Genomic DNA, 288,358 nt, shown 5'->3' with positions numbered 1-288,358 from the left:
TAAAAAACCCCTAATAGGTTATTTTATTACTTAAAATGAGATATAAATAAATCCTATGGGACACCAGGCAATTTTAGCTTAATATACCCAGCCTCCTGTCAAATCTATAAGCAATTAAAAAATTACACAAAATAGAGGACTATTGAGGAGTCTCAGAGAACAATGTCAGTTAGGGTACATCCTGGGAAGTTTTTGTCAGCTTGATACAAGCAGGAATCAGCGGGATAAAGAAACTTACTGAGAAAATACCTCCGTCAGATTGGCCATATGCAAGCCTGTAGGGCACTGTCTTAAGGCTGATAAGGGAAGGCCCAGCTTGCTGAGTAAGACACGAGGAGCAGGCACCCTTCTGTGTACTTCAGTTTCTGCTTCCAGATCCCTGCCCTGACTTCCTCACTGATGTGCAAACCAAAGCACTTACCATGTACAGGTGGAGAAGTCTTCGAAGAATTATGCTCTATTCCCATCTCCAGTTCTGATTCTGTTTATCTGGCATAGGCTAGGCATTTCATTGACTGTTTATAAAGGAGAAAAATAGCGATTTTTCCATCTGAATCTTGTCATTAGTCAGAATTAAGGGTCATCATTAGGCACTGGCGAGATGACTCGGCAGTTAAAAGCACTGGCTGCTCTTGCAGAGTACCACAGTTGGATTCCCAGCACCCACATAGCAGCCTGCACTGTAACTCCAGTCATAGGGGAGCTGATGCCCTCTTCTGGTCGTTTTGGGCAGTGCATATGTGTGACACATAGACAACATGCAGCCAGAACACCCATATAACTAAAAAAAAAAAAAAAGGAAAAAATTGTTTTGTCTAAAGTTATAAGGAATCACATTATTGTTTGTTTACATAATATCATGGTTATAGAAAGTACTATGCAATCAACAGTCCTATCTAGCTATGGCACCTATGAACTCTGACAAGATGGCATAATATCCCTACGAGTGAAATAGTGGCACACATATCTTAGCAGTGACCAACGGCTGTCTAATTAGACTTAGAGCTCAGTCAACAAGAGGAAAATCATGCCTGGTGCTGGAAACCTAACCAACACGCCAGGGCTAGTGAAGTTGTGGATCTTGGAGGAGAACTTATAATGGCCACTTTAGTAAGTCAGCACGATTCTTAGCTACATCCTAAATATTTATTCTTACACCCACAGATAAGTATAGCTTTCATCCCTCATCACAGAAATGTCTCTTTGCAGCAGTCAGAGGTCATTGAAAAAAAATTACAACTGATAAATGCAGGGGAAAAGTGACCACGTGGTGCCTAGCTCCAACTGATACGTCTAAGCAAAGCTCCTGCACTCGATCGGGGGTCATGGCAGAAGAGGGGGGAAGATTGTAAAAGCAGAGGAACAAAGAATTTGCCGTGAGTCATTTCAACATAGCTGCCTGAACAAGGGTGACAGTAATAGGCATGAGAAACTGGGGAGGCAAACCTCATACATCTTCAACCCTAGTTCTGTAAGGAATGTAAGGAATGCCGAGGGCAGGAGAAATAGTCTTCTTCCTGCAAAAGCACATCAAGTACTCCCCAATACCACTGATCAGCCCTGAACTCACACACACACCTCTATATTTATATCTATTTCTTTCTACATCTATACCCATATAGATATGAATATGAATAGACAGAGACAGACAGAGAGAGAGAGAGATAGAGACAGACAGACAGACAGAGATAGATAGATAAAGAGAGAGAGAGACAGACAGAGATAGATAGAGAGAGAGAGACAGACAGACAGAGACAGAGAGAAAGAAAGACCAAATTACGGAGGGGCATAGGGGATGAATGGAGTCCTAAGTGAATGTATGCTGTTGACAAGGGCACAACCATGTCAAGACCCTAACACCTCAGACCCATGGGAATGACAAAGACTTCCCCAGAGGTCAGGCTCAGGGAAATGGCAAAGCCTTCCTCTGTGTGAGAAAGTGACAGTGTATGTGGAGTTAGCAACTGGAGCTCCCTCTCCAGGGCTCCTGTAACCGTAGGACTGTTCCTTACAGAGAGCAGCTAACATCTCCTTCATTGCTGTATACAACAACTCCCCTGAGTTTCCAGGTTGTATAGTAGGTTCCCTTCATCAGAGTGAGCACAGCCCGCCCAATCCCTGCTTCCGTGTGTGTGTGTGTGTGTGTGTGTGTGTGTGTGTGTGTCTGTCTGTCTGTCTGTCTGTCTGTTGTTCCTTTGATCCTGTGCTGCCCCAGGACCAAGTTGTGTAGAACCCAGCAGGGTGGAATATATAAGAAGGGGTTGAGGGAGGAAGGAGGAGGATAAATGATACAATTATGTTTTAATTTTTAAAAGTAAATGAATAAATTTGAAAAAGAGAACTGTTACTATAGAGTAAGTGCTGACAATCTCTCTGTAAAGACCAGGTAGTGACTATTTTCATTTTATGCTTTTTGACGCCACCTGCTTCTGTTGTGGGTGGTACAGAATACAGGCTAAAGAGAAAGGCTCCTGGAAAACAATGATTGTGGATGGCTATGTCCCAAAAAACTCCATTTGCAAAACACATATTGACTCAAGACTGGGTTTCCAGAGCCCAGATATAGAAGATACAAAAATATTAAATTCTCTTTTATTTTATCTTAATACCGATGAAATATGAGACAAAACTAAAGTTATTATTGTTTTCTCTCTTTTTTTTTAAGATGTATTTTTTAGGGACTGGAGAGATGGCTCAGTGGTTAAGAGCGCTGACTGCTCTTCCAGAGGTCCTGAGTTCAATTCCCAGCAACCACATGGTGGCTCACAACCCTCTGTAATGGAATATGATGCCCTCTTCTGGCGTGTCAAAGGACAGTGACGATGTACTCACATACATAGAAATAAGTAAATAAATCTTTTTAAAATTTAAATAAGTTCCTTTGCTTGTTATTTGAGCAGCATCTCACTGTGTAGCCCAGGCTGGCCCCGGATTTTCAATCCTGCCACGGGCTTGTGGGATGGTAGACTTGTTCATCATTCCAGCCACACGCTATGGTAAAATAGAAGGAACAGACTAAAAAACCCTAACGTACAAATCCCAGCTGTAGCCTGGCTGTGTATCTGAGGGAGGTCACCTAACCTTTAACCCTTATTTTTATCCTGAGTGCGACAAAGATCACAGGGTACCTAGGAACATGTGAGCTCTTCTCAAGTGGAAAATGCAGTTGCTCCTGCAGTTGCTTGTTGCCCTGCAGCTCATAGATTTAAGTGTAATAGACATTAAATATTTAAAAGTAAAGCAAATTAATTTTTTTAATTTAAATGCAATAAAAGCACAAAGCCTAGGAGGCACGAGTTACACATAATGCGTTTTTGTTCTCAACAACATGCTGACTTCAGGCTGGTGCGATGTACTTTTTAAAATGGTGGCATAAATAGGAATGTTCCAGAAAAGGACTTTCCAGGGAAAGACGAGTCTTCATCGTGGTTGGTTGTTTTGCAGCATAACGTGCTGCTGCAGGAAGGAAGCAGGAGACATGGTGGGTGTGTAGGTAAAGCCAAGGCTTGGGCAAAGCCATCCTCCATAGCCCACAGAAAGCCATCATGGCGGTACCAGAACCTGTGATCTGCAAGTTGAACCAATCTTCAGGCAGGTGTGTGTGTGTGTGTGTGTGTGTGTGTGTGTGTGTGTGTGTGTGTGTGTGTGTGCTTTCCATGATAACGAGTGTAGCTCAAAGGGACATCAGGTGGCAGAGATGGTGTCTCAGAGCAGAGAAGGCATCGCGGTAGGCTGGGACGGGGGTGATGGCTCCCTCGTGGAGGGTAACATGAGGAGAGAGAGTGGGGGTGTATGTGTCAAGTGGCCACAGTGGAGGCCAGGCTAGCCAAGAGCAGTGGGTCAGCAGAGCTATGCAAGTCACTTCCTCCTGGGGACCTTCTACCTCATTGCCTCCAAACCTAGATGCAGCACTGGCCCTGCGAGCTCGCTGTGGAGTTTCTCACTCTGTGACGTTGCTCCTCGTCCTCCCGAGCCTCCCATTCAGCTGCTCGGGCTCCCTGAAGGCAGCCTCTTCCCTCCCGCCTGCGTTCTCAGCAATGGGCAGAGCAGATTTTCACTAGATGTGTTCAGCCGAGTTGGGGTTAGCTGGCTAGGGTCCGAAGCTTTGAGAGCTCACGGGGAGCAATGCGGTTCGCTCTCTCTCTCCCCCTTCTAAAGGACTAAACAGCTCCGTGTCCGCAGAGTCTGAAACAGCCGACGCGGCAGTGAGCGCTTTCTTGTCTGCTGTGGGAAGCTGCTCCTCTCCGTCCACTCTGCCGGTATGTGGATGTTGTAGGTGAAACACTTGGCAAAGTGACATCTCAGACGCTTCATTCCACCTTTAACCCTCTGCTCGGCAGCCAAGGTGGCCAGCTCCGTCGGGTCCTGGTGTCAGAGTCCTGTGGCCAGTGGTGTCTGTCCTTGTGTTGTTTTCTAACCTGAGACAGACCACTCTCAGACTTAGCTGCCCCTGAGCACATGACATTATATTCTCCATGTTCCCTCTTTGGGACAGGGTCTCTCTATGTAGTCCAAACTGACCTTGAACTTGGGATCCTCCTGTTTCCGTCTTCCTCACTGTTGGAATTTCAGACACACGCCACTACACCTAGCCTCATTTTTATTTCCAGGCAATAAAAGTTGAGTTTTGAGGGTGGTGTGTATTAAAGAAACACAAAGTCGCAAATATGCTATTTATGGTGACAAAATATTTACTTCTTCTAGTTCCCGAGGCACAGCCCACTCCTGAGTCTGATCTGCCTGGAGCCGCTGAGCTCTCTACAATGGCCCCAGAAGAGGGACAGGAGCCTGCTCTGTAGCTCTGGTGCCACTCAGCAGCTCTGGCTTGCATTTTCTTTCCTCGGTACTGGAGATGGAACCCAGGGTCTTGTTTTAGCAGGTGTTTTAGTGAGCTCTATATGTCCAAGTCATAGCCCCACCCTTTTTGTATGCTCTGAGACAGGCTCTTACTAAGTTACCTAGACTAGCTTACTCCAGGCCTTGAACTCCAGGCATCTCAGTAGTGAAAATCACAGGCCTGAGCTACCAGAACCAACTCAGGTCTGGCTGTCGTTGGCTTATAGGTGCTTTTCTTGCCTTCCTTTCCAGCTTTGCAATATCAGACCAGGGCTCTGTGAAGAAGGTGGCACTTTTGGTCCAATCAAATGGCAAGCTTTGTAAGAGCAGAAATTGTGAATGCGGACAGAAGCTTCTGGAGCACACCTAGATGGCCCATCCACCCCAGAAGCTTTTGGTAAATCTTACAGCCTATGCTCTGGATACTTCCCCAGTGGGAGGTTTTGCTTTTGCTCATCCAGCGAGTCCAGGCTATATAAATTTAGGAACCTTCATAACCTTTAACTACATGACATCAGCAGCCTGTCCAGGCATAGAAAACATTGTGTTTCTAAATAAAGGTGATTCTGATTCTTGGCAGGGAAAACACTGAGCGAGTCTGCATCTCCTGACATATCCAGAAAGCTCTACTTCAGCCCCTTGTCCCCTTCAGAGTTGCGTCTTCAAAGCCCCAAACACGTTCTGCTGACACTGTGCTCACTGGATCTTGCCTTGCAAAACCCCAATGCTGGCTGAACAGACCCTGCCTGTTCAGAATCTGCTCTTTGGGCAACACCCACACTAACTGGTAGCCAGTTCAGTGCACATGCAGTCCCAGGCTTTCCCACTCTTCCAGAATGACCTTTTCAGGGTATGAAACCTTTCCACATTTCTAAATGACATCGACATCCACATATGCTGGGCCTCACAGGTGTCCTGGGATGTTGGTCTGGGGGCCGCAGGTTGACTACATCTCTGTCGCTTTGTGTCGTCGGCTCTTTGGCACGTGCATGGACGTTTTGCCTTTTAAGATAGTGTGCTTTCCAAATTCGATTTCCTTGTCCCTCCCCATTCTTTCTAAAATATCCCATCCTTTGTTGTTTAATAAAGTATTATTTGATTATTTTTAGGTCTGTAGTATGCTTGTGTGTGGTGGTGGGATATATGTACATGTGTGTGTACAGATGCACTTGGATGGTGCATGTTTTCTTGGAGCTGAAGGTATGGGTGGGTGGTTGTGAGCTGCCTAACATGGATGCCAGGGTCAGAATTAGGGGACTCCTAATTGCTGAACCACATCTCCATGCACCCCTCCCCACTTTTAAAAAAAGTTAATTAATTAATTAGAGTGCTCTGTCTGCATGTACACCTGCATACCAGAAGAGGGCATCAGATCCCATTATAGATGGCTGTGAGCCACCATGTGGTTGCTGGAATTGAACTCAGGACCTCTGGGAGAACAGTCAGTGCTCTTAACCACTGAGCCATCTCTCTAGCACCCCCTCACCGCTTTTCAAATGCTATAACATGACCTGCACGCAGGATCATGCATGCTAAGCTGGTGTTCATTCCTAGTTCATCGTTCCCTATTGTCTATTTGCTTCCTCTTAACATAGTGACGGTAATTATTATGAAACAATTTCTTGTTAATACAAGCATCTGGTAATCTGTGAATCTGACTTTATTGACATTTACCCTGACATTATAGGCAAAAATTTCAAAATGTTCACAAATATTTCATATGTTAGATACCATAGATGAGATATGAAGACTTTATATAATTATGTATATATAATACATACACACTACACACATATATAGAAAGAACTGACTCCCAGAAGTTATTCTCTACCCCCCACATGCAAGTGGTGGGCCATGCATGGACACACACACACACACACACACACACACACACACACACACACCAAACAAACAAGGTTTGCTTTAAAAGAATGCCTGGACTACAGAATGAGTTCAAGACCAGCTTGTGCATCTCACTGTGCTCGCTTTCAACATAGGAAGTGAAAGAAGAGTCAGGGATGCTGGTGAGCAGTACGATTGCCCGGCTGTATACACCCTGGGTTTAATCCTCACTACTGAAAAGCAAACTCAGGAATGGGGGCACACACCTTGGATCTCAGTGCTGCAGGGCAGGGGCAGGGACAGTGGCACCGGCAGCGACAGGGACAGTTGCAGGGGCAGGGGCTCTCTATGAGGTTCAAGGCCAGTTTTGGTCCACCATAGTGAGTTCCAGACCAGCTAGAGCTACAGAGTGAGACCCTGTCTCCCACTTCCCATGCCCACTAGTCACCCCCCCAAAAAAAAAGACAAGGAAGAAAAAGAAAAGGAAAAAAAAATCTGAGTAACGGACTTTTCCCTCCATTTGGGTGGAACGCTTGCTGTTAGGATGCCTAGGGTCAGTTTGAGCTCACAGCTTGGTCTCTCTGGGGTCTCAGGCAGAGCTTAGGGTGCTGTTTCCTCTAGCTAGCCCAGAACACACAGTCTCCACACAGCGCTGCATGCCGGCCCAGGTCCTTCATCCGTCCCAGCATCTGTTCTCACAAAGTTCTCCTAGAATAAACCCTGTACTTGGATTGCTTAGAATTTGACCCAAGCAGAGGTCATTTCTAGATGTTTGGGACCTCTCTGTGGCTGCTTCCTCTCTGGGGCACTATCCACAAATTCCTGTTACTGAACCTGTTTTTGCTGTCCGGCAAGATGTCTGTTGTCGGTATCGGCTCTTCCAGCCTGTGCTATGGATAGGAAGGTCTCCAGGCTAACGGTCAGTGTGAGGGTGGAGTTCCAGAACCTTCTTTCCTGTGGAAGTTGTCCTCTGCCATCTGCACAGCAACCTTTAGCATTGTGTGGGGCGGAGTTACATTCTGTCACATGGGTCCAGAAACTCCCCTTCCACCATTTCTCTTGGTCAGATGTGGATTCCTAATGCTTTTAAATTATGAAGTTTAAATTGAAATTAAACATTCATCGGAAGAGGGATGTGGAATCCCACCCATTTGGTAATCTAACATTTCTAGATCAACAGCCCATGGGCTTAAAAGGAAATTGTAACGGAAACGTTGAGATACTTAGAACAACAAAAGACTCGAGCTTATGAGAAGTTTCTGACACATAATGAGGGGAAAGGTCCAGTTTTAACAAGGGAAGCTTGAAAATTAATGAGCTGATTGAAGAGTAGATTAACAAATAAAAATACAAATTCAAAGAGAGAAGCAATGCTGCTGAAAATGGCTTTGTTTGAAAACTCTATAAAACTGTGTTATCAACCTTGCTTGGGTGCACAACTATAATACTAGCTACCTGAGAGGCTATGGCAAGAGAATCACAAGTTCAAGGGCAGCTTCAGCTGCAGAACGAGTTCAAAGCCAGCCTGGACCACTTAGTAAGACCTTACATCTCCCAGTGGTTGAGTTTTGCCTTAGAATGTTCTGGAAATTTCCTGGGTTCCACCACAGTAACACACACACACACACACACACACACACACACACACACACACACACACGGACACACTACTAATGCTATAGTCAAAGACATTGTTAGAGCCAAAGTTTTACTTTCTTTTGAAAAATTTTATTTATATGTATGTGTGTGTGCCTGCCTGTGTCCACCACACGTGTACTGCTGAGGTAGAAATGCATCAGATCCCCTGGAGGTGTTACAGGTGCTTGTGAGCCACAAGATGTGGGTGCTGGGACCAAACCCAGGTTCTCTGGAAGAGTAGCAAGTGCTTCTCACCACTAAGCAGTTTCTCCAAAAATGTATTCTTAAAAAATTAATAAAACAAATAATAATCTCTTGATCAGAGTGTGGTGGCGCACGCTGTACTCTCAGCATTTAGAAGGCCGAGATAGAAGAATCCTCCTTTGCATCCATCCTGAGCCCCAGAGCAAGACCTTGCTTCAAAACGAAATAGAAAAACTGATAAATCACAGGAAAAGGGGGCAACAGTACAGATTATTATCAGTGAAAAGACCATTCCTAAAAATCCAGGGAGATTAAGACAGAGGCTAATAATGTGGTGATTTTGGAAAATTGGATGGCATGGATGTATTTCTAGAATTTTCTTCCTCGATTTCTAAAATGGCATCTTCTTTTGACAGTGCTGGTAATGGAACCCAGGGCATGAGAACTTCAGGAAAATACTCTGCCACTGAGCCACATTCCAAACCCCTGAAGAGTGCTCGTTTGTTTAAGGCAGGCACAATGTCCGCTGACACCATCTCTGTTCAGTGCACACTTGAGGCTTCAGCTTGTAGAATAAGACATGAAAAATAAAGACGGATGTTATTGGCAGGGAAAGGTTTGTGGGCAATGTTTCTTCTTTTTGCATTATTTGTTTTGTGTGTATGGGGTGTGTCTTCGTTAGAATTTCTATTGCTGTGATGAAACACCAGGACCAGAAAGCAAGCTGGGGAGAAAAATGTTTATTTGGCTCACACTCCTAGATCATAGTCCATCACTGAAGAAAGTCAGGACAGGAACTCAAACAGGGTAGGAACCTGTAGGCTGCAGCTGATACATCGGCCATGGGGGAATGATGCTTTTTTCTAAAACCCAGAATCACCAACCCAAGGATGGCACCGCCCACAATGGGTTGGGCCCTCCATCAATCACTAAGTAAGAAAATGCCTTATTGGCTGGGGCGGTAGTGGCACATGTCTTTAGTCCCAGAACTTGGGAGGCAGAGGCAGGTGGATCTCTGAGTTTGAGGCCAGCCTGGTCTACAGAGCAAGTTCCAGGTGAGTCAGGGCTACACAGAGAGAGCCTGTCTCAAAACAAAACAAACAAAGAACAAGGACAAACAAACAAATGCCTTACAAGCTTGCTCTTATGGGTACAGCATCTTAATTGAGGTTCCCTGCTCTCAGATGATGTTCGCTTGTGTCAAGTAGGCATAGCATAAGGCAGTTCTTCCTTTTCCCACTCGAGTTCTGGGATTAAGCTCAGGTCGTCAGTCTTGAGCATGAAGTGCATTTACCCACTAGGACATCCTGCCAGCTGATACTTCTTTATGTAGAAAGGAGAAAAAAAAGTAATCCATAAGTTATTAGAATTACCTGTGACGAGGAGATAGCTCACTGGATAAAGTGGTTGCTATGCAACCACAAAGAGTAGAGTTCCGATCCTTAGCACCCATATAAAAGCCTGGTGTGGGGCTGGAGAGATGGCTCAGTGGTTAAGAGCACTGACTGAATTCAAATCCCAGCTCCCTACCATCTACAGGGGGGATCTGATGCCCTCTTCAGGCAGGTGGATGTATATGCAATGGATCACTCATACATTACATAAAAAACAAACAGAAAAAGGCGCCCAACTTTGGACTTAACATTTTCTCACTTAAGGTTTCTTTTCTCGACATAGGTTAAAAGATCGCAGGCACTTGTCTCCTTTGTTCCAGTGTCAGTGTTCTTGGGATGTCAACATCTCTAGGCTTCTGTTTTTTTTTTTTCACCAGGTCTCGCGAGTGTCTTAAATGAGCTCTAAAGGGAAATTTTTGCACACGTGGGACATGCAGGTTGGACACTTGCGCATGTGCAGTGACCCCAAGGCGCCGAGGGCAAACCCTGAGTCGAGTCCAGCCGGTGTAATGCTCTCCCGAGCAGTGTCCCTGGGTGGCATCCTCAGAATGTCTGTCCGGTTTGAAGAGCGCAGTGGGGTGGTTCCTTGCTGGACACCGTGGGAACAGTGGTACCCTAGAGGAGGTGTTCATTGACGTCCAGGTGCCCCCCCCCCCACCGGCACTCACGCGCAGGACATCCAGTGCGGCCTGCAGAGTTTGCCGCAAGATCCTCAAGGGAAAATTGTTTGATTCTACAATCGCTGATGAAGGAACGTGGACGTTGGAGGATAGAAAAATGGTCCGCATCGTCCTGGCAAAAACCAAGAGAGATACTGCAAACTGTTGGACTTTTCTTCTGGAATTTGAATACGCCGCTGACCCCTGGGTGCAAGACCAACTGCAGAGAAAACTTACATTGGAAAGATTCCAGAAAGAAAATCCTGGCGTTGACTTTAGTGGAGTAGAAATCTCAGGGAACTATACAAAGGGTGGACCAGATTTCTCAAACCTTGAGAAACGACGGCTATTTCTTAGTTTCTCTCTGCCTTGTGGATCGGCAGGAGCTGGTAACTTAATGCAGCTGACGATCTGAAGAACGAAGCAGCTGACGTCTACGGTTGAAAGACTGCAAAGTGTATTTCAGTGTGCTTGTAAAGATTACATTCAGATACGGTTTGCAGAGGAGATATAGCAAATTTCCTGTGGATAGATGGTAACTTTTATTGCTCTGCATTAAGTTTTATATGCTACATTTTCCTAGTTTCATATTTAATTGTATTTTTATTACAAAAATAAAATGGAGTACAAATCACATGAAATGAAAAGGTGCCTTCATGGAAAAATATCTGTGTGTGTGTGTGATACAAAAATAATGTTCAGTAAATTTCTGAGTAAGAATTGTGTACCCCTCTGTCTAAATATGTTTGCCTGTACTCAGAAAGTACAGGGGCCCTGAGTTCAAATCCCAGAAACCACATGGTGACTCACAGCCATCTGTAATGGGATCTGATGCCCTCTTCTGGTGTGTCTGAAAACAGCAACAGTGTACTCATACATAAATAAATAAGTCTTTAAAAAAAAGTAATTTGAATAACTTGAGTTAGTGAAAACTTCTAACTGGTTTGGTGCCACCTAAGTGACTATATCAAGAAATTGGAAACTGATCAAACCTTAATAATAGAAGAGTTAAATTGCCTCTTACTGTCAGAAAACAATTTAGGCTCCTGAGTATAAGTCACAGGCTTCATTTAATTTTAATGATTCATGCAAAGTGATCTAGAAAAAAATTCTTTTATCCTCTTTGTGGTTTTTAATTCTTGAAAAAAAATTGAATGTGTAAAAAGCTTACAAGTAAAATATTAACAGATTGAAAATCTTACACAGTTTTCTAATAAATTGACGTTACCTCAAAAAAATTTTCTTTTCTCAAATGACTCTAGTTCATCAAGTTGATAAAACTATGTGTGTTGTTGTACGTGCATTGCAATGTGTATGTAGTTAAATCTAGATTCTGCCAGATTTCTCTAGAGAGAAACTGTGACATTTGTCTTTTTCTCCTCATTACCCTTTCTGTCCCGGTCCTGCCTTCTTTTAGGCTTTCCCCCACAGCGTCCTTCAACTGCCATATCATATTACACGTGCACACGCATGTGTATGCATGCACACACACATGTATATGACAGGCACACACATATATGTCACAATGTATATATGATATATATTTTATATACACACACATACACATGCATATTATAACAGGATCTCACTACTCCTGGCTGGCCTGGAACTCACTCCACAGACCAGGCTGGCCTCACATTCACAGAGCTCCACCTGTCTCTGCCTCTTGAGTGTGGGATTAAAGGCATAGGACGCCATGCCTGGCCCTGTCCTTTGAAAGGTTTCCTTATTTGATTTTGTCTGTCTGGGTGTTTTGCCTGCATGTATGTGTGTGCACCACACGCATTCCTAGTGCCTGTGGAAGTCAGAAAAGGTCACTGGAGTTACAGAGGGTTAGAAGCCACAATGCGGGTGCTGGAACCAAACCCAGGTTCTCGGCAAGCAGTCTCTGTGCTCTGAACCACTGAACCATCTCTCTAGACCTTTGTGAATTGAAGTTTTCCGGCCAGCCTCCCCGCTTCTCTCAGACTGTATAACTCCCATTATTGTACCTTTTACGTTCAGGTTCTTCCTGTCTTCCCTCCATCCTGTGGTTGAGTTTATCTGCTGAGATTTGGATTCTTACATGCCCCCCCCCCCATTTTAAAATGTCTGTCTAAAGACATGTCCAATCTTTGTAAGACTTCCCTGCTGTTTTCTATGCCTCTAACGAGAGCTCCTCTTTCGTATCCACTCTAAGGATGTTTGCAATCTGTGCTGACACATTCCTTCATGTCTGCCGTAAAATGTTTGTCAGATAGTGTGACCTCTGTGGCGTCTTGCTGTTATTTTTGTTTGTTTGTTCTGTTTTTGCATATGGTTGTTTGTGTATCACCTGCACCACTAGCAGCTGCAGAGGCTGAGGGGCGAGTCGGAGCCCCCGGAACTGGAGCTAAGAATAGCTGCGGAAGGCCGTGTGGGTGCCGGGAACTGAACCTGAGTCCTCTGCAAGAACAGCCAGTGCTCTTAAATGCTCCCTGGGCCAGACTGGCTCTGGGGTTCCTGCCTTCACTGCCATTGCCACGCCCCCTCCCCAAAAGTGCTGACTCTGACCTACACCAGTAGGAAGAGCGCAAGGGAGAGTCTTATTCCTGCTGGACAAGCCTGGATGCCTAAACTTCTCAAGTGATGTCCACTGATGCCCAGGCTAAGCAGGGGAGTGTGTGGCTTCTTTACTTCCTGGAGGATGAAACGTCTGTCTGCTTAGACCTCTGTGACACCACCGGGGGAGGGTATCAAGTCAACTTACTTGGAAGTCTGAGCTATCTTCGCTGCTTTGGTTGGTGCGTGCGTGCGTGCGTGCGCGTGTGCATGCGCAGAGAGAAGTCACTTCAATCAGAATAGAAGAGTTATCCTTTGGAGGTTTTCTCTCTTGCCATGCAATGTTGGTGCTTTGCCTGGAGGAAATAGTCTTGGGTGGGGGAGGGTTTGCCTGTGTCTGCTGGAAATCTGGGGTTGCAGCCTGTGAATCTGGAATACACACAGACATCAGCATGTACATTGGGTGCCAAGGTCTCTAGCCAGTCTGTCATCTTCTCGTCACCTCTGAGTCATCTTAAATATGTCTCATATGCAAGCAATCTGGTTTTACTTCACTTAGCTCGTAGAACAGGAAGGATTGTGCCTATCCCATTTCAGGGTGGAGGTCCTTAAAACAGAGTGTACGTTTTTAAATGGTTGTGAAAAATCAAAAAAAAAAATTTTTTTTTCTGGTATATTGTCAAGGCAAACATGGTGGTGCATGCCTGTGATTCAGTACCTAGAGGGCTGAGGCCGGAAGACCATGAATTCTAAGATGCCATGGGGAAGCATGGGAAAGCTTCAGGAGGAAGATGCATACTTGAGGATATGGAGTCAGGTGGTCTTAAATAAATCCCTCTTCAGATGGAACATCTAAAAGAAATGCACATCTCCACTTGTTCATGGAAATGTAGGGGTGACTGTGCTCTCATAAGATGGATCCACGAGCCAGCACCAGGGAAGTAAGTTCTGGTGCCTCGCTGGACAGCTGCTGGTCCAGGACACAGTGGGATATTGGAGGCTCCAAGGTTGATGCTGGCAGGAAGAGAAATGGAGCACTGAGCAAGACAAATGTGTAAACGTTATGGAAAGCCAGGTGTGAGGGTGCACACCTGCAACCCAGTGGAAAGCCAGGTGTGAGGGTGCAGACCTTCAACCCAGTGGCAAGCCAGGTGTGAGGATGTACACCTGTGACCCAGTGGAAAGCCAGGTGTGAGGGTGCACACCTGCAACCCAGTGGAAAGCCAGGTGTGAGGGTGCACACCTGCAACCCAGTGGAAAGCCAGGTGTGAGGGTGCACACCTGTGACCCAGTGGAGTGGGAGGGTCAGAGGTTAGTGCCATCCCTAGCTACACACTGAGCCAGCCTGGGCCATGAGTCTCAACAAACAAGCAAACAAACAAATAAACAGGGATGTAAGAAATTTCAGTCAAAGGGAAGTGTGTGGGGAGCAGGGGTTATAAAAGAGCAAAAAGCAACACATAACTTGACTCTGTGGTAATGATTTTTTTTATAGTCACTTGAGAACACTGAATGAAGGATTTGAGGAGGGAGAAATTTAACCAATTTGCGTTTTTGACCAAGTGAACTTTGCTGGGTCCAGAGAGATGGTTCAGCGTGATGGCTAAGACTGCTTTGCTGCTCTTTCACATGGTTGGAGTTTGTTTCCCAGTACCAGGTCGGTCAGCTCACAACCTCCTGGAACTCTGGGAGTGTTATACCCCCTTCTGGCCTCTGTGAGCATCTATAGATACGTGCACACACCCACACACACAGACAGACAGACAGACAGAAACATACCCAAATAAAATAACTAAAAATAAATCTAAAAAAGGATAATGTTTTTAGAAATATTTTAAAAATACTTGTACTGAGGTATTAAATAGGCTTTCAAAATGTAGTTTGCTTAAACCGAGCACATTTAAACTATACAGTTAGATAATTTTTGGCAAATGTATGCAGTCACATAGCCACATCAGAAGTTCTGGATTTTCTCCTTCCGTTCCTAGTCAGCCAATCAGCCCCTTTGTGGTAGGCAAGCACTGGGCTACCACTGAAGATGAGTGAGTTCAGTCTCCCTGGAGTTCCCTCCAAATGCATAAGCTGTGCAGGCTTCAGGCTCAGTAGCAGCACTGGGTTCCATCAGCAGGTTTTGTTGTTGTTGGGGTTTGTTTGTTTGTTTGATCGTTTGTTTTTGAGAGAGGTCTCTCCATTACAGCCCTGGTTGGCCTAGAGTTCACAGCGATAGATCTGCCTCTGCCTCCCAAGTGCTGGGATTAAAGGCATGAGCTCCTATCCCATGCCTAACTAGCATTTTAGCATTTCTTCCTTCCTTTTTAATTGCTTGGTGGTATTCTGTCGTTCGAATGTGTTACCACTTAAAAATCCACTTCTCTAGCTTTAAGTTTGAAGGAACCCTCTGAAACCAGGCCGAAAGCAGGAAGATGCCTCAGTAGACCAGGAATGATAGTGTTTTCTCCTCTTAGTCATGGTGCTGTTCCTAACGTGCCCAGGATACCCACTGGAGGGCCTCCATACCTGCTGTTGTCATGGCTCCCAGCTACGTCTTCTCACTTTCTTCAGTCATTATCATTTAATTCAGTTATTATTTCCTCAGGACTGCCCAAGACAGCACCCACCTGAAGTAGTCGCCACCCCTCCCTGCCTGTGTTTCTTCACTGTCTTTTAGGTTCTTACTGGTGTCTTAGTCATTGCTCTATTGCTGCAAAGAGATGCCATGACCAAGGTAACTCTATAAAAGAAAATATTTATTTGGGACTGGCTTGCAGTTTCAGAGATTCAGACCATTACTATCATGGTGGGATGCGGAGAGAATATCTTGTGTATTGTATGTATGCACCGTCTGTCAATGTAAAAGCCTTAGGTAGGAAATAGGAGGAGACAGAGAGAATTCTGGGATAGAGGCAGGTGTGAGGAGATTTGCCTGGGGAAGATGTAACAAGACAGAGACATTATACCTAAGCATAGATTAAAGATGATTTATTTATATTATTATGTATGTGAGTGCATTATTGCTATCTTCAGTCACACCAGAGGAGGGCGTCAGATCCCATTACAGATGGTTGTGAGCCACCATGTGGTTGCTGGGAATTGAACGCAGGACCTTTGGAAGAGCAGTCAGTCAGTGCTCTTAACCACTGAGCCATCTGTCCAGCCCCCTAAGCTCAGGTTAAAATAAATGAAATATTTTAAGTAATATCCAGTCAGAAAAGAGTCTAGCTATATGCCAAGGTATTTGTAAATATATTTTGAGTCTGAGTCTTATTTCTGGGAGCATGGTGCTGAGGAGAACCAGGCCTGACATTCACAGTGGGAAGCATGGCAGCGTTCAGGCAGACACTACATTTTAATCCAGAGGCAGCCAGACAGAGACTATTCCACAGGCAGACGGGAGCAGGGTCTCTTCAGCACTGGGTGGAGCTTGAACAAAGGGGCCTCAAATGTCTGCTGCCCTCTGAGTGGGAGCCTCTGGAAAGCAGATATTTTACACAAAGTGTTGGCTTCCTAGAATAAAGTCTGTTGGATGATCGGAGCACATGAGGAAAAATGTTGAAGGTTCAGGGTGTAGATGTTAAATTCCTGACACTTCCCTGGGGTGCTGTTCCCACCTAGAGAGCTGCTGGGGGCAGCAGGAGCAGCCGGGACAGCCGCAGGCTCTAGGTTGAGCACCTGTCACACTGTTCTGAACCATAGTGAGGCCGTGTCCCTGCTGAGCGATGTGTGGGGACTTCTTTCTGAAGGTTCACAGGGTTCTGAGTGGGTACTTGCTATACCTCTGTCTTCTCTCCCAATTGTTCAGGTCTTCTGGGTGATTGTGAGGCAGGCCTAGTTCTAAGCACACTTGACTAGCTGGTAGGAACATCCCAGGACAAGAAAAGGAATACCTGCCAGCTTCTGACTGAGTCTCTGTGCTTGTAGTGACCAGAGAACATAATTAAAACTGGCAGCTACTGAGAGGTTTGTTAGCTCTCTGACCTTCCACATGGCTGGCTACTCCTGTGTCTCAGCCTGCTCTGGGTTCAGTTAGTTATGAAATTGCCCCTGGAAATGTTACAAACTGTCGAAACAAACATCTATCTTTATTTCTTAGATCACTGGGGACTAATTACTAGACCCAAGATAGTTTAGAATGTTTTCTGGAAGAAAAAAAAAAAAGAAAAAGAAAGAAAGAAAATGTTTCTGTATTAATACTCAGCCCGAGGAGCTGGTAAGGCAGCTCAGACACTGCCCATCTGCGTTTGAGCCCGAGAACCTACATGAAGGAAGGAGAGAACCGAGTCCTGCAAGTTGTCCGGTGACCTATACATGCACATTGTAACTGCACACACGATAATTAAAAGAAAACATTTTTTTTTTTAAAAAACCACAATTCGTCTGGACACTGGTTCCTAGGGTCAGTGTTTAGAACTGCCCCAGCCTGTCCACGTTTGGCTGGAAGAGGTGACCGGTGGCACCTGGCCCTGCTCTGGCCCGGGGCAGCAGGCATGGCAGAATGTGGCGCAACATAGTAGTTTGGTCACAGCAGCTTCTTCCTGCTGCTCATAACTTCACTGTGGAGCACATCTGACGCCCACGGTAAGGTGCTCACACCCCACGGCACCCCAAATCACCCAGCAGTTAGGTGATTCGGGACCAGGATTAGAACCAAGAGAACTCCCCATGCACAGACACGTTATGTCTATTTTTAAAGTAACTGCCAAGTGCCGTGGTCCAAGAAAGGAAGCTCTAACTCTCACGTCAGCAGGTGCCATTCGAGGTACAGAAGAAAAGTGCTGTTCGCTGGGTGCCATAGCGCATGCCTGTGGTCCCATTCCTCAGGGGGCAGAGGCAGGAGGACCACCTTGAATTCAAGGCTAGTCTGAGATGCCTTGGGAGATCTTGTCTAAAAATAAGTGAAGAGGGAGAGGGAGCAGAAAACTAAGGCTTAGAGAGTTAAGCATAGGAGATGACCCTGTTGGTAAAGATGCCTGCCATCAGGCCTGACAACCCCAGTTTGATCTCTGGTACCCACATAGTGGAAGGAGAGAACCGGTTCCCCACACTATCTGCCCTGTGACTTCATATATATGCTGTGGCATGTGCCTCCTCCATGCCTCACCAGACAGAAGTAAATAAAGGTAATCTCTAAGAAAGAGCTCCAGCGCTGGAGAGATGGCTCAGCGGTTAAGATCCCTGACTGTTCTTCCAGAGGTCCTGAGTTCAATTCCCAGCAACCACATGGTGGCTCACAACCATCTGTAATGGGATCTGACGCCATCTTCTGGTGTGTCTGAAGATAGCTACAGTGGACTCACATACATAAAATAAGTAAATCTTTATTATAATTATTATTAAAAAAAGAGTTCTGACTGTGTCTGGTCTCACTACTCATCCAGTGCTTACTTACTGAGTGTGTACCAGGATTTTCTAGGACACACGTGAGTAGAATTCCAGAACAGTGGTTCTCAACCTTCCTAATGCTGTGGCCCTTCAATACAATTCCTCCTGTTGTGGTGACCCCCAACCGTAAAAGTATTCTGTTGCTAGTTCACAACTGCAATTTTGCTACTGTTAAGAATCGTAACGTAAAGATCCCATACGCAGGACAGCTGATGTGTGACTTCCAACCACAAGAGCTCCTGTTTTAGAGAGTGACTAGGGCAGAGGTCCAGCTTTGTGAGCCTGAGTTGAGCCCCAGCCTTTGGGAGGCGCTGTTGATCCCCAAATCTTAGAATTGAGGTGGGCCTTGGAAAACAGGTAGTAAGGAAGTGTGCAGGGGATGGTGTCTGAAGAAAGGAGAGAGAGGTATGGTGGCCATGCCCTTAGGTCCAGCAGATGTAGGTGAGTTTGAGGTTAAGGCTGGCCTGGTCTGTATAGTGATTTCTGGGTCTGTCAGAGCTATATAGAGAAACGTCTCAAAAATAAAATAAAAATGAAAAAGTCCAGTGGATGAGAATCGGGTTATAAATTCAAATCAGAGACTTGGCTGCAGGATGGCAAAGGTCCCTGATGTCCCTGTGCAGAAGAAACACATGGAGGGGATGAGAGGACACTTTAGGCAGGAGCACAGAAGGTCTGTAATAGAATGCATTGGGGTCAAAGCAGGTCTTTCCAGACACAGAGAGCAGCCATGTTTGTTTCCTGGTGGGAAAGGAGAGACAGCTGTGAGAACGGGGGAGGGCAGCCTGAAGAGTGAGGCGAAGTGACATCGAACCGAATGCTATAGCCCAGGCTGGCTTTGAATTGACTGATTTTCCTGCCTCCTTGTGAACAGCTTTTGGGGTCGCTTGGCAAGAATTCGATGTTGGGCCAGGACAAGGAAGTAGGGCTACCTCAGGAAGGAATTTGACAGTGGGCTAGGACAAGGAAGTAAGCCTAGGCAGGAATCTGATTTTAGGCTAGAAAAAAGTAGGCTTCAGGCAATAATATGAGTTTGGGCTAGGACAGGGAAGTAGGCTCAGATATCGATAAGCCCAGAGAAACAATAACTTTGTTTCTGGCCCTGCTTGTTCCTTGACTGTGTTCACTGTCTTGCTTGTTCCCTTAACCTAGAACTGACCTTATTATTACTTGCACGTAATGAAAATGGTATAAAAGCAGACTAGGAAAAAGTAAATCTGTCTCAGCCTCGGAACTGGCCGGGGTCATGCTACAGTGTTGTCTAACTGTCTTCCTTCTTTTTAATCCTCACTCCTGCGCTGGAGAACCTGTTGACTGACTAAGCTGACTTGGTCACCTCAGCTTCCCACAGTGGGGTTACAGGCATGTGCTACTGTTTGTATCTTCTATTGATCACGATGACATCCGGACACAGCGCCATCTGGAGATATGGGGCCACTGTGAATGTGCCTGTGTGTGTGTGTGTGCGCGCGCGCGCTCCCATGTGCGCGCAAGTGTGCAGATGTTTGGGTTTAACTGGCCCTGCGGTTTCCCTGGTGAGAACAGTGGGGCGGAAGAAGCCAGCTTAAGCTGGTGTGAGTGTTCAGGGCTGCAGGCAGTGGCTAGTGTCCTAGATCCCTGCTCCCAGAATTATCCCCACCTCACTTCCTCTCATCTCTTTCTGAGTAGTGCAGGCGAGAAGCCTCCAGGTCAGACAGTCCTGGCTAAACCCCGCTTTGTCTGTGGAGGGCTTGTGAGGACTTACACTTGTAGTAACCTCCTGCCACCCCCCATCCCTCCACACACACTTTGAGCTCTTCTCAGATTCTGAGAGGAAGAAGAGGATGCTGTGGTCTTGAACCAGCAGCACAGACATCGCCGCACCCAGAGTCACCTCTTCTCTCTCTCCCACAGCTTGTAGATTACCCAGCTCACTGATGAGCTCCTGAGCATGCTCACACACCCCCCCTTCTCTCAGCCACTTGGGCTACTGACCGCCTCCTGGGCAACCTCCCTTTTAGCTTTGTCTTCCAGTAAGACTATAGAAATGTCCCTTTCCCCTCTTCCTGCTGTTGGGACACTTTTCAAATCCACATGAGGAAGCAGGGTTGGACGTGCAGGAAGTAGAAGGCTGTGTCCTCTCAGCCCACCCAAGGCTGCCTTAGAGGGCTGGCTGAAGCCCGGGGAGGGTTGCACCCCTATAGCACAGTTCTCTTCTGTCTAGAGCGCACAAAGGTCACCTCTAAGGAGCCCGATGCTCCCTGCTCCACTCAGATAAGGAACCGGGGCAGTCTTTGAAGTTCCCACGGAATGAGAGAGCACAGGTAGAAGGGCTGCCAAGTCAAAGGGTGCCGGTGACCTTTCTTCTATCTGGAAGGTGGGACAGGGATTGTGTTGGGCAGAATGACGTTCTTAGCAACTCCTGCAACCGACCTATTTCCCATCTGTGTACTGTAAGAGCCTGTGACAGCCTCTTTTCTAGATTCCAGATCACTGGCACATCTACTAAAACCAAACCAAACCAAACAAAAACAAAAAACCAAAACATTGATATCATTTCTGACCTCAGGGAAGCCAGAATAATGTATGGCAGACATCTTAGGACCAGTGGTTTGGTTTTGTCTTTGAAAAAGCAGGTTTGCCTTGCTAACTACGCATGAACTTAGGCAAGCCATAGGAACTTGAGTAGCAGAAGGCTGGAGAACACAGGGGCCAGGAGTTGAGGGAGGACCTGATGGACTTTAAGCATAAGCATCCTGTATTGCCCACAGCTCACAGCCAAATCATTCTGAAAGGCTTAGCCATTTGTAGCAGGCTTAAAATTTACCCAGGGAGAACTTCCTTAAAGAGGTGTGATGTACCTGCTTGCTGTGTTCTTCCCCTGTAGGGTTTCTCCCTGGCCCGGGGCCTCCTTTCTTCTGCCATGCATTGTGTTTCTTGGGTTTTTGTCTTGGCCCAAATCCTGGAGAGTTGGCATAACCCCACTGCCTGGGGCGGCTGACCCCAGAGTCACCTACCTCCTTTGCCCCATAACTTACCTCCTGAACTCTCCTGGCTCCTGGCTTCTTCTTGAGGCTACTTCTAAGGGACCGGAACTGGCTAGCTTCCGGGGTCTCTTTGGTGTTCAAAGAAGCAAGGAAGGAAAGGGATGACTCTCTTACCCACTTCCACCACACCCACATTGCCCTCATGTTTTGGGGCACACCTGTAGTCCCCAGGTTGAGCGCTGCCAGGCAGAAGCCCCAGGCTGTAGGGCTGAGCCACCCAGGAATGGCGGTGGATCCTTGGCCTCAGCCAGGGCACTGAATAGGACTGGTGTGTTCTGGCAGACTCTTGGGGGTTGGTTCTAATGCTTTGAATTAACTCAGTTCCCCCAAATCAAGAATCTGCATGTCCAAATGCTGAAGGTCCTTGTTCCCAGTTGGTTTTTGATCTATCAATAAAGAACCAATGGTCAATGGCTGGGCAGGTAGACTAAGATGGGACCTTTAGATTTATGAGGGCTAGGAATGGGGAGAGAAGAAACAGAGATCACCATGACCAGAAAGAAGAAAGATCAGACTTAAAGGCCTGCCAACACGTGAGAATCAGGGAAAGTGGCCACTTCTCCAATTGGGTCTGGGGTAGCAGAGATGAAAAATAGATTTTAAAAGATGTTAACTCAGGAGTACTGGGGCAGAAGGGGGGGGGGAGTGTGTGTGTGTGTGTGTGTGTGTGTGTGTGTGTTTCATTTGTGAATCCAGATAGCTCTTGGGTGGATGTGCATATGTGACCGATTGGTAGCACAAAGTGGTTAGCTAAACACTGCATCTGCAGGTAGGGTGAATGCAATGGGCCAGACTTACATGACACATCTATCTCTGCAGGTGCCCTGTTTCAGGAGCCCTACTAATCTTCCCCAAGAGTACCCAAAGCTGAAGAAGGCAAGACTCAAACCGGAGATCACACAATGGTGGTTCGGGATCTCCACCACTGACTGGGCATCATTATTATGTTCACTCCAGGAAGAAGGCATCAGAGCTCAAGAGGGCCACCAACCCATTTGCACCCCAGTGATGTGCATGGCTGAGGGGCAATATTGGGAACCATCCTTTTACTGAGGGCTGCTGTGACTAGAACCAAGTGTCATAACCTGTCTTTCTGCTTCCTTCCGGTTGGAAGTGCTGGGTGCTAGATAAAGCAGACGGCTGGGCTGTGGTCATATTCACTGGTCGACTGACCACCATCCCTGTGCAGTCTAGACAAGGATGACTGAACTCTGGACCATCCCACCTTGGCCATTCATGTTGAAGGTCATTTGTCTTCCATCCTCTCCTGAGGAGAGGACAGGAAGTGCCTACATCTCAGGATCTAGCCTGGCCTGCTCCCTTCAGCCTCTGGCTGTGCCCTTTTCACCTCAGCAGCAGCCCTGCCAGTAGTGCTTGCCTGAACAATGGCTCTTCACACCTGCTCCCAGAACCTCTATGTGCCGGAAGAATAAATATCTCTGCTGCTAGTTCTTACTAGGGTAAGGGAGAAAGGTAAGGTAAGAAAAAAAAAAATTCCAGTTTTGTTTACAATTTCCTTGGGAGCAGATGAATAGAGGATGGAACACTGGAATTGGGGGAGCATGGGGGGTCTGTCATGCTGTTTCTTTAGATCCAGATGGTAAGACATCAATTTCCACATTCTGGAAACACAGAGGCCCTGCCCTGCGCCTTCTCAATACTGAGAAGGTAATGAGGGTAAACCATTGCTTTGGAGAAGTAGGGAAAGACCCAGCCCATTCCCCAGCTGAAAAACAAAACAAAACAAAACAAAGCTCTGGGCTCAGGTTACCTGGGAGGCTTGTGCCTGGTGGTCAGGAAGCGCCACCCAGAGGGCATCGTGGGTCACTGCATGAAAAGGCCCTATTGCCGTGCCTGGGGAGAAATAGCAAGGTCTCTTGACCTTCTGCTTCTGGATTTTGGAAGGTGGCCCAGAGGGAGCCTCCTGATCCAAAGAACAGCTGCCAGGAAAACCAGAATGCCCAGCCCAGTGTGTCTTCAGCAGATCGGAGAAAGCCACCCCAGGGGATTGCTTTCCTCTCACTATGGTGAAAGCGAAAGGGCCTTCCTGGTATTTCAAAGAGTGGAAGTATCATCCTGGTGGAGGCCCTAAGCAGAACCTTCTCACTCTTACTAATAGCCCAGGGTTTGGAGGTGGGAAAGCAGAACTGAGTTCTGGAGAAAGGTGAATTTTTGTCTTGTTCCCCATTGTCTTTCAACGTCTAAGTGCCCTCTTACCATAGTAAAAAACAAAAACAAACAAACAAACAAACAAACAGAAACCCATTTCAGCCCCAGTGGAATTTCTCACTAGAGAACTGTAATATTTTGACCAGCAGTAACAGGGTTGCCTCTTTTCACGCACACTCTCATCTTGTCCCCAGCCCTGCTTCCTGCCGCTGTGGCTTTCATCACCTTCATCCCAGAGCTGGAAGTTATCAGCAGCGAGCAGAGACTTGTTGGGGGAGTTGGTCTGCCTCGGAGCCCGCTCCCCATGGTCTCCACCTCCTGCTTCCCTCCTCTGAAACCACCTGTCCCAAGGTTTGGGTTTTGTTTTACAGAAAAGTTGAGTTCACACCAGGTGTCCATTAAATCCCCAGGGGAAACCGTTGGTGCTTCTGAGAGCTGACTGTCCTGAGTCTTCCCAGCCTCTTTCAGGATTCTAGGGGTCTCCCTGGAACCTAGGAGCTAAACATAGTCCAGGAGTTGGGGGACTGTCCGAGGTGTCCCTGAAGTCTGAGGACTGGGCACTTCCGGCTCATTCTGACTGCCTGCGCTTCCCTGAGAGGCACTCATTCCGAGGCTCCAGCTGGGGGTTGCTTTCTATCTCGCCTTTACTCATCTTTCCAAAGGGCAAAAATCTTATTTGTCAGGTGTCTTTAGTTTCCTAAACTGGCATAAACATTTGAACCAAAAATAGTAGGCTTCCATTAGATTAGAAGCCTGAGGCAGCCAAGAAAATTTTCCTCATTTTTGTATGCTAGGGCAGACTTGGGAGGTTGGAAGGGCCCTTGCCTAGTTTTCGTTTGTTTGTTTTTTAGTATTATGTAGAATCAGGTAGAACGGTGAGCTGTCACTCTGGCCAATAAAGGTCATGTCTCACATTTGGGATGACTAATATTTTTTTCCTGGCTACTGCTTGCTGCCCTATCCTGCCCTCTAAACTGGCATGAAGACTGAGAAGCAGGCCATGTACCTTCCACACCTACTCAGCTCCTAGGCTGTGGGCTCCAAGCCAGGCAACATTACCTGGGTCATAGATACAAATAAATCCCTTGCTTTCCCTACTGCAAAGAAATGTGCCCCCTTTAATGCCTGTGACTTTGAGAAGCCTAAACTTAAAAGTTTTGTCAGAAAAGGTATGCAGGGTTGTCAAGAGCTGGCATGACAGTTCCCAGAACCTGGCATTTTCCTTCGTATCAAGCAGACATAAACCCATTATTTCTTTAAATAAGTTTATTAGAGCCAAACTATTTAAATAACTTTATTTGATTCATCCTTTGGTAGATGAGAAAAATACATTACAAAATACATTATACAGAGGACAGCTCACAGTACACATTACTAAAAACACAATCTACATGCCAGCCCTGGCTGGTGTTAAGTTCAGAAGGAAGCCTTCCAGGCTATGAGATAGATTTCAGTTCTATGGAATGACTTATTCCCCTTGTATCCTGTGTCTCAACCTCACCGTGTATTAGCACCCCTAATCTGGCAGAATTAGAGCAGCATCAAGTAGGACTGGTGAACTCTCCATCCATCTAAAGCAGCAAGACATTCAAATCCCTAAAAGAAACGGAAAGTGGGGGAAGATGGCCAAACAAAAATGCCCATCTCAAAAGCATTAGAAAACATCCAGGCAACTGCCCCAGGGCTGGGTTTTCTAAGCTCTAGGTCTTTGCCTCTGTCACTTCAGTCTTCTTCCAGTCTGCAAGTGGTCCCACAGCACGCTCCAACAGGGAGATGCAGTCTCACAACAGCAGGTCCAACACCGGTGGCTCTGGCGCTGCAGACTTCTCCCTTGTCGTGCAGTTCCTGGGGCTGAGCCAAGGGCTCACTACATAACACAACCACATTGAGCTACTGTTTCCAGTAGACCCACAACTTGGGAATGGCTAGAAAGAATCCAAAGTTCAAGTCTTTTTCTTAGATAATCTAATAAAGCAGATGAGAGAAGAGAGGACAGGAAGGCAGGGAACCAGTGAGTTACGGACGCTCAGCATGTTGCTTGGGATTAGAGAAAACCTCATGCATCCAGGAGCCAGGGTGCTACCCCACTCAACTTAAAAGGAGTTTACGAAGCGGCTACGCAAGTCTCATCTTTTTCTTGGAAATTTCAAAAATGGAGATTAGTACGAAGAGGTACTAATCATCAGAATGTTTCTGGGCCTCCGCACTGAGTTCAGCGGGCCAGACTGTTCCAAGGAGTACAGGTGCAGGTTGCTCCAGAGGCTTCCAGAGCAGTCTAGGGTCACATCAGGCAAGTGCTTCAGCTTGGCATTTCTCTTGTGCTAGCAGCAAATCGCAGCCTCTCTGCAGCTTCTCCTTGCTATCAAAGCTTGGTGGGCCTGGCACCCCTCCCCCCACCCATCAGTCAGGGGATGTGGGAATAAAAATAAAGATGAGTCAAGACCAGCATCTTCAAATTAACAAACTGTAATTGTTTTCCCAAAGATACATTTTTTTCATACACATCCATCATACACTGTAACCAAAAAAAGCAGTGTACATGAAATAAGAGAAAATAAATTAAAAACCCATAGCATAGGTAAGGAGGCTCTAGTCTGGAGCACAGCTGAGTTTCCAGCAATATAAGGAGGCTTGAGAGTTTCTTTATAAGAATGCCTGCTAGCAAGGGTTCCAGCGAGGTGGTTGGTCTGTAGTCAGTCTTGAGTACGTGAGACAGTTCAGTGTGTTGTGGGTTGTTGTTTTTCCTTAGCGTTTAGAATAGCCATCATTGTCCTGCAATAGGCAGAGCTATCACGTCCAGGAAAAATGAGGGGGGAACCAGAGGCAGCGTGAGATCCAAATACAGCATTCAAAGGTAATTGGTCCAGTGGTGCCTGGGGAGGAGGAAGGGGATGATACTCCAGGGTTAGCCATCTTCCTTCGGGGGTGTGTACCAGCCTGCACAAAAACAAAACACCACAAACCAGCATAGTGAGGGGCAGGCCCAGGCCAACTTTACCTACCCCAACCCCTGAGGACATCTCCATGTTCCAGGAAAGCAGACCCTAGGAAGGATATCATGTAGGGGAGCTGAGGCTGCTTACCCTGAGGTTATAAGGGAGGGAGAATGGAGAGCCCACCCAGGACAGGAACTGGATAAGCTTCGCACAGTGACAGTAGGGGACAGTGCCCAGGCTACCTTTAACCCCACTGATGGTTACTTCTTGGGAAGAAGGGTAACAATACTCTAGACTTCTGGAGAACAGGGCAGACGATGGACCAGTGGACAGTAGACTCAGAAACCAAAATGGTTTCTGTACTTGACTAGAGTAGGGCCTGGGCCTGGGGGCCCAGCCTCACCGTTTTTTTCGTGGATCTGCACCAAGGACTTGTAGGACTGCTGTGCTCTTGTCAGACTATACTGAGACTGGGAGAGAAAACCACCACATCAGGTCATGGCCAGCTGCAACCTATTGTCCTCCACCTACAGGCTGTCACCCAGGGGCCCACGAGTTCCATCTTTGTCTGGGAAGGCCTTGAGGATACACCACACAGTTTTCCCTTCCAGACCTGTGCCACCCCAACATCTGAGGATGCCCCTGGGCCAATGCCCTCCCTCCATTGTAGGGGCCTTATCCTCTCTGACCCTAAAAGGCAGCTTTAGTTAGCAGGTGGCCTCAACTGTACTTGGCTCCCCACAGTCCCAGGGCCCTTACTTTGTTGGCTCCAAACTGCACCCGTGCCTTCCCCTTCACCAGCGTGGCGCTGATCTGCATGATCACGGACTCTATGGAGTAGGCGCTGCTCCAGCCCTGGGCACGGCAGGGACAAAGCAGGAAGTCAGGGTACAGCTTCCTGAGACACCTTCAGCACCTTTCCAGGCAAGAGGCTGCCTTTACAGAAGGGTCCCTTTACTCCCAGTACAGTCACCACCTGTCCGCCTAGGTTGCTGGGTACAGGCTATGCCTAGTGCAATGAAAGGGCCATATTATGGCTATGGTTTGTTCTCCCACCCCATTAACCAATGGGGTTAAAGCTCAGCCAGCCCCACCCAGGCCAATGGCCAAAAGTGAAACAGGCTCACCTGCTTGGTGAGAAGTTCCATGCAGATGGCACCTCCACCCAGAACATACCTGCAGAAGAAGGGATAGTCAGCTGTGCCTGGCCAAAGGGCCAGTCCCTTCTACACCTGCTGCACCAGAATGCCCATTCCCTTCGCCCAGCCACTCACCCTCCAGAGAGGACTGGAGACACAACCCTGACGAACGGTGGGTCAAAGGGGAAATTATCCTGAGAGAAAGGCAGGTAACAGTTAGGGACGGGGGGCCGGCATCCTGACAAGACTCAAGGAAGACAGGAAGGCTCAGTGAGAAACAGAGCACTGAGAACAGGCCATCTTACTTTAAAGGAGAAATTAAGTAGGATGAAGTCTGCTCCTTCCTTCTCCTTTAGGATCTGAAGATCATTGTGCAAAGCGCTGTCCTGGTCAACTCTACAAATAGCAATGAATCTGGGCTCAGCCTGCTGACCAAGCAGCCTCCTAAAGGTCCCACTGCCCACACCTGCTCCTGGGACCCCACAACCAACACACTGAAAGAGACAAGACTGCCCCTAGGGCTCCACCAGTCACTCCACTCATGTGGCTCCCTCAACCCCTCATCCCAGAGCTGCCACTCACTTGAGGAGTTTGACATTCCAGTCATAGAGACTGTCATTCACGAGTTCGACTGCATAGTTTCCTGGAAGGAGAGGAGGCATTGGCCTCAGTAAGATGGGTCTGGACCAAGGGGCAGATCCTCCCTCCCTTAAGAAAAAGGCTCAAACTGGGTGGTTGTGCAGCCTTTAATCCCAGCACTCAGGAGGCAGAAGCAAGTGCATTTCTGAGTTTGAGGCTAGCCTGGTCTACAGTATGAGTTCCAGGATAGCCAGGGTTACATAGAGAAAGCCTGTCTTGGCAAACCAAAAAAACCTCAAACCCAAAAACCAGTAACAACAAAAAAACCCCCTCGAAGGGTCCAAGTTTGTTTTTGGATATGCATCAACCCATGTCTTGAGGAGGTTCCTTGTTGGAAAAGTTTATAAGTATTTGTGTGATCTGGAAATTCTCAGGGGTCCTTAGCAGTACCATACTGTATCCTTTTAAAAATAATTACATTAATTTGCTTATTAAATGTGTATGTGCCACCCATGAAGTAGAGGCTGTCATGCAGGACTGGAGACTCAACTCAGGCCCTGAAACTTGGTGGTAAGTGCGTCTATCCACTGTGCCATCCTCAGGACCATACTGTCCTTTGTGAGGAACTCCTGTGCAGCCTCTGCAAACTCACCGCCTTTGAAACTCTGTGATCGGTATATATCCCTGAGCTCCTTCATCAGCCGGTCAGTGGCCTGCACCGAGCCAGATACTGCACCCTGGGAAGGAGGGAAAACACCATTGTTCCTTGGTCTGGTAGGTAGACCTTGAGGCAGTCTGGACCAGGGCTAGGACCTCCACACTGATGGGTAGCGGCCTGCCACTCCTCATCCCACCAACCCTTTGCCTTGCCTCTCTACAAGGCACGTACATTTAAGTAATCTTGCCTCTGGTTCTTTTTAATTTTCTCTAGGATGGCCAGGTTTTCTTTTCCGATGCCATCATCTTCAGACTTCTTGCCCTCCGCTGGCTCTTCCTCTTTCATTTCATAGTGATCTAGGTCTTCTGTGTCCTAAGACAGGAGTGCAGAGGAAAAACACCACAAAGGTAGTAGATAGACCATTTTTTCCTCAGTAACACTTGTCCCAGAGCCCTAAGCCCCCACCGTGGTCCTAGCAGTAATTTTCAAGTTCTAGAAAACAGCGCAGCCCTATTCCCTCTGTAGTCTTGTTTTTAGGCCAAAAGCAAGCTTGTTTTTAGTATTTGGAAACAAACTCTCAAATAGCTCAGACTAGTCTTAAATTCATTGTATAGCAAGTATAACGCCAATCTTCCTGCTTCCACCTGCCAAATGTTAAGGATACAGGTGTGTACCTGGCTTTTATTCTGAGACAGGGTCTTGCTGTGTAGCCTTTGCTGAGACTATACTGCTTCAGCTTCCTGAGTACTGGATTAAAGGCCTGTGTCAACACATCTGGCCTTCCAAGGTCATTTTCTTTCCTTTCTAAATTCTTAAACCACAGCAGCAAAGCTACAAAGAGGAAGAAAGGGACTGTCTGCTTGTCCCTAGAAAAACCCTGCTCCAACTGTCCCTAAAATTCCTTTGACATCAGGAAACTTCCCAATTTCTAGATGACTTTGGCTTGCAGTGGTGAAGTAAAAGTAAAAGCTTGTTTTACTAGGCTGGACTCTCATCCAAGAGTCCTTAGGAGCCTAGGCCTAAAGGAGAAAACTAGGAGACAGCTAGGTGCTCAGTGGGTAAAGGTGCTTACGGAGAAGCCTGATAACATGTGTTCAATCCCTGACTCCTCCATTGTCCTGAGTTACAACACACACACACACACATTTAAAGAATGAGAAAAAAGCAAACTAGACCATAAATCTCTTTTCTCCCTACAAGAGCAGGACCAGAATTAGGCCCCTAAAAGTACTCATTGCCAAGATGGAAATGAGGCGGTCCAAAGCAGCAGATAGTACAACACAACAATAATTAGCTCCTTACTCCCCTGCTCTGAGGAAACAAGCAGCTCGCTACACAGAGGCCACACCAAGGCAACCTCAGGCCAACAGTCAGGTGCTATGGGCGTGGCACAGAGGCTGAACACCTCCAGGAAGGATTAGGATTCATGGATCATCAGCCCAGTGCGGGGCTGAAGATCAGTACAAAGTTAATAGTCTGGGTCCAATGATAGGAAACAACATGGTCAGAGATACCTTATAACAGACATCCTCCAAGTTCTGTCCTAGGGGCAACATACAACAGCTTGCTTTATTCTATCGTTATCTTCACTCATCATAGAAAAGTTGAGGTCTAGTGAATTCGTTTTCATTAATAAATTTGACTAATTCTCCAGTTAAAGGAGACTTCACAAAAATACAGTAAGTTCTACCTAGCTATGAAGCTTAACTGTGATTTACATTCCATCTACAGCTTGGGTGGCACATGTCTGCAGTCCTAGCACTTAGAAGCAGCAGCAATAGATCAATTCAAGCCATCCTCGAAGGCACACGTGAGTGTGAAGCAGCCTGGCTTACACAAAAATAAATAGGAACTAGGGAAATGGCTCAGCAGTTAAGGAGCTGCTCCTCTAGAAAGCTGGTTCCCAGCACCCACACAGTGACTTACAACCACTGTAATTTCAGTCTCAGGGGATCTGTGCCCTTTTCTGGCCTCCAGAGGCACTGCACATATGTAGTGCACAAACATACACACTGTGAAAACATCCATACATATCAAAATGATAAAAATAGAATCTATATTTTTAAAGATTCTGTAGGTGCACTATACACTATTTATTAACTGAAACAACCATGTGAAAGACATCGTGATCCTATTTTGTAAATGAGAAAACTAGCTTAGTGAGAATAAGTAAAACTCCCCAAACAGGACAGTCAGGATACAAGCTAGGATCTGTCAAGATTCCTAAAGCCATCTGAGATTTAAGTTTGTCCAGTATTTACTTGTTTTAACAGACTGGCAATTAAATGCTTTCAGAGAATGGATAGAGACAGTGATCAGTCTGTCTTTATCCTACTGAGATGTTTCTTTCCCCAGTTTGAAGCTAAAGCTGCTAATATCAAATGACCCGTACTGAGGAGAAACACTTCCTGCCAGTGCCATCTTGGATAGCAAGCCTACCTCAGGCATCTCTTCATCTTCATCTTCTGAAGACACTTCTTCCTGCGTGCACTGCAGTGGAGAAGGAGGCAAAGATGAAGATCAGACCCAGTGGGTTGCTAGGATGCAGCATCTGACCTACCCCTCTGGCCTTGAAGGTCTGGAAGCTGGGCACTGCCCATAAAGATGCCAGTTTCTCCACCAGCCAGATCTGAGTGGAAGCAAGAGCCCAAGGGATGGATGACTTTGATACCAGCCAATTATTCTCTTCCCACCATATGCCAAAGGGAAAAAAAAAAAAAAGCAATAGCTGTTTCTGTCATCTATTCTGCAGACCCCAGCTTAACTTTCCTCAGAACCCTCCTCTCATTTGGTCTTCTCTAGAATGATAGTGCATTTCTAGGCCTGAACAAAGGGCCTGGATTTCCAATAGCTATCAACTGCTATTGCCACAATTATAATAAAAATTCCCTCCTCATCTCAACCCTCGGGATGCTGCCCCCGAGACTGAATTCGGATAGGACAGCAGCAGTGAGTAGCGCCCCATTTAGCTAGATTCCCATCTGGAGAAGAAAGCGGCTGAGAATCACATGTGTGTTTGGGAGAAGTGGGGGTGGGTAGGAGCTACTGCAATTCCATCTCCATTTCCCAGGCACTCTTTGGGAAGACGGCCACAGGACCCAAAGCCCATCCCTCAACTGCATACCTGCTCTGCTGGCAAGGGCTGATCCAGCATTTCCACATCAGGATGCTGAGGGAGGTTGTAGAGTTTACACAGGTCAGAGATGATCCTCTTTAGATGCTGCAAGAGCTGGGATGGGCGACACAAATATGTCTTTCCTATTACAATCTGGACAGCTGTATGGATGAGCTTTTAGCTTAGATCTCAAAATGGTGGATGGTTCTCTACAGTGGATGGACCCCATGTTTACTGGAATGACTTTGCTTAGTGGACCTATCCTGGATCTGCTAAAGGACTGCCTCCTCCGGCTTCAGCAGGCAACTCTCCTAAGAAGTCAGGTCCAAGATATTCCACCTGCGGACCACCCACTTTTCAGATCCGGCTACCTCTCACAGGGTAATTCAGTTGCTGAAGCCTCTCCAGAAACACACATACTCCTCCCCACTGCCCCCCTCACCAAAGTATTCCCTTTCTTTATGTCCACCAGCCTCTCCAAGACAGCAGCCAAGTTAGGGTCATCAGACTCCACCGACCAGATGGGGGGCACAGCAGGGTATGATTCCTGAGGGGGAAAGCAGGGAGAGTGGTCACAATGAGAAACTTTAAGAGAAGTCAGTTTCTGCCTAGCCTTCCTTCTTCTCTAAAGACTTCTGGTTCCTCTCTTTCCCACCACCGTGCTCTACAGTCATAACCACTAGCTCAGCTTCCCTAGGAAAACAGCCTAGAAGGACCATACCCAAGAAGCATCCTGTGGACTCTCTTCCTCCCAGAGTAAAAACCAGGGAAACTGATGACAGTAAAGGAAGCTCTGGCTCTACTGTCCTGACTGCCTGCCACACTCTGAGTTCTCCCCACACCCAGGCCAGAATCCTTCAGTGTTTCCAAACTCCAGAATCAGGGATGGGAAGATCACCTCACAACAGTCACATTGATGAGAAAAATGCAGGCTTGTAGCCACCAGGGGAGGAACTAAAACTGTTCTCAAAGCTAATAGTAAAAGGGCATTTGCAAGATCCACCCCCAACCCCAGAGCCCCTGTAAGACCCATTCTCCCTACCACTCCCTCAGGAACCTGCCCTCATCCTGAGTCAAGGCATGGGCTGGGAGAAAAAAGCCTATGCTACTGACATTCCCAGCATTCCTGAGCCACCATGCCAAAGGAGCCTCAACAGACTCCCCTCCTCTGCCCAAGGCAAGGGGGCCAGTGTAGGCCAAGTTTCTTTTAGAGGGGCCATGGGCACTACAGCTGAGAACCCCCAAAGACAAAGATAGTAGATGGCCTCTGGCAACTGAAAGGAAGCAGCTGGAGGAAGCAAACCTACCCGTAAGTGAATCCACTTAGCAAAATCCAATCTTTGATGTTTCAACACATGCCAAGGAAGCCTTACCCACTTCTACTGGGGATCTTAGCGATGCCATAGTTCTAACCAGTGCTGCAGGAAAAACAGTACCAAAGATGCTAAAATCTTTACTTGACTGAGCCACTCCTGGTGGTCATAGCTTGGTGAGGTAAGCCTCAGCTTGGATAGATGAGTCCCCATCAAAACTCAAGTATCTCATTATTACTCCACTCCCAAAAGTTACCTCACCAAACCACGGCCTGGTTTGGTGGCAGAATGGGCTAGAAAACACCATGAAAAATGAATTGAAGCTTCCAAGAACCACGAAATTCACAAGTCTGTCTTTCCCCCCCAGGCAACTCCCATTTCCAGTGTAGCTAAAGGTACGGCCCACTAGCTCTCTAGCTAGCTCCAGGAGGGACAAGACCATTATAGTGGGTGTTCTCAAACAACATAAGCACTGTATCGTGCAGTGTGCAGTGCCAGCTGTTAAAACATTACACCCAACAATTTCCTCAAGGGACACTAAGGGGACAAAATAAGGCAGGACACATGTAAGGTGCTTCCTAATCTAGTACAGTTAGGATGGAATGATGCTTATTGGAGAGCAATGGCACTGTTACTGCTCAACACGCACAGACACACACACACATACACACACACACACACATGCACGCACGTACACACATGCACACGCACTGCTATCGCCACCAGAAAAGGCAACAATCACCTAGGATAAGCAGACATGAGCCTAGGAATGGGGAGGGAAGTGGCAAAGTTGCTACCAGCCAAGGCAAAAAGAGGAGTTAAAGGTTAGTTACACCAGAGCAAGTCAGAGGAAATCCGACGTGGAGTCAATGAACGACACTACTACTTGGTGAAATTCTGGGAGCAAAGAGGGGTTGCATGAGGGATTGCCTGGGCAGGGAACCCACAGGTGGTAACATCTAAGTGGAGAGAACTACTGAGAAGGGTCACTGTGGACCTGGGCTGAGTTCCAGGCTAGGTCCTACGAGCAGAGGCCTGGAATCTTATTAGAGTTGGGGTGGGGAGAAGAAGTGGGCATTTCTAGGTGACATGGTAAAGTTGTGGAGGAGTAAGCAGAAGGAGCCAAAACCTGAGGTGTGGGTGGATTCATAGGAGGAGGTGGTTTGAGGGGCCACATGTCCCGGTGTCCCTCGCTCTCAGGGGTCAACAGTAGAGACTGTGACTGCACCACAGAACCTCAAGCTGAAGAAACAAGTGTAGCCTGGAGAGAAGGAGCCAAGCACCAAGAGGGGGCTCCGGCCTCCGGGTCCTTCGAGAGCAGGAGGTTGTATGGTGCGATTTCGAGCACCAGACAAGGGACCCTCAGCGTGGCGCAAGCGAGGTCCTCACCGTGATGTTGCAGTGGATGCGGACGGGGTCCCCCGGCACCGACCCCCGGGTGGGGAGATGGGGTCCAGGCGCAGCCCCGGCCCCGGCCCCTCCGGCTCCGGCCAGCAGGAACTCGCAGCTCAGCTCGTCCAGGCAGGCGCTGGCAATGCGGAAGCGCTCGTGGCCGCGGTGGAAGATGGACTCGAGCAGCTTCAGCTCCCGCCTCAGGCAGGGCCCTGGCCCCGGGCCCCCTCCCGGGCCGCCCCCGGCCCCCGGCGCCGCCCCCTGGACCCCCAGTTGCTGCCCCGGCCCCGGCTGCTGCTGCCCCTGCGGCTGCGGCTGCTGCATCCTCCGCTCCGCTCCGCTCCGGGGCCGGCGGGCCGGGAGCCTCCGGCCTCCGCTCCGGGCTCCGCCGCCGCCGCGGTCCGCACTTCCTGATCCCCCCTTCGCCAAGATGGCGCCGCCGCCACCTCCGGGACAGGCCCCCTCCGCTCGCCGGCCCACCCCCCCCACGGCCGCCGGAAGCCGCGCGCCCCTCCCCCTCCGCGGCGGCCCCGCCTCCGGCCTCACGTGACCTCTGAGCTCCGGCCTCCGGCACGTGATCCGCGCGTCTTTCCCGCCCCCCGGCCCGCGCCTGTCACCCTCCACATGTGACCCGCGGCCCTCGCCTCGCTGCTCGAAGCGCTTCTGTGCGTGTACGTGCGTCGTGCGTGACTGTGCACCAGGGACCTTTGCCAGCGCTTCCTCGTCACATGGCCGGCGTCTCCTGTCACGTGGTCGTCGCCTGTGTTCCCAGGGGCTCCTCGCGCGGGACTCTTGCTTCCTGCTTGCGTCCCGTGGTCCCGCGTGCGGCGGCTGGCCGTGGCCGTCCTGTATCCCCCCCCTCCCCAGTGGCGGTCTTCGGGCCGTGTCGCCTGCCTCTGAGCCTGCGGCGGCGAGTCCGGTGTGCACTCGGAGAAACTCACTTGGATCGGGATCCCTGCGCGGTTCCTGGACAGTGTGTGACTTCGGATTATCTATGCCCCTACGGAGCCTCAGTTTTCCTATCAAAACAATGGCTCTGTACAAGAGGGCGAGGTCTCTTTAGCCTGTTCCCAAAGGCTGGCCGCAAGGTCACTGAAGTGACGAGAATGGTCGTTGGTCAGTTAAGTCTGAGGGGAAAGATGGTTGCGGCTTCCTCCACAGAATCACTTGACTTCGGTACTTGTGAGTGCAGAGTACTAACCTAGGGGTTGGAAAGAAGACACCCACGCCTACCTACAATTTATCCTCCCACCTCGTCGCACTGATCCTGAGCGGGGGCTTGAAGTTTGTGGCAGTACCTCGTCATCCCCACTAGGTGACACTATCGCAAAGGACAACGGAGGGTCCCGAAACCCAGAGCAGCAAACAGCCTGTTGTAAGGCCTGATGGCTTTGGGACCAACTCACCATGTGAGCCATTGGCCCTTCCGCTGTCACCACCTTTATGTTTGTTGGAAGCTGACTCTGTACCTTGGTGCTGGGCTATTGACTCACTCAGTGATGTTAGCAGAAATCTTTAATTGGCCAAGTTCAACTCTGGAGTTTTAAAGAAATACGTATTCTTTGAGCCTCGGTGTGAGGGTCAGGGGCTGGTTTTCTTGTGATGAGAGCAGTCTGAACATTTAGCTGAGTACTATCTTTGTGCCAATGTCCACAAGCTTAGAAGCATAAACTACTAGGGTAGGGCAGTCCTAGCAGTCAGTATAGGGTTGTAGTCCCAACTATCAAGAGAGTCAAAAGTCCAAGGCCAACCTGGATAACTTAATAAACTCCAGTCTCAGTCAAATAACTAATAAATAAGGGCTGGGGTGAGGTAGAAATCTTGCCTAGCAAATAGAAGCCCTGAATTTGACACCCATCCCCATCATCACAATCATCACACACAAAAAGAGTAATTGCAAAAAGTCTAATTTATCAAGCATTCCCCAAGCCAGGAATGTTTAGCAAATTTTACTAACCCTCCTAACACCATTGCAAGGTGAGTGTTTTAACCTCTGTTTCATAGATAAAGGCCAGGATCTATAGCTACTGAGCTTCTGGGTCTGTCTCCATGTTCTCCACCCTGTTCTGTCTGCTTGCCTGCTTCCCTTATTTCTTTTGTTATTGTCAGGGTCTTGCTATATAGCCCAGGCTGGCCTGAATCTCATTCTCTTGTCTCAGCTTCCCAGTGCTTAGCTTATAGGCAAGTATGCACTGCCTTGCTCAACTCCCCTATTCTGCCAGCCCTACATGCTTCCTTTTAGAACTTTTCACAGATCACATGACCTTTAGCCCTTACCCAAGGAACTGGAACTTGAGGTCTTCCTCTCTCTGCCTTCCAAGTACTGAAATTACATGCGCACACACCAGGCCTGACAAGGTTAATATAAAAGCTGTATGTGTATGCATTATTTTGTGTGCACATACTGTTCATGTGTGCCTGTTGCCCACAGAGCCAGAAGAGGGCACTGGGTCCTTTGAACTAGAGATAAAGATGATTTTGAGAAGCTATGTGGATGCTTGAAACTGAAACCTTGTCCTCTACAAGAGCAAGAAGAATTCTTACCCACTGAGCCATGTTCTCAAACCCGTATACAAGTTTTAAATATATACATTTACTTATTGTCCTAAAGATTGAGCCCAGGGCCTCATCCATGCTAGACTTGAACTACATCCCATATGGGGTTTATTTGGAAGAAAACATGACAATATTGCAGATTGGTAAGCAATATTTTCACCTCCCAGAGGAACCCAGAAGTCAAAGTCAGTGGGGCATGATACCTTCTATTGCCACTTGATTCTGCATCTCAGCTTCCTGGCTGAGATAGCTTTCATTTGCTCATAAGCTTCATATGAGATCATCTAAAATAATTGGGCATGGCTGTGGTATCCATCTGAACTGGAAATGAAGTGGCTATATGAGGTGAGTGGTTAAAAACGACCTGCCCTCATGGAATTCATGCTAAGGAAAATAGAAATTATAAAGCCAGAATCTACAAAACCAACTGACTTGTTAAATGTGGGAAATGAGCTTTGAGCACCTACTGTGTGTGATACACAGAAGAAACAGCATTGAATGAAGTAGATTCAGTTCTTATATTCTTATATTTATGTTCAGCCTGACAGGACATCAGACACTTGGGCCAGCCAGATGTCACACAAGCCTAGTGTCTTGAGTGTGATCCTGGGTAATCACAAAAGAAGAGCATAGACTCCACAAAACTGTCCTCTGCTCTTCACACGCCGTGCCATTTGCCCTGCCCCCAACAATAAATAAAAACATAGAGAACCAGACATTCAGTGCATAGATACTCAAGCGCTGATGTTTAGGTGTAGTAAGTGCCTCAGAGGAGAAGACTGGAGATCTGGAAAGAATTCTGATGAAATGACACTAATTTCTGAAGAGGAAGTAGGATGGGTGGAGCAAGAGCTGATAAGTCCCAAGTTATACAGTGCGAGGCCACCAAGAAAGTCTACAAACTCAACTCAAGTTGTAGTTAGCCAGATTTGTTAAAACTGCAAGTAGGGTGACAGCCTTAAAGTCAATTCAAAGGCATGTTACCAACAAGGGATTAAGAGAAGGATGTTTGAAGGTGGAGATGGCACTTATCCTGCCTCTGTGGAATGTGTAGCTGTGTAAGAAACAATTCCCCCTAGCTATGTGAGGCGCTGTCTCTTTCCTCTTGTTCATAGCTACAATGGAGATAGCTCTGTATACAGTGATAAGCGGGTTTACAGAAGCCAGAGCAAGCTGTAAATCATCTCACAGTGGTTCTACCATTCTGTGGAGGGTGGTGTTTACTAAGAATTCATCTCTCAGAAATTTAGGCCAGAGGCCAATGGATACCCAGGAGGTACCTGGTACAGAATGTAGTTTCCTTAGCCATCAGAATGGTACACAAAGGTTTTAAGGAAAGGTGTAGAAAATTGAAAGAACAGAATAATTAGAATAGAGGAGAACGATGGAGGTAGGGCAGGCAAAGACCGGATCTTCGAACATTTAGGGATTTAAGTTTATTGTAATAACTGGGAAGATTGAAAGGTCAACTGAGCCTTAAGGTGTGGAAGCAAATATCAGTAGCAGCACTAACAGAGCTGAGCTTTGTGGGAAACCAAGATTTGGTTCTGAAGTGTAAAGAGGTTGGGAAGGAAGGTGTAAATTCTTAGACAAAGGAGGGATCCAGCACTTAGGATGCTGAGACAGGAAGACCAGGAGTTTGATGCCAGCCTAGGCTACACAGATCCTGTCTTTAAAAAAAAAGAAAAAAGAAAAGAAAAAAAGAAATAGGGATTGTAGGGTTATCTCAGTGGCAAAGTATAAAATGTTTTAATTTTTTTCTAATGTCTCCTTTTCTTACAAACAGTAACCAGTTCTTTTAACTTCCCACCAGCCCTGTAGTCCCTGAGTGGTACATTGTAAGAGCTGTCAAAGCTGTGGCCCTTCTTTCCAGCCTGTGGTTGCTGTATCATACGGCCACAAGAGTTTTCAAAATGGTGGCAACACAACACCTCCACCTGCTGTCATGAGGTATGACCACAGGAGCTGTCCACTGTGACACCTTCTTTCCTGCCTCAGCCTGTGGCCATTATGAAATACCATCAAAGGACACCTCACTAACCTCCCCAAGCAACTCAGCCATGAAGGGAATGTCTTCTCATCGGAACCAATGGGCCCAATACAGGGAAAGGTGGGTGGGAAAAAAAACCACCAATCCCTTAACGGGAAAACACATCAATCCCTGAGCCCCCCAAGTGCAGAACTTGAAATCCCACCAATCTACCCTGAAGAATTCCACCCCTAAGACATCCTATATAAACCCTGCCCTTTGTTCAATCTCTGCTGTCCATATCTGGAAGCCACCTCTGGATTTGTCCTTTCTTCTAGATGTATCCCTCCGATCCCTTTTGTGACATCTGCTGCCTAGTGTGACTCTCATAAGCCAAGAAGCAGTGAAGAGAAGGGAAGGGAGTACTAAAGAAGAGGAGCAGGGCTGAGGTTCCTGATCTCTTCAGCTCAGCTGGGGAGACACTCCCCTGGGAGCTTCAATGCCTCTGCCGAGAAGGCTTCCTCTCAGAGCTGTATGGTCCCTTGGGCTCCCATGTCTCAGGATGGCCTGCCCTTCGGACACTGTTTCACATCAGAGCTGTGCAGTCCCTGGGCTTTGGAGTCCCAGGATATCCTTCCATCTGAGCAGGAATGTACAAACCCTCCTCCCAGTTTCTAGCTCAGTCCCTTCAAAGGTTTCTCCCAACCGTTCCTTCCTCGGCTCCTCAACAGTGTGCTTAAACAGTTCCTTCCCTCAGTTTTCTCAGTACTGGCAACTCCAAATTATAACAACTGTTCTAGACTATCTGCTCAGCTTAGCTTCTGGTTCAGCTGTCACCAACTGTCTTCTGTCTTCTTGTTCTGTTAGCCCAACTCATGTTCAAATGCCTGCTAGCCCAGTGCTCTTTCTCAGCCTCGGCTGGCTTTTAATCTGTTCTCAGAAATCCAAGAGGCAGCCAACACTGAGGATGATAGGATTAAGCAGTTCTGTCAGCTAAGAATTCCTGAAAGGCCAGTTGACGAGCAACTGGGGATCCTTTAAAGGCCCAGGCACACAAGGCAAATTACACTACAACAGAGGGCTTGCTGAGCAGTCGAATCCCAGAACACTGACACAGAGAGACTTGTGACATAGTGAATGAAAAAGGAAGATTACAAAGGTATAGCACACTTTCCTCCTCTTTGCAAAATGTCTAAAATGTATGTTTTATGTATATATTTGTATGCTCAAAATATGATGGCTGAGCATTGTTGGTGCACACCTTAATCCCAGCACTCGGGAAGTAGAGGCAGCCTGATCTCCAAGACTGAAACCAGAACAGTCTACAGAATGAGTTTCAGGACAGCCATAGCTGCACAGAGAAACTGTCTTGAAAAACAAAATAACAATAACAAAACAGACATGAAATGTTATTTTAAAATTTTTTATTTATTTAAAATGATAAGAATTTATTTTTTAAAAGCAGTATCATTTTAATTATTTAAGCAGGAAGTAACTCAGATCTATTAAGAGTGGGATGGGTACTATAGTCACACAATGGAACACTTCAGTAAGAGTAAGAAACAATGTCTATGGTTCTCAATAACATAATGTCAATAAAACACACAAAAGGTGATGGTTCTGTCTATGTGAAATACAGCAGGCAGCATTGACATGTGCTATTAGAAGTCAGAATGATGCCCCCCCCTTTTTTTTTCTTAAAAAAATAAGTGTCTGGGTATAGTGGTACATGCCTGGAATCCTGAAACTTGGTAGAATCAGGAGTTCAAGGCCAGCTACAGCTATATTTTGAGTGTGAGGTCAGTCTGGGCTTCTCAAGAAACTGTCTCAAAAAAGCAAAAACAAATTAAGATATTATTCACATACTATAAAATTTACTGGGCTGGAGAGATGGCTCAGTGGTTAAGAGCTCTGACTGCTCTTCCAAAGGTCCTGAGTTCAAATCCTAGCAACCACATGGTGGCTTATGACCATCTGTGATGAGATTTGATGCCCTCCTCTGGTATGTATGAAGACAGCTACAGTATACATATAATAAATCTTTTTTATATGTATATGTAACTATTGGGTTTTTGATGCATACTGTCAAACCTTTAAAAAGATCAAGTACTGACTATTCATATAGATTTATGTAAAAATTATTTTAAAATCTGAAGAAAAAGTACTGACAAAAATGTATTGTATAATTTTATGCAAAAAATGCTTGAAATCTGTACATTTATCTTTGTTTTGTAAAATAAAGGTGTTAAAAAAGCAAATAAAAAAAGAAGATAAAAATTATGTACATTCATACTATTATGTAATAATTTCCAAAAACTAGTGTCAGAATTTTTTTTATTTTATGCGTAAAAGTATTTGCTTGCATATACATGGGCACATGCATAGGTGGTGTGTGTGTGTGTGTGTGTGTGTGTGTCTATATTAATGGGTATTATGTCTGTGGAGGCCAGAAGAAGGCATTCCACCCCCTGAAATTGGAGTTGCAGGTGGTTATGAGCTGTAGTTGCTAGGAATCAAATTGGAGACCTCTGAAAGAGCAACCAGTGCTCTTATTCACTGAGACATTCTCCATCCCCAGTAGCCCATACTTGAAGAGATAAAGGGCCTCTTGTCCTTGAAGAGGAAGAATAGTGAGAGGGAGAAGCACCTGGTTATTGGTAATTGTTACTTTACACAAAATCTTGGTGTTTCTATTGCAATAATGTATCCAGATATGCTGACCTTACTTCTCTGTGTGATTGGTATGCCTAAGGATTTGTAGGTTAGTTTTACCTCTTCCTTTGGAGGCATGACTTTGAATCCTCTCCGCTTTGCTACTTTGTGTTTTAAAGTTGGTCTTCATGAACACACGTATTACTGTGGTAACAAAAGTTTAAAATGCAAAACACGTTAAGTAAAGGAAATAGATCAATTTTAATGTCTTCAGGAGAAAACATTCCTTGTAATCAGGGGCACTAGAACTCTGCTTACTGTGTGTGTGTGTGTGTGTGTGTGTGTGATGGCTGATAATTCTGTGTTTGCTCCAACCCTGTATGGTTTTACATATTTCCTGCCACCTGTCTTCTGGGGGAGTATAGGAGGCGTGTGGGTACAGATGAAGAGGGAGGTGTCCCACTGTCCTTTGTAACTTGCTGGTTATCTCAGTTGACTCATTACTTGCCAAGCTAGAAGTAAACTGAAAGCAAAAATTAGAAGATTTGAGAAGACAGAGGTATATAGGTTACCTGTTCAGGCTTTAGACAACTGAATGCCCTATCCCCAGCCAGTCCTCCATGAGGCAAGTGAATGCCCTTCCCCCATCCAAGCCTGTCATGTAGAAGTCTGTCATCTAGAAGGCAATGAATGGTCCCCTGAATATGTTATCTAAAGGGGGAGTAGACTTCATTCCAACATCAGGGAAAGAGTAAGCATTTCAGGAAGTTTAGCAACAGAAGACATTGTCAGCCTTCCTCAACCATGCCACATCCACTGGAGGTGCTGCCTCGGGATGTAGAATACCTGTGAGGGAGCCTTGCCCTATAATTCAGCTCCACTTTCATGTATGTCCTATCCAGTCCTTGCTGCCTTCCCTGTTCCCAGCTTCTACAGTCCTCATATTTGCTTTTCCCAGAGCAGTCAGAACAGTGTCTAATAATCTGCTGCCCGTGTGGTCTCTCTAATAACTGGAACTAAGTCTTTTTGATCACCACCTCCTTTGTGCCAAACAATTCTGAGCTCAAAGGACATACTCAACCTGTGTTGATCTAAATTGTTGAAGGCAGATCTAACCTGTGAACCTTTCCTCAATGATGTGACTGCACACACCCTTTGCCTTCTTTCTAGGCTTCACTTATTGGTGTTTACCTCTCTTTCTGAATTAATTATCACACACACACATACCCTGTCCCGTACCTATGACATGGATTTAAGTTCACTTCCACATGCACTGTGGTTCCCCTCTCTGTCATCTTGCTTCCTCTCCTGTGTGTTGTTGCCTTTCCCCCTCAAGCTCTTCCCCAAGCCCTTTTCCTCCCATGCTGGTGATTGAAGCATTCTGTCACCAAGCTGTGTCACTATCCTCTGGATAATGATGGCATTGGCCATCTGTTAAGTTACTTCTGCCTGAACTTATACATATTAAGGTATGTCTATCATGCATTATAATTATTCTGTTAAGCCCCCATCTCAAGCTAGGCCTTTCACTATTTCATACTGTGATTGTAAGGCAGTGACTGGTACAGAAGCATTTCATTCTAGAAGAGTCTAGCAAGGTACCTAACTCAATCTTTTGTCAGTCACAGCTTCCCTGAGGAACTGAAATTCCTGAAAACACTCAAGTTTAAGTAGAAAGTAGTTAGGGGCGATGGGGTGATAAAAGAGCTGGAGAGAACTTACATGTTTAAAAGGCTGAGGGCTGGGAGGGGTTAAATAGTCAAGGATCTTAAAGACATTGTCAATAGCTGGAGTGTGGAGCTGAGACACAGGCATTGATGAGATGAAGTGAAGCCTTGCTGTCTGCTAAGTCTGCTTCAGACAGAAATCTTTTTGGTTGAAAGTGACCACTGATCCACTAAGAAAAAAGAGGCCTTTTATGGGCTCAGTAGCTAAAAGTTCAGGGCTTTCAAGATCAAAGATGTCATTGAGTTTTGACACCTCTCTCTCATCTTTGCTCTTTTTGTGTTAGCTTCATTCTTTCTCTGTGAAATGGTCCCTGATCTTCCCAGAACACAGCGTGGAAGAAACCATTGATATTGGTTGCTTATGCAAATCTCAGAACTTTCAAGGCTACCTTCTTTTCAAGAGGTCTAGACCTATCTAGCTTAGATTCCCCAGGAGGATGGCAAGATCTTGGCCTTGTCTGAGCTTATGGAAGCAGAAAAGGGAGCAGGTGAAAGGGGTCTATTCCAAAACTCCAGAGATAATTTCAAAACTAGCCAGTACCCTGCTTCCTGCTTCTTTGTCCAAGGTCCTAACATGCATATTCTCTGCCGCACTCTTAGCTTTCCAGAAGACCAGAATCATTCTAGAGGAAGACAGAAACGCCCCCAAACCATCCCACGCCCAGAGAGCCCTGACCTACTTTTCTCCCTCCCACTCTCACATCCCCCCAGTCCTGCTCAAACCTCTCCATGTCGTGCCCCAACTTTGAGCAGTTGGTTGCTTTCATCCCAAGCACACCCCACCTAGGCAGGCCCAGTCAAAGGTCCCCTCCCAGGGACCACCTTTTTTTCCCTGGGATCCCGCGCTTCCGCCTCCGGGGCGGAGACTCCTCCCCCCCCACCCCCCGCAGTCCCAGTTGTGTTTCTTGGAAGAGCAACCGGGACCGGCAAGAAGCCGGGACCTCTCCTCGTTCCAGGAACTGCCGTTCAGTGGGCACTTCAGCCCTGGAGGCCGTGAGCCCCACGGGAACGCAGGCGGCTGCACGGCTTCAGCACCACGGACAGCGCTCGGCCCGCAGCCCTGGTGTCGGCGAGGCTGCACGCTATGCTGGCAGCATGGCCCGGCGCTCCAACTCTATGGCGCTGCTGTTCAGCTTCAGCCTCCTTTGGTTGTGCTCAGGTAAGAACTGGCCGGTGGCCGGCCAGGTTCCACTGCCTCGGACACCAAGCTCCGTCACCCCTCCTAGGACAAAGGCGAAAAAGGAGGGATTCTCCAGCGGCGGAGCAGCCCGCTGGGGGATGGGGAGAGACTTCAGGGTCGGCAGGGAGCCGCTGGAAAACTGATCTGGAAAGAAGACCCAGGCGCAGGCGCAGACGCAGGCGAGAAGCCTGGGAGAGGTGGAGACCTGACCATTGCAGGGAGGAAGCAAAAGAGCACAAAGAGGAAGGAAGAAGAGGGTTTTGAGATGACAAGAGGGTTGAGATAACGCCTGACTTTTTATGACATGGGTTAACACCCTCTTCTAAGCTCTTGGCTTCCCATCGTTTCCCACTGCCTTCATTAGGGTCCTGATTTGGGCCACTCCACAGAGGAGGACAAGGGGAGAGGGGTGACTTCCCACCTCTTTATAGAATGGGACAGGAAACTTGGAAGAGTAGAAAATGCCAGACTGAGGCACTCTGTGGGATGTCCAGAAGAGGGGGTTTTGTGCAGAGGCACAGAAGTGGAGGGATGGGGAGAGGGGTCAGAACAAGGCAATGCACACCAGAATGACAACACGAGGGTAGGAGCCTGCGCCCACAGGTCAGGAGACCCACTATTCTGTTTTAACCCATGGAGGCAGAACTTCAAGCTTTGTCCCTCTGATACCTTTTGGGGGAAAACAAGTCCTCATTAATCCGTGCAGAATGGTGTCTCTCTGGAGCTGTTTGAACCCATGGTGTGGTCTCAGAGAGGGACTTATCTATGAAAGACAATCTGCTGAGTCTATGATTCTGTGGCATAAGTGAAATTTTTACAATATCCTTAAAGTGCAGGGCTGTAAGAAGCCATGGCTTCCAGGCTGAGCTAACTGAGCAGTTTCCCCACTCCCTGAGTGGGTCGCCCTTCCCGAGCCCTTCTGTTGACTCACTCCTTGCTTCCCCTTGCCCAGGGGTTTTGGGTACTGACACAGAGGAGCGGCTAGTGGAACATCTCTTGGACCCCTCCCGCTATAACAAGCTGATTCGTCCAGCTACTAACGGCTCTGAGCTGGTGACCGTGCAGCTCATGGTGTCACTGGCCCAACTCATCAGTGTGGTAAGCGTGGGTCTTGAACTTCATCTAGCTACAAAACTCAGCCCAGCCAGAAAGATTTTTTTTTATTGGATATTCCCTGTATTTACATTTCAAATGTCATCCCCTCTCCCCTTACCAGCCGGAAAGATTTAATACTCAAGTTTCCTTAGGTGCTTCCGGGGTGGAAATGACCGTAACCGGGTGGTGGCAGGTCTGAGGACATAGATAGGGGCATCTTTTCAACAGCTGCCCTGTTTCCCTGCAGCACGAGCGGGAGCAGATCATGACCACCAACGTCTGGCTGACCCAGGTCAGTGCGCTTTCCTACCCACATCCCTCCCTCCTTCCCTCTTATCACCTCCTTCAGAGAGGAGTCCTGAACAGCTGGGCTCAAACCCTTGTCTGGGCCACTCACCAGCACTGTATTTAATCAATTAATTTAGAGTCTGGTTTCGCTGTGTAGTCCTGCTGACTTAGGACTCACTTTGTAGAACAGGGTCATCTTGAACTCACAGATACCTGCCTGTCTCTGCCTCACTAGTGCTGGTTCATTACCATTCTATTCACTACCATAGCTGTTCTACTCTGATTTCAAACATGCCAGACACTCCCAAGATCCACCTTCACACCTGTAAATGGTAAGTCTAATGTCCCAGCTTAGCTGTGCAGATTAAATGAAGAAGCATCATCATCATGTGACCCACGTCTGAGCAGAGAAGTCACTGTGTAGAGAAGGCTAGCCACATGAGTTTTCTTTTGTTCCTTTCTTTGACTTTGGGCCCCTCTTGGGGCTAGAGGTTAGTCCTGCCTTGCTCTCTCTCTTTCCCAGGAGTGGGAAGATTACCGCCTCACGTGGAAGCCTGAGGACTTCGACAATATGAAGAAAGTCCGGCTCCCTTCCAAACACATCTGGCTCCCAGATGTGGTTCTATACAACAAGTAGGTGACCCTGGAAGACCAGAGGTGTGCTTGGGAGGGGATGAGATCATGGCAGGTAGGAATACAAGATAAACATGCTGCTGTGAAAGGCGCGCATGCGCGGGGGGGAGGGGTGCTTTCCTTTAGCAGGGGCTAGGCAGGTATTACTCACACAGACAGATCCAACTAGTGGCATGCAGTGTAGACGTTCATAGTGACTCGGACCTTCACTAGCTCCTTCCAGCTACTTAGACTGCTGGGGTAAGGATATTAAAGACCGACAGTTCTCAGTGCCTAACTTGATCTAAGAATGGGAGCTTATGGTCCTAGTTTCACCTAGATTCTGTTCTGCTCCCTTCAGTGATTCTTCCCCCCTTTAAGGCACAAAACTATCGACCGATGGCTTGCCCATGCCCTCTCATTGCTTGGGGCTCCTTGCTCTGGCCTCTCCAGTGCCCCTGCCTCTTCACCCTCATGAGGACTGTTCAGCTTATATGATGTGGGACAAGTAGCAGGTGTTTCCTCCCACCCCCATCATTCTCTTCAACCATGCCTCCCGAACAGGAGGAAACCCATTCTTACCCCCAACCCGTGCATATTTCCATCCCTGTCTCGATTTCTGGGCAGTCTCAGTGTATTAGATGGTCCTTCTTGCTGGGTTGGTGAGTGGGAGGCAGACCCTCAAGCCAGGGCTGACTGACTGACTGCCCCATTCCTTGGCAGTGCCGACGGCATGTACGAGGTCTCCTTCTATTCCAATGCTGTGGTCTCCTATGATGGCAGCATCTTTTGGCTACCACCTGCCATCTACAAGAGTGCATGCAAGATTGAGGTGAAGCACTTCCCATTTGACCAGCAGAATTGCACCATGAAGTTCCGCTCATGGACCTATGACCGCACTGAGATTGACCTGGTGCTCAAAAGCGACGTAGCCAGCCTGGATGACTTCACACCCAGTGGGGAGTGGGACATCATAGCACTGCCAGGCCGACGCAACGAGAACCCAGACGACTCCACTTACGTGGACATCACCTATGACTTCATCATCCGTCGCAAACCGCTCTTCTACACCATCAACCTCATTATCCCCTGCGTACTCATCACCTCGTTGGCCATCCTGGTCTTCTACCTGCCCTCAGACTGTGGTGAAAAGATGACACTTTGCATTTCTGTGCTGCTGGCGCTCACAGTGTTTCTGCTGCTCATCTCCAAGATTGTGCCTCCCACCTCCCTCGACGTGCCGCTGGTGGGAAAGTACCTGATGTTCACTATGGTGCTAGTCACCTTCTCCATCGTCACTAGCGTGTGTGTGCTCAATGTGCACCACCGCTCGCCGACCACGCACACCATGGCCCCCTGGGTCAAGGTGGTCTTCCTAGAGAAGCTGCCCACTCTGCTCTTCTTACAGCAGCCACGTCACCGCTGCGCACGTCAGCGCCTGCGCTTGCGGAGGCGCCAGCGGGAGCGTGAGGGCGCAGGCGCGCTTTTCTTCCGCGAAGGCCCTGCGGCTGACCCTTGTACCTGCTTTGTCAACCCTGCATCCATGCAGGGCTTGGCTGGGGCTTTCCGAGCTGAGCCCACTGCATCCGGCTCTGGGCGCTCGGCGGGGCCATGCAGCTGTGGCGTCCGGGAAGCAGTGGACGGTGTACGCTTCATTGCAGACCATATGCGAAGTGAGGATGACGACCAGAGTGTGAGTACCAGGTGTGAGATAGGCATGTCAGACGCAGGATCCCCTGTGTGTGTGGGAGTAGGTGTCACTTAGGGTCACCAAGCAAGGGTGCAGGGGAAAGGCAACGTGATTGAGGTGGACTCAGCAGGGTAAGGCTTCCAGTTTGACTTGCCTATGTCGGAATTTGTACCAGATGACCTTGTAGCTCCCAGAGGATTAGTATTCAGGGTGAGATATGTCAGCTAAGACATCATTAGTGTGAGAGGAGACTAGGAGCCTTAGGGCAGAGAGAAGTTGTTTTTGGGTATGAGGTGTCACCAAGTATCCCCCTGTAGCTCACAAGAACACTTCCAAGTTGTTAATGTGCTGCTGTTCTTAGTGCAAATGGAGATGAGTCCTTGTGGGCCATAGAGCTGGCAAAATTGAGGACAGGGATGATGACAGATAGGGAAAGGAAAGTTTAGAGGTTCCATGGGGCTGGTCCCAGCAGAGAGAGCAGAATCTTAAATCAATATCCCATTTCTACTGTCCTGAGCCTTGAAAAGAGTCTAATGAAATATTTATAGAAATGGGGTGGATAGAAGCCAGGGTTCCCTAGACACTCTCACCCTCTTTTTACACACCCAGCTTCTGGCCTTTTCTGCGGTCTTCCCAGAAGGAGACTCCTTGAGACTAAGCCAGGGTGGGTGAAGGTGTAATGGGCTAACGTCCTCCCCCTCCCCCTCCCATTTTGGGTATCATCTGGCCTTCCCTGAGACCAGTGTTCAGGTACCTGACTGGTTCTAAGCCAAAGCTCAGCTGTTGCCATGGTGACCAGCAAAGTTTTCTCTGGGACTCTGCCATTCCTGCTGGGGAAGAACAAAGGACAGGCACTGTGGGTATGTGTTGGGAGCTGAGTTTAAACATCTTCTCCCCTGGACATCAGACAAGCGTGGGAGACGGAGCATCTTATAGTTCAGAGGGAGAGAGGCTGAGACGGGATGAGGCAGCCGAGGCTACCTGGGTACGGGGCTCAGCTGCAGCATCACCAACCGCCATCTCTGCTGTAGTCTACCAGTGCTGAAGGTGCAGTGACCTGCTTGGATGCCTCGGAGGCATCTAGAACTCAACACATCCAAAACCGATTGCTTGATCTACACCCCCAGCCTGACCCTACCTTGCCCCTAGTCTCTCTGTCTTGCTGTAAATGGCATCACTGTGGGTTAAGCGGTTCACGCTGAAGCCTGGGCGATCCTTTTACACTCTCTCCCTTAATTCTCGCCACTCAGATTATCTGAAGTCCTGTCCTGGGAGCACCCTCTCCAAGATGATTCCTTGCTTTGTCCTTTTTCTGTCACCTTCATACTAGCATCCTGGTCCTTAGGCTCTGTCAACTCTTGTGTGGACCAGGGAAGAATTCCGAACTACCTCCCTGTTCAGCTTCCAATGCCGCAGTTAAATAATCCACACCCCAAGGCTGGTGACATCCCTTGCTTGGGTCACCAGCTCATCACTCAGTTGTCTCTAGCAAGCCAAACTCTTCCCTGCCCGGGAGCCTTTGCATCTGGGTCCCTCCACCAAGAACAACCTTTGTTTCAGCTACTTTTCTCATGTTGTGACAAAAGAAAAGCAGATGCAGAGAAGCAGGCTTTGCTGAGGTTACAGCCCAAGGTGGGGAAGGTATTAGCAGGAGCATTGGTCCTGCTGCAGTCTGGAAGCAGGGAGAGGGGATACCAGACTTTTGTTTCCCCTTCTGTCTGGAACCCTACCCATGCAAATCAGTGCTGCCTGCCTCAATTAATGCCATCTAGAAAAATTCCCCATAGGCTTGCTCAGGTTTGTTCTTATGATGATGCTAAATCTCATCACACTGATAATATTAACCCCCCCCCCACAAAAAACCCAAACAAACTCCCAAAAACAAAAACCTTTTACTGTTACTATCTGTCTCTGTTCTTTAAAAGTAAACACGTAACCTTGAATCCCAAACACTCGGAAGTGTCTCTCCTTAAGAGCAGGGATGCTCTCTTGCATGCCTCAGCTTCAGGTAGTGAGTATGGCTCAGTGGTAGGTGCACGGTGAGCATAGGAAAGGCTCTGAGTTCCAACTGCTGTCGACAACCAACCAAAGTCACAATGAAGTGCCTGGCTTCAAAGACCAAATCCTGGAACCGGCATCAATGCTCTTGCCACAGTATGGTTCACATTGATGCTTTTCCCCGTCGTCCCAGTGGTACCCAGGAGCACCATCATTACACCTAGGTGCCCAGAGTACACTGAGTTAGTTGTCAAGCCTCACTGGTTTACTCCCTCAGCTTTCTTTGCCTTTCATGGGGCAGTTTAAAGAGGCCGGGTCAGGCTGCTGTTCTGCTGGGTTTTGCCTGACCATGCCTTCAGTGTGGACCTGAAACAGGGCTTCCTTCCTACCCAGCAGAGCTTGCTGTAAGTGTCATCTCCTGGAAGAGGCTTTTCCAGACCACTCTGCTCCATCTTCTGTTTCTCCATCCTAGTCTTCCTTCTCCGCTCAGTGTATAATCTCTGGTTTATTGCCGCTGTCTCTTCGAAGAGACTGACAACTATAGCATTCTTCACTCGGTTACGTTCCCAAGCCTTGCAGGATGCCAGGTCTGTGGCAGGCCCAACTATGACTTCAGTGGGTGACTGCTCGGCTGCGGGCCACCTGAGCTGCACAATTGTCTGCTCCCTGTCTTGTGAGCTGTCTGGGCCTCAGAGAAACATGTACGAACAGATGGGACTCTGTCTGGAAGAGACTTGGGCTTTTCCTGCGACCCCGTAGACAGTTCTCAAACCCCATGGACCGTTATTGCCTTTTAGACTGATGTTTTAACACTTGGGCTCCACGTGCACCTTCCCGGCTCTGTGTAAGAGGGAGGTTGTTGGGGGCAGAGCCTCAGGCTATCATCAAAGCAGAGTAGCTCTCAGGTACTCAGCACTGGCCTGCACGCTAGCAGGGTCGGACATACAGATCAAAACAATATGCTACGCTGAGATGGCCAGTGCCAGGGAACAAAAAAAGGAGGAGGAAGCCATTAATTATTTCGTGAATAAACAATTAGGAAATTAGGGTTTTGGAGGATGTGTAGAAGTTTGCCAGGCTTTTGTTGGTTGTCGTTGTTGTTGGAAGTGAGAGAACTAAGAAGACATGCTGGAGTTCTTACTAAATCTAAATTTGGGGGTTTGGGAAGCAATAGGAAACAGACTCCTATTTGTTGTGGGCAGGCTCTGGTGCACTCTGGGAGCACTCGTAGCATTAGGCTTTGGAGTAGGCAGGACTGGAGCTGTGAAAAGTTGTTCCATGTTTGCTGACGGAGAGGAGTGGGCTGTGTGCACAGGTGGATGACTTTCCTACCCATCCCCATACCATGAGACTGATATCTGGGTCACCTTCATTTCCTCCTTCCAGGTGAGGGAGGACTGGAAATATGTTGCCATGGTGATCGACCGCCTGTTCCTCTGGATCTTTGTCTTTGTGTGTGTCTTTGGGACCATCGGCATGTTCCTGCAGCCTCTCTTCCAGAACTACACTGCCTCCACCTTCCTCCACCCTGAGCACTCAGCTCCCAGCTCCAAGTGAGGTCTCAGTTGTGTGCAGTTCCTCACCCCATGACCCCTGGGGTTCAGTAGTATTGGGTGGAAGACGGATCTCTTCCCACTCCACTGAAGCCTGCTTCACACCTTCGTTCACACATAGCCCTCCAGCCTGGAGGCTGGACCAGCTGCCTCATGTTCAAGCATTCTCCTTCCCCTTCGGAGCTTATTCAGGCAGGAGTGTTAATCGGTGGGGGCTGAGGCTGGTAAGTAGAGGCCAGAGATCTCAGAGCCACCTACCGTGATGAGGGTGCTGGAGAAGGGGCCGAGAAAGGGACAGAATTATTTATGGCCTCCAAGTAGTGGGAGAAGAGGAGGTAGAATAAGGGGCTCGGATTCTGCAGCCAGCCTGGCAGTGGTGTCTCCTGAGGTAGAGGGTGCAGGGCGTGGTAGTAATTGGCGCTCACCCGCTTAAGTGGACCACACTGGTCTGGGAGGACTTGCAGTTTTGGGGAGTCCTCCTGGGAGCTCCTATAGCCTCCTGGGAAGCTTCAGTTCAGTCTCACAACCTGGGCCTCAGCAGGCTCCAGAAGCCCCAGGTTCCCTTCTGCTAATGCGGAATTCTCTGTAGCCCTAGAGTCTTCTCTTTCCTTTCTCACTTGGGAAAGGTGAGGTGCTGGACCAGATGAGAAGTCTAGGATCACGGTCTCAGAACATTTACAGTGCTGATTCCAGTGGGAGCCATGTTACAGATTCAGAGCAGGCCCGGAAGGTGGGCCCCTTCCCCCTTGCCCCAAGGCCATGGACTGCTTAAAGGATGTAAGTGACAGACATCTGAACTGTACCTCGTGGGCACCTTTGCTTGGTGACTAGAGAGACCTCCTACTAGGACAGGAAATTAAATTAAAGGGTGCCTCGTAAGGCCTCCTCCGCCCCATAAACTTCCAGCTGCAGAGAAAGCTCTCTGGAGTCATAGGCATTACCTGGATAGGTACTGCCCCTCTAGAAGGTAATGTTGCTTTTCCAGCCTCCGTGAGACCCCACCAGCTGCTGCCAGGACCACTTGACTTTACTACCTCCTCCAACTGGCTGTTGTCCGAAGTAGTCACCAGCCAGGACTGGGAAGATCAGTGAGCGGTTTGTCCAACTCTTTTCCTGTTGAACATATCAGCAAACAGTGCCCATCTTAGAAGCTGCTTCCAGCATTTACTGTGGGAATAAGAGTAGGCAGGGCTGTGCTGAGTGGGACTCCAGCGTGTGGAGGATCATGGGATAGTGCTGCCCTTAGCTGTAGTTTTTGCAGTGGGAAAACGCTGCCAGTTTTAGTTCTTGCAATAGAGTAGGGGTGGTAGGAGGCTACGTGTCAGAACAATGTGAACCCCAAAGGATACTGGGAGGTTTTGAGAAAACTCAGCCCCTACCACCTCGGGGCCTTCTGTCTCTATCCGTGCCTCCCCCCTACATGGAGCTGTCTCTAGTAAGAATTGGGTACCTGGTTTAGTGAGCCTGCATGGGAGTGGAAATGAGGAAAGGTGTTGGGCAGTGACAGCTCCAGTAACGTGGCAGCCACCTTTGCCTGGAAGGATGTCCCATAGGCTTCCTGCCTCTGTGGAGACCTATAAGTCTGGAGCAGCTGGTGCCAAAAGTGTGAAAGCTGAAAACAAACAGGACACAGGACCCCGAGATGGTTCTTTTTGGGGAAGATTGAAGGGGAAGGAAAGGACCTTCTTGTAGGGAACAAGGACAGTGGTGGACTGGCCTATGCTCTGGGCTCTGTCTCTAACAGTCCTGTAGGGCAACTCTTGAGAGTAGGAGCAACAGCAGAGCATGCCTTCCCGTGATACCTGCCCCTTGCCTGTCACCATGACCTTTGGGCAGGCGGGGGACTTCCTAGGGAGGAAAGCAAAGGCCTTTAGAGCCTTCTCTGAATTGTTCCCTGAGAAGAGTGACAGGCCTTCCTATTGTCACCTTCTGCTTTCTGCTTCTAGGCAGAAGGGACTGTTGAGTTCCATGTACATTGGCCAGCTCACCAACTGGTCAGAACAAGTGTCACTTTGTAATAATTATCCCAAGTCTGAGAAGTCTGTCAGTGCTGGTCACATGCTTCTCAAAGGACTAACACTTTGGGAACTGGTTGGACACCTCATCTACCCACCTTCAGTGCACCATCCTAGGCACACCCTTAACCCCAATCCTGAAATATTTTCTGTGGTCCACCCCCACCCCAAACTTATCCCCCCATAGCTGGACGTATTTCTCTTAAAATTGTTTCCAAATATGTTGTGTTACTTTGTTCTGTTTGGGGATATAGGAACTAATCCTTCCAGATCAGATTGGCAGATACAGAAGGGGAAATGGTGGAGAATCTCCACCCAAAGGAGTAAAGGCATTTCGAAAGTCAGCAAAGGTGAATGGTAGTACGCACTGCCTCGACAGTGTTATCTGCTCCCCTTATTAGATGCAAATTAAGTAGCCAGGTAGCTAGCCCAGAAGGGACCTCTAGGGAAGACCCTCTATAAGGATCCAGCAGGGGAAGGGTGGGCTGGGGCTTCCTCTCCAGTTCAGGCTCTGAAATACCCAGGCTTCAGTCCGCTGGCAGACTCCCACAGTGTAGGCTTGATCTGTGCTCTGATCCTGGGATCAGAGTGAATTTGTGGGTGATTTCCTTTGGGCCTTCATCTAGGCTTTAAGGAAACCATCTGTCTTTAAATTTGAGGGCCAGGGATATAGAATCCACTTGTACATGATGCTACTTTATCCTGAGCAACACTTCTAGCCCACAAACCTGGCTACACCTTCAGAGACTGGAATACTCCATTCCCTAAAGTTGGACCCAGTTGCTGCGGGAGGATAGAAGCACTGAGACTTCAGGACAGCAGGGGCTGTCACCCTGAACTACCTTTAAAACTGCTCAGTTCCCTGAGCATTACATTTAAACGGGTAGTGAATGATACAAGTCCTGGACTTAAGTATTGTGCCCCAAAACATGTCACTGGGTCTGACCTCAGCTGACCCATCTATCTAAAGGATAAGGGAGTTCACACTCGGTGTCTTTGGGTATGGCGTCACTGTTGAAAGGCCAAAGACAGGTCTAGGAGTTCTGAAGTAAGTTACTAAGAGCTAGGTTTCCTTAAGATGTAAGAGGAAGACTTTCAATGCCACCCACAAAGTTAAAAGGTGCACCCGAACGTGTCGTGGTCCTAGCTGCAACTCCCTTCCAAAGGGCACGTACAGGTGAAAGCCTAAGACTTGTGGAGAGAGAAACACCAGCAAGACTGGAGGGAGCTGAGGCCTCTGAGTCTCCAGTGCTATTTTCTCCCTTGGGGTCACCTCCACTCTCTCCAAACTAGGAACAAAGAGAGTGGGCTCAGGCGGAAAAGACGTTCTGAAGCAGGGAAAGTGCTGAGGACACGCTGTGCCCGGCTGGCTGGCACAGCACACTCCAGTCAGACTGTAGAAGCAGCGGGGTCCTTGAAACAGCTGTGGCTGTGGCCAGAGATCTTCATGTCACAGGTCCCTCTGTTCCCCATCTTACCTCCCCCGAGCAACCAAGATATAAAACTTTTAACAGTCCTGATGCTTCAGTGTTTTTATTCTGAGGAATGTATACTGTCACTTGTATAGGGACACAAGAAGGGACTGCATCTATCACAGTGCTAAGGCTATGCCTGGGCACTTCCCCACTCGGCACTTGGAGTCACTGCCAAAACCCCAAGCTCAACAGAGTCCCTTCCACTTGAGTACAGGAAATAGTTTCAAGCATTGATAATTCTTACACGTGATTATTCAAAGAATGCAAGACAGCCACAGTTCAGACAAATCAACTACAGAAATTATTAGGAGACGGTGTGGAGGGAGGCCCTGCTTCTTAAAGATCACAAAAAGGTGAAGGAAGCACAGTGGGAACTCTGCCCTGGGCCAGTGGACGGGAGGCAGGGGTTGGGGAAGGGTGTGGATGCCAGCGGCTTGCAAGCCCACAGAACACAGGGACAGCTTGCTCTCCTCCATCCACAGAAACCCAGAACCACAAGTTTTCTAGACAGGATTAGGGTATGTGTGAATACCCACAAATGACCAAACGGACTAAAGGAATCAAAGGGAGAAAAGTCTCTGGCCTTTAGACTCCAGATCTAAAGCTTCCTGCCCAGGCTTGGAGGCCATAATGGCTTCAGATGCAAGTGCCAGAGGTAACATGCCTCCAGCGGACACAAGCATGGTTCTGCTTTTCACCTCCACACACCGGTAGTTCCACAGGATGATGTGTTACGCAAAGACACCCCCAGTGTATTAAGACATACATTCTTGTGTTGGCAGATTTGGTCATAGGTTGAAGAGGCAGTAGCCGTTAGACAAAGTGTGAATGTGATGTTTGCCATTGGCAGTGGGGCCAGCGGATGGGGGAGCCAGGCAGCACTGAGCGGTGAGCGAGGGAGTGCGGGAAGCTGCTGAAACACTGGCAAAGCTGTTTCCAGATGGATACACAATTCAGAGGAGAGAGGTGGGCTTGGTCCTAGGGGGTAGAATGGAACAGGGTCTAACTGTCTGGCTGACTTGATGCTAGAACCAGACTCTACAAATATCCACAAATCCCTGTGGGAGGGGGAGGAGTCAAAGAAGCCCAGCCCACCCCAGAGTGGGAGGCTAGTCTGCCCTGCCATCTACATTTATGTATATGAAGATTCTCAAAGGAGTAGGGCAGGAGATTCCAGTGCTTTGTGCCCTGCCCATGAACCAGCTTCTGAAGCCATCTAATATAATGAAAGTACATTCACTAATGAAAAAATATATTTGCATCTTAAGTCTGCGATGCACTTCAGAATCAACACCTCTGGCCTTTTAGAAACATTAATTTTATACAAGGCTTTGTCAACCTCTGCTGGTATCAGTACCATGAGAAGAATCCCAATGGACCAACGTGATGTCTTGCATTTACTTCTGCTCCATCTGGACAAAGACGATCTGCCCTCCAGGACTTGTCCTCGGCTTTTCAGCAGTAGCTGGGGTCTGTGGCCCCATACCCACATGTGGGCAGAGCCAGCTTCTGGGAATGCTCCATGGAGGGCAGGTGGGGTGGAGCTACATTCCAAGGAACGCTGGTACACTCTAGCTAGTGCTTTGTGGCCCTACTTGGAACTTGCTCCATTTGGGCACCTTCCTCACTGGTCGATCTTCAGCTTCCCCGCTGCCCAGGAAGGGAAGTTCCTTGGTGGGCGAGCACGGCAGTTACTAGGTAGGGCCTGCCTGTCCCAACCACACCTTACCACATTCCTGTTGCCCTACAATCCCTGACAGTTTTCAGTTCCTGCCCTTGTAAACATTTCACTGATCCTTTATGTTCACCTCTACCCTCCAGGGTGGGAAAGGAGAAACCTCATCACAGGAAGGCATCCTGGAAGGAAGGAGGACAGACAGGGCCCTGCACATCCGCAGGTGACATTATTAGTCCCTGACATGATTTACAGAGAACTGATGGGAATGGAATCAAACCCACAAGAGGCCAGTGGAGCAAAGGAAAAGGAGATGAAAAACCCTCCATGAAACCAAGCCCGAGGGGCCTGGGCTCCATGTGATCAAGAACTATGTCTATGCTACAAGTGGAATGGTAGCACTTCCTCTTCCTTTAAGCTCGGCCTCTTCCCTTGGGAAAAGGGAGGTGGGGACTTTGCCAGACCCCACCTCGAAATCCCAAAGCAAGCAGGATTAATGGGAACCGAAGTCCTTGATACCATCTATTATGGTTTCTCCATTAAAAAACAGGGGGAGGGGGTTAAAAAAAGCCCCTAAATTCTGACCCAATGTGATGAGGAATGCCATGACCTCCCTCTGACCCCATGAGAAACATGCCCACTATCAGTCATTGGGTACTGGACAGAGATAAAAGTTCTTTTCCTCCTGGGGTTTGCTGATCCAATTCCCATAGCCCATGTCTCTCAGGCTTTTCTTGAAGTAGTTCTTGGCTAAGTCATAGTCGCGGGCAGCTTTCTTGGCCTCCCCATAGGAGAGCTGTAGTAAATCTCTGCGGCCTCGGAAGGAGCAGAGCTTCTTAAACTGAAGGAAAATATTCTTCTTGGACACCCGAGACAACTCTTTCCCTGGTCTGGGGAAACAAAGGACCTGTTATTCAGCTGTAAGCAGGTGGGCTGGGTCAAGTGGGGGCTAAGGTGTGAATTTTGCACAGGGTGGATGGCCTTGCCTGCCCTTGGGAGTCTGGGAAAGCCTGGCTGCGCCTCTCCTGTGCCCTCCCGCCTGCTTACCCATCCACGGTGCCTCTGGTGCCATCCAGGATCTCCAGGTCATAGCCATCGGCCAAGCACCAGTTGACGCTTGTCTCTTTGGTCTTTCCGGACTGCCTTTTGGAATCGTACACACTGACTCGGCCGACCTAGGAACCCACGGAGTGATGGAAGAGAAGGAAGCCTTTCAGGGCAAAGGTTTAGAGCAGGCATGCAAGACTTCTGGGAAAGGACTATGAGGACCTCATGTTTCCCCTGGTGAGCTGCACTGACTTAAAGCACTAAGGACTGAGGTCTAAGCCCAAAGGGAGGAAAAGCTTGCTCTTGGGATCCCAGCAAAGGCTCCCCTTTCCACAGCACATAGCTTTGCCTAAGGAGGTATGGGTGAAGGGTAACCAGAATGGGTCATGGCACCTTGGGGTGGTTGACAATAAAGGGATAACGTAGTCCATCCTCAAATGCATTCCCATCTCTGGTCACACGGCAGCAAATAGCACGAGTCAGATGCCCTTGGCTGAAAAGGTAACCTGGGTGAAAACAAATGTGAGTTTACACCCGGGTCTACAGTGAGTGCTGCCAAGAGGCAGAGCTACATAGGAGCTGGAAGATGAGACAGTCATCAGGACAGAAAAGCAGCTCCCAACTGTGGCCACACAGGCCATCCAGTACCCGTGCACAAAACGCGAGGCTCTAGGTAAGGCAGAGCCTGGGGAGAAGACGGCAGTACAGCAGTGAGGCTTCAGAGGCATCGCTGCACCCCGAAACCCAGTCCTGCATGTCTTTCCTTGACTTGCTTCCTACGCCCACCTTCCCTGGCACAGCAGACCAGGCACTCACACCCAGTTCCTAAGGTAAAACCGAGCTCACTTTCACAGGGAGACATACAGGACAACACGGCTTATAGCTTGCTGGGGTCTGAGCCAAAGGCAGGTGGGTTGTAGCTCACAAAGTAGGTCTCTTACCCAGTGTTACAGATTTCAGGTACACAGGCTGTAGGAAGTGGGTCAGCAGTGCCCCTTGCAGGCCCAGCACATTCCAGCGTAGGATTTTGTCACTACAGGACATGGTACGAAGTCTTTCCCCAAGTCGGATGCCATCCCACGTGGGTACAATGTCACTGGACTCCACAGGAATTGTGCCTTCCCCTGCATTAGACACTTGAGTTGGATCGATGAAGGAAACTGGACCAAACCATGTCCTGGGCACACTATGTGCACTCCTGTGAGCTGGTAGCTGCTCATATTTTTTTAAAAAGGTTTATTTTATATATGTGAGTACACTATCAGTCTTCAGACACAACAGAAGAGGGCATGAGATCCCATTATAGATGGTTGTGAGCCACCATGTGGTTGCTGGGATTTGAACTCAGGAGCTCTCTCTGGAAGAGGAGTCAGTGCTCTTAACCACTGAGCCGTCTCTCCAGCCCGGCTGCTCATATTCTATAGCACCTACTATGTGCCTAGTATGGTGCTTGGTACTAAGGATGATGAGCAGAACTCAAGATGTAGCTTCTTGCTATATTTGTGGGAGAGAGGAACGGAAAGGAGCAGAAACGGGCTGCTCAGAGTGCTCAGACTTTACGTGCGTTACGGTGCGGAACAGCACAGAAACCGAGGGCAGACGACTCAGGGGTGCACAAGCACAGGGAGAGAATCAGCTGCACCGAGTGCTGCAGGCACAGAGCAGCAAAAGCAAAGGCTTCAAGGCAGCCAGGGCTCTTGTGTTTGAGGGAACAGAGAGTAGGTGCAACGCAGAGGCTGGCCGAGGGGAAGGGGTGTGTGACACCGAAGGCCTCTGCCTTTGTAGAGTGCAGTGGGGAACCACATCCACTCAGCTACACGTCTCTCCCTAGTTTCATTACTATCATTCAGTGTGTGCAGTGTGGATGTGTGTGTGCACCTGCGCTTGCACGAGTGTCCGTGCGCTCCTGCAGGCCAGAAGCTCATGCTGGCTGCCCACCTTTCTTCAAGTTTTTGAGGCATGATCTCTGAAGCGGAAGCTCATTCCTTTGGCTAGGTCGAATCCTCCTGCCTTCAAGTCCCGGACGCTGGGGCTGTAGGCGTGCACCCACAGTTGGGTTCTGGGGATCTGAGTTCAAGTCCCTACGCTATTAACAGAGACTACCACAGGGGTATTGCCTCCAGCATTTTGTTTTGAGATAGTTTTGCTGTATGGGGCTACAACTCATGCCACACCACACAACCCACCCACTTAAAGCACACAACACACAAGTTCCACCATACAGCAGCTCTGGAGCACGATGCCACCCCACAAAGAAGTCTGTTACACTAGGAGACCCCAGGTCATGCTCTGTGTCTAGGGCTCTGTCCACTCTGTCCCTCAGACAGGAAATCCTATGGCATGTGTTCTTCTGGGACATGCTTTTCAGCTAGCATGTTTTCAAGATCTCAGGACCCCGCTCCTCTCCGGCAGACGATATTCCATCACGGATATTACACACTTCATTTATCCAGGTACCTGTGCTTTTTCCACCATGGCCACTACCATTAATGTTACCACAAGCACTCCTGTCCCCGTGTTTCCATGGAAACGCACCTGTCCTCCCTAGGTGAGTGTCTAGGAGTGGAGTGTGGGTTGTATAGTGACTGTGTTCACACTGTAGAGGATTTAGACAGGATTTGTGTCTGAGAACCACATGGATGACACCGAAGTATGAAGGGACAGGATTGATGGGATTAGACACTGGAGGTCAGAGAGAGGCTGGGATGCTGGAGGGCAGGGCGCAGCCTCAGCAGGACATCTCTCAGTGATGTCCAGCTCAGCAAAGCTCACCTCCCATTAGTATTCACACCCCCTTCCATGATCGTGACCCAGAGTGAGGCTCTCCTTTTATTTTCAGTGGATTCTCCCTGGGCACATGGGGCTCCTGAGCAATCTGGAGACGCCCAGCCCTCCCAGGTTACAGACAGAAGGAACCTGACACCCTTCAAATACGTGCTGCCTCACGGCCCACTGGCAGTCTTGAGGAACCTCTGTGAGTAGAAAGAAAGTCCACCTATCACTTACCATTCTCCACCTTGGTGCGAAGCTTGCCTTGCTTGGGATTTTCAAAGACGGGGTAATGGCGGGACTCTGTGCTTTCTACAGCACGGTCACTGCAGGACTTGTCAAAGAGGGCTCCATCTCCACATGGTGCCGTGCTGCCAAACAATCACATTAGTTAGACCTCCGCCTACACATCGTCCAGCCTCATGGGTCTGGAAGCCATTTTCATCAAAGCCAGGGACATTTTCTTAAGCCTATATGGGTACTGGGTGGCAGGGATGCCTTTGCCTTCTGGGCATGCTCCTCAGACACAGAGCAGTTGAGGCTTACAGTACAAGGTCGGGGGTTGGAGCCAGAGGAATACACGGGTGCAAGCCAAGCCAGGGGTGCAAACCTGATGTAGAGATGAAAAGAAACCGTCTTTTTTATCTGGAGCTTCTCTCCTCCCCTGGCAAGCTCGAATATGCTGCTCTTGGCAGTGTGGTGGTTGTACTTCATCAGCTCACTGTAGAGAAACCTACCGGAAGAGAGCTGGCTAAGGGCAGCCGGAGTCTGGGCAGAGCAGCCACACCTCCACATGCTCTGCCTGTCTGAGCCAAGGCAAGAAAGGCTTCCGTGGTACACAGCTTTCAGCTTGTCAGGTGGAAGAGGGACTGGGAAGTTCCCTACAGGAGACCTCTGCATTTCATGAAAGGCAGCAGTCTTTGGGGCAGCCACATGATTACAGGCAGAAGAAACTGATTCAAGGCCTAATGGGTCGCTACTGCTTCTCCCCGACTCCTGCCCTTCATAAATTAAAGATGACCCAGAGAAGAAAGCTGGCTGGGACAGGGCTACATACAGTTTCTCACATGGAGGGAAAGCTGATTCATTCAAGAATAAGGACTCAGGTCACTTTATTTTGAAAAGATGTGGCCAGGTCACAAAAGGGACTGACTGTGAACCACAGGCCCAACAGACTGCCACCAATCTGCTGGGGTTTCAGGGAAGTGGGTGGCCTTGGGGCTAGAAGGGCACCATGAAAGGCCAAATGTCTGTGCCCATCTTGCTCACCTGATAAAGCCCCTCCGGGAGATGATTTCAGCATGACAGTCATTGACCGTTTCTCCCTTCAGGCTGAGAGAGTCCCCTTTCACACAGCGGTTCCCTGGCAAGGCCATCAAAACAGAACTAGGGTAACTGATGTGCTGGTGAAGCAGGTGAAGGTTTAAGGCAGGAGCGGCCCTGAGCTGACAGATTCTGGCTCTGTTATCTTTAGGTTAGGGACAGGAACCCCCTGACAGCAGTGTGCACACCTGTCTCAGCACCTGAAAGGCTGAAGCATTTAGCTCCTGCCTCAAAATAAAAATCTCCAAGTCAAAACAGACCCCACTCAAACCCAAAACTCATTCCAAGTCTGAGCTGACAGCAGCTAACATGAACAGAAACTAGTCCTTAACTGAAATGCTGAGGGCCAGAACCTCAGACTTCAAAGACTAGAATATTTATGTTGGATTTACCTGTTAAGCATTAATTTACTAACAAAAAAAAAAAAAATCTTAACAGCACCAACTCCAAAATGATTTAAGTGTCACATCAGCAACTTTGAAGACACTCAACCTATATGGAGTCTTTTGTCTTCATCTTTTCTGGACTTGCTCACATTGACTCCAGAGAGGGTGAGAAAGACCTGCTTGTGGCCAGTGTCTCAGGGACCACTCACTCACCTGTCCCCAAACTGACGACAACACCCATGTCCTCAGGATTTCTCTTCATAATAATGGCAGCCAGGATCTTGCGGCCGAGCAGGGAGGGCTGGAAACTGTTGGTAAGGGCATTGAAGCACCTGTGGCTCAGCATAGCTATCTGGTCATGGAAGGTACTGCCAGTGAGAGGAAGCTGTGGGGACAGAAGCAGTGTCAGGACCGCAGAGCCGCGCCTGCCCACTGCATGTCAGTTGGCAGGAGTCATCTTTCCCCATCCCACACCCCAGACATGCACTCTACTGACACCAAGGTTGGAGCCTACCAATAATTATGTAAAAGAGCCAAATCCTCCCGGGGGGTGCAAGCAGAACCCCACCGTCCCCCAAAGAGAGCAGCAAAAGCAGATGTCTTAACTGTCTTTGGATGTGCATCTGGGGACCTGGAAAGGAGCAGCATAGTTCTTCTGAGACTGGCCCCTGTTACTGGGGTTACCTCTGCGAAACCCAACTGCTCTGCCTTCTCGCTCTCCCCGATCAAGACACGGAGGGCTGCATCGGCTGCGTCTTGCTTGCCCTGTTTCTTGCTGTGTGCACACACGGCTGGAAACCAGCGGCCCCCGACTTTTGCTTGGTAAACAAACCTTTGAGATGAGAAAAAGAATGCAGACACTGTGGCTGGCTGTGTGGAGAAGGGTGGTATCACTTAGTATGAGGCTGTTCTAACAATCATAGGGACCTGCTGGTATTATCTGCAGGCACCTCTCAGATTCTGGTCATTCAGGAATTACATGGTTTGTTTGTTTGTTTTGTTTTTTGTTTTTGCTATCTAGATGTCAGCTGCACTATTTCTTAGTATTTTCCTCTAAACAGATCCATTAGAACTATAAATATATTTAAAAGTAAATTTCATTTCATTACCATAAAAGGGAAAAGTGCCATTTCCCATAAACTGAAAGTGATTACAAACTCATACAACCTTATTAAATTCTGCCTAGGCACTGTACAACAGCGTCTCTGAGCTGTTCCTTATTTAAAGAGACATCGAGAGTGCACTGGGAAAGGTTTCTTTATAGCCTGGGATGATGGCTAAGTTGGTGAAGTACTTGCAAGCACCAGGACCTCCTTCCTCCCTGTCAAGAAAAAGTTTGGCACAGTGGTACAGTATGCAACCCCAGCAGTAGAGGCAAAGATGGACAGATTCCTAGGGCTTGCTGTCTAGCTAGTCTAGCTGAGCCAGAAGGCCCAGTGAGAGACCCTGTCTCTAAATTTCAAAATGAACAGAAAGAAAAATAGTAGTGACGGAGACCAAGGAATACATTTGCATTCCGCTTACACAATCGTGTGCACACATACATGAAAAAGGTTTCTTCTCAGGTAGAAACGAATAACTGTCTTCCTACATAGCCGGGTGTTAGTGCTCTCCGATCCCATGGAGACCAAGCAAGCACTCTACCACTGAGTTGTATTCTGTCTGATTTTTAAAGTATCCAGTTTTAGTATATACCTTTAATCCTAGCTCTTGGGAGGCAGAGGAAGGCAGACCTTTGAGTTAGAGGCCAGCCTGGTCTACAAAGTGAGTTCCAGGACAGCCAAGGCTCTCAAAAAAACAAAACAAAGCAAAACAGAATTATTTGTTCGTTTCCAGCAGGCTTGGATGGCTACAGGGGAGGGGTGTGGAGGGTGATCCTGGGGCAAGTTCCTACAAATCCGGAGGGAAGCCAGAAAAATGGAAGCCAGAACACAGCAGCTTGGAAAGTACCAACGTTCTGGAATCCCACCTTTCAGCCAGATCCTAATGCAAATTTAGTTCTGGATAAAGTCTATGGAGCGGAACAAGCCCACCTCTGCCACCCATACCGAGGTTCCCACTGCCCTTCGGTTCCTAATTAGCTGGATACCCAGTTCTTTTCTTTGCCCATGTACCTGGCAGGCAGAATCCAGAATTGCAGTGAGGACAGCAGGAAAAGGTGTGGTAAGCAGGGAACTGTGTTGGGCCTCTGCCTCTGAAGACTAGGACTCTGGCTACTTTATCTTTGGATAAGATGACTCCTGTACACATACTTTCTGTGTTACAGTACCTGATGAAGCTTGTTAATTATGAAATGAGAACCCTTTAGAGCTGTGCTTTCTAGTAAAGAAGCCACAAGCCACATAAAGCTACTAAATGTTAAGAACTAAACAATTAGACGTCTGACTAATTCAGACCCTCCGTTATTCTAGCCATTTCAAATGCTCAGTGACGACATTCAGCCAATGGATAGGCTTTTAACAGACAGTTAAGATTTTACTTTCATTTTAAATTGTGCATGCACGTCTGGACAGTGCCTTGGAAGACTGGAAGAGAATGCTGGATCCCTCAGGAACTGGGCTCCTCTACAGGAACAGTCTGCACTCTAACTGCTGAGCCTTCTCTCCCTCAGAGGGGGTGAAGAAAGTATAAACAGTCCTGAGATGTCTAGAGCAGCAGAGATACTGGGCAGATGGGGAAAGGTTTAGTGCACAGGCAGAGAGAGGTCAATAGGGCAAGACAGGTAGAGGAAGGGGGGGCAAGGAGAAAGAAGATGAGGAAACAACCAGTCCTCAAGCACATGAGGGGAGGGAACTGGGACTTGAGCTAGGGGGAAGAATGTTTCCTTCATACTTTCTGACAGATTCAAGGTAGGCAGGTGGCCTGCTCTGGGGAACATCAAGTAGTCCTTGTTTTCTGAACTGGAAAGTAAGGTTACCAGTTTAGACTGCTAACAGCGATTTTGGTGGAAATCTGAGGCAAAGGTCTGGAAGAGTTCTTTCAAAGCAGAAAAACAGAATTAGAGGAAAGTGCTAAAAGGGACAAGGGCGGTGAAAGGACAGCCGGTGCTCCACTGAAACCGCTGATGCAGCCGGTTCACCCTCCCCTCACTCCCTGCTCACCCACCATCTACATCCATCCTTCCCACAGGAGTGGATGGACAGCTGTCCCTTGCGTCCATGGGAGATGGCTCTAGGACTCCCTGAGGACATCAGAATCACTGAGCACTCAAGTCCTTGATATAAGATGACATGGTGTTTGCAAATAAGCTTCCACATTCTGCTATGTGCCAGCATCTAGTTACTTACAACACACAATGCAGTGGATGTCCTGTATGAAGCTGTGACCTTAGCTGACTCAGGGAATAAGTATCTGCTCGTGTTCAGTATAGACAGAGCTGTGTGTGAGAGGTGATGCTGAGAATTGAACCCAGATAACTTAAAAGGAAATTCGGTCTCTACTTTGTTAAGTCAAAAGATGCAGTTTCAATGGACACAGGCTGCCAGTCCTGTCCTACGTCCTGTGTTTTCTCTCAGCCATCTTCAAGTGATTTTCAGGCATCACTTCCTGGGAGAAGCCCTCCCCCAAGGAAGTCAAACTGGGCCACAGCAGATCCTTACTCGGGCAGTCTAGCCCTTCCACAAGACTTAGCAGATGTAATCTCACACTTCCTGCAGGCTACACTGACAAAAGTGGCTCCACACACAAGTGTTAAGTGCTGTAGAATATTGTTTTATGTATTAATAATTCAGCTTTCCTCTATGAACATAGAGGTGCCTGTTTGTTGCTTGTTTGATGAAAGAGTTCTTTAGAACCTATGTATGTTGAATAATTTAGGTCTGGGGTTATTATGTATTTTTCCTTAGGTGTTCCTTTTACTCAGGATCAATTTTTCCAGGACTTTTCTTTTATAACTTAGTTTTGTGGAAGATCTTAGGAACGTCCCTGCCTTCTCGAGTGATTACTGTGATTTCATTATTGTCCATGTAAATCTTGGATTATTTGGGATTGAGGTGCAGGAAAGAGGGCAGGCAGAAGTCACCCCACAGCTGTCTCTTGCAGGCATTCCCCTTGCTCTTCTGTGCCTGTTTACCCACCTACAGTCCCTGCTGTCCCAAAGCTGAGGTCACTACCTTACTACTTCTCTTTCCTTAATGTTCCGGCTATTCGTTTTCATTATTGCGACAGAACCTCTCTCCTAGCTTTGGTGCCCTAGTACTCCCTACACAGGCAAGGAACTCAGAGTCCTGCCTGTCTCTGCCTCCCGAGGGCTGGACTTAAATTCGAGGTAGGCTCCACCACACCTGCTCCTTCCGAGATATCCTTAAAGAGTTATTTTTGGTAGAACTCAGAATCAAGTTTTTAGTTCCAAAAGAAATTCTATCGGTGATTTCTTACTAACATTATTTGAAACATGAAGCTTAATTTGGGGAGCTATTTTAATAGACTTTCATAAGATGGGGTGCAGCTTAGTCAAATATTTGCTTAGTTGGCACAAAGCTAGGGGCTTGGCTATACCTGTACACATATACATGTGGTCTCCCACCAAATAGCACACCCACTTTCTCCATCTCTGACTGGTATTAATTTACTATACACTCACAAGCTTCGTATTACTTTCTCTGTTTCCTTATTAGTCTGGTTGTACTGTAGGAGGGAAATTTCTTCCACTGACTTTCTTGTGACTTACTGGTGAATGTGGAAAAATCTGATTAAACTGGTGTGATAGTGCTGTTGTATAAACCCAGCACTTGGGAGACTGAGGTAGGAGGACAGAGTTCAAGGCTAACCTATTACACAGTGAGACAAAGGCTAAGAAAAATAAAAATAAAAACAGAATATAGGGTGATCTAGAAAGCTCTCTAAAGGGAGCTGGAGAGAGAGCTCCAGCTAAGAGTTAAGAGCACTGCCTGTTCTTTCAAAGAACCTGGGTTCAACTTCCAGTATCCTCATGGTGGCTCACAACTGGTCTGTTGCTCACGAATGGTCTGTAACTTCAGTTCTAAAGCTTTTGACACCTTTTTCTGGCCTCCTCACGGACTACATACATATGGTGACATTCATGCAAACACACAAACAAACAAACTAACATATAAGTAAGCAAGCAAGCTAGCTAGCTCTCCCAGACAGTACTTCTAGGTGAATTCCAGGCTGCAGGTCAATGCATGTTACTCCCATGATGAATGAAGGACGTACACCTGGCCCAGTGCCAGGAGGGTACTTGACGGGATAGAATTAAACTTTTCTATTTCGTACTTTTTCAACCAAATGAAAAAATCATTTCAAAAATGATTTTTGTATGAAACTAAAATTATCTCCTAAAACTAAAAGGCTCACACCCAGTGGAATAGTGACTGGATTCTCAAAAAGGCTGATCTAATGTCTTCATTAGGCTGTGCAGACAATCTGCCCTCTTGTTAGTCACAGTTAATGTGCATCATTTCTTTTCCTAAGGTTACAAGCCACCCTCAGCCGGTGACACATGATTATGACCAAGACTGAAGTACTCACTTGGGTTCATGAGGAGGTCCAGACTGGTCAATGAGCTTGAACTCAGCAGCAAAGCCATGGGAGCGGGCGTACTCTAACAAGCCCCCCACGGGGTTGGTGTTCAGGTACCTGACGAGCTCACCAATCCTCCTGATCTTGTTGGGAGCCCCAGATTCATCAAGCGAATCTGTGTTCGCAGCACCTCCAGACTAAGGGAAAATCAGTCAAAGAGGAAGCAGTAATATGTCAGAAAACTCAGAGGGACTCAAAGACAACCCTACTTGCCCACATAACAGGACAATGCCCCACCTGGTCATCTGCTGAATTGGCCGCCTCCTCTTGCAGAGCTTTCATGGCTTCCTCTGCGGCCATCTGCTTTGCTACTTTCTTGCTGGGGGCACTCACAGTGGGGAAAGTCTGGGCTCCTACTGCTACACAGTACTGGAACCTTAGAGGAAACGATGGGCAAGAGATCACAATGGCTGGGCTGAGAGGGTCTGTCTTGCCTAGGTCAGGCTGCCGTTCTCCACCTCCTGCAGCTCTTATACACATGGCCCTGCAGTTATTCTGCCCCTGGAGAGCCAGTGCTCCGCCCACCTCCTGCCTCCAGTGTCTCCCGACCAGCTAACTACTCAACACGCAGGGGTCGGTCAAATCTCACCCTCTCCAGGAAGTCTGCTTTTGAACAATTATGTGCACAGAACTCTCAAGGAGGGAGCTGCAAAGGCAAGCCCAGGTCCTAAACCTTTGTGTCCCACCACACTGTCCACACTGTGGCCCTATCTAGTCCTCCATCCCTTCAAACTCCTGATCCCAGATTCTCTGCTTTATAGCAGCATCCAGGCCCTGAAGGCCCCTTTCTAGACTGCAACAAGAGACCACACAGAGAAACACCTTCTCATCCCTGATGCTGCAGTGGAAAATGCCTGTCTTACTTTGGAGAAGGCCCCCACAGAGACACCACACATAAGACATACTTGGGGTCATGAGCAGGGCCTTCTTTGGACAGGAGACGGAATTCACAGGAGTTCCCTAGTTTGTGCATACACTCAAGCAGTGTAGTAACTGGGCTCTTGCCAGAGAATAAGGACGTTGCTGAGGAGCTGGGAGGCTGGGACTCTGCTGGCTGGAGAAAAGAGAAGGAGAAAGTGTAAGACAAGACACAGACACAGAGAACACATCAGTTCATCACAGCAAGAGGAGGTGCGGAGCCTGAGACGTCTCTCCCCTTCCTGGTTTGTGGAAACAATGTCTAGAGCCCAGGCTGGCCTTGACCCCAAGGTGGTCTCCCTCCTCAGCCTGCCAACGGTCGTCATTACAGATAGAGTCACCATGCCCAGGTAAGAATTTCTTTTGACAACTGAATGTGAGGAGAGGCCTTCTGAAGGAGACACTGTGGGGACAGGAAGGGATGAGTATCAGCTAAGAGAGGAGAGTGGATTTGAAGTTTGTGATGGCTAGTTTCAACTGCTAATCTGACACAGCTCAGAACCACAGGGAAGAAGCCCCAGTGAGTTGCGGTATCAGATTGGCTGTGGGCACGTCTAAGATTGTCCTGATTGTTTCACTCCTATGAAGAGACCTACCCTAAACGTTGGCAGCCCAGATAAAAGGACATGGGCAACAAAAGCTGTTTTTCTGTGTGCCTCACTGAGGCATTCCTGTGTTGTTACTGCTGCTGACTCCCTCCCTGATATTCAAACCAGCTTCTTTGGGCATTAGAGTGTCTCTCCAGGAACAGTGGAGGCTTTCAGTGCCAGGCTGGGACAGCTGAGGGAGGCACTCAGCCTCATGGACTCAGCAGTGAGACAGGACTCATTAGATGACTCTGGCCATACCATGACCAGTCTAAGAAATGCTCTTTTAATTATGTATTCTACATGTTCTGTTCCTCCCGGACCCTGACTAATACACGGTCATTTCAACTCTGGCACAGGTAGAAAAGGAGCTGCCTATGAGAGGGGAGGGAAGGCCTAGGGAAAGGCAGGGGTTTACCTCAGAAGAGTATGGGAAGATATATGCCGGGAAGATCACCCACCTTCTCTGAGTCTTCCTCCATGGGACAGTGAGACAGTTCTTCTGGTTGTCCACTGTCTTTGGCTTTGGCTTCTCGAAGCAGAATCGCCATGGCTTTCACGGCCGCGTCCTGCTTGGCCACTTTCTTGCTGCCAGCCTCGGCTGGGGGAAACTCCCGACCATTGATGACAACCTGGAATTTAAATCTTGGTGCAAAAGGATTAGATGTGTGAACACCAGGTTAGGTCATCCCTCTGCTCATTCTAAAGGGATCTCTACCCAAGAATGTTCTGCTATACACTGGGTGCCCTTCAGTGTCTACACAGTCCTGGTTGTCCTAAAGCTCAGTATGAAGACCAGGGTGGCCTCAAACTCAAGAGTCCTCCTGCCTCTGGCTCCCGTGTATTGGAATTAAAAGTGTGCACTACCACACCCAGTGGTTTTTTTTAATTTATTATGCGTGTGTAAATGTGTGGAGGTCAGGGTCAGCTTGTGGCGGCCAGTTCTCTCCTCTCACTATGTGGGTTCCGAGGGCAGAGCTCAAATTGTCAAGCTTGGTGGCGTGTGTTTGTACTTCCTGAGCCACCTTGCTGGCACATCTGTTTTTAAGACAGGGCAGCCCAGGCTGGCCTTGAACATCCTTTTGACTCTGCCTCTCAAATACTGGGATTACAGGCTTGCTGGCTTGCCCAGCTGTAACAATGCGGACCAGCCTCCTCCGTGGAGGACCTAACAGACAGCAAAGGTCTAACGCTTCTTTTCACCTCCAAACCCCACAGCAGAAGCCTGCCCACTGGTAGAGGCCAGCTAGTTGCTAAGAGGGGAGGAAGGAGAGGCAGAGGAATGGGTAATGCGCTAAGTCCTGCTGTGTAAGTGGGTAGGTGTGCCTCAGGTTGCTGTAGCAATCTGTCCTTAGACTGCTTGTGCAGGGCTGTAGCTCTGTCTGTCCCAGATCTAGGATGAAACCCATATCACCCACCCTAGGCCTTAGTCTCCTTTGCTCGAGCTGTTAGATGCTGTAAACTCTTCACTCAAGCTGGATTTTCATTTATATATATATATATATATATATATATATATATATATATATATATATTCATTAATAGGTGGCACCTCTTATTCCTGGGTCTTCCAAGAAAAGTGACCCTGGACTATAACATCGGTGTTTTGTTTTTCATTTTCCCCCTTTTGAGGCAGAGTCTTACTATTTAATAGCGCAGGCTAAGCTGGGGCTCTCAACGCTGCCTCAGTTCCCTGAAAATTGGGGTTATGGGCAGCATCTGTGTTCTTTATAGTGGCAACCCAAAGAGTGATTAACAGCAAAGCCCACAGCCTCCCTCCGCGCTCTGGGGGCGGCACTGAGAGGACAAAGACTGCCAGCCCCTAGCACAGGCTCTGCCAGTGTGGGATGAAGATGTCCGCTTTGTTTAGCAGTAACTTGGTATCATGAAGGAAGTTGTGAAGAAACAGGTAACTGATGGGAAACCACCCCGACCAATACAGTTCTGAGCACTTGAGACAACCATGAGCTATACAGCCCACAGCTGACACGTAAGATTAGACTGTAGACTGCCTTGGACGTGGCTCAATGGATAAAAGCACCTTGTTGCTCAGGCTTCACAACCTGAGTTCAAGCTTGGGAACCCATGGCAGGAGAACAAGAGACTCAGGAAAACTGTTCTCTGATCTCTACACGAGTGGCATGGCATGTTTTTTGCTTGTGCTTGCCTTTGCACGGATCTCCCTCCCTCCCTCCCCCTTCCCTCCCCCCCCCCCTTCTTTCTCTCAAAAAAAGAAAGATTCTATTGCCTACTTGGTAAGAGTATACTTAGCCGTTAAGTGTACTCAGTGCTGAAGTCGTTCAGGAGTCATTATTTGTGTTCAGTCAGTAAGGAATGGAGGCTGTATAGAAGTTGGAGGTGTCTGATCCTGCCTCTCTAGCTACAGCTTGCAGCCCCAGTCGCTTCAGTCACCTGACAGGCCCTTCAGTAGCTCCTTCCAGGGACCACCTATCTGCCTCAGACTGTCTCCTGGAGTGTGTATCCCAGTGTAGTGGAATACCCCAGAGTGCAGTGGTTCTCAACACCTTTGGGGGTCAAACACTTTCACAGGGGTCACACATCAGACATCCTGCATATCAGATATTTACAATTCACAACAGTAGTAAAGTTACAGTTATATTGCTGGGGGTGGGGATCTGCACTACATGAGGAACTGTACTGAGGGGGTCACAGCATTAGGAAGGCTGAGAGCCACTGCCACAGCGCCCGTCTGGCCAGCTGCCCGAGTGAGGGAGCCTCTGACTTCTTGGCTGAGCAGCAGGCCATCTACCTGCGCAGAGGAAGGTATGAAACTCAAAGTAACACTCTGTGCGCTTCACTTCCCTCTCCCTTGCCCTCTCAGCTGAAGCTGGGAGGGAGCGCACATGCCGGGGCTAGCAAGTGGCTGTCCCCAGCCCAGCCCCTGTCCCTACACCCCTCTCGGGAGCTTCAGTTTGGCTGTGACTGGCACAGAAGTCAAGTCTTGCCTCAGAAGGCAGACGTGGGGGCGCAGTGCTACCCATCTCTAAGGAGGTTCATTTCAGCCAAGACATTCTCCCTTGCCCAGCCAGGATTCTGGCTACCCTGAGGCTCTCATCCCTGAGTAGCATCTAGAGAAAGGACCAATAAGGACGATTAGGTGGAAAGAAAAGAAGGTGAAGACAGGAGCCACCGAGTAAAGCAAGACAGTGCAAGAGTCTGACTCTCACTAGGCATGATTCCTGAGTAGTCTCTTACCGAGGTTCATGGGATGGTCCACTCTGCTCTATGAGGTTGAAATCACAGGTCTGACTAGTGAACTGCGCATACTCTAACAACCCGCTCACAGGGTTCTTCAGCTGGCACTCAGTCAGCTTCTTGTAGGGTGAACACCGTGGCAAGGTAGGACTGTAGAAGGAGGGCATCTCCATGATGGCTCGAAACTCACCTGGTGCCGTTCGGATACTATTCAAGTTATCTGGGATGTCATCTGTGGCCCACTGGCCATTTTCAGAGGCAACATACCCTGCTCTGGAGGGGCCATTGTGATAAGCATGAGGCCGCAGCCTCACTGGTCCTGGTCTGGCCTCGTGCCTACTTTCATACTTTATCACAGGCTCCTGCCCATTTTCCACTCTTTTGGAGGTTGCCATGCTGCTTGAGGCACCTGATGGGGGTGGGTGGCAGGCAGGGAATGAGGTGCTTCGAGTGGCCTCTGGGACAGCTGCTGGGGTAGTTGCAGGAACACTGGGTGTACTTCTCTTCATCTGCAGCCTCTCACGCTTCTTGTCCGTCAAGTACCAGATGGGAGGCGTGGCCCCTTGTCTGTAGACATCGCCTTGCCTTTCCAAGTCAATCAGCACTGCATTCACATCTCGGGCCTTGGATAGGCCAATGTTCTTAGCCAGGTTCAGGGCAGAGGAGTTTGACACATTAAACAGATAGTCACAGATTTTCTCCTTGATTTCAGCCATGTCAAGAAGCTCAGAAGGTCCTTCTAAGTCAGAGGCAGGGTCACCGTCCTCACTGTCCAAGCCAGGCTCTCCTCGAGGGACTTCCCTAATACAACTGTCTGGATTCACAGCTCTAGGCGGCTGAGTCCAAGCCTGATCTGAGGGCACAAGGCTCCACAAAGGAGGTTTCCCCACTTGTCTGCGCAGCTTTCCCTTCCTTTCTAGGGAGTACAATATACGATTGATATCCTTTTTGGGGACCCTGAGCTCTCTGGCTAACACATGGGCAGCAGTGGCCTTCCCCTCACCCAGCTCTTCCAGGCGGTTTAGGACCTTCTGCTCCGGATTCTGACTGATGCTCAGCTCCCGGAAGTGTGAGCAAAGCCCATCAGCACTTCTCCATGGCGGACCCCCGCTGTGTGGGGGAGGAAGTGGGGATCCTATGTAGAACTCCTGACTTCTGAGAGTCACACTCCTGGGGAACCCCTGGATTTCCAGTTGCCCGCCTTGGGCAGGTGGCCCTTGGAACCTTGGCCAGTGTCCTGGGAGAACTGGTGGCAGTGACTGGGTCTGTGTCCCAATCAAGGGTGCTTCTGGGAGCTGTCCTTTGAGAAACTCTATCTGCTGGAGCCGGAAATTCGTAAGGTAAGACTCTGGCCCATGTGGCTGTGGGTATCTCCACTTGCTATGCTCATAGCTAGGGTCCAAGCAGGACTGTGTCTGGTGAGGGAACACCCCTGCAGAAGACAACACAGAGGACAGAATTTGAGTTAGAGCTACAGATGAGCCTATTATCCCCACAGTTTGTGCCTAGGGAAGGTGTTCCAGATTCCTAACAGGTGGGGTATCTGAGCTATGGCCTACGTTAACACTGGCGTAACTTTAGTTCACTGCTGGCTGCTGCTTGGGAGCTCATATGGGAGCACAGAGGGGGAGCAGGGTGCAGGACACAGCTTCAGATGCCTTAGTGAGCCCTCCAGCAACTTAACTCTTTCCCTTGCAAAGGATATTAGGGGGCTGAGGATGGGGTGGGGGTGGAGGTGAAGAACATCTTTCCACTGACCCCATAATTGCCCTCCTAAGACTAGAAAACACAGCTAAAAAGTGGCTCAATGGGCACGGGCACCTGCCACAACTCGGTGCCTTGGAGATCCAAGTGATGGAAGTGACCGACCTTCCTCTGCTCACCGAGTGTGCAGGATGGCATATGCATCATTACCTCCAGAAACAAATAAATAACCAAGGGAAATAAGCAAACGATTTACCTGTCGGCCACAACCCTGGAGACCAAAATTTTGTTATAGGGAAGCTAGACAGTTGCCATCTAAAAACGGCATGTGGTCCTCCCTCTTCAGCTGGCACCCCTGCTCACCTGGATATGGAAACAGGCAGGGTCTAATCACCACCACCAGTGTGGTCCTCTTACCTTCCCCAGGGACAGCCAGAGGCAGCATCCAGGGATTCCTTGTCATGAACACCCTGCTGGGGAGCAGTGGTGATGGAGGTCACGGGATGGGGCAGTACATGAGGTAATGTCTCTGACTCTCCTGAAGGCCACAGCCTTCTGTTCCCCACCTGTCATGATCAGGGATCTTACCATCCTCATCACTCTACCACCTGATCCTGTGTAACCATCATCTTCGCCTTTCAGCTACATGATGTCCTTGTCTAGTGACCCTACCAATGTCATTATTATACAACATGTTTTCAGCCACCAAACCCTGATGCTCTTTTCTGGTTGCTGGTAAACATTTTCTAGAAGAGGCTAGATAATGCTCCAAACACAGCTCAATCATGGGGACTGTAGGAGATCTGATTAACTCCATGAGTGAACCTAGAAGACATTTTCATTTCAAAGAGGTTAAAGTCAGTTTCTAGATAAATGCCTTTTTTTAAAACACTTATTTTATATTTTTATGTGCTTAGGTGCTTTGCCTGCATTTATGTCTGTGCGCCATATGTGTGCCTGGTGTTCACAGAGGACAGACACAACCTCCCCCCAGAGCTGGACAATGTGACCCAACAGTAGCCACTGTTCTTAACTCAGAGCCATCTTCCGGCCCTAACTACAGCCTTAATTTACACGGCTATTTTCAGGCAAAATCTGGCAAACAGGTGTGTGTGGATACATAGTAGTTGAATAAATTGTAAGAGATTCACACTAGTGAGCATTCGTCACAATTCTAAACACATACACTTGCATTTTTACTACAAAAAGATTGGTATATGTTAAAAGTGTAAGTGGTAGAATACATGTTTCGAGAGCACACATGGGTGCATGTACATTTGAATGAACACAGAAGAAATGAAGCCAGAGAAGGGAACAGAACGATATAGTGACGTCTGACATGCTCACAGCCTTCCCTTCGCCACTGTCGTGACTGGGGACCTTACCACCTTAACACTAGTATGCTACCGTAGAACAGCTGCACACCGCCACTTCTGGGACGCGTGTTCTTAACCTCTCAAGTCACCCCCATCCCTTCATGCTTGTTTACTATGCAGACCACAGAACAGGTCACCTCACATCAAACACGGCCCTCCAAACACCATTCTGATCCTGGCTCCCATCTATAGGACTAACAGGTAAGTCTCTGACTTTACCAAACAAGTTCCACAGGCAAATACTATATCTGTAAAAAAAAAAAAAAAAAAAAAAAAAACTTTCCTTCAAGTCAGACGCCCTCAATGTTTTGAGGGGAAAAAAATATATATATACATACATACACACACACAACACAAAATTAAGGACTGGGGAGATGACTCAGTAGGTAAAACACTTGCTACACAATCTTAAGAACCTGAGTTTGAGTTCTCTAGAATCCAAGAAAAACCCCAACGTGTGGTATAAGAATCAGTAATTGTGGGTCTCTCGAGGGTATAGGGGACTAAGAAGAAAAATTTCTAGAAGATTGAGGGCCCAAGTCCAAGGCTGTTCTTTGGCCAGGAAAGTGTGCGTGCACATCTGCAGAATTAAAAGTTGGTTGTTGTAGTAGGGTTTTTTTGAGACAAGGTCCCACTACATCCCTTTGGCTGGCCTGGAACTCAAGAGATATACCTGCCTCTGTCTCATGAGTACTGGGATTAAAGGCATGTGCTATCATACTCCCAAATTAAAAGTTTTAAAACATACACACACACACACATACACTAGTTAGAGCGTTTGCTTATCAAGTGTGAAAATTTGCGTGATAAACCTGGGTAGGGCAGGCCTACAATTCCAGCTCTAGGGAGGAAAGACTGGTAGCTTACTCAAGGACAATCAAGGCAACAAGTAGAAACTGTCTCAAAAACAAACCAGTAAGGTCAAATCAAGATACAGAACATTCCTAATCCCACCAAAGGACCAGTTTCCTTGCCCACTGCTTTCCAGAACGTCATATTCAGCGCTGCACTCAGCATGGATCCCCTGACTCTGAATTCTTCCGGGCAGAACGCTGCAGTTGGGGCTCATGTACACAGCACAAGTCTCATTTTCCTGCTAATCAGAATTCCACGGCAGCTTACCCAGTAAGCTGTGGAAAGACACCCTTCTTGGCCATAATGAACACAAAAGACTCCCCGCCCCTGCCGGTTAGTAGAGATAATTAAATTTCTCAGGAAGTTGAAAAAGAGCAGAGGGACGTGAGGAGGAAGTTGCTCTTGTGGGGCTGTAGCGGCTCAGCGAGGCATCAGGGGTCTTAACAGAAAGGGAAGGGGTGTCTGCCTCGCCTGCGTCCTCCTCTGGCATAGATGCGGGTCTACCTTCTCACCAGTCTTCCCGAGAATGCTCACAGCTACAAGAACTAACTGAATAGAAATCCCCAGAAGGACTGGCAGTTCGGTTTGAGAAGGAGCACATGACCCACGTAATTCACACTTCATGAGTCGGATGCAAGGGTGCAGACTCCGCGGGCTTACCTGTGGGTCCCCAGAACCCCTGGGACATAGCGCCGGCAAGGCCCGCACCTGGGGCGTAAGATGGCTGGCTCCCCAGAGTTCACTTTCGTTTCCTAGGAAGGCTTCCCCGCCCAACAGTAGGGCTGGGAGGAGGGGCTTGCTCCAGCGGGCAGCATCCCGCCCACCAAGAGGGCTGGGCCGCCGTCGCCCACACCTGCCGCCTTCCCTCCACTCCTTCGCAGGCAGGGAAGTAACACAAGTTACTGGAGAGCTTGGGTGCAATTTATTTCCCGACAGGCTTAATTTTTATTCACGGTATTTTGGAAAGCGTCACTCAGGCACTCAACAGCGCCCTCTCCGCCCTGTGAGGAAGTTCCTTTTCCGTGTTTGATCCCAACTGTCCCTTACAATCTGTCCCTTCCTAGAATGACCAATAGCCAATGCCTTGTCCCCAACACCCTGTTGGCTGCTCCAAACGCCATACCTTTTTGTATATAAAATTACTTCCCTCTCGACCAAAGTCTGCTCTTTGGTCTAGAATGTTCCTCTCCTTTTTTTTTTTTTTTTTTTTTCTTTTTTTTTTTTGAGACTTTGGAGGAATTCCATTTCCACGTCCCTGGGTACCTGGTGTTTCTACTACAGTGCCAGCACCCAGCACAGTGTAAGTAGGAGCCCCAACATGCAGCAGTCTGGGCAAAATGGACAGCTCAAAAGTCACTCCCAATCATGTCCTTCCTGTCGGTATAGCTGCCCTCAGTGCTCCCTGGGGCTCTCCAGTGTGCAGGGCTATTCTAGCCTATCTCCCCTGCACAGCGAGGTGGGTGGATAACGGTGCATTCAAATAAAGTAAAACAATTTGCAGAACATAAAATTCACGGGAGGAAATAAAAAAGTAGCAATCAACACAGGAAAAGAGCTCAATCTGGTGCCACACGGGAACCTCAGTAAGGACCATCACAGTGAGTTAGTGTCCTTATCCACTCACCAGCGAGGCTCCATTAACAGCACAGAGGAGGACCAAGGAGCAGCCCCCAGTCACTGCAGGAAGTCATTACTCAGGAAAACACACCCCATGGTTAACTATTCTATGCATACAGCAGGATAAGCTATACAACACTGGAAACAAACAAAAATAAGCAAATGTACCCACCTTAAAACATCACACAGCAACTGAAGTAAAAACCTGAGCCATGTGCAGCAAGTGGGAAACAATGGAACAATACCCAAAGACGGTCTCAAACCACGCCACACCAAGCTGAACCAAGTCCTGCACAGGACAGGCTCACCTCTAAGGGGAAGGTGTTCTAAATGGAAGGGATGTTCTGGGGGCTAATGATAGTTCAGATTTTCACCTGGGCAGCCGCAACCCGTGTTTGGTGATTTATTCATGTTTCCATACATATGTATGTATGCATGCACAGGATTAAAAGGTGACAGAACCAACCCTGTAGGACTCCAGTGTCCTTCCCCCACGTTCTCTGGTGCCTTACCTCTGCTTTCCCGCTTTCCTGCTAAAGAATCAGGAAGAATCCGGAAGCACTTACATGGTGACTCTGGTACAGCCAACCGTTCTCCCAGCCCTCATCCTCTGTGGACCAAACACAGGAAGAACTCTCAATAGAGAGAACTTTCTTTCCAAATAGATCCGTTTATGCCTTGGGAGAACGTCCGCTGTGGTCAGATCTCAGCAACTGAGGACCTGTAGACGAAGTCTCATTCATAAACTGTCTCAGTCCCTTGATAACGCGGTTCTGCCTAGTATTGTTGAGTATGAAAATGTTCAGAAAACACCAAGGTACACATAACAAAAGCCAGCTTCTGCCTCCGCCTCCACAGCAATCTGTGGCTGTTTACCCTTTCCAGGTTTTCCCCTCAGCTGGAGGGCCTTGGGCACAAACAGGTGGCAGTTCTGTCACAAGCAGCTTACTTCCCTAGGAGCTTGGGAACCTCCTGCCAGGTTCCAAGATAACCTCGATTCAGCCTGCAATGTGCTCACCTCTGAGGGCTATTCATTAGTCACCGCCCCCACCAAACAACCAACCAACCAACCAACAAACAACTCAGTGATGTCCACAATAAGAAGCCTGGATTCACCGTGGCCAGGCTCCAGGTCCACAGGAGCTTCAGGAGCTGACTGGGTTTAGCTTCCAGTCTCCCCCCACCCCCAGCCTTGCTTTTACCTCTCTGGGCTTATGATTACTGACTGGCTCAGTAGATTTTGTTTAACGTCATTTTGTGGAGAGAAAACAGTTTTTGACTCCGTAACTTCCAGTACTTAGATGTCGGAACACAGATGACTGTCTACCCACAACTGGAGGCCTTGCCTCTAAGTGGTAGTGTCTGCTCATCACCTTCAGTGCTGGCTCCCACAGGGCACTGGGAAAGAACGGGCTGGCTGAGCCTGCATGCTATGTTGACAACTAGTGCTGTATTGTCAGAGAAAGTGTGAATCACTGAGTCACTGCGAACTAAGTTAGTAAGACTTTAATAATTTAAACTATTTGCGCGAGGGAGGTGGTTTTGGAAGTCAGAGGATTCGGACCCTCCTAAAGCTGGAGTTACAGGCAGTTGTGAATCACCTGATGTGGGTACTTGGGAACTGAACCTAGGTCCTCTGCGAGAGCAGCATGTACTTCAGTCCCAAGAGCATTATTTTTTAAGAGGATACATATATAAATACACTCAAGTTCTCCTCCTTTCTTTTTAAAGGTTATACACACACACACACACACACACACACACACACGAGTACACTGTCACTATCTTCAGACACACCAGAAGAGGGCATCAGATCCCATTAATCCCATTATAGATGGTTACGAGCCACCATGTGGTTGCTGGGAATTGAACTCAGAACCTCTGGAAGAGCAGTCAGTGCTCTTAACAGCTGAGCCATCTCTCCAGCCCTTCTTGCTTTTTTTCAACACTGGAGACTGAACCCAGGGGCCTTGCCTATGCTAAGGCAAACGCTCTCTACCACTGAGCCATATATCTCCACCCTATAGCCTAGCTCTTAAGAAACATAATCTATGGTATTGCTTGGCACAAATTTATTAGCCTCTGTTCTTTTCTCTCATTCTCCCCTGTCCCAAGGTCTTACTGTATATATCCCTGTCTGTCTAGGAACTCACATGTAGCTCTGAACTCTTGCCTCAGCCTTCTGAGTGTTGGGATATTGGTGTATATACCATGCAAGGCCTCTTCAATATTTATCAGTGGGCTTTTCTTTCTACTAAAACAGTTACTATCGCTGAAACATTCATTAAAAAAAAAGATTTATTTATATATTTTATGCATATGAATACACTGTAGCTGTCTTCATAAATACCAGAAGAGGGCACCAGATCCTATTACAGATGGTTGTGAACCACCATGTAGTTGGTGGGAATTGAACTCAGGACGTCTGGAAGAGTAGTCAGAGCTCTTAACCACTGAGCCATCTCTCCAGCCCCAAAACATTCATTTTCTAAATTCACAGGGCCTTCCCCAGTAGTCTAACTTGGTCAGATAATCTGGGAGGTTTTCAGGAGACAGAAGGATGAGGTGTCAGCCCACTATACTAACCCTGAGAGAGTCTACAGATGTCAGAAGCCAGAACCAGTTTTTGCTTTTTTTGTTTTGTTTTTGAGACAGGGTCTCATATAGTCCAGGGTCACCTTGAACTCCTCCATATACAGTTGAGCCCTTATCCTGCCTCTACCTTCCAAGGCTTTTAATTTTGGAATTACTAGAAAGCAAGACCTGTTTTGGGTATCCTCCTCCCAAAAAACAGAGATCTCCAAAAGAAGGGACATGCTTTTATTACTGAGTCAGAGTTCTCCAGTAATGAAAGTAAAAGATGTATGTGCCAGGTAAGGTTCATGGTTACACAATAAAGTTATAGTATTAACAACAATGCCAAAACAACCGTCAAAACAATTACCAACTGTCCTGTGTAGAACATTCCGCGTGAACACCAGTGCACATTTAGCTTCATGAGCAGCCCACAAAGTAACTCTATAAACCCTATGGCTCTATGTATTAAATCCTGTCTGGTGCTCAAGTTGCTTGTCCTACGAAAGCTCAGTCCTCTGAGTAGCACTTGATCAGCTGCTGGGGTGGCTTTGGCTAGTACAGAGATTCAGCTACTGGCCCCCATCTGGGTTCCATTGAGTTAGGGCTCAAGTAAGTAAAGGATTTTTCGCCACTGTTTTTAATTTTGTCTCCCCCAGTCCAAGCCTGAACTCCCTCCTAGCTCCTGAAAGACAATGGCCCCATGTTTAGCTTGTGGAATAAGTGTTATACGGGGGCAGCAACAACAGACTGAGACCCCAGTGCCGCAGTGTTTCCTGGGAAGGAGATGGATTTCACTAGCGACCAATTTGCTAGATGGATAATTCATAAAGCCAATTTAAGAAGCAACCAACAGATGTAATTTACTTTTCCTCCCCGGTTGTTTAGGGTTTCTATGCGTAGCCTTGGCTGTCCTGGAACTCTGTAGACCAAGCTGGCCTCAAACTCAAGAGATCTGGCTGCCTCTGCCTGTTTCGCCCTGTTCTTACTTGAGCAGTTTTTATTCCATCTTCCTAATAGAATTTAAAGGTAATGTGTGATGCTTTCTCTTACTGCCCCAGAGCAGAGACTGAGGAGGAAACTCTGGGAGGAGGGGCAGCTACTCACTACTTCAGTCTTCCAGTCTTCCCTGCAGAGGGCTCTGCAATTTCTGAGTCTTCTTTATTTTTTTTGGAAATAAGATTCCACCATGTTGCTCAAGATCCTAAGTCTCGGCATCCTAAGTGCTGGGATTACAGGTGTGTGCCACTGTTCCAGGCCTTCTAACTCCTTTTAAAATGTCACTTGCTCACTATTGACAAGGCCACAGAAATTTCCACCTACACAAAGGAGATGGTCCTCTGAGGTCAGAGGGGAGTGACCAAAATGCTGACATTAAAGGCGGCAGTGATGCAGCCCCAAGCCTAGCAATGCCAGTGGCCACTAGGAAGAAGCAAGGCCAGGCACTTCCTACAGAGGCAGCGCAGCGGAGCTCACAGGCTCACACGTGGACTTCAGGGCAGTGACACCCCGCGCAGCCTCCAGAGCAAGGAGAAGCATCTGCAGTGCTGAGTCACCTGTCTGCAGCACTTGCTGTAGCAGTTTGGGGGCACACAGGCCTTGCTGGGAAAACGCACATGCTCAGTTTTCCAATAAACACTCCAAACAACTGCCATGCCTGTGTAAAGTGCCGTCAACACCTGCAATGCCGGCACTCACGAGGGAGACAGGAGGCTCTCTAAACTGATGGACCCGCTAGTTTACAGCCAGGCTAGGCTACACGGTCAGCACTGTCAAAAATCAAATAAAATAAAACTGGGAATACTTAATGCTGATTTGGGGACTCCATGGGTACTTTCACAATCTAATTTTGATTTTGGAACCTACCCTGGCCTCCTCTGAAGTGTTCTCAAATCTGATGGGGTTACTGCTGCCTTTTGAAGGTTACCCATAATCTTAGGATAAAAGTTCAGGTCCAAACCAATGTTTGCCACATTATATACTGTTGGCTTGGCCCACCTTCCATTTTGTTTACCTAGTAGTCAAATCATACCCTTTCAGGCTTGAAAAGTGCAGCCCCAGTTTTCTGGTACTTCCTTTCCAACACCAGGTGACAGAGGGCATATGGGGTTTATATAGGGCCTGCTTTACACTTACTACTGGCTGCACTCACACATTTACACGGCCATCTCATTAATCAAGTCTGCTGGCCTGCGCAGTGAGAGCTTTCATGACAGCACAGAGCCTTGCACATACAAAGCATTCAGCAAGCAGTCATCCAGTGAGTATTTATAGTGATCAAGTCAAGAGAAGCAGCAAGCACAGTGGCACACGACTAATCCCAGCAGCTTGGAAGCTTTAGAAGGCTAACCTGGGCTAAATAGTGAGACCATGTCACAAAAACAAAAACAAAAGCAAATTCAAATAGCCAGGTATGACGACTCTGCCCATTAAAGCTAGCACTCAGGATGAAGAGGCAGGCAGCTCCCTGCTAGGGCTCCACAGTCCAGCTAGGGCTACACAATGAGCTGATGTACAGAGAGGCATGTACAACAGGGAGTGGGAGAGGAGCAGGGGCTGGAAAGAAGGCTCAGCAGTTAAGAGCACCTGTTGCTCTTGCAGAAGAGCTGAGTTCAGATCCAGCCCTCTTCTAGCCTCCATGGCGCCAGGTAGACTGGTGGTTTGAATATGCTTGGCCACTTCCTAATAGTGTGGCCTTGTGGGAGAAGTTTGTCAGTGTGGGCGTAGTCTTTAAGACCCTCATCCTAGACCTAGCTGCCTGGAAGCTATTCTTTCTCCTGTTTGCCTTCAGAACAAGATGTAGACCTCTCAGTTCGTCCTGCACCATGCCTGGACACTGCCTTGTTCTGGCCTTGATAACGGACTGAACCTTTGGACCTGTGAGCCAGCCCCAATTAAATGTTGTCCTTATAAGAGTTGCCTTGGTCATGGTGTCTCTGCAGAGCAATGGAAACTCTAAGACACAGAAACACATGCCAATGAAATACCCATATACAGAGAATAAAACAACAAGACAACAAAAAAAGAACAATCAAGGATCTATCTTCTAAAGTTAAACTGACAACACAACTGCTTTGCAAAGCAACTGGACATTGTACTAACGGCCTTACGTACATGTGTAATTTCAGTTCATGATGATAATAAGGTGACTGTATCACCAAATCACTGAACTAGATAAACAATGTAATCAATGATACAGCTGATAATCAACCTGGAACGCTGGTGACACATGCCTATACACTCTTGAATTATGTCCTTAAAATGTCTGAAGATTCAATTTTTTTAACCATTTGGGTGTGTGTGTGTGTTTAAAACCTTTATTCTTTTTTAGTGTGCACATGTATATGAATGTTCATGTGTGTACGTGGGAAGGTGCCTATGTATATGTGTGAAGGCCAGAGAACAACTTTAGGAACACAATCCATCTTCTTTAAGAGAGGATCTCTCACTGGCCTGAAGCTTACTAATTAGGTGGGGCCCTTTGGCCATCATGCTATAGGGAACCTTCTCATTCCATATATCCACCCTGGGCATACCACTGCATATGTACACTGGACACACCACTGTATGTGTACACTGAGCATACCACTGTATGTGTACACTGGACATACCACTGCATGTGTACACTGGACATACCACTGCATATGTACACTGGACACACCACTGTATGTGTACACTGAACACACCACTGTATGTGTACACTGGACACACCACTGTATGTGTACACTGGACATACCACTGTATGTGTACACTGGACACACCACTGTATGTGTACACTGGACATACCACTGCATATGTACACTGGACACACCACTGTATGTGTACACTGGACACACCACTGTATGTGTACACTGAGCATACCACTGTATGTGTACACTGGACATACCACTGCATGTGTACACTGGACATACCACTGCATATGTACACTGGACACACCACTGTATGTGTACACTGGACATACCACTGCATATGTACACTGGACACACCACTGTATGTGTACACTGGACATACCACTGCATATGTACACTGGACACACCACTGTATGTGTACACTGGACACACCACTGTATGTGTACACTGGACACACCACTGTATGTGTACACTGAACATACCACTGTATGTGTACACTGGACACACCACTGTATGTGTACACTGGGTATACCACTGTATGTGTACACTGGACACACCACTGTATGTGTACACTGGACACACCACTGTATGTGTACACTGGGTATACCACTGTATGTGTACACTGGACACACCACTGTATGTGTACACTGGGTATACCACTGCATATGTACACTGGACACACCACTGTATGTGTACACTGGGCATACTACTGTATGTGTACACTGGACACACCACTGTATATGTACACTGGACACACCACTGTATGTGTACACTGGACACACCACTGTATGTGTACACTGGGTATACCACTGCATATGTACACTGGACATACCACTGTATGTGTACACTGGACACACCACTGCATATGTACACTGGGCATAGCACTGTATATGTACACTGGACACACCACTGTATGTGTACACTGGGCATAGCACTGTATGTGTACACTGGACACACCACTGTATGTGTACACTGGGTATACCACTGCATATGTACACTGGACACACCACTGCATGTGTACACTGGACATACCACTGTATGTGTACACTGGGCATACTACTGTATGTGTACACTGGGCATACTACTGTATGTGTACACTGGACATACCACTGTATGTGTACACTGGACATACCACTGCATATGTACACTGGACATACCACTGTATGTGTACACTGGACACACCACTGTATGTGTACACTGGACACACCACTGTATGTGTACACTGGACATACCACTGCATATGTACACTGGACATACCACTGCATATGTATATACTGGGATTACAACTTATACACTGGTTGTATGACTTTATGTACACTGGTTATACTACTGCATATATACACTGGGTATACTGCTGTGCTGGCATGGGTTTTCTGCTTACTTTTCTGTTCAGTTTTGTTTTAAACTTGGGTTGTAAGGACCAAACTAAGGTCCTTTGCAAACATTTTACCTACTGAACACATACCCAGTCCTTAAACTTTATTTTATTTTGAGACAGGAGCTCCCTATGTGGATCAGGCTGAACTCATAGAGATCCATACGTGTGTGCCTCCCAAGTGCTGGGATCAAAGTATCACAAAGCCCAGCCTTAGAACTTTTTCTTCACAGCCCCAAACTGGAGCCACCCAAATACCCTTCCAGTACTGAGCAGACACATCAGGCCTATTCACAGGAACACCTAAGACAGTTCAGCTGGTAAAGTCCCACACATACAGTGTTAACAACCTCAATTTGGAGCCCCAGAACTCAAATAAGAAGCTAGAAACTAAAGTGTGCATCTGTAATCCCTTCAGTGGGGAGGGAGGGACGGGGATCCCTGCAGTTTACTGGCCAGCTGAATTGGTGAGCTCCAGGTTAAATGAGGAACCCTGTCTCAGAAAACCAGATGGAGATAAATGGAGGTAGACAGTCACTGTCCAACAGCTCTGATCTCTGCCATGCACTAAGGTCCTTTGCAAGCATTTTACCTACTGAACAGCCCCCATTCCCCTAGTTTCTAAACGTTATTTTATTTTGAGACAAGATCTCACTATGTAGACCCGGCTGGCTTTGAACTCACATAGATCTACCTGCCTCTGCTTCTCAAGTGGTGGGATCAAAACACCATGAAGTATACATGGATACATATATACCACATATATGCCATATACAAACCAAATAAATAATGTAAGCTGGGTGTGGTGGGAAAGTGCCTGTACAATCCCACCATTTGGAAGATTGAGACAGGACAGTCAGGTGTTCAAGGTCATCCTCAGCTGCATAACAAACCCAAGGTCACCCTGTGCTATGTCAGACTGTCTCAAAAAAAAAAAAAAAAAAGCAAACAAAAACCAGAAACACAAAAAAATACACACTCATAATTCCATCTACATGGATTTTAGAGGATCTGTGAAGGACTTGACAAGTGCAGCTGTATTCAGGAGTAGTGATTAGAAACAGGCTTTGATGATTCTAGTAGAAATGTTTTATTTCTTGATTTAGCTACTAATTAAATGTGTTTATTTTCTGTTAAAATTCAGGATGAGTAACATGAAATCTGTACATACAAGCACAGATGTCATCTCAGAATAGTTGTAGCAGCACGTGAGAAGGGCAGAGGCTGAACAGATCATGTACCTACACACAAATCGGCTGTGTGCTAAACCAGGGCCCAGTTAGGCACATACACAGGACTTCCTGCAGCAATTTCTGAAATGCTAAAAATACTAAAATAATGGACTGAATGAATGGCCGTTGACTTTCAATAGGGCTACATCCCAGTACATCCACCACCAACTAAAAAGGAGAGAGAGCATGTGTTATGTTACGTGCTGACACCACAGCTTGGCAGCCAGTATACCTGTGAAAAGCCCTGTTTCCCTTGGACAGTGTGGCTGGGTACTCCCCGAGTGAGGAACTGCACACGGCTGGGCAAAGACCACACTGTGAAATACGCTCCTATTGACGTGTATGTCCTTTGCATAAATAAAGAAGTTGAAAGGCACATGAGCCAGGAGCATCTGTACTGAAGAGCAGTTTCCCACTCTAGCAATAACAGCAGAGTTGAAACAATGCATAGACCTCAGTTAACATTCTTAAGGAGTAATTTATTAATTGTGCATATGTATGACACACACAGAGAGAGAGAGAGAGAGAGAGAGTGAGAGAGAGACAGAGAGAGAGAGAGAGAGGGAGGGAGGGAGGGAGGGAGGGAGGGAGGGAGGGAGGGAAAGACAGAGAGAGAGAGGGCTAATGCCTGCAGGGGTTAGAACAGGACACTAGACTTCTGAAGCTGGAGCTGCAAGGTGGTCGTGAGCTGCCCATCATGTATGCTACTTACTGTCTTCGTTATGGTTTTACTGCTGAGAACAGACATCATGACCAAGGCAAGTCTTATAAGGACCACATCTAATTGAAACTGGCTTACAGGTTCAGAGGTTCAGCCCATTATCATCAGGGCAGGAGCACGGCAGTAACTAGGCAGGCCTGGCGCAAGAGGAACCGAGTTCTACATCTTCTTCCAAAGGCAAACAGAAGTATGACTTCGAGGAAACTAGGAGGAAGGTCTCAAAGCCTACCCCCAACCCCCACAGTGACACACTTCCTCCAATAAGGCCACACTTACTAATAGTGCTCCCTAGGCCAAGCATATTCAAACCACCACAGTTGCTATCACATCCTCTGAAGAGCAACTAGTGCTCTCAAGGGCTCAGCCTTCTCTCTAGCCTCTTGTGTAGATTTTTTTTTTTTTTTTAAATTAAGTAGATAAGGGCTGAGAGATGGCTCAGTGATTGAGAGCACTGCCTGCTCTCCTTCCAGGGGACCCAGATTTAATTCCCTGCACCACACACAGTGGCTACAACCATCTGTAACTCTAGATGCAGGGGATCCAATACCCTCTTCTGGTCTCCATGGGCACCAGACATGCATGTGACGTACAGACAAATGCAGGCAAAACCATAAGATCTGTCTTCAGAAGAATGACGTGTTTAATCTCTGGTGCTGGGATGGAAGCTATGCACTATGGTGCTGTGCACACACTAGGCAATCTCTGCTGAGCTGCACCCCAATCCCAAATAGAGTTTGTATGCTTAACACCAAAGCCCAAACCAGATAGACGATACCGTGGAACAAAGACCACAGCAAACCAGCTTGGCTTTTTTTTTCTTTTATAACAAATACACTCACACTTTAACTGCGGCGGTTCTCAACCTTCCTAAGGCTGTGACCATCTAATACAGTTCCTTGTGTTGTGGTGACCCAACCATAAAATCATTTTCATTGCTACTTCATAACTGTAATTTTGCCACCGTAGTGAACTGTAATGTAAATACAGTTTTGTAAATGTCAGGACCCACAGGTTGAGAACCGCTGCTGTAAAGCTTCTGCATGATTGGTTTTTTAAATGCACTTAAGCACAACACATAGACAAATACTTACTATGAATTTTGATTATAAAAAGGACAGTTGACTGGATATGGAAAAAACTTCACTTAGTCATAATGAAATATAAATTAAAACCAAACATTTTAAATTCCCATTTTCAGTGCAAACATTTGATCCTTCGGGGCAGGGAGAGAGCCACACAGGGATGTTTCAACACTGCTGAAGGCAGCTGGACTGGTTATCAGCCGAGCATCCCCAAACACCTGAGAGCCAAGTTAGAAACTTTTTAAGCTCTGACAGGGTCCACGGGCATAAACCTCTAAACCATGAAACTGCTTCACACACCGAAGTAGGAAAACTGATGTGTGACACTGCATTCAGGCTGTGTGTGTAAAGCATGTGTGGAAAGAAAAATGATGTGTTTATTCTCTGGCTCAGTTTCTCAGACATCCCATTATGCATATGTAAATATCCCCTAAATCTACCCTCCCACCTAAAACCAAAACACTTCTCTGATCCCAGGAAGCCTGTGTAAGGGCTACCCCCTCCTCAGTCCCTTTTCAGAAGCACAGGAGGCTAGGACGCTTCAGCAGAGAGCTGTGGCCAGAGGGGCGGAGTTTAGCCAGCGGCCAGCATGCAGTTTTTCAGTGATCCCTCCCCTTTCCTTATGTATGAGAAGCACCCCATTCTTCTCTTTTCAGTGTTGAGAGTGAACCTAAGGCCTCCTACATGCTAAGCTAGTGCCTGTACCACAGAGCTATATCCCTAAGCCCGCCTCACCCCCAACTCTTCCTTTCTTTTCTTTGTTTTATTTGAAGATTAGGGTCTTGCTAGAAAGACAAGATACTTTCAAGTTCTCAACACTGAACCCCAAAGCCCAATCTGAGAATTTGATGCAGTCAGAGAATAAGTTGGTGTGATTTAGTTTTTTGGTTTTTTTTTTTTTTTAATCCAAGGGCTATAACAGTGCCTGGCACTAGAGGAAACATTTAAAATTAATATCCCAAGGTGGGAAAAAGACATCGAGAGAAACAAAACCATAACACACCCTATCAAAGTACAGCAGGGTGCCAAGTGAGGCAATGACACCTGTGGTCCCAGTAACTTGAGAGGCTGAGGCAGGAGAATTACTTGCATTCAAGGCCAGCCTGGGCAACATGGCAAGACAGACTTTCTCAAACAGATCAGTATGCTCTGGAAGACCATCTTACAGGGAAGATTCCCATTCAGCTTCTCCATTGGTCTGACATCTACAGGATAAACCCACACAAGGGCAGAGATGCCTTCCTGAGACTGGTAGGAATGGAGGGTCAGACCTTATAGTAAGATGATCTGTCTAACACACTAGCACCTCATTAACACCGGAGCAGCATTTTCTTCGTCCGTCACTTACTAAACCTTCCCTGGGTCCTGCTGACTACTACCCTAGCCCCAGAGAAAACAAGAAGCTCTTTTCCCTGCTCTAACCAATGGGACTAGTGGAAACAAGCAAAGATGCAATGCAGGGTGGTTGTCGGTCTACGAGGCAGACATGCTAAGACGAGAGATGTAAAGCACACGCACCTCCTCCCCGTGCTCCGTGCACACAGAACCGTGCAGTAAGCAGATGGCTCCCAAGCAGAAGTGACCATGCGGCATGGTGGTGCACGTGTAACTCCAGCACTCAGGAGACTGGGACAAGGAGATCTTTATAAACCCCAGGCCCGCTGGATCTACACTGAATTCCAGGTTAGCCTGTGCTACATTTGAAGACCTTGCCTCAAAAAACAAGAACTGGGTAGTGGCAGTGCACACGCCTCTAGTCCCAGCACTTGAGAGGCAGAGACAGGTGGATCTTTGAGTTTGAAGCCAGCCTGGTCTACAGAGCGAGTTCTAGAACAGCCTGGGGTGTGCAGAGAAACCCTGTCTCAGAAAACAAACAAAAGGAAATCCAGAAATATAACCTGCTGTGTTCAAGCTTCATTTCTACTGTGATAAAATGCTGACATTAAGTCACACAGGGGAGGCTCACTATAGCTTAAAATTCTGGATCGCAGACCATTATCCTGGGAAAGGCAAAGGCAGTAACACCTATCAGCTAGTCACATTATAGCCAGCATCAAGAGGCAGAGGAATGAATACATGTACTTGCTTGTCTTTGGCCGGAGTTCTCCACTCTTAATAGAACCTCTGCCTGGGGACTGGTGCTGCCCACAGCAGGCTGAGTCTTCCTATGTGAACAGGCGTAATTAAGACAGTCCCCCTCTGACTCATCCACAGGCCAACCCAATATAGACAGCACCTCACGGAGACTCTTCCCAGTTGACACTCGTTTGAATTGACAAAGCTGACCATCACAGGGAGGAGGTGTCTGACCCACTGGAGGACACCGTCTCAGAACAGGTAGAGGGACAGTCGGGAAGGCCAAGGCACGAGCAGGTGTGAACTCACAGGCTGAATGAGAAGCACCTGACAACTGCTACAGCTGAAAACCATTGTACGGTGAGCAAACAAATCCAGAGTCCTTCTGGGTCAAAGGCTTCTGGAGAATTAAAAGTGCAAGAGGAGAACACACCTGTAAACAAGTGGCACACATGGCAGGCATCTGCCCCTTCTGCCTCCTCCGTGGTTATAGAGAATCCACGTCTGATTCATTACAGGAGACAGCCTGTCCAGCCACGGAACCCCTCCCCTTCTGTCCACAGTGAGTAGTCTGTCATGCTAGAAGACAGCTTAGCCACAGAGTCATGACTTAGGGCAGTCAGTAGGCTCAGCTTTTTATAGGAGATCAAAAAGAAACAATAAACTAAAATGGTGCAGGGAAAGACATGGCCCAGAGGGTCCTTATGACAGCATTTCAGCCCCATGTCTGAAGCTCGCCTTTGGACGTCCGAGTGAAGCAATCAAGGAGGGAAATCCTTTCCTTATGGAGCTTACGTTGGGCTCCTGAAATTTGCAGCTAGAGTAATATGTTCTCTTTATTTATAAAGGGAGAGAACTTCACTTTCTGTGCAAGGAAGGGTACAGACAGCAAGGAAAGACAGATGTCAGAGGGTTCTCCCAGCATCTGATAAAGCTAGTGAAAGAGACAGATTTCAAGCATTTGGGGAAGTACAGAAAAATCATTTGAGCTCCTTGGGTTCAGGAACAAAGGGTCTAAGATGGATGAGTTATATAAGCCAATAGCCTATCACACAGGACTATAGATTAAAGACACAGGATAGCTGCTTTAAAACATAAAGAAAGCTGGGCTTTGTAGCATAGACCTGGGGTCCCAACTACTCAGGAGGGCTAAAGCAAGAAGATTATGAGTTCGAGGCCAGCAGGAGCAAACTGGAGACCCTTTCTCAGAAGAAAAAGTAAAGAAGCAAGGGCTACAGGTCAGAGATGGAGTGAGTACCTAGCATGTGTGAGGGTCCAGGCTCAATCCCCAGTACCTCAAATAAAATTAATATAAAGCACCAAGAATAATTGAAGCTAGTTCCATTCCCACACTGATGAGCATCTGTCTTGGTTAGGGTCATTATTGCTGTGATGAAACACTATAACCAAAAGCTCCTTGGGGAGGGAAAGGTTTATTTTGCTGACATTTGCACATCACAGTTCATCACTGAAGGAAGTCAGGACAGGAACTCAGGATGAAATCTGGAGACAGGAGCTGATGCAGAGGCCATGGAGGGGTGCTGCTAGTGGCTTGCTCTTTATGGCTTTGTTCAGCCTGCTTTCTTATAGAACCCTGCACCACCAGCCTAGGGATGGCACCACCCACAATGGGCTGGGCCCTCCCCATCAATCATTGATTAAGAAAAAGCCTCACCGGCTTGCCTACAAATGACTTTATGGAGACATTTCTCAGCTAAGGCTCCTTACTCTCCGATGACTCCAGCTTGTGCAAAATAGACATAGCCTCGTCACAGATCTTTCCCAAGCACTAATATTTTAGAAAAACTTAGTATTTCAGACTTTTTAATCCAGACGCCGAACAGTCGTCTGGTGCTTTCGAGAAACCGCAAACACTTCCGAGCAGCAGTGTCCAGTCAGGTCAAGTCTACCGGACATTGCAGCAAAGACAGTGGCTGTAGCTCAAGAGATCACTGCAAAAGGCCCAAAGCTCAGATTCTGCCCTTTGCATACTTCAAAACTTTAATCAGTTTGCCACAGATAATAATGCCAACCTTGGTCTAAAAGGGAGCTTCAAATCTTTATGAGTCAGTAAGGCGCTGTGTAACAGTGTGTGAAATATAAAAACAACAGCTTAAAGGGACGCCCTGGTCTCCTGCAGACAGAGTAACAGTGCCTCGGGGGTTTTTCTTCTCTCTACAAGCAATCATCAAATCCGATCTGCCCAGGATTCCAGTACTGAACGTATGCCCAAACCCAGGAAACATCATCTCCACTCTGAACAAAAAAGCTAAACCGTGGCTCATTTCTGAACAATACTGGGTAAAACGAGAAATAAGAGACGACAAATCATTTCAACAATTAGATGCTATTCTCACAGGAAATGATGGCCCATCCCCCACTGCCGATACCTACAAGTTACCAGGACCCTCGTCACTCAGAAAGATTTTAAGACCCAAACCACATTCATAGCCTGCTGATTTGGCTTCAAGCTCTAGCTCTGCGACAATATTAGGACCCTGGCCAAGACTTACCTTGTGCTATCTGTAAAATGGGACCAGTACTTACAGCACTAGGTTGTTGGTGAGGTTAAATAAATTAGTGCATGTGAAGCCCCCATACAGTTATTAGGAGCAAATGTTCAAAAAAGAGAAGGTATAATCAGCGCAATAAATTCAAATCGTAATCTCGTTTCAGCTCTAGAATTTTATGCAGTCCTCAGCAGGGAAACAGCGGCAGAATAGCAGATTCCCAAAATAGCACAAATCTCTCCCGCCTCTGAAGCTACACCACCGATGAGAAGCGGCAGTACCAGCAATACAAATGCTTGCGTGCCAGCCTCTGATCACTGTCAGCGACTTTGAATTCTGACAGCGGGTCAAGGGAGGCATCATTATCTTCATTTTGTAGATAAGCGCCAAGAAAAGACCCGGAGAGCAATGTCACACTGCTGAGAAACGGTGGACCTGATTCTCCGTTTTATGCCCGCCTCGGTGTCCTCCGCCTCCCATACAGCAAAGCATTCAACTGTAAATAACATGGATGTTTTTCAGGGTCTTTAAGACGATGGGAACAAGACCTCTTTCCTAGAGAAATAGTTGGTATCGTCATTCAGCTGCCCACAATTGGACGTGCCTGCTGCATTCTCCGTCCCTAATGACCTGCTCTAGCAACCTGTCCTCCCTCTCCTGCAGCCAGCGTCGGAGGCCTCAGGGTGCCAGGGTGCCAGTGTCCTCCTGCAGCCGCTTCGACACAGCCCCCTCGGCTGGTTGCACGCTCGCCCTCTTCCCCATCGCATTCGAAAGCCCACCGCCGAGTTTCCCGGGACTCGGACACCGACGCGGAACGACTTACCCTCGGGCAGGGCCCAAGAACCGAGCCAAACAGACTAAGGAAAGGCTGGTGACGCAACAAGGCCTCCTGCTTCAGGGCCAGCCCGGGGCTGAGCGCCGCGCCCGCGACCCCGCGTGGGGACCCACGGCGGACACCTCCTTGGCCCCGTGCCAGTCACGCCAAGGCGCGGGGTTGGCTCCCGGGGCCAAGCTCCGAGGCCGCTCGTTTGCGGGAAAGGGCACTCTCGGCGGGATGGCCGCGGGGACCAGTGGCTCCCACCCGAGCATCCGCGAAGCCCCGCTGCACCCGCCTCCACCGCCGCTCCCCGCGTCTCCTTTTCCAGCGCGGCACGGTGCGGAGGCGGCGGCCCGAGTGGAAAGGGGAACCTCTTACCCGCACGCGACTCCTCGGACGCTCCCCACTCGTGAGCCCAAGGCTGCTCCGGACCTTGCCTGCTGGTCCCAACGCCTAGCCCTCCACCTTCAGTCAGGAATCAATGGCTAGGGCGCAGATTGGTGACATCACTGGCGCGCCCGGCGTGGGAGGGAGGCCCCATGTGATGCATCCCTCTTTTGTTTGAGCCCTTGAAAAAGAAGGGGTTTTTGTGGCTCCTTCTCTCTCAGTCTTTTACCATCTGAGGAAGACATTTTTGTCTGCATGGTGAGAACGAGGCACTTAAGTGTTAGGATACTGCAGTTTTTCTCAAGGCCTTGATTCTACTCCCCAGTTCTCTACAATGTGGTTTGGTTGGAAGCCCCGAGAGTTATATGTAGATACAATCTTCTTTTTTAAGTGGATCTGACGGCCACAGAACTGATTGTCAATGTTCTGTAACCAGTAGACTCCTGACGACCTGCTTTAATTGGTGCAGAAAAAAAGGCAACAGAATGGGGTTTGGATTGATGGCTCGGGCTAAGCAATGGCTGCTCTTCTAGAAGTCTCACTGTAGATTCTCAGCACCTACGTGTTGGCTCAAAACCATCTGTTTTCCCAGTTCCAGGGAATCCTATGTGCCCTCTTCTGGCCCCCACTGGCAATGCACACATGTGATCTGAAAACACACTGCATGCAAAACACCCATACTTAGCAAATAAACCTACACATCTACAGCTTGACACCCACCTGAACTAAAATACTTAAAATGAGCGGTTCATCACTTTGAAAATGGTCCCAACCCAATACTGTTGTCTTTATCTCAATGGTAACTCCCATCATGAATTTGCATTTACATAGCTACTTCATTGCTTTCATTTCTCTTCATATGTTATCATTAAGCAACACATTTTTATTAATTGTGTGTGTATTTCCTGGGACTTTTATTTTCAGAAACTTGCTAAGGGTCATCTCTTATGATGCAACTTGAGTAAGTTGTGTATCACACAATTTCAATGCTAGAGAATAATTCATTATGTATGTTAATTTATGTATCCCTTCTGTAACTATTTAAACATAATTTCAGTTTTCTTTTCCAGATGTGATTGTGATCACTATCTTCTGGTGCCACTATGACATTCCCTTGGATATTTTTATCTAGGCACAAGACTGATGGGTCTTTGGTATGTTAATGGTCCATTTTGTAGGGTAGCATTGACTTTTTTCATAGAAAGTGTTTATACCACATTGTGTAGCAATTTCCTCCTCTTGTAAAGACTCAGGGAGTAAACCCAGTGTGATGAGGTGTATCCTTAATCTTAGCACTTGGAAGGCAGAGGCAGGCAGATCTCTGAGTTCAAGGCTATCTTGGTCTACAAAGTGAATTTCAGGAAAATCAGGGCTACAAAGAGAAATCCTGTTTCAGAAGAAAAAAATGGGAATAAATGGACTCAGGTAAGGCTCAGGAAGCTCCTGAAACTTACAACATTCATAAGGCCCTCCCTGCAATTACATAGGCAGTAACAGATTGCTTAGGAGGAAGAAGAGACACAACTAGCTGCTCTGACTTGTTGCCTGTGCTGATGAGCTTTTGAGTGATTCATTACTCCTATGAGCAACCCCAGTAAACTCATTGGTTTGTCAAACTGGACTTTGGTAGAGTCATTACTTTAGCCTGTCACTCATTTCCTATCAGGAGTGAGTAAATTTTTGTTTAAGTCTCCATAGAAACTATCACAGAACACATACTAACTACTGTTTGTGTCTTTTCTAATACCTCAGATCTTAGCTTTTGTTAGTGAAATGGTAAGATGGTGGAGAACATTTCCTGTTTCCAGCCAGGTTCTTTTCACACCCTCCTCCAAGAATGCAGTGGACTGATTGGAGGTACTTTACTCTTGATTCGGGTTCAACAACCATAAGTGGAATAAAACAGCTTTAAAACATTGCAACCTGGGACTTGACAAGTACAATGGAGAGGTTTGGCCTCTCAGACTAGTGGAGTTCTAGTGGAGAACTATTATAGCCCCCAAGAAGGCTATCAAAAGGCTTTGGGGTTTCATCCAGGAGTTGTGCCTTGCAGAACAAGTGTTCAGATCACTAATAAGAGAACTGGAACAGCAGGCACAGCTCCTCTCTCAAGCAGCAGCAATGGCAAACTCCCGATTGGAGCTAAAGTGTTGAGTGTTGCAGTCTGAGGCAGGAATAGGTGAGGCTGGCTTGAGCAAACATCACCCCCCCAGCATCCCCCTCCAAGTGGAAGCCCCAGGTGGCAGAAGTCTTAGGCACATGGAGTCTCTAGCAAGTCCATCCCAGGGAGTCTAGAAGACAGTCTTCCTTCTCTGATACCCTGAAGTCTTTCCCTTTGAAAAGAGCAAGAGCACCCGGGGCCAGCCAGCAGCCTGAACCAGAATCAGGACTCTTAACCATTCCTTGCCTTCTTCCTTTAACAAGTCTGTAGTAGTTCTGACTGTGAATGTAATTTATAGGGTGCCAACTGGCCTCCGATTAACTGAGTGTGGATATGCAAATAAAATGAAAAAAAAGGGAAGGGTACCAATCAAGGACAAACTGTCCACCCTGCCCACCATGGTGGGGAAGAATCACAAGCCTGCTGAGAGATGCCTACAGTTAACAGGAACGTGGGAAGAACTCGACCTCTACAGCTGTGTGACGACTCTTAGAAAAAAGCTTCCCTTTTCCTGGTTGCCATGGTGATCTTGCAGGTTATCACCTGCTTTCCTTTTGCATCCACTTCAACAGCTGTCAGCACTGCTGGCAGAAATGTTCATGTTGGGGTTGACAGAGAGCACCCAGAAGTGTTGGATGGGATCTCATCCTGGCCTTACTGGTCTTCCCTTAAAAGTCTCCTCCACTTAGAGTAGGCCAATGGCAATCTTCTGCTGTGAAGTGGATTCCAGGGTCGAGCAAGAAGATAGGATGTGGAGGTGGCTGTAACGCAGAAAAAGCTTTACTTGGACCAATTTTGCATATATAGGAGGCCCCTTCCTTCCAACATGAGATCCAGAAAGAGGGGAACCATCCAAAAATTAAGGAAAGCAGAGAGACTTGCAGGAGACTCATTATCTGCATGGCATTCAGCAGTCTATGGGTGAAATGCATTGGGTTTTTTTTTTGGGGGGGGGGCAAGAGATTAATTAGAAGAATTATTAATGTTGTGTAGAGACAGACAGACAGACAGACAATAACAACATGGCCAGGGATCTGATGAGAGTTCAGGATCCTATGGCTGAGTCTAGGTTTGCTTCCTGTAGGTCTCAAAGGAAGGTAGAAGTATGTTTTATAAAGTGAAGCTGTTCTGATTCCTGGGCATCAAGGAGGAAGGGACGATCTTCCTGGGTATTGTACCACTCTGAGGGTGTGGGTTAGGGGCACTTTTCTTAAGACATACCCATTATACAGGTGGAAGATTTGTTGCCACCAGCAGCCCTCTGATGTCCCAGAGGTCTAAAAAAACAAAAGGCATTCTCTTGGAATTCAGGCCTGATTACAGACCCAGGCTCTCTGCAGGGTGTCTGTCTCTCCCGGAGCATCAGGAATCCTGGTTGTGAACTCTGTCTGTCTGTCTCTCCAATCCATGAGGTTGGAGAGGGTTGCATATGAGCACAGCTTAAGCAGTGTTTGGTCTGGGATTTAGCTTTCCTTTCACTGAGTCCACTTCCCCTGTATCCTAAGAACCTGCCTTTTCCACTACTGCTGGTTGCTGGTGGGTCAGGGGGAAGGTTGAACCCTCATTAAAGTAGGGCTGTAAAGATAATATGCCTACAAATAGTTTTGTTTTATTATTTTATTTTGTGTGTATGAGTATTTTGCCTCCATTGTAAGTCTTTCCACCACATGTACACCTGGTGCCTGTGGCGACCAGAAGAGGGTACAGATTCTCTGGCACTGGAATTACACATGGTTGTGAGCCACTATGTGAGTGCTGGGAATTGAACCCAGGTCCTCTGAAAGAGTAGGGAGCGCTCTTAACCACTGAGCCATCTCTCCAGCCCTTGTTAGCTTTCTTATTGCTGCTTAAAATTCCTGTGTATGTTTTTGATGATTTTTTTTAACCAGTCATATCTTTACAAATATTTTTTCTATTACATTTTATAAGATTCTCATGACAATGGCTTTCACAGAGTTAACAATTTTAACAGTAATAATGTCCATCTTATCAATTCTTCCTTTCATTGGTGTCACATCTAAACTGTCATCACCAGACACTGTCATATCTGAATCCTAACCCATATTATCCTCTGTGGGTTTTATGGTTTTGCTTTGTAGTTTTTGAAGCAAGGTATAGGCCAGGCTAGGCTTACAATAGTGAAAGTGTCCTGATGATGGTTACCATTGCTGTGATAAAACACCATAGCCAAAGCAAGCTGGGAGGGAAAGGGTTTATTCAGCTTCCTTTTCCACATCACTGTTCATTACTGAAGGAAGTCAAGACGTGAACTCTAACAAGGCAGGAACCTGGGAGTGGGAGGCCGTGGATGGATGCTGCTTACTGGCTTGCTCAGCTTGCTTTCTTATAGAGCCCAGGACCACCAGCCCAAGGACAGCCCCACCCACAAAGCTAAGACGTCTGCCATCAGTCACTAAGAAATGTGTTTCAGGCTTGCCTACAGCCCTTCCTTACCTGAGGATTCCTCCTCTCAGATGACTCCAGCTGTGTCAAGCTGACCTGAAAACTATCCAAGACAGGTAACGAATGTAATGAATTGAGCTTCGTGGCACAAACTCCTGGGGAGACTGAGGAAGAAGTGTTCAAAGTCAGACTGATCTACAGAGGCAACAGAGGAAGTACAGTGAAGGAAAATAAAGAGGAGAAAATGTGTATATCAGCCTTAAAAAACAAACAAACAAACAAAAAACTCCCAAGCCAAACAGCATCCTATGGACATGGTGACATATACCTGTCACCCCAGCACCTGGGAGCTGGGGAAGAAGTAGCAGGATTTCAATGAGTGAATATGAGCACTATATGTTCACTATACTAACGCACAGCAACCAGTACATACCAACACATAGTTTCTCTGAGGACACTTAGGCTGCAGGAGATCCTGCCAAAAACAAGCAAGAAAACAAACAAAACCAACTCATGTAACAAGATAGATAACCCAAACAAAACCCCAGCTTCACTTCCATATGCTAAGAATCCATTAGTTTAACATCTACAGTTCAGTGATTACTATATGCATGTACACAGATGTTCAGCCAGCACCCACAGTCTGACTCGAGATCATTCTTTTGTCAAAATAAACTCTAGACTCACCATTCCCCCCAAACCAACCTTTCTCAGTCTTTTAATAGAGTTAGCTTTAGCTGTCTTAAAAAAAAAAAAAAAAAAAAAAAAAAACAGCTTAATTTTGTATATATGAGTGTTTCGCCCAGATATATGTCTCTGCACCATGAGTTTGCCTGGTGCTCAAGGAGACCAGAGAGGATGTTGGGAGTTGAACCCTGGTCCTTTAGGAAGAGCCACCAGTGCTCTTAACCACTGAGCCATGTCCCAAGCCCCTTCCCCAGTCTTATGCTACCACTGATATAGTTTTTATTCCTGAAGATTTGGTTATTCTAGCTCTTTTACATTAGTGGAATCGATCTGTTTCACTTGTTGGATGTTTGAATCAGTCTCACTAAGTCTCACAGAGTAGACTGAGACTAGCCATCCTCCTGCCTCAGCATCCTGTGCTGGGGTTATAGTTTTGGACTGCCACATCTGGTGTCAATCCAAGATCTTTTATAATGGCTTCTTTGCCATAGCAGGTGTCTTTGAGGGTCAGCTACGCTGCTTTTGAGATTCGTCCACAGAGTTCCACATGCTAATGGAACCCATGTGTTTATCTGTTTATAAAATGTTCTGTCATGTCACCTCTATGGAATTCCAGATAGCAGCACTGTGAATGTTTGTGTGTTTTTGCACGAAAAATGTTTTCATACCGTTGTGTGCATGTTTTCTTTCGTCTTTCTTGGGAGAGAGAACTAGGAGGAGAATTTCCGAGTTAGATGATAATCCTATGTTTAGCTTTTTGAGGGGCTGCCAAAGTACTTCCTGAGAGTTGGGAACGTTTTACCTCCCCATCTGCAGTGTACATGGGGACTAGTTTCTCCACATCCCTTCCAACACTTGTTCATGTCTTTTTTAGGATAACCACCTGGTTCAGGCAAATCCACTGCAGATGGGTGACACTTGATCGTAAAGTACTGTGACAGCAAAGTGGCAGACTGTTTATCTTGATCTCATACAAAAGGCATCAGGTAGGTTTCTAATCTTCACTGTATCAGAGACTGGTCTGAAAACTCAACCTGACATGGTTTCAGTTCATCCTGGGTCCCTCCACTGTCATAGTGAGTGTGTCCTGTTATTTCAATCTGCCCTTGACTGGCATCTCCCTAAGAAGTCACACTGTTCACAAAGTTCCTCCCCAAGGCTATGTAAACAGTAAGCTAGGGCCAGAGGAGACTCCTTGGTAGAGCGGCCTGCTTGTAGCTCAGAACTCCAGGGAACAGCTTTTATGAGTCACTCCAGTGCTGACCTGGGCTTGTACTCTGGTAAGTAACCCTAATAAACACATCAGGTTGCACTCACTTTGGTGGGACTGCTGTTTTAAGGTTCCCATTGGCGCTCTGTGAACAGAAATCTGTTCATAATTCCTCAGAAAAAATCATACTACTACTGAGAGGTGTTTGTGTGTCCCCTTGAAGGGAATCTTCAAACACTCTGTCCGTAGTGTTGATGGCTGGTGGTCTTATTAAAAGCATGAGTTCTTTAATATTACACGTATACTTGCCAGGTACAGGATTTGCAAATGTTTCCTCCAGCATAAGGTGTCTCGGTTTATAGGGACAAATAGGTATGGGCTCTCCACTTTCTTAAGGTTCACTGGAGTGTGAGCATGCTGAGCAAGCAATCTAACACTAAGGTGTCCTCCCAGCCCCCAGATGTGTTTATCCTGCTCTTTTATTTTGGGTGTGGGTGCATGGTGTGTGTGTGCTAGTGTGCATACGTGCAAAGGCCAGATAAGACATTCAGCGTCTTCCCCTCTTGCTGTCTGCCTTATTGACACAAGGCAGGGTCTCTTGGAGAACCAGGGCTTGTCTTTATGACTAGGTTGGTTGGCTGGCCAGTAAGCACTCACTAGAGAGTTACCTGTCTTTCCATCCCTTCTTCTTGGGCTTGCAGGCACGTGAAGTCATGGGGGTTATATGTGGGTGCTGGGTCCTCATACTTACAGAGTAGGTGGTCTGATCCAGTGATTTTTGAGACAAAGTCCAGTCTGACCTAGAAATCACAAGGTAGTCTATGTTGACCTTGAACTTGCTGGAATCCTCCTGCTTCAGCCTCCTAGGATCATAGCACCTACACAGTCACATATAACTAGCCAAAGACTTTTTGGCTCTATAATTTATTCTACATTTTCTTTCTTTCTTTTTAGATGTAGTTAACTCTTACATTAGGTCTGTGATAGTTTCTGCACCAGGTATGAAAAAGCAGATCTAACTTAATTGTTTTTCATGTCATTATCCAGTTGAGTCAGCACTGTTTGTTGAGATGCTCTTTCTGTATTCACTTCTCTTGGTAACCTTGTCAAAATTCAGCCATAAATGTAAAACAGGTTGTCAGTGGATTCTCAGTTTTGTTCTATTGACCATTCTTAAGCCAACACCACATTTAATTGTAATATTTCCATTAAAAAAAAGCAGAAGTGGGAAGTGAGGTTTTCCAACTTTGTTATTTTCCAAAATTATTTTTAAATGCTTTGGGTCCTTTGGATTTTCACAGGAATTTTACAGTTAACTTGATAATTCCTACCAAAAATATGAACAGGCCAATTTGGGATGTCTTGATATTTTAATATTGCCTTTTATTTATAAACGTGGAGTATATTTCCATCCATGCTGATATTCTTTAATTTCCAAAATTATTTTTCAGTTTTCAGTTATGTCTTATATAGTTTTGTTAACCTGTCCCCTGAGCTTGTTTCTTTTTGAGTGTGTGGTGGTTTAAATATGCTTGGTCCAGGGAGTGGCACTATTAGGAGGTGTGGCCTTGTTGGAAGAAGTGTGTCACTCTGGAGACGGGCAATGAGATCCTCCTCCTAACCACGTGGGAGCCAGTCTTCTCCTGTCTGGTTGAAGATGTAGAACTCTCAGCTCCTCCTGCAGCATGCCTGCCTGGATGCTGCCCTGCTCGAACTTTGATGATACTAGACTGAACCTTTGAACCTGTAAGCCAGCCCCATTAAATGTTGTCCTTTGTAAGAGTTGCCTTGGTCACGGTGTCTGTTCACAGCAGTAAAACTCTAACCAAGACAGAGTACAACTGTAAATGATATATGATATGTGTTCTCTTCTTTTCTCATTTATGTATTTATTGTAGGATTGGGTACACATGTCATGAAGCATGTCTAGGGTCAGAGGACAACTTGCAGGTGGGTCCTTGGGATCTGGTTCAGGTCATCAGACTGGGCAAGCAAGTGCCCTTACCCACTGAGCCATCTTGTCGACCCCAAACTTATGTTCTTAATTTTATTTTCTTGTTCACTCTTTTTCAAAACAGATTTGTTTTTATTTTATGTGCATCAGTGTTTTACCTACATGGATGTCTGTGTGAGGGTGTCAGATCTTGGACTTACAGACATCTATGAGCTACTGTGCGGGTGCTGGCAATCAAACTTGGATTCTCTGGAAGAGCAGTTTATACTGAACCATCTCCGGTCCTCTTGTTCACTCTTTGAGTGCAGAAGAAGAGTTATTTTTGTAGGTGATCTTACACTCTGTGCCCTTAGGGAAGCTGTTAGTTCTAATAGTTTTAAAGGATTCCTTAAGACCATCTGTGGGCAAGACTGCCCTACATGTTGCTTTTTCTGCTCTTAGCTGAATGCCTTTGCTTTACTTTCCTTGTGTAATTATCCAGACTGGAAGTTCCAATAAAACGTTGGTTAGTGGCAGAAGCAGTGATCCTATGTGGCAGTGATCCTTGATTTTAGGGGGCTGAGTATGAGGGTGGTTGTGAATTCTTCATGAGCCTTTGTTAGGTAGAGGAAATTCATTGCCACCACCAGGTTTGAGACTTATTATCATGAAGGAGGTTAGATTCTTTGGGTTATATTTTTTTTCCTTTCTGTCGACGTGAACATGTGTTTTATCTTCATTCTATTAGGATGGAGCTGTGGCTCAGTGAAAGCTCACATCTTTTCTCGGTCTTTGGCTAAGATGGAACACATGCAGGGTGCTTGGCTAGCATGTGCAGGTCATGTTTGACCCTTAGCTGTGGAAATGGGATCTCCTTCAGTGTGAGACATCGTATTTCTAAATTTACTTTTATTTTTCTTCTTGAGTCAGGGGTTTGAAAACCTAAATTAGCCTTGAACTCACAGACTGACCTTAAACTTCTGATGGTTCTCCTACCTCTGGTGCTCAAATCCTGAGATTACAGGTGGGCTACCTTGCCCAACTTTGATTTTTTTATAATATTAAGGCAGCTATTGTTGGAGATCCCAGACCTGCCTGTCTCTCTCCAATCACTTCTCATCGATCTCAGTTATCAGTTTTGCTTCAAATAGTTTGATAGCCAATCAATAGATACAGAAGTGCCGATAATTTATTTATTGTGTTTTAAAACGTTTGCCAGTATGTAATTCCTTTGTTCCTATATTTGAAAAAAAAACTAAAAATAAAGTAGGGACAGGCAGAATGGCTCAATGAGTAAAGGTACATGGCACCGAGGCTGATGGCCTGAGTTACATCCCACGTGGCAGAAGGAGAGAACTGTCCTCAAACTGTCCTCTGCCTGCCGTGTATGTGCCTACGTGAGCAGATGGAGTACTAAACATTTTTAAGTTTTGTAGGGATTTATTTTATGGGTGAGTGTTTCGCCGGCTTGTACATCAGTGTGCCACATGCCTACAGTGTTCCCCAAGGCCAGAAGAGGGTTGGATCCCCACACTGAGTTATAGACAGGTGTGAGCTGCCCCGTGGGTGCTGAGAATCAAGTCTGGACCCTCCAGAAGGGCAGCCAGTGCTCTTAATGGCTGAGTCGTTGACTCATCCCTGAAGAAATATATATATATATATATATTTTTCTAGACAGGGTTTCTCTATGTAGTCCTGCTGTCCTGGAACTTAATCTGTAGACCAGGCTGGCCTTGAACTCAGAGATCCACCTTCTTCTGCCTCCTGAGTGCTGGGGTTAAAGGTCAGCACCACCACTACGCAGCTTATATATTTATTTGTATTTTCTGTGCATTTGCCTGAATGTATATATGTGTAATACATGAGTACCTGGTACCCAGGAAGGCCGAAGAGATCATCTTATGCCCTAGATCTAAAGCTGTAGATAGTTGTGAACTACCATATGGATGCTGGGAACCAAACCTGGGTCCTCTAGAAAGAGTAGCCAGTGCTCTTACCCACAGAGCCATTTCTCCAGCTCCTGAAAAAAAAATTTAAGTCTGTTTTTCATGATGTTAGTGTAGCCATTCTTTTTCAGTTGGTATTTTTTATGTGATTCTGTTTCTTGAAATACTTGTTTCTCAGCTTAGTCGGACCTGCAGCACATACAGCCAAAGCTACAGAATAACATTTGGCTGCATGGTTGATGTTGAGCTCCTAAAGTTACTATGGAGCTGGAGTTGCACAGTGACACTGTGGCCCTTGTCACATTGTCCTGTAATCCTCCACTATGGTTGTGGTGACGTTAATTAAAGCAAACCTGTAGCATTTGTATAAGCCCACCACACCCATCGCTGTGTTTAGCATCTAACACTCCGTAGTGTTAGTAAACAATTCTGCTGCTGGCTTATGCATTTACCACGCCATACTTCCATTGTTAGCTCAGCTGCGCTCCTATGATGTGGGGGAAGTCTGCTGTAAACAGTATGCCATGCCGTGCAGGCAGCAGTCTCCTGCATCAGATGCTTTGGCCATGTTCAGTGACGCATCATCTGGGTTTGTTTAAGCACATTCTGTGGGTTTCAGACAAAGACGAAAGTGCCTAATGCACTCCTCAGAATGCGTCCCCAGTGTTAGGTGATGTGTGCCCGTGTTTGACTCACGTGTTTTAACTTCGGTCAAGTCTCTGTCTTTCACACAAAGGGTTTAACCCATTTATATCTAAAGTAATTACTAATATTATTTATTACTTCCATCCTAGCAATTCATTCTCTATTTGTCTTACAGCTTGTTTGTTCTTCATTTCCTATGCTGGTGTCTTTTTAAAAAATACTCTTTTGTTCATTTTCTTGTAGTAAGATGTTTGGACTCCTTCCTCGTTTTTACTTGGTATTTTATCTTTTAATTAATTTATTTTTTATGTGTGTGGGTGCTCTGCCTGAACCTGTGTCTGTCCAGCTGTGTGTGCATGGTGTTAGAAGAAGGATTCAGATCCCCTGGAACTGGAGTTATAGACATTGTGAGTCGCGATGTGGGGACTGGGAATCGAGCCTGGATCCTCTGGAAAAGTCGTCAGTGATCTTGACCACTGACCCTTCTCTCTATTCCTGTTTAGGATTTTCTAATATCAAGGTAAGTTTTATACTTTTTTTCTTTCTTATGTTTGTCTTTTAGAAATATGTATCAGATGCTCCAGCAGTGCAATTGTTTAGCATGAGGTATTTATACATATCTATCACACTCACACAGAGAGAGACACACACACACACACTCACACACACAGACACACACTCACACACACAGACACACACACTCACACACACAGAGACACACACTAACACACACAGACACACACATAGACACAGACACATACACACTCACACACTCACACACACAGACACATACACACTCACACACACTCACACACACACACACTCACACACACACAGACACACACACACACTCACACTCACACACACACAGACACACACACACTCACACTCACACACACACACTCACACACTCATACACACAGACACACACTCACACACACAGACACACACACACTCACACACTCACACACACAGACACACACACACTCACACTCACACACACAGACACTCACACACACACACACACACTCATACACACACTCTCTCTCTCTCTCTCTCTCTCACACACACACACACACTCACACACACACACACTCTCTCATGTTTTCCAGGTGAGGCAGGGAACGTTAAGGCTAGCTCAGCAGCCTGGAGCTCTACTTGGTTGGGGTGCATGCACTGTTCTCCTAACAGGGTTCCCAGCAAACAGGGACCTGAATTCAGCTGCACATGCACCAAACTTTAAACAGTGTCTCTCTTCCTCTAGCAGCCTTTAGCAAGTCTTCTTTCTGATACGTTTCCACTCAAGTGTGTTGGGTTCCTACCTGGGTGCAGGAGGTGGGAAGCTAACTCACTCGAACTAGTGTTGGGTTCATGTGCAGTAAGGCAAAATATGTCCTCAAATTGAACTTTTAGGGGGAAACTTGTATTTACCATCTTATGCCCTATGCACAGATGGGCACATACATAGTTAAATCAGGTGCATTGTAGAAAAGGATGCACACAAAGGCTTACATAATCCAGCCTGTCACTCAAAACAACTACCCATGCCTTGCCCATTACCAAGTAATGCCTTCCCCTGAACCCCATGAAGGCTCCAGGTCATGTTCTAACTCAACTCCCCTGGCTGCTGGCTGCCTGTATTTAATCTGTATTCTCTCTTTGCTCTAATGTTCTCTCACCGTTTATCAACCTGTATGCACGCTTCCCATTGCTTTGTGCTGTGGTGGTTTGAATAGGAATGGCCTCCCTAGACTCATGTGTTTGAATGCTTGTCCCATGGGGGGGTGGCACTATAAAGAGGTGTGATCTTTTGGAATAGGTGGGGCCTTGTTAGAAGAAGTCTGTCACTGTGGGGGTGGCTTTGCGGTCTCCTATGCTCAAGCTCCACCCAGTGTGTCACACAGTGTCCTGCTGCCTGCGGATGGAGATGTAGAAGTCTCAGTTCTTCCAGCACCATGTCTGCCTGCACATTGTCATACTTCCCTCTATGATGATAACAGACTAAACCTCAGACACTGTCAGCCAGCCCCCGGTTAAATGTTTTCCTTTGCAAGAGTCGCCTTGGTCATGGTGTCTCTTCAGTAAAACCTTAACTGAGACATATGCCAAAAGAACCCAGAAATGCCCTCTCCAGACAGCAGTCACTGGAAACAGGCTGTCTTCAACTCCCTGGGTTGCAGAGGGTGGCCTTGACCTTTGGATCTTTCCCCTGGAATTATAATAGCAGGTATTCATTAACACAGCCAGTAAGTGGGGTGCTAGAATTTGGGTGCATGCATGTTCTTTCTTTCTTTCTTTCTTTCTTTCTTTTTTTTTTTTTGCAACATTCTTTATTGATACCTGATTATACAGGAAACACAATGGCTAGACTCAGGCACATCTATTATGTAGTTCCTAGGGAATGGCAATACTTTTAGAGAGGACAGGGACTTCTGTCCATTTCATGGAACCATTAATGTGCAAGAGGCTGACCAGAGGTTGGGAGCGCTAAAGAACAGAGCCTCAAAGTCAGGTGGTCTACAAGCCAACCTTGGAGGTTTCTGTTAGTGACCTCATGAATCTGTAAGTGGGGTTAAGTAAGAGGAGTTCGAGGCCAGCCTAGGCTACAAATGCACTATTAGAAATAAAAAAGGATTAGAAATATGGCTGGGCTTCCATCCCCTTGCTCTTGTTTTTGTCTGATTCAGCTATTTTTGATGCCCCAACAGCTCCTACTAGCTTGACTACCCTGAACTGCATCTGCTGTTCATTCACCAGAACTCCCTTCCTCAAGCTTTGACTTTGCATTGCTACCTTCAAGGCTTTACATATAGGACCCACTGGGCAGATGCAAAAGTGGAAATGTCAGAATAGCTTCATTGCATGTTGAGAGGCCTTAAAACTTAGACAACACAGTATCTGTCCGTCCCTGTGTACACTCAAAGAGCTGTCCTACTCAGCCATTAGAAATAATGACTTTATGAAATTCCTAAGAAAATGGATGCATCTAGAGAATATCATCCTGAGTAAGGTAACCCAGTCACAAAAGAACAGACATAATATGAAGTCACTGATAATTGGATACTAGCCCCAGAAATCTCTGAACACCCCAGAAACAACTCACAGGCCACATGAAGCTCAAGACAAACAAAGGAGGGAGAGAGAGAGAGAGAGAGAGAGAGAGAGAGAGAGAGAGAGAGAGAAGACTCAGTCCTTCTTAGAGAAAAAAAATGTATAGAACCTCTCAGAGTGTGGTACACCTGGACCTTAAATCACTAATAATCCAAGAGCTAAGAATATTGAAAGGTCATTATGCTTAATCTATACTCACCAAGAAAACTGTTTCCATGTTACATTCTGTCCTACATGTACTTTATGCTTATGGTAACTAGTGGGATTTCAATGCATGTTATCAAACCTCTAAAAGAATTAAGTACTGACAAAAAATATTCATATAGTGTTATGCCAAAATGCCTTTAAAAATCTGTATATGTATTCCTCTTTTTTAAAAATAAAGTTGTAAGAGAGAAAAAAACAAAAGAACTGTCCTGACTATAATCTTGAGAACCAATAACAAAGAAGCACACCACAGAGAGAATATGAGGTTCTCAGAATCTGACCATGACTTCCACATGTAGGAGAAAGCCAGTGAAGAAGTCAGTCCTTACAGGAGTTTGGACCATTGTTTGCATCACACGAAGAAATGTCCAAAACCATTTGTTTTGAGTCCTCTGGATGAAAAACCAGTCCTGAGGCATTCATATTACCCAGAAGGAATATTCCTGTTGTTATTTCAAGCTTCTACAAAATGTGGCCTTCTTTTCATAGATACAACGTGTATCACAGTCATAGCAGGAATAGGTACCAAAGCAATTGAGCTGCCTTACAGCTATGAGTATGTTCGTGAGCTCCTTACAAAGCTGGGAAAAGATCTCTACTTGAACATAACTCCACTCATTATAGACCTCTACTGGAGCAGGGTACCGTTCAATGGTCAGCTGGCTCATGTTGGTTGTGTGGTACAGAAGGTTCTTCAGAGCATCCATGGAGATGTTATTGTCATAAAAATTGATGCTAGTGAGCTGGGCACATTGGGTCAGGGCAGACAGAATGATTCTGAGGTGAGAGTCATTCATCCTACAGTCTTCTAACTCTAGAGTCTGCAGAGTACCTGCAAGACTCACTAAGAAAACTCTGAGAGGCGTAACATTCAAAGAAGTTAAAGAGACACCTTTCAAGTACAGTTGTTTAAGCTGACTGTAGTTCCAGTGCTGAGCAAATGACTCCAAGTCTGACTGAGAGATCTGGCATGGAGGGATGGTCAGGGACACCAAGGGAGCCTCCAGACATCTGAGCAACTCATCCATGTGGTCTTTGAGAAAACAGACATCATCAAGAGTGAGATGCTGGAGACAGCTGAGTTTGGAGAACAGAGAAATGATCTTCGAGACATTACTCCTCTCTGCGCGTGTGTGAGTACTTCTTCCGAAGATCCGGACTAGCATGAGTTTGTGAAGATTTCTCATCTTGCTGATGCAAGGTACAAGTTTTGCCAATTTGGACAGATTCCCCACTGTATTCAGTTCCAACTCCTTGATGAACTCTAGCTGTAAAAATTTTAACACCTTCCTAACCTTGGACACTTCTAATGCTCCGATCTCCAACTTCTTACAGCACAAATGCAGGAAACCCTCTCTGTCCTTGGCCCACTGCAACAAACGTGTTTGGTGTTTATCTTCATGCAGAGAAGACTTGAAGGAAAGGTCACAGCCTCAAACGCTGCCTCCTTGAGCAGCTCTTCATTATTTGCTTCTCAAGCATAGTCTCTGCTGATTGGTTTCTACCCTCTCTTCCAGCCTGCATATTCCAGGAGTCATGGTATCCATCCCTCAAATCAACCACTTGAGGTTTCCCCATCCTAGGATGATACTTCCACTTCAGCCATGTGTCAACTCCATCCAGTACAGCCTGGAAGGTCTCCAAGCTGGGCTTATCTATCAGCAACCCAACAAGAAGGCAAGGGAAGGGCCAGTATTCCACCAGGATCTTAATCATCTTTGCTTTCCTCTGAGTGTCAGCCTCCTTGAACAGTGGTGGGGAGAGCTCCCTTGGTGGGTCCTGCAGAGCAGAGATGGTCGGTACCTCCTTCCTCACCATACTCTGTGCAGCCAGCTGCAGGAGTGTGGGTGGGGTTTCCAAGTCCATTTTGATGGGTCTTTAGAGAGATGATCCTGATTAGGACACAGGTGAGAGGCGCAAGGAATCTGAGTGTCTTCTCTGGTCTCCATGCGTGTTATAAGCATACCTCATCCATACGGTGTCAGTTTGGTGTAGAAACTTTTTTTGTGTATCTGGTTTTGCTTCCTTCTCTTTCTGAATGTCGCTGTTTCCCCACCTTTCCTTGTAGTCCAGGCTGGCCTTAAACTCCACCTCTTCCTTTCTCCGTCCCGAAGAGCTGGAATTAGATATGCAACACTGCATCTAGCTTCTTTTTTATATCCTGTCGCTTTTTTATTGTGCTAGCTTGCTTGTTGGTGCTGTCTTTGTAAGTTCTGAAGCTACAGCAAAGGTCTGATCTTTTAGAAAACTGCATATCTGCTGAAGAAATGAAAGTAGATCTGTTTCTCTTACACACACACACACACACACACACACACACACACACACACCTCAATGCATATCTTAATTTAAAACCTGAACCATCTAACAGCAAACACTTCAGAAAAAAATGAGTAGGCAAGAACTTTCTGAGGAGACTCCCAGTAGCTCAGGAGGTAGCCCCAAGAATTGACAAAAGCAGTTACAGGAATTTTTCCCCATGAGATGGGGGAGGGGGTTCTCTCTGTGTATCCCTGGAACTCTCTCTGTAGATCAGGCTGGTCTTGAACTCAGAGTTCTGCCTGCCTCCACCTCCCAAGTGCTGGGATTAGAAGCATGCGCCACCAGCACCAGCCCAGCTTCAGTTACTGGATAGTACAGAGGTGCACAGCAGAGGGACTGAGCAGAATGAGTGGGCCACCTTAGAAGGTGGCTATACCTCACACTAGGGTTAACATATAGAATATATAAAGAACTGCAAAAATTAAACAGCAAACCCAAGATTCTCAATGTGATAAATGGGTCAATGAACTGAACAGATCTTAAGGGAAGAAGCACAAATGGCCAATACATATTTTTAAAAGGTGCTCGACATCCATTGTCATCAGGAAAATACAATTTAAAATTAGCCTGAGCTTCGATATCTGAACCTAAGGCAGAACTGCTATCATCAATAAAACAAAAATGCTGGCGAGGCTGCGGGGAGGAGTGTGGGTGCTCACTGTTGGTGGGGGTGCTCACTAATACAGCAGCCATGGAGGTCAATATTGAGGGGTCTCAAAAGGCTAGAAAAGGATCTACCATATGATCATTGGATGATACATACCATTCAGCTGCACTGCTAGCTCATTGGACATGTACCCAAAGAACTCTAAGTCATTCGAGTCACAGAGATACCTGCACATCCATGTTTATCACTCCCCTATTGAAACAGCCAGGAGAAAGAACTAGCCTAGATGTCCTTCAACAGGAGGATGGGTGAATGGATTGAGAAAATATAGCACATATACTTCCCTGATGTTTTATTTAGACACAAAGAAGGAATTAATTTTTAATTCGACAGGATACTTCAAGCTCAAAATCACTTTGTTGGATGTGGTGGCACGTGTCAGTAATCCCAGCACCCAAGAGGCTGAGGCAGGAGGAAAATGACATTGAGGCTAGCTAGCTGCAAGTTTTAGACTAGTCTGAGCCACAGAGGGAAGGAAGCTTTGTCTCAAATGCTAAAACAAAACCACCAATTCAACCAACCAACTCGAAGCTACTTTATGTTCTTGACTTTTTAGGTTTTTGGACCACACAGCAGGCAGGCGGAACTCTCAACACTGGTGCCATGAGAGGCCGGCTTGACACATAGGGGTTATTTCCAGAAGTTTATTCCATTCTTCAAAGCTAAGTTCTCCTTTTCTGAGACAGACTTTTCTGTCTAGTTCATCCTTTCAACAACTCCTGGGCAGGGTCAAGGCTAATGGAAGGCTCAATAGCCACTTCTGCGGCTGAAAGGGGCACTAAGCCTGACTTGAATGTTGATCAGACAGGGAAGCTAAGAAAGCCAGAAGGCACACCCACTATGTCTGTACTTTCCCTCCCTTTAAATGGTGTGTGTGTGGGGGGTATGTGTGTGTTTGGTTAGGTTGTGTGTTTGTGGGCATTTGTGTTTTGTGTGATTTGTATATATTTGTGTGTGTGTATTTGTATGGGTGGGTATGTTTATGTGTTTGTATGTGTCTATGTTTGGGTGTATGTGGGGGAGGGTGTTGCAATGCATGTGTGGAGGTTCGAGGACAGCCTCTTACCTTGGTCCTTACCTGCCACCGTGTTTGAGTCAGGGTCTCATTGTTAAATACAGTGTACCAGCTGACATGAAAACCTCCTAGGACCTTCCTGTCTCCACCTCCCATTTCCCCACAGGAGAACTGGGATCACAAATACATACTGTGTAGGGGACCTAAGAGTTGGCTCACGACACTTCAAGACCAATTTCTTAGCACTAAGAGCTTTATTTGCCCCAGAGGAACAGATGGCCGGAATAAGAGACAGAGACTAGAAATGGAGTACTAAGCAGAAGGGAATGGAACTGGGGAGAAGGGGAAAGGGCTGGGGACAAAGAACTGTTCCTGGATAGAGAGGAGACAGACAGGCCAGATAGGAAATGGTGGTTTATAAAATTACAAAAAAAAAAAAAAAAAAAAAAAAAAAAAACCTCAGTATTAGGATGAGGAGTTTAATTTGATTGGACAGGCTAATTGGATGAGCCAAAGGGGGCTTTTCCTTGCTGGACTCCAAAATGTTGATAGCTGGACCTGGGGAGTCAGCCTCTGGAGGAGGGAGTGGCCAAGGGAATAGACCTTGGATAGCTTTAGGAATGTAATTTAAAGGTTTTTAGCAAGGCGGGGGAGTAGGGGACGGGCAAAGACTGCCAGAGCCATGTTTTCAAGTCAGCTAGAGTCCCTAAGCGCTTCAGTGTCTAACTTTTACATGGGTTCTGGGGATTTGAACTAAGGTCCTCACACTTGCCCAGCAAGTGCTTTACCCACCCACCGAGTCATCTCCCCACAGTCTGAATTTGTGGTTTTGGTTTGTTTTTGGCCTCAGAGAGATGCCCTTTCTTTCTTGGCAGGTCAGCTATTATTCAGTACTTAAAGAAACTTCTTAGCACGAGGGTTTTAAATTGCGTTTTGTTATTTTTAATTGATAATTTATGGGGCTCGTTGCCAGAATGAAGCCCCATTTGCTCTTTGATTCGGGCCAGTTTCTCCCTCTAAGGCAGTTGTAGGAAGAGTTTGTTCAGTGGTGTCCACTGCAGCAGGTCACTCGGCCTGCCTGCAGCACCCAGCACATCTTACCCGGCCTTTCCCTCAAACAATCAAATAGGCTCGTGCCAAGCAGTGGCCTCACCTGTAACCCCAGCTAGGGAAGCACAGGAAGGAGGGGCTCATCTCCTGCAAGAAGAAGCCCGAGGACTTGAAACCAAAATCTGCTTGATTTAGAGCCTGTGCTTCTAAACTTTCAAAAGAATCAACATCCTCAAAATGATCTCGGCATATGTGGAATTTCCAACTAAAACATGTACTGTTTTCTCATACAGAAGAAATGTCCATTACTGTGATTTTCCTCTTTGCAGTAGAAGTTTGATGTATTTACAGTTCTGTGAACTTAGAAAAGGTTAGCCCCAACCTGAGTTGCCTGTTCCTGGCTTTAAAAGGCAAACCTTGCTCAGTAAATACTTTGACGATCAGAGATGCTGAGTGAGGAAACCTCTCCTGTGCCCACATTACCGGGGAGACTGACTCTTCTGAGAGCTTCTTTTGTCATTTGTCCCAGTGGATAAAACACTTGATTGTATAAACATAAACATGATTGTTATATGTCAGCTTGTCTTTGGCTTGTTTCTTGTCCCCCCCCCCCCAATTTGTCCCACCTTGACAATTATACCCAGTCTTTTTCTGATGCAGGGTCCCATGTTGACCAGGCTGGCCTTGAACTTACTACATATTAGAAGTTGGTCTTGAACTGGAGATCCTCCTGCCTCCATGTCCCCAGGGGTTATAGGTGTGTGCACAACACCTAGCTTCGTATTTAGTTTTCAGGCTGACAAGAGACCTTGAAGCGTTGAGAACAGATGTCTAAAATGGCGAGCAAACCAAAAGGAGCTGCTGGGTGCTGCCGAGGGTGGGGTGGCTCCTGGGTGGTAGCTCCACAATCCTCCTTCAGCCAGTTCCTAAACCTTCCAAGCATCGCCCTCTACGTTTATGAAACTAGGCCAATAGTATTTTTCTTGCTCACTTCCATAGAATGGTGACGACCAAATGGAACCAAGGCAGGATAGAAGGACAGGAGAATTATGAGGACATAGCGTTGTCACTGATCGGTGTCTGGGCCAAGCGTTTCCAGATCCTTAGCATCTTACTCAAGAATGAAATAAAGGCTCACGTAGATGTGAAGTAGCGAGGTGGCTTCATTCAAAGCAAAGCGACAGCGACAGCGCTGATCAGAAAGAAAAGAGCTGTCAAAAGAGACTGGGCCACTTGAGTGGCAATGAGCCTTGGCTTTCATGTGGTCTAAAGGAAGAAGGGGCTGGTTACTAAGGGGCATACTGTGGGCAGTTCACGGTTTTGATTGACAGGCTTAAGTTGCAAAGCCTTTCCTCTACTGCGCATGCTCCTTCCCATAATGCATCTTACTTTAATCATACGCACTCCCAAATTACATGATTGTAAGAAGGCAATTGTGAGTTTCTTTCTAACACACAGAACAAACTACTTTATTGTGCTGGTACCATAAACTATCTGAGGCTAGATCAATCCCCTTTCTGCCCTCCCCCCCCCCCCGTACCTGTGTATAACGAGCGTGATGGAGGATAAGCTATCCAAGCTAATAGTTGTTAGGAGAGGAGAAAATCACTCTATTGTTTAGAATATGGGCAGAGTGCAGCTCAGTGCAGGTGGAGTTCTACTCTGCTCACAGGTTGCTAGGTTTAGTTTGGAGAGAGGTATGCGTTTATAATGTGTGCAGGTGAGACTTTCAAGCTGCCAGGTGGATTATTAGAAAAGGAGTTTGCACATAGCCCAGACTAAGTAGAGTCTCAGGCTGCTAAAATACCCCCTATGCTTGCCTGCTTCAATAACAAAGGAGGGATCTGCCTGGGAATCAAATATTTTCTCATCTCTGGATCTAAACAGCACACTTTCTGGCTTTACTAGATGGTAAAGATGGTGGTCACAAAGGGGGACTCTTCAGGATACTAGTGGCAGTGCTGGGCAGCTTTGCCCCTCCTACAATGACAATGTGGATAGAAAAGGCTGTAGTTGGAGAGTTTAGGGAGAAATTCTGGGACCTGCCAACCCTAACATGCGATGCTCAGCCACCCATTTCTAATGTACCAATTAAAGAGTTAGGGAAGAGTGCACAGTGGGAGGAGACTTCTTTAATGTAGCCATATTGGGAAGGGGCGGGGGTAAAATAAAGTGGCCCAGTGACCCTCAAGTCCATTGTTGGGACACTAAGACGAGGTTTAGGTTTAAATAGAGGGACCTTAATATGTAGAATTAAGCAGTCCCGGTCAGAATGTGGTATTTACTGTTATCTCTACATTATTATTTATATTCAAGTCCTGAAGGTTGCTGCTGGCCAGAAGCTACATTATAAGAGAGCATCCTGCACACATCCTCCCTCCCAGGCTTGTTTCTCTCCCTCTCAGTCAGCCTTGCAAGGTGTGATCGGGGCTCCCCCTGCAGTCAGTCACAACTTTCACAACTTTGGGACTCCCAGTGGCCCTGTCTTTGAAGAAAGACACCCCGGATAGGTTAGTTCGCTGTTCACACATTTACACAGTCATCTGCTGCCCTGGATGGTAAACTTAAAAAAGAAAAACAAAATCTCTGGAGCATTTGGGTCAAGGATAAATTGGCATTTTGCTAATAGCTTTATTAGCAAATTAGCTGATTTTAGCCCATCAGCTCAGGGAGGAAAAGCAAAGCTTTAAGATGCCAAGGCTTTAAGGTGATGGTAAATAATTATTAACTATATATAGGAATAAATAAACCTCAGTCCTCTGCAAAGAACATTAGAAAACTATTGACTAACAAAAACAAACAAAGATCAAAGAACTAAAAAACAAAACAAAAAGCTAAATAGAGCAAAGGAAAGATGGTCTGTTCACAGATGTGACACTAACTCCCAAATCAGTTGTCACTCCAGAAAAAGCCCTGTCTCCTCTGTAGTGGTTAATCTTGATTGCCAATCACATGGCATGCCTCTGGGTGGGAAGTGTCTGTGAGGTCCTTTTCAGCAAGAATGATGAAGGAGAGACCTTCCTCCAGGGTGGGCAGCACCTTTTGACAGTTGTCTCAGACATACAGAGGTCTAAGGAAATGGAGTATAGTTTGCCTGTCTACCTTCACTTCTTGTGGGCAAGTGCATCTGCTGTTGCTGCTGCTGCTACTGCCGCTGCAGACAGCAACACCAATGTGATGGCTTCCACTATCCTTCACCAACAGGCTCCAGCTTTTTCAATTTGAATGGATAGCCAGAGACTCCCCAAGATTCTCCTAGTGCTTCAGCACAAGGCTGGTATTGTTGAGGCATCTATCTCTGTGGACTGAGTTGGGTTCCCAGCCTCCTCAAGGAGGAGATGGCCATTGTTGAGATACATGGACTCTCTTGTGTAATTGTGTAAGCCAGTCTAGTAAGTCCCCTTACACACACACACACACACACACACACACACACACACACACACCACATCACATGTATTTATACATGTCCCATCAGTTCTGTTCATGTAGACAATTCTGCTTAACACACCCTCTTTGGCTCCTGTGGTGGTTTGAATGAGGATAGCTCTCATAGGCTCATATGTTTGAATGCTTGGTCCCCAGTTGGTGGAACTGTTTGGGAAGGGCTAGGAGGTGTGGCTTTGCTGGTGGAGGTGTGATGCTGGGGGTAAACTTTGATGTTCAAAAGTCCATGCTATTCCCAGTTAGTGTCCTTCTCCATCCCTCCCTCCTCCCCTCTCTTCCCCTCCTTTCCTCCCCCTCCTCTTACTCACCCCCTGGTTGTTGTGTCTCAAGGTGTTAGCCCTTTGCTACAGCTCCAGCACAATGCCTGCTTGCTGCCATGCTCTCCACCATGATGGACATCAACTTACCCTCTGGAACTGTAAGCCTCAATAAAATCTTCCATACATTGCCTTGGTGTCTTCACAGCAACAGAGAAGTAACTGAGATGGCCCTATACTTCCTATTTGAGCCCTTGGTCCTATTAGTTTTCTTTCTGCCTCTTTCCACTTAACAAATGAATGTTTACTTCTTAAGGCAGGCTTCAAAGCCCTCACCTCCCTGTATCTACAACCTTAAACTACATATTATATTGTAATTTGCTTTTTCCCCTGAGACATTTTGTAGTGTAGCCCTGGCTAGCCTCAAATTTATGTCAACCCCCTGGCAGTCTCTCAAGTGCTAGAATTACAAGCATGTTGAGTCTGTTGCAGATAGTTTGCACAATCCTAATCCCCAGATGGCTGCATTGAAAACTCGGTCTAAACCAGACTTTCAAGACCTTGTTCATGTCTTTCAGACAGGACTACAACTGCAAAACCAAGGCTTTAAAGTGACCATCTTCCTTCCTGTCCCCTAGGGTGATCCTTATTCCAAAGAGAGCCTTGGGATAATTTTTGTCTCTGGGATGCTCTCTTCCTTTAACAACCATCTTTGATCCGCAGAGTTGTTGATATGCTCCACCTGACCTTTTTTATAGAAAGGGGGAGTTCTGGGACAGGAGCAGTGATGTAATGGTTACAAACACTGGCTGTTTTTGCAGAGGATCCAGGTTTGGTTCCCAGCACCCACATGGTGGCTCACAACCACCTCTAATTCCAGTTCCAGAGGATCAGACACCCGCTTGTGGTTCATGCACACACATGGTGCACAGAAACTCTTGCAGACACACATATACAAACCCATAAATAAAAATAAGTCTTGCCAGGTAGTAATGGTATATGCCTTTAATGCCAACACTTGGAAGGCGGTGGATCTCTGAGAGTTTGAGGCCACTCTGGTCTACAAAGCAAGTTCTGGAACATACAAGAATATCGAGAGAAGCCCAATCTTGAAAAATAAGTCAAAACAAAACAACAATTTTAAAAGCCAAAATAAATAAATAAATAAAGTTGTTTCAAAAAGGGGAATACTATCTGGATTATATTGAGCTAGTGGGTGATCACACTCCTATGGTTTTCTCTCCTTTGATATTTTAGACAGTGTGTGCCTCTCTTATTTAATCTATGGAGGGTCAGATGATTTCAGCAAACCTTCAGTGGATAGATGGGGAATGCACTTTGTCCCCAAGCTGCTGGTTGTACATGCACAGAGAAATCAAACAGATAGCCCGAGACCACACAACTACTCTTAGGATGTTCTTTAACGGGAGAAACTGGATTATAATCTCAAGATGATATTCTTTAAAAGATTTTATTGTTATTATGTGTATTTGTGTAAGTGTGTTTGTGTGTGTGCATGTATGTGCATGTGCGTGCATGCGTGCGTGCATGTGTGTGTGGTGTTGGGAAGCAGGCCTAGGGCTTTTAACATCTGAGGCAAGCAGCTACCAAGGAGCTATGACCTTCATGCTTCCTGAGTCTCAGGATGCAGATACAAGAGCAAAGGAGACGCACATCTTCACAGCATGCTCTGAGGTGCCTGGAATCACAGGCCATCCCTTCTCCACCAAGACCCCAGCCTGGGACAGCAGACATCTTATTTCTAGGATGTGGCCCCTGAGGAGGGTGCCGTAGACAGGTACTTGCTATCCACCCGCTCTCTTCCGAGCTGTATTCTATCTTCCCTGGGAAGCCACCTATGCCCTGCGCCTCTGCCCTCACAGGGAACCGGGGCCCTCTGAGACCTGCATGTGGTGTGCCAGACCTCGGGGTTGCAGGAAGCACCTTGCACACAGCATCTCTGTGTCACCCTTTCAGGGTGGGAAGCCTGAGGCTAAAGTGCCACCATGGTAGGAGTGGCTGGTATCTCACAGGAGCCCGTGGCCCTGCACAGCCACAACATGCTACAAAGCACATGCCCTCAACAACGTTCTGAAGGTAAAACTTGTCAGGTTCCAAGCACTGTGGCCTAAACATCATGACTTGGTCTTCTTGTGCGAGACACCTGCGATAATTAATAACCAGCTTTTCTTGGCTCACACGGGGTCAAGAGCTGAAGACGACGGTGACTTAATATATTATGGTGGTAAACGTTTCTTTGGGAATACTGTGGATGCCAGCAGGGTGGAGTTTTGTCAGCCCCTCATCTGCTCTGTTTTCTGTGCTCCTCTGTGGTCCTTACCTAGCATTTGACCCAGAGCTTCTCCCCAACTGAGCCCTGCTCAAGGTCTTTAGCTAGACATGACACACCGACCCCTCATTGTCTTCTGGTACTTTCTTCCGGATTTCACCAGGATTAGAGACTTCTGCCACACAGGCCAAGTGTCTGAAGTCAAGGGTGAGAAGTGTGAAAGAATTCTTCCTTCCCACCCCACCTCTTACCTGTGGCTTGAGTTTGCGTCTCCATTACAGTAAAGCAGGTAGTCGGATTTCTGGGCTCCCAAGCTTCCATTTTTGGCACCAAGCAAATAAAACGCAAGTGGTCCTGTTGCCCTGAGTAGCTGATGCAAAGAAGCCCTTATCAAATAGTCGTCCATCTGGATGCTTTGGAGGGTTCGGTATCACAGTCAGAGCATGTATCATTAATGGTCGTCAAGTAGAGGCGTCTAAGCATGGTCGGGGTGTCCTATTTACTGGAGTCCTCCATGGTCACCCGAGAGTGAAAATAAAGTAGTTCCTGCTGTTTTAACTAGGAGAGAAGGCCTAACAAAAGCCTTTGTGCCCTGTGGGAGACCTATCTTATGGGTTATACAGGTAGCATGTGACAGTAGGCTCTGCCTCTCCAACACACACACACACACACACACACACACACACACACACACACACGTCATTAAGAGTCTCCTGAAAAGTCTTCACTCGTCCTTGATCTGTGCTCCTCCCCTTTCCTCTCCTTTTCTCCTCTTTCTCCCTCCTCTTTCACATCCCTCCTTTCCATTCTTGTTTCTGGCTCTGTGGCTTGGGCTGCCCTAACGTGTGTAATCATCCGGCCTCAGCTTTCCAAGTGTTGGAGTACAAGTAATGTCCCACCAAACGACACTGTTGTACTTTTCTTTAAAAATATTATTTTGTGTGTGTGTGTGTGTGTGTGTGCTTGTGTGCAGCTAAACATGCATATCCAGGCCAGAAGACAACATCTACAAGAATAGTAAATGCCAAGAAACCTCCCTCCCAGAGCCATTTTTCTAACCTGAACTGTCTTTCTTCATATGTGGTGTGTGTGTGTGTGTGTGTGTGTGTGTGTGTGTGTGTGTAGCTAGACATGTATATCCAGGCCAGAAGACAACATCTACAAGAGCCATTTTTCTAACCTGAACTGTCTTTCTTCATATGTGGAGTGTGTGTGTGTGTGTGTGTGTGTTCAGTGTTTGCTTATTATATATAAAATCCTAGGTTTTATCTCCAACACTGTATAATCTGGGTGTGGCAGTACTCACCTATACCTACCACTCTGAAAATGAAAGCAAGAAGGTCAACGTTCAGGGGCTGGCCCAGAAGATGGCTCAGTGGATAAAGGGACTTGCCACCAAGCTTGATAACCAGAGTTCAATCCCTGAGACCCTTAGGAGAGCACTGATTCTTACCACACGTGCAAACACGCACACCACACACAAAGGCTGTGATAGTTTAAATGAGAATGGCCCCATAGGCCACTTAGTTCTCAGTTGATGAAACTGTTTGGGAAGGATTAGGAGGTGTGGCCTTATCACTGAACGTGTGTCCCTGGGAGGTGGCTTTAAGGTTCCCAGTACTCTTAGTTAATCAAGATGTGAGCTCTTGGATGCTCCTTGTTCTGCTCTCAGGGACTTTAACCTTCTGAAGCTATAAGCCAAATTAAAGGGTTTCTTTATAAGTTGCTAGAAAAGTAACCAAGACACACACATACAAAGTACATACATTGAAAACAGCAACAAGCATATGCCACCATGCCCAGCTGTGTGTTTGTTGTATGTATGTGCAGTGTGTGTGTGTGTGTGTGTGTGTGTGTGTGTGTGTGTGTGTGTGTATAGACAGGTGTGCTTGCATGTAATGCCCAGAAGTTGACATCTGGATATTTTCTCCAAACACTTCTGGGCCTTTATTTATTTATTTATTTTGGGCCGTCTCTCACTGAGCTTTGCCATTTTGGATAGAACAGCTGGCTACCAATCCCCAGGATCTGCCTGTCTCTGACTCCCAGCTCTACATTATAGGCAGCATGGCCAGGCCTGGCTTTTATTCGAATGCTGAGGATTTGAACGCAAGCTTGTGCAAGAAGCACTTTATCCATTGAGCCATCTCCCTGACTCCTGGCTTAAAGTATCCCATTCTTCATCGAGATTTCTATTCCATCTGCACCTATTTAGGTTCACACTCCTTAGTTTATTCAGTGAGTTTCATTATGCTACTGAAGATTTGGCCCTGAAAAGGCCTCCACACCAGCCTCCCTCACACACATACACACACACACACACACACACACACACACACACGCTCTCAGTTCTACAAAAAATTATTTTATTCTACAAGCTAGAAGTATTCCTTATATCTTTCTGAAATGCTCCAGTTGTTAGCCAATGTCTAAAATTCTTTATGAAGGACTGAGTTAGCTGTATATAGAATCTGGCTAATTGCATTTGCTCTGAGTGGTAATTTCTGTTAAAGTGAGTATCCTGATAGAATGTTAAATCACATGGCAGGAAAGGATATAAATGAAAACACTGATTTATCAATGGGAGCTCTTGGAGTGTCTGGTCTATCAAGAGAAATGAAGCCATCCCATGTTTTCTCCTCTAGGAAATTATAATTAGAAGCTGATCCTTTGCACAGCATTTTAAAGCTACTCTTAATTTTCAGCTTCTCATTAAAATGTATATTTGTTGTCTGGGAAGACTTATTAATAGTTCTGCAAATTCTCTGCCGCTTGTTAAGAACAGATTGGAGATGTAAATAGGCTTTTCAGGCGCTTGGGAGCAAGCCCCGCCCTCGTTGGGGCTGTACACTTGGAAAATACTAACCAGGGGGCGTCAGGCAGAGCTGGCTCCTCCAGATCCTTGCCGCACCTCGAGGCAGCACCTCTGAATCTGTCTGAACCCATCAGGGATGATTGCGCCTAGAAATCCAGGAACTACCTACTGACTTGGGTGGAGCCCGTGGTCCTGCAGGCACCTCCCCTCTGTCCACAGGATGGCAGCATTGAGTCAGAGCTGCAGCCTGGTAGGACCTGGCTCCGGGAACTAGAAAGAGCAGATTTCTTCCCGAGAAGGAATGGTTCCTGTCTCCTCCCAGGCGAGCCTCTAAAGCCTTGTAAAGTGCAGTCTGCCCACCCCACCTTCACTGCACCCGTGAACAGTGACAACACTGTGGAGTATCCGGTGACATTTTGCTTTGAGAATACGAAGACACATCTCGGATCGTCTCTCAAAGTCCAGACTCCTTGGGCGGTGCAATTGAGCGAGCAGGCTGGATTCCCCAGCTCAGTTTATGCCATTCAATATAAAGGATTATTGGTGGTATTTAAGGAGAGGCTAGGGGTACTTCTCAGGTAGCGAGTTCTTGCCAAGCATGGCAGAAACATACCTTACAAACATGTAACAGAGAAATAGAAGAAGGAACCGTTGAGTGTCTGCTTTGCCTCAGCCTCAAACATGAACTAGCATCAGAACTTCACGGACGGACTAGTCAAAGCACAGATTGCTGGCTCCTTCCAGAGCTCTCTCTCAGATCAGACTTAGGCTAGGGTCAGCTCATTAGCATTTTAACAAGTTTTCTGGTGATGCTGATGAAGCTGGGCCAGGACATGGGTGCTTAAAATGCATTTAATCCTTAGCAGCCCTTTTATATAAGCATTGTCCTCCTTTTGTAGATAAGAAAACCCGGGTTCAGAAACATAAATATTTGAGGCTAGGGATGTAGTCTAGTGGAAGAGCTTAGACAAATTCCCTGGCAGGCTGAAATATGTGCCTTGTTGGTCTGACTCCTAAAACCTCCCTCCGTGTACCGCGCCTATACTTTGGTGGTTCCTCTGAGTGCCATGGATTCCAGACACACGAACATGGGACTGATATCGGTGTGACACTTGGAGACTTTAAGAGTTTAGCACTTCATCTTTGCAGTTACTCAGGGTGAGAGCGAAGAAGGTGCTGAGCAGGCCTGGCAGACATGTTTCTGTGTATTGAAAGGTCTTTGGAAAAGAAGAGTTGATGCTATTAGGTATTTCAGCTCCCAAACCCCAACTGTGAACCTGGAAGATGGTGCAAAAACCAGGCAGAAGGAAGAATCTACAGAATCTGTGAGCTGGCCCTTGGAGGGGACACAGTTTGTCTATAAAAATGAGCAGCTAAGATTGGGTGGCCTTTCCCCAGCCATGACTTGAAACAATACCGACTCTGCCACAGAGCCCTGTGTCACCTGGGCTGGACTGAGTAGACACTGCTTGCTCTTTACTCTTCAGGTAACTGATGCTGTCCTCCAGCAATTTCCCAGCTCTAGATCCACACTCAAACCGAAGGGGAGAACACATGAAAAAGAGAGTGGAGGGGAAGCTGGAAAGAGGGTTAAAGGGAAGGAGGAAAGGAGGGAGGGGGAAGGAGGGAGAAAGAAAGGAAGAAAGAAAGAAAGGAAGGAAGGAAGAAAGAAAGAAGGGGGAAGGAGAAATGGAGAAAAAAAGGGAGGGGGAAAGGAGGGAAGGAGGAAGGGGAAGGAGGGATAAAGGGAGGGAGAAGGAGGAATGGAGGGTGTGGGGGGGTGGATAGAGCAGGGGGAGGCTGTAGGGATGCATGTTCACCCCCGGGGTGAACTTGGTTTTCCTCACTCAGGATGAGCAGGCTCAGATCACTTTCTCCTTCTTTGGGACCCTGCCCATGGGATGATGCCACCCACATTTAAGGCAAGACTTCCCACCTCACTGAGCTGGAATCTAAATATTCCATCACAAACACACCCAGGGATCAGGTTTTTTTTTTTTTTTTTTTTTTTTTTTTTTGTGATTCTAAATCCTACCAACTTGACAAGACTGACATCACAAATACCTGGAAGAGAGAAATGTCTACCTGGCAGGGACTGAGAATAAGGTTTAAGGAGACTGAGCTCCGGGGACCTGAGGGGCACCACTTAGCTCTGCCCCCACTCTGGTCCCATCCCTATCCCGCTCCAGCTTTTTGGGAGGTTGAGGCCACAGCCCGGCGTTTCTAGTCCCTTTACTCCCCTATTGTGTACCTGCTACTTTCTGGGGGCCAGAGCATGCAGGAGGGGAGTGGGTAGGACATGTAATGAGAGAAGAACGAGAAACTGTAAAGCACATAGGAGGTGTGGCTGGCTTCACTTTATACCTACAAAACAGCTGAGATAACGCAGACAAAGCAAAGGGTGGCATTGGCTCGCAGTCTGAGGCTTCCCTTTGGACCGCTTGGACCTGCTGCTCCTGTCCCGCACTGTGGAAGGTCTGCTCACCTCAGGGGAGCCGGGAAAACACAGACCGGCAGGGTTGAGGTCCCAGTGTTTGTTTTGATGGCCTGCCAATGGCTTTACTTTCTACTACTGGGCCACATGTTCTGGAGATCCCACGGTCTCCCCCCGGTGTCACAGGTGCAGACGGGGCCTTCAAACTTACGGATCTTTGGAGGACACTCCAGACCTTCTAGACCCGAAGTAGTATACTAGAAAGCAAAACCAACACTCAGAGATGAAACCTGCTGGTCTGGGGGCTGCTTGGGACAAGGCCTTAGGGCTCCAGTTCCAGCCAGGGGAGACCACCACTATTCTCACCGTCAGGAGAGAGTGTGTTCCCTTCCTTAATTCCGTTCTGCTGATGTCGGTGTCTAAGCTCACTATTCACTCCCAGGCTTCCTCTAGTGATGAGAGCAGTCAAACATCTCTCAGAGGCAGACTCCGTGGTAGGCTCAGTATAACATGTGACCCAGTGGACAGCCCCAAGCAGGAGTTCCAATGTCCTCTAAAGAGGGACCCACAAATAAAAGCATCAACAATGAATGGCACTTTCTTGACTGATCTATATGTTTACTGTCTGCTGTGGACTGAGTGTTTGTCTCCCAGACTCTTACGTTGGTGCTCCAGTTCTGTTTGATAGTGTTTGGAGATGGGATGTCTCCTGGAACTCCCAGACTCCAGAGCTCTGAAAAAGGAAATGTCCATTAAGTCACCCAGTCTAAAGTATGTCTGTTATAGCACTGTTTTTTTTTTTTTCTTAGCTACTTCAGGAGTGAATACTATATTAAAACACACGTGATATGTGTGTGTGTGTGTATTTATAAAATGAGCTCCTAACCATCTTATTTTTTAAGAAAAATAAGGATAATAAGGGGCTGCAGAGATGGCTCAGTGGTTAAGAGTACACACTGCTCTTGTAGAGGATCCAAGTTAAGTTTCCAGCATCCACAGGGTGCTCACAGAGACTATGACTCCACCAGCAGGGGATCAAACACCTCCGGCCTCTGAGGGCACCTGCCACATACACATACATCCTCAGACAGACAACACAAATAATTTTTTTTAAGTGTAGAAAAAGAAAGTAAGCTTGCTAAAATTCTCTTCATTGGATTCTCTGGGAGCAAAGGCGGTAGTGTGGTTCACGGGACAGGTGTAGAGGAATAAGAAACAGGAGAAGAGGGGCAGAGAACCCATCCAGTAACAGCCTGCCCAGGTTCTGTGAGCTGCTCCTAGTTCAGCCAATGTCTGATGAGGTCTACTAGATGGTGCTTATTGGTGTTTTGGGTGCAAAGATGTTCAAGACTTGGGTGCTACCTTCCACAGGGTATTAACTGGCCCACCCAAAAGATGAGGTTCATTATGACTCAACACAGGTGGAAACTCAGTATAGTTTACTAGAACGGACATAGGCTTTGGGGATGGGTTTCTGTCAACCCAGTTTGCTATGTTCCATGTATGAAATATAATTAATTGATTAATTGTGACATGCTTGTGCCACATGCTTAGCGTTTCTGCTACCTGGGAGGTGAAGAAGGAAGTTCTCTTGAGCCCAGAAATTCAAAGCCAGCCTGACCAAAATAGGAAGACCCTGGCTCAAATAATAAAGGAACTCTTAGGGTTATAAATCCTCCCAATCCCCCCCACCTCTGTGTGTGTGTGTGTGTGTGTGTGTGTGTGTGTGCAGGCATGTGTGCTTGGGTGTGTGTGCATGAGCGTGTGAAAGCCAGAGACCATCTCAGATGTTGTTTCTAGGAGAGATGTCTACCTGGTTTTCTGAAACAGGGTCTCACTAAGCCAGGCTGCCTGGACACGGAGTCAGGGATGCTCCGGCCTCCACTTCCCCGTGCTGGGATGATAGATGAGAAACACCATAGCCAGCTTCACGTGATTGCTGAGGCTTGAACTCTAGTCCTAAGGCTTGCATGGCATGTACTTCACCAACTGAGCCAGCTCCCCAACCCTGTTCTAGAACTTTGGATCCTCCTGCCTTAGTCTCCCAAACAGCCGGAATACAAACTACCAGGCCCTGTAGTACGTTTGTAAAGGATACTAGTAACACACAGTAATAGTGTTATTGGTTACTTATTCTGCGCCAAGCATTTAACCCATATTAACCCATGTACATGTTCCCAGCAGCCCTACGAGGTCAGTGTTCTCCCTTCTTCCTCCTCCTCATTGTTTTATAGGCTGGGCATCCTAAGGTCAGACTAGCAGGCTGTGGGTAGCAGTGCTGGGTTTCAGATCTAACACTTATGGTCTCATGCCAAGCTTAGCATAGCCCCTCAGCTGCAGCCATGTCAAAGAATCGCCTATGAGACTTTGGAATTAACTAATTGTTTCCCCCTATCCCGAGAGGTTCCAGGGAGTTGGGAAGGACTCTCTAGAAGTGGGTTTTGAAAGATAAGCTGGAACGTTTTAGGCAAATGTAGATAAAAGTGACCCAGATGGAAGAGCAAACATACTCATACACTGTAGCTCAATAGTTCTTAACCTTCCTAATGCTGCGACCCTTTAATACAGTTCCTCATGCTGTGGTGACACCCCTCCCTCCCAGCCATTAAATTGTTTTCATTTCTATTTCATAACCTTAATTTTGCTACTGTTATGTGCCGTAATGTAAATCTCTGAAATGTCCCCACTGTGAAAGGGGTCAGGACCCACAAGCTGAGAACCTCTGCCTTAGCATAAAAGCACAGAAAACTGGTTTAGGAGGTCCAGCTGATTATGCACCTGTGGCTCAATAATGGGGGCAAGGGGCAGGTTGGAGAAATCGGGCAAGGGGTCAGGAAAACAGGAAGAAAAACCTGTAGGAGCCCCGGCTGGTGGTTTGGGACCACCTCCCTGTGTCAGGCTTAGATGCCAGCCAGGTTAGCCTCTGAAGAATTCAAGGTTTAATAGCCAGAGCTTTGGATATGTCAGTTTCTTTATTCCAAGACTGTATACAGGCTGACGGAAAATTAACATAAGCAGGAAAACAGGAAGATGATAATTTATAATTAATCTAGCCAGAAGCACTGTAGAAACAAGGGTTGACTCCTGAAAATTGGATGCATTGTGAAGTGGTTCTTATGCCTCCCACTTACCTTGGGGTTAATTGAGAAGAAAGGCTTTAAGTCCCAGCCATGGATGGAAAGACCCACTGGGAGACTAGGTCTTCCTGCTGCCCGTCCGCCTGGCCACGGGTGGGCCGAGGAATCCAGCTGCAAGAGCTGAAGGGCTGCCCAGGGCGAGGATGCCCGCAGTTCCCGGAAATGCCACCCCTTAGGCCGCCTTCTCTGTTGGTGGCAGGGGCCCTCCCCGCTAAGGTTTCCCCAGTGCCCCGCCTTCCCTTTTAAATGTTCTTTGAGGAACTCGGATCTCTGTGAAATTAGATGGGGAGAAAGCATTTGTCAAGCCTAACGACTTTTTGATTAGTGGGAGGATTGTCAGGACGCAGCTCTGGAAGCCCGGAAGCCTTTTTAATCAGCTCGGGATGTGCTAGAACCCTGGGGCGCGGTGTGAGCCTTGCCAGTGTCCAGCTTGCTGCGCAGCCCCTGGGGTGCTACGGGGACTTTCGGCTTCCCCTATCTATGCTGACAATCAGTAGCAGCAGGCGTGGCAAGTACTAGACACACCAGTGAAAGCAAGAGAGACAGGTGTTGAGAAAGCAAACTCTATTTGGATACAATATGACAGGTACAGGCCAGGGGACCCTGGAGACAAGACCTCAGCTGCTGCATTTAATCGTCACGGCCATCCCTCTGGCAAAAGAGCTAAGATTATTTTTTGGTTTTGCAGGTGGGGAGACTGAGTTTGGAGATGGTGTCAGCGATCGCCTACCCATGTCGGATGAAGCAGATTTAACAATGTTTTGACTCTCAGCACACCTAACCGACCTCTGTGCCGTTTTCTCCAGAGTCCCCTGTGACCAGTTTCCAGGACTTGGCAAAAATACTCAAGGTCGAAGATTTCGGGGATAAAACTCTATACTTAACTCAAAATGCTTGGCTGTTATTTAGGGAGATTTGTTTGTTTGTTTGTTTGTTTCTAAGGCCCAAATGGCATCAAGGGACCCTAAGAGTGGACTTCCAACTTCACCCTGGTTCCCTGCTTGTCAAAACTCTATGCCCTTTATTTGTCCTGTGTGCTTTGATGCCCTGCTGCACTAGACCTAAGGTCGTTCAAACACTAAATATAGCAGACACAGAAAAGAGAGCCGAAGAACAGTCTGTGGTTGGTTGTGAAGTACTCCCTAAATGCTCATGAACTGAAGGCTTCATTTCCAGTCCTGCAGCCTTTAGAGGCCAGTGGATTATGGGACACCTGACCTGGTGAAAGACTTCCCCCATTGCCGGACTTGGTGGGGATGGACTGGGAGGCTGGGGGGCGGGCAGTAGACCACAGGGATCCAGGAACTGAGATGCAGCCAAGCCTGTACTCAAAGTCTAGTTTCCTTCTGGTTTTATTTTGTTTGTTTTAGTTTTTAAAGCCGGAGTTTCATTTATGTCAGACTGGTCTCAAGGTTACTGTAGCCGAGGCTGGCACTGAACTCCTGATCTGCCTTCCTCAGTCTCTCAAGGGATGAGATTGTAGGTGTAGATCCTAGGACCCTGCTGGCTGACCAGCCTCAGCTGTTTGGTGAGTTCCAGGCCTATGAGAGACCTTGTCTCAAAACCATCATACCTGGCCTGAAGGATATTTTGTTCTCACAACCCTTCCCCCACTCTATCTCTTACTTGGTTTGTTTGCTTGTTTGTTTGTTTTTTCTTGTTCAGTTCTGCTAGAGGTCTTTAGAAAGGATCAACATCAGGGTTTAAAGTCTAATATACAACATAATATTATATATACCATATACTGTATATATACTATATACATATATACTATATAGCATTATATATATATAATGCTATATAGTATATATGTTATGTAGTCTATATAACAGTATATAGTATATTATGATATTATATATTATAGTTTAATACCAATTATTAAATTTAATACTAATACTTAATTAAATATAAAATACATCATGGATATAATACAAGTATACAATATATATAAATATAAAACAAAATATTAACATTTAATATTTTACTAATATATTCTTTTTAAAAAATAATTATCCTTGCACCTTTTCTATTTTTCTCATTTTACTTTTTTCCCACTTTGGCCTTCAGCTTCTTCTGTAGCCCAGGATGTTTTCAAAATCACATGATAACTGTGAGCCGTATGCTCAGCTCCGTTCTACTTATTATTACAAGTTATTATCTTGTTCTTTTAATTCCTTAAGTTGTATCAAACTCATTTTGAAATACAGTGTCTCATTAATGTTTTGTTTTTCATGTTTTAAAATCTCCATTATGGTCTATTCTTTGATCCTGGAATCATTTATATCTCTTAATTCCAGAGAGAATTCTCGCAGTTGTGATTCTTTTGTTTTACCCGGCTCGAGTATCAGTCACATTGTGGTCAAAATTTTTTGTTTGTGTGCTCCTATTCCTTTAAGATGGACTGAACTCTCCTTGGGACTCATTTATTGGTTAGTCTCCACTGACAGCCCATGTACGACAGAGTGCACTGCAGATTTCATGATTATTGCTCCATTTGAGTGTTCTATCCTTTCACGGTTTTGTGTGTTTGATCTACTCCGTGCTCAGAGATGTCAACACTCATGCTGCGGTAGTAGGGTTGTCTGTGCTTTGTAATAATGCTACACCTTTGTTCTGCAGACTTTGCATCATTTTTAAGTGCTTGTGTCCTTGGTGGCTGAGGATTTTCTTAGCTCAGTAAAGAGCTTGCCTTGCAGGCAATATGTTTACCCTACAACCCTTGGAAACCTGGGTTGCTGTGGTCACTTGTAATATCAGTACTTGGAGAAGCAGAAACAAATGATCCTAGGAGCCTGCTAGCTGACCAGCCTCGGCTGTTTGGTGAGTTTTAGGCCTATGAGAGACCTTGTCTCAAAACCAAGACAGTCAGCACAAGAGGAACAACAGTCACGTTTGTTCTTTGGCCTCACCAACTTGCATGCACACACACACACACACACACACACACACACACACACACACACGTTAGATCATAAAGCAGACCTCAAAATGGTGGGGCTGCTAACAGTGTCTTATGTGGCAGCCTGGCTCAACCCAGGCCAGATTATTAGGTAAATAGAAACCTAAATTTAATATTCCTCAGAAACCTCATAATGTGGGTTTTTGTTTGTCCGGAAACCTACCACTTCCCTTCTTTACCCCTAATGGTCAACTGCTGTGGACAGTGTATCTAACTCCCTTAACTCACGGTCTGCATCAGCTCAAAGACTCCGTTCTGCGATCATGAAACCCACTGGCTTTCCCACAGAGCTGCTGCTCTCTCCTCTTGTGAGACAGTCTGGCAGTGAGTCCCCTGACAAACTGTTTTTCTACCCAAGGGGTGGTTTGATTTGATGGTTTTGCTGTGCTTCCTTACAGTGTGGACATGCACACACATACTCACATCACTGCACAGACAAACACACATATATACGTACACACACAGTGCATTTAGAATCGTTATACTTTTGTTGTGAACCCAGTACTTTTTACATTAATATTAATATTTTCCTCACCTGCTATTTATGTAATTGTGCTCACTTTCTTTAGATTAGCATATATTTGCATCTTTTAAAAGTACTTTACGGGCTGGAGAGATGGCTCAGCAATTAAGAGAACTGGCTTCTCTTCCTGAGGACCTGGGTCTCTCAAAATCCAAAAGGAGGCTCACAACCACCTGTAACTTCAGTCACATGTGATCTGATGCTCTCTTCTGGCCTCTGATGACCTAGGTATACATGTCATGTGTAGACATGCATGCAGGCAAAACACTCACACACACAAAATAAAAACAAAAATTACAGTGCTTCTTTATTCTGAGTTTTAGAAACATTCCCTTCCTCCTCCCCCCTCCTCTCCCACTTCCTTTCTTCCTTCCTACCTTCCTTCCTTCCTTCCTACCTTCCTTTCTTCCCTTTTGAGACAGGGTCTCAACAGTGTAGCCAAAGCTCCTAATTCAGCCTCTTCAGTGTCTATAATTTTGTAATTATAGACATACTCTGCCACGCCCACCTTTTTTATTCATTCCTTTTTTTCTTTTTCTCTTCTTCCTCCTCAGTCTCTCTCTCCTTCTTCTTCCTCCTCCTTTTCCTTGTTCTCTACTTTCTCATCTCATTTTATACACAGGCTTACTTCGAAGTCAGTCTGTAGCCCAGGCTGACCCCAAGCTCATAGTAATCTCCCTCCATCTTTCTCAGCCTCCCGAGTGCTGGGATTACAGGTGAGCTATTATGTCCTATGCAGTCTAGACTCATCTTGAATTTATCTGCTTAAGCAGGCCACCTTGGCTCAGCCTGTTGAATAGCTGGGATACAGTAACATTTCTGGTTTTCAGTATGCTTCTAGAACAGCTTGGGCTTATTGTGAGGGATGTTAGAAAGGATGCAGATGAATACATAGATACATACACTTAAGCCCTGGGTTGTTCTGAGTGAGGGAGTTTCTATCTTTGATGCTGAAGTACAGCACCCTCCCAGCATGTGGGCTTTCAGCATCCCGGAAGCTTGTCAAGGAACGAGTCCCTTAGAGGTTTCTATAGGAGTCCCAGAGTGGGAGTAGGCTGCTAATTAAGGCTTGGCCTTTCTGAAGCTATCCAGGTGCTCAGCAAGACACACCTCCTTAGGACTGAAGGACACTCTTCCTTCGCTGGAAATTCTCTGGACTTTAGGGCCTTGAGACAGGAACCAGAGTCAAAAACAAAATAGCAGAGAAGTCTGTTAGAGGGGAGAGTGCAGAATTTAGGATCTCTGCCAGGATCCACGGACAGGGCCCCGAAAGGTATTTCTTCTTGTGCTACCTAGGTCCCCCTGCACTTCTTTGGTCTTTAAGCTTCATCCTCATGTTCCACACAGCACCACTTCCTCATGCCAGAGTCAAAGGGACTTTTCTAAAAGCTCCAGCTTAAGCTTTGGGTCCTGGGAACAGTTCACTTGGCTAGTTGATGAGGCACCTTGACAGTCTCAAGTGGGCCATGCCCACCACAGATCAGGGAGCACCTCACAGTGGGAGAAGAGAGGCAGGGGACTTCACCAAAGAAATCTGTGTATGTTGCCATCCAGATGGTTTGGGGCAGGCGTTGTGGTGACAACATGTGAGTGTCCTCTAACTTTCTCAGCCATACGCTCAAAATGAACAAGGATGTTGACCCTCTTCTCTGTGTTCTGATCATGGGTGGTGAGTGTTTTCTTATTTGGACCAACACCAAACAGGGTCCTCTGGTGTCAAATTTGTGAGCCAGGTAAACATTGCATTAGTGTTCTTAGAAAAAAAAAATCTCCAATAAATCAATTTGCGGGCTGGAGAGATGACTCAGTGGTTAAGGACACTCACTGACTACTCTTCCTGAGGTCCTAAGTTCAAATCCCAGCAACCACATGGTGGCTCACAGCCGTCTGTAATGACATTTGATGCCCTCTTCTGGTGTGTCTGAAGACAGCGACAGTGTACTTAAAACAAACAAACAAACAAACAAATCTTTTTTTAAAAAGAGTCAATATGCTGGGACTTCTAAATATTGAAGTTCAGACTATGCTGTGGATGTACCACTCATCTGTGGGAGTGAGGAGGGTGTCTTTAGAAGGGACACTAGAATCACAGCTTGCAGGCACCTACCATGGACCTGACACTTCTGCAGATGAGTGACCAGGGTGGGGGTACCCCAGGGTTCTCTAGTATAAACTTGACTGCTTTCAAGTGATGCCCAGGTCCTGGAAGCTGGAGGCAGAACAGATTTGAAAGGCAGCTTTAACTCAGTAAAAAGGAAACTGTCTGCTGGCAGTGATAACACATAGTGTACAGTTTTTTCTTTTTTCACCTTTGGGCTTCTAGGAGACAGAACTGCATTTTAAGAGATGTGAATAAGTGTAACTTGTTTCTAGAAAAAAAAATAGAGTGTAAATTTCAAATTCAAGCTGCAAAAAGATAAGGCTAATCTGTGCTAATTTCCGCGTGCTATTTGCAGCAGTAGTGGCTACAGTGAGGGCTAATGACCTTGGCCACCATGAGCCTAATCTACTGTGCTGCTGGATATAAATTTGCAGCATTTTAGTAATCTAATTTGGTGTCTCCTAACCAGTAGGGGTTCTTGTAGGTTTGTGAGTATTAACTCTAAATTTCTTTAATGATCTAAACTCTGCATCTGAACCCCGAAAGTGATCAACATGGCAAATGGATCGAAGTAGACAATACGCATCCCGAAGCTCTCTGAGGGAGACTGTGTGCTCACACTTGCTTGCGTGTGTTGGAAAACAGTCCTCTCCTCTTTACCTACATCAATAGCTAAGAGTAAGGGCAAAGTGCGGAGAACTCGGTGAGGTTCTAGGTGGGGTCTGGGTTTACTGTAGCAGCACAGACAGCATCCTCAGAGCCAGGTTTGCTTGTGCACACATACCCCGAAACCCCAGAACTCTCAAGATACAGGCAGGCGAATCATGAGCTAAGGCCTGCTATATGGCCAAGCCTCCCCTCAGTCTCAGGGAAAGCAAGACACAGTTTCTGTCATTTTTTTTTCAGTGTCTCAATGATTTCAGAAAAGTTGTTCCTCCCGAACTTTCACTTCCTAACTGAAAGGTGATGTGATACGAGTTTTTGTTGCCAATTTGATGGAATTCAGAATTACATAGGTCATAAACCTACAGGATGTTTGTTAAGTGAGTGAGTGAGTGTGTGTGTGTGTGTGTGTGTGTGTATGTGTGTGTGTGTGGTTTTGGTTTTTTTTTTTTTTTTGAGTTTTTAACTGAGGGGTGGGGGTGGGGAGAGTCATCCCAAATGTCCGTCATTCCATGGGCTGGGCTTCTGGATTGCAGAGAAGGGGGAAGTGGGCTGAGCACCAGCATTCATCGCTCTCTGCTTCCTGACTGGGTACAGTGTGACCAGACGCCTCTAGGTCCTGCCTTTCCTACCTTGATAGGCTGTGCTCCCAAACCATGAGCCAAAAAAAAAAAAAAAAAAAAAAAAAAAAAAAAAAACCCAAGAAACTAATACAGGCAGCAAAGACTGAGGTAGACGGATGGACATTAACACCTGAAGTTCAGGGCCAGCACCTTGTTGCTCATTTTATTTGAGTATGAATCTTTTGCTGTGTCTGCATATGTGCACCCCGTGTGTACCTGGTACTATGGACCAGAGAAGGGTATCAGATGCCCCGGAACTGGAGTTGCAGATAGTTGGTTATGAGCTACCATGTGGATACTGGTAACTGAAGCAGGGACTTCTGCAAGAGCAGCCAGTACTCTCGGCAGTTAAGTCACTTCTCCAGCCCCTTCTCCCTTTGTTGCTACTGATAGACATACATTAGCCTTTTCCTGGAAGTCTTGTGTGGTGGTTTTAATATGCTTGGCCCGTGGGAAATGGCACTATTAGGAGGTGTGGTCTTATCAGAGGAGGTCTGGCCTTGTTAAAGGAACTGTGTCATTGTGGAGGTGGGACTTTGAGGTCTCAAGTCTGGCCAGTGGAATCAGAGCCTCAGCCTGGCTGCCTTCGGAAGACCGTCTCCTGCTGGCTGCCTTTTGCTTCACATGTACAAACTCTCAGGTCTTCCACTACCATGCCTGCCTGATGCTGCCATGCTCCCACCATAATGATAATGGATTGAACCTCTGAACTGTAAGTCAGCCCCAATCAAATGTTGTCCTTTATAGGGGTAGCCTTGGTCACATTGTCCCTCCACAGCAATGGAAGCCTAACGAAGATACCATGATTCTCTCTCTTGAACTGTTCTATTCCCGTTGACCTGCAGAAATCATCTTACCCATGACCCCCTGTGTTCCGCAGTCAGTCCAAATGTCCATTTTGAAGAACTGGAGCCACCTTTGCATCCTAACGCTCTGTTTTCTAACCCTCAATTATATGTGATATAATAATGGTCGCATTTTTTTCAACATAGAGACAGAATTTTATTATGATTGGATGTAATTTGGAAAAGGGAGATGGGTGTAGCAGCTGATACACTTTTCTGTTAAATTCAGCGACATTCCTGCTAGCAAGAACAGTGTGTGATTTTTAATTTTAACTTATTTTCCCTAATAAAAGATGCCAGGCTGGGTGATTTTGGAGCATGCCTTTAGTTCCAGCACTTGGGATCTCTGTGAGTTTGATGCCAGTTTGGTCTACAGAGTGAGTTCCAGGATAACCAGGGCTACACAGAGAAATCCTGTCTCAAAAAATAAAATAAATAAATAATAATAAAACGATCTCCTCCCATCATCTTTTTGGAGTAAGGCCAAAGAAAGACATGATGTCCAGACTGGCTGTGCTTGTAGACACCAGAGCAGCAAGACAGAGGGCTGCTGAGCCAGAATAACCTGGTGACGTTGTTTGTTTATGCAAACAGCATTTGAATGCGAATCGGTGCAGGTTTGTGGACCCAGGATTTAAAAGAAAGGGATCAAGTGTGATCACCCCTAACATGTCTTCTTCCATAGCTTTCTTCTCCCAGCCTCTCATCTGGATGAAAGCAACATTTACTAGCATCCGTTCCCACACAGACACCCCTGCTAACCCTCAGAAGTACCCTCGGGACCCAAGCACCATTCTAGACATCCTATTAACTCTACAGGGCTAGCGGGACCAGCAGGAATGTTTTCTGAAGCTCCCGAGGAAGTTGTACAGTGCAGTTGGAGTCACTGCCTAGGGCATCTGAGAACATAGGGGTGGGTTTGCCTCTGGCTGGCCTAAAAATCAGAGATCCACCTGCCTCTGCTTCCTAAACGCTAAGATTAAGGCAAGAGACACTATTGCCTGGCTAAAAATGCTTCCTTTTAAAAGTTCCTGTTTAAAAAGCTGGGGAGATTGCTCAGTGGTTAGAGCGCTTGCCACACAGGCTGACTACTAGACTTCGGATACCCAGAACATAGATAAATGCCTGATGTGCTTGGCGTACACCAATAATTCCAGTTCTCTCAGAAGGTGCGGACAGGGGATCCCTCAAAGAAGCTGTCTAGGCAGAGAAACAGAAAAGACAAGCTCTGAGTTCAGCTGGAGATCCTGCCTCAACGATTAGACTGTGTGGAGAGAGAAGAGGTCTGTAGACATCACTCTCAACCTCCCTGCCCACGTGCACAGGTGTGCCCACACACTTATCAACATGCATGTGTACGTGCACACACATCACACACACATATATAAAATGATTTTAAAATAGCCTGTTTAATGCCGAACATGTAACTTCAGCTCTCTGGATGCTGAGAATTAAGTTTGAGTGATCTATCTATCTAGAGGGGGGGGGGGGGGAAACAGTTGCTTGCTTTTTTAGTGGGTTGTGTGTTCTGTTTCCTCTTGTTTGTTTAATGCTGTCATATCATATCAGCTCATGCTACAGCACGTGTGCACGCATGTTCCTCAGCATCCACTCCAGAGTAAGAAAGGCCACAGACGGAGCCCTTTTGATGTCACACTCCTGTCCTTTGCACAGAGAAGAACATGTAGTCTCTCCCAGATCTTTCAACCAACTACTCCCCACACACACATACTCTGGTGCCCTAGGCTGGTACACACACACACACACACACACACACACACACACACACTGATGCCCTGGGTTGGTTAATTTACTGGCTCCACCCTGAGAGGGAAAATGAGGCTACAGAAAATTAGGCAGCAAAGAGCACACAGAAGAAAGGAGTTAAATGGTGATGTTAGCATCTGGGGGTGCACAGATAAGAAACTGAGGGATAGGTGGGGTGGGCCCCAGGATTCCTGTTAACCAGGAAATGTTACTGATTAGAAACATAAGTAATGATTTGCCTCGTAATCATGGAGTCAGAAAATACATTTGTCTATAGAGAATTTTCAGGAGAGGCTTCTCAGGAATGGGCAGCAATAGAAACAGAGATAGATGGTTGTTTTGGGGGAAAAAAATTGGGTCTAAAACTTAGAACATTTTCCAAATCTTAAGTCCTCTACATGAAAGCACTTCAGTCATGTGGCAGCGATAAGTTTCCACCCAGAGCTCTGAAAATTTTATAGATAGGAAAATAAGGGTCTGGGCTATAGGAACTCTGTTTCCTATATATCGCCTGTGTTCAGACCTATCAGGTGACGATCCTCTGTATGTGACTGCAGCCTGAAGCTGCCGGGCGTGGTTGTCTTTCTGGTTCCCAAATGCACACAGGGTCTTCCTGTTAACGCCGTGTTCATGTGGCTGCCTGTATTCACAAGCGGAGTTTCCAAAGAGGCACTTTACCCTTGTGACTGCAGGGTCTGGACGCTGCCTGAGTGTCACCATCGGCTGCTAGACAGATTTAACGGGTTTGAAGAAGTACAAGATGGTGAGCAGGACCCTGGGAACCAGAAAACCCCTCTGGAGCTTTAGATCCCATCATGTAAGGGGCGGGAGCGGGGGACAGGGGCGGGGGCGGGGCTGCGACTCAGGCAGCCCTGGGGCTGGGTACATCACTGTTGAAAGGGGAGACCCAGAGAGCTCCAGTGAGTGTGTTAGGGGCCTTCTATCAGCTGCTCAAAACAGAGGTGTCCACCTGGGCCAGGAGGAGGGGCTCCCCACTGAACTTCCAGTGGCGCAGTCAGAAGCGACATCCACCATGGGTCTGAGCCTTGCCTTCTGTAAAAGAGTCTGCGTTTTCTCAGTAACAGACAACAGAGCATCCGCAGCCAAACAAGGCTGCCACGTGAGCACGAGGCCCTTCTGACCCAGGGGTGTGAAAGCAGGCACCCAACTGAATAAAGATCTCCGAGTTGTCTTGTAGAGACAACGGTGTCGATTCTAACGGACGATACAGAGTCGCTTAGCTCGTTCTTATTTCTGCACTTCTCTCGTGGGAAACAAAGTCACAGAAACAGAAAAATATTTCCCAAGTGGAAATTAGTTTCTTCTTTGGTGACCTGTGAAAGTTTATCACAACTCCATTCAAAACTTTCAGGCACTTAGCTTTTTTTTTTTTTTTTAATCTTTTAATATCCTTTACCTTTTTAATAAAAAGTAAAAAACAAACAAAAAATACATCCATGTCCTGAATAGAACCTTTCTATGTAAAGATCTCACTAAACAAATAAACATAGAACTGAACAAAATAAGAAGCTGTGAATAGCAATATGATATATTATGAAGCATTTATATATGTATGTATATATTATATATGAATGTGCAGGTATATGTGTATGCACCTGTGTATGTATAAATATGTAAATATTTGCCTACATACACATCACACACACACATACATATTTATACTGACCTCTTTAGATTGAAGTCCAAGGCACTTTTTACAATGAACAGGTTAAAGCCATTAATTTAGAACGTAACTGTTTCTGGGTACAGATCAATTTAGGGTGCCAATGTCTGAATTCACATCTCTCCTTGCCCACCTTGCTTGATACAACGAACAGGAGAATGCTCAGGAGATTAGGAATGTATCTGAATGGCTGAACTGAGTTTTTTTTTTTTTTTTTTCTAGTCCCCAAGAAGAGAGTCCTCACTGGGAGATGCTGGCTTCCTCCTGGAGGGTCAGAGGACCAGGAATATCCCATTTCTGCAGTATGCTGAGGAGAGACTTAGGAGTCTTCTATCCTGGGACTTGCTCATGGTTCCCCCTTATATTCTGAAGGCCCATGGCCATAGTCTAAAAGGGGGCTTTGGTGTGGCTCAAAGCTGTGGCTTGAGTGTTTTTCATATCAGACTAGAGAAAGGCCACCTCCAATTGGCATTACAGTTCATGTATGTCATTTAAACTGTGCAATATCAAATGGAACTTTACGGCACACACATTTTTATTCTCACACTCACATAAACCCCTCTTTAGTCCTTACAATCACATAAGAGCTGTCTATCATCCAACCATTTGGTAACTTGGGATTGGAGGAAGAAAGAGCTGACTTGTTGGTGACCATTGCAGCGTGGTGAGGCCAGCACTTCTCAGGGTTGCTTGCTTACAGATCACCAGGAGCTCTGGTTAAGATGCCAATTGTGATTGAGTGGGCCTGGCATGGAGCCTGTTCCTAACAGGTTTGTGGGGGATGTGAATGCTGACAGTCTGGCTCTCACCTGGAGTAGCAAGGATTAGCATATGGCTACACAAATGAATTATTGCCAAGAGCTTGCTTCGGCCAAATCAAGAATCTGGGTTAGTTTGCTTGATTGTGGATGAGTTACATCTTTGATGGCCAGAACACATGTGTTCTCTATACATGTAAACATCTTAGCCTGTCTATAGATCACTAGAAGAAAAAGCCAAAACAGACAGCTCCATTTTGAGCAGGAGATGTAGAAAGAAACAAATCAATGCTTCTCAGTCAATTACCAAACTGAGAGTTAGCTCATTCCCATTACTCAGTGAGCAAGTGATGTGTTAAAAGCAGGTGCCCTGGAGTTCTGACGGCTTTAATGGGGCTCAGTCTAGCACATAACTGAGGAGTAATTCAGATGCCGAGAGAAACAAACTCGACTTGCTCACACAGACAGCCCTGGCTACTCCGGCTGATTGAAACTGGATATTTAGAAACTTGTCTGTTGTCCGGCATGACTAACAGGTGCTGTGATGGAAGTTCAGGAGACCTTAGAAGCTTCTAGTTCCTTTCCCACGGCAGCACCTAAGTTCTGTATGCTCTGTGGATCTGTGTGCATTTCCGGGCTTCGCAAAGGGAAAAGGCAGGCAGGCAATTCTCCCCTGATGCTATTGGATCTGCACCTGTCCTGCGTTGTGCAGAAGTGGTACCAGGAAGTAAGGTCCTCATCGGGAGACATGCAGATAAAGGGAAGACATCCTTCATCTACTTTAATGTAGAATAGGACCCTGGCAATTCCAAGGAAGAAACTCTGGAACTCTACGGATATTTCAGGTACTGGAGTGAGAAGGAGGGAGTGGGTTTCATGTGCTGCTTATTTTTGCCAGAAGAGGAACTGTGATGTTCAGAACCATCTCCCGCTAGCTACAGTGAATAGCAAACGAGGAGCTGGCTCTTCACTGAGTCTTACAGTGCACATTCTGCCTCCTCCACCAGCACCAATGGCAAACTGCAGAAACCTTGATCTTCCCCTTCCTGAACCACACCCCCCTCCGAGAGACTGTCAGCTCCGAAAAGCACACCTGCACCTACCGTTCTCACCGGGCCCCGCCTGGAGAGAATTCTAATCTTGGTTGTCCTCTTAGAGAAACTCAGTGCTTATAATTTTGAGTATTTTGAGGCAAAGTAAACAGGACTCTTTAATGCCCAATTCTGTTACTGCCAGAGGAAAGCTGGTTGGCTGTGCCTGAGGCAAAAAAAAAAAAAAAAAAAAAAAAAAAAAACCAAAAATGTACAGAATGGGCCCTTTGCATTTAGACATAGTCTAGGCTTTTACTAAACTGTTGAAGGCTAGCTTCACAAATCGCTTCTGAAATGGCTTGATAGAATTTAGGGTGGAATTAATCTTCTATGCTTACCTCAGGGCTATTTTTGTCTCTACTGCTCAGTCCTGGAGAGAGAGAATATGGCCGTCCGGCGTTCTGTGGAACCAGGACCCTGGGTTTGGGGGTCAGGCAACCGCTAACAGTGATGTGTACTCAGAAACAGTCATTAGGAAGGCAGGCTGTCACCCAACCCGCTAAAGACTAGCTCAATACAAAATGTTAATCGAAAGTTACAATATATTTTATAATATAGCAATATATTTCATATTTAAAATAAACTGTTATACTTTCTCCTATCATTAAAAAATAGCAAGCAGTACAGAGGCAACAAGATGCAAACTCATACTGAAGCCCATGTGGTTTGGAATATGAACACCTCCATTTCTGAGTTTGCTGTGAGAATGGTTCCTCCACCAACATCCCATCACTCACGTTTCTTGTTCTCTCGTGGCCAGCGCAGAACGGAGAGTCTGGGTCTAAATCGATCACGCGGTTGCGCCATTAAACACCACAGATGATGAAGGTGGATCGGCCCTGGTTGGGATCCAAAACGTGACACAGCTGGAGAACGTCATTTAGCCCCGTCCTCCCTCTGGGAAGCTGGATGTTGGCCGTTCCAATCAGATTCATTTTTTTTTTTTTTGTCACTGTTCCTATTTATTTATTTATTATTTATTTATTTTATTTATTTATTTTATTTTTTTTTTGCCAGAAATGTCAGCATCTCTTTGGGATCTTAACTAGAGGTTGGTATTGAATTTTGTGCTTTTCCTCCACCAGCTCGATTGGTCGCAAGGTCTCCTGTGAGTCCAGGCCCGAGGTTGCAGCCTCCGGAATACGGTCTCAGAGTGTAAACAGCTGTTGCAGGGCTTCGCCGCACCTGGCTCGGAGGTTGTCCAGGTTGTCCGTTGAAGATTTGACAATGTTGTTCCGAGGGAATTCCAGTTCGTGTGTGGGCATTTCCAGTAATGGCGTAAAGACAAAATGATCACAGTTACACCCCCTCTGTGCTCGTCTACAGACCATTGCACAGGACGCATGTTCAGAAGCTGTGGCCTAGGTCAACAAAAGTCTACATATTCCTTGTCTGGCTGGAGTTTACTGTCGGTGACTATTCATGCTTTCTATCACCACAGGCGGACACTATCACTACCCCTCCATTCCCCCTGTCTTGGGGATAGCTATCATCCCATTCCCCCAAATGTTTGCTTTGGCAGTAATGGGAAAAGAAAGAGATACCGTCCAAGGCCTGCCCAAGCCAGCTGGCTACAGGGGAGAGAAGGAACTGTTCATGTCTGCCAGGAAGCTTCCAGATAACCGTCTGATGGACTGAAACCAAAGACCATGAAGTCAACGGGGACAGCAAAATGACCGCTAATGGATCCTTAATCTGCTTCTAGTAGCTTGGGGGGGGGGGGAGTAAAGTGACTGTATGAAGTGGGAACCTATGTGAGCATTTGAAAGCAGTCCTTCGGCAAGTCGTAACCTGCTGCCAGTGCCCTGGTTTCACAGTGTCTCGGACAGGTTTCTCTAGCAGTAGCCAAGGTGTCTGTTTTGAGATGAGACACCGACTCTTAATTTGGGGTCCATTGCTCATCATCCTCTGGAGATGGGAGGCTTCCTGAACTGTGCACAAACCCCATATTTCTCCCTGCGAATCACTTCCTAGCTTGTGTGCAGTAATCACTTTTCGGTAACTATCACTACATTCAAATGTAACATCTAAGTGCGGGTTAGCTAGCCAGTCAAGTTGCGACGCTAGCGATAATGGTCTCATCTCGTCTTCCACTGAACACTTTGAACTTACTATTAACGCATCTTCAGTTCTAAATGCACGCAAACTGAGACATATTGGCGGGCTATGTGACTCCAGTCTCAGGCTTTTACCTATTCTGACTTTGTATCACTAGTTTTCTTCTTTGCAAGGAAGTTACTGCAAAGTGAAGGGGAAAACTCTCCAGACACATTGAAATCATTATTTGTCAATGCTGGGCTGTTCCCTCTTGGCCTTTAATAACTTTCCCAGCGCTTGAGGGCTAACGTTCACACACAGTTTCTACATCTTCTAGTTTACAAGGTTGTTGTTTCAGCACAGGTCCCTCCTGGGATCACAGTCACTGGTAAGGCATGACTACAGCCCCTTTCATTCATTTGGGTCTTATCTTGAGACATGATGTCATGGAGTTTATACATTATGGAGGTGCTAAGAATGGCTCACAGACATTTCATGATGATTTATTGATGGTGATCACACACACGGTCTTTGAGCCAAAGGTGCAGATTCTTATTTGGATGTCAATCTAAGGAGGAATGAGCTTCTAGTCGGGTGTAAATTACCAACTGATGCTATGTCCTGAAATTCCACTGAGCTCAGTGGTCTTGGGGTATCACAGTACATCCCTGACTTCACAGTACATGAAGCAATAATATGGCTTAAGCAATGACAGGGTGGCTCTCTATTTTTAATTCAAGTGTCCAGATATTTAGAGAAATATTGGAGTGCTTCTGTCTGCTACTGTATTCCTGGAAAGATGTTAGGAGGGCCTCTGCCATTGGTCAGCCTTCTAGGAGTGAGTGGAATTGGGCCAGTTCAGGGCTAGAGTGAAAATTATAGTAATTCTTAGTTTTAAATTGCAGCCCACTCTTGAGATTCAGATCTCCTCCACTACCACATAGCCTTAGCATCCACTAGCCTCCTTGCTGACTCAACGGAGATGCTTAGATGATGTGGGAATCATTTAAAAGATATAAGGATACATCTGGGTGAGCTAACCAGGACCCTCAATACCTAGGTCATTATATCTGCAAGAGAATTATTACTTCCCTTGCAAAGCTGAAATATTAGGGTGAAGAAGCAGCAGTTCATTTACCATCACAGAGCCAGCCTTCTGATCCTGTCATGTTTCTTGAGGTATATTCTTTTGCTAGAGATAAGACCACACACACCCACTTCAATACCAACGGGCCAGGCCGCCCTATGTCCTTGTGTCTCTCTAATGCCAGTAGTACCCTCCTGAAACATCTCTAGCCATCCTCTTGACTAGCATCACTAGCTTGGCTTTCGGGGTTTACTTAGTAAGAATGTCAATGAAAAGACTGATTTTTAGACTATGTCCAGGATTGATACAAGGCAGGAGAAGCAATGGGATCTTGCATGTCATCATGTAAAATTGGGAACTAAATCCTAGATGTGCCATGCTTATGGCCACACAGCGCAGGATCACAGGAAGATGCACCAGAGAGCAGGGAAGACAGCTGAGGGCTGTTGGTCAAAGGACATTAGCAGCCTTCGTGTTGTGAAGTGCAACCGATGATACAAAGCAGATACATGGCTGTTTCTTCTGTTTGGATATGTGCCTGTGGGTAGGGTTAAACCGAAAACGGGGATACCATTCTCAGGATAAAAATAATCTTTCAGATAATTAATAATTAAAAGAACAAGTAAAAAGAATTAAATGCTAACGACAAGTGTGGCCTCTCTGGTGTGCAAAAACAGCTAATGAAAATGCTCAAGGGAGCGATCAAGATAGACCATTAAGAAGATAGGCCATTAAGACAACAGCAGCAGGCTGGGGTGTGGCTGAGTGGAACAGCACTTGCTTAACATGCATGAAGCCGCAAGTCTGGTCTCCAGCACTGGGGGAGTAAGACGTGAGACAGCAGCAGAAAGACAGACAGACAAACGAGAGGCTTAGCAACAAATGTACAAAAAAAAAAAAAAAAAAAAAACAAAAAACAAAAAACAAAAAAAAACCACGCCACAGTTGTCTGCCTTGATGTCCAGCAATTCCCTGTCCTGAAAGGACCAGGCCCAGCATTGCACAAGAAAAATGCACATAGTAAGGCTCCAGGGGGCTGTGATGACCTGTCACAGGACTACTCTCCGGACAGCAACTCTACACAGATAACATCCTTTTATCCTGCCGAAAGATGGATGAGATATTCCACATATAATTTCTTATAAGCAGAAACCGAAGACCTCAGGATGGGAAAGGTGATAACGACCCCGTAGCTTTCCCATCGCAGCTGTGTGTACGGTCAGATCACGGAGCGAGGGGGAAAAAAGAAGTGCCCGTCCCTATCCTGGATCTGGTTCTTTTTGGAGTCTTAGATTCAGTGGAGTAGGCTTTGCCCCAAGATGAGCATGGCCCAATAGGAACAGGCTTCCAACAAATGTGTCTTCTCACTTCACACACAAGTGTCCCTAGGGTCCCTTGTGTTCTCACAGTGTTTCATTTTGAGATGACATCAGGTAAGATAGAAGGGAACACAGGAGCCAATCTCCACCTCTCTCCTCCCAACCTGGCAGGGCGAGGCACTGAGCCTCGGAAGCCTCCCGCACTCTTTCTTACATTCCCTGATGCTGGGAGAAGGTGCTTCAACAAAGCCCCAGACAATAGTTCTATTCACCATGGTGGCACTGGACCCACTTGTCTCCTCCTCTCCCACACACAGACACCTGGGAACGTGGGTTCCATTGGCACACAGCTTATTCGGCTGGAAGAAACCTCTTCAAAAGCTGTTGCGTTTAGAAGGCCGCTTATCTCTCCAGAATGCCAATGGTGTAGGGTTGACCTACACTTGAATCAGGCAGCATGCGTGCCCAGGAAGGACACTGCAAAGGAAGGACCTGCATTTTCGGTGAAGCTCAGAACGTGGCCAATACCTGCTAACTTCTTCAACTAAACATACCCCACGCATCATCTCGATGCAGAATTAGAGCTTGCTTACTGCGTGCAAGGAAAGGTACCAGGTCCCTTTCATTTGGGCTCAACACCAACAGAAAAGGACCTGGATTGAACACTTGTGTGTATATATGTTGGATGGTATTATTGGAAGGAAAATCTGGCCTTTTATTTGTCTACATACCCCCCCCCCCAGTCGAATTTGGGTATGTCCATTTTGGAACGTTCTGGGCATCTCTGTTTTATTTTTTATCACCCAGGGGCTTCCTTAGACAAAAGGAAGAGGTGAGCTGAGGTCCCAAGGCAGCCAGGAACCCCTTCCCCAAACCTAGTACCACCCTTGCCCTGCACACCCCACTTTGGCTGGCTTCCTTCTCAGCGGCTTCAGAGTGGCTGCCCCTCCCCCACCTCCCTGTGAAAACCTGAGATTGAGCAGGGATTTCTGTTCTCCGCCAACTCTGCAGCAAGGGCCCTGACAGAGGCGTTGCTTCCATCACCTTCTCTTCCAGCTCCCAAGTAGAGGCACCTAAACAGAGATTAGATTTCTGGTTTCAAGGCATATCGAACAAAGCACGCTGAAATAACACGAGTCAGCTCGACAGCTCCGTCTCTCTTCTTTCTGTTCCCTGGTCTGAAACTTCCTTGACAGCAAAGCGACCAGGAGAGAGTTGATTTGCATCTTAAGACCTATGGGTAATGCTTCTGGAGTGGGGAGTTTTATTTAGCAACTGCTCGAACTTGTGTACGGGGTTGGGAAAGAGGTGGAGCTGATCCCGATAGGGCTGTCAGCGGGAGGGGCGTGGCTAGTTCCCACGGCCACACTGATGCCCCCGGCTTCCACGAAGGCAGTGAGCAGCTGCTGCTGCTGCTGGCGCAGGGTATCGGCGATGAGCAGGGGCAGGGAATTGAAGCTGGCTGTGAGGTGCTCCAGCTTAGACTCCAGGCTGCCAATCTGCTTTTCTAGGTCTTCGCTCCGGTCATTGAGCTCCGTGATTAAGTCATACATAACGTTCTGCATCTGGAAGAGACAGAGGGAAAGACAGGAAGAAGCCCATCATCACAGGCGTCTGTCGTGGGAAGATGAAATGCTCTCCACCTTGCATCAGGAGCCACCTCCACCCAGCTACCTCCCATGTCACCAAAGAATTCCAGGACTTTACAGGTGATGGACAGGCTGGGGTGGGCACTTTTTTTCTTTTTCTAAAAGGAATGGATATTGATGATCAGTTTTATGACTGGTTTTGTCTTGTTATTTTGAAACAGGATCTCCCTATGGACTCCTGGATGTCCTGGAACTCAGTATGTATCCCCAGCTGGCCTTGAACTCACAGAGATCTGCCGATTTCTTAATCCCTGAGTGCTGGGATTAAGGACATGCACCACCATGCCCAATTTAGTTATCAATTTTTAAAAAGCAAATATACACGGAGGAAAAGAAACATTTCCCCTTTCTGAAATAGAATATGGCTGTTAATGGTTCTCAGATTCACACAGAGTGTGGCCATCTAATGACTGCAGAGAAGACCCTGAGGTGAGAATGGCCAATGCTGAAGACTCAATTAACAAGTCAAGGTTCAAGCGCAAGTCTTGCTCACTAGCGGGCCACTTAACCTCTCCTACCCCGGCTCCTTATAAAATTGGAGTTAATAACTCCGCTTAGTTCCGATGTTGTAGCCCCACCCCCTTTCTGTCCAGCAGCCAGAATATAAAATGTAATTAGTGCCTCGGCCATGACCCTGGACCACAAAGGGCTGCCCTGCTGAGGAGCCGCAGGTCTGCTCCTTGCCTCAAGAGGAGGTAGAAAAGACCTGGAACAGGTTGCCTCTTTTAAGGGCCATCTGACCTGGCTGAGGTCTTGGCTGAGTAGATGACACTTGACTCCTCAGAGCAGGTACACCTCCAGTGCTGTCTGGCAAATGCATGATACTCCTGATGGCTTCCTGCCCCCAACACTGTCACACACTGTTCTTGGGTCCTACCTGGTACACAGACACCCTGTGATCCCTGTGGTGGTTGCAGAACCCTAGACTATATACAATAGCCAATCAGCACTGGGAATGCTGGCTCTCAAGTCTCAGACCCACAGAGAGGAAAAGGGGTTCTAATGCCTGAGCCACTGTGTGGTGGTGGTAGTGGGGTGTGTGTGTGTGTGTGTGTGTGTGAGAGAGAGAGAGAGAGAGAGAGAGAGAGAGAGAGAGAGAGAGAGAGAGAGAGAAACACCCTAATCTCATTTCGCATGTCATTTCTCTGGGTTGAGACCCCTTTGGGGATAGCATATCAGATATCCTGCGTTCTAGATATTTACATTACGATTCATAACAGTAGCAAAATCACAGTTATGAGGCTGAGATGCAATAATTTTGTGGCTGGGGGTCACCACAAGATGAGGAGCTGTATTCAGGGGTGGCAGCATTGGGAAGATTGAGACCCACTGCTCTAGGAGAAGGATGTGGAAGCCACAGTCACCAGAGCAGCAGGAAACAGGGTAAGAGAGAGGGGGAGGCGCGGAGGCGGAACACAACACAAGGTAGCAGCAGAGGAGCAGAAAGGTCATAGTGAAATTGCAAGAGCGCCCCCTGCAGTTTGAATTTGGAGGAGCAGGTCTGAAGATGGCTCCTCTCTGGTCAGCTCTGCCCTCCCAGGGAAAAGGTAACCTGGTGTGGTGGGGGCAGGGCGTGGTCAAGTGCCTCCTCTTCGGGCATGGTCCCTCCTGAACGGACAAACCACGCACCCCATGCTGGGCCACAGGGGCACCCTGATGAACTCCAGTGTGTAACCAGGTGATGGTCATCTTGTTCCTTTGGGTTCTGGTTTCTTATCTGTGTTCATAATCAGAACTGCCACTTTGAAACCTTTATAGCTCGCAAAGCAGGTTTACAGTTGCTATCTTTTCTGCCCACCCAAGCTTCAGATGGAGGGAATTGTTCTTATATCCTAGTTGAAGAGACTGAGGACATGGGTTAGGACTCCAAGCCCTCCCAGGTTTGACACCATACATTCTCAGTCTGTGGAGGAGCAAAGAGCAGAGGTAGGGAGGTGGGGAGTCGGGAGCTGGCGCACAGAGGGAAAGGGCAAGCATGGTATCATGAAGGTTGTTTCCCTTGGCGCACACACAGCTGCCGCTAGATTCTGGGCTGGTCTCACGGGAGGAAAACCCAAAGACTGGATGGATGGACACCAGGGGCGGCCTCCTCCTCTGGTTTCATACATGTTCTTTACGATGCTCTGCATCCTCTTTCTTCCCACAGACATCACTCCTCCGTGATGTATGGCTTTATTTCCCAACCCAATGCAGGAGGGTATTTTTCTAACACACACACACTCTCTCTCTCTCTCTCTCTGTCCCTCTGTCTGTCTCTGTCTATCTCTGTCTCTGTCTGTCTGTCTGTCTGTCTGTCTGTCTCTCTCTCTCTCTCTCTCTCTCTCTCTCTCTGTGTGTGTGTGTGTGTGTGTGTGTGTGTGTGTGCCAGTTCATAGGTACAAACCAGTGGAAGCCCAGAGGATTTAGAGCCTCTTTCTCTATTATTCTCTGCCTTATTCCTTTGAAGCAGGGCCTTTCACTGAACTAGAAACTGCTGTCTTGGCCAAGCTCACTGGCCATCAAACTTCTTCTTTTTTTTTTTTTTTTTTCTGCCCACTAAGACTGAAAGCACACGTAGCTCCTCCAGACTCTCAGTGTGGCTGTTGGGCATTCAAACTCAGATCCTTGCTTTCCCTCAGCAAGAATTCCAAGTCTACCAAGTCATTGTTTTCACCCCATCAGTGAGAGACTGTGGGCAGCCCTTTAGGAAGATGAACTAAAAACTTGGATTAACCTGATTTTGCTGGGGGAGCTCCAGCCGCAGTGTGTCCTGTTGGTGAGAGATGAGATGGGAAACATTGCGTGGGGTACCTCACTGAGGCACTGCAGAGGCTCACAGAGTCAGCCCTAGCTGGTTCCTTCTTTCTAGTCATAGCTGATTTGTCTAAGGCAGACATGTGACTAAAATTGGCCAATCAAATCACCTCTCTCAAGAATTTAGAATTAAGAACAAAAGAAAGTCAACTAAGCCCCAAAGCAATCTGGGCTGGGGTGGGGGTTGAGGTGGGGGAACAAGCACCTGAGCAGGAGAGAGGAGGTGGTATGGAAGTGTCTCCTGACACCCCCTTATCTCCTGGGAATAAGTGGCTCCAACATATGGGGAGCACTTCCAGTAGGTTTTGATACTGGAACTCTCGTGTATTAGCCAACGTGCTCAAGACTCCAGGGGTCCATTCATCTACTCCCACACTGGGCTCTGGGAAACCCCACACTCCACCCGAATGCTCCTTCCAATGGCACATGTGTCTGTGGGTGTCTCTCCAGCTGTGACTGAGGTCCTCACTGGCAAAGGAGTTTCTTTCTTTGCCTTGATCCCTCTATTGAATGAGGAGCCAGCGCGTGGCCCAGAAACCAGTAATTTCTGCCTGCAGGCTCTTTTCAAAGGGGGCCTAATTGGCCTGAGGGAGTTTCCTTTGCTTTCCTAGGGAATAAGGTTCTGTTACAATTGACATCTGCTGGAATGTTCTGCCAGCCCAGCCCTGGGCCATGCATTTGCTTTATAACTTCTATCAGAAGGTAGTGGGGGGCAGGGAGCCCCCCCTGGTCAGAATGCCCATGCTCAGTTCTGCCCACAGTGATGATTTTCTAGAAGAAAGTCTATTTATGATGTTAATGGAAGTAAAGGCAATAAACACTGAATGACACTGTCATATTAGGCCGTAAGACCTTAGGTTCTCAGGAACTTCATGTTCACTGTCAGCTGTCTGCCTATTATCACACACACACACACACACACACACACACACACACACACACACACACAAGCACCACACAACACTACCATCTATTTGAGGTCGGAAAATCCTGGGCTGTAAGGATTAGAAGGTAAATGAGTTTCCTAGTATACCAACAAATTGCAATTACTGTGTCAAGTATAACCCAAGTCATCTGCATGGCCCTTGTCCCATCTGGTCCTCACTAAGGTACTTCTTGTGTGACTTCTGCTCATCTTTAAAAGCTCCTCTATACACAGTTAATAACACACCAACAAGAACCAGTTGGCTAATTAGTTATGAGCAAAGACAAATCTGAGCTATTTAACTTAAAACACAAATGCCACGTGTTAAAAGACAGGACGAATTGGTGGATTACAAATGTTTAAAAACACAAACCTAGATACTTAACCAAAGAAAGCTGCCTTTGTCTCCCTGGTCCTGAATTGTGCTCTGTAAATGTGGGCCAGGTCTGCCCTGGATGCCACTTACCTTGGAAAGGTCCACCAGGGTGTTGGCTTGGTCACTTAGCTTCCTTTGTTCCATCTTGACACCCCTCAGTCTGTGGGGAAGAGTTGGAACAGGCAGTTCAAGTTACACTGAAGTGTCAGCCCTTCAACATACCTGAGCTTGGAACTTAGCATAGGAACGTGAACCCAGGGCTAGCTGGCAAAATTAGACTTGTCAGGACCCCAGGAAAGCAAACTGTCTCCAGGCACACTTCTCTTGTCACTTTCAGTGCCTGGCTAGCCTCAAGTCACTCCCCTGCTCCCCTGCCTTTGTTTGGGATGTCCTCTCTCCTCCAATGTCTGCTTCCTGACTGTTGAGGTTCCTTAAACCTTTGGGTCAAAACAACAGTCTTTCCTTTGTTTCTCTGCCCTGTTTATTTATTTGCTTATGTATTTATTTGAGGGTGGGCAGGGTCTCACCTGACCTCAACCTGAGTATGTAGTCCAGGATGGCTTCCAACTCAGTGATGCTCTTGCTTCATCCTCTTGAACTTGAGGGTTCCAATCATGAACCACACCATATCAAGCTCTGTACTATACTTAGAAAAATCATATTTCTCTATCACAAAAGGAACCAGTGATAGCACATATGTGTGCACATGCACATGTGTGAGAAAAGGCATGTGGATCTGTATGCGAGTGTTTGTTTCTGTAAATATGCATATGTGTTTATGCATGTATATATGTGTCTGTGTCTTTAAATATGTTTCTGTGTATGTCTATGCATCTGTGTGTGTGTCTGAGTGTGCATGGGTCTGTGCATGAGTCTGTGTCTCTCTGTGTGTCCATGTGTGTTCACACGTGTGTGTGTGTGTGTGTGTGTCTGTGTGTCTCTGTGTGTGTGTCCAAGTATGTATCTGCTTCGGTATATGTGTCCATGTATATCTGTGCATGTGTCTGTGTCTCTGTGTGTATGTCATTGTGTGTATGGGTATATGTATGTGTGTCTTTCTGTGTGTGTATCCATGTGTGTCTCTGCCTGTTGTGTATATGTGTGCATGTGTCACTCTGTGTATGTCCATGTGTGTCTGTGCATATATGTGCGTACGTGCATCTGGGTTGCATGAATGCCTTTAGGTCCTTGCTCTGATCTTCCCCTTTTATGGCAGCCTGCCCACTGCCTCACCGTGAGTCAAGGCTAGCCGGAACTGCGTAGAGTAAATTTCTCCTGTGTCTCCCTGGTTTGAGACGCCGCAGCGGAGCTGTGGTGTCCTGCATTCAGTTTGGCCAAACAGTACACTGTTCTGGTATTCTGATACTCACTGGTGGATGGCTTGGAGGAACTTCCTCTGGTGTTTCCTGACTTTGGCATGGTCAATCTTCTTTAGCAGCTTTGTGTGTTTATAGATTAGCCATGTTTCCCGGAGGACATTGGCTGCGGCGTTCTTGATCTGAGGAAAAGGCAACAAGTTGCCGTCAGGTTCACACAATTTGTTTTTTACTTACATGCGTGGCTACCATGTACCTCCTGAGAAAATGGCTCTTCAGAGACATACTTTCCTCATCAAGATCATGAAACTCTTAGAAAAGATGATTAAAAACATATCTTTTATTAATCTTGTATCTGAGGCCTAGACTGGAGCTTAGAGCTGAGAGGCATTTCTCCTCCTTAATGGTTTCATTGCTGCCTCTCGGCTGCATTGCTGATGCTATATTTAGATGGGCTGCTTAGCAAGCCCTTGAAGTCTGGGGTACAGTTTGGATCAATAAATACACATCATAAATGCCCTCATAAACAGGGTAACGCCCTTCAAACATTGCTTTGCAGTCTGATAACTTGTATATGTTTCAAAAATCTATTATTAATCAGGCTTCATACCAGGTAGAGATTTTAAAAGGCGTCTTTGAAAAAAATGTCTTTCTTACAGATGGCAGGGACAAGTACCAGCAAGGCCACTGTTCCTTTCCTAACTGGACAAAGATTATGCGTTGCGATTTCACATGCAATTGTCATTGGCAGGAAACTGAAATCATCTCAGTGGGCTAAGAATCAGGAGAGATGCTTAGGTGCAACAGCACAGCTGCCTCCTTCCTGGAGCTGGCTTCCCCAGGCACTGTAGTCACACGGTTCCACATACAACTCTGTCGTCCGTTGACATGGAAACCACTGATGTCATCCAGCTCATGACTGAGCTGAGATGTATCAATGGCATCCAGATGGCAGGGGACAGAGTTTTAATCCAAACACAGACATCTTCAGCCATTACTAGTGAGAACAAGGGAAAACATTCCTTATTAGGCACAAGCTAAGCATATTTTTGATGAATGGTCTCCATTTCCGTCAGCTATGCACACTGGAAGTGAGGAGACCAGCCTAGATAAGATCAGGTGACTTTCCAGATAGGATTTGCATAAAATCAGAGCATACAGACTAGCTTGGGAAACTGACACCAGCAGATGGGGAGTTGCTAACATGCTGAGACATGTAGGAAGGCCTAGGAAACATTGCTTCACAGGCTGATAACTTGTATATGCTTCAAAAATCTATTATTAAAGTTAGGCTGTATTCTTCATTGGTGTCGATGTGATGTTTTTAAAAGAACATCTAAATCTTTTCAGAAATGTCTAAGTGATATAAATATTACTTTTTTTGGTTGTTGTTCTTAAAAAGTTGCTGTGAAATCATTTTAAATGGTTACATCAGCTAATCTGCCACTTTCTTGTTTGACAGGGAGCAAGTGGTAGTAAGAAGAGGCTGGAGGTGGCCAGTGTCTGGCTCCAAGGCAGGGCAGGCAGATGATGGGCTCTGGGCATTGGCTCTGGTTGGCTAAATAGGTGGTGGGAAGGGAGGGCTTTCTCCCAGCAGAGAAGATGCTGCTGTTGCCCCTTCAAGGGATGGGCAAATTTGTTAAAGGATATCTCCAGTTTCTGTGGATGCTCAGCCTCCAAAGAAAGCCTTAAAGATAAGTAGGAGGGGGAAAGTCTACCTAAGGTGTTACAGGGATGGGCAGGACCCTAGTTATAGAGTCTCTTCCTAGGAACGTGAATAGTGCCACCGAATAGCAAAACTGACAAACCTTTGTCTCTGTGTATTGCTAACAAACATTTGAAATGAGAAAGCCTATAGGCTGTATGCATCATTAAGCAGTTTAGAAGTAAATGCTTAATTATCTATAACAGGAAGAGAAAACATCTTAGGTTAACACACACACACAAACACACACACACATATGCAAGCACACACACATGCATGCACATACACACTATGCACACATGCACAGGTACACAAACACAAGTACACACACATATACACACTCAGGCACACACATATACATACATACATACTCAGGAATGCACACATGTGAATGAGCACACATGTACTCCCACATGCATACACACAAATACATACATGGGCACACACACAAGTACACACATCCATGTGTGCATGCTCCGGTACACACATACATGCACACACATGCTTGGGTACACACACATACACATATAAACATGTACATGCTTGGGCACTCGCACACACACACACACACACACACAGAGACACACACATTTGTGAGGGACTACTGCTGCTGTATAGAGAGAAGACCTGGCTTTAGCAAGTCTCCCCCATCCACGTCTGTCTGACATCCTCACAAATCTACTACCACATAGGGCTAACACCACCTTAATTTTACATAGCCTCAGCCCATCGGCTTGCCAATGGCAAACAGTGTTGATTTGAGCACTATATAAATTTTAAAGTATTAGACAGATATTGGCTATTATTATCCCCCACATAAAATAAAAGGAAACAGTTTCAGAGATGGATGAAAGGCCAGATTCATACAGAGAGCTAATGGCTAAGTCTAAGCAAGTCAGGTCCAAGAGGTACACACAATTCCCACACGGTCTGAAGGAAGACAGGTCTGGGTCGCATCTGAATTCAAACAGAACCATTTCCTCTTTCCCAGGATGAAAGAATTGAGAAGGACATTGTTTGGTTTTTGTCTTTCTTTTTGTAGGGCATCTGGCCCTCATTCAGCAACATGACAGAACACAGATTTCAAGTCGTGCTTTCAACTCCAGCCTAAATGAAAGATGCTGAAGTCGTGGTTTGGCCAGGGAGCAGAGAGGAATCACATCATCTTTATGGGTTTGAGAGGGAGGCCCCTGAGCATTCAGGAAAGTGAAGGTAAACTCGAGTCCTTGCACTGACTGAAATTAATTGCTAGCAAACAGCCAGGCACAAAGCTAAGTAGATCGATATCTGCAACAGAAGAAGCAATAGACTTTTAACAGCACTTGGCTCTCCCGAGTCTCCCTCCATTGCACCTGGCGCCCAGCTCTGAGCGTGGTTGTGATGACAGCACCATGTTAGCCCCTCTTGGGGCCTGCTCAGCCTCCACAGTAGGAGACCCTTCCCCTGATGAAGGCTTAGGTACCTTCTGAGCTTTCCTGATGAACAAGGGTACCACACCTAGAAGAAACCCCCAGGATGCAGGGTTGGGAGGCTCAAGGCTTGAGAGGGAAGCAGTGAACTGGAAAGACTGTTCAAGGTTGGCTCTCATTTGTTGGGTTGAGGTGCAACTGAAGATGGCTGTGTGGGATCTTTTATGTGTAGATGGCTAGCTATCTAACTTCCAGACACACAAGCACACAGGCTGATTGTGTTCACTGAGTCTATAAACTCACTCACCCCTACATTGTTCTTTTTATTCTGATTAAGTTCTATATACCATATACTATATACTATGGGACTGTTTTGTTTTGAGACAGAGTCATGAAAGTCCTGGAACTTGCTATGTAGACCAGGCTGACCTCAAACTCACAGAGACCTTTCTCTGCCTTCTGAGTGCTGGGATTAAACAAGCACACTACCATTCCTGGCTAGGAAGGACAGACTCCTCACATTAATGGGACTGGGGAAGAAACAGCTCCAATGAAAACCTCCCAAATAACTGTGAATTAAGTTCTGTGCCAGGCTTACAGAGCACTAATGTCTGCATTATTTCATGTATTGGCCTCCAGACAAATGTGGTAAGTGGGTGGGTTGTGGATCTGCCATGGATCTGTTGCTGAGCTCGCTGAGACTCACTTCTCTATCCATCTGAAGGACAGTTAACAAATATTAACAAGTTCCTATGATGAGCCAGACACTGTTTTAGAAAGGGAGAGGATAAAGGTCAACGAACAAAAATAAAACTGGGTCTTACTCTGTAACCTAGACTGACTTTGAACTCACTGTTATCCCAGACTGACTTCAAACTCAAAATCTTTCTGCCACAGCTTCTTAGAATTACAATGTCTGCTACCACTCCTGGTGAACCAATAGCATTCTTGCTGTCATGGAATTTATAGTTTTTTGGGTCGGGAAGTATGCAGTTAAAAAACTACAGTATCAGATACTAAGTGCTTCAAAGAGAATTCAGGCATGGCTGAATCTTGCAAGTGCCATTCATCTTTTTTAAAAAGATTTATTCATTTATTATATTTAAGTACACTGTAGCTCTCTTCAGACACACCAGAAGAGGGCATCAGATCCCATTATGTGAGCCACCATGAGGGTGCTGGGAATTGAACTCAGGACCTCTGGAAGAGTGGTCAGTGCTCTTAACCACTGAACCATCTCTCCAGTTCAAAATGTACTCATTCATCTTCAAGATGGGCTTCTGTGTGGATTAGATGAGAACACGGGTACTCAGCATAAAGCCTGCCTGTGGTGTGTTTCAAGGCACAGTCACTTTGGTGTTCCTTTTTAAAAATATGTTTCTCTTTACATTTATCTGTTTATTTACAGGATGTATGTATATGCATCCCAGTGTATGTGTAGAGGCCAGAGGACAACTTTCAAGACTCAATTCTTTCCTTCTACCATGTGGGTCCCAGGGACCAAACTTAGGTCAACAGGCTTGGAAGAAAGTGACTTTTCCCAATGAGCCATTTGGTAAACCTACTGTCCCATTATTAATAGCACTTTTCCAATATGTGTCAGCTTCTTCTCATGGCCCTTGCCCCCAAGAGAAGAAGATATGCAAGAGGACACATGTCTATTCCCTGCATTCTTGATCACAGCATCCCATGTTATAGGGTGCTCTGGCCACCTCTCTGCCAAGGGAGCAATGTCCTTCTTGGACAGAGAGGGCAAAGGAGGAGTCTAGAGCAGCCTGGCAGCCATGAGTTACCATCTCAACAGTCAATAGGTGGCTTCCAGGTAGCAGAGACGAGAAATCTCATGTTGAGAGACTGTGAGCTAGCCTGTGTCCAGAGCTTGATTGGAGATGTGTATTATAAACAGCATTGCTCCCTTCCCTTCTGCTCCCCCTGCCCCATCTTCTTCCAGTGACAACTTTCTGAGACTCTCTCTCATAACCCTTCTTCCCTCCTCTCTTCCTCTTCTCCTTCCTTCCTCAGTCATATTCCACGGTGGCTGCCTCACCTGAAAGGGGCTTCATCAACATTTTTGTCAAGATTTTGGAATGGGGAGAGAAGCAGAGAAGAGATGTATTCCGTAGTTCAGTGTTGGTTACCCATAGCAACTTGGCGATAAATGGCAGGTTACTCAAGGTGCTATTAATGTGACACTGGGGTCAAGCTGGCATTTTCATTTCACAGGCCTGGCACCTTAACCACCATGCAAAGCTCAAGGAACTAAGCACATTGCATTGGGTAGTGGCTGGAAGGTTACTGCTTCCTGTGGACAAACCAGACCCTCAACAAGCACCAACTAGCTGCACACTTTGGGCATCCACTCCCTCCACCTCTCTGAAACTGAGTATTCACTGGTTTGGACCAGTTGATCTCCCCCCTCCCCCCAATCTTTCCTGTTCCAGCATCCTGCATTTCTACTGTTGCCAGGGTAAGAAACACCCCGCCCAGTCTCTGGGCCCAGCCTTTGTAGGAATGTCATTTGCAATCTTCTTACGGGAGACTTAGCATTTCTGGTAATGGCACGTTTGATTAGGTAATGAAACGCTTCTTCTGGGAACCTACTCATGAGCCATGCCAGCCACGGCCATTCACCTAGAGGTCCTTAGCCAGCCTTCTGTGTCTGCGGAACAGCACGCCATTATGTTCACCTATAGAACACCCCTGCCAAGAGTAAGTCTTTGAATAGGTCTACTGGAAACATTTCCCCTCAAGCCTTTGACATTTTCTCAGAGTTCAAGTTTTATTTAGGACTGTTCAGTAGGTTCTGGGGCTGCCAGAAGGTTTTTTTTTTTTTTTTTTTTTTTTGTTGTTGTTGTTTTTGAGTGTGTTAGTGATATGTTCAGGGTGAAATCAGGTCTAAGAGGATGCAGGGTGAAGCAAAGTGCAGAACGACTGGGAGGACCACGATCAGATGCAAGATAATTAGGTCTTATGGATGGGACAAGGGGAGCCTTGGAGGGATCATCGTGTGTAAACAGCTAAGATAAGTGAGGGGCGGGGCCCTGAGGGCTGCAGCCTGAACTGGCCTGTCTTTGGGCCTGGACGGTGGAGGAGCAGTGATATTTGTAAGCAGCCCTGGAGAGTCGGGAACTGGGAGTAGTTCAGAGCTGCTGGATTTGGCTTTATGCACTGACTTCATGGGAAATGTAGTCCGATGAGATTTGGGGATCAAGGAACCCTCCTGCAAGGAAGGGAGGCCACCCCAAGCCAGCAACACACACTTAAAGAATTAGTTGGACAGCCTACCACGGGTCTGACTGGGGAGTCAGTGAGGTGCACAGGCCATCTCCCAGCCATGCACAGCGCTACTATGTGTCACTTCCTTAGACATTATTGAGTGGTCCAGGGCTGGCAATCAGTTACAGTTATAGATTAACAGTGGCAGTGTCTGTGAAGTCAATGTGGGAAGCTGTGATCCCACTAAGTACAGAAGTGACGTTGCCACCAAGGTTGACAAGGTATTCCGGTGAAAGGAGACATGCCACGGGGTTTGGGAAAGTCTGAAGTGAGTCCATCTTCCATGCCACCAGCCTGCCCCCATTCTCCATGACTAAACAAATGCCGACAGCCAGGAGCTACCTGGAAGGGCCGGGTGGAAGCTGGACTGGCTGGATGAATTAACATCATAATGACTCCCATTAGTATGGTCCTTGGGCTACAATTCATGTTTTCTTTCCGCTTAGATGTTCAAGAGATTAATATTGCATGTACTTGCAAGGGGTTGCTTTTATCAGGGAAGCCACTAAGACCACGACAGCTCCTTCCACACTGGACCTTGCTCTGAGAGTTCACTGGAGACTTGGAAACAGACTTGAGTATTCCATCTCTTTGACCCGTGAGTCACTCTAAGTGGACACACAGGCTGTTTGGAAAGGGCAAAGGTCAGGCCAGGGACCCTCTGGGCTTCTCTAGTAGTCAGAGGTCAAGGCCAGCTTCAGTTCAGATAAGGTCATGCGTCAGGACCTTTGTAATGTCCCTATTGGGCCAGCTCTGTGAGAATCATCCCTTTGTCTTTATTTCTCTGGGGAAAGATATAAGATATTAAAGGGACGTTTCAGCAGATTTAAGTGTTCTGAGAAAAGTGAGATGTTATTGGATTAAGAAGGCACCTCACACTCACTGACGAGCAATAAATATCGGCGGATTTGATTCTCAGCCCCATTTCTCCAAAAGTAAGTGGACTTGAAGAGGATTTTAGTGAATTTATTTTTGAAAGATTGAAATTAGCAACCACAACCTCATCTCCTTTTACAATTATAGTGCAGGGGGAAAAACGGGCTTATTTTCCCAGCCCATGAGAGAGCCGGCTTTCCTTGGTTTTATTTTCCTCCAGTGTCTGATTTACTGGGTGAAAAAGGGAAAAGACAAAGGAATAGAAAGAAAACACAAAGTATACGCTAGACTTTAAAAAGCCACCGGAGCAAACAGGGAATGTTAATGTTTCTGTTCTTGGCAAACAGCCTCAGCGAAGATCTGGGAGACAAAACCCCTCTCCCCTCGCCTGTGGGGTTTCAAAGCAGTGAGCTGAATTGTCTCAGGATGACATTTGCATTTTAGGCCACCCGTACCCCATTCCTTCCCCTTGGTGCTGAGCCTAGCTGTGGCACACTTGGAGAGGAGGCTGAGGATTAGGGTCCTCATAGCATTTCGTATGACTGCCCAGGGTGACAGTGTCACAGGCTGTCATGCTGGGGCTCCGTGTTTGCTTTTGTCTGGCCGGTAGCTCAGGGCCACAAAGCTCCTTGTGGTCTGTCTGCCAATGATATGTCAAGGTCAAGATTTGCTTGTGCCGGTTCCTTTTTTCAGACCCGTGGCAGCTCTTTAAAGACACCCCCAATCAAAGACTCAAGAATCAAATGCCATAAATAATTCTGCTGAGAAGCTGAGAGACCTTGGCAACCGCATGCTCAGCTCTGGCTTCCCCGAGGGCCCGCCTGCTGCTCCTTCCCGCTTTCTTTTTGTTCTGTCTTCCCGCCTGTCTCTATTTCTAACACAGTTTTCTATGGCTTTGAAACGGTAATCACAGAAGAGTTCCTCTAGTACTCAAATCCCCAACTAAGACTGCAGTTTGCTGGTAGATTCATGTCACCTAGAAGCATTTCCCGGGGAATCAGTGCCTGCACAGTGCCCAGGGTCGTGGTTCTTCTTCTAAAGAAGAACAGCCCTCCAGGAGGCCATACGCCTGACCTTCCTTCAGGCTTCCATTTGTTTCAAGGGTCTTGGTTGAGAGCTGTTTTTAAAGACATAGCTCCCTACCTAGTTGGTTGGGCCTGTTGTTGTCCTGGAAACTCTATCCTTTCCTGTTTTAAAGGAGCCTTAATTTTTGCTCATTTTTTATTTTGCTTTAAGACACGGGTTGCTAGACAGCCCAGGCTGGCTTCTTGCTTGTGTCAGTCCTTCTGCCTTGGCCTGTTGCATTCTGGGATCGCTGTGCCTGGCTTAAGTGAGCTTCCTTTTCCCTGACAATTCAGTGGGGGGATCTGAGCAGCAGCTAATCACTGCATCCCTGTACTTTCAGTTTATCCTCTCCCTAAGCTGAGTTCCTAAAGGATGCACGCGAGAGCCATCATCCAGACAGCCCAGAAGGGGAAAGCGCATGATGACATTTTGATGAGCAGCAATATTTGGGAATGTGGTCTCTACTGGAATCATCTCTTGAAATGATTTTTTAAAGGGATTGGACTTAGGTACCTCTCCAGTATAATTTTAAGATGCTCTCTCCTGGCCTTAATGAGAATCATGAATATATTTGAGCATAGTCAAAGTTAGAGCATCACTCTGCGTGATTGATTTGACCCCATCAGGCAGGGAGGCAAAGGGGCTCCTATTGATCTAAGTGTGCTACTGATCTAATCATTATCAGGAAAATTGTTCGGTTGCATTGAGTAGGGGCTGTGTTCCTGAGCTGGGGGCACTCTGAACCTTGTACTCAACGGAGCATTGCTGGGCCACACTTGGTGTCTGATCTCTTTCTGCCCAGCCCCCACTTTGGCCCCACATGAAGGCGCGGGCGTGAGGTGGCTTACCCGTTTGGTGAGCTGAGTGTCCATCATGAAGTTGTGCACATGCTTCTCTGCTTTGGTGAGTTCGAGCTTCCGGGCCACCACAGCTACCACAAGGGCAGTGCAGCCTGCACCCTGCCGGGGGACATCAGAGGGCCCCAGGAGAGAAAACACAGTTAGCAGGTAAAACACAAGACTTGGTGTGCCCCAGGCTCATTGCAAGGGGATGATATAAGACTTGGAGTTTCTGATTGGCCAGGACGTGCACCATAAAGCCTGTCAAAACCTGCTTGCACCCTGACACCCCACCAAAGAGGGCGTCTGCAATGCCTCTTGCCTCGTGACCCTGGCTGACCTGTATGAGATGATTCTTCATAAAGCTGGCCAGTTCTTGGTGCTGTGTGGCTAAAATGAGTCTTTTGGGGAGGCAAACCCTTGGGTAATCAGGCCCCTTGCGGTGTGATGGGTGACAGAGAGTCCAGCACATGGAGACCCTGTCTGCTTTGTCTCATTTGTCCCAAGCTCACATCAGGGGAAACCCTTGTGCAGACTGTAGTGTGCAGGCCACACCTGGCTGTTGAAAGAATCCTGAGAACAGCCAAATGAAGAGCTGATGCCTTTTCCCCAAAGATGACTACGGTCTCCCAGAGGGAACACTTTGATGGGCGCTGACTACAAGGCCTGTCCCACGTGTGGGTCTTTCTTTTTGAGGCTCTAGGCTGTGACTCAGCACAGGGATCAGCTTTCAGAAGGAGCCTCACGTGCACTTTCCAGGGGACAATACCTCTGCCTACAGCTAGGATTTAAGTGACCCATTAGAGCACTCTCAGCCTTTCCAGAATAATGTTCCTAGTCGGCTCAGGTAGCCCCCCTCTCCTAACTCCCACAGGACACACAGAGGAGACGCAGAGCAGCAGGCCCGAGCTGAGCCACAGGAGAGCAGGACTGCCTTTAGCTATCCACCTGACTGCAAGGAGCAGGGACAGGAAAGCGTGTGTCCCTGTTTAGTAACACTCTCCTCAGTGCTGCTTGGTGGCCGAAGGGAGATAGAATCCCTTCACCTTGCTCTCCAGTGGCCCATGGAAGCCATCCCTGGCCTCTCCTCTCTCTCTTCAAACATGGTGCCATCCTGGCCACCACCTATGGAGAGAGATGGAGGCTGCAGGATTCCAGCCCTGAGCCCCCATGCCACAAAGCAAAGCATGGGGTCCAGATTAGCGGTTTGAGATGCTGGGATGAAGGAATCTACCAGCAACACTTTTGGCTTCATAGGTTTTATGCTACGTGTGTTAAATGAAGAATATTTCTCAGAAATGCTACGATGTCTTGTCTTGGGACAAACGTGTTTCACACATTCCCCCTTCCCTCTGATGAAGGCCATCCTGTGCGAGATGCTGGTGTGGAAAGTATCAATGCCTTCTCTTAGCTGTCCACACGGATCCCATTAACACAGCACAATGACGCTCCGCCCATTCAGCCACCTAATCCAAGCACAGAGCCCAGTCTGCGAACTTTTCTTTTCTGGCCTCGTTTCCCCTGTCCATCTGGGGATAGCTGCATTTTCTTGGCATCTGGGACTTGCTGGGGACATTGTGCCCAATCTTTAGAAGATATGGGCAATTGGACAGCTCAGTCTATAGCTGTAATCAATTTAACCAGTCTGTCAAAAGCAAAAAATAGCTTAAAAGAAACTGTCCTGGAGGGAGAATACACCACCCCCCAAGCAAAGCCAGCAACATCCATCTCCTTTGTATGGAACATCCAAAAAGAAGGATGTGTCCTAGCATTAAAAATGGAACATCAGAGGGAGAGGGTTCTCCCCAGGCTCTCCTGGGTCCAGAAATAATTCCACTTAAATCACCCCGGAAAGCCGGTGTGTGATATCTAAAGAGCGATTCCCCTTTTGCTACATGGATCTTGGGAACATCATCAAAACAATTGGTCATGCACCAATTGCAGGGGTCTAGACAGGAGCCCTGCAGCTTCAGCCCTGGCCCACAGCCTAGCTGGCTGACCATATGACTACAGTGTCCTGCTAATGGGAAGGGCAGTGCTTTAACAAAGGAAATGCCCATCTTACATGAGAAAGAAACTTTAGGGGGAGGCGGGGGTGGGGAGCAGTATGAGGCAACAAAGTAGACTAAATCCCAGTGCCCAATTTCTTCCAACCTAGAATTATAAACATTCCCTCATAGATATTCTTCTGAGGACGCTACCTTCTTCGCTCAGTATGCACAATTTTAATGAGAAATTTACTAAAATTCAATTATCTGTGTGAGTGTGTACGTACACAGGTGTGAACATGGAGGTCAGAGAACCACAGAGAGGCCAGTTCTCTCCTTGTAGCTATGGGTCCTAGGTATTGAACTCAGGGTGTCAGACTCAGCAGAGTGTCTTTAGCTGATGTGCCAGGCTGCACTCTTTGCTTTCTTTTGGATAATTCATTGACTGGATGTAGATCACAGACAATGATGCCAGAGCTATTAACGTGTATTAAGAGGCAACTCTGTGAATGTGGTATCAAACATCAACAACCCCCAGAAAATGGCGTGAGAAGCACTACATCCCAGGCTGCTGGTCCTCTCCAGGATGACTGAGAAGAGAGAAGGGAGGGGGAAGAGATAGAAAGCAACTTGGCCATATTCTAATCAGCACTATTCAGAAAACAGAAGAAGGGGAAAGCCAGGGATAAGAAAACAAACAAACAAACAACAGTTGGGCACGGGAAAGAAGAATGAAGAACCAGGGTCAGAGCTGAGTGCCCGGTCTGAGGTCTTTAGAGAACACCCAGGAAGTGCCATGAGGCCCCCTTCCCAGTGCCAGCCTATCTATCCCTGTGGGTTTGATACTCACTACTCTGTGTCCTCTGGGAAATGTCTAGCTTCCAAGAGTGACCTCGGGCTTCTGTTAGCTACCTGGTTGTGCTTGTGAGATTGTCACTGTGCAGCTTGCCGCAATATATGGACTGTCGGGAGCCTGCTTACGTGCAGAGTGGGAGTTCATAGTGTCCTGGTATGGAATCTCAGTGGTGGCTGGTGATTAGAGGGGGATAAAGGGACATTGAGGAGAGGGTAGGGTGGGATAGGAGAGATGGCAGCTGCTGTAGTGACCTCTGTGGGGTCCGAATGGGGAGCAAATCTGTGAGCTAATCGGTCCCTCTCCTTCATATGGTAAGACTGAGTCCCCTGACATTGATGGGAATCTTTAGTTCATTCCAAGTCCTCTTCCCACAGATCGGGGCAGGACCTGCCTCCAACAAGGCCAGACTGCCCAAGGTACACAGGTAAGCAGAGTATACAGACTGACCAGAGAAGGGGTGTCTAGAGGGGTGAACATGTCTAAGTCATCATCAGATTTGGGTTCTCATCTGGACCCCAACCGCTCCACACCAGGCCTCCCACTTCCCGTTTCCAAGAAAGATTACCAGCTGAAAAATCTTAGATGTTGGAAAAACAAGTATCCCGAGGGGGAAAAGTATGAGGTGTTCTTAGCTAAAGAGGCATAAAAGGAGATAAACCATAAATGAACGTGACACATGGAAGAGGGCGGCCAGGAACATTTACGGCCGACTCGGGGCTGCAATAGATTCTGTGGGACAGCCAAAACACCATCAGCAGCTTTGGAACCAAGGCGTCTGAGGAGAGCTGCATGGAACGGGACACAAAGCAGATGTCTTCCTCAGCCCATCTGCGCTGACCCCAATGTCATTCGGTTTGTGTCACCTTTTCTTCATTAGCTCAAGAGGTATCTCTCAAGAAACTGCTGGGGAAAACACACTGTCCCATTGGATGGTTACAAGGCCCATTTGTCTGCAACCTACATCAGGGTGGCAGGGTGCATCCAGATCTGGGACATAGAGCCACTGACATGAAGTTACCACCGGAAAGACTCTGGGGGTCCTGAGGCTTTCCCAGATACAGAAGCTACATTCTTGGATCTGAATAGTAACTATATAGCTTCGTTTTCCTTCTGGGCGCTGAATAGTAACTATATCGTAAAGTATCCTGGAAAATTCCTCCCGGGAAGATGCTGGAGCTCAAGGTATATTTGTGTTAGTGAGTGAACTCTCAAGTGCTTCAGGCCTAAGCCAACAGTGTCAAGTTGTCCAGACAGCTATATGCCCTGCCTAATGGTGGATAATTATGCAGTTGCTGGATTGCCAAAGGAAAACAATGATTAAGGCCATTTGCAGCAGGCACACAAAATCCTTCCCTTCCCTTCCTGTGCAGCCCTTGCCTTGGCCTCGGTGGTGTCCATGGCAACCAAACAGGAAGCCCTACCTTTAGTCAAGGCCCTTGGAATAATAATCAGGAGATATACATCATGTTGGAGGGGGGAGGTGGCCTTAGCAATGTGAGCCCCTAGAAAGGAATGACTCAGCTGGAGAGTCATTGTTGAATGGGGGGGGGGAAGCCACCAGGCTTCCAGAGTGAGTGGCATTGAATATGGGGGAAGACATTGACAATGAGACCTTGTGGGGAAAGGCTGGAGGCTGGCGTTCTTCCAGAACTCCCAGGAAAAGCCTGTGCTGGGATTTTAATGCAGGAGGGCAGTGTGGGGTCTTTGGCCTGCTGGCTCTTCCCACTTGAGTCTCACCACAAACCATAATCGACACCGTAGGCCCGGGCAGCCATCACTGGTGCTGAGGAGGCCAAGGCAGACCAGGGCCTCCTGTCCTTTTACCGAGCTTTAGAGCCAAAGCCAGGAGATGTGAAACCAGGGAACCAGAGAAACAGTGGGCCCAGGCAGCTTCTTGGATGGGGCACAGCTCCATGCTGGGAGAGAGAATGGCTGGTATTTAAAAATAACAGAAGCTCATGCACCTCTTGGCAGTCAGGCTCCTAGTACCCTGCCTGAGAACTCGGGTGGGGCTGAAGCTCACTCCAGGAGTCTCAGAAGAAGAGCTGCAGCCTTCGGGTGGCATTTAACTCCTTTCTGGTAGGAAGACTCTTTGCCTGGTTTCCTGGTGACAGCTGGAGTTGTGCCAGACAGACTCCTACTGAACGAAGGGAGGTGTTTGTTCTGAAGCCTTACACTTAGCATGATTTATCCCAGCCTGCCACTATGACTCCGTCACTATCGGCTGTTTCAAGGTTGCTTGCTCACAGGGTCCTGCCCTGCTTGGGGGATTGGAAAGAACAGGAGGCTGTGGCCAGCCAGCCACCGCCCTGGGGGTATCCTCTGCTCCTAGTAGCCAGTGGGCTCCTGGCTCCTGGCTAACTTCTCTTGCTGGAACCTTTCCTTTTGCAGACACAGGTCACTGCCTGGCGGGCAGGCTTCCTGCTTCCCGGGAGCAGTGAGAAAGAAGCCCTGAACGACGGATTTCACAGCAACTGGGTGGGATTCAGAGCGAGACAGTGCTGAGAGATCCGAGGGTCAACCCATGAAGACCTAGAACCAGGTCTCAAGTGTCCTATCTGTACGGTTACCCCCATTATCCGCTTCTATGTCCTCTTCCACGCCTCTGGCCGAGCTGTGTGCCCCTCTCTTCAGGGATTTTTTTCTCTTCTAAGAAGGTCTCCCTGGGCTGAAAGAAGGAAGTCTGGGACCGATTCTAAGACTCCACATAGGACATCAAAGTAGACACTCCCTATCATACCCCTAAAGTATCCCCAGTCCCGGTTGCTTCAAAAGTAAGGGTAGCCTGAATACAGTTCTTACTGTTTACTCAAAATGTTCACGTCACTTATTTCTTGGGGTCCACAAGCCAGTGAGGAGGCCAGTCAGATGTCTAGCTACACTTTACCCAAGAGATTGTAGGCTCCACAGGGTGACAGCTAAGAGACTGGCCCAGAGGCCACAGCAGAGGGGATAGTGAACATTCTGGTCCTGTGTCTACCGTGCACACCGCGTCCCTCCTCCCATGCTGCACAGAGCCCAGCGAAAGGCAGAAACCTATGTATCCCAGAGGCTCCTGGAGCCTGAGGTATTTGGTGAGGGTGGGAAGAAGTAAGTAGACCTTGCTACCTGGAGACCTGTTGGTTTTATCAGATATCCATGCTGAGAAGCATTTGGCACTCCAAGCCAGCGCCCCAATGTGCAAGTGTAGAAAACAAAGCCTGGAAAAGTCAAGAGTTGGCCCAGAGCCACGTGGACACACCAGAACTCAAGCCAGCAGCCAATCCCATGCAGGACCCAGGTCCCTGCAGGCTGGCTCAAGGTTCTATTCTGGAGCTCCAGCTAAACTTGATCAGAACCAGTACCAAGGTCTATGGAATCCAGGACACAGAAAAGAGCACGGTAAATTATAAATTTGATGTTCCCTCTTAGAGGATCAGAGCAGCAACCAACTCCAGCTTACACTCGCCTCTTGACTTTCAGGGGACAGGCATGAGTGCCTAGTGACTATCACCCCTCCCCGTCCCCAAGAAGGCCCCTCTGTGCTCTTGCATGGCTCTTGAGAGCAAGGCCATGGGCAGAGGCGGTACTCACCATGATGCCAGTGAGAAGACAGACACCTTTCCCACAGTATGTGTGAGGCACCATGTCCCCATAGCCAATGGAAAGGAACGTGATGGAGATGAGCCACATGGCACCCAGAAAGTTACTAGTTACGTCCTGCTGGTCATGGTACCTGCCGAGGGAAGACAGGAGTTAGTATATGAAAACCCTATTCCTGGGAGCAGAGGCTGTGGAAGACCGTCTAGGGTGGGGGTGGGATATTTGCTGAGGAAGACAAAGCAGTGACAGTGAGCCACCTCTTTAGGCTCCTGAAGGTGCTGTATCAGAGACTATCCAGGTCCTGCCTGCCTGCACCCACTGAGTCCCGAAGTTAAAATTTTTTTGTCACCATCTGAGATGCTTTGTAAACTTCCTTTTACTGTTGGTAGGACAGTTATAGCTGAGATCATCATGAAAAATATTCAAAATTTTCTTCTAAATTGACCTGCTATATGACTATATGATTAATCTGAAATCATAGGCTCCTAGACAGGAGAAATCTCCCTTCCCCTCTCTCCCTCCCCTCCCTCTCCCCGGTCTCTCCCTATCCCTCCCTTTCTCCCCCCACCACACACACACATTGAACACAGGGACTTTAAGACAGTGATGTGTCCCAAGACTGGTATCTTCTCTGTGTGTAGAAGGAAGCCATTGTGGCTTGGGTCTCTCTTGAAGCTGATTCCACAGACAGGGGACTCTGGCATGTTCAGAGAGGCTCAGCCTCCTTTTGACTGACTTTGAATTCACAGAGATCCTCCTGCCTCTGCTTCCCTGAATGCCGGAATCAAAGTCAAGAACTACCTCACTTAGCTTGAAGGTATCTGCCTGCTGTTGCTCAAATGCATTCCCTTTTCAAATGCGGATGTTCCCAGAATGATGGAAATGGCCATTTAGGAATGTTGAGGCTGGGAAGATTCTGCTCATGAATGAATTAGGAACATTTTATTTTATGATTTATTTATTTATTCCTTTTTTTTAAAGGCCAGAGTCTCATGCATTATATAGTTCAGGTTAGCCTTGAACTTCTGACCTTCCTCTTTCATCTCACAAGTGACAGGATTACAGGCCCTTGCCCCTTCCCCTGACTTAAAAGAGTTTTTGTGCACCAGTCTGATTGCTTTGCTCTTCTACCTTCTTGATGTGAGCTCTAGCTTCTTTCCCTCTGGAGGATATGTCAACTAGGCGCCTTCCCAAACACTAAACTTACTGGCATTTGGATAATGCCTTGATGCGGGCATCCTAGTATCCAAAACCATGGCAACCAGACTTTTCTTCTTTGTAAATTACCCAGCCTGTGGTGCTCTGCGACAGTAGCACTGTGGACTGAGGCAGGGGCAGGGCTGCAGCTCTCCAGGCAACCTTAGGGGCTCAAGCTCAGCATGCAGTGAAGTGGGGGATGGGAAGGAAGAAAGGTCCTTCCTCAAAGGGTGATTTTACCGGACCAGCCTGAGTGGCACACAATACAATCCTACTCCGGATAAATCTCCCAGCTAGCTACTTAGAACCCACTGAGCAGGGAACAGAGTCAGGGGCAGGGAGATCAAGCCTGCCTTTTTGAATAGAAGGAGCAGCTCTTTGGGAATGTTGTAACCAAGGAGACTGACACTTGTTAACACGCATGGCCTACAGATTCAAGGGCTGGTAAGGCCTGAGCCCTAACTACACTGAGCTGCAATCTCCATGCACTGAGCCTGGTACCCCGTAAGTGATCGCCTAGCACTGCTTCTCCAGCCCCATCTTCCCAGTGAGGTGTGCTGGGGTGTCTGCAAGCACAAGTGTATCTGGAGATGCCCCTGAAGGAAGCAGAAAAGCTAGTCACAGGGAAGCATCTAGTTGAGGACCACCAAGTCCGGTACAAAGAATTACATCTATTGAGCACCTGCTCTGAACACAAACACTGTTTTTTACGGCACCCTTTGAAGTCCTGCCGGGTAAGCAGCTAGAAGCATAGAGATGTGGAGTGATGCTGAGGAAGTAGCTGATGCAAAGCCTATGCCTGCTGCTGCTCCACTGAACAGCAGAGAAACGGAAGGGACTGGCACATGTCCTAGAGAGAATGTGTCCATGGAAGGTAGGCACCTGGGCTTCTGCAGTAGACAGATGGCTTCGGAGACCAGTGTTCAGAAGAGGTCAGAGGGCCTGGGTTTCTGTGGGCAGGTGTTGTGATTGGTATTAGAAGGCTTGGAGGCAATTCTGGGTCCCTGGTAGAGGAAATATGAGCAGGATGCTTGAAAAGAGGACAAGGAAGCCAAGTCTGCATAGTGAGAAACTGGGAGCAAGATGGCCACCACTGCCTACTATCAAGTCCAGTGCCAAATCATCAGTGGGTGGGGTGGCTTTCAGTGCTGCCTGTATAAGATCCCGGGCTACTGGAACTTCTGGGGACAGTTGAAGATAGCTTTACTCGCCTGGTCATCCCCGTTTTAAAATAGGCTCCCTCCAACTCCCAGCATGCTCTGTGGCTCTCCTAGGAGCCTGGCTGGCTACTTCTTCCAGGCTCATGTGCCCAGGCTAGCCCGTTCTTTCCCCTGGCTATCCTGGAAAGGTTCAGGCTTAGCATCCCGCTCTTCCCTCCAAGACCGAGCCTACCCCCTGCCCCACTGTGCCACCTTCTCTCCTCACCCCAGCTCTAGCAGGTATCTGTCCACCGTCCCTCTTGTCTGTCCTTGGTCTTCAGCTCCTTTCTGGACATTGGGAGATGACAGGCTCTGGCTGCCAGGTTCTAGATTCCAAAACTAGACTCTGGAATTGGTGGCCTAGCAAGACTCAGTGGTGGTGGGAAGGACAGACAGACTGACAGAGCCTGCACTACGAGCTGGAGGCACAGAAGGAAGCATTGCAGAGGCACAGCCAGTATGACTAGTCAGAAAAATAATTTTCTGGAGAGGAAGCTCGGGTCAGGTCTGAGAACACCGAGATTCAGTCAAGAGGGTTGAACTGACAACCTCAATTCAACATCTGGTTATGGTCCAGTGCTAGCTGCACTGTACTCCATGGCTGTGGACAAGTAATATTAAAAAAAATCCCTCTGTGACTCAGTTTCCCTATCTGTTGATGGAAAGATTCTTTTTAAAAAAAAAAAACCCATAGGCAACTCCAGCACAGTGCAAGTCTGTAGCCCGGAGTAAGTTCTCGGCACCTGGAGCAGTAGTAGGTAGGGCCCTGAGTGACAACCAGCTGACCGACATAGTATGCATCCGTGCAGAAATGTGTACACCGTTGCCTTGCTGTGCCTACAGCACATTGCAGATCTTTCCTGGCAAACCTTGCAGCTTCCACTACTGTTCTTGAACACCAGCCAGTTTTCATGGGTGTGAATTCTGGGGTGCAGAGATTAGAGACCAAAGGGGAGTTACATACAGGGCAAGCCGGGTGTGGTGGTTCATGGCTTTAATCTCGGCACTTGGAATGCAGAGGCAAACAGATCTCTGTGAGTTGGAGACTATCCTGGTCTACACAGTGACTTGCAGGACATCCAGGGCTCGATACAGAAACTTCATCTCAATAAACAAAACAAAACAGAATAAAGCAAGCAAGCAAACAAAACACTTAAAGATGATATGTAACTGCTCTTTTCTATGAATTTTTGAAAATATTCTTGCAGGTTTCTTTTCTAGTTATATATATATATATATATATTTATATATAGAGATACAGATATATATATCATATATTTGTTTTTAAAACAAAATAACATTTTTTTTAAATCAAGTTTTTCCTTAAATATATACATACAAACAAAACTGCCCTCTGCTGTGTGGTAAGAAGAGGAAAACTAGATCCTGAGAAAGCCACCTATCCACTAAGTGCCCAACAGCTGCCCCCTCCTCTTGTGGGGTGAGAGAGAGGCCAACATTGATTGACCTGGCCCTGCTGCTAGGAGCCACTGCTCTGCTGTGGCAGGAGAGCCATGATGGGGATGAGACCCACTTGCAACTCACCAACAGGAAGTGATGTGCTAGCAATCAGCTGGTGATTCAGGGCTGTGGGAGGGAGAGAGCAGCTCGAAGCCTATTCACAGTTTTAAGTGGTTTACACATGTCACACATCCACGTACTAATCTCGTGCTATTTTTTGCAATAGAGAATTTTGGGGAGGAAGTAGTTTCATGTTTTTTTTCTTTAAGGGCTGAGCAAGAAAAGACAAAGTTTTTCTTTCAAGAATGATTATTGTAATTGTTAATTCTACCCTTCAGGATGGACCATGGCTTCTCTCTCTTCCTCTGTCTCTGTCTCTGTCTCTGTCTCTGTCTCTGTCTCTCTCTCTCTCTCTCTCTCTCTCTCTCTCTCTTTTTCTCCTTCCCTCTCTCTCCTACATAATATTACAAAATAATTAAGAGCTAGGGAATAGTATGGCTGGAGAGATGTCTCATTAAACACGCACGCCTGCCCACCTTTGCTCTACAAATCTCTTACAACTAAGTTTGTGGTCCCTTGCTTCTAAAACCAAGCAAGCAACCAGAAACTTCTAGACATCTGAAGAAGGCCTCTAACATTCAAAAACAAACCAAATTAGTCACTTAAAGAAAAGAAAAAGGAATCAGGATCGATCAAGCAGATCACTCACAGAAAAGAACTACTGGGCAGGGCTAGTCAGCCTTGGGAGTGGGAGGGAACCTATAATTAACATTGCAGGAGGGATAAAATAAGACATTGCACCTATGAAGCAGAAATGGAGGAAGGGAAACGTGTGGCCAGGATGTGTAGTATGACAGAGAAGTCCATTTCAATAAGGAAAGAAGAATGGCTGCTCTGTGCCAGAGAGAGTCAGCGAGATGGAGCGGGAAGAGAAATCAGCAGAAAACTGGAAGAATAGAAAGGGGCATAAAGTATGAGACAACTGGTAAACCTGTCTACTGAGGCAGGGGACAGTTCCTGAGAGAAAAAACCGGTGAGGGTGGGGCTGGGGAGGCTGTCACTGATGGAGTCATCCTAAAAATTTCCCAGAATAGAGGAGCCAAACTTCTACCAGAGTCCCCGGCACAGTGGACAGCGGCTGGCTCCCAGCCAGGCATATTACTATGAAGGTTCTCAGCGCCAGCAAGAAGGAGGGAGATCTGCAGTGTGCCATGACCAAGAGATAGTAGGAGAGGAGGGGAAAGTCACATAGAGACATCACTGATTATGACTTTGGACTTCCCCCAGAAACCATGGAATTTAGAAGGTCATGGGATGCATCTGTCAAATGTCTAAAGGAAAATGAGGCTAGACAGGTGGCTCAGTGGTTAGTCACACTTACTGCTCATGCACAGAACCCAGGTTTAGTTTCCAAAACCCACATGGTGGCTCACAGCCATTCTTAACTCCAGTTCCAGGGAATCCAATCAATGGCCCTCTTCTGGCTTCCACAGGTATCACATGGTACATATACATACATGCAGGCAAAACATTCATACACATGAAATAAATTCTAAAAGTAATTTCCAAATCAGACATTTGGTCTAGAGAGACCATCTGTGATGGTTTAGGTGAGAGTGTTCCCCCATGGGCTCAGATATTTGAAGACTTGTCTGTAGTTGGTAGAACTGTTTGGGAAGGATTAGGGAGTGTCCTGGATGGTTCTCTCTCAACTTGATGTAAGATGGAGTCATCACATAGGAGGAAGCTTCAATTGAGTAAATGTTTCCATGGGATTGGACTGTAATCAAGTTTGTGAGACATTTTTAAAATTAGTGGTGGTGTAGAAGAATCCAGCCCATTGTGGGTGTGGCCATCCCCAGGCTGGTGGTCCTGGGTCAGTAAGAAAGCAGACTTAGTAAGCCATGTGGAGCAAGCCAGTAAGCATCACCCCTCCACAGCCTCTGCATCAGCTCCTGCCTCCAGGATCCTGCCTTGTTTGAGTTCCTCTCCTGGCTTCCTTCAACCATGAACAGTGATATGGAAGTGTAAAGTAAATAAACCCTTTCTTTCCCAAGTTGCTTTGGTCATGGTGGTTCATCACAGCGATAGTAACCCTAACTAAGGCAAGAAGTGTGACATTGATGAAGATGTGTCACTGGGGGTTAGGTTTAAGGTTTCAAAGGTTATTTCCCAGTTAGCACTCTCTGCCCTGTGATTGTGTCTCAAAGCATGAACTCTCAACTACTGCTCCAGTGTTATACCTGCCTGCCTGCTGCCTCCTGCCTGCCTGCCTGCCTGCCTGCTGCCTGCTGCCTGCTGCCTGCTGCCTGCCTGCTGCCTGCTGCCTGCTGCCTGCTGCCTGCTGCCTGCCTGCCTGCCTGCCTGCTGCCTGCTGCCTGCTGCCTGCTGCCTGCTGCCTGCTGCCTGCTGCCTGCTGCCTGCTGCCTGCCTGCCTGTTCTTTCTATAATAACCGTGGATCCTTCAAAACCGAAAGTCCCAATAAACTCTTTCTTCTAGAAGTTCTCTGCCTCATGGTATCTTATTTCAGCAACAGAAAAGTAACAAAGGCAGCACAGAAACATTGGGTAAGTCTGAAAGAGAAGGAGTAAAGGGCGTTTCCCCATTCCCAGTGCTCTAGAACAGCAACTCTCTCAACCTGTGAGCTGAGACCCTTTTGGAGATCTCATATCAAATACCTTGCATATCAGATATTTATATCACACTTCGTAACAGTAGCAAAATTACAGTTATGAAGTAGCAGCAAACTAGTTTATGGTGGGGGGTCACCACAACATGAGGAACTGTATTAATGGGTCTCAGCATTAGGAAGGTTGAGAACCACTGGTCTAGAAGATTTGTTTTCCCCAGGATGCTATAGTGAGTATCTTGGTTAGGGTCACTATTGCTGTGATGAAACACCATGACCAAAAACAACTTGGGAGTGAAAGGGCTTATTTTATACACAGTTTCATAGAACAGTTCATCATCAAAAGCAGTGAGGTCAGAAACTCATAAAGGCAGGAACCTAGAGGCAGGAACTGATGCAGAGCCATGGAGGAGTGCTGCTTACTGACTTGCTCATCATGGCTTGCTCAGGCTGCTCTCTTATAGAACCCAGGACCACCAGCCCAGAGGTAGAAGCACTCACAGGCTGGACTCTTCCCCATCAATCACTAATTAAGAAAATGCTCTACAGCCAGATCTTATGAAGGTGTTTTCTAAACTAAGGTTCTCTCCTCTCAGATGACTTTAGCTTGTGTCAAGTTGACATGAAACTAGCCAGCCCAGTGGTTAGGTTCTCCAATGACTGGGAGAAAGAAGACCGAGGCTAGAGAAATCTGTCCTACAGAAAAGACCAGGACACCAGTCTGAAGACGGGAGGCTCTAGTGCCAGCCTCAGAGGACAATTTTTTTTAAGGCACGAGAGTCCTGAACTTCTGACAAGCGGCTCAGACAAATGGCAAAGCTAGAGTTAACAAGTGATCAGTACACAGAAACCTAAGCACATGAAGAAAAGTGATAATTGGCACTCTAGAGAAGATGAAACAGTATGCAGAAGAAGGAAAATGATCGAGTTTTACTATGGGATCCAACTATGAATAGACTCAAATTAGCCTTGATTAAGTAATGTAAACATTGATTTTTTTTATTTAGCCAAAATAATATAGTTATTTAAGAAAAAATAACTGGGGACAGAAAGAGCTGAGGGAAGGAGGGAGCCAGATTTCACCTTTCAACAGGAAGTGAATAGACAATACTCAAAACCAGAGCTGCCAGAAGCACACAGTCCAAGCGTAATTTTTAGGGACCTGGAGGAAAATGCTGAGTTCATTAGCAAAACCTTGGAAGTCAGATGCCTCAGGAAATGGATAAGCCAGGGGAGCTAGGACTGCACAGACTTTAGAGTCTTTGCAGGAAGATCTGAGGCACATATCTGCAATCTTAGCATACAAAAAATCGGAGGCAGGAGAATTGTAGTGAGTCCAGAGGCTACACAGCAAGATATCATCTCAAAAAAAATCCTAAAATAAAAAAAAAAAAAATAATATAATCAGTAGAAATTAAAACTGTTTGCAGCCATGTGTATTGAGTATAAAAGCAAACCAAAGAGCAAGCGTTCAGTTGGTAGAGTGCTTGCTTAATGTTATGACTCCAATGAGAACAGTTCGTATGGGTTCATACATGAGAATGCTTGGTTCTCAGTTGGTGGAACTATTTGAGGGAAGGATTAGGAGGTGCATCTTCATTATATAAAAAAATAATAAGCATTCAGAAAGGCTGTCCAACCCCAAGCCCTCACCTCCACCATAGTTCTCCGTCACCACCTCCCAGAGTGATCATTACCCTGGATTTTATGTTTTTCTTCCTTTCCTTTCTTCGTGGTGAACTTCGTCTCACAGTGTGCTCTTTAGCTTTTGGGGCGGCTGCTAGTCATCCCTCCATTCCAAGTTAGTCATATACCTTTGCAACCCTGTTTTCTGAGTATGGAATGAACTAATAGTTCCCTTCTAATGTATACAATGTAGCTCTCCTCAGAAGTTAGACTGTGGCAGGACTGTGGTTTCTGTCATAATCTCTCTCCTGCCCCCTCTGGCACTGCTCTTCCTGAGAGAATTCATTGTCCTGTCCTGAAGCAAGCCAATGGAGAGACCCCTCCCTTACCACCAAGCACAGGAGTGAGCTTGGACCCCTAAACACTGGAAGAAAGAAAGGTCCTAACTTCATGAGACATCTTGAGCCAGAGGTACCCACTGAAGATGCCTTGGAACACCTGACCCTTGGAGATCATGGTCACATTTGTTCATCAGGGGGCTCATATTATGAGGCGATATGATGTGATATAATATGATATGATATGGAAATCAGACTAAAGTTTGTGGAAAAAGATTCTCTCCTTTTATCATGTAGATCAGAGATGGAACTCAGATCATTTGGTTTGGTGACACTTGGCCCTAAAGTGTCTTTGATGGACATTTTGGACTTCACTGAAGCTGTATTTCTCCACTGTCGTTACACTTAGTGCTTTGTGTAATGTTTAGGAAACCCTCCATCCTTGAGATCATGAGACTTTCTGCAGTTCCTCTGAAACTGGTTTTCCTCCCCCTGACTCAGTGCTTCCTCCAAGTGGAAGTGGTTCTATTTCTGAGTTCTTCGTACTGTTCCATTGGCCTATTAACCCTACAGTTACATAACAGTTCTCTTTGTAGCCTGTTCTGGGTACCACCTCCATACCTATCATGTAGTAGGTGCTCAGTAAACGTCTGTAGCACGAATGTGGCTCTCCCTGATGCTCCTGTGCCATCCTGAAAGCAACACCAACTGGAGTCGCTCAGTGGAGTGTGCTAGAATTCCAGCTGTTGTCTTCAGCCATTGGCTTTTCTCAAAGTGGCTGCCAAATTCCTTGAGTTTGGACTTGGTTTTTAATTAATAAGAACTCAGCTTCTTAACACTGGCTGTGACCTGTTCCAAAACAGGACGCTGGGAGCGAAGCCCAAGTGAAGATCATGTGCTTCTCCCTCTGTCTCCAAACGAGTTTGGACGCTTGTGTAGACTCTCTTCAGAAGTCTTTCCATATGGATTCCAGGGATGGGATGGCTCCAGCCATTTGTCCTGGGGATGGTTTGTCTGTTGCAATGTGGAACAGCTCAAGCCAATCCTTCCACAGAACCCCCTCCAAAAGGATGATTGCCCTCAACTTGGAGTTCATGCTCAGATTCCCACAGTCAAACAGTGCGTCGAGCCTGGAGTCCTCCAGCCCAGGTCTCCAGTGAAGAACTCGCAGCGTGCATCTGGCTCCGTGGTAGCGTAGCCAGGACCCCCTGCACTGCTCTCCTCAGATCATCCTGCCCCTTCGCATCTTCAGTAGCTCGCTGTCCTCCTTCTCCGCTTTGACCTTGCTTTCTAAGCCTCTTGCCCTGGCTCCCTTAGCGTCCCAAGCTTGCCTTGAGCACATGTCTCTCCGTCCCACCATGTCTACCTTTGTCCTAGCTCAAACCCTTTTGGTGGCCTGAGCTCCTCCCTTGACTCCCAAACCATACAGAACCCCTACAATCCAGCTGTTGCTCTGGCCCACACCGTACAGCATCTTCATTATCCAGCTGTTGCTCTGGCCCACACCATACAGCACCCCCGCAAGCCAGCTGTTGCTCTGGCCCACACAATACAGCATCCTCATTATCCAGCTGTTGCTCTGGCTCTGTGCTGCTGTTTGGTGTAAAACACAGGCTCTGGGACCAGACCACAAATTCTTGGTTCTTCCCCACAGTACATGCAGTACATCATCCCCCGTTTTCCAGTAAAGGGAGACGTTGTCTCACAGAGTTCCTATTCGGTGAATGAGAACAGAGTCTAACTGAGGGCTTACTAAGCACTGTTAGCTGTCCTGCCACCACAGTCTTTTGGGTGAGACTTGTTTCAGCAGAACTGGAGAAGCACCCAAAGACTGTCCTTCATACCTTAATGGCTTTGTGACCTTGAACAAATCCTGTCCTGTCTGTAGGGAATCAGGTCTAATCACTCCAGCCCTGTCTTACCAGAGTGTGGCAGAGCTGTCAGCCTTCTGTGCGTGACACAGATAGAGGCATGTGATTGCTTCCGGAAGAGCCTCCCACCTGGGGTTCTGCCTTAGTGGCAAGGACAGTGGCACAGACGTGGAGGGGAAGCAGGCATCTGAGAGTGCTGTTTGGGAAAAGCCCGGCTTCTCTGAACTCCCTCTGTCAGATCACTCTGCCTTCTAGGGGGACCACGGCCCCTTCTCTGGCGCCATCAGACCTTGTCTTAAAGAGAGTTCTAGAAGGTGAGCACTCAGGCCTTCCTGGGCCTGTGACAAGGCCCATGAAGGTACTGGCTACTTTGGTCTCTGTTTCTGCTTGCACAGCCGCACCTAGGGCCACCGCAGTGTCACTGCAGCAAGGGAATAGCCTGTCAAAGAACTCGACAGATATCCCTGGGTCCTTCAGAGGAAAAGCCAGCATTTCCAAGTGCCTAAAGACTATCCCTGCAGACCATGGGGCCTCTGTGAGATCCTTTGCCATAAACCTCCCCTTCCTCCTCTGACATCTACTCAGCCACTCAACAGCCTGGTTTATTTCCATCTCCCAGCTTTCCTACTTGCTACTGATGCTCAGGAGCCCCTTCCCCTAGACTAGTCCTTGGCTCACAAGTCAGCGTCTTGGTAAGACTCTGGGTCACCCTGTTCCCACCTCTGACTATGCCCCGGCTCTCAGCCCTGAGACGCCCCCTTCCTACCGCCCCTGCATTGCAGCACCCGACATGTTGAATGTTTGGTTTTGTCATTGCTGTTTCTATCTGCCACACCCCCTTACTGATGCATCCCTGCTACTCAGTGAAAGCTTGCCAAGCAAATGGATGAAAGAAGACAGGCTACATCCCACTTGGTCACAGCGCCCAGGCACAAGCAGGCAGGACAAAGTTAACAAAGCTAGAGGGCCATTGCCTTAGTTTCACTGGTAGGCAACAGAAAAACCCCAAAGCATAACCAACCAAACTGGCTTCCCCCAGCAGGAGAAAGGAGATGAAGGCTGGAACCTGACCTCTTTTCCCAGCCCAGGCACAGCAGCCACAGTAGACAGAACAAGGCATGGAGACAGCCTCTGAACTGGCTGCACCATCACTGGCCTGGCAGTGCCTCTGCCTCTGCTATTGCCAGCCCCTCAGAGGGAGCCCAGTAAGCTAGTGCTGAAGAGGAGGCAAATCATGGAGTCCTTGCTTCTGCCTTTGTCCAGATCCCCACTTGGCTCTAAGAATCAAGTAATCTTAGCATGCCAAGGCTAGCCATGGCTGGGGTTTCTCCAGGTCTTGTGGGTACTGGGGAAATGCGGGAGAGGTGGAGTGGGTATAAAGAAGTCTCTGAAACTCAGAGTTAGCTGAAATGTGAATGTCTTCAGGGACATCCTGCTCACCCCACCCAAAAGACAACTCCTTCTATAAGGGTCTTCAAGCGTGAAATAAAAGGCCCCTTCCAGTTCCTATAGACCCCTTCCAGTTCCTATAGACCCCTTCCAGTTCCTATAGACCCCTTCCAGTTCCTATAGACCCCTTCCAGTTCCTATAGACCCCTTCCAGTTCCTATAGACCCCTTCCAGTACACTGGTTTTCAAGAGCAAGCTTCTAGCTTAGGGATATGAGGATGTTCCCTTTTGACAGCTGCATCTTTCCAAAACATCTAGCCCCTTGTTTACAGGCCTAGGAACTAACAGTATGCACCCAGAGGTAAGGAAAGAGAGCCACCAGGGTCCTGGGACATCTGAATGACACCAGCTGAGCTTCCCTGGGTCTTTGGTTGTTTCCACTCCCCACACCCACCTCAACCTTGCCAGAGGAAGCCTTGTTTGAGGGAGGCCAGCTGCTGTTCCCTCCACACTCCATCTTCTCCTCAGAGGGAACGCTGTCCACCTCTTTGGATGGTTATTGAATCAGAAACCAGATGGTTCATCTGGCAACGCTTTCGCCATTTGCAGTGTTTCTTTCTTCTTATTAAAAAAAAAAAAATATTTCCATGTTTTTTTCTGATTGGGAAATGTTTACCAAGATGTGTAGAAATGGAGAAAAGCAATGTCTGGAAGAAGTGCTTGCCATTCCTGGGAATGTGTCTTCCGGGGCAGTAGGCTGTATGTGGTGAGGAAGGGGGTGGGCAGAGAGCATCAGGGAGGTTTCCCATACCAGCCCTGCATGCAACATCTTGCTGTGATAAGTGCTTGTCTCTCCACGTTTTAGGCATTTCCTCCGACAGGAAGCATGCTGCAACTCTCCTGGGTTCATGGGGCCATCACAGGAGAGATCAAACATGATTCCCACCGAACTTAGCTCTTCACACACAACGTGGCCTCGGTTTACCCCTTCATCCCGTCAACAAGAAAGATCGAGCCGGGCTTGGTGTCTGCTTCCTGAAGCCAGACTCCAGACGACCCCACCGTGACAAAAGCCATGTTTAACTGAGACAAGTGGATTGACATGGACCTAGACACATGGGACAAGGGACCTTCTGTAAAAGCAGTGTGTTTATAAGGAACCGCCAGAATGGCTGACAGGGTAAAGCCCAGCTGGGGAGGGTGGTTGAAGAGATGGCTGAGAGCCAAGGAAGCTGCAGGTCAAGACACATTCTCCCCAAATCACCAGTTCAGGGTGCTAGTATGTGAGAGGCATCGGGGCCTGTGCAGCCTGAGGCCTGGTCTTCCTAACCATTCATCTTCCCTTCCTGCCCTTCCTTTGCCTTCTTCTTGTTGCTGTTCTTTTCTGTCATCCTCTTTCCTCTCCCCTCTCATTGTTTTCCTTTCACTTACACAGCCTCCTGGGAGGACCCAGAGTGGGAGCCCCACTCTCAGAAAAGCGTCACCCATGCCTCCATGAGGAACCATTCTAGAGGGACACCAACCAGTCTTTGCTTGTAGCTACCAGGTCATCAGATATAGGGGGGAAGAAAATGAGTCAGGACAAGGTCCCTGCTCCAGGGAGCTCCTGAAGGTCCTCTCCATACCCATCTCCCCTTCTTCTCGTGGGCAGGACCACCCCCACCCCCACCCTCTAGGACCCAGGCGTTGTTCTTGAGCCTGTTCTACCCTCACTATGCTTCCAGTGAGCTGTCCTGCGGATCTAGGTTCCACACTCCCGCAGTGCATCATTCCAGCACTTCCCACACTGGGCACCTTGCCTCACAGTTAGTCTGTGCCATCTTAGCTCCCTCTAAACGGCAGCTACAGAGCTCTACCAAAACACAGGCACCTCTTGTGTTCCAGCCCAACAGTGGCTCCCACTGGAAGGAGAGAAGGAAGAAGAAATGGCTGCCAGAGACACCCGGAGGCATTCACACCTGGCCCTGTGCCCCTCCGGCCCTGTGAGATCTTCCTTGTTCGGGATTCTGACTTGCTTTCTTTCATAGGAAGGAGGCTCAGAGCCACTATAATGGAAGCTCATGGGGAATGGAAGCCAGGGATCTGAACAGCAGCTCTCCTTAGTCGCCAGGAAAAACAGAAAGAATGAGAGAGAGAGAGAGAGAGAGAGAGAGAGAGAGAGAGAGAGAGAGAGAGAGAGGAATGATAATAATAATAATAATAATAATAATAATAAGAAGAAGAAGAAGAAGAAGAAGAAGAATGTTGTGACCTGCCATTGGAGCCTGGCCTTATTTTTCCTTCCTCTACTTGTTTTGCTAAAGAACTCCTTCCTTGTATCCATTGTGGTTCTTAACCACGCCCTAGAACAATCCATCCGAGCTACATCCTGTTTTTGTACACACGTGACTGCACCTGGCCTCCCCAGGCTTTGTTGTTCACCCCATAAAAAAGGAGTCCCGGGTAAAGCCTAATTGGCATTCACCGATTATTGAGTGACCCGTGTGTGTGTGTGTGTGTGTGTGTGTGTGTGTGTGTGTGTGTGTGTGGTTTCTTTTTCAATCCCCCAGGCCTCTGTCCAAGGCTTGGTGACAGTGGCAGCGCTGGCGTTGGAAGAAAAGAAGAAGAAGGAAGAAGAAGAAGGAGGAGGAGGAGGAGGAGGAGGAGAAGGAGGAGGAGGAGGAGGAGGAGGAGGAAGAAGAAGAAGAAGAAGAAGAAGAAGAAGAAGAAGAAGAAGAAGAAGAAGAAGAAGAAGAAGAAGAAGAAGAAGAAGAAAGGAAAGGGAAGGAGGGAGGGAGGGAGGGAGGAAGGAAGGAAGGAAGGAAAGAAAGAAAGAAAGAAAGAAAGAAAGAAAGAAAGAAAGAAAGAAAGAAAGAAGGAAAGAAAGAAAGGAAAGAAGGATGGAAAGAAGAAAAAAGAGAAAGTCTGGGAACTGTTAGCTTTGACTAAAGAGCTAAGGACTGTCTTAGGTCCTTAAGGTCTTAGATTGGAACCCCCTCTCTGGTATTAAAGGAGGCCTGATCCTCAGCAAACAGCTGCTTCTCTCCAGGGCCTGTTCTCACACTCCTGGATGCTGCTCACACTGGTCCTCCCATCTGGAGACCCCTGTGGGCAGAAGACATCACCTCCTTTAGACTTTCTTCCTGACCGAGTGCCCTCTGAGCTTGTTGGCTCCCTGTAACTTCTCAACACAGGCCTTGACCCTCTGATGCTTGGCCCAGTCCCTCAGCCAGGTTAGCGGCACCAAGAAAACTATTGAAAGAGGCAAGCATGAACTGGGGCTTTGGGAGAGATGGCATTTCAAGTTTGTCTCATTTATTTTCTCTAAGGGTCTCTGCTGTATTTGATTTTTATTCAACTCCACTTGCCCAGGGCCTCTGTCCATGTCTGGGAGTCTTTTCTCTCCTGGCTGAGCCTTTCTTGACACCTGCCATCTGTCACAGAGTGTTACTTGTAGGCAAAGGGGTTTCTGAAGGCTGCATTCTCTTGGACAAAGACAAAAATAAAAGTAGTTGGGAGTCTTGCAAAATATTTTCTCTGCAATCTTGGTAATGTTCTATTTCTCACTTTATTTCTGGAGCTATCTCCATGAGGTAGGTAGGGCCGGATGGTAGCTTTATTTTAAGAAAGAATTACCATTGTTATCATTTATTGAGTACCAGCACTGAGTCATGTGTGCCAACTGTAATGCACTCTCAGATGTGAGAGATGAGATCCCGTCATTTCTTATTTCCTGATTGGAAGCCTAGTTCAGCCTAATTAAGGGATATTTACAAAATAAAAAAATATTTGATGGAGGATGGGGGTGCATACCATAATCCCAATACTCAGGAAGCTGAGACAGGAGAATCAAGAATTTGAGCATAGTCTGGGCTACATAGTAAGTAAGTTCAAGGCCAGCTTGAGCTACACAGCAAGACTTGATCTAAAACATAAAGCAATTACAAAAAAACTGGGATGGGGATGAACCAGAGGCAGAGCACTTGCCTGCATATGCAAGGCCCCTGAGCGCAACCTTTGCCAAAAATTAAGTAAATAAAGCATCAATGGAGTGCTTGAACTGAGTATAAGCCTGCTTTGCCCAAGTCCCCAGCCCTGCGCCTAACTGTATTATGCCTCCAAGAAAACAAAGGCATAGGGAAGTAGGGTGGAGAGACTGTTGAGGACTTCTCCTTTTCTGGTTTCTGAGCCTATGAAAAGGACCCTTGTAACTTACAGCTTGGGTTGTCCTGTTCAGCTGCGTGGGTTATGTGCAGCCCCAGGAACTGACATTCACAAAGGCTTCAATGGCACCCCCTGGAGGGAAGCCCTGCAGAGACACCGGTCCTGAATAGAGCCCCAAAGGAAAAGAAGAGTTTTCTTCTCCCCAAGAGTGAAAATCCTGCAGCCAGGCAAACAAATGTCTCACCTAGACAGGCTCCTGTGGGAGTGAGGTGAAATGATCTACTCTATGGCCAAGAACAGACAGAAACAGGAGGAATGCCCTAAAAGGGTTTCCTTGGTCATTTACCCAAGGGCAAGGTGTGAGAGCTTTGGAGGGGAGACCTTCCCTGCTATGGGAAGTGGGGTGCTAAAGAGGAACCCTGGAGGCTTGGGGGAGTGTGAGTGGGAGAATTCTAGGGGGGGATAAATTTCCAGTTGTTAGAAAGCCATGAAGAAAGAAAGAGGTCCTTGTAAAGGCATCTGGGCCAGGCTAAGGACAGGTCTAGCCTGTGCCTTCATGGACGAGGCATGGGGCTCCTTGACCATGCTGTCTCCTTCTAAAATGTTCTCACAGGCCTGGTACCACATATTTTCAAGCAAAGGATGTCCAAGGGTTGGAGGTTGGAGGTTCTTAGGAGCTACCTCAGGTCTGCCATCCCCACTGCCAATTCCCTGAAACTTCACTTGGCATAATTAGCTGGAAGGTTCTGGAACACTTCTCCGATGCTAATGCTTAGTACTTGTAAAGAAAAGGATGAAGAGAGGCAATCACACCAAACTTCACCCCTCGAGAGGAGTTTTCTTGCTGCACAAGCTTTTAAATCTTCAAAGATTGCATGCCCCACCGTCTGTGAGAGCAGCCCCTGGAAGCAGAACTCCTGGCTGGGACTTAGGCCACAACCTCAGGCCCCCTCTATCACCACATAGGGTGCTGCTGTTAGAATTCCTTTTTCCTGCCCCCTAAACTGAGAGGTACTTGCTGGAAGAAAATGAAGAGCAAGGCAAAGACAAGATGACCCACAGAGATTTCTGTCAACTACAGGGCCTGGAGGAAGGTGTGACATCTGTCCTGCTTAGGACCTATCACATCCTAATGTAGATGAAGGACAGGGTCTGTGAGTACTGGCCCCTCCATCTCATACTGGCTGTGATCTCTGGAGCCTCTTGCTTTCACCCAGCAGCCCCACAGTAGCAGGGCAGATCAGACAATACTGGACCATCTTTGAGAAGACGGATTCATAAACGGCTTGTCTTAAATCAGCTCATGATCACACTCGGGCTTGGTGCCAGATACCTTTACCCACTGAGCCATCTTTCTGGTTCCTGTTTCATTTTAAAATCTCTCTCTGTCGCCTGCCCTATCTTTCCCTCCCACTCTCAGGGCAACTATTGCTGGGCTGGCTACTCAAGCAGAAGCCAGGAGGCCTATACCAGCTCAGGAAACAAGACAACACCAGAGGTCAGCTTCAGGTTGGCCTTGCCTTGGGCAGCCATCAAAGAGGCCTCCCAATCCAGTAAGACTTTCAAGAGTCTCTGATGGTTCCCAAGTCAGTACTCTGACTATTCAGCATCCACAGGGATCCATGACAGGACAGGAGAACAGGGTCTGCCAGCAACACCACTGAAGAATAGGAGTGACTACACTCAGAATTATGCAAACAAGTCAGTCAGTCAGTCTGTCTGTCCCCTTCCTTTCTCTCCCCATCATTATTCCAGAGAAGCCTCGGGATTTCTTGGTCCCAGTGTCCCTGGCCCCAGCTGTTTCAGAAGAAGCAGCCACACAGAAGAAGGTGCTTGTAACATGTTGCTAGGCAACAAAGATGTTGCCTGAAAACTACAGCCCACCTCTGACACTTCACAGGACTGGAAAACCTCAGATGAGAGCAGTAAGACATGGAACAAAGGAGATGGGAGGGAGAGAGAGGGGGGTGCTGGTGCTGGGGAACCCCAGGAGGAGGATGTGAGCCCAACAGGTGTGCAGAGCCAAGCACGTGCAGATGGAGGAAGCAGTGACTCAACACACTGAGGGAAACTGGGAGCCCAGCCTGGAGCTGGCTGGTTGGTAGCTCCCTGCAAGATCTCCTCTCTTTTGTGCTGATCCTGTCTACTGGGGATGCAGTTTCATTAGGGAAGACATGGTGGTGACTAACAAGTAGTTTTTATTAGTGACTGACAAGTGCTTTTATAGAACAATGGCCTGATTCTCCACTGACTTTCAAAGAATCAGAATTGTATTGCAACAAGATGGCCTCAGGCAGCATTCACATGGGGCATCTATTTGCTTGTTGGCCTAGGCCCTGGTCTCTGACACAAGATACCACCCCCGGCTGCCCAGGTACTGAGTCGGGTCAGACCCTGCCTTCTGCACCTTCCCAAGCCTCTCCATTTCTAAAGTGACTGTGTCTCACGCTCTTCACGGAGCTCTGGGAAGTGACGAAGAAGAAAGGAGGACCAGGGGGTACAGCACAGTGTCTATTGCGAAGCAACCCTCAGCTCCTGAGAGGGCAGTGCTCTGGGAGAGGCGGCCCTACAGCAGCTACAGCCATGATGGGAGAGGCCCCAACTCGGGCTTCAGGGCTTCGATCTTTGAAATGGAGGTGACCAGAGACCATTGAGATTGTTGGCTGCTGTGAGAAGTCAGCAAGCACCAGCAAGCAAGGGCTCTTCCTTCCTTTCAAACCCTCCCAGTCTGGCTGGGTCCCAGCACTCTCCCTGTGGTGTACCTCAACAGGCTGCTAATCACAGTAGGCAGCAAGTCTAACTTCTGAAGTCATGGACAGCCTCAAGATATGTCTATTCCCTACATAAAATCTATAATTGAAAATGTAAAACAAGGACAAAACTCATTAAGAATGTTCCGAAGGAAAACAATGGTATTTGACAAAAGAACTAATTAAAAGCTGCTGGCCGGTCAACTACAGCATTCAGTTGCCTCTGTAAGTTTGACAATATAGGTGTCGACTGTACTGGTTTTGGTATGTATTTCCCAGGAGAAGCCTATCAAAGAATGGCAAGGCATTTCTATCCTTGCTCGCTCCCTTATGAAAATCTCTATTGGTTTTATTATCTTTTTAATCACACCAATCACAATTCTTTTTTTGAGACACCAGACAACATGCCCTCGAGAAGTTGTAAAATAAGCACTTGGCTCGAACTGCAAGACAAAGCTAATTCATTCTTTACATTATGCTCTTTCCCCTCCTTCTCCCTCTTCCCCAGTTCTGCACCCCAGGCCTCAGGCCTCCACTGCCAGAGCCCCTGCATCCTTATCCACAGATGGGGTCCCGCTCTTCTCCTCTTGCCCACTTGCTTGTGGGTCAGGAGTAGCAGGAACGAGTGTGAGTTGTGTTTGGGGGTTTCCCAGCTTCTGATGGCTCTTCCATTTCGTGAACCCACCTAAGGTGTAAGCGGGGCAGGTTTAAGTCCCATCTGTAAACCAGGAACATGGGCCTAGCAAGGGAAAGGTCTGGAGACTGAGAGCCAGCCACAGTCATAGGCTCGCCCGAGCTCATGCTCTGTGAGGCAATGGGCGGGGCTTGCTTTCTTCCCTCCTTTCCTTGTCTTGTTCCCCTTCTCTTCCCTATCCTACCTTCTCTGCTCCTGTCCCTTCTCTTCTCTTTCTTCTTCCTATTTCCTCTCCTCCCTACCCTCTTGTGTGTGTTATGTGCACACAGCACACATGCATGTTCACAGTACACATTCACACATGTGCATGCATGTGTGTGCATGTGTATTGTGCATCTGTGCGTACACATACATGTGAGTACGTGCATGTGTCCATACACATGGATGTTTATGTGTACATGTGTGTATGTAAATACACATGCATGTATGTGCATGCATATGCTTATACACATGGATATGGATGTGGACATATGTGTGTATCTATGTATGTGTGCATGTGTATACACAGCATGGCATATTTGAAGGATGGTTAGAGGACAGCTGGCTGGATTCGGTTCTCAGTTCTTCCCCTTGCCGTGCAGGTTGGCAGACTTGAATGTGAACTCTTTTCTCACTGAGCCATAAACAGCAGCCCGTTTCCTGTTTGGTTTGCTTTTAAAGACAGGATCTTATGATGTGGTCCTGGCTGGCTGAAAATGTACAGTCTCCTTGCCTCTGCCTCCCACACCTCATGGAGGCTGTAGCACACATGCAGGCACCACTATGGCAACCTGGGCCCAGGCCGCTCACTCCAGGTTTTCACTATCAACAATAAAGCTTCCGTGAGGAGACCTGTGGTGTTACTGTCTTCACTGCTAGGACTAAGCCAGCTAGTGGCTGGTCACTGGCCTTGGGCAGTGGACGCTGGCAGACTCTAACCAACAAGTATGAACTAACCTTCTGGTGGGAACACGGAAGCTTTGGAAGGGTGATGGAGTGGTGTAGCAGAACCTCACACTTCACTAGACAGAAAAGCAGCAAGGTCGGGGCCGGTAGGAGCAGAGAGAGATGAATTGAGAGAGATTACAGGCAAGAAACAAAGAGCTTGAAACCCCTCATGGAGGGTTGGATTGGTTTGGCATAGACACAGGTTAACTAAGAATGTTGATTTTGGAGACAGCTGTGGCCCAGTAGTCCATTTTTGCAAACCTGGGAGTAAGCTATTAACATCAGTGATAAAGACACTATTTGACCAGTGTGAGTGTGAGGGGCGTGCCCCCATAAGGAAAGAGCAGAGATACATTCCTTCTCCTCACTGCTAGAAGGTAGGTGCGGTCACTGGAGCTCCAGCAGCCTTCTGGAACAATCTGAGGTAAAGTCACATCTCCATCTCAGTAGGGGTAACAAGGGAGGAGCCTCTGTCCCTGAAGTTTTTAGATGCCATTCTTGCTTAGACTGACCCTTTCCCCATCTTCTTTTGCCCCTCCAAAATTTTACTATTTTGTTTGAAGTTTTTTGTAATTTCTTTGCCAGAGTCAAAAATCTAATATGATAGACAAAAACAGATAAAGCTCCCGAAAGGGGGGGGGGAACAAGAGTTAAAAACATGAAGTAGGGCTGGAGAGATGACTCAGTGGTTAGGACCTCTGCTCTTCCAGAGGTCGTGAGTTCAAATCCCATCAACCACATGGTGGCTCACAACCATCTGTAATGAGATCTGATGCCCTCCTTTGGTGTGTCTGAAGACAGCTACAGTGTACTCATATACATAAAATAAATAAATCTTTTTTAAAAAACAAAAAAAAAACAGTGAAGCAGAGAGAGTTTAAGACTATGCAAGGGTCCAAGCATAGACCCAGTATCTGGGACACCGGTGCATAAGGACACACAGGAATAGCTCCTCACCAGGCACAAGGATATAAGACTCTAAGTCACGTATGTCTCTTGCTTGGCCTGCTGTGATGCCCCCCCTTGTTCTCTGAGAGGTTCCCTTGCTCATAAGGCACTGATGAAGGTACCAGTCTCCTCCAGAGCCCACGGCCTTCTGGACAGATACCAGGAGTCCTTATCATACACTGTAGGAAAAAAAGCAACTTCTTGCCTGTGACTGTAAAAAAAAAAAAAAGCAAGCTATACAACTCCCCACTCCTGTGGGTATCTCCAAAGCACACATCCTGGAGCAAAAGATGTTTGTCTAAGAGAGAGGAGGGAAACCCACAGTTGGTACCACAGGCTGGAGGAGTTGGGTGGTAGGTTGAGACAGGCAGAGCTTCCCGGTACCCTGACACTCCTGCAGGGCTCACCCTTCAGGTGCCCCTGAACTCAGCACTGCCCTTGTTAGAAAACCTCTCTTCTGAGAGATACAACTTATAATTAATGTATATTCAACATAAATTAAGGAATAAAGAAAATAGTAAGGAACATGCAGTTTTGCTCTTTAAGGGCCAAAGAGCAGAAATATACTGCAACGGAAAAAAGAAAAACAAATGTGAATCAGAAATAACAGAAAGAGAAACTCTGCTGTGAAAAAAAAAAAAAAACAGAAGCATCCTAACTTGCAATATTTCCTACCTTTCTACCAAGCAAGCTAGCATCTGCGAGCCCCACCCACACACTCCGTGGTGTCACTCCCATGGAGGCCCCCAGAGATGACCCATATGTCATGTCAGCCTCCCTGTCTCTAAGGCCATTGGCTGCTAGATGGGAAGGGGAACCCTCTGGAAGGAACTTTTTGGCACTCTTCCAGGGGGATTAAATGTGGAAACTGCACCACCCGACCTTCCTTCCCAAGCCCTGTTGATAGGACATGAGGGTTCACGCAGAGGATAAAACGAGGGGTGTGTCTAAACCTCAAAGCCAGATGCCTCTCTTCATTAAAAATGTGGCTATATGTACAGTGTGGTGGTTGTGGCGCAGGCCTTTAATCACAGCGCTTGGAGGTAGAGGCAGGTGGGTCTCTGTGAGTTCGAGGCCAGCCTGGTCTTCAAAGCAAGTTCCAAGACAACCAGGGCTATATAGAGAAACCCTGTCTGAAAAAAACAAAACAAAAAAAAACAAAACAGAACAATAACAATCACAATGTATATAGCGTGGAAATTGTAAACAAATCATCCTGTCTTTTCTATCCAAGGATTAAAATAAGACAAAACTCCATTAAAAAGGTTTTCTTTTTTTTTTTTCAAACCCATCACTTGGCAGAAATTCAAATTTCCTCCAGAGTCAGCACTTTCTGAAGTCAAAATATGTGCATGCTTAGGGTTGCACCTGGTGCAGGAGATTGGGTTCTGCTTATAAACTGCCTTTTAAGCCAGCCAATCTTTGGGAAAATGTGAGGAGAGGGATCACTTTGTGTTAGGCAGAAGAACGCAGAGGCATTCCTGCTGCCAAGTGTGTTTGCCTGCTCGCCTTGGCTACACCCCTCCTGAAGAAGTAAAGCTCACTGCCTTACTGAAGGGCTTTGGACTGTGGAGCCATTTTCTTGTGACTCCCAAGCCCATTTCTTGCACATATAGACAGTCTTGTAAAAATGCAATTAGTCTAATGAAAAAAATAATATTATATCCCATCGAGAGAAGAGCTTGCTATTTACTTGGTTGCCAAGCCTGTCTGTGTCTGTGACAAACCAATGTCCTGTGTAGTCCTATTCAGTGTGCCCCTCTCCAGATCTTACAGAAGACTGTTTCCCCACATCAATGTAACCATCAAAAGACTGACTTGTAAACATTGTTGCCTAAGGACTCACTGTAAGCATGCACTATGCCTTATTTAAACATGCTTTGAAAGACTCTAGTTTATTTATGTGCATGGGTGTTTTGCCTGCCTGCATGTAAGTGCATGCAGTGCCCAGAGAAACCAGAAGAGCATCAGATCCCCTGAACTGGAGTTCTGGGTTTGTCAGCAGCCATGTGATAAGGGTTCTGGGAACCAAACCCGGATCCTCTGGAAAAGCAGCCAGTGCTCTTAACTGCTGAACCATCGGCTCTCCAGCCCCTTTATTTAAGCATTTAAATCCTACATGTTCACCTCATTTCTGAATCTTTAATATTATAGACAAACATTACGTTGAAGACTCTTGACTACCAGTTGATTCTTCCACTGAAAGAACGTTCTAGAAAGAGACTTAGTGGATTAAAGCCATAAATCTTCCAGAGCTTCCCAACCATGTTGTTTTCAGGAAGATGCTGCTACACTCCCTGTTTGCTCTAGTGTGAGACAACCCCACCCCACTACCAAGAGGAAGACCTTAACAGCAACAAGTTAAAGCTTCACATTGCTCAACTTGTGGCAAACTCAGGGTTAGCAGTGGACACACTGCCTTTCATGCTGGTGTCTTCTCAGTCTGTTCTCTGCTGTGCCTGCCTTCGGGGCGGTGAACTGTGGCTGATTTCCACCACTGCTTTAGACAATGAGATATTTCTCTCTTGTCACATCTGTTGCAAATGTCTTTCTTAAGTAACATTTGCTTTTAATGTTTTGTTTGTTTGTTTGTTTGTTTTTGAGGCATGTATCTTAAATTCACTTCTGATTCTTCTGCCTCCACCTCCCTGGCTCTGGGATTTTACCATTTCTAGCTTATTATACATATACATAATTAATTATTAATTGATATTAACATGTATGCTGTATAATATAAATAAATAAAATAATAATATATACCGTGTGTATAGATATTTTGCTTGCATGTATGTCTGTACAGCATTTGTATGCCTAGTGTTTGTAGAGGTCAAAAGAGGGTGTCAGATACCTTGGAACTGGAGTTATAAGTGGCCATGAGAAATTGAACTCAGGACCTCTGCAAGAGCAGCCAGTGCTCTTAACCGCTAAGCCATCTCCCCAACCCTGGTTTATATATTTTAAAGGACAGAAATCTACATTTGTGTTTATGGTGTAATCAAATATGCCTGCTTCCTTTCACGGTTGTTCTCTTCTGAGATGTTCTGCCTAATGTTTCTCTTCACCCTAGGATTGATTAAATATTCACTTTGATTTCTGGCTCCTGCTCGTATTTCTTCTCTTAGATCTATCCGACTCTTTAATCTACCTGGAATTTGTTTTGCTGGCTAGTGAGAGGAAGCGTGCCAATTTGATATCTCATCCAAGCTTCCAATTTCCCCATGAACGTTTATTGAGTAATCTATTGCTTTCTAATTGGTTTTCTTTCTCCACGACTGGGTTTCCACACTAGGATCTATCAGAGGAGTTTCCATTGCATTTTATCGATCTGACATTGCCGGGTTCTTTAGTAATAAGCAATGCCTGAGAGACTTAATTATTCCTTGTTCTATAATACATTTTAATATCCATAAGGAAAGTCCCCTCCTGGGCTTCTCTTGTACGAGCCAAGTTGCTCCCACTTATTGATTAAAATGCCCCACGAATCACTCATTATCTTCCCCTAAAATTTCTAATTTTGTTTTCCAATACAGCAGAAATTGTTCAAATTTATTAAACTTGTCAACTTTCAGATTTATAAATCTTGTTTTAAAAATTTATTAGTTCCTGTTTCTTTTAGCATGCACTCCGTCTAAGGTTTGTTTCATCCTTCTAATAAGCATAATTTCCTTTCCTTCTCTTTTTCTCAGCTTTTTAAGACAAGATCTTGGTATGAAGCCCTGGTTCTCAATATGTAACCCATGTCGACCTAAAACTAAATACAAACCTCCTGCCTCGGGCTCCTGACACACATACATAGATATGTGCCACAATATCTGGTTTCCTTCTTCACTTTAAAAAATATTTATTTGTTTTCATTTTATATATGGGGGTGTTTTGCCTGGCATGTACGTCAGTGCACCACTTCTGTGCAGGGCACACAGGCCAGAAGGAGTCAGATCCCCTAGAACTGGAATTAAGGGTGATTCTGAGCTGCCATGTGGTTGCTGGGATTTGAACCTGAGTCTCCTAGAAGAGCAGCCAGTGCTTAACTACTGAGCCATCTCTCCATCATCTTTTACTTCTTAATGATGACAACTGTGAGAGCACTTTTCATCTGAGAACACCTCTGGAGCTCATTAGTCTTGAGATAGTTCTACATCAAAACTTTTAGTATTTCGGTTTTCTTTATTTTATTTTGTACATGTTGTGTGTGTGTGTGTGTGTGTGTGTGTGTGTGTGTGTCTGCACGCGCATGTGCACTAGAGTGTATGTGTGTATCTGGAGGTCCAAAGTAAATGTGGAATGTCTGTCTCAAGCCATCTCTACCTTATACATTGAGACGGGGTCTCTCAGTAAACCTGGAGCTTTCCTTTTTGACGAGTTTCCTATCCAGCTTTCTGGAAGATCCCCTGTCTCTGAGCAATGAGATTACACACCCACCTGGCTTTTATGTGGGTTCTGGGATCCAAACCCGATCCTCTGCTTACATGACAAGGGCTGTACCACCAAGACACCTCTCCAGCCCCCAGCTTTTCAATCTCATTTTTTCTGGACAAAGGTTTACCCTATGTTATGATACTGTTATCGGTATTGTTTTATTTCATGCATGTGTGTTCTGTCCATTTCAACGTCTGTGTGCCACTTGTGGGATTAGTGCCTGCAGAGGCCAGAGAGGGACACAGATATCCTGGAACCAGAGTCCTGGGAATTGAACCCTGGTCCTCTGAAAGAGCAGCCAGTGCTCTTACTTGATCAGCCATCTCTCCCCACCCCTCCCATCTGAAATGTCATATGATTCCTCTGAACTACCAAATAATTTGTGCTGTGAACCCCGCCTGTCCCCTCTGCCCTCTGCACTGAGTTACAGAATGCTTCACACTTACTTTTTGCGGGGGTCCCTTCTGCTTTAGGTCCTTCTCTTTAAAATAGCATGAAAATAACTTCTGCTTTGAAGTCTCATCAAAGCAAGGGACGCTGTCTCTCAATTGAGGAGGGAAATTCAACTGCTGTTGGTCGTTATAACTTTTAGATTGGTTTGCTATCATCTGTTTTTCTGTTTCTGTTTTGTCTTTGGGTTTGCCCACTCGAGTCCCCATTTCTTCTGCCTCAGCTTGGTGGATCTGATGTTTGGAAAGTGCATGTTGCTTCACCTCCTCAGGTCACAGCTTCATCCTATGTGGCATGAGATGTCACAGCCCCCAGGCCTCATACAGGTGAGGTACCGTTTGGGGGTTGAGCAACTCTTAGGTGATGCTGTTATTATCCTTTTTGTATGTTCTTTTAAGTCTTTCATGTGGGAGCTGAGGCAGCGGCTCAGTGGCTAAGAGCACTGATTGTTCTCTGGAGAACCAGGTTTGATTTCCAGCACCCGATTGTCTCTAGTTCCAGCAAGTATTTGGTGCCACCTTCTGGCCTCTGTGGACACTGCATATCCATGGTACACAGACACATACCGGCAAACGCCCATGTGTAAAATAAAAATAAATAAATCTTGTCTTAAATCCTAATTTGAGGTAACCTTAAGATTTAAACTGTGATTTCAACAAAATTTTTTCTAGTTACTAATTTCGAATGTTAAGGATTAAAATACTCTAACATTAGATGATGAATTCAAATGCTTTTATTAAACCCTTCAAGCCATCTTCTCTTAAACGTTTAACCTAAAGATTTGTAATCCCCTAGCTATTGTTTACTTATTGTTTTTGTTTCATGCACCTAGTCTGTAGTACCTACTTTTACTTTCACATTAAAATTTGGTTTGGCAATCACGCATATCTAGGTCCATTTCTCTGGCTTTCACATCAGTCTATTTTTAAGATATTTTTTAGGTTTTTATTTTTTTGCTATTTTGCCTGCACATATTTCTGAGTAAGTTTTTTGGATCCCTGAAACTGGAGTTACAGGCATATGTGAGCCACCATGTGGGTGTTGGGAATTGAACTCAGGACCTCTGGAAGAGCAGCCAGCGCTCTGAACCACTGAGCCATCTCTCCAGCCCCCCATAATTAAGATCTTAATACTGAGTCTTCTGTTGTTTTATTCAAATGACAGAGTGGATCACAGACTGAAAACTCTGTTAGGATGTCCTACTGACTCTTGACATTTAGCAGAACTGAGGAAAACAGTTTTGTTGTTCATGTAACTCAATGTTGGCTAATCTTATGATTTAATGCAATTACAGAAACAGTAGTAGATATGTTTAGCGGTGGTCTCTACTGCTCTTCTGATCAAAAAGAAGGTAATATCTTTGAGCTTTCTGAGTGTACCAACTTCTTGCCCACCTGTCAGCCATTCTGGAAAAGTTTTCTTCATATATATCTTTGACTAGATGTCTATCCAAACCTCAACTAGCCACCTGTCACTCATCTCTTCTAGATTCTGAAACAGCTTTTTAAAATATTTATTGATCCATTTCGTTATATTTCTGGAGGAAGGCAGGTGTCACAGCTCACGGAGGTCAGAGGACTCCTGCACAAGCTGGTTCTCATCCCACCAAACTGGCTCCGGCTCCAGAGCTCTACCTCAGATCAGGCAGTAGACACCCTTACCCATGAGCGCTTTCTGGCCCTCTGGGGAAGCGTCTGAGTTGGCCCTCTACTTTCAGCTTTTTAAGAAAGTCAATATCACTAATGTGGCTTTTCTTTTTCACAAAACAAGTTTTGACTTCCCAGCACTCTGAGCATGTACAGGTGTGCTTTCATTCCTCAGCTGCTGTCTTCATAACAGAGACTGATTTTCTCTCACTTCAAGCACCTCTCTTTCAAGGCTGCTTTGGGTACTCCATAATTCATGTTCTTTTGCATCTTCAGGGTCATTTTTTTTCCTACTGGGGAGCAGGACCACTTTGATTTCTGCTTAAAGAAGACCACTTCTCACTTCTCCAGCTAGCAGAAGGACTAGAGGCGAGCTCCTTACAACATGTGGGATCCTTCCTGATCCGTCATCTGGTTCCCTCAACCAGTCATGTACAAACCTTTACAAGCACAGACTTCCAACAGTAAAATACTTTTTTTAGCATATATCATCCTCCTGTGTGTGTGTGTGTGTGTGTGTGTGTGTGTGTGTGTGTGTTGAATGCCTGTATATTAAATACAGGTTATCTTAGATAAAATAGCTATGTCTAGAAACACCATTTTCACATGGTTTCCACTTATCTTTGCACAAGGACTACACTAGAGGACTACCTCACCAAAGGCCCCCCCACAACCTCAGTCCCAAGTTTCATTTGCCAAGCTCTTTTCAGCTAAGCTCTGATCAACTCAGCATGGGGCTTCCTCAGTGAGCCTCACCCTGTAGCCAAGTTCCATGTTTCCTCAAGTCATGGTCCATGCCATGGGCCTCTGTTCCTTTCTGCTCCTGCCTCGGAGCTTCACCGGTCACCAACAGAGAACAGTAATATAGATTAGAGCTGGACATTAATGCCTTATGCCTTTAATCCCAGACTTGGGAGGCAGAGGCAGGAGAATCTCTCTGAGTTTGAGGCCAGACTAGTTTACAGAGTAAGTTCCAGGACAGCCAAGGCTACAGAGAGAGACTCTACCTTGAAAAACAAAAACCAACCTACGAAACAGACAAACAAAAACTACCACTAACAAAAAAGAATGTAGTTTGGCCCTTCTTTCTCTTCTTCCTCCTCCTCTTCCCCATTCTCCTCCTACCCTTCACCTACAGTTCTGAGAATCGCCCCAGGGTCTCCTCCATACTAGCCAAGTATTCTTCCCTGAGCTATGAAACCCCAGCCCCAGAATGACCTGGTTCTCTCTGGCTCTACAGACGAGATCTTTAAGTTTAAATTCTTCATTAGAATACCCGCATAAAAAAAACTAAAATTCACAGTCAAACCCAAACACCTGCTGACAAGGCCTGAGAACAGATCGTCTGTGTACAGACTGAGGAACCCTGGTAGGGAAGAATCCAAAAGGGCCCAGCCAGTCAAGAGGATGGAGAGGGTTTCCTTGCAAAGCAAGACTCAGCCTATGTTTGTCGTGCCATGAAGGCTTTTCTGCTTCTTCCGAGGATCTAAACATGCACAAGTAGGCAGCCAGAACATTTTTTCAGGGTATGCAGGGAAAGCCGACTTCCCTGGCCTGGCGCATTGGGACCTGGGGCCTCCACTGTTCCTCTTCTAGTGCTGCTTGGCATTTGACAGTGTTTAATGAGGAGGTTCCTGGGGTGGCCCTGGGAGGCCTGTGGGAGGTGGGCACACAGCCAAGAGAATCCTGGAGAATGCTGAGCACTGCAACTGTCAGGCTCCGGAGGCGGTGATGTAATGCATCTCTGGGGTCCCAGCAAAACAAGCCGCCAATGTTGCTGCTGCCCTCCTGGCAACCAGGTGGTGCCCTCCCAACGCAGGGCTCCTCTGTGCCTTTGTTAACTCCCATACATCCTTGGCAGGAGGAGATGTAAAAACATTTATTGTCCCATAAAAGCCAACACCAGACAGAAGAAATGACTTCTAAAACACATCTTGCTAAAGAGGATTTCCATAGCAACTTCAGAAGTGTGTGCATACAGCTAGAGACGGGTCCAGCTGATGGAGGCCACCTGGGTCGCATGCAAACCCCCGCTCAGGGCAACAGCAGCCAGAGCAGGTTCTAGAACCTGTCATGGTGCATAAGGCTATTGACAAGCCACCTTCCCTAACAGCAAAGGTGACAGAGCCATTATCAGATCAAACTGATTGAGATCAAGGTTATCTTTTCTATACCCTCTTTCTGCTCTGGCCCAACACTTCAGTCCCCCAGTGCAACCTGTGTCTCTCTCAGCCTACGCTTGGGATTTGACCTCGGAAAGCACAGGGTCACCTACAGACCTAAAAGGAAGTAGCTGGCCATTGCAATGGAAGAGCTTTGCCTGATTACCTAGTTCTGTGCATACTTCCCAGTCCTATAGAGCAGATTCTGAGCAAGAGTCAAAGATCATGAGATCTGGGGAAAGAAATTTTGGGGGTTGGGATGCTCTCAAGATCAGCACATGAAGTGGGGCACAGGCTAGGTGTGGTACGGTGGTAACAGAAACCTCAGGTCACTCCTTAGGGACCCCTAGAGTCTGCAGACCCTAGACAGCTGTCCTTTAGGACACTGGTTCTCGGCCTTCTTCATGCTGTGACCTTTGAATAGAGTTCCTCCTGTTGTGGTGACTCCACCCATAAAATTATGCCATCAGTGCTTCATAACTAATTTTGGTACGGTTATGGATTGTGATGTAGACATCTGATGTGCAGACGGTCTTAGACAGAGCTCTGTGAAAGGATCATCTAAACCCCATTAGCTGAGAACCACTGCTCTAGGAGGCAAAGGGGTCTTTTAACTCCATCAGTGGGTTCCTGCACCCCTGAGTAAGGGGTGTGACCCTGAGAGGTGGCATTTTCACAGCCAGCATAATACCAGGTAAAGGCCATTGCTGCTCTAGTCAATACAGGGCAGAACAGGTGCGTGCCAATATTCACTGTACACACACATGTGCATGCACACCCACATGTATACACAAGAGCATACGCACGTGAACAAACATACATGCATGTATACACATGTATGCACACACACACACGAAGACTTCACTGGACATAAAGTCAACCCTGGAGACACTATGGCAAAGCAATCGAGGACACAGACATCAGGAAAGACCAAACGGCAAAACCTGGCATTTTTGTGTCTCCACAGTAGCCCTCAGACCTCAGACTGGGGACATGGCTAGGACAGTCTAGAGCACAATTTCCTGTCCCTGCAGGATCCAGCCTGGGTTGAGGAAATAAATTTGACATTTGGGATTGAAGTCATGCTTACATTCTGACTGCGCACTTAAGAGCTGTGACCTCAAACCACTCCTTCCAGCAGCCAGCTCTGCCGTGAGGACAGTCTGGCTTCCTTGAGTCTACTGTTGGGTTAGGCTAGGACAGCATAAAGCCTGAGATACTGAACCAGGACAGAGTGAGAAGCAGGAGCCACGGCATGTTCCTGTGCCCAGCACCACATCACATATGCCTAACCCATACCTGAGCCTGTGGTCACATAGTCTGTTCCCTAGAGGGCAGGCTAGGGGAGGCTCCGGCTTGCTTTGTTTCCTGATGTTCAACTGAAGCTCATAAGCCATGTTTGCAAAGAGAACAACTGTGGATTCTGTAGCAGCACGGGCTAACCTAGTTTAACAAGGGCTAATCTTGTCTAACCTGGGCTAACAGAGACTAACACAGCCTAATGCAGCTTCATGGAAGCTAACTTCATGTAACCAGATAAGTCTAGCCTGGACTTGGACTTGGAAGCTTTGAAGGGTGTTCAGTATCAACTAAGATCCAAAGACTTTTGAAAACAAGGACCTTCAAAATGTGGTATTCTTCAGAAACGAATCACTAAGTCACCATACTTGTGACAGCGTCAATAAACAATGAAACTCACTTGTAGATATCTGGTTGTACTTTTGCTTAGCCAGCCTGTTCGTCTGAAATACATGCCAGACAAGTATTCACAAAATACATGTATTTCAAATAGGAAACCTCAAGTGCCCCCAAAGGGCTATAACAAATTCAATCACCACTGTTGGAAACCTTTCTGATGGCTAGAAAGGGGAGCAGGATGAGGATCAGCGGGCACTCGTGTGGTAGTAAGTAATCTATTCTGGTTATTTAAAAGGGCAGCCACAAAGGTCCTGAGTTGCCGGGAACTATACAATGCACGGTGAGGTACTGTTTGCAAGGATTGCTTGGCTCTAACCATGAATCCTGTAAAGCAGGAACCATTATCCTTCCCTCATTATTGAAGCCTGGGAAGGCAGAGTGATTGGCACTCCTCAGCAGAGATTCTCACAAGGCAGCCAGTGCGGCAGTCCTCGCCTGCCATCCCAGCGTGGTGAGGCAGGAGGGGCAAAAACAGGACAGAGGGATCACAAGTTCACAACCAGCCTGCACTACCCTGTCTCAAATAAGCAGCAGAACAGTTCCAGGAGGAGTTGGGGGCTGGAAGCAAAGCACTCCCTTCTCTGTCACAGAAAAGTATCCGCCAGAGAAGGTTCGAGAAGAGCTGTTTGGTATGGATCCCAGCTTAGAAAAGAAACTTCTCTGCCGTGTTATGGTGGGATTCTAAATAGCTGGGCCGTGTGGCTTTGGGCTCTCTGTCCACCAGTACTGACAGTCACAGCTTGGTTCTCAGAGGTTGCTCCTCTCATATAAGGACCATGGTCTGGGCAGCACAATGCCTCTCTCTGAAGTCAGAAAGCCACACCCACTGGCTGAATATCCCAAAGCCAGTGGGAAATCTCATTCACGGCTCCCAAGGGCGCACTGTTCAGCCAGCTCTCTGCTAGAATTCTCCGCCTTGTTTTATCTCTGCTCAGAGACAGGCATATGGGAGATCTAACAGTCAGGTTGGAAGTGCTGATGCATTAGGGACAGCGACCAGGAGGCCTGGATTTTCTCTGTGCCTTCCCATACCGAAGCTCCTACCTTGAGACCTGTGGCTTTATTTTACTTCAGGTGACACTTATTTTAAAAAGAGGAGACCATAGCTTCTCAGGCAGACTCAACACATGGAATCTGACCAGAATGAGACACAGTCAGCTTGAAAAGGGCTGGTGTCACCAACAGGGCCTGAGAGGACACCGGGGAGGTAGTACCATCCTAATGCAGTCACAAGGGTGGATGTGCTGAGAACCATTTGGTCATTGCAGAGCCCTAGGTGTCTGGGAGGCCACAGTCCCTCCACTCCCCTGAGTGATCCTGAGTCATTGCAGTCCCCTAAAGCCTGCATCTGTCACACCAGCATGGTGATTCTCCAGCTTCAAAGTGCACATGAATCATGGCAAGACGCTGCTAAAATACCATGGCTGCCTCAGTGATTCTGGTGTTGAACCCTGTACTCTAATAAGTCTCCCAGTGATGCTGATTCTGCCTGTCGGTGGACCAAACCTTCAGCAGAGACATATTACTAGAGGTATATGATTCAAAAGAAAGAAAGAAAGAAAGATAGAAAGAAAGAAAGAAAGAAAAAAGGAAGGAAGGAAGGAAGGAAGGAAGAAAGAAAGAAAGAAAGGAAGAAAGGAAGGAAGAAAGAAAGAAAGAAAGACTGATTGATTGGTGGGCAAAGTAATCATATGAGGAAATGTGAACTAAGCAAAAATAAGCAGGCTTCATTACTGCAGGGTTTATCATAGCCTTTTAAACATCTGTAAGCATCATTAATCTCCAAAAGGAGAACATACAAAGTCTTGTAAATCCATGAATACTGAGTGGTGGTTAAGGATATAACCAGGGGGCTAAAAAGGCAGCTCAGCGGTTGAGAGCACTGACTGCTCTTCCAGAGGTCCCGAGTTCAATTTCCAGCAACCACATGGTGGCTCACAACCATTCGTCCTGGGATCTGATGCCCTCTTCTGGTGTGTCAGTGAAAGTGACAGTGTACTCACATACATAAAATAAATAAATAAATAAATAAATAAATAAATAAATAAATAAATAAATAAATAAATAAATAAAATGTAAAGGGGAGTGTGTGTGACCAGAAGGCCTTGACACTTCAGTCTAAAAGAAGAAACAAAAGTTAGTTATGTATACTTTTCCCAGCTTACCTGGGTTCCAATGTTTCAACATTCTACACCAACTCTGCCCTCCTCTTCTTGCTCCCATTTTCTCCTTTGGGGTATCTGAGAACATTCCAGCCTCCTCCATCAGACCTTAGACCTGGACATCCCTCCTCCTCCCTTCCCCAGCCCACGCTCAGGGTTCCCCTGCAATACCTTTCACAGACTCTCACAGTCCAGGCGGCGATGATCCACAGAGAGATGCTGAACACCAGCAGCACCGTGCCGGGGCAAATGGTCATGAGCGTCTTCATGACGAAGCGGGTGTTGAAGTTGATCTTGTTGAGGGCCCCGATGCTTCGGGACGAGGCATCCGTGAAGAGTTTGCTATGTAGTAGCATGACTCGGGCGATCAGGTACAGGCGCAAGAACATGGGGATGGACAGGATAATGTCCACGTCAGCCTCTGCCCGAGATGGGGTGTAGGAGAAGGCCAGGCGTGCAGTCCAGAAGAACTTGTACTCTCCAGGAATGGGGTGGATGGCACACACCAGCATCTCCAGGCTGATGTAGAGGATGCGCTCGTAGGTCATGGCTATCCGCCAGTCATCTGCACCATTGTCGATCACAAAGAGCTGGAGGAGCAAAGAGCACATTAGTGTGGCCAGGACAGGTGAGCAGGACTGTCACCGAAGAGGCAGGGTGAGAACTTGACCATCTCAGGGGCAGGCTGGGAGTCTCCCTGTGTGAGAGCCCCCGTGGATCCAGCTGGAGGTCTTAGCTAAGACACCCACCCTCTGGATCTCACTTCCTTCCTCTGGAAGTTGCTTCCCAGGATATTGTCATGTTTGTTTGTGACAAGGTCAAACTCATGGAAATCCACCTGCCTCAACCTTTCCGGTTTGGGGATTACAAAAATAAGCCAGCATGACAAACTGGATGTTGTGATTTATGAGAAAGAATACATTTGGTTCTCACCTTGGCTGAGGCATGCAACTACTAAGAGCCCAGGAGGTATATACCAAGGGTATAGCAGAGCAGACATTAGACACTGGGTTTGATCCCCAGCAACACACACACACACACACACACACACACACACACACACACACTGAGCTTCAAAAATGTGAGTCTTCAGGGCTTGTTTTATTTTGAGACAGGGTTTCACAATCCTGCAGACCTGTGTTTTGTAGACTAGACTGGCCTTAAACTCACAGAGATCTCCTTGCTTCTGCCTCCTAAGCACTGGGGTTAAAGACGTGCACACCTGGCTACTGTTATTAAGTGCTGGAGTTTAAGCCAGGCTGGTGTTTTTGTCACTGAGAGACATCTCTAGCACAGTCAGAGTCTTCCGAATGCCCACGTCATGACTGACCAGCCTTGGGAAAGGAGCAAGGGGGAGAATGACTACCAGCCCCACGCTGCCTAGTGGCTGACCGTGAGTGGTCATCAAGTGCGATACACAAAGAAGCCTCTGCCAAGCCCAAGGACAAGGTTTGGAAGCTTCTACATAGCTGGCCACACGGAGGCCCCTGGGAGATCACATGCCCACAGAAGCCCCAGAAGTCTCAAACCCTCCCCATACTCCTGCCCTGGGAGTCCATCCCAGCTGCTCATCGGGATTCTCTGAAACACCCAGAAGAACAACTGTGCACATGTGTCCCTGCGCACCTGATTCCAGCAGGTGACTCAAATCCAAGGCTCGGGTTATGGGAGCCCTGACTCACAGCTCAGTCAGCCTCATGTGGACGTTTGAAGTGTGACAGAGCTGAAGGACCAGGCCATTTAAGTAGCCAGTGTCACTGAATGTAACTTCAAATAGAATGTCAAAGCTGGGTTACACTGCAGAACACCCCTTTGGCATTCATGTTTGGCATGTGGAAACAACTCACAAATTGAAGCTGGAAAGATAGCTCAGCAATTGAGTACGCTGACTGCTCTTGCAGAGGACCCAGGTTCAAATCCCAGCATCCACATGGCAGCTCACAGTCATCTGTAATCCCAAGATCTGACACCTTCACACAGACATGCATACAGGCAAAACACCAATGCACATAAAATAAAAATAAATAAAATATTTAATTTTCCCCAAATCCAATGAGCAAAGGGAAGGCTAGAGGAGGAGGGCCCTGGGTCAGTCTCTTCTGCTAACCAGTGCCAAGTTCCTTCTAGTCTGAAGGATCCAGCCTCCTCCTGTTACTCTGCACTAAGGAGGATTAAGAGTGCTTTCCTATTTAAAGGGGAAACAAAAGCAAGCAAACCCCACATCTGAGTCTCAGCAGGCACCACATTGGTGGGGAGCGTTGTTTCCTATAGCAGGGAGCTTACAGGGCAGCCAGATTCCTGACCCCAACTCTGAAGGGCAACTGGTGTCTGCAGTCCACACCGCACTCTTGGGTAATGCACAGAATATTCACTGCATGGCTCCTGAGCCTACTGTTAACCAGCTCTGGAACCCTGGATGAACCTCTCTGCCTCTCCATCCTCCTGCCTGGGGATGTGCCATCTACTGCAGAGTCTACAGCAGGAGCATTGCATATATCGTATACAATAGTATATCTGATGTGCAACAAGTCTGCCGTGCACCCATCCCACTATTATTAGGTATGCCTTCTTTTTAGCCTTACTACGGCAGGCATCTTGGTCTTTCCGTACAATGAAGGCTGGGTTCAGCTATGTCTCCATTCCTTGCTAGTACCAGTCTTCCTCAGAGCTCTGATTCCTGGAGCCATGTCATGAGGACCCCCTCCAGCAGGCATCTCCTGGGTACCTACTACTGCCTTGCACATACTCAGGTCTGGGGAATGCCTAGGCTTTGTCCCCAAGGAAGCCCCATCACGGGGTCCCACTGCATTTGTTCAGGAGCTCAACTTTGGCCTTTCAGCAAGCTTGGTCTTCTTTGTTCACAGCAACTCTGTCCTAATACCTGGGGCCTGCATAAGGTTGGAGCTGTAGCCAGGGAAATGGAGGTGCCCACCATACCCTCTATATCTCCCTGGCTACCACGTGTTCTGCCCAGATCCCGAGGGAGCTGCTACCCTCCAGCATGGCTTCAACTGTTCTTTAGGGAAGACCTAGGGTGAAGGCCTTGTGGCCTAACTTGGCTGGTGTTTGGGGCAGTGAGCCTTGGAAGACAAGCATCCCCACTTGCACATCCTGAAAGAAGAGTGACCCCCTGAATCCTGCCTGGGACCAGTTCTGAAAGGCCAGTGAACAGCCAGGATGGGAGAGGAAGAAGCTAAAGATGTAGTGGAGGCTGGGGAAAGATGAGCTTAACCTCGAATCCAGCATTCACAAAGGAAAAAAGACAGCTGCGTGAGAAGTTGAGGGCTGGTCACAGGTTAAATGAACTAAGGCTCCTGCCCTCCCACTTCTGCCTGCAGCAGACTGCTGATACCTCCTCCGAGGTCTGGGCCCCACCCTTCTGCTTCGAAAGCAATCACTAAGCATCACCCTCATCCCTTTCCAGGGCCTTCCCATGAATCTCTTCACCCAAGGAGAAGACTCATGCTGCCTGAGTCCAAGGCCAAGAACAAAGCCTGAGAGTCAGAGTCCCTGGCACATCAGATACAAACAGAATGCAAACAGGTGAGTCACATGAGGTAGACAGTATGTGTGTGCGGTGGAGGGCTGTGTGGAGATGTGCTTCCTTGCTTTTAGTGTCTGCCTGTGACATTTGTGTGCTGCTGGATCAAGTTCCAGACATCCTAGCACCCCACTGAGAGGTAAAAGGGGTGGCTGTGAAGTGAAGGCACACTCCAACCTCGCTGAGCCTCAGCTTCCCCTCTTCCTGTTCTGCGACCATACAGGGCCAGAGCAAATGTGAAACTCAATAAGGTCATAAACCAGTGTTCAACAAACATATTAAAGGCCTGCTGCCTGTTGGGATAGGGTAAAGTCAAGCAAGGCCCCCGGGGTGAAGCTTAGTAGGGGAAGCAGAGGCCACCCTGGGAATACCTGGCTCAGGGGCCTCTCATCAGGTGTCATTGGTGAACAAGGGAAGGTACCAGCACAGCAGGAGAGACCTCTCTCTCTCTCTCTCTCTCTCTCTCTCTCTCTCTCTCTCTCTCTCTGTGTGTGTGTGTGTGTGTGTGTGTGTGTGTGTGTGTGTGCACGCTCTCGAAGGGCAGCCTGGGTTTTCCCAGACACAGATCCATCAATTAGAAAGACAGATCTATGGCCATTCCAAGGTGTCTGTCTGCTCCTTACTGCTATCCAACAGCCCAAGTCATGGCAACATGACTCTCTGGCCAAACTCTTTAAATACAAAATTAAAGCCTTCCATCCAGCAATAAAGAAGCACATTCAGTTGCTATAGTAACTAGGTTCACGCAGTAGGAACTGAAGCAATGAGTAACGGATTCCTTTGATTGCTCGGTGGAGATTGAACTGGTACATAATCTAAACCGAAGGATGGGGTCCCTCCACAGAGCTACCCAGCTCAACAGGAAAGAGCAGTCTGGGGTGCTGTCCCCACCAGCCTCTCAGTTTCTTGATGCAAGGAAGATGGGTGCAGTAAGTCAGAGGCTGGTGAGCTGGCTGGACCCTCCCATAACCAGGAGACAGACCTCAGAGTCTGCTTGACTGTCTCCATTAAGGGACACCTAGTCCTCTGCGCTCCGCTGACTCTTCCCTAGGTGGATGACAGAGGTGGCTGCTGGAGCATTTACAAGCAGTGTGTACCTGGGGGAGGTTGTTTGGAGTAGAGGAACAAGCAGAACTATTTCAGGCTGTAGACCGAGGGTACCTACTACACAGGCATCATGGCAGGGTCTGATGGCCCTGCAGAGCCGGGCATCTCCCAGAACATCCATGGGTCTCCCACACAGGACAGCCTTGTCCTTTCTGCCCCTGGAGTCACAGCTCTGCAGTGTGACCTCACTTCCTGCAGATGCACCCGGCAGCTCCTCAGCCTCCTTGCCCATTCCCCTGCCAATCACAAGTTTTGGTTGTTGATTGGTCTTTACTGCGTTTCCGTCTGTCTTGTCACTTAGACCAGTGGCTGTCAAAGTGGCTGCACATCAGAGCCACTTTGGAGGCCTGTTAAAATCCCCCTTTGCCTTGCACGACAGGAGCTTAGCAGAAGAAAGGGGGGAAGGAAAAGAGGGGAAGGGGAAGGGAAAGAAAAGCATCTCTCTGCCAAGGTCCATCCTCAGACCAAGACTGGACCAATCAGTGGGAGGGGAGGGCTCATGTCTGAACTTGTAGGAGGTGGTGGGGGAGGGGCTGACATCGAATTGTTTGTACTTATTTTCTGATATAGCCCAGGCTGCCCTTGAACTTACAATCTCCCTGCCTCAACCTCCTGGCTGCTGGGATTGTTCTTAAAGTTCCTGGATACTAAAGGGTAACCAGGGACCCATTGATTTCAGTGGGAGCGTCCTTGATCTCTAGTCTTGCTAATACCTAAGTTCAGACTTAGCATGCAGTAGACGTTTATTAAATGTTGCCACTTATGTGACTTTGAACAGCTAATCTTCCCTCTCTTGGGCAGTTTCCTCCTCTGAAGGTAAAGATTTCACGATGGATCACAAAGTGTGTTGTCTTAGATTTCGGTTCCTGTGATAAAGCACCAGGACCAGGAGCAACCTGGAGAGAAGAGAGTTTATTTGGTGGGCAGGTTACAGTCTGTCATTAGAAGCAGAGGCCATGAGTAATGCTGCTTCCTGGCTTGCTCCAATGGCTCACTCAGCCTGCTTTTTCAAACAAGTCAGGACTACCCAGGGGTGGCTCCTCCGACCGTGCCATGCCAATCTTTAATCAAGGAATGAAGGCATTGCTACAACTGAGGCTCCCTTTTCCCAGATGACTCTAGCTTATGTCAAGTTGGGGGTGGGGAACCTAACGGGCACATGCATCCTGCTCTAAGGAGCCAGAATTCTGTGGCACTTTCCTGCTGGCGCCTCCTACCTAGCATGTGTTCTCAGTTCTCTGAGCTCCTCAGAGCACAGCTCATACTGGTTCACTTGGCTTACAGTGTTCCTGGTACATTGTGGCATTAAGTCAATTTCTGGTGAATGAGTGAGAATGCCTATTCCATGCCTATGACTACCAAAGGGCCTGACAGTACATGTCCCGTCATGGAAGATGCTGTCCCTTTCCCTGAGGATGGCCCAATCTGTAATAAACTGCCCCAGGTGATCTCCAACGTCAGAAAGTTCTAGAGCTAACCTGGAGCAAGCATCTATTGTTATTTTTCAAGGTGGCATCTACTCTTACGTTTGTTAAGTTTATTTGTTCATTGATGGAGATGTTCACACGTATGCGTAGAGAAACAGAAGATGATCTGCTGGAACTACTTCTTCCATCCCACCATGTGAGTTCTGGGGATCAAACGCAGGTCATCAGCCTTGGTGTTCAGCACCTTTACCTGTTGAACATCTTGCTGGTACTGGAATCAGGATCTCAGGTGGTGCTGGATCAGAGGGCTCTTGGGGAAATGGGCAAGTGTCTCCACAAGGAACCAGTCACCCCAGGGCTTGATCTGGATGACCCAGCCTGTCTACCTCTGGTGGGTCTTGGAAAGGCCCTGCGTGATGTTGACAGGTAGAAAAGCAGGGCCACAGACAGTCCTGGAAGGAAGAGGTGCCAAAGACCCGGGGCAGACAAGGAAGTTTTTTCCTGACACTGCCTGGGCCTGTCTCTGCCCACTGACACCTTGGGTAGGAAAAGAAACTCTGTTTCTAAATTGCTAAATCTTGCTGCCTCATGTTGGAAACGGGATTCTCCTCACGCAGGGAGGGGTCAGTCTGCAGATGGGACATGTGGAACCTTCCTCAGAAGGTAAGAACTTGCTCAGGGCTGGATCTTTCTACTACTTCTCTTACTCTTGCAAGCGGGAGTTACTGAAATCCCAAGAGCTTCTGGAGGCAGGCTAACACAACAGAGTGATTCCTAATGTGGGTAATTAAAGAACAGCCAGAAGTAATTCAGTTCAACTCAGCTCAATTCAATGAAACAAGCAGTGAGGACCAACTAGCTTAGGACACTGTAGGGACATCAAACGCTTGTCCCAGGAGTCAGTTGGCAGTCTCAAGAGGCGCATGAGGACCCTCACAGGAGGACTTGGGTAAGACCGGACTTGAGCACCTCTTGGAGACAAGTACCAGATGTCGATTACAGGAAATGCCCACAGAGCCACCTGCTTCTGTGACTGTGACATCACCTCTCCATCCCACAAGCAGCATAGCCTAGGGTTCATATCTTAAGTTTAACCTGACCACATGCCTTCCTTTGGGAAATGGGATGTTATAAAATGCAAAGCATCCGACATTTAAAAGATCAGTTCTATGAGGCTACAGCAAGGCCTTCCTAGACCAGCACATGACCAAAGCTCTGCAGAGGACAATCACACTGAGCCCAGTTACACAGATGTAGTCTTAAGCGATTGTCTTTCAGGGGCCTTGCTGTGCAAAACCATCAACACACACTGATAGTGACACGTACCCCTAGATACTAGGGTGGCTAGGTGATTGGTGCTCTATGCCCTACACTTCCCTTTTCAGTTCTCCCGGGACAAGATCTATAAGAGCCCACAATCCCTATAGACACCTTCTCACCCCTATAGTTCTAAGCTGTTCAGTCTAGTTCAGGCCATGCTCAATAGTCATCCTACCATGGAAACTTCATTTCAGACACCAAGGAATAAATAAAAGTATTAAAGAGTTATTTTGCTGAACTGTTATTTAAAAGTATTTTCTGAAAGTGCTTAAGGAAGTTCACTGGTGAACTAAATCAGGTAACAGAGACAACATAGAATTTATGGAGTGCCAGAACAGCTAAGTCACCGTTAGCAAATCTAGGGACTTACGTGATTAGTTGGCAGAGGTGAAGAGATCACTGTGAGTATCCTAACTCTGAGTATCAACTGATGGTCTCAGAGAGTACAAGGTGTGCCAGCGAGCATTGAACTTGCCCCTGAGGCCTGGTCTCCACAGGCTAAGCTCAGAGGAGCCCTCCAGCCTGTGAAGTGAAATTCAACTTTCTCCACAGGGTGTCTCTCAAAGAAGTTCTGTCCTCACTAGCTCATGACAGCCAGCTCTGAAGGGCCATCTGGTCACCTCAGAACAGGTCAGTTCAACCAGACACCCTGGAGCCTCCCGTGGGACAGCTGCAGGCTGGGGAGTGGCTACCCTGGCAGGGAAGTGAGGAGAGGCCTTAAGTGTCCTGTTTGTCATGATGAGTTTGAATTGTCTCTTTAGATCAGTCGGTCCCTTCCATTCGAGACTGAAAGACTTGGGCCCTTCTGTTCTTTATCTGAGCAAAATTGTCTCATACAACGTTCTCAACCATCAGGGGAGGTAATGTGTAGACAGATTCCAGCCAAACGAAAAGCGTTCATTCTTACTCAACTATAAAGTTTTCTAAATTAAAGAGAGAAAATGAAGAGACAGGGGAGGGGAAACTTTACGTTCCCTCTGTGGGAGAAAAACCTCAGGGAATTTTTCCATCATTAAAAAAAATGCAGAAGAAGGGGCTGGAGAGATGGCTTAGCAGTTAAGAAAGTACTGAGTGCTCTTCCAGAGAACCTGGGTTCAATTCCCAGCAGTCACCTGATAGTTCACAACCCTCTGTAAGTCCAGTTCCAGGGGATCCAAAATCCTCACACTGACATAGATTCAGGCAAAACACCAATGCACATAAGATTTAAAATAGATGAATTATTGTTTTAAGTGCAGAGGATAACATTTCAGATGTTAAAAATCCAAATTTTCTCAAAATGTGCTATTAATGTATAGCTTGTAGATAAATAAACTCCTTAGACCATATATTATGTATGTGCACCATTACTATGGGGTTACCATGGAAACAACATCAAAAAGTCCTGTGATCCCCTAATTGGTTTTCCCTGAGGACAAGAGCTGATTGTCAGTGATGAGATGAACTTCAGGTCTACAGCAGCAGTGAACATAAAATTCCCAGTAAGCAGAAGCTGCATGGAGCTAGGTGAAGAAACGGAACAAGAAGAATTGAAATTTAAAAGCAAAGATCGGGCTGGAGAAATGGCTCAGAGGTTAAGAGTACTAGCTGCTCTTCCAGAGGACCAAGGGCCCAATTCCCAGCACCCACGTCAAGCTCCAAGGGATCCAACATCTTCACACAGACAAACGTGCAGACAAAACACCGATGCACACAAAATACAAATAACTAAATCAAAAAGTATTTTTTTTTTCAAAAGACAAAACAAAACAAAAAGCCGTAGTTGTTGGTCCTCGTCTGAAAGGCCATAGTGTGGCACCAGCAAGGCCAGAGCACGTGGAGTAGTGTTCTTCTGCCCTTCATCTTTCTAAGAAGAAATCCTCCCCACCTAAAACCAATTTCCTGCAGCTGGTGGCACTGGGCCATGTATAATGTCCCATGGTGGCTTTGGGCCCAGCCAGACCAAGGTTTTCCTAAGTGCCCCTGGCAGACATCACCTCTAGTCTATTGTCATAGACATGAGAACGCTCTGGGACCTTGGAGTCTAAAGTTCACGTGGGGCTACTGGAGGCCAGTGATGGCCTAAGTCGCTGTACCCATCCCTGGCCCTTAGAACCCGAAAGCCAAGCAACAGTGTGTGAGGAGGTCCCTGTTTCTTGGTCACTCAGCAAAAATCTATCCCTGAGCCGGACCGATAGGGACAGAGCACTCTGTCGCTGGCAAGTGTTTCTCAGTTCCCTGGCCCTCAGAGTCTTCATCTGGAACATAAGGGTTGGATCCAATTTGCGGCTATTTCCTACTAATGAATTGGGTTTTCTTTTTTAATGTTCAATATAAGTTCAATATGAGAAAGACACTCAGCTTTCTAGGCTAATTGGTGGAGAACATTGTTCAGTGCCAGCGCATTCCCCTCCTCCTACATAGATCTCTGTATGACCTCCGTGTCCCACCATTAGTAGGGAAACCATTGATCTCCTCTGGCTGTGGTGAAAGACAAGGTATGATGCTAGACCAAAGAACCAAGTTCAAAAGCTCCTGGATGCACGGCTGGAGAGATGCTCAGATATGCTGTACTTACATGGGACTCATACTTGGATTCCCAGCACCCCTCTGGTGGCCCACAACCTTCTGTAGCTTCGGTTCCAGGGAATTCAATGCCCTCTTCTGGCTTTTGTGGGCGCTACACCCACTTCCAGCACAGACGTACATGCTGGCAAAACAGCCGAATCCATTGAAAAATTAAAAGTTAAAAAAAAAATGTTATGTTGCTGGATGTACAGGCTTGGAGTTTTACTCTAAGGGCTTATCAAGTCCACCCATCTATCCACCGTGTTGGGTTCTGTGGACTCTCGTGCTAAACTCCAAGAACCCAGAAAACAAGTAGATAAGGACCCTGGGCCATGGAATTCCATACAAGATGCCTGCTATCCTACTGTGCATCCAGAACAGCTTAGGTTATGGGGGGGGTGAGGGATGGGGGAGGGGGGAGCTGAACTCTACAGAAACAAGAGACTGGCTCTGGAAGTTTCCCAGAAGCCTCCCTCCCCGAGATTTCTGGAGTCATCGAGACTCTTCCTCATCTAGGTTTGGAGCTTGTCCATTGCTATTCAACGCAGTAAGGCCGCAGCGACCCAGCCAGCCCTCGGTTACAGTGGCCACACCCTAGACTTAGCAAGTGCCCCATTCCATCCACCTTCCAGCTGCCAAAGTTAATGTCCCCAAACAGAACCAAGCCACATAACTTCCCTCACTGGACCCTACCAGTTGTCCCCCAGGGTAGTCTGGGTCAAGTTCAACCTCTTAGCTGACTTGGTAAAAAGAGCTCTTCCCTATCTGCTCTCAGCTGAACCTCCCTCCTCATAACCTGCCACCCCACACCCAGCACGTCACGTCACGCACAGCAAGGCGCTCAAATGGCAAGCTGTGTCCTGTGGGGTGTTAGCAACTATGGTGACACTCCCCTGCTTCTCCCCAGGGAGCACCCCGATCCTTTTCTGGTATCACTGATCTCCACATAGGATGCCTTTCTCCGGGTCTTCTCAGTCCCTCTGGTCGCCAGGCTCACGGAGCTGATCCCCAGCCCATAGAAGCTGGGGAAGAAGGTCAGAAGGTAGCAGTGCAGCTCCAATTCCAGGCTGCCTCCCTTCCACAGCTCTCAGTACCACACCCTATAAACTGTGTGCATTACAGCACCGTCTCATTCAGTCCTGAACAGGGTTCCCAAAGTATTGCTAGCCCATTGTACAGATGAAAACTTGAGGATCAGAAAAATGTGGGAGCTTACTAATGGTCATATAATTAAGAAAGCAGGTTTACTCTTTTAAAATCCACTCTCCTGTCCATCCATGTTGTTAACCACTGTAGCCCAGCTATGCTGGGGTTTGGTGATGTGGTGTTTGCCTATCTCGGACTAAGCTGGTGTGTGTTTCCAGTTCTTCTGCCTTGACAGTGGCAGCTCCTGGCACCCATGATGTCTGGCATAATGAGAATAGTTTTTCAAACAGGAAGAGTCATGTTTTCATGTCGGCTTGACACAGGAAAGTATCTTTGGGAAGATTGGGATGGGAGTGAGTTAACCCTTTGAGCACCAGCTGCCAGGCCAGTCATCCAACCTATTTACTCTTTGGAGATTCTTCAACCACGGCTTAAAGGGTGCTTTCAACAACTCAAATCAAGAGGTTTGGAATCGTTGAGCACCTTGGGATCCAAGAGCAGGAGTTCAGGGGAGTCATGGGCTGACTAAAGGTCCCTTCAACTCACTGTCCAGGACCAGCGGTGGAGGCCTTTGCTTGTAATGCCAACACTGGGCAGCTACTTCAAGGCCATCCTGAAGTACAGAGTAGATCCTGTCTCAGAAAAAAAGAAACAAACAAAAAGAAACCATATGTGGAAGCACCACCCATGATTTCAGCCCTTGGAAGGCAGACACAAGAGGATGGAGAGTTCAAATCCTCAGCTATATTGGGAGTCCAAGGCCAGCTTGAACTACATGAGAGACTCTCAACGTTAAAAAAGGTATAAGGCAGTATAGGTAGGGCCAGTTCTGGCCACATGAGACCCTGCAATAGACAGACAGACAGACAGACAGACAGACAGACAGAAGGATAGATGATAGATAAATAGATGATAGATAGATAGATAGATAGATAGATAGATAGATAGATGATAGACAGACAGACAGACAGCAAGAGTCACTGAGACAGTCCAGTGGGTGAAGACACCTGTCTGATGGATGATCTAAATACAACCCCAGAACCCACAGGATGGACGCGGTGAGCCAACCCATGGAAGTTGCTCTATGATTTCCACACATTCACTGTGGCATATACATGTACATACGTACACACAAACGAATAGCCAAATAAGCACATTTATAGATAATTCTTAAATATTAAAAATAAATAAAAATGACTCTCTGAAGCACTAGCCCTCAGGGAGCACTCCCGGGGAGCACCTGTCCACTGTTTATTCCATTCTCACAGTTCTAAGAGCCTTTTTTTTTTTTTTTTGTCTCCTTCTAGATACATGTGTACTAGGCCAATAGAGGTGCTTAGCTTTTTATCTCTACCAGTTTTTAAGACCTATTTATCTAATTGTATATGAGTGTATATGTGTGCAGTCCAGAAGAGAGCATCAGATTCCATGGGTCTGCAGTTATAAACGGTCATGAGCTGCCACGCGGGTACTGGGATGCAAACTCAGGACCCCTGGAAGAGTAACCAGTACTTACTGCTGAGCCATCTTCCCTGTCCCCCTGCCATTTCTTTATGCACTCCAGTGCCTAGATACACAGCAGGTTATTGTGAACTCTGCTGCTCTAGATCACTTAAGTCTACTCTTGTTGTCATACAGAACTTGGGGTGTAGTCCCACATTCTTTCCTCATCATGGCCTTACAAGAACACTGTTGGGTCTCTAGCCCACAGCTGAGCTGGGTTTCCCAAGACCTCAGCTCAAGCAGGATGAGTCTATTAATGAACGTCTGTCTTCAGTCACAACCCTCCTCTGGAGCTTACTCCTGAGCAGCTGAACCAAGGATACCTGATGTCCTGCCCGTCAGCCCCTCCCTGACACTGGGCCACAGTGCCAACACAAGAACCGGAAGCGTGGGCTTCCCAGATGGATCCAGAAACAGTACGTTCTAACCTATGTCGATGTGACTGAAAAGAAAAGAACGTAACCCACCAGCCCACCAGCTCTCTAATTCTCCCAAAGCATGAGAATTAAAAAAAAAAAAAATGCACAAAATAAAGAAATTAATAACAGTCATTAAGGAACTGCTTGTTTAACATTTTTTTAACCTGGAAAATGACCTGAATACACATCCTTGGGGAACCAGTTAGAACATGCTGCTTACACCATGGAACATTATGCAGCTGTTTAAAATGAAGCCGCTCTGTATGTATTGACTTAGGGAAGGTTCACAATGTATTGCTGGGCAAACAGAGAAAATGACTGTGCAGTGAGGCACAGTGTGAGCCCCCTGTAAATACCGGCAGCACGGGACAAGCATCCCTCCATACGTACACATGCTGGCCTAGTCTCCTGTGAACAGATACGCACACAGGTGCGCAGACCACCTCTGACTAATGTCATGTAGTTGACACACCACATCTCTGGGGAGGTAAAAACGAAAATTGAGGGAAATATTGATTTTTTTTTTACCCTTTAATAATTAGAACACAGCTCTGTGCTAAAACAAGCCAATATTGTTTCTGTAATTTTAAAAAGTTAATAAAATGGGTTTTATTTATTTATTTATTTTTAGCAGAAATCTCCTGGGGAAAGCCATTCTGGAACCTACCGAGAATATTTTAGGCTTGGCCATTCTTGCAGGGAAATTGATTCTCCGAGTGCTCCCCTGTCCTGCTATTTTCTCTGCAGAACTTCCAGCACCCCTCACATTGCTGGACAATGCCTCTCCCAGGGGTCCCCAAAGTGTTCTGCTCCAAGGCAAGCTCCACAACTCCCCCGGACTAAACCACCCTGTGAAAAAAGATTTCTTATGCACAAGAATGAAACAGTGGCCCTTGTTCCATGCCGACCCTATACAGGCTCTGAAGGCTGCAGGAAGCTACAGGGGGCTCAGCCTGCCTAGTACCACAGAAGCTGGCGCCACGTTCCAAAGTAGGTCCTCTCCTCACCATTGGACTCACCAGCCACTTTCTACCGTCCCTTCCCTCCGAGAGAGGGTCTGGAGAAAGCCACAGAGGCAAAATCTTCATGGAGACAGTGCCCCTGGACCTCTCTGGGCCAACTCCAAAGCCAGACTCCTGAGTGCTCCTGAGGTTAGTGCCCTGGCCACTACACTGATGACCACTGCTGCCCTGAACCCATACACCAGGGCCCCTGCTCTACAACCCACAGAAGGATTCTGCCCCACCTCACCTCACAGAGCTGGAAACATTGTAAGTTTATGTCCAGAGAGCCCGTTACCACAAAATTCCCTACCCAAGGAATGGAGCCTGCTCCCGCATAGTACCTTCCCCTTGTTTGCCCGCCTCAGAGGGAAGCTCCCCATACCTGGGGGTGGGGAGCCAGATGGAGCCTGGGTGTGATGAGTAAGGTGTTTCCCCCACCCCCGACATGTTATATGCTGTTATGTGAGATGACCCATAAACCCTGAAGCTGTCAGGAATGGATCTGTCACAACTGCTTCTGACCATCTAAGAGATATTACAGCGGCAGTAGAAACCACAACCATATTTTCTAGATCCTTCTCTTGGCCTGTCCTGCCTCCTTATGCCCTCTGTAGCAGCCCAGGGCTTGCAGACCTGCTCTGAGAACTCTAGTCTTCGGAGAAGCACAGGAGCAGGGTGGGGGCCAGGGGGGGAGCAGTGCCAGATGTTTGAAGCACTTTCCCAGGATTCACTGGTCTCATTTGTGTATTACGACTCTGTGGTTTCCAAAAGAATGCAGACTGGTCAGCACTGAAATGCAGCTTCACAAATGTCCTTGACCCTGATGTGGTGTGACAGGGAATAGAGGGGTCATCCCTTCAAGCATCTATGCTCCCATCTAATGAAGCCACCAGCAGGCTTCTAAAAGCTACCATCCTCCCCGGCCTGCTCTAGCTCCCTGTTGACCAGACTCAAGTCACTGACTCGGTCATGAGATCATCCCACTGAGACCCATGAGCCAGACCTGGCTGGGCGCTTTGGTCTTTATTTATCTGACAAATGTACACTTGTCTGCTCCTGGCGTTCGGTGACTTACAAACATTAACTCCATACCCTTAACAAACCTCTGTGGGAGCCCAGCTATTTAAAGATGAGGAAGATGAGGAAGATGAGGCATGAAAAGACTAAATCACACAGCTGCTCAGTGACGTAGCCTGGATCGGCCCCTCTCCGGCCTCTCCAGCATGGCCGTGGGTCAGATTCCCAGTACGGCTTCAACACACCACAGATGTATCCTCTCGCAGTTAAGGAGATCAGATAATGACCTTCGTCTCTCTGGACTAAGTCAAGGTTGGGTGTAGGGTGACTGAGGAGTTGTACTTCCTGGCCCTCTCCAGCCTCTGGAAGGTACCCTCTCTCCTTCCCTCCCCATCTTTTGAACCCCTTGCAACTTGGCTTCACATCTTCCTCTGGGGTCAGGGCTCTCTGTCTCCCTGTTTACAAGAAACTTTGTGGTCACCAGAGCCCTCAGATAACTCAGGGCTGGCTCCCATCTCTGGGCCCTTGATTTAACCACACTTAATCTAGGGATTAAGGGTTGTGGGGAGAAGAGATTGGCTAAACCCATCACTTCCCCCTTTTCCTCCCTCCCTCCAAACCCTCCACCGTTCCCCCTCACCCCCTCAAAAATTGATGGCACTTCAGAATGGTGAAGTGCAGTGTCCGGAGCACAGTTGGTAGAATGCTTGTCTAGCACCCACAAGTCCTGGCTTTACACACAGCATGGCGCAAACCCGCACGGAGGTGTATGCCTGTAATCCTAGCACTCCGAAGGGGGAGGCAGGAAGATCAGAGAAGTTCAAGCTCATCCCAGTAACATACAGAGTTTGAGACCAGCCTGGGATACAAGAGACCTAGTCTCAGGGAAAAAAAAAACAAAAACAAAATTTTAAATATGGCAAATTTCATGTTATGTGTATTTTTCCATAATTTGAGAAAGAAAGACTTCCTGCTCTATGCTGACAGTTTTTGCAGGGCAGGAGCCATAGTCTATTCTACAGCTGGTACATAGTAGGGCTAAAGGTCCGCCCTTGACAACTGAATGGGCCAAGAACATGTCTGTGTGTGTGTGTGTGTTTAAAAGTCCTTCAGACTGCTGATTAAGTAACCGTGTCAGGTTTGGTTGCAGCCCTGTGACGGTACTGAGCAGGGAAAGTGGGGAGGAGGTGGCAGGAACAGGCCACCTGAGCAGGTCATCTGAGCTGCCACTGTGGAAGCCCAGAGAGAAGGGGTTCTCAGCCATTTTTCAAAAACTTCTCAGGTATAGCTTGAATCAAAGAGTCCATTGTGTATTTTACAGAGAACTTAGAGCTCTCTCCAACATGAAAGGCTCCACACTTCAAGCACACGGACACTAACTATTGCGTTCTCTTGTCGCCAAACAAGTCGGGTTATAGTTTTCTGGAGAATCCTTGAAACCTCTTAATTGTTTGTCTGAATTTGGAAGAGGAAGACACACCTGCCCCAAGAACTAATTCGTTCCTTGCGTGGTTCTAACCCTCAGAAATCTCATCTTTCTTCCAGCATTCCATATGGAAGAAAAAAAAAATCACCCTTCTAGCTGGCCAGGAAAGCCTCGATAAAATAAACAAACAACCCAAGCCACCATGGCCGGTCCTGGCCATGGAGGATTCAGAATTTCGAACAGTGAAAAGCATGAATGCCATTGGAAATGGCCGGGTGTGCGGGGATGCTCTGTGTGGGATCTTGATGGGGGAGAAGGGCCTTGGGCGTGGCTGATCAGCCTCCCTTTGTGAGATCAGTTCCCCTCTCTGCCAGGCTCTAACAGCCATGCCAAATTCTCTCTCTCTTTTCACTGGGACCTAGCTAAATAGCCTTTCAACCAGCAGCACGGAGGAGGTGAGCCGTTAGTGGATCACAGTCGAGAAATGCAGGATAGCAGAAGGAACCAGAATATTCCACAGGAAGCTGGGAGGGCTCCCCCTCCCGCACCACCTGGAGGAGAGAGGGTTTCAAAGGATTTCTGCTGCATTCCACATCATCATAATCCCGAGATGGTGATTACAATCTGATGAGCTAATTCAGGTGACATCTAGGGGACATACGTCTCTGAAATAGGAAGGGGAATTTGCATGTTTTGTTGTGAGCATCCTGTACTCCAGCTTAACTATCCCTGAGGGGCTCTAACTATGGCAAAAAGGATTTGCCTAGAAAGACTTGCCAAACCCCAAGGAAAGAAGGGAAAGAGAGAGAAACCAAGGAAAATTTCTCCCTGGAAAGTGTTTTTCTACCAAAGCCTAGACCTAGAGGTAAAGCCTCACCACAAAGACAGGGGAATGGCTAGAATGGATTCTGAAGCCCCCTCCAGGCTGCTCATAAGACTACTTTTCCTTGTCTGGGATGTTCTGTCTCGGAAATGTAGACAAAAAAGAAACAAAAGGCTCTCTGCATCCATGTCTTTCTTCATCCAGGTGGCAGGCAACTGTCTGCTTGTCTCCTGGACCCCAGCCAGACACAGAGAGCACTCTGTTCTGTGAGCATCCGCCACACTAAAAACTCCAAACAACGGCACTCAAAAAAAAAACCTTTGCACTACCAACACCACAAGCCAGATCTTTCCACTCCAAATGGATATGGACAGTTCCATCCAGAAAGAAAGGCCTATTTAAAACTGTAATAAATCATGTGCCAAGTGAGGTGTCAGACATGCAAACCAGGAATGCTAAGTCAGAGCCTTCAAGCAGCAGGGTGGTGAACAGCTACTTACTGATGGCCTCCTTAGCTCTGTCCCAGGAGAAAGCCAGACAGGAAATACCCACCTTGCTTTCGGGCCAGGCAGGTGCCCAAATGCCTGTAAGAGACAGACCTAGAAGTTTACCCCAGCTGTCCTTGGTGCACCTTATAGACAACAGAAGAGACAGGTGGCACAGAGGAGCAACCAGGAAGGTCAGAAGACTCCCTTGCAGTCCAAGGGTAAGGTCACCAGGCTGGAAGATAGACAGACCCCAGCTGAAAGTGATAAACCACATTAATAGTCACCATGAATGAGCCTAATTAATGAACTCTTAAATTATCAATGAATCATTAATAATTTTAATAATGGAAAATATCAAATCCTGTAACTTATTTAAGATGCTGGAGGCTACTGTCTGTTCCCATTGTTGTGGGTGAAGCAGAAACACAACACAAAATGGCCACAATGAAATAGCTCCAAGAATGGCCAGAGCTGCTAAGTTAAGGAATGAAAGTAAAGAAATACCAAAGACCATAGTCATGACCTGGACAGAGCCTCAAGGGATGGGGATCAAAAATGATTTGCAGGCACTCCAGGCTGGGCATCTTGCACTGAAGTGGCCCATACGCTCGCTGAGAAAGAATGGTGGGATAGATTAGTCATGTCTGCTATGAGTGCAGCATAGGAACCCTATGACACGTTGCTGTGAAGATGTAGATATCCACTGAGCTGTGGAGAGCAATTTCTCAGCCGTCAGCTCTATGTAACAAAGGCCATTTCTTCATGGTTAGTACACGTGATGAGACTTTGAACAACTGGGTGGGTCCATTTTGAGTCTGTACTGAAGGATACACGCAAGAATCCTGTCAGATCTTTTGTATTTTCACAGAACAGTCTCTGAAATGCCACTGAGGGAGCCCTGGAAGAGGTGACATCTCCCCAGCTCTTAGGAGGCAAAGCTAAGGAGATCTTGTGAATTTGAGGCCACTCTCTTACATAGAAAGCGCCAAACCAGAGCCACATAGTGAGACCATGTCACAACATCAACAAGAACAGCAAACACTGCTGTCTTGCCCTAATCTGATGTTATATGAGATTAGAGCTGCAGAGGTATAGGCCATGGCTGTCCTTAAAGAACTCAGTGAAGGAAAGATATTTTTGCATTGCAGACAAGGGCACAGGAGATGTCTATGTGCACAAGGCAGAGAGAAGCTGGGGAGATCATAGATGCTTCACAGCAAAGGGATGGCATTTGGTACAAGAAATTCATGACACGTACAAAGGTCGAGAGATGTGGAACCAAGGTTATAAAGAATCTCACGGTGACTGAAGAGTGTTTAAAGAGAAGGTGGCATAAATGTAGCTTCAGAGCAGGGTGGAGCCAGCTCCGAGACATGCTGTCCCATGGAGTCTAAACTACTGTAAGGACGATGAGTTGGTAGCTGCAGAAAGCTTGCAGGCAAGGTCAAGGTCACATGTGTGAGTCTGCCCAATGTCCAGCCAGCTGTGAAGGAAGGAGCAAAGGACACAGAACAGGAAAAAAGCAGGAGCACCAGGAAGAGGGTACCATGGCCACTGCACTGTGGGTGCCAGGGGAGGGCAATGAGTGGAATGGAGAATGTGACGATAACAAATGCTTAGTTCTAGAAGTCATCTAGGCAGAAGGCTCGCCTAGCTGCACAGGTCCCAGGTTCAATCCCCAGCTTTCAAAAGGAAAAAGAAAGAAAACTTAATAAAGGGCCCCGGGTCCCTTGGGAAATGCTTCAGGTTTACAATGAGCAGCAACCAAGGAGCTCAAAGAACCACCAGGTCCAGGGTTTCCTCAGAAACCAGCCTGGGCCCCTTTTCTTGGCCTCAACTCCTGGTCTGAATTATTTCCTTTCCCTGGTCTCTGGGGCTCTTCAGCGGCTACCTGGAATTATGGTTGACAGAGTACAGGTCCTGGCCCCAGCAGAAACAAGCTGAATGCACACTCCACACATTTCTACCGTGAGCACGTGCACATGAACACAGAATGCACTTGCACCAATCCACAGACGTTTATAAGAACGTTCAACTGGTTGGAAACTTGAGGTGCACAGGCTGCAGTGGCTCACAACGATCAGGTTAAAAATTTGTGGCTGGGGAGACAAGTTCTTCCATGACTGAAGAACCATCTCTATCCATAAAGCAGTCTGAGTTGTGTGTGCAGCCTGGGGCCTCGGGGAAGACCAAGCCCCTACAACTGTCTGAGTGGCTTCACAGTCCACACGAACAGCAAACCCCCTCTAAGGTGTGCAAAGTACTCTGGCGGCACTTGTCAATCTCAGGCAGGAAATGAGGCAGCATCCAGAGGACAGGATGTGTCTTTTCGATTGCACGCCTTGCTTTGGTGATGAATGAAATGAAGCTGGTAGATTCAAAACAACCGTGAAACCGGAAATGAGAAAAACATTTGGGAGGAGGCATGCCAGTGTACTAACCTGGCCGGCCTTTGGAAATGGGGGTGCTCTACTCGGCTTCACGAATAGCCTAGGGAAGAGATTGTGGCCTAAATAAGGTGCCCTGGGAGACTGACACCTCATTCCTAATTAGGCCAGTTCCAGAAGGAAGGGAGATATTCCCCGGGGTTCACCCTTTCCTTTAACAGGGGGTATCAGAGCAGTGGTAGTAGACTCACAGATCTGGCCTCATGGTGACATAGTCACCTCACTTCTGTGAAAATCCAGAACTCGGTCAGCCGAACTGGAAACAGCCAAGGAAGATGGCTAAGAGCCTGGATTCAGTAGTCTGACAAAACAGAGTTCAAATCCTGGTCCCTCTGTAGGCCAGCCTTGCGCCTGAGGAGGCTAATTGGTCTCTTTAAGCCTCGCTTTCCTGCCGAGATAATACTTCAGTGCACAGGGGAAGGAAATAATATTAACAAAAATAAATCTTGCGGCACCCAAATTACCATCAGAGAGATCTGCCTCTCTTGAAACCCTAGCCCTGATCCATCTCCCCTCCCATCGTTTTCCACCGTTGCCCTGGTTTCTTCACTGCCCTTAACTGAATCTGCAGAAATCTCTTCTTTGGAGACAGGGTCTCGGGTAGCCCAGGGTGGGTCTTGAGCTCATTGTGTAGCTGAGGATAGCCTTGAACTTTTGATCCTGCCTCTACCTCTTTAGTACGGAAGACTACAAGTGTGTATCACCATGCCTGGGTACTCTGACCTCTTTGAGACGTCTGTCATTATGGCCTGCCCCTTCACCTCCCACTGGGATGGTAGTCCCATGAGGGGAAGGTCAGATCTCTCCTGCCTGTTACTGCATCCCCAGTACCTGGAACTGGGAAAGTGACTGATTTTTAACTGGTGAGTGTGGAGCAGAGCCTCCCTCATGGCCACTACTCCGGGCCTCACCTTCTTCACCAGCTCAGTCGGAGCACAGTCTGCTCAGAGATGGCTGCTGAGACCTGTGGTGTCCTTGGGCTCTGTCTCTAATTATCTCTCAGAGCTGACTAAACATAACCAAGTCCAAAGCTCATGTCCATCAGTGAAGCCTACACGGGTACTTTTCAGCTCTGTAAGTGCCACACAAAATCAACTGCAGGAGCTTGTAGTGTGAAGGTAGCCCTACAGATCTCAGAGCTTCTGGGGCACTAAGATAGGACGGTCTCTTCTATCAGGGAACCTATTAACAGAGCATGTGGCCTCCCAGTCTGCAGGGCCCTGCTGGCAGAAGCCATCTTGCTGGGCTACCCTCTCACTACAGGAGCTGGGTGCGAGTCCTGAGAGAAGGTGGATTGGTGTGCACCCACCCTGCCTTTTGCTATGCTATGGCCACATCCCTGAGCTGCAGGAACTTCATAGCCGTCTATCCACATGCTGGACAAAGAGCTTGCAGGCAGCAAAGTCCTGGACAAACGTTAGCCTCTGGTTTTTACCACACAGAGCTCTGCTCCACTTGGAGGGTGTCCCCCAAAAGTTTGTGCGGTAGAAAAGTAAATCCACAGGGCTGGAGGGATGGCTTAGTAGTGAAGAGCACTGACTGCTCTTCCAGAGGTCCTGAGTTCAAATCCCAGCAACCACATGGTGGCTCACAGCCATCTGTAATGAGATCTGATGCCCTCTTCTGATGTGCCTGAAGAGCACAGCAGTGTACTCACAGAAGATCAATTTTAAAACCCAAATAACAACAACAAAAATGGAAACACTTTTGGGAAATTCTTAATCTATTAATCGGTGTAAACAGTATCTTGAAATAGGTGCTTTAGGACACATGAGGTCATGAGAGTGAAACCCCAGGTGGCTTTGCTGGCTTTATAAAAAGAGGAAACCAGACTAAGCCACCAGCCTTGAAGCAAGAAACCCTCCCAGTTAAAGGACATATGCCAGCACCATGCTCTTATACTTTGAAACCTAAAGAAATGTAAGCAAAATAAACTACTCCTTAGAATATACTTCATCTATGGTATTCAGTAGCAGTAACAAAAATATACTTAAGACAGGCTCCAGAGCCATTGCTGTCACCATACTGATTCTGGTGGCTTTGTTGGTCTTAAAGGATAAAGTACAAAAGCTTCTCAGCCCAAAACAAAGGGAACTTTGTTGTCCCCTGATCCCCTACCACGGTCCCAGCCTGAAATCATGAGGACTACCTATGCACCTGGAGAAGCCGTAAGCTTTTACTCCATCCATTTATTCAAGACATGGTCTCTGATCTCCCATGGACCAGGTTCTTCTCTGTGTTGATGACCCTGGGCTCAGTCAGTACTGATGCCAAGTGCTGTCAGTCAGCCTGGACTCAAGATCACTGTCACATGTTGGGTTAATGGGCAGCAGTTAGTAGCAGCTGGCCTTGCTCTGACCTTCTCTAGCACGGGACTCGAAATTGTTCAAGGGATTTATTTTCTAACCCAAACTCTTACCAAAGAAATGAGTACTTGGGGCTAGCATTTTCCCATCCCAGTTCTAAGCTCCGGAGCTAGCCTGGCTGTAACCTGGTAGGATGAAGGACCTTCACATGAATGAGAATCACTCTACCCTAGCAGATCCATACAGCTGTCTCCTACCTGGGCACCTGTTCCCAGAGCAGCAGCCCAAGACGGGTCTCCAAGGCCCACTGAGCAAAAGCCCTCCCTGGATTCCAAGGAACACTAGGAAACACTTGTTCCAAACAGCTAATTAGGACTCCATACTGATGACCTGAGCTCCTGCTGGCTCAGGCCCCAGCCTGGTTTCTCTGAGGGAGAAAAGGAGAGACCATCACCCAACCCAAGAGAGGCCTCTCTGTGCTGTGTGCTACTAAGTGGAAGGCTCTGCCTCTTTCCCGGCTGCCCCTGACTAGAGGACCATTTATCCTACAAAACAGAAGCAGGCCCTTTACATTCCGAAATGAAGTGTCAGCACACAGTGACAGCTAAGGTCCCAAGATACCCGTAAAGTCACTTTTTATTCTTTTCTATCCCAATCATTAGGGAAAAATCTCTCTCTATTTCTGTTAAGCCCATTCACTAGAGAGAAATAGATCAATGAGAAAGCCACAGGCCGAGAGCCTGTGCAATGCCTCTGAAGAGCACTTTCATTCTTCCCACAGCCTGCACCAGGACGGAGGATGCTCCTCCCACGCCCTGGAAGAAAAGCTAGCCCCAAAAGTTCTTTAACTAGATGGCTCTTTCTTATCTATTATACGGCACAGACGCTCTTTCCAAGAGTGACATACCTTACACTTCAAACAAGCACAGCTTTTGACACTTATTTTTAAGCACACTTGCCTGCTAACGTGACAGCAAAAACCCAGGAGGAGGCAAGGGGAAGGAGACAGACAGAGGTGCAACTGTTACCACAGCCGGCAGCACTAACCAACAGCAGCAGGGCCAAGAAAGTCTTATGAGAAGACCTTGAAGCTCTGACACCCCATAAGGATATGGGGTCCAAGTAGCAGGTCTTGACCTGGGGCTACCATATGGTGCCCATACCCACAGCTCTCACTCTGGTTCTTCATTTAATGGCCATGACAACCTGTTCGGGAAGATACTAGAACCTCTCTGCTTTACTGACAGAAGAACTGAAGTAGAAAAGTCTAAACCACTAGCCTGGGGTTATATGGCCAGCGAGAGGCAGAGCTGAAATTTATATCCAGAGCCGTTGGACTCTGAGCCAGAGGAAGACAAATGACATGTGTACTTATTGAGCTTGTCAGCAGGGACAAAGACTGTGACTCGGGAAACCAGCACAGAGCGGCAGGACACACCTCCCTGCCACCCAGAAGCTCCCCCCAGAGCAAAGAAGTGGAAAATCTCGAACCGTGCAGGAGAGTGTCCAGGTTAGACGTAGAATCCCCTGTCTTGTGACTGTAAGCCAGATGGAAGTGACCAAAAAAGCTCAGTCAGGCATGGAGCCTTGAAGTCTAAGTGCAAGGGTGGGTGCACAGAGCATGGACCACCATGTTTTAGAAAGGCAACCCACAAATACAACACACACACACACACACACACACACACACACACACACGCAATAGCATCTAGAATGTTTCAGAAAGAAAAAGTTAGATCCAGCCATCTCAGTCTTCCAGACAAAAGACCAGAATGTCTCTGTACAGCCCCACCTGCTAATACCAGCATGCATGGAGCTCCCAAATCAGGCAGAACCCCACAAACCCAGAGGTTTCCACTGGTTCCCCTCTGGTTGTGTCGTGTTAAGACCGACTTCTTTCCTAGCCTTATAACTAGATGCTTGGTGTTTTGGCTTATTCTGATTATTTGGAAGGGGCGGGCTGTCTTTGAAAGGGTCTCCTCATGTTGTGCCCTGACAAGTCAGGGCTCTGGAACCCTTCACTGGGCATGGAGACACTGTTTCCATGCCAGCTGCATGCCCTGGGCCTTGGTCTTGATTGAGGCCTTGTGAATAGCTCAGAAATCCTCTCTGACTCCGCTCACCCAGGAGCTGCAGGCTTTTCTTCCCGCTGTAGAATGTTATAAACTCCAGCAGCCCAGGAAGAAGGGCCATTTCTTACTTCAGGTGAACCAAACCAGTGAACACTTGGGCAAATTCCCATCTACTATAAACAATTTCTATTAGTCCCGTTTGGGGCTTCAGCTGAAGGTCAGCACGCAGGCTGCACCAACAGAGGTGGGCCCTGTGAGACAGCAGTCAGAATTGACTGGGAACCGCCCAGTGTTGTTATTGGCCTTCCTGCACCAAGTTCACACACGCACAACACCCGTCTGCTTCAGACAGGGATTATCTTCGAAACAAGAAAAACCTACACGGCTAACTAGCGCTTGTCTCACCCTCCTGCCCAGGCAGACACACTCTTTCCCTCTGAGCAACATATTTTACTGCTAGAACCAGAGAGTGTGGGATCCTGTGTTTAAGTGTATTCAACCAAGCAGGGACGGGAAACGAGCCAGGGCATGGAAGAGCCCAGGGTTGGTGCACAGCTGTTCACACAGCTGGCAGAGACACCCACAGCTGCCAGCAGCATCAGCCAACACCAATCAAGCCGGTGCTGCTCGTGAGAGATGTGTGAGCGGAGCCACTGGCCATTTGGGCAGAGGAAACAGGAAGGACATGTCCTGTCTTGCAAGCAACCCTTCTCCCCAAAATTGCCCCCATCACCTGATTTCCCTCCGGCTGTCATGTTAAGACCTTCCTCTTCCCTGGCCTCATTCCCCAGCTGAGTAATGTTTTTACTCATTCTGATCATTTGCAACCTGGACCCTGTCCATTTTTTAAGGCCCTTACCCTGTGTATCTATGTAGTTTTCTGTCACACCCCTTCATCATTGCTGCCATGACCCCTTTGTCTGCAGGATGTTCCCACCTCTGCAATGATTTCTGATGCTCTCCCAGAAATACCTGAGGAGGAAAGCGGGTCCACCCTGTTGAGGAGCCTTTATCTGTCCTCTTGCAGAGAGCACCTGAACTCACAGAAGCCCTTGGGGCACCATTCATCCCTCTGCATTTGAGAGTAAATGCTGTTGCATTTGCCTGGATTCACAATACTGGTCTAAGGGGCATGATAGGGTATTATAATCCGCACATTCAAATGTGCAGACACAGACAAAACTCACTAAGATTTCATTATGGCTGAGAATTAATGATGTGCCTCCACATCCATGGCCCTTGAAATCCCTGCACCATGGTTTTCCTGCCTTTATTTCTCACCACCATCTGGTTCTGACACTGAACGCTGTACTGTATGTAATTAGCTGTCTGATCGGACTGATTTACCTTTTCCTCCACTACGAGCTATCTCAGAGCAGGGAAGACACTTCACCCTTTCCTAACCTCATGCTAAGTAAAGAATCGATGGTTTTTAAATCAATTGGACCCACAGGGCTAGGTGATGATACGGTTATACTAGCAAACAAGTCGCTGTAATCTCCTTCACCTGCAAAGCCATTCATCTTGGCGAGGACCAGGTAAGCAGTATTAATATCCTGAGTTTATAGGTTAGGGAACTGAGGCACAGAGAGGGAAAATAAACTTGTTCCAGGCTAAATTGGGACCTGGCAGGGCTGAGGTTTGAACCTCAATCCGTTCTATCTGGGAGAATGGATTTAAATGCAAGGGGGAGATGCCGTCATAAACAAAGATTAAGTTGATATATTTGTGAAGACAGCCCTTCAAGAGAGACCAGAGAGACCCAGAAAAGAACCTACTCATCACCAAAGGCTTGGCTCTTCCAGGTCCATGGGATGCCCTCTAGCCTGCAGCTCTGGCTACAAGGAAGCAGAGTAGGGCAGAGAGGCTTGCTGCTCAGGGTCCTGAGGAGAATGGGAGAGGGGCTCTGGACAACCCTAAGGAGACTCTGGATGCAGTACTAGGTGAAAGGCACAGCTGGGGCTGTGGCATAGTTGGAAGTCATGATTCTGTTATACTCCAGAACCCGCTTGAGAGCCTGGGAAATCCCTAAACTCAGGATCTCCCCAGAGCAATTAAGCCCGACTCTCCAGAGGTGAAGCTCTGGCATCATTTGAAAGCTCCCAGGGTGATTGCAGTATACAGCCATTGTGTCTCCTGCAGTGTCTCGGGAGACCAGTTTGTCCTCCCCATTCTAGACTAAGATGAGTCAGGGTTCAGACTAGGGTGCCTTCCATCTCCTCCCCCCCCCGGACTGCCATTGACAGTGGGCTAGCCTGCACTAGTGTTTCTCTCAGACTTTCCCGGATCTACTACCTCCAGCTCTACTTTCGGTCTGCCACTTAGCAGCCACGTAGCCTTGGCCATGGGATCTAATACCCCATGAGGAAGCCAGGCTTCGTATTCCTCAACTGCAAGAAGAGGGCTGTGGTAAGCAGAACAACACTCCTCAGACGTCCATGTGTAGTTCTCAAACCACAGCAAAGAAAAATGGAGGACGCAGACCCAATAAGATGATCAGTCAGTAAGGTGGGGAGGTCTCCCCGCATGATCAGATGGCCACCACTTTGTCCCAAAGACCCTTGAAATACAGGAGGTCAGAGAGTCGGTGGCAGTGTGACACAGCATGAGAAAACTCGACCAGCCACTAATGGCTCAGAAGATGGAAGGCGAGCCACTTCCAGAAGCTGGAAATGCCAAGCAAATGGATTATCCTGAGCAGTCCTGCCAACGGTTTTAGCTGGCGCCATTTTGAACTTCTGACCCCCAAGCCCCAAATGTAAGATAATAAATGGGTGGTGGTTCAAGCTATAGCAGCAAATACAAGATGGATGGAAATAAATTGAGGATAAAATGAAGACTAAACAGGATCCTTTTGTGCAGCACATGGCTTGTGCTCAAGGCTTCGTGGTGTTTACTGCCTCCAGCCAGGCAGCTTTAATGACGACCAGTTCTAAGTACTTAGGGGACTGAGGGGCTCCATGCCCCATGTTTTGACAAGAAGCTTGTATCTGGGACCTGAGTCAGACAGTTGGGACTGGCCAATCTTTAACAGGACGATAAGAAGCTCCTGTCAGTCCTAGGCTGGCGTTAACACTGGGACGACTGGGGAGTGTGCTGACCACAGCTAGGAAAAGACCCTGAGTATGGCCAGCAAGGGCTCCAGAGACCTCATCAAAGGGCTGGATCCATTAAATGCTTCAGCATCAGGCACCAGCAGCAGGCAAGAACTGGACCCTGTGTCATGAGCAAAGGGCGGTCTTGTCAGGGAAGAGGCATTAAGCGTATACTCACCAAAGCCCCTGGTTGTGCCAGGCTTGGTAGTATTCTAAGCTGATACACACAACACGCGTGTGCGCCCAGTCTAGTATACACAGAAACACACTCAGAGAAAGAGAGCAGTTCAGCAGAGAGCAAATCTCAGCAGCAGGGCTGACAGTCAAACTCATGATCCTAAACCTAGAATAGTCCATGCCACGCCGTATTTCATTCTCTCTTCATAAAACCCCAATGAATATTTCAGATCTTACTGATTTAGTCCTGGGATCATGAGAACACGGCAGTGCATGCCATTAATCTGCATTTTCTCTTTGAGATATGTCAGCCATTAAGAACCAAAGTGCTCCAAAACCCACCAGCACCTAGAAAGCCTGGAGAACATCTGGTGCTGGGCATCCATCTTTGTCAGCTCAGGGCCGCTGTTACCGTAGCTCTCCATAACTTTTAGAAGCCGTTGGGGGCGTTCCCTGTGGCCCCTGAAGCTGAGTCAGCAGGTGAGGGATGACATGGCCACCCCCCACCGTGGGTGTCCAAGGACTCCTGCTCAATGTGAACGTTGCAGCCACCTTGAGAACTAAATTTATCTCCAAAGCACACCTAGATCAGAACGTTCTCTACTTCAGAGATCCCATCCCTTGCTGTCTTCCCCTCTCTCTTTTTCCAGAGCCAGGAAGTAAAATCCATCCCTGTCAATCCAACTTTAAAACCACACTCACACACAAGCCCATACAGATGCAGTCAATCCACAGGGACAAACACTGCATGCTTCAATACAAAAAAAAAAAAAAAAAAAAAAAAAAAAAAAAAAAAGGAAAAGATGGAAGTAATCACCAAAAGAGAGAGACGAAGACAGAGACCACATAAAGAAAGGGGAGAGGCAGGGCTAGAGAAGCTGAGAAACGGGAACAAGTTCTGAGCTAGGTCCCTGCTCTGTGGTCCAGACACAGCCAAGCCTGAGTACCGCCCAGGCCCAGGAAGGACACCTCCCCCTCTGTGACCTCAACATGGGCACCTTCTCAACCCACTACACACAAGATGTTCCATGCTGGCTTTGGGTGATTCATAGCTGCACAGGAGCCCATGCCCCTGACACTCTAGGATACTGGCAGTTCCCAGCCACCTAGCCAGACAGTCAGGTTTGAATCTGGAAGGCAAGAAGCAATTCAAAACCTTGCCTTTAAGAGAAGCTAGTCCCCAAAGCTGCTGGAGTCGGAGGTGGTTTAGGTTGAGGTAATTGACAATAAGAGAGCAGCAATTCTGTAAATTCCTGTAAAGCTGACGGACTCCTGCTAACCATCCAAAAAGATCTGACAGTGCAAGACAAACGGGGGCTCCCTAGGTCCTGCCCCAGGGGCATATTCTGTTGATGGGATGCAGAATCTCAGGATTCTAGGGTTGAGGTGGGTACTTGTCATTCCTGATTCTCAACCAAGTGCATATGGCAGCTGTCATCTTTGGTCTTGGAAATCACTAACAAGGGAGAGTTTTCAACCAGCACAAACCTGAACTTGGAAATCCAGGCCAATGCCTGTGATCCAGGAATTAACTCCCATACAAGTATGTCTGTCTCCTCACCTCATTGACCCCCCCTAGTCTTTGATAAGCTATGAAAGAACTCTCATTCTTTCTTAAAATCTCTCCCCCACCCTCCCTCCCTCTCCATCTCCCTCCCTCCCTCCCTCTCTGTCTGTCTGTCTGTCTGTCTGTCTGTCTCTCTCTCTCTCTCTCTCTCTCTCTCTCTCTCTCTCTCTCTCTCACACACACACACACACACACACACACACACAGTATCAGATTACCATTCCTTTCCCTTCTCCTAAGCAGTTAGAGGCTGCCACTATTTTAGAAAAACCAGGATGACCCAAGCTCACCCATCCATTCTCTTCAACCCCTTTACACTTATCTATGTCTTTCCCATCCCTAAAAGCACTATGAGGCTTGCCGCCATCTTAGCTACTGTCCTGTGGCCGACAGCCATCTTTGCTAGGGTAAGCCTGTGTGACTTTACTCCAATCTTGATTAAAAGTGACCACATGATATAAATCAACCAAGAAACAGCAAGCAACCCTAACTACTTCTCCCAGCTACTCAGCAGGCCCTCTCCCCTACTGGACCCTCCCCTGCCCTTGCTAGACTGTCCAGCTTTCTCTCATCTCCTCCTCAGCACCAGTGTGAAGTCCCTATTCCCACCTAGGTGGGAAGGCTCCCCATGCTGTTCACTGTGGCTGCAAGTCACGATGTTTATCTCAGGTTAGATCACAAGCCTGTTTAGGGCCAGAACCTTGCTGTCCCTGTGGTTCTTGGCTCTGAACAGACCTTCAATAGCTCCCTTATTGAGGGAACTAATCACCTTTTGTCCAGTCCTCAGGCAAGGTGGAGAACTGTTGCTATTTCTAACAACAGCAGGAAGGTAAACATCGCCTGGCCTGCCCCTCCCACCTCCATCCTACACACACCCAGACTAGGCTTGGCTCTCAAAGGGCTACAGTTTCTAGTACATTCTAGCAAGTGGTGTCCCAGAGAACTGACAGGGATCTTAGAGAAGTTTAGCTTCCTGCCCCAGTGGCACCAGGGAAAGAACTGGGAGAAAGAAGCAAGGGGTGGGGTCTGTGAGCAGGAAGGTGTCAGGGACGTTTGCTCATGTGATGCTTCCTCATGGTCTGAATTCTGCTCTGCACCTGGCAGATGGCTCCACCGTGGCTGGCAACTGATCCCTGCTTTGTGGCTGTAGCAAGCTTAGTCACAGGTCAGCAGCAAGGGCCAAGCCCAGCTGCTGTGGCGGAGCAATTGGGAATATTAGAACCACAGGGCATGTGGCTCTGTGTCAACACTCTCCTGTAGCTCAGGCTGTTGGAACAACATTGTTACAACACAGTCTTACCAAATGGTCCAGTGTCATGTGTCACCCAACTTCAGAGCCCAGGCCCAGCATGCTTTCCCAACACCAAGCACTGTAGCTCAGTAAGCATAGTTCCATAAGATGAATGTTTCACAGATGCCCCTGGTATGTAGGGAAAGGTGGGGTGGGCAGGGGCATGATTTTTCAGCCTAACAGAGACCACTGATTTTTAGAGTAAAAGACTTGGCAAACATTTGGGCTTCTTTTTTCATCTCAATTTTCTCTGTTTAGTCCAGCAAAAGAAAACGGCTGTCCCAGATTTAATTTCTCGTTCCATATCTATCTCAGTGATTTGGACAAGGATTTTACACTGAGAATAGGAAGCTGGGACTGCCCCAAATACCTTGCTGCTGAATGAGATAAAAGGACCCCAGGGGAAACTTCACAGGGGCAACCAAAGGGGCAGCTTTCCCTCACCCCCCTCCCCAAAAGCTGCCTGACAGAATGGGGGCCTGGGTGAAGAACTGAAAGATCATCAGCTTAACGAAGACAGCACGATCTGAAAGAACCAATGAGCTGCTGCGGAAGCCATCTTTGCTACAGTCAGGAGAATGAGAAAGGCAGCAGGTAGCCCCCACTGTCCAGGTCAGAATGGTGCATGGACCCAGTGTGGCACTATGCCTGGATCTGTTCAGAGCAGCAGAGCTGGGAGGGACCCCAGCTCTATCTGGAAAAACAAGAAATAAAATATAAACGACAAGATCCAACCTGGACCCGGTCGGACGCCCACGGTAGCCCTACCCTCCGACAGGGGAGGTGCCAGAGTAATGGGATTTCATCTAACTTGCGCTAAGTCTTTAAACCAAAGAGAAGTGAAAGACGGGCTCCATCTTCTCCGAATCCAAGGCGCCGATTTCGCCATCTTTCTTCTTAGAAATGGGAAAATGTCACTTTGCTAGATTCTTGCCCAACAGAAAACTAGAATCACCAGAATTTTCTTGGCAGCATAATGCAATAACAACTGTACAGAAATCTCTCGACAGTAAAAATTCCAATCTTGCAAACCCTCAGAGTCAGTTACCGCTAGCCCAGTTTAGAATCGCCGAGCTCAGGCAGTGTGCAGCATCTTTATTAGGCATTGAAGGAGCAAGCACGGGGATGGCTACTGCTCCTCTGTGTGTGCACCAGAACCTTGGTGATGCTGTCAAAACACATGTCCCTTGGGAATTGGGGTTCAATAGCCTGTGGGGGAACAGACACAGTACAGTGGGCTGATACACATTGCTGGTGGGGGATTGTCGCCATTGTGGGAAGAGATTGCCATTTAAAAATGATAGCTATACCCTGCATAGCCAGACTTGTCAGGCATGAATAAGCAAAAATCTCAGTACCAAGTGTAGGATACTTCCCTATGGGGTTAGGAAGCTCCTTAAGGCTCTTAAAACAATACAAGCTATTGCTGTCATTCTTGGTTCCTTCCTCCAAAACTAAATGGTAAGACCCAGAAGATGCCATATTCTTTCATTGAAGGAGATAGAGAAATTGGGCAAACTTGAAAACTTTCCCCCTGCCGACTAGCTTTCATCATGTCGGAAGGTGGTATCCAGGCTACAGTACTACAGCTACGATGCTTCAGTGCTGATCGGCCAGACGAGATGTGCCCACAGGTGCAACAGAGGCACACAGCTAATGGGTGTAACCAACTGCTTTGGGATTGGATTGGAGGCTTAGCTCCCAGTAGAGAATCCGATGCCGTAAACTGGCCCAAAGCCTGAGGTCACAGGCCCTAGGGAACAACCTGTTGCTGTTGTTTCACTAAACAACTTGCTGTACAATTGTCTTCCAAATACTTATGCTCACCGCCACAGAGTAGTGCTGTGCTCAGCCTGAGCCAGAGAACCCTCTCTCAGCAGTGGTCACAGTTAATGCAGAGAACAGTAGCTAGCCATAATACTGAGAATTAATGTATACTGAGTGCCCCGCCCTAAATAGGCCGCCTATACTAACAGCCCCAAAATAATAGGGAGAAAGATAACTGGGTAGGGTGGTACACGTCTGAAAATCAGGTCAGCTCTTAGGAGGCTGAGGCAGGAAGAGCCACAAGTTCCAGGACAGACTGAACCTCAAGGTCAGCCCTTACCTCAGACGAAGAAACAAATAAATACACACAACACAGCAATACAAAAATTAGATGGGTTAACGCTGACAAAGTCTTAGATGCCCAAGGTACCAACGTCAGAGATGGACTTTTCATGATGTGAGCTTGCTGCCGGGGACTTTGGAGAAGGAGACTGGGACTGAGAAGAGGCTTGGGCACATACAGTAATTATCCTAGAGACTTTGGATAAAAGGCTGGCCAGTTTGTGTTTGTAAACGACTCGAGAGAAGTCTTTTTAAGCTATAAGATGCCAGAGCAAAAAGAAACTGTCGTTTTGATGGCTATTTCGACTTTGAGGTCATTCGTTAGGTGTCCAATTCTGCTTCTGAGAAAGAGGCAAGGCCGTTAAGAAAATGACAAGGTTGTTCAAATGGGCCCCGCCAGGAACCTCCTGACCACGCACTGTCTGTCACTGTCCTCAAAGCTCCCAGCCACGTTCCTTCTGTTTTTATGTCCCAGTCACCGAGTGTCCCTCAGCTATGCTACCTTCACAGAATCACAAGTCCCAAAGACCATCTGGCCTGATCTGTCTACCTTATAACAACAAAGAAAGAAAGAAAGAAAAAAGAAGAAGAAGAAAAGAAAGGAAAGTTGAGCTAGTGGTAGCCTATCTGGCTACAATGACCAGTACTCCAGACATCCTGGACACAAGCCTCAGTCCCACGTGATAGCACAGAGCTCTCTACAGCCAGCGCCCTGGGGAGGGGCAGAGCGGAGACCCTTCTCACTTGCTCAACCCCCCATTGTGGCAGTGATACTTTTCACTGCTGAAGCCTCTTGAACAACACATCCTATGCCCACTCCCTTCGCATAGCCCAGGGTGAAGACAAGTGTGTGGTTTCCAAGGCAACCTAGAGTCAGGTGGATTCTGACTGCTGGGGCCTGTCTCAAGCCAGTGAGAGAAGAAAAGGGAGAAGTCACCTTCCATTTACAAACATAATTCCTCCCAAACTAATTTGCCCTGGATCCCTGTCAGATCTAGGACAGAGACCTACCGCCCCGGATTCCTGGGGCCAACTTTTGGAAACGTTGGCAGGAGAAATTTGAAGGGCTCCCGAGATGCTTCGTGAGGAAAGTGCATGCTATGCAAGCATCAAGCTTGCCCATCCTTAGTCCCCACAGAAAAGCTGGGTGAGGCGGCCATTTATACCTGTAACTCCACAAAACAGTGGATCCTGGAAATTTGCTGGCCAGCCAGCCTAGCTGAAACTGTAAAAGACCTTGGTTCAAAGAACAAGAGAGAGAATGCTGGGGAAATGCATCCACTGTCAACCTCTGGCTTCCATGTGTACACACATAAGTGAGACAGCAAACACACACACACACACACACACACACACACACACACACACACACCCCTCCCATTCATCCTTTCCCACAATGAAAGACACATAGTCAATGGCACACAGCAAGTGGACTTGGGAAGTCTGGAGTTGTCTATCCTGGCTGGGACATGTCTCAACATGCCCAGGATGTGGCTTTAATAAACACACTACACACTGTCAGGAAACAGTATGATTCAGGATGCCCATTTCCCAGAGACAAAAGTGAAAAATCAGTACAGACAGCCAAAATGAAACCTGGCCTTCCCCTCACCCCAGTGTCATGGCAGAACAGAGAACTTAAAGCCTACGAGTGGAACAGAGGCAGGAAGCCCCCTGTGAGGCAAAAGGGTTAAACTCAAGTGTTTAAACAGTAAATAAAGACACAGTGTCACATAGAAATTGAACATCAGGACTGATGTGGTAACCATGGCAATTCATGGCCAGGGGCAGACCTAAGTGGGCAGGTCCTGGGACTGAGGTAGGCTAACCAGAGTGCAACAGTGGACAAGACCAGCTCACAGGAGAATCTACTGAGACCTTTGTCCTTTGGGATACAAAACTCATGGGCCAGAACCCAGCACTGTAGACTTAGACCAGGCCAGCCTTTTGAAGATGAGTGCCCCCCACAGAAGGAAGAAAGACTGTGTATCTATCTATCTGTGTTCAGTTCCTTCACTCACTGTCCAGCTTGCTCTTGCTGAGTCTTGTTACGTGTTAGACAGATATCTCTTAGCTCCGATTCAGTCTCCATCATCATGGAGCCCAGATCTAGGGAAGTGGGGCTGACAAAAGCTAGCATTTACCACCTACTAACCAGGCACACGGCTGCTAGTTCTAAGTCAGACCAGACATGCACCCAGAGCAAGTTCCCAGAGAAAAGATTGGTAAAGGGGCAGGTCTGTGAAAACACATCCAGATTTCAAAGCACAAGCTAGGTGCAGGGCAATCATCACCGCCCCGGCAGTTCCCTACGTGCCAGCCGCTGAGTCTCCCATCTTCAAAGAAGGTGAACTGGTCTCCTGCTGAAGCCCCCCCCTCTCTCCCCCCCCCACCTCCTTTCTTCTTTTACTGAGACATGGTCTCAAACTGTAGCCCAGGCCTGCAACTCGATCTTCATGTCTCATCCTGAATGCTGGGAGTAGACAATTGTGTGTGTTCATGGCAGACTCTCTCCTCTCTTGCTTCCTTTTCTCCAGCCCTACCAAGCACAGGCTGATCCCAGGATCTGCAGCCCTGTGATGAGTCCCTGGAACACACTCTCCCATTTTCTGTTTCTTATATGTGATAGGCATACACTTGACAAAGGGGCTTGTCCTTGTTGGGCTGGAGTCCCCTTCCGTACTAGAACCACCTGAGCCCTGGTCTCTGTGCTGACCACATGGGAATTGAGCTGATGCCCTCAGACCAAGCCAGGCTGAGAAACCAGGTTCTTCATATCTCAGGGACTCAGAGCTGTGGTGTGTGTGTGTGTGTGTGTGTGTGTGTGTGTGTGTGTGTGTGTGTTCACGTGCATATGGAGGTCAGAGGTCAACACTAGGCTTTGTACTTTTTGTGTCAACTTGACACAAGCTAGAGTCATTTTGGAAGAGGAAACCTCAACTGAAAATATTCCCCCCACAAGTCTGGCCCATGGGCAAGCCTGCGGTGCATTTTTCTTCATTAATGGTTGATGGGGTAGGCCCATCTCACAGAGGGTGGTGCCACCCCTGGATGAGTAGTCCTGGATGGTATAAGAAATTAGGCTGAGCAGACTAGTAAACAATATTCTTCCATGGCATCTGCATTAGCTCTTGTACCCAGGTTCCTGCCCTGACTTCCCGGGATGATAAACTATAAGCTGTAAGACAGAGTAAACCCAAGGTGCCGTTGAGCATACCGTCTTACCACCACAGTAGAAACCCTAACTAGGACAGCTTCTTCCTTAGTCCCTCTCCACCTTATTTTTTCAAACAGTGTCTCCCAATAAAGCTGGAGCTTTTAAATTTACCTAACTTGGCTGGCCAGTGAACGTTAGAGATCTACCTTTCTACACACACACATACACACACACACACACAGAGAGAGAGAGAGAGAGAGAGAGAGAGAGAGAGACAGAGACAGAGATAGAGACATACACACATGCTCCCCTCAGAGGTTACAGACACATCAAGCCCAGTTTTTATATGGGTGCTGGGAATCTAAAATGAGGTCCACATGGTTGGCTGGCAAATACTTTACTAACTGAGATATCTCCTCAGCCTCAGAACTAGTACTTCAAATGCATCAATCAAGCATCCAGGAATACCACCCGAAGAACTGTCTACTGTGCATCTGCAGAAAGGAAGGACAGACTCCAGGTCCCATGGAAGAAAGGCATAACTTCTTCCTCCTCTTGTAACCCTCTGAATAGTTCCAGACCAGCTCTGTCTCCAACATATAAGGTCCCTGCTCCAAGTGATTACAGTGCCCAGGTTCGACTCCCTGGGAAACTGACCTAGCCCCTCTAGAAGACACCCCCCCACTACTACTTCCTTCCTGCCACATGGATTCATTCACACCTCCTCTTATGGTGCTAAAGACCCTGGGTCAGCTGGTCAAGGCGGGGATCAAACACATCGCAGAGGCAGGAGTTTAGAATGAGCTCTGATCCTTAAGTAAGTAGATAAGCATGAAGGCTGTGTTCTAAATTACATGTGGGTAAACTCACTAATTTAGAGACCTCGGAACAGAATGCAGCTGTCACACTCTTCCTCTAAAGGCCGGTCACCTCCTAAGTTCAGAATGTGATGAGTTCACTTCTCTATAGAAAGAGGGGGGCAGTTAACAAGGCTGGACCGTCTGCTGTCCCCTGATGGGAAGCCACTGACATACTTAGCAAAAGGACCCCAAAGAGTGCACAAATGATACCTCCTGCATCACACACATTATGTCTTGGTGACAGACAGTACATTGTGACCACCCAGGAGGCTGCTTGGATCTCCTGGACAATTGCACCACAGTGGGTGAGCTGTTTACAGTGTGAGCTGTCTCTTGACTATAATTTATGTCCAATAATTTTAAACAAGTTCCCTGACTTCTGAAAACCCTATTGGTATTTAATAAAAAATATCCACTTTTATATACCTAATAAATGAAAATCTCCAGTTTGGGTCCCTTGGGTGCCAAACTCATAAAGTTGAAGGCTCATATCTTATCACTGCCATTATGTTTCTGTCACATTAGAGGAAACTAAACAAGTGTACAGCAGCTTCCATTAGGTCCAGGCGAGGAGCAGATAAACCCTGTCCCCCTGAGTCAGCTAATGAAATAACTCAAGCTTTAACTGATGGTGCTTGCAGCTCCTCTATTTGGGGGCTTGGTGATGTGAATTCCCACTGCTGTCCACACCCCTAGCCTACGCCAGCAACTCCTCCCTGGGGCACTCTACTCTTCCCCTCTTGTGGGCTCCTGGATCAGAGGTAACCCCTAGTTCCCCCCTCTCCCTTTCGCCTGGCTCCTTGCTGGTAGCTCATAGCACACGTCTCCAGTCAGCAGAGGCAAACAGACCACCTATGTCCCCTGCCACCACCTGTTCACTCAGCCCCCCTCACCCACACTGTCGTGCCCAGTGACTGACATGACGAGGAATAAGTTAAAGCGAGGACAGTGTGTTCTTCAGTCCTGCCCTCTACACAGCAGATGCAACAGCTCCTTCCTGTCCTCCCTCCTTGTAATCTTTAACTTTTCCTTCTCAGTCTCCTAGCAGCTCCTCCCCCACCTACTCATCACCTGTCAAGGTTCCTCTGGGGACTCTGCCCTGCTCCCTTCTTTTATCTCTCTGCCCCTGCACATCCATCCCTAACTACTCGACATCATTAGCTCCCATTCCCTCTGGAGGCAGCCAGAGGCCCCCTCCTATGCCAGAGTAGAACCCAACACCAGTCCTACCTTGACCTCCTTCTGTGTTTTCAGTTTTAATGAATGGCTCTCTCCAGCACTGAGTTATCCAAGCAATTGGGAGACTCCTCTCTCCCTGCCCAGAATGTAACCACCCTAATTGGTAACCAAGTCTTGTCATTTCCATCCCTTCGCTCAGCATCTCTAACGAGTTCCCTCCTCTGTCCCCATTCCTGCACTCATCCTGGTCAGGCATCACTATCCTTCACCTGGATGTTGTAACAGCTTCAACCTATCCTCCTGCCTCTGAAATTGACTCTTGGAACACTTGTAAGCAACTGCAGAGTGTGTCTAAAATGTAAATAATGCTCCGGCTTAATAGCATTCTGTGATTCCTGCTGCTGCCTTTCAAAACCCCTTAGCAAGACAAACAGGGGCCACTGGGCCTGCCCACCTTCCACAATGGAGCACCCCCTCTCCACCCACCCCCACACACATTACCCAAGACCTTAGCCTTAGACATTCTGAACCAACACTGAAGTTTTCACTCCTGGGCTTTTGTTTATTCTGTGACTTCTGTTTGGGACCCTGTGGCAGTTTGAGTAGGAATGTTCCCCATGGGTTCATATATTTAAATGTTTAGTCACCAAGAAGAGACACTATTTAAGAAAAATTAAGAGGTGTGGTCTTGGGGTGGAGAAATGGCTCAGTGGTTAAGAACCCTGACTGTTCTTCCATAGATCCCGAGTTCAAATCCCAGCAACCACATGGTGGCTCACAACCATCTGTAATGGGATCTGATGCCCTCTTCTGGTGTGTCTGAAGACAGCTACAGTGTACTTACATATAATAAACAAATAAATCTTTTTTAAAAAGGAGGTGTGGCCTTGCCTTGCTCCCCACCCCGAGGATAATGGACTATAATATAAGCCTCTAAAACTGTAAGCAAGCCTCCATTCAAATGCTTTCTTTTAAAAGAGTTGCCTTGGTCTTGGTGTCTCTTCATGGTAACGGCCTGAACCCAAGCTGGTCTGCTCTGGCATCCATGTTATTCGAAGCCTGGTAGCCTGCTTTCAAGGATAGCACCAGACACAGTCGAGGCTGGCAACCCCTCGCAGGAGCAATGCTGACATCAGGACCCCTAGGGATAAGGGCTCCTCCCTGGCTGTGCACAGAGCAGCCTCACTAAACGCCTGCTGAATGAATAACGGAGCTGGATGGGCAACAGAGAACAGGGCAGGCCGGCGACCAGGAGAGCAGCCAAGTCCAGTGCCCTCTGCATAAAGTAGGGATACACCAAGGGCATCTAAAGTATAAAGACACAGGAGTGCATTGTCTACGAACAAGCTTGGCTTCCAGTCACATTTTAGTGAATGTCCAAATTGCTCGGCTTTTGAATTTTCCTTTCTTCTCAGAGTGCACTGGCCTGGGGATAAAAGGTACCTGCGTCTTTCAGAGCTCCACTCCAAAAATGCCACAAAAGATGAAGGCTGAGGAAATGTGGGGTGAGCATCAGAAGTGACAACATGGCAACCTGGCTCTGTCCTTGATTCTCTAGAGACAGGAGTGGGGCTGAGAGCAAGTTCCTCTCAGCAGAATGAGGTATGCATTCTAGATGTACACTGTCACTGGTAGGTGGTCCTCCCCAGGCCATTACTGTAGCCATCAGCTTCATTGCCCTAACACTCAGAGAACCCAGCAGGTCTTGTGCAAGGCAGGTGGTCAGGGGAGGCGACACAGCCACAGCCTTCCCACCCTGCTCACAGCAGCAGCAGCTGGCCTGCCCTGAGGAAGGCATTGCCACGGTTTCCCCTGGAAACTGTCAGTCACACAGGTGACAGCTCCTCCCTACACCCTCAGAAACCAGGGCCCCGGAATGATGAGCGATCACACTTAGGCAGGGCAATTTAAAACCAGGGGTCTGGGACCCTAATATCTGGACGAAGAAACTGAGGCCCAAGACCACAAGCAGAATAATGATAAAATTCGTTTTGGAAACTAGAGTTCTTCAGTTCAGTACCGTCTTTCCCAGCTGTCTGGCAGGCGTTGCATATTTTTGGGAGACGCAAATACTGATGACCTCTATGTCTCTGAAGTGATGGGGAAAGACATTGTGCAGAAAACTATAGTTTGGGCAGGTAAGTGTGTTCCCTTCCGGAAGGAGACAAAAGGCAGCACAGACAGCTGTGGGGAGGGTGTGAGTGTTAATTGAAGACACCGTAACTTCCCTTGGCAGTCGGTGGGTACACTATGATGAGAGTCTGGGTCAGGGAAACTGAGCCTAGCCACAGAGGAGAGCCAGACACTTGCTAGTCCTGGGCAGCAGTGCTGGTGGCCACGAGGCATCGTCCAAAATGCAGCTAGAAGTTAGAGGACAGCTGTGTGTGGAACAGGGAAGGGGGTAAAGTCTCCGCTTCTAGAAACCACATCTCTCTTACCATCCCCGCACCCTTTAGATTCAGCAGAGAGTGGGCGGTGGGACTCTGATTCTTTGGGTGGAAAACTGAAGATTTACTATCATCCCAAGGTCATCCAACCTGCAGCATCTGAGGTAGGAGACAAAGCCACTACTTTGGTCTGAGTGTAGTTCAGAAGCGGGGTGCTGGCCGGTCAAGCACAGAGCCTGCGGTCCATCCCAGAACAATGCATAACAGCAATGTGTATAATCGACTAAGAAGACCAAAGCCACCCACTTCACCTTGTTTCTCTAAAACTGGGAGTAAGCTACCCAGAGAGCATGGTTAGGGCTGAAACACACTGGTCCTAAGCTGAGCGTGGGCTATGTGGTCGGCCAGCAGCACGACCCTGCCGCCCAGGCACTTTTCAGTTGAACTATGTCAGTTCTGCAGACCTGAAGCAGAAAAAAGGACTGACCCCGAGAGAATCAAATACCTTACTCCTTCCTCACAATGCCTGGAGCATAAATAGAAAGCAAAGGTGTCTGGGAGGACCTCTGTGTGTTAAAAACTGCCCGCTGCCCTTCCTCCCAACCCTGGTGCAGCTGAGTTTTGATTTTTCTTCTTCAATCTGGCCTCTGATAACTTCCCACGCAGCCTCTCTACAGATGAAAACATGGGGACACCCAGAGGTTGAAGAGCTGCAAAACCCCCACCCCCATCCCAGCTGGCTCCAGGTAGGGCAGAACCTGAGCTGAAGCTGGAGAGTCTGCCCTGTCATGGCCCCTTGGTCATCTTCACTTATGCTACTGGCTCCTTTCAGAGATTTGCTAAAAAAAAAAAAAAAAAAAAAAAAAACAATGGTCTGGGTTTGAGTCCAGATATGAAGAAAGTTGCCTAGTAACCTCTGCATGAGTCCAGATATGAAGAAAGTTACCTAGTAACCTCTGCACTGGGCCCTCAAAGTACAACCCAATCTAAGAGCACAAGACTACAAAAAACTATAGAGTCTAGCCTCTAAATGGGTGTCCTCGTGACACTGGCATATTGAGAGTCCTACAGGCAGGCCTACAGAAGACGTTAAGTCAAAACCACTACATCCCATCTAGCCACAGCAACTCCAGAACGTGGCTAGAAGCTGGACCACTGTCAGGGATGAAGAGGCTCCCCACGATCTCTGTGTCAGGACGAGAACAAAAGGACCTAAGCTTACCATCATACCAGCTAGCACTGAAACATAACACACGGCCTTCTCAGTCTCCCCTCACAGGAACCCAGCCAAGTTGGAATAAAGCTTCCTTGTTCCAGGTGAGGAGGTTGAGACCCAGAAAGGTCACAGGACCATCCAAAAACACCCAGCAAGAAGAGGTCTTGGCCAAGACTTGGCCCCAGTCTTTCTGACTCTTGAGTTCTGGTCTTTGTCAGGCTCTTCCTGCCGTCCAGATGTGAGTCTGTCTATGCTCCTCTGACCGGAGGATGGAGGGAGTATCCAGATTCACACGTACATGATCAGGAACATCTGGATATCTTGGATGACCTGAGTCAGCAGTGAGCATATCAGTCTTCAGACCGGGGTTGTGGGTGGGGTGTGACAACTCACTACCACAAGAGAATGCTGGGGTCCACTCAATCCTGCATTAGTCTGACAGTCCAAGTTGAACCAACCCTCCCATATATCAGCCAAGCTGGAAGAACACCCAGATGTCCAGGAAGTATTCCCCAGAGGACTGAATCAATCCTAGGCAGCCAGAAATAGAGGCCCCATCTCAACCACCTCACACATCTCTAGCTAGAAAATGGCAGGTCCCAGCCTTGTGCCTTCAGAGGAGGAGTCTTTATGTTAAAAAATTCAGGCTCCCTGCTGGTGTTTGAGAGGAAATAATGTCTACTTGTTCTAGGGTCACAGGATTGTCTCAAGACACCCTCTGTGAGGATCCAAATAAAAGATATCAGACACCATCTTGGGTCACTCAAGTTGGGTTGACGGTGGGTGGGTGGGTAGGTTCAGCCCAGACCAAGGCAGAAGGCTGAGCTACTACTTGAAGTCGGGGGAGGACATACCTGTACTTCCCTGGTGTGATAAGCGATGATCAAACCAAGCAGGATGATGGTGGATAAACTGATAAGGCATTTCAGGGCCAACGAAAACATGGAACCCTGCAGGAGAGAGGGAAAGAAAGTTAGGGGGCCAGGCAGAAAGCATCACATGGAAGGGGTGTAACAGGAAACAGCAGGGCAGAGGACAGACCACCCCCAGTTCCTTCTAGGAGCAGGGTGGGGCAGTTAGCCTAAGCCTGGGCTGCTCCTTCTGAGCCTTTGCTTTCAAGGAGAAAACATCCTTGCTTTCCCAGAATGACCCTAATGGGGCACGGTGTTTTATGTGCGTGATATCTGGCTAGATTCTAGTTACTGATGTGTTGAATATTGTTGAATGTTTACCTCCACACTCATATGTCATATGGGTATAATTTTTTTTGTGCCACTGTTATAAGGTTTTGGGTGTCCATACCATGATAGGGCCTCTGATTCTGAGGCCCCTCATGTCCCTGGCCATGAAGAGCTTCATCAGGAATAAATCAGAATATCCTGGTAGCTGCTCTGCCTCCTGGCTCAAGCCAAGGGCAGGAGAGAAAGACAAGAACAGCAGAAGAGTTACTGGATAAGGGGCCAGCAAAGGAGCAGAAAGAGGTCCAGGGCAGGGGAAGGTTGTGGTGACCTGCTGGTCAGGGCAGAGGATGCTCCCTGCAACTTCAGCCCAGGTGGCTTAGAGAGCCTATAGTCAGTGCATAAGCGATTTGGCTGTCTGCTGAGTCCAGAACCTGCCCCAGCTACTCAGAGCTGTGTGACCATCATGGTATCTAAAGCAGCTCAGCTCAGTGAGTGCTGGCTGCCAGCACTTTCCGCTCCTTCCAATCAGAACATCTAGTTAGGACTTGCCGTACTCCTGAGTGGTGTGTGTCTGGAGAGAGACGGGGACCTCCAGTCATAAAGGAACAAAGGAAGAGCCCTGAGCAAAAGTAGCTAATAGGTCAGACCGTGTGGGTTCTCTACATGGTCTGAGAGCCAAGAAAGACTAAAGAAACTGTGGTATCCTTAATCAACAATTTACAATTCCTGCACACTCCACCTGTATAGCATGCCCAGGCGGGTGAATGTCTTATGCCAGAGAGCAGAGCCTCAGACCCCTAAGACAGAGCACGGCTCATTGCCCTGGACCAACTCTACAGCAGGAAATAGAAATGCTCTTGAAAAAGTTCCTTACGCAGACCCAAAAGGCACATCAAGACAAGAGACCAAAACACAACAGGCAAGAAAGACTAGATTTCTCTATAGAGCAGCTATGGCGCATTGCAAAAATAACTACAAAAGGACAAAGGTTCTTACGTGGAACTGCAGGAAGTTTGAGGTGGTGGGGGTGCTCAGCAAGGTGATGTGATAATTACACACCAATACACATTTCTAAGCGGCTGACGAAACTTCCATGAAGGTGTACAAACACTATGCCTCAGCTAAAACAACTAAGATAATGATGGAAGATGTTTCAACAGCAAGATCTGATTAATTGCCAGATGATACTCTGGGAGAACTGAAAGGGCTTACGGGAAGGAGATATCACTCACTGGCAGAGGTGAAAGGTATTTGGGATCTGCAGAGCAAGGTTCTAAGATCCAATATGGCGGCTCCAGTTAAGAGGACAATTTGATTCTTGGATCCAGTTCTTGCAGGTGCCTGTGCTAACACTCTCCCCTGCCCGCTGTGGACTGAGATAGAACAGGAGCTGATCTCTCTGGTGTGTCCACCACTCATTCCTTTGATCTGGCTACTGAGACCAGTTTTTATGCCAAATTAGCCCTGGAGCGACAAGGGAGAGCCGGTGAAGTAACTGGTGTGTTCATTCGATCGCACTTTGGTTTCTTGTGTGTTTGACTGTTGGTGTGCACAGGTCACAGCAGGCATGTGCAAGCCCTACAGCACTCAGGTGGAAGCCAAAGGACAACTTTTGGAAGGCAGTCTCTCCTTCCACCCCCATGTGAGATCCAGGAGTTTACCTCAGATCATCAGGTTTCTGTGGCAACTGCTTTTACCTATGACCCCATCTCCCCAAGACCCCATTGTGTTGTTTTCTGAGACAAAGTCTGGTTACATAAACCCATCATCTTCCAGCCTCAGCATCCCAAGTCCTAATTCACTTAATTTTCGCAAAAGTTTTCAAACAGTTCTTGCTCACTGAGTACCTACCTGATGGATACAGCACCGTATGGTCCATGCTGGGGGATATACAGAGAGGGCCCTACCCACCAGAAGTTTTCAGTTTGTCTTCCTGCACAAACTCTCACTTAGCTGCACTATATGATCCAGCTGTGGAGAAATGGGTACATTCTGTACTACCCAGAAGCAGACAAAGGCTGGGGGTGTAGCTCGGTGGTAGTGTAGTTCAGTGGTAGAGGAGTACTAACCACACAGGCCCCAGGTTCCATCCCCAGCACTGAACCTATTTAACCTCTTCCACGACCATCAGAATGCAGAGTACCCTGGAGTACCTCCTGGGCACCAAGGGAAAAAAGAGCACAATTCTGAACCTCTAGAAGGTTCCAACCTTTGAAAGTTTACATGATGCTAATCCCAGCTGGGGCTGAAAAAGAAAAGAAAAAGGGGGGGCTGGAAACTCAGGGACACTCGGGTTGATGTGAGACCAGATGGATTTTCCTACAAGAAAGAGCTGGGATAGTTCATAGTGCTTTCCAGCCAGAAGTGACCATAAGGTTCTTATCAAAGGGTCCCAAAAGCATGTGGGGACCATCACGCCCACCCCAGGAAGGCTTGCGACCAGTGGCACACTTCCACCTCTGTTTCATTTTCTTGGCAGACATTAGCTCAAGTCAGCCTCAAAGTGTGTCCGTGTCATTTTAGGGGAAAAGTAAGAGGCCGGGGGCCAGCACTGCCTCCTCCCCTGTAAGCTTCTTCTGTTTCTTCCCAAAGTTGATGCTTTTTCCATTAAAAGGTAGCTCCCAGCTGCTCCGTGGTTTTGCCTGGTGCAGCCTGCTGGGCCAGCAGCCTGCAGAGAGACAGAGCTGTACGCTGGACTAATGGACAGTTACATACAGCCTTGAGATCTCATAACCTGGAAAATTTGTCGAGGAAGTCTAAGTGGGTCTGGAACTGCTCCCATTTGCTAACATTTTGAATTGTCTTCTTTTCTACCTGAACTCGACTGACATGACCCTTCGGGTGACACCAATGACACAGGCTGACTAATTAGTCACCAAACACCACATGGCGGGGCACCTGCCATACCCGCTATGCCCCAACACACTCCATCTGGGACCTTAAAATTGACTCGCTGGCTGGGAGGAGTCCCATGACCAACTGGTCAAACCTTCTCCCTATGTTTTTAAAAACAAAGGAATAATCCCTAACATGCAAAACACACCGGACACACCCATTGATGGGGGGGGTGTCATGTGTACCTATACAGATTTTACTTTTAGTTTTAAGATGGGACTGGTAAAGGGGTGCATGTGAGTGCAGCATCCAGAGTCCGGAAGAGCGAGTCAGATCCCGGGCTACAGGTACAGGCACTTGTGAACCTCCCAATGTGGCTGCTGGGAGGTTTTCAGCAAAAGCAGGATGTAGTCTCAATGGCTGGCTCATCTCTCTAGCACTCTATCAGGGGTCACCTTTAAGTTTGTCTAGTCCTACAGGACAGCTCAGACCACCAGAGGGCCACCAGTGAAGGATACTATTACAGGCAGGAAGACAGAGAGCATCTGAAGACATGGAGAGAAACCGTGATAGAAAATTGACTGCAGAGCTTTGAGCTTGAAATTGTGCGTGTGGCATGATTTTGATTGTTTTTGAGATTTCCCACGTAGAGAAAAAAAAAGATTACGAAAATATCAATATTTTATAGGGTGTTTTCTTAACCACGTTTCTTCTCTTCTCAAATTACTAGTGAGGATACATACAGCCTTTTGTAGTTGAAAAGTTTACTTTTCAAAATCTGAGCCCTGGACTTCCAGAAAGGGGCATTTGTGCGGTGGAGACATCCAGCTTTTCTTGTCATATGCATTCCGCCGGTGGCTAAAGGAGCGCATGCAAGCCTCGGGTCCATCCCTGTGACGGGGACGAACCACCCAAGCTTCTCTGGGCTTTGAAACCTCCATTTCACTCACTCACACCCATTTCCCAGTGTTGGGCTGGAACAGTAACTATTCTCAGCTTGAGGTAGGAATACACACTGAAGCCGGGTGGGAACCTCGGCCTCAGTCTCTGGGCTGGGCTTAGGGACTCAAAGAGGTGCTTAGGAAAACTTTAGGGCTAATCTTTGTTGAGCGCTGATCACCGTGCTACCTCCTGTGCACGCCTATTGTGAATTTCATCTCACCTGTGATAGAACTTAATGTTCCCATTTTACTGGTAAAACACTACCAGTTGGAGAGTTCTTGAAGCGACTTTTCTAAGGTCAAGCGACTACCTCAGAATTTCGCTATCTGCCAGATTTTACTTACCCTGCCCTTCAGTGTCCCAGGCACTGTGTGGGACTGTGTGTCTTGTTACCTCAGTGGAGCCTCAGGCTGCATAAGAGACTTTTTGCTGGGTAGGAGACCAAGACACATTTCTGGAGATGTTCCTATGATTGTCCCTGTCCCATTCCTGGGCACAACCAGTCCTTCACAGGTCTGTGATTACCCGTTGATAATAATCTAGAACAAATCGCTCTTCTTCCTCCTTCTACTCCTTCTACTCCTCCTCCTCTTCTTCTTCCTCTTTCTCCTCCTCCTCCTCCTCCTCCTCCTCCTCTTACAAGCACCTACCATGCAAGGGAGGTATCATGGACTCTCTTTCAGGAACAGGGAAACTGAGGCTCCAAGGAGCCTAACTTGTCAAAGGGCACAGCCAACAAATGGCAAAGTCAGATTTGAGGGAACCAAGTTGCCACCTAGACCTGTCTTTCCTTCAAGTTCTGAGCAAGCAGCCCTGAGGCTGGGCCCCACTGGCCTCCAGATCCAAACAGAAGCTGCTCGGAGCTACTGGGTTTCTTCCTGAGGCTGTGCTCAGGGTGATAACGTGGTTCCCAGGCCCCTGAACCCGCAGTCTCCTGGCCTGCCTCATGGCTTCCGGAGACAGGCCAGAACTGTAATGATTACAGCAGATCTTCCCAGAGACTTTGAAGTTTCTAATGTGTCTTATTGTTTGGAACATTGTGGGGGGGGGCACAGAAAATTATGCAGACAGCGTCATGTTGGGGCACCAATCAAAGTGAAGCTTCACCAACACAAGGACGCACAGGCGCCTTCCCTTGCCAAGGTAATTAGCTCCAAGGCTGTGCATGTGATCACGCAGTACACGCACGTGGCCCATTCATGACTTCTGCCACTGGTTAGAAGCCCTCAAGGGAGGAAGGTAGCATCCAGAACCTGTATTTCCCGAATTAAAGTCTGATGTGCCTTCCTGACTTCACCTCGGTCTGTGCATTCGACTTGGGAAGTAATTGAGTTAGAAATCTTTTCTGTTTAATAAGGTCAACCTTTGCTTCAATTTCACAGAGCGGCTCCAAGACTGATTGATATTCAGCACTGGCTTCATACTGTAGCTCTGTAATGGTTGTCCTAATTAGACACTCTTGCTAATTAATGCTATGCAGATTAAGCCAAGCCTTCCTTCCCTGATTCCCCACCCCCAGTCCCCTGGCAGGGAAGTCAGCATTCCTGGCTACTGATCTCCAGGGAGACCCGGCTTCTCTTCTCTACCTGGGCTTTTCATTCTGCACCTAGCCTAGCCTTCCTTTTCCCTGGCTTCCATGCTGCCCCTTTCTCCTGACTTTGACTTCTGAACCTTCAGAATCTTGCCTCATCAGACCTTAGCTGGTCTTCCCCCCAGGTGTAGCTGCCTGGGGTCATTGGAGTCATAAGGTCACCTAAGGTCATGCTGGGCTTACCAGCACCCTCGGCATGATGTCCCATCCCATTGTAGGTACTCATGGTCCAGAATGGAATCGTGGGAAGGCTCAACCCACTCAATCCTCCCCTCCTGAGAGCGGGGGTAATCTGATGCTACCATCACAGTGGAAAGGGATAGTCGCTGTTTCTCAGACAATACTAAAACCCTGGGGACTTTATCAGGAAGAGGGCTTGGAAGTCAGCTCTAGACTAGCTGTAGAGTGACCAGTAGTCACTGCTACGTCTAGATAAATGCCTGGCTTTGTGCACACTGCACACCTCAGACCTCCAAGAATAGAAGGTTCCGGAATTTAAACAACCCCGACATTGAGCTCTGCATGCTTGATGGCCTGTAGCATCAGATATACACTGGCCATGACACATACGGGTCATAGGAACACTCCCTTTGTAAACATTTCTTTTGTAAGGAATAAGATTGTGGGTATGAAATGGCCGCCTGCAGAAACTATTTGTTCTGTGTCCTCAATAGAGCAAGGAGCGGTTTCTATCGTTGGTGTGGGCACTAATGAGAACGTCTTTACTGTCTCTTTCTATAGCACAGAACAAGACTAGGATTCGAGTCATATCTTTGAGACGTATCCACTATGACAATGGGCTTCCAGCTCCTTCTTTGCCTTCACCTCTGAGCATGGTCTCCAGCTCCTCTCACTCAGTTCACACACATAGGATGCAAAGGAAAAAAAAAAAAACATTATTTTCCCACATTATTTTTTTGAAGTCAAACATCTGAATTTGAAGGCAAATTCAGAGCACAGCAAACCGAATTGGTCTCGGTGACAAGCTCCACTATCAGCACCCTGTGTCCTCAGTACCTCAGAGATGGTTTGGGTTGTCGCTAGGCTACATACTTCTTCAACCAGCTCAGACTCTGGGCTGAGCCCTGATGTGAGTCTCAGAACTCCTGCCCACAAGCTGAGCCCTGTCCCATCAGGGACAGTGTTCTGCACTTGTCCCTCCCACAGCCAAATGTCAGAAGGGACAGAGAAACAAGCGGCCGGGGGCTGGAGGGCACATAAGGCAGAGACAGTCAAAATGAGAGAACACCTGGTTCCTTTGGACCTTAGACATCAGGGAGTGACCAGGACCAGGAGAGGTGGCACTAACAGGCATCTGAACAGCCCCTGCCTGTATCTTGGGCCTGCAGCCTCATCCAGAGGCAATGGGACTTTAGAGAGCATCTCCTCCTCCGAGTTCAGCCTCCAATGGTGTGAGTTAGCCTGGATTAGGTTCTAAGCCTCAGACACCTTTTCTGCGATCCTTTGTGTAAGATTCTAGTGGCCATAGAGGGGCTTCAACCTCACAGTGACCTGTTCTTGTGACTCTCTTCCTTTTATGTGACACATCTGTTCTGAGCTTTCCCCACCCCTGGAATGCATCTGAGGCATAGTGCCCCGGCAGAAGGCCTCCAATGGAACAGTCTCTCCTCTCAGTCCTGGGCTCAGCAGGGTCATTATATGTAGGCTTTCCAGCTTAGGAGGGTGCCTGACCTTAATCATGGGCAGAGAGCTTCTTGATGCCTTCCCTGCTGTGCCCTCTTCAACCACCTTCTCTGCCTCCTGAGTCACCCATCATCCCAGCTGGGAGCTTCAGCTGCCTATGATGGTCCCACACTCTTCCGGGGGCTGCACACACAGGTGTCTCTTCCCCATCAGTGCTACCCAAACTGGGGTCACTTAACAAGACCCGACCTGTTCCTCATCAGTGTTCCTCCCAGTCAGAGAATCAGCCACAGAGGGTAGCATCTTTTAATTAATAAATTCATTCCTATGTCATCATATGGGAAGTACTGTCCAGTACTTCATAGGTTGATAAATATCAGCTGAATGCTAAATACTGACTATTTAAAGGAAGAGAACAAAATTTAGAGATGTGCCTACAGACAGATACTTCTATCCTAGATTTTCTAACTCATGAAGCAGGGGTTGGTGATCGAAAGGACAGATTGTATGTGTTCCCTTGCCTTGCCTCCCATACTGCCTTGCTGTGTGGTCCCAAACTACAGAGAGGGTTCTGAAGCTGATAAAGCTTGTCACTTACCCATGGTCCCTGGACAAAGAAGAAGCAGAGGTAAGATTTGAACCTGGGCAGGCCTTGTGCTCTCCTAGCATAGCATCTGAAAAAAAATCTCACAGCCAGGCCCCAGTTGTCTCTTTAAACCTCAGTGACTTAGAGGCACATCAACAAGGACAGCCTGAGGTCGGGGCTCCGGGTCTGGGTTGTTCCTGCAAGTTTAGCCCAGACCCGGGGGAGGGGGCCAAGAAATACTAATGAGTTAAGGAAGCCAGCCTCTTGGACTAAAACACATAAAATCAGTTTGGCCCAGGGCATTTCTCTGTGGCCTTCCACTTTGTTACTTCCAGAAGGACATGGGACCTGATGTCTGAGGGACATCGTGTAGTGGAAATAGAAAGGACATTCAGCTCTGAACAGAGGGTGGCCAGGCATTGTCTGGTGAAGCCAGCATGATGACCAGAACACCAATTAAGAGGCAATGGTCCTCCCTGGGCCTGGCTCTCCCACTGTGGTGCCCCAAGGAAAGCAAGAAAAGGTCACTTTGGAGACCGAGCTCTTCAAATATCAAGTCTCACGAGTTGCCCCATCGGCCACAGACACAATTCTGATTAAGGAGACGATTTCCTTTACAGGGTCTAGGCAAAGAGGAGCTGGCAAACCAGGAAACCTCTGCTGCATGTCACGTGCGTTCTGCCACACTTACAACGCTGGCGATTAGTCAGTATTGTAATTAGTATTACGGCTTGCCGTGTGCCAGGCACTGTGTTGTGTGGGAGGCAGACACAACGGGAGAGGGCTTTTCCTAAAGCTGGAATGCTACTCCAAAGGGAGACGCCGAGGCTCCTTCCAGACACGGAATAGGCACAAGCAAATGAGTTCCAGAGTGCTGAGGAAGGGTCTCAACTGCAAGCCTAGCTGTACCTAACAGAAGCAGAGTGAGCCGGGGGAGTGTGGACATAGGTTGCAACTCCACCGGATACGATCACCCAGGTCCAAGGATTAAGTGCCCTTGGCCCCAACCAAAACAATTAACTCAGACTTTCTGCTGACTTTTTTTAAAAAAGTTCTCCAATTATGATATACAGGCTAGAGGTAAAAGCTTCTATTCTGGGGTTCAAGAAAGAACCCCAGGAGGCAGGAATCAACCTCATCACTGAGAAACCACCAGACACATGCTCATAGCCGTAAATAATGGAGTCCCTGAAACCTGGCATCGGTGGCAACTCAAAAGACGCACAGCCAAATATCCTCTGCTCCCCATGTGACAGTCCCTACAGTTGGTCATCTGGGCTTTGTCTGATGGATGGTTTCAGAGACTGTAGACTCACTTCCTCGCCAGAGAGCGTTGAGAGACATCTTGGAAAGGCCCTGACTTTCTCAGAAAGCTGATCTGTTTTCTTAGGTGGGGCGCTAAGCTGATACCCGCGTAAGTCCTGCTGCGACCATTGCCTCAGAGATGTCTGTGACAGTTCCCCTTCTCAGGACACATTCATGCCAGGTCTGAGGTATCCTTGGAATTCTACACAAGGACACAGAGGACAGGACAGGTTTGTTCCCAGAAGAAGTCAGTCTTCAAATCCCGGCTTGAGCTCCCAGGCTCACCCGGTGGTCCGTCCAGCCATTCTGAAACTCATTTGTTCGGCAAAGGCCTGGATCCCTGGCTAAGAAGCCACCTCAAGACCTGTCACCTAGTCATTTGCTTTCTCCAACAGTCAATCTGTTCCGCCTTATCTTTCTCCTTCCTCTGCTGTGACTGGCCGGTGAGTGTCCTCAGCCAGTCAGAAATTTCATGAGTCTTGCAGTGTCTAAAAGTACTGCAGAGCACACACCCGCCACTTAGACTGGCTAAGCCAACTTCCCTACTTAACAAATAAGGAAACCGAGGCCCAGAAAGAGCTTCTTCCCATCCAAAGTCACATTCAAAACAGAAAAGGACAAGAGTCCCATTCTCCCAATGCTTGGGCTGTCATTTCTACCTGCCTGTCCTTCCAGCAGCTACTTTAAACACTCCCCTAAAGGGTGGGGTCCTGTCTGATTTCTTCTCAGCATCTGAGTGTTCTCATCACAAGGTTGGAAAAGGACTATTTCTCTGATGGCTCATTCAAGGGCAAATCAAGAGAAATAACAATTACCTACTCCAGGTTCTCCATCTTTTTTCCCCGCTTAAGAACGCAACCGCTTAAACATAAATAAAGGGAAATGGTCTGGAAAAATAACCAGTTGGCATGGAACAATTGGCATTTCAGTCTGCATAAGAAGTGGAAATTCTGTTTTCAGAAACTCAGCCCAGCCATGAGTTGTTAACTCCTAACCATTTGGCACAGGCTTTTCGATTGTTTGAGTATAATGAATGATGTTGACAGCGTGGTGGAGACCAAACACGGACTATTAATAGGCTTGAATATGGTACCTTCATAAACTCTCTTTCTCCGGTCCTCTGGTACCAAACTGTTGCCAGCCTGCCTACCGTTTGCTTTGAGTGCCATTGATGCCAGCAATGGGGCACTGCATGAGCCACGTCACCCACCCAGATGAAGCAAGCTTATCTGAGGGTCCAGAAGGCTAGATATAGGTCACATGGCCACCCGCCTCTATGGAGATCAAGAAGCTGCAGGCAGCGAATTTCCTTCCTACAGTCCCCGGTATGCTTCTTTTCCAGCCGGAACCTAAAAATATGGCTCTCCCAAAGAACGGTGACATAAGATTCTTCAATCAACAAGGTGAAGACCCAATAAGACATCACCCACATTCATGGGTGCATCCATGGTCAGCTTCAAAAGGCATTCCTCAGACACCCAAGGGACAAGCTCAGGGACATTCAAGACTATGCCATGAAGGAAACAAGACCCCACGTGTGCACAGTGAAACAAGGCTCAACAAAGCTGTCCAGGCTGAAGGAACATGGGCTGTCTCAATTCCGTGGTCCAGAAACACAGTGAGGGCAAAGACTCATGCAGCAAGCGCTGTGCTTTGGAAGCCCGTGTCCCTGTTGCCACAGGGTGCGTGTGCGCTAACCATGGAGTGTCACGTGGTAATGAAACTACACATATAAAGCACAAGACATGAGCAGGTTCCTGTCTAGCAACAGTAGATTGTCCACAGCTTTGGGGGCCCCATGAAGGTTGCTCCTGAGAACTCTCTAATCTTAAACACTCAAGGATCTCCTGAGGAACTGCTGCCCAGCAGGTCCTGGGGCTGGCTGTTTTGTTTTTTGGGGTTCTGTTAAGGGATTTGTTTTTTCATATGGTTCGTTGGTTGGTTGGTTGGTTGGCTGGTTGCTTGCTTGCTTGGTTAGTTTGGGCTTTGGTTTTTGGAGTTTTCTCTGTGTAGCCCTGGCTGTCCTCTAACTCACTCTATAGACCAGGCTGACCTCAAGCTCACAGAGATACACCTGCCTCTGCCTCCTGGGTGTTGGGATTAAAGGTATGTGCCTCCACCACCCAGCGGAGAAGAAGAAGAAGAAGAAGAAAAAGAAGAAGAAGAAGAAGAAGAAGAAGAAGAAGAAGAAGAAGAAGAAGAAGAAGAAGAATTTGTGTTGCCACTTGACAATGGAGAAAACAGGTATGGAGTGTTTGCTCATAAACTTTCCCAAGGTTACTCTGGAGATAAAGGGGCTAGACTCTAACCACAAGCTCTCCTCTCTCCCCTCTCTGTCTTTCTATCTGTCTCTCTCTGTGTCTCTCTGTTTCACTCTCTGTCTCTTTCTCTCTGTCTCTCTGTCTGTCTCTCCCTGTCTCTCTCTGTCTCTCTCTTTCTGTCTCTCTGTCTCTGTCTCTCTCTGTCTCTGTCTCTCTCTGTCTCTTTATGTCTCTCTCTGTCTCTCTCTCTCTCTCTCTCTCTCTCTCTCTCTCTCTCTCTCTCTCTCCCCCAACCCCAACTAACCCCCTATCCCCAGAATCTCTCTCTGGCTGGCCTGTATCCCACTATGTACACTGGCCTCAGAATCACGGGTCTGCCTACCCCTACCCTGAGTGTCACATCAGAGGCCCAGCCAACCTCAAGCTTTCTAATTCCACATCCAAGATTGTAGGAGTCCCAGACAAAAGCCCTGCTAAGGCCACTCTGCTCTTGCTAACACCTGCTCCCCTTCTGCAGAAGCCAGGTTGACTGATCCCTCCCTCTGTGCTCCATCTGTTTCCATGGCCACAGAGCGTCCTGATCCCAGCCAGCTGCCTCTACCTTCATGCAGCCAGCCACCTAAGAAGCCAGTCCAGAAAGTGCAGGTGGACCATTTGGCCCTGTTACCATCTTTAATATCCAGCAAGTGACGGCAAAACCTTCCTTCCAGGATTGAAGAAGACCAGACTTCCCATGAGCTCACAGTACAGCCCATACACAGGGTGTCCATACTCCCTGCTAGCCCAGAAAGTCCAGTTTGTGTCTGGCATAATTATTAATATGAATAGTAACAATATACGATACTCCGTGATGAGTCAGATACCTTCTTGTCCACGCTGGGTTTGCTGCCAGCGGGCCTGAGAGATGTGCTCACTTTCCTGCCCCTCCACCCTGAAGCCTTGAAGAAGAGAGGAATGGAGCTCTCTGCTCATTGGCCGACCCTCCGCCTGTCCTGCCCCAGCCAGCCTAGCAGACAGGCATCATTTGCTAGATCAAAGTAATTATTAGTAGACCCTATTTTTAGCAAGGCGGTGTCACTGTGCCTGGATTAATTGCACTTATATGTCACTCCTTTAAGGTTTATCACATCAATTATGGACAGTCATAGTCATGAGCCTAGCTTGCTTTAACCCTTGCTGGCTTGAGTGTCTCAGCACAGACGGAGATAGTAACCTACCGAAGGCCGGCTGTCAGAACGCATCTGATATCAGATCACCGAGTCCTGGACATCAGCTTAGAGTTTTCCTATTTATGGGTTTTGTTTGGTTTTATTTTTCTCAATTTCCTACTTGATCCTTAGGAGACACAGCAAGTTTTCCCATTTCATGAACAGAAAACCCAAGGCCCAGCCTATTTAAACAACAGTTAGAGCCACACAATGAGAAGTCCAGTTCTTCCAACACAGCGTGGCCAAAACATCGTCAACTCTTCCCTGTGGACCCAAGAACATGAACCCGTTAAGGGCTCTTTCTGTGTTTTGAAGTAGCCCTGTGGCTGGGTACTTGGGATGGCCCACGAGCACCTAGAATCAGGCCTGATGGGAAGCTAGGCAAATGCATCAAAGGGGATGTGTGCCAGACTCAGGAGCCCTTTGCCCTGAAAGGGGGCCTCACTGACAAAAAGAAAACAATTCCTAGAACTCTAAGAAGAGTATGTCCAAACTGGAAAAATATGCAAATGTGGAGACCCAGCAGTGCGGCTGGAAAACACATCTTGCAAGTGAGGAGGTCATGGGGTTCCCATTGGCCCCACCAGGTGCATCCTAGTGTCACAATGGGAGAAGCAGATTTTATATTTGAGTGGCTTCTATTTGGGTCCCGGCTCCAGGTCCCCCAGTGCCACCTGATTCTCACAAGTGTAGATCTAAGCAGGCCTCTGCGTCATCTCACCAAACCTATCTATACAGATGATGAAACCAGCCAAGCATGGCGGCGCCCACCTTTAATCCCAGCACTAGGAAGACAGGCAGGTAGATAGCTTGCCATGAGTTTGAGGCCAGCCATCTACACAGTGAGCTCCAGGATAGCCAGGGCTAGACAGACCCTGTCTCAGAAAACAAGCATGATAAAGCTGAGGCACCATGCAGAGCTGAGCAGGACCAAGCTGAGAAAGAAGGGAGACCTGTCCTTCCCCGGCCTCCCGCAATGACCCCACATGCAGTGTGCTCGCAGGGAACTGTGGCACGCTGCTCAGGGAACACACCCTCGTGGGAAAGTTTGCTTCCTCTCTCCTATCTCTCCCCTCCAGCTTCAGCTCATGCTCCTCACCCACACTTCTTTCCTTCTGCACTATTTCTGTTTTCCAGAAACATGCTTTAAGATTACCAGCTAAAGAGTGACGGCTAGAGGCGTCTGCTAGAGCCCAGAAGGCCCATAGGCCCTGGTCTTCTCCTCTGGCCACCAGCGGTAGGAGGGCGGGAGGCTCATCTGTCCTGTCCGCTTGCCTTACACAGGACCTAGCACAAGCGAAATAAATGCTAAACGGAGAATTAAATGGATTCCCAAGGAGAGAGGAGCTGTGCATGACCCCACCACAGAGTCCATCTTTCAGGTAGGAACGCTTAAGAATTTAAAATCTGAGTCACCTTAATTTCCTCATCCCACTGACTAAACAGATACCTATCTATTTGGCATCCATTACTTAAGCTTTTGGCTCTAACAACTGTGATCAAAGACTGGGGAAACCGGAGAGCCTTGCCAAGCCATCCCGGCACTCCTTGCCCTGGAGGAGCACTTAGACGGGATAGGGAGCACGGGGCCAGTGAGCCTTTCAGAAGTAATTCCCTGGGCAGGAAGAGCTGCCACTACAGTTCCCAGACAACCACAGTCAGTGACAACAGCTGAGCTTTTAAAACCCAAGGCAGCAAAGGAAAAAGGCAGCACGGGCCAAACGCACTGTCATTTCTCCACAAAGACGTCACTGGCCACCAAGCAGCTGTCTCTCGTCACTTGCAGACCAGGTGGAGTGTCGTAAGCACGGGAAGTGGTTACTTCACTGAAGCAGCCCAGCTGGGCCTAGGGTGTGAAGGGTGGAAGCCTAGTGTGCTAGGGTCAGAGGGAGGAAGTCCACAGAGTCGGGAGGGTACGTTCCTCCTGGGGGACCCATCCCTCCGGCCCCAGTCACGGCCAGCTGCTGGTTATAGTAAAGCCAGGAGATTGATCGAAAGAGATGGAGGGACAAATACAGAAGAGACACCACCAAAGAGGGCGATCCTGAGAATCCTAGGGTGGGGCCAAGCCTCAGGCTCCTCACCTCTTATAGGCCAGGACACTGGGGCCCAGATCTAGAACCAGGACCTAGTGCCTAGATCCTGGACCTGCACACCACGCTCCTTCTGCTGCACCACGCAGGTTCTGTAGCAAATTACATGAAACAGCACATGTGCACATGCGCACACACACACACACACACACACACACACACACACACTCACACAGTGTCATGTATCTTCTGGTCTTTCTACTTCCTCCAGAAACCCAGCATTCTGCCTGAGATATGAGAGAAACAAAATCACTAATATTGGTAGACTCTGATGTCAAGAAGGGGGTGAACTCAGACCTCTTTGGCCTCAGGAAGCTGCTTCCCCTACAGAAAGGCCAGACTGCTGTGGACCTGCTGTAACCTCTCACTTTCTCTCTGCCCTGCACACATGGGAAAGAGTTACAAGTGAACTGTGTGAGGAGTCACAGGGACTAGTGATGGAAAGTCAAGTGGAAGTCAGCTCCCACTGACGCTGACACGGGTCATCAAACGGTGGCTGAGCTTGCTTATCCATGAAATGAACCCATAAACACATGACCACAACCAAGACCGTGACCACAGAGTCAACTGCAACTAACAGCCCTTAGGAAGCAGAACGCGATGCCTCCTGCTCCTGCCCAAGAGACACATTGACTCATGGAAGCACTGAATGACCAGGACCCTCTAAGGGTTCCCACTGATGTGATGGTTTTACAGATCATTGCCTGCCAAATGGCTTTCCCTACATGAAACACAAGCAGGATGTTGCTCCTGCTCCACACCCCTGTACACCAACAGCCGACAAGCAAGATGATACCCATGCAGCAGAATCGTAGCAGAGGCTAGACCTGGGGGTACAAATGACAGCTTACACAGTGTGCGCCATCACACTCAAGTGACCAAGAAACGGCCTAGGCACGAAGTGTCTCCACGTCAGGAAGGTAACCCAGCTCATGTTTGGCAAGGCTGAGGACTCCCTGCCATTGCGTAGGGGAACAGTTCTCAGCCACCCACCAGAGCACACTGTGGGGGGGGGGGGCTCTGACCACGGGTGCAAGCGTCTGAACGATAGAGCACAGAGACAAACAAAATGGACGAGGCATTGCAAGCCACGTGACCCTCGCACCAGAACTGTTTCTCAGAGCTGCACCATACCATCAGCTCTTTGCCAGGAGCAAAACAGCAAGCAAGTCTGCAAGGTACAGGGCAAGCTCTCCGGGCTTGGTTGGAGTAGGGGGTTGGGAGTCAGAGATTTCAAAGACCCGGGCTAAGAGCCCACCAGGAGAGGCACTTGCTAGAAATGGTGCTTAGTCCATTTAGTTTGTCTATTTATCTCTTGCAATTTATCCAGTATTTCCCAAAAGGTCACTGGGTGGTGATTTCAATATTGTAAAATTTGTAGAGATGCTCCAGAAGAAATGTACAAATTTCACAGGTTTATGCTGGCTTAAATGTGATATATTTTATTAAAAGCATCTATTCTGGGTGTACTTTGGATAGGATTTGGCAACTGATTGGTTAGAGATCCAAAAGGCCTATGCTATTAAAAGATTCACTGTGGGGTTTGGGGGCTGGTAAAAAAAAAAAAGAAGTAGAAATCAAAGGCGTCTGCAAAGGTATGGTTGGCAGACAGAGCAAAAGGCATTGGAGATCACAAAATGCTTAGTCATCTTGCAGTCCCCCAAGGCTGGGAGAAAAGGCACTCACAGAACTAAGGGCGACTTGCCACCCAGCTTCCCACCTGGTGCACCTGCATAGTCCTTCCCCCCCCCCCCCTTCTCCCCTCAGGGCTCCTCATTAGCTAAACCCAATCTTTGTCGTTGTGAAGAAAATAAATGGAGAAATTGCCTGAGGAAAGAGAGGCCTCGTTGTGGACCAGAAGATTCCTGGTTTTCCCTCAGCCCCCATCAGATCCTCCCAGCAGCAGAGCCATTTTCTTCCTGTCAGCCCATTGATGCACAACTTCCTGTCAGGACAGCAGAGGAGTCTGGGGAAATGTGTCTTCCTTCACAGCCTCAGCTGGTGCCAGGCAACAGCGGAGAGCATTTCAAAGATACAGCAAGCATCTTGAGCTTCCGTTTCTATTAGCCATCCGGAGGACTCAAAGCCACCAGGAGGAGACTCGGGAAAAGCCTGACCACTTTCCTTTGGGTCCAGCATATCCAAGCTCCCCTCTGGGTACCCAACCTAATCATAACCATGATGGCTATTAGGAAGGCTAAAACTGGCCCTAAAATGACAGAAATTGTGTTGGAAATGAGGAACAATTCTTCTCAGAAAAGACTGACCATTGAGGACAAACTCATAGTGGAATAAAATTGAAACCCTTCCTCCCTCTTCTATCTGAGTCCACATTAAATGCAATGAGGAAAATCCTAATTTCCACCATTTATTGAACTCTCCTCAGGAACCTGCATCATCTCCTTTCATTCCCAACAAACCCGTAGAGTGGTTCCCAAACATGGTGGCACATTAGAGTAACCTATGGAGCTTGGGAAGTTTCCTGGTACCCAGACTGCACTCCTAACCAATGAGGTCGGAAGGTAGGTAGCTGAGACAGGCATGGTGTGCTGTTGTTGTTATTGTTTCTTTCCTTTACATCAGGTTTTTTAAAAGATCCCAATGTAATTCCAAAATATAACATGGGCTAATCGAGAACCAAACACCTTTAATCCCAGCCCTTGGCAGGCAGAGGCAGGAGGATCTCTGTGAATTCAAGGCTAGCCTGGTCTACATAGTTTGAAGCCAGCCAAGGCTGCAAAGACCCTGTCTCAAAAAGAAAAATAAATGTAGCAGGGCTGGTGTGCCCCCAAAGAATGTGTCACCTATCTTATACATGAGAAAATGAACAGGCTAAATTGCCCCCCGAAAGTCCCACATCTATAAACTGTCATCACCTTCAGCCTCGCAGATCTTCATCCCAGGTGCTGCTCCCTACTGTGCACAGGCACCCTACTGTGCACAGCCAGTGTTAACCAGAGCCCTTCTGGGGTCAGAAGCCTGAACACAGAACACAAAGTCTGTGCAAGGCTGGGAGAGCACCGTGTGCACGCGCACAGTCCCTCTGGGCAGTTGTGGGACCCACAGATCCTGCTCCATCCACTGGCGATACCATGTGAGAGCTCTCCACAACGAAGTCCTGCCTAACCCAAGAGGATGACCAAGTGTAAAGAAAATACACGCACGAGCACACGGGTTCCCAGGAGGCAATGATACAAGCTCCGAGTAGGGCAAGTGAGGAGAGACTCCTGTGACCTGGGAACCAGAATCCCAGTGATTATCACTCCGTTGGCTACCGGATATGATGACAGTCACTTTCCCCTCCCTGGTTCTCAGGTTCCCCTTTGGCCTCATCTATGAGACTCCTTCCAGCCCCGTCTTCCACTTTCCTTGTGGGGTCTGTGCTTGGGTGTGAGAAGATATGGAAAGATCTGTAGCCTCACTTCAGAGGGAAAGGGTCCACAAACTGTTCAGACTCCCCCAACCCGAGGCAGGAGACAACAATGCACTAGCTGAACAAACCGGCCGGGGGAGGGGGGCACACTCTGCACCTGCCCCAGCCATGCCTATGAGCGGGACAAAGGCCAGTATACCTCTCCTGGCAGAAAGGGTCAGTCAGTCTATGGAATTACCCTGTTCAAAGTCCCTACCCACCTTTCCTCACCCCCCGGTGCCAGCCCACCTCACCCCTACCGGGGAACTGCTTCCATTTCCCAAAGACTAAGCCAACTCGGACACCCTGACATGGCTCACTCGGGGCCCTCTCTGCTGTCCTTCATGTTCCTGACTCTTGTGTTTCCCGTCCTATTCCCTCTCCTTGCTTCTATCACACAGCTCCTCTCTTCATGTGCCTGTCACCAAAGGTCCGGGTCAGACTCCAGTCTCAAGAGAACAGGCCTTGGGGTCACATGATCTTCGTTAGATCTGCACACGGTCTCCTGGGTGCTCACTGGCCATGAGACCAAGCCTTACCATACTCGGCTATGAAATGGGGTCAATAAACTTAGTCCTGAAATACTAGGACTCAGCAGGAGCTCAGCCGAGGAAAACTGGAAGATCTTGTTTATCTTCAGGGTCTTAGAGCCTCTCGTGAGCCCTAATACTGGGTACTTTGAGCAGCTTTGACCACCCCATGCTCTAGACTGTTTGCAGACAGCCCCCTGTTTACCCTCTGCCAGAGGGGGCGGGGTTCTAGTATCTATCGACTACACAGAACACACCCACTGCACCATCCAGAGAAGCCAGCTGCCCCCCACACCTGTCTGGATTACACAGATGGTTCCCAGCATCCCTTAAACCTGAACCCTCCAAATCCCCGGACTTTCAGGGAGCATCCACTGGGTTCTGACCTCACATACCCTTGGTCTCAATTTCAGTTCTTGTCAAATTCAGAGGAAGGGTGGGTGCTAGTGTGGGGGCTCAGCTTGCCTAGCACATAGAAGACCCTGGGTTTGAGTCCCAGCCCCTAGGAGTATAGGACAGGGGAGGGTTTAAGAGGGGCTCAGGAAGTAGGGTAGAGAAACAGAACTTTGAAATCCCTCATGGCCAAAGCATAAAAACCGTTCAAAGCAACTGTCAGATATGTCCAGGGAGAATGCAGATAGTTCAGGAGAGATGTTCCCCCAAGATACCTCCCCACCTCTGCTTCACAGAGTCCAAGAAAGAGTCACCCAATGTCAAGACTTACATACAATTAAAGTTGCCACTTAACAAAGTCCAGTGCCTCAGCAGGACAGATATAGGACATATAGTGACCTGGGGAAGCTCTCAGGGAAAGTCTGTCCACAGAGGGGCTATGGGAGTTAATGAAGCCCCTCTGCTCAAGAAGCAAACACAATGTCCTCTGTGCCTGCCTGGGTGGGTGAAGGGTAGCTACAGAAAAACAGGCAGCCGGCCAGCAGAGAAATACAGACAGTAATCTCAAGGCCAAGGAGAAGCATGGGAAGAGGAAAACTCACCCCGTGGGGTGAATGGGGAACCCTAATATATACAGATTTTGGAAAGTACCTTCACTCCTTCCCTTTCCCCTTTCCAGCCCTCCTTCAGCCCATCTACTATGCAAATTAAGTAACTACACCCAGATTTGCATAATGTATGCATTGTTAATACATGACCCTGTCAGGCTCTCAGACTCTATAAAACAATTTTGCTACCTTTAATGGAGAGTCAAAGACAAAGTTCTAGAGAGATTTTTTCTGGCCTTTTCTCATTACACACAGAAACAGTGTTTAAATCTTCATTTGGGGAATCGTTGACAGAAATGAAGTGACTACCAGTCAGAAACATAACAAACACTTCTTTGACACTTTAGTCAAGAATGTATCTTGGTCCCAAATGCCTGGCACAGGCCTGGTCAAAGGTCATGTCAATCAACTGTCTTACACACTGTTCTGTGGTTTCCCCAGCAAGCAGAAAAAATAGAGCCTTCACTACAGCTGTGAAGTCACTTTGGGCTCCTGAGTGAGTCCAAAACAGTGGCATCCATACTCCATGTCTTCACTGTGAATAAAATGTTAAATTCTGTCATCTTACTCAATACACAATAACCTTTTAAAACTCCCATTTTAGGAATAAGGAAACTGGGATGCAAGACATATGAGTCATCCACTAAGTCGGTATAGGATCTCTGTATTTCTTCTGCAATACCAGAGAAAGCAAATCCCCTCTTCCCTCCATCTTTCCCTGCCATGACAGACATCACCAATCAATCACAGCACTTTTCTCACCTCTCCATCCTTCTCATCACAAGTCTTCTGGAAACTGGTCCCAACCATTCAGAATTAACACCTAAATGAAATGTCTTTGCTGTGCCTCCTCTACATCCTGTCAACTCCTCAGTACCCAGCCAATGTGGTGCCAAATGCCAAATGCTCTAAGGAGAGCTTATAGGCTATGCCCAGCCTGGTTGCTCAGAAGTCCTGTACAACACCTCTCAGTCTGCTGCCCAGTTCCAAATGGGTTCTGAGGGAATGTGATCCCTTCAGAAGAAATCATATGGACCAAGGAAATCTCTGTTGTCACTACAGGGGCCCTAGCACACAGGACCATGAGCCACCTTAACCAATTCAGTTGCAACAGACACATTTCCAAAATGGATTCTGGACTGGGTATTCTGGAGCAAGGCCTTCCAAAGGATTCAGCCAGAAGAGAAGCAAATACTCACACACACACACACACACACACACACACACACACACACACCTTGTTTGAATAACTTCAGGGCAGCCCTAAAGTGCGCCCAGTGGTCCTCAGGGGCACCCTTGTTATTCAGGGCAGAAAAACTTAAATCTTTCCTTTCCCTGCTGCTCTACAATCCCTCAAGCCCAGAAGAATGCCTTGGCTCCTTTGCTTCCCAGTTGGAAGACAAAGCTGTCCACTAGCTCCAGAACTCACTGGCTAGAAAGTCTTCTGGAATTCATCAGCGCTGGCTTTTAGCCAGGCCCCATGAGATAGATAAGACGTGCTCCTGTCTGCCTAAACCAAGGACCCAGCCAATGTTTGAGCCTCTGCTGAAGTCTGCACATTCTTCCTCTGCTCACCCATTCCTGAACCTTTATCTCACGGAGACCTTGTACCCTCTCTCGGTTGCCTGGCTCCCAAATCTAAGTCTAAGAAGTCCTGAGAAGCTTCATCTTTCAAGTCACCCAAGACCTCCTGGACCACAATTCAGGAGTAGTCTTGATGTTTGAAGCCATATCTACCCTGGACTGGGAGGACCATTAGCCAACCACATTCTAGCCTGGAAAAGCATGTACACCCCACCACCATACCAGAGTAGAGCATCACTGATCTTGTTCACAAGTGCATTGTAAACCACCAACTTTCTGTCAGTTTTATTCATTTTTCATATCTCAGCAGACAACATGGCCCCTCATGACCCCTGGAATAGACAAATCTGTTCCACTCTTCGGTCCACCATTGCCCTTGGGTGAATATAGCTAGTTTCCTCACGGTTAGCTCAAATCCAGGAGAAGCAACCAGCCATTAAGTCCCGTGGGAAAGGGATACAGCAGCAGATAGAACTCTGCCTCCCCCATCACGACTGGAGGCAATCCAGGCATCGGGGACTGCCCTTTGGAAACTAGAGTACCCTCTCAAGGAAGGATGGATGCTGATTAGTCTGTGAGTCACCGGGCCTGCTGACACAACCACACCTTATCGCCTGCTGTGACAAATGCACTGGAGCATCCCCAAGCCCGGTCCCTGTCACCTCCACTGCACATTCAGGCAGCTATCGAAGACACTGAAGTATGTCTTTCTGCTCTCACGTGGCTGACCCAGGTCTGCCCAGCCCCTCATCACAGAGTCTCTGCTGGGGGCCTCCCCTTAGGCCTGTCTCAAATTCACTCACTTCTGCTGTTTCATGCCTACTTCGGCCTTGTTCCCTTACACATGCGAGCGGCCTCTTTGTGTTGGTAGCAGCACATCGTGATCTCCTGGAACCTCCCCGGGGACTCCAGAAGGCGGTATCACCATCCCGTGCTGCGCGGAACCCTGGCCCTCAGGAAGCCTTCATGCCTGTCCAGCTCACACAGAGAGGGTGGAGCACACTGACCATCAGTACAGGCATCCTAGTTCAGGCAGGATCTCTTCTCTGGAGCCTGAACTGGGCCAGGCCCCAGCTGGAGCCCTGAAAAGGATGCATCTAGCCTCTGAGAGACACCATGATAGAGAGAGGCACTGTGGGCCCAGGAAAGCCTCCAGGAACACAAGCAAGACCAGAGGCTAAGCTGATCAGCCGACCACACTGACCTGAGGTCACTGCACGGAGGTCCACTAGTAGGACCCTGATGCTTTGAAAAGATGATCCTAAGTTAGATAATAAAAGTCATATGTGAATCATGAGGTGGGAGGGCCCATCGGAGCCACGGCCTATGAAAAGTGCCAATCCCACTTTGCCCAGTTTACCTCCTTCAATGGAAACCATCGCTCACCTCTCCTACCCATTCCGTTCAGTCCATCACCACTTCCTGTCAATAAAGACAGTGACTGTTGCTGAGCCAAGAATCTTCCGGCTGTGTTCTTGCATCCTCTCTTACAGTCGCCGGTTGAGTACCAGATTACTCCCTGAAAACTCCCAGAAACTGAGGCCAGAGCGCCCCGACAGTTACCCACTTCTCCTACGCATAGTCACACGATACCCAGGCTGCTACATGAAGCCCAGAGGGGCTGGCTCTGCATGCTGTCACTACCCCACCCAAATCTTTGAAAACATGCAGGAAGAGGGTGCATCCCTCGCCATCAGATCTGGCTGGAGGCCAGGGATGATGGGTTCCAGAAGGAAAGCCCCCAGCCAGGATGCTGATGCCAGTTGGTGCCGGCTGGTATGGGCACTCTGCCACCCAGCTCTCTGGGACAGCAGGCTGCCTGGCTGCTCACTGCCATCTATCCTCCGAGGAAGGGCTGGATTTTGATCAAAGTAGCAAGGTACTTAAGCCACAGTACTTGGATCAACCCTCACGTGCAGTCTCCGCAATCCCAGGCCAGGAGGAGGACACCCTAAATGTGCTCTCTTGTCGGTTCCCACCTTTTCCTTTCCCACCGTCCCTAGCTTGGTTCAAGCCCTCACTTCGCACTGCCAGCTTCTTCCTACCACTCATCTCTGTTCCAGAGCTTAATCACACCGCCGCCATGCTCCCCTTGCCTTTCAACAATTATAATATGCAAAGACCCAGTGAATGGGAAACTGTTGTCCTGTCCTAATCTGTTCTTTATCTCTCCCTGGGAAACCTGCCTCTTTTCCTCCCTAAGAACACTTGGTAGTCTCTGACTTGGAGCCCACCCACCCCACCGAACCCCACCCCAGCACTGTCCCTTCAGGCTCAGAGCACTCTCCCCTTCTGCCTCATGAGGCCCTGAAAGCCAGAGTCAAGTCCCATATATCTGAGACGTCCGGCATTCAAATTCGCAGCATACCCTTAAGGAGGAGCCGGAGGGGTACTCGTTCCTCCAAACCACCGAAGCCTGCACACCCCTCTAACCAGGCACGCTGTTCCCTAACATTACCAGAGTCAGCACCAAGCAAAGAGCAAGCAAGCATCAGCGAGATTTCTCCCAGTAGGACATCCACAGACTTCCTGGATCTGTCTTCCCCAGGGGCTGGGCTGCAACTCACCACTAGTTTCCCAAGGTAGACTTAGAGAGCAGTGACCCACACAACCCCAAATGGCTTCTAGCTTGATCCAGGCTGGTACACCAACTGTTTCTCCCCATGCTGGGAAATCTGCCACTAAACCCACGCACAGAGAAGGAAGCCCTGAAAATTCCATCTTTCTTAAAAATGGAGACTTCACCTCTACTCATTCTCAGAAACAACAACAAAGACTAAAATGCAGGGCTGCAGAGATAGCTCGGAGCTTAAAAGCCTTGGCTGCTCTTCCATAAGACCTGGGTTCAACTCCCAGCACCCACGTGGCAGCTCACAACTATAACTCCAGTTCCAGGAGATTTGATACCCTCACACAGACACATATGCAAGCAAAATGCCAATACACATTAAAAAGAAAAGACCAAGATAAAGTGGTCTCAGCATATGAGGCCTCTTGAAGGTAAGAGGGGCTCCTGGAAAAGTCCCTAAGTCCCTTCTTCTCACAGGTTCACAGGTTTTTAAGTGGCTCACACCTCAGCCCTGTCTGCAGATAAAACCTCCACGGTTAGGGAGGCAAAGATACAGAGATTAGAAACTAAGAAAGAACTCTGGAGAAGCATGAACTTAGACATGAAGTCGAACGTGATCTTGAATTTAAATCCAGGAGCCTAGTGTGGTAGCTAGTGCCTTGAATCCCAGCTATCAGGAGGCAGAGGCAAATGGATCTCTGTGGGTCTGAAGCCAGCCTGGTTTATTTAGCAAGTTCTAGGACAGTATGGCCTATATAGTGAGATCCTCAAAATAAAACTGAAGTCTTGAGTCCCACCTAGTCCAGCACTTCAGGTGGAAAGCCCTGGCTCACAGGTAGATCCCAGGTCTCCTCCATCACTGTCTTCTCCTGCTTCTTGTTCTTCATTGACATCCCGCCCCCAGACAGGCTGTCTCTCTCCACCAAAGGCCAGGGAAGCTGTGCGAGGTACGCCTGAGGTGCTTTACAGAGGAAGAAGGGAGTCAGCATCGATGGAATGGGATCTCCATTTACAGAGCCCTCGCCTGCACCACTAACGGGCAAATACAGCTGAGGACTAAGTTACTAAAGTCATACGGTCAACTAGTGGCAGGATGGATCAGAAGGCCCACACCCAGCATACCTGACTGACCAATGAGGGGAACTGGCCCACAAGTCCCAGAGCCTCAGACCTTCACCCTCTGTGCCCAAAGCCAACCATCAGATACTAAGAAATTGGGAGAAGACATCTAAATCCATCCCTGTTCTTTCCCCACTCACAAAGGAAACAGTTATCGTGGCATGGCCTAGTGGTCCTGGAGAGTCAATAGGCTTTGGACAAAGTGGTTTGGCTAGTGAGCAGGAGCCTGGCACCTCTGAGCTATCTTTTCAAGCTCACTGATAAACACACACACACACACACACACACACACACACACACACACACACACACACATACACACACACACACACACACACACACACACAAACTGCCCACAGAGCTGAAACTGTGGGTCTCACAAATCTCCCAATTTCTAGGACACTACACAACCAGTTTCTAGGGCTACCCTACGCCCCCTGCCCACCCTGCCCCTACTTCACGAGACTTACCAGAAGTCTAGCTACCCTTCTGAGCACTGCAAGGATCACCCACTTTCATCATTGGCTGCTACTTCCAGGTCTCCATCACCACTGGCCTCACCTGAAGTGTCCCCAAACCTCTCATGGGACTTTTCTGCCTGTGCCTAGCTCTAAAACCAAAGCTATCCTGTTGGCCTCTGCGTGGGGCCCTCACCTGATGCCATCTCACTAGGGTAAAGAGTGAATTCTTCACAGCGAGCTCCAAGTCCTGCCCTTCTGGTTGGCTTCAGCCCCCTTCTGTCACCCACGTTTCCTATTGCTCAGGCAGAGGGAGGGGCTCCTCACTGTTGGGAAGTCTCTCATGGATGTCACGAGTTCCACCAAGCCCACTGACATGGCTAGTGTGAGGGATTTATGGGTACATTTTGTTATTAATTATTCATCTGAATACTGACGTACCAGGGAGTGGGAGACATAGTTCAATGGTATAGCACGTGCCTAGCACATGTGAAGCCCAAGGTTAAACCCCTAGTACCAAAATAAATAACCATAAAATCTAAACTGGTTCACCATTAATTTATTAGAAAACTCTAAAGCATGCTTGCAGCAATGTGAATGTTTGTTTAACTATAAATTTTATGAACTCTAAAACAGGGTAAGTGTTCCCAATGAAGATTTAGTGTCTGGTTGAGATGAGCCATCAGACATAGACCAGACACAGCACAGCAGATAGAATGCAAAATGCCTTGTTGAAAATATTAACAAATTTCATACATCCTACTTTTAAAAATATATGGCTACTGGGAAGAATAAAAGAACCAAGATAGTTCATGTTCTGCTTCTACTGGACAGAACTATTCCGACCAAGGCGGGCACAAAGCTGATCCAGGCCTTCAAGTAGTTAGTCCCCACCTCCATCGCTGAGGACGCCTGGCTGGCTCACCAACCTCAGACCTTCACCAAATGTCACCTTCTCAGCAAGGCCTCCTCTGAGCACTTATTTAAGATGACTAGCTTCCCCTGGGAACGCCATGCCTTCCTACCCCAGCTTTCTTTCCCTTCACAGTACTTCAAACATCATATATAATTAGCTGATATCCTTTTCTGTTGGGTTCCGCTACGGAAATGTTCGTCCCCAAGGACAAGCAAGACTCTGGCCTACTGTGGTTTCTCCTACTGTGGTATGCCTAGAATAATTAGCTGGCCCCTCACGGTGGTGACTAGCCATCTGTTGGGTGGGTAAAAGGATATGCTTTCTTGCCTGGACCGGAAGTTTCTCAAGGCCTATGTCTAGCACACAGTAGGTACTCGATGGAGGCTGGTGACCAGTCACTGAGGAAACAGGCAGCTCAGCTGAATTATTCACAGAAGGCAAAACTGAGTGGCAAAGGCTCTGAATTGAACAGGGCAGCCTGCACCTGTCCCATCCCCACGGCTACCTGCTCCTCTCTCCTCAAGTCCAAAAGACGCCCCATCAGCTCAACAGCCTTCGACCCTCTGGGGGTTTGGGGTCGGTCATTCCTCTCTCTTCGTCAGTTTTTATTCTCCCAGTGAGAAGGCAAATCTGCTTCCCCTCTGCCAGAAGGCCTCGGGCCACAGCTCCTTACATTATAGTAATTAAATCCCTGCTGCTGAGAGGGTTCAGGAGACAAACAGGCCTCATGCCAAGGACTGGCCTGCAGGGAGGAGGCAGTAAGGAGGGCAGTGGGCCAAAGGGCCTGTCTCTCAGCCATCTCCTGATAGTGAGGAAACCCACTTAGCTGCATTACCTTTGCATGTGGGACATGGGGATAAGCCTCCAGCCCACCCTTTCAATAGACCCTACACACACTGAGAGCCACAGTACCACCATTTTCTTCTGTCTACTCCCAGTTCCATGTGGTCACCAGCCCAAAATGGACGGAGACTCCTCCAGTTCCCTGCTTCATTCTCCAGATGACAAAATAAATGGCCAGCTGCCATGCTTAACCACACCTAGCTGGAGAGGGTTTCACCAGTCGCCCACCACCTCAGCTGACCCTTACTGAGTGTCCAGTGTATGGCAAAAGCCATGTCACAAGCTTACTGGCAGCAGCCTGTCATTTCCCGCAGAAGCCTGACAGCCAGGTTACCATGAACCACCAGGGACACTGCAAGTTGATATGTTAGAGCAACTTCCTAAAGCTAGCAAGTGACAGAGCAGGGCTGAGACCTGGAGAGCCTCCAGGAAACCCGGGGCAGGAGAGCAGGATAGCCACCTAGGGGCCCAGATGACTCTGCCTGGAAGCAAGGAGGGGGACCCATCCCAGTCCTCAGGTGAGGGGACAAGCCAGGTTTGGAAGTCAATTTGGTGAAAACATTATCGATGTAATATTTAACACCCACCAAGCCCTTCCCAAAGGCTCCTCTTCATCGTGTCTCCATCAAAACACACACTGACAGAAGGAGGAAACATCATCGCCCTCATTTGCAAACCTGGAGTTATAGAGCCACAGGGCCAGGACAGAGCCTCAGCGAGTATGCAGGCCCAACCTTCCCTGTTACTGGCTCCTGAAGCTCTCACCAGCCGGTACAGTAAACTGACGTCACTCTGCCTACCCTGTCACACACCCCAGGGGTGTTTGTTGGGCCAGGTGAGTGGGACAGTAAGAAGTAAAATAAGGGGACAGGGAGCAAGATGAGACTCTGAAAGACTGAATAGTTTGTTTGGTTTGGTTCGGTTTGGTTTGGTTTGGTTTGGTTTGGTTTTGGCTTGAAAAAGCACACTCTTGGGTAGCGTTGCATGCCTTTAATCCCAGCACTTGGGAAGCAGAAGCAGACAGACCTCAGAGTTCAAGGCCAGCCTGCTGCCGCCTGTCTGCTGTGCAGAAAGGCTTCAGCCACTCGCCCTGTGCTCAGGCCCAGCTCTGATGCTCTCCGCTGCAACATTCTGGGCAGTGCACACATCTCTGAGGCTCCAGACCAGCATCTCTAAAATGGGGTTATTGATATTCACCTCAGATGCTATAGGAGGCACTGATGTGAAGACACGGGGTAGACCCTTTGGACATAGTCATTTTCTTCTCCCCTTTCTGTCTCCTCTTTTCATCACTGAAATAGATGTTTATTCTCATTCTCTCTCTCTCTCTCTCTCTCTCTCTCTCTCTCTCTCTCTCTCTCTCTCGCATTTATTTACTTATTTAGGAAAGAAAGGAGCATGTGGGAGTCAAAGGACAACTTACAGAGGTTAGTTCTCCCTCCCCCACCTGGGGTTTGAACTCAGTCAGACTTGGCAGAGAGCAACTTTATCCTCTGAGCCTGCTTTATCCTACCGGCAATGCTGTTGTCTTCAAGGAAGAGAGAGGAAGCGTCTGTGCTTTGAGACTGTGGCATACTCTCCCAAGCTGCTGGGACAGAAATATTGTCTGTGATGTCACCTGCCCATGAGGGAACCCTCCAGACTCAGCCTACATCTAAGTCTGGCTCCTTGTTCCCATCCACTTCACTCCTGAGGTCATCTCAGCATCCTTGACAACAGTCTGGACCAAAGGCAAGTGGGAACCATGGACCAACAAAGGCCATGGGCTTTCAGGACAGACATCAAAGGCAAAGGTCACCACTACCACAAACAAGAGCCCACAAAAAGCCATGTCTGTCCAGCTTGCTTCCTTACTTTCTCCTTGCCACCCTGGGCAGAAAACCCAGTGCCTTGAATATGTTGAACAAACAAAAGACCAGTGATTTACATTCCCAGCCTAACCCATTTCTAGTCCCCACCACTACCTTCAACAAGAAGTAAAAGTCCCATTTTCCATGGTTGGAGAGATGGCTCAGTGGTTGGAAGCACTAGCTGCTCTTCCAGAGAACAGGGGTTTATTCCCAGCATCCACATGGCAACTCACAACTGCCTGTAACTCCAGTTCCACTGGTTGGACACCCTCAGACAGATACACAGGCAGGCAAAACACCAGTGCATATAAAATAAAAAAAATCATAAAAAAATAGGCACTAAAAAATAAATTTTAAAAATCTCACCTTCTGCTGTGCAAAGCCGGCCAGCTCAACACTCAGTTACTGTTCTCACACTATAGTAAAAACACAAGCACTTTTAAGAAGAGATGGGGGGGTTGCAGCTAATCAGACTTTGCATGGGGACCCCAGTGGAGGAGTTAGAGAGAGGACTGAAGAAGCTGAACAGGTTTGCAGCCCCATAGGAAGAACAACATTATCAGCAGTCAGACACCCGGGCTAGAGAGATGGCTCAGTGGTTAAGAGCACTGACTGCTACAACAAAGATACATGCACCACAATGTTCATAGCAGCTCTATTTATAATAACCAGAAGCTGGAAAGAACCCAGATGTCCTTCAGTAGATGAATGGATACAAAAATTGTGGTACATTTACACAATGGAGTACTACTCAGCTATCAGAAACAATGACTTAACCAAATTCTTAAGAAAATGGTTGCATCTAGAGAATATCATCCTGAGTGAGATAACCCAGTCACAAAAAAACAGACATAATATGCAGTCACTGATAGTGGGATGCTAACCCCAGAAGCTCGGACTGCCCCAGAAACAACTCATAGACTGTGTGAAGTTCAAGAAAAAAAGAAAACAAAACAAAACAAACAAACAAAAAACATTATGCTCAATCCTTACACACCAAGAAAACGTTGACTAATTCAGGTTACATCCTGTTTTACATGTACTTTTTGCTCATTGTAACTAGTAAGACCTTAATGCAGAGTATCAAACCTTAAAAAAAAAAAAAGAAAAAAAAAAGCCAAGCACTGACAAAAATGTATTTGTATACATTTATGCAAAAATGCTTAAAATTTTTTTCTTTTATCTTTGTTTTTTAAAATAAAGTTTAAAAAAAAAAAGAGCACTGACTGCTCTTCACCTGAGGTCCTGAGTTCAATTCCCAGCAACATGGCTCACAACCATCTGTAATGGAATCTGATGCTCTCTTCTGGTGTGTCTGAAGACAGCTACAGTGTACTCATAGAAATAAAATAAATAAATCTTTTTTTAAAAAAAAGTCAGACACCCTAGAACTCCCAGGGACTAAACCACCAACCAATGAGCACACATGCAGAGACCCATGGCTCCAGCTACATATGTAGCAGAGAACGGCCTTATCAGGCATCAATGGGAAGAGAAGCCCTTGGTCCTGTGAAGGCTCATTTCTCCAGTGTAGGGGAAAGCCTGGGTGGTGAGGTAGGAGTGGGTGGATGGGAGGGGGAGCATCCTCACAGAAGCAGGGGGAAGGGGGAGAAGGGAGAGCTGGAAAAAGGGATAACATTTGAAATTTAAATACATAAAATATTCTTTAAAAAAAAGAAAGAAAAAGAAGAAAAGATGGGAGGGACTGAAGAGATGGATTAGCAGTTAAGGGCACTGGCTGCTCTTCCAGAGGTCCTGAGTTTAAGTCCCACTGGTAGTTAATTAATTAATTCAATTACTAGTATAGATAGCATACATACATACATACATGATAAATACATACATACATAATAGATAAATAGATAGGCATAGAAGATAGGTGGATTGATGGATAGATAGATACATACATACAGACAGACAGACAGACAGACAGACAGACAGACAGACAGACATACGTACACACACACATACATACATACATACATACATACAGACAGACAGACATACATACATACATACATACATACATACACACACACATACATACATACATACAGACAGACAGACAGACAGACATACATACAGATATACATACATACATAGAGAGAGAGAGAAGAGATGGCAGGAGCTGTGCTGGGTAAGAAGCCCCAGAGCTGGCTCTAGCCCTCAGAGGCACAGATCCTTCACTCCTGGAACCTAGAATGCTTGGAGAAGGGTGAAAGAAAGGGAAAGAAGGAAAGAACAAAGGCCCAGAATTCCTGCATTCTTGTTGCACCCCTGCTTCACACAGTGCTGAATGCTCTTGAATAACTTACATAACCTCTCTGGACCTTTGAGTCCTGAATGGTGGTCCCTGCCCTGTCTTCCTCACCGAAGTGGGCCCTGTGCAGGAGTCATGCCCACCCGGGTTGGTGGAGCTTGGCCATTCCGGGCAGGTATGATGCTACCTAAGGCAGAAATACCCCAGCTATCCCCAGAGAAGGCTTGTTAGGTTCCTCTTCCCGATGGCCTCCAGGACTTAGCCCCTCCAAACACAGTGGCCTGAACCATGACAACACTCTTACACTCTCAACATGAGAAGGTATAGCACCTTTGTCAGCAGCTCCAGATGGCTTCTTGAGCAGGAGCTGTGTGAAAAGTTAACATCTCACCCGCTAGAAGTCAGAAGAGGAAAAAAAAAAAAAATGGCTAAGCCCCAATCTGTTACCATCAGAAATCTCACAAAGAAAAGAAGGCCTAGCAAAAAAAAAAAAAAAAAAAAAAAAAAAAAAAAAAACCAAAACCCTGCTAGTAGAACCTCACTTGAATGTGGGCAGGTGGCAGCTCAGGCGAAGGTGTGAGAAGGAGCTGCCAGCCTGGGAGAGGTGTCAGCCAGCCACTGCGCTGGCCACTTACTCAACTGTACCAAGTGTGAGTCTCACTGGGCCAATGAATGTCAGTATTCCCATTTACAAAGGTGGAAATGAAGCTCAGAGAGGTTGAGTCATGGCTCTTAGGGTGACTCAGCAGTAAGGGTGGGCCATAGTTAGGGCCCAGAGCACTCCTGGCTCTTCCTGACTCCCTGCAGCCTTCTCCAGTTCCAAGCTACCCACAAGGAAGGCCCCTTGGAGATCAGCTGGTCTTACAGCCTCCTCCCTCTTGGCTGGGTGACCCCTCTGTGTGAGGTGCTCATTGTTATGAACTGCTTCGGGCTAAACACCCAATAACTAGCCTTGAACACACTAGATGGGAAATGCAGAACCTGCAGCTCCAAGGTCCAAGCACCAGCCCATCCAGCAACGTGCTCGCCACAAGCTTCATTTAAACCAATGTTCATGCTCAGAAGACACTGAGCGACCTTTTGTCCTTTAAGAAAAATGCCCAGCAAGCGGACTCCACAATAACAGATGCTAATTTGCATATTGTTTCACACATCATCTGCCCGGATCACCAAGGCGCTCTTCAGAACACAATTGTGAAGCTTGTGATTGGGCCTTCGGATGGGAGGAATGGCTTCCTCAACGGCAAGCCCAGGTTCCCTGGTACAGCTTCCTCTACCCAATTACTGCTGGTGCCCCCTGGTGCCTGGATGGGAACATGGCCTTAGTGTTAAACAGGGTAAAAGAGGTAGAAGAACCTTTGAAGTTATACAAAGTATCTCTGTCTCAGGTCTGGAAAGGAAACTGTGTTCTCTTAGTGCCTGAATCTGTCTCAGACCAGTCTCTGGGCTGCTTCCTTCCCTAGAGCCCCAAGCTCTCCATCTCATTCTGCTTGATCATCATGTGTCCCCCCTGACCTTCCTCTCAGCCTCTGGCCTGGCCCCATGGGTCTATTTTTGTGCTCTCTCCACCTGTCCAATTTGAACGCCTACACCCAATTAGCTATGCCCAGGCCACAGAATGCCAACCCTGAGTATACTCATGACAGGAGGCTCTAGAAGGCTAGGCCAAGCCACCATGACAGTCCCACCTTCCTAAGAATGGCCCTTCTCATTACACACTGAGACCTATCGGTAGTAATAATGGGTGGCTTGGCCATTTTTCTTGAGAGTGCGGGTGAGGTTCCCATGTGCTCAACTCCTCCAGAGTCCTTTCCCCTAACCTGAAGCCCATCTTCTCTTCGCCACAGCCACCTGGAAAGCACACATAGGGGACATGTGTTCTTGTGTCCCTCCAGGCTTGGTCCTCAAAGTAGCATCCTCTAATAAAAGCAACATCTGGCATGCCCAGCTCCGTGCTGTACTACAGGGCACTCAGCTAGAGGGTGAGAGCTAGGTACTACAGTACAGACAGAAGTCTTGAGTGCTACCTTCTGTGTTCCAAAGAGGGATGTTGTATGGTACAAGGAAGGATTCTAGGTGTTATATTGCAGGTGTTGAGTCCTATGATGTAAGGAGGGTTTGGAGTTCCCTCTTCCATCTGAAGAAACGGGGTTCAGCAAATTTCCCACCACTGGTGTGTCAGAGTTAAGATGCCAATCCCTAAGCTACCATGCCAGGCTGTCTGTAACAGGTAAGATCATGTTTGAGGGGGAAGAGCATTGGCTCTTTAGAGTCCCTGGTAAACATTGTGTTCACACCCCTCGGCAGGAGTGTTTTGATCCCCACTCAGAACCTCTCAGGATGAAGCACAGCCCCCAGTAACTCTCATAATCTTCTCTTTCCTCCCATCCGCATGCACGTCCTGGGGGCATCTTCAAGACACCTTCACAGGTTGTATTTCCCACACACTTTATCCCCTATCCCCTGTTTCTACAGTCAGCACACTCAACAATGAGTCTCGTTCCACAGTGGCTCGTCTGATCCTTCAGTAACTAACCCCACCTTCTACAGAGAGCATCCAGCATGTCCAGCCCAAGTTCTTCTCTATCTCATAGTGTTTCCAAGCACCGATACCATAAACCACCCAACCTGGATCACTGTTGTCTGACTGTCTGACTGCCCACAGGATACCGCTAAAGAACATGTCTCTGAGGACAGTGGCTCAGCCAGTCCTTGTGGGGGAACATGATCTGGAGGCAGAAAAGAAGTTCAGCTCTTAGGTTTAAGTGGGCTCAGAACAACCCCAAGAAGCACCAAGTCCCAGCACCTCCTTGGGGCTTCTGAAAGGCAGAGGTAAACCCTTTCCAGCAACCAGCTATGCTGGTAACACTAAACAAAGGCACTGAGAGCAGGGAAAAGTCCAGAAAGAAGAAAATTCTAGAATAGCAAAGGAGAAACCCTCAGAGATGTCCTCACTCAGTTCCCAGGTTTGGAAATTAATTAGTTAGTTAAAATAAAGCTAGTAATGTACCTCAGCTAGAAAGTTGGTTGCAATTATCCTGAGCCACTATGGGGACTGCGCCTGTGAGATATGCAATGCTGAGCCCCAACTCCCCATTACCACCTCAGCATCTAGCACTGGAAAGGAAGGAGGAAACTAAAAGAAGATCCAGGCAGGAGGGAGCAAGGTAAGCCAGCTAGTTCACAAGGGGGAGGAGGGCAGTTGCTTGGGATGGGGCAATGGTGCTGTGGTCGGTACTTACAGCAAACCTGTACAAAGCAAGCTCACTTTCCCTGTAATCCCACAACTACTTCTCTACAATGTATCCAGGGTCATCCTGACAGTGGATGGTCGCACCCCCATAGAGGAAACATCTCAAGGACTCACCATGGGCTTACCCACAACCTCAATAAGCAGGCAGCCTACCTCTGGGGACCTGGTTGTTCTCCCGAACCTTTGGTCTGGGTTCATGTACCAACAACACCCATTCCAATCAAGTTGTGCCTACGTCTTGGCCAAGCTTCTTCTGTCCCAACATTCTGTATCTCTGCTTTCTGGCCCATAGACCTTGATCTGTTTCTTCGAAGAATATATCAGGGGCTAAGGGTGCTGGGCACCAGGAGGATGGTTCAGTCAGATAAACACCTTCCATGCAAGCACAGGGTCTGAATTCAATCTCTAGTATCCATATAAAAACTAGGATACAGGGGTAGACGGGATAGGGTGAGAGCAGAGACAGGAGCCTTTGAACTCATAGGCTAGCTACACTAGCTCCAAGTTCAGCGAGAGACCCTGTCACAAAAATAAAAGGCACCAGACCTTGACCTATGACTTCCACATGTATATGTGTTATGTGCACACGTAGAATGCAAGCCATCCTAAAGGACAAACCCAGAACAGAATATAAGCAATCTGGGCTGGGGAGATAGCTCAGCAGACCATCTACCTAATAGGTGCAAGGTTCTGCATTGAAACTCCAAAATGGAAACACACACACACACACACACACACACACACACAAGAAATATAAGCAAGGCATCCAGCAGCAGGCACAGAAACATAGAGTCAAAAGGGCAGGATTCTTATCTCAGTACCACGCCCACTGGCAGTGTTAGCTAAGGGAGTGATTTCATCTGCATAGGATGCCTCCAGCACCACCTACTTCTGGGACTCTTGGGTGTAAAGTCATCCAGTTCTTAAGAAAAAGGTCCTCGCCTTCCCTCACCTGTCACTCAGCAGCAATTCACGCAGGAGCAGTGTGGGGCAGAAAGAAACAGTGTGGTCCCTGCCCCCAGCCTCCCCCTGCCTCCTGAGCACCTGGGGGTGGAATGACAAGGGGAGGGGGCCTTGAAAACCCATTAGCCTCCTCCGGACTTTCCACACAAGAAAAGGCAGCCGAGTTTTCCTCCCCACGGCTCCTGAGAGCGAGCAGTCTAAGAATTACCAACCCTCATTATTTAAAGAGGAACCGATGGCTTTCTTCTTTATCTTTCTCCCTTTGAGGTTTACAGAGAAAAAACAACCACCATTGAATGCTCTGGTGGTCCTGTCGTGGCCCAAAGAAAAGGGATATTGTATCAGTACAGTACAGCCGCCCCTCACAACACACACACACACACACACACACACACACACACACACACTCCCCCCACCCCAGTGTGCTTCATAAGTAAATGGCATGGAACCAGAGCTCTCTGTTCTGATTTTCCATTTGCATTGGAGCCTGAGTCACAATACAGGTTACTCCAATTTTGTTATGTTTTTCTCTGCCTAATTTTTTTAGGGGGATCTTTTGAGGATGACCTCATACATCCTCCTTCCTGGAAGCTAAATAAGGGAATCAAAGGCCATGGAGTAGCTTTCTAATTAGCTTATTCAGAAGACAAATGCCCAGCCATTGTCCCGGTGCCCAGCACTGTCTGTGGGGAAGTCTGGAAGCCCTGTGGAATCTGTCCCCAAGGATAGTTATAAACAGTGGGTGATGTAGAAAGGAAAGTAGGTGACAAGTGACTGGTAATCCTATAGGTTACAAAGATCTGACTCATTTGCTCACTGTCCACAAAGAATATAAATAAATGGTCACCATGGGGGCAGGGTTGTGGCTGTTTCACACTGTCAGATCTGCTTGTCTTCTGGGCAGGCATGGCCAGTATGCCCTGTGACAACGAAAACACAGACCTGAAGCCCTTGGCTGCTGGCCCTCAGGGTCCTGCAGCCAAAGTACTTTATCACATCCTCTGCCTGCATATCCTCAGAGTGTATCCTGCAGGGGTCCACACAAGGGTCCAACCTATTTCTACCGCCCCAGCATGCCTGAAATCACAGTTACTGTTGCCCCCCCAAAATCCTCCAGGAAAATATGCTCCGGCAATCAAAAATCTAACCTCAGGAAGCACTTGGACACAATGAAGACAAGCAGAGTCCTTCGCCCTATGTACCCTGGCTACCACTCTGTACTTGTCAGCTAGGGCCTCCATCCCAGGAAGGCAGAGGATCAGGACTGAGGTGCATCTCGGGTGCTGGGGATATGCCCAGTAGAGTGTTTACCTACAGTGTGAAGCTGTGGCTACCACCTCCCCACACACACACCCTACAAAGACCAAAAGGAAAAGCCTAGAATACTGTCTGTCATTCCAGCTGAAGGCCAGCAAAGAGATAGGCAACAAATTGGCCCAGGCCTAGAAGCCACTATTCTCTGAGGAGTATGCAGTAGGGACCTCCTCTACCTGCTCAGTAGGACTAGCTCAGGGTGGCGGCCCACTCGGTGGTCTTCAGAAGGAACAGTAACAGGAAGTGAGTAGAATGTGCCCAAGGGAGCAGATGGGGACTCCTGTATCTGTGACGCTTTATCCTAGCACCAGGGCACGCCGAGGTATCAGAAAGGAACAGGACAAGAAGTCTAATTGGGCAGACAGGAGGGACAAGGGAGCAGAGATAAGGCTGGATCTCTAGGCCAGTGGTGGAAAAGCTATGGAGACTGTACAAAATCTGTGGAAGCAGACAGCTGCCCTGCAGCCTAAGGAAGCAGCCACAGGCTAAGGCCTGATGTCTTGTCAGGGTATTAAGGAGGAGCGAGTAAGGCTGCCGGTAACTCATCTGGATCTAGTAGTTACTGACAGCTTAAGGTAAGAGGTTCTACATGGGCCAAACAAACTCCAGGAGAAAGTAAAGAAAACAGAAAGAAAAAAAAAAAAAAACTAAATCCCCATTGCCCTGATCCTGTTAGACTCTAACAGTCAGAGGGAGCTTCATTGGCAGAGATGGGATCATTAAGACTTCCAAACAGGATCTTGAGACTCAGCCCTCTGCTGTTGCCTAAGTTTCCAAAGAGGAAACCCACCTACTAAAGACAATGACGGTGGGGGAGGATGAGGTCAGGAGGGAAGAACGGGAGGCACAAGAGAGGGAGAGAGAGAGGGAAGAACAAACTAGAGCCCCCATTCAGCTCAAAGACTAGGGTATCTTTAGGGGTCCCAACACTCCCCCATTCAGGCTTCCACCTCCTTTGTCAGTGGAACTTCCTTCAATATCATCGCCTACAGCCTGTGAGGGTGGGAGCCAGGAAGCACTTTGTCCCCATTTCTCAACCTCCTTGCACTGGCTCTCTTTTGCAACAACTTTGAGCATGCTCAGGGTATCTGCCACAATGCTTCTCTTCCAGATGCCTGGGCCTGCTTGATGAATTACTCTCCCTGTAGCAGGCAGTAGGTGGATGGACAGGGTACCGCCTCGTGAGATAAAGCAGAGAACTTCAGAGTTAGCTAAGGTCCAGGGTTGCAGGCCATCCGTCACTCGGAGGGAAAGAAACATGTCCTCCCAAGGGCCTCTGAGTGAAAACTGCCACTATAAGTACCCAAAATGACTGGTCACCTGGTCTGTCCATCAGCAAAGTCAGGCAGGCACACAAGAACCCTAGCAAAGGAGTCACCATCCCACCTGTGTGTCTCTGGGCTCCTTCTGTCACAGACCCCATCCCCTTGTACCCCAAGGCTGGGGAGCAGACACCTCTCCCCAGAAGCTGCCTCGTGTTTGAAGACAGTCTCCAACCAGACCCAGATTCTTTGTAGAACTTTTCTCCTCCCTCCCTAAGTCTTACTTTCCATCCGTCTCAGCGCCTGTGTTAGTTTACAGAGGAAGGCGTCTCTCTCCTCAGCCAACAAACAGCCACAGTGGACCCTTCTTCAATGAGCAGATGCTCTAGAGGACCTTGACCTCATCTGACTCAGTCTCCCCTCCTGAAAGCTAGAAACAGCTTTGCAGAATACATGACATCTAAGAATCACACAGCCGGCATTGGCAGAGCCGAGAACTCCAGATTCGGTCCCATTCTTGGATATGATCCTATTTGCCTCCATGGTAGATAAGAACGTTTGCCTCAATAACGTTTTGTTGTTCCAATTCCATCCCCCAAGGCACACAAAAAGTGATCGCCTCACTAACTGAGGCAAGCAGGAGCCTCCTGGCCACTGCCCCTTAGTGCCATCCCCACCACAGAACCAATGGCTTGGGAGTGAAGGAAGCTCACACCTCGGGTGATCTCACCCAGGCAACACTTCCAGCCTCCCTTCCTGGAAAAGCCTCTTCCCATGAGTACTCCATCAGAGAAGATAGTGATCCCTACCACCACACACACACACACACACACACACACACACACACACACACACAACACATTCAGATAAATGACCATGGATCCCACACTCAGGGCTGGACACAGCCACTGACTCCTAGAAATGCCGTTTCCTTAACAGCCACCACGGGGACCACTTTAAAAAAAAAAACACGCTAGTACCATGCCACACCTCCAGGATGTGGGCTTCCACGGATTTCCCCTAACAAGGGTTCCTAATTCCCAGGGGGTGCTTGCCAGCCCATCTCCTAAGCAAAGCACACAGCAAGAGAGGCAGCACTAAGAAGGCAGGGAACACAGGGACCTGCAGCCTCTCCGGCTCTCATTACAGGCAATGACTAAGTGAGCTGGGCTTCCAGGGGAAACCCCACTCTGCTCATGGAGAGGTCTGTTCATCCAGGAGCTATTTAGACTGAGGCAGCTTCCAAGTGCTCTGGCCTGGGCAGTCCCTGCAAAGCAGCAGGTCCCTGGAGGACTCTGCTGGGAAGTCATGCAGGTTGCCTGAGAAGGAACGCTGCCCACGTCAGGTTAAAGGGAGACTCTGGGAATGGGAGAAATCTGACCAGCACCTCCCAGGTTTTGGTGACCAGATCTCTACAAGGAATGTGACAGTCTCCAGCAGCTGTGCTCTGCCTGAAACAGGCTCTATTTGAAACCTCCAACAGCTGAGCCCCTCCCAGCTACCCGCCAGCCAGCCAAGCCACCCCTTGTCCAAAATGACAAACAAATACAGAAACCCACAGAACAAGCAGACACTCACATATACACATGCAAACACCAACAAACTGGGGCCAGCGGGTACAGTAGGGGCAACTGCTTGTCCAACAATTCCCTGCATCTCCAAGCCTTCCTGCATGCAGCTTCCTGGCAAGTGGAGCATTGACAAAAACCCACCTTTTTTCAACCTCCTTCCCCTCTGGGAAGGAAGCCCTCTCCTCCGACTGGAAGGACAGAACCCTGGAGCACACCCCCACCCCCCAAGACAGTGCTTTGTGCCTGCCGTTCTCCATCCAGCGTGCACACACGCGTACACTCATCTTTATTCATCCCAGGGAGAAGGAGTTGGGGTGGGAGGAAAGAACCAGGGCTGAGCTGGGGTGCCAACTCCTGTGACCCACCGGGGAAGCCCTGCCATCCCATCCTAAGAAGAGGCGCTCCCTGTGTGATGCCAAGGCGGTGCCCATCTGCTCTGCCTGGGTAACACCTGTAGCCATTTTTATCAGGGCATGTTTACAAGACAGAGGCAGGTTTATTCTGAGTCCTCTTTCCTGAGGGAAGGCACTGCTGATTTCCTCCACCTATATTTTTAACCGGGTGCCCTTGGGAGAGACTCGGGAGCATCTGCATATTACCCTGGAGTCTCTCTGGGAAGAGAAGGGAAATAGAAACTTGGGAAGCAGGGGGAGAGGGTGGCTGGGGAATGGTACAGGATCCCCACCCCCAACCAGACATTTATTTCTTTTTTATCTTGGGGAAAATGGAGTGGAGCAGGGAGGGGAGACGAGGAGGGGAGTAGCAGGAACTGGCAAACACATCAAGGCAGAGTGTAATTAATTGGTGTGTTAAGCTGCTGGGTTATGCTTTAGTACGAGTGAGCCTGGAGGAAAAGAGCGATTTCTCAGAAGGGATTCTTTAATCCTCCCTAACACAGAGTCTGCAAATTAGACTCAGTGCATGGGGATGTCCCCACAAAGGGAAGCAAGAAAGGAATTCTCACAGGACCAAGGAAGAAAACCACGGGAAGTTAGGATGTTCATGTAACTAAGCAAACGAAATTCTCTCTCTCTCTCTCTCTCTCTCTCTCTCTCTCTCTCTCTCTCTCTCTCTCTCTCTCTCTCTCCTCTACATATTCCTTTTGTTGAATGTATAAAAAGAAACCACAGTCCCTACCTTTGAGTACAAACCCCAAGACAGTTCGGTCTCTATCACCATAACAACAATTCCAAACATCCCAAAAATCAGAGCATAGTCACTCAGTCGCTTTCTCTTTTCAAACAGGGCCCTCCTGTGTCCCAGCTTATAGCCAATGTTTTGGTTTTTCCGCTTGTTGGCTTTGGGGAAGGTGGTGCTGCCAGCGGTGGTGCCGGCATGCTGGTGGTTGTGGGTAGCGTTGGGGGGATGGAGCAGAGTCTGGTGGGCATGGTTATCCTCCCTGGAGGAGATGATAATCTCTGGGGGGTTGCTGGGACCGAAGAGCTGGAGGGGTTGGCCCTCGGGCTCGGCCTCGATAAGGTTTCTCCGAGAGGCGCTGAGGCGGCTGAGGGGCTTCATGACCCCACCGCTGTATTTGCAGGAGCTCATAGCTATCTCCGTGAAGGGATTGCTGTCCCGCCGGTGCACCAGGGGGCTGGCCTGCCGGTGCCGGCTGCCTCCACCAGGCCCACTTGTGGCTGTGGAACTTGGAGAGTGGCCAAGTAAGTGGTCATTGAGATTTAGCTGGCTGCCTTGCCTGGAGGAAGGGTGGAGGATGGCGGTGGAGTTGGCTGAAGTGGGAGCCCTGAAAGCCGTGGGAGAAGAGTGCAACAGACCAGGATGGACAAGCTGGCTCTGGAGTTGGGCAAGCTGAGGCAGGGGGTGAAGTGGAGCCTGCTGCTGCTGCTGCTGCTGCTGCTGCTGCTGCTGCTGCTGCTGCTGCTGCTGCGGAGGCTGAGGCTGCAGCAAGGGTCCCGGAGGCTGCTGGGGGACTGCTGGTGGCGCTGGCGGTGGTGGCGGTTGCTGTTGCTGCTGTTGCTCGTCCCCAGAAGATGGACAGGGACACTTGGGGTCTTCATCCAGGTCCCCCACCCCCGAGTCATGGAAGTGTCCAGAAGTGTCCATCTTGGGGCCTGGCTGGGTTCCCTGCAGCACGACCCTCCACCCCAAAGCCACCCTCGTTCCAAAGATGACCTCAAAGAAAGCCAGGCATCGAAGCGTCCCCACCAGAAGTGTCTTGGCTCCAGTCCTTTCTCTTTGGCTTGCTTCAGTTCTCTGGGGCTGCCACTCGAGTATGCATTGTATTGGGCGGATAGAAAAGCCAGGAGAGGAGCTGGGAGAAGGAGGAAGGGGCGAAAAGAACTCTATTCTGAAGGCGGTCCTCTAGGAGTGTATGAGGCAGACTCAGCTTCACTCCTCGCTGGCTCAATCGCTTCGCTCTCCTCCTCCTGACACTGTTATATGGAAAGCCAAGCCCACTTATTAGCCAGAGATTTCATTGGCTTGGCTTAAGTCTCCAACCCCCTCCTGACTCCGCCTCCCCCTCAGGCTCCGCCTCAAAGAAGGGGCCTGCCATCCTTCGCTCCTCGCTGGGTGGCAGCGCAACGAGGGCTGGGAACTGTAGTTTTTGCTCTGAGACCACTACCACTCAAACCTCTCCACACTCCGCCCCCGAGCTGAGCAGCTGCCTTCTTTCCTCCGGGAGGTATGGTCGGGATACTGATGCCCACAGCGATCCGGGCTGAATGTTGGCGCTGGGGCGGAGGAAAGAAGGGATAGAGAGCATCCTAAAGAAAAAGCCGTCACCATGGGGAACCGGGAACAGAGGACAAACGTTGATTAATGGCCAGTGTCTGTGCAGGTTGTTTCACACATTGGATTCCAGGTACATCTTCCAAAAGCCCAAGGGGATAGGGACTGGGCTCACATTTTACAAAGAAAATACACACGGGGAGACGTTTAGTATGAACCGCCAGAAGCGGAAGGGACTCGCTCCTCCTGACAGGGAGAAGCTTACCTACCACTGTCGGAGCACCTGCGCTGTGTACAAGAGGGAGCCTCTGTTAGTTCCAATCCTCACATCAACCCTATGAAATGACGTCATCATCCTAAAAAAGAAATAAAAGAAGGCAAAAGAAAAGAAGCCCACTCACATGCAGATAAGAAATATGGCTCTTGTCACCCAGCTTGTAACTAAAGGCACCGGAATTTGAACAGAGGTCATTCAGTCTGAGTCCACTGCCCCTCTGCCGCTGTCCGGATGCTTCCTCCCTATGGTGATCAACACACAGTGGTTGTTCAATAAATAGTATTCACATGATGGGTGGGAAAGAGCCAAAGAGAATCTGTCAAGGAAGAGCTAACTTCCCCAAAGCAGGATGTGTGAAGTAACCTGGACCCAGCCTCTTCCTGAACAGCTGGGCCTGGAGTCACCTCGGGGTCTATAAGGAAGACTGGAGAGCCCAATGGTTCCATGTCTGATCTGCCCCATGGGTCTCTGGGAGTCAGAGCTGGAAACAGCTGCCGGCTTCCCTGGTTCAGACTCCTCCTCATAAAGTATTTATTAGGCTCCCACTGTGTGCAGAAGAAGTTCCAAGAGGACGAGGCCAGAGATGAATTTACTTCTATTTTTAATTTGTGACAGCTTTAGCCATT

At 47.6% G+C, this 288,358-nt stretch overlaps 5 protein-coding genes and 1 pseudogene across 7 annotated transcripts; 2 read left to right on the top strand and 4 right to left on the bottom strand.

Moving 5' to 3' along the window:
* Positions 1–10,462: 10,462 nt before the first annotated feature.
* LOC308419990 (nudC domain-containing protein 2-like) lies at positions 10,463–10,988 on the top strand (annotated as a pseudogene). The gene has a single exon. The product of its transcript is annotated as a nudC domain-containing protein 2-like (transcript).
* A 13,960-nt stretch (positions 10,989–24,948) lies between these two features.
* UBE2Q1 (ubiquitin conjugating enzyme E2 Q1) lies at positions 24,949–35,245 on the bottom strand. Its single transcript, XM_080915250.1, has 13 exons — positions 34,797–35,245; positions 32,537–32,641; positions 32,104–32,208; positions 31,419–31,469; positions 29,211–29,351; positions 28,974–29,058; positions 28,325–28,385; positions 28,048–28,138; positions 27,878–27,936; positions 27,731–27,779; positions 27,363–27,458; positions 27,007–27,073; positions 24,949–26,604 (listed from the first exon to the last, which is right to left on the bottom strand). Exons 1-13 carry the CDS (start codon positions 35,121–35,123, stop codon positions 26,573–26,575), a joined length of 1,269 nt encoding a protein of 422 aa, XP_080771376.1. The 5' UTR covers positions 35,124–35,245; the 3' UTR covers positions 24,949–26,572.
* A 9,553-nt stretch (positions 35,246–44,798) lies between these two features.
* On the top strand, positions 44,799–52,123 carry CHRNB2 (cholinergic receptor nicotinic beta 2 subunit; the record flags this gene model as incomplete). The annotated part of the gene is made up of 6 exons (XM_080916330.1): positions 44,799–44,862; positions 45,836–45,981; positions 46,226–46,270; positions 46,790–46,899; positions 47,602–48,571; positions 51,953–52,123. 6 exons carry the CDS (start codon positions 44,799–44,801, stop codon positions 52,121–52,123), a joined length of 1,506 nt encoding a protein of 501 aa, XP_080772456.1.
* Positions 52,124–55,707: 3,584 nt separating this feature from the next.
* Positions 55,708–77,759, bottom strand: ADAR (adenosine deaminase RNA specific). 2 transcript variants are annotated; one of them, XM_080915164.1, is made up of 15 exons: positions 77,667–77,759; positions 73,072–74,503; positions 70,317–70,500; positions 69,256–69,404; positions 68,588–68,726; positions 68,300–68,487; positions 63,416–63,641; positions 63,023–63,194; positions 62,370–62,463; positions 61,711–61,833; positions 61,338–61,471; positions 59,273–59,455; positions 58,725–58,837; positions 58,332–58,459; positions 55,708–58,174 (listed from the first exon to the last, which is right to left on the bottom strand). In XM_080915164.1, the coding sequence occupies exons 1-15, from the start codon at positions 77,692–77,694 to the stop codon at positions 57,928–57,930; spliced, it is 3,540 nt and encodes a 1,179-aa protein (XP_080771290.1). In that variant the 5' UTR covers positions 77,695–77,759; the 3' UTR covers positions 55,708–57,927. The 2 variants fall into 2 exon arrangements, with proteins under 2 accessions (XP_080771290.1, XP_080771291.1); XM_080915165.1 differs by having other exon boundaries at positions 63,494–63,641.
* A 32,019-nt stretch (positions 77,760–109,778) lies between these two features.
* Positions 109,779–111,195, bottom strand: LOC308419989 (preferentially expressed antigen in melanoma-like protein 7; the record flags this gene model as incomplete). The annotated part of the gene is given in 2 exon segments (XM_080915961.1): positions 109,779–110,757; positions 110,759–111,195. Coding segments are annotated over 2 exon segments (1,416 nt in total).
* Positions 111,196–146,951: 35,756 nt separating this feature from the next.
* On the bottom strand, positions 146,952–287,059 carry KCNN3 (potassium calcium-activated channel subfamily N member 3). The gene is made up of 8 exons (XM_080915318.1): positions 285,902–287,059; positions 245,068–245,163; positions 202,754–203,172; positions 168,867–169,008; positions 162,459–162,569; positions 153,334–153,461; positions 152,054–152,123; positions 146,952–147,785 (listed from the first exon to the last, which is right to left on the bottom strand). Exons 1-8 carry the CDS (start codon positions 286,826–286,828, stop codon positions 147,489–147,491), a joined length of 2,190 nt encoding a protein of 729 aa, XP_080771444.1. The 5' UTR covers positions 286,829–287,059; the 3' UTR covers positions 146,952–147,488.
* Between the last annotated feature and the right edge of the window lie 1,299 nt (positions 287,060–288,358).

This window comes from Micromys minutus, assembly GCF_963924665.1.
Source record: "Micromys minutus genome assembly, chromosome: 4".
NCBI lineage: Eukaryota > Metazoa > Chordata > Mammalia > Rodentia > Muridae > Micromys > Micromys minutus.
Note: the sequence above shows the minus strand (reverse complement) of the source record. Positions and strands in the feature narration are given on the sequence as shown.

Excerpts from the sequence above, each read along its gene's own strand:
- UBE2Q1 (XM_080915250.1), bottom strand. The coding sequence starts at position 35,123 with ATGCAGCAGCCGCAGCCGCAGGGGCAGCAGCAGCCGGGGCCGGGGCAG. Across the intron at positions 29,352-31,418 it reads AAGATGAAGAGATGCCTGAG|GACACAGAAGACCTAGATCA; the intron begins GTAGGCTTGCTA and ends CTCCTGTCTTAG. Across the intron at positions 27,937-28,047 it reads TACTTAATTTCTCCTTTAAA|GATAATTTCCCCTTTGACCC; the intron begins GTAAGATGGCCT and ends CCTTTCTCTCAG.
- ADAR (XM_080915164.1), bottom strand. The coding sequence starts at position 77,694 with ATGTCCCAGGGGTTCTGGGGACCCACAG. Across the intron at positions 62,464-63,022 it reads TGTCGTCAGTTTGGGGACAG|GGAACCGCTGTGTGAAAGGG; the intron begins GTGAGTGAGTGG and ends TGGCCTTGCCAG. Across the intron at positions 58,838-59,272 it reads CCTGAAATCTGTAACACTGG|GTTACCTTTTCAGCCAAGGG; the intron begins GTAAGAGACCTA and ends GTTTTCACCCAG.
- KCNN3 (XM_080915318.1), bottom strand. The coding sequence starts at position 286,828 with ATGGACACTTCTGGACACTTCCATGACTCGGGGGTGGGGGACCTGGAT. Across the intron at positions 245,164-285,901 it reads CTTGGGGTTTGTACTCAAAG|GGTTCCATGTTTTCGTTGGC; the intron begins GTAGGGACTGTG and ends TCTCTCCTGCAG. Across the intron at positions 152,124-153,333 it reads TTCCTCCAAGCCATCCACCA|ACTGAGGGGTGTCAAGATGG; the intron begins GTGAGTATCAGA and ends TCTTCCCCACAG.